Source organism: Dermacentor variabilis, unplaced genomic scaffold (genome assembly GCF_050947875.1).
Source record: "Dermacentor variabilis isolate Ectoservices unplaced genomic scaffold, ASM5094787v1 scaffold_13, whole genome shotgun sequence".
NCBI lineage: Eukaryota > Metazoa > Arthropoda > Arachnida > Ixodida > Ixodidae > Dermacentor > Dermacentor variabilis.
The window spans coordinates 41,419,803-41,708,160 of NW_027460291.1; the positions used below are offsets into that span (position 1 = coordinate 41,419,803).

Below are 288,358 nucleotides of genomic sequence, written 5' to 3' on the forward strand. Positions count from 1 at the left end.
ACAGCAGAGCGGTCGCTGGCTGCGACCCGCTGGATGAACTCCGGCGTATACCTACAAAAAATAAAATTTTTTATTGTCTTCTTTGACCAAGCAGATGCCAAGTCTAGTCTATGAGGAACAGGCACAAAAAATATTTAACATCCTAGGGTGTTTTCTTTTTCTTTTTTTTTTGAAGGCACTAACAGGCTCAAACGCTTTCGAGCTCTTCATCAAATGTAATGCCACCGGTGCCTTTCCTTTGTCATCCCATTTGTTATTACGAAATAGATATGAAAGCAATAAAATAAGACCCCCGTGCCATCACATCTCATTTCATTTTTGATCACAAATTACAATATGGCGCTCGACTACTGATCCGAAGCTTGCGGGATCGAATCATTGCCGTGGCGGTCGCGTTAAAATAGAGATGAAATGTAAAGACGCCCTTCATCTGCACGATGTCAGAACACGTTAAAGACGCGGAGATGGTCTATGCTTTTCCAGAGGCCTGTACTGCGGCGTCCCTCATGGCCTATGTCGCATCAAGACGTCAACTCCAAAATACCAGCACCAACACAGATCACGATGTATGCCTATGCAGCTCGAGGCAAGAAATACGTTCGTTCTTGTACCCGGCATAACGCCAATACATAGCAAACCGTGTTTGGTTTAAAAAATTTATAAAATTATTTGAAATGAACTAAATACGGGTTAAAAGAACGTATCTGATACGGGACGAAACGCAAAATTTGTTTTGCTGACAGCATGTGTCACCAGATCCCATTTATCCGCCCAATACGTCCTTTAAAACACGGCCACAAAAGCGCAACATCAATTATGATTAAAATCCTCACTATTACCCAAATTTTACGAATATTGTAAGAAGATATCGATATATTTCTTTCCATATCTCTACCGAATCAAAGTTCATGCGTACTTTAGAGTTCATGCTAAATATGCTTACCGAAAGTTGCCAGGGCGCAAAACTCGCTCCCTCTGGTCCCATCTCGTTGTAAATGTAGACTCGTCTGTAAAGACGACTTTTCTTCATTCGTCCTCAGACCACTGTTGATGCTGCAGGGCGAACTGTATGCGCTTTTCTTTGTTTGCCGCACTCACAATTGGCTTTTGCGCCGCCGTTCTACTCTTGAGACCAGCCGCGTAGAGGCGACGCTTAATGGTCGTGTCGGAGACGCCCCCCAGCCTGAGGTTGTTCTTAATTTCTCGAACAGTTGAGGTGGGGTCGTCAGCCGCCGCCGCTACAATGGCCATGTCTTCGTCTTCCGTGGTCATTTTGGGTCGGGCTTTACGGGGTGCGTCCGCAATTCTTCCTTCCTATTTGTACGCTTGTACAATGCGGTTCACAGTTTTAAGTGGTCGATTGGTCATCTCCGATATAACTCTTTGTGAACAGTTCTTCAGGCATAGACCTACAATGCGCCGTCTTTCATTTTCCGGCACCCGCGACATTGCTAGTTTTCCGAAAGTGCATCGGGAAATGAAATGGTCCTGCACTGGTAAAGCGTCTTTGTCGCCGAGGGGGCGCGGGAATCAGCAAGGGAATAAAAAGCAAGCTGTTTTCTTGAGCTGATAGCGCGATGGTCATGCAAGCCGACAGAAATTCGCTCAGTGGAAACACGTCATCTGTTTGGCGCTTTGACGAACCATCCGAGAATCTTTCACTTGTAAGGGACTAGGCACCTATTTGACCAGTCATTGGCAGCAGCGAACTGGCATCGTAAGCTGATAAGAGAGGGTAGCAAAACTCTGCGATCACGGACCGCCAGCAGATTACAGCAGCGGAGACAGTTTTTTGGTAGAGCCAATATTCAATAAAACCTGTTGCTGGGCTACTTGATTCATTGTTAAAGGTAAAGGGTTACAGCGCAAAATAAGCACGAACAAACACATAGACAATAAGCAGGAAGGGCGCTGTACTGACATGCGCTCCTAACATGGCGCTGACATTCTCCTGACAGGCGCTGACGGGCCACATGACAGTGGTCGTCCTGTCCATTGTCTATCTGTGAGTTCGTGCTTATTTTGTACTCTAACATTTTACTATTATTGATAAAATGCAATAGCGCATGTGTGCTCTGCGATAGAAGTGCACGTTAAGAAGCCCCCGGAAGGTTTAAATTAACCCGGGAATTCAGCGGTAGCCAAGTATGACCATTCTCCGTCTATGCCGAAGGTGCGGGACTCTATCCGGCACCGACCGAGCTCCAATAGGTACAGGCGCTCCGCTCACCTGCTGTTTGGCTTCCCTGGGGTGGAATGCTTGGACAATGAGTCTTCGACTGCACATTGTGCAAAATAAAACCATCATGTGCTATGGCGCGCCTTGGCTGCGCAGCCTTGCCTCGCCCCCCTCCCGCCGCGCGCCTCCAAACAAAAAATTCCTCGTAATACCAAATTAAACCGCAGTTGTCCATTACGGCGTAACGCAGAGCCCATGTGTCGATTCGGCGCTTAATCCCTAACATTTACAAACTATTCTATTTTACAAGAATAATTATATGACGTTTTCCGACGGTGATGCCAAATGAACTGCAACCGAATAACAATTGTATTATCCTGCCAAACTCCAACCACCTATTCAAAACGGACAGAAACCGCATTTTCATGCTGCGTGGAATGACCCAAGTAGTGTAAAACAAATGGCAGCGCCACCTATTTTACACCCGCTTTTTACTCCATCTTATATATCTTCGCGCACTGAGAAAAGCTTCAAAGCAGCGATTCCGCACTGTCAAACCAGCCTTTGTTTTAATTCATGTATTCCTCTTACTACAAACGACTGGAACAACCTCCCTGCCTCCATCTCTACTATCACCGACGTCGGCAAGTTGAAGAAAGTTATCGCTGATTTTGTATGCGCCTCCTTTCTGTAATGCCTGGGTGCCTTGAGAATATTGAAAATAAATAAATAAATATTCAAATAATTGATTGGCGATTCCGCTAACTGAGAATGCGACTTTCCGCATCAGCCGTGCGACAACAGACCTGCACTGTTCGGCGAGAGACTGACATCGAGTGATGATAACGAAAATGAGATGTGCTGCTCTTGCCGCATCCAGAAAGATGAATATGGGGAGTAATATTAGTGCCCTCTAATCGCAGAAATCAGTTCCTATGCCGGACAGAGCAGTGTCCTACATCGCGTAAAGTGATCCACGAAAATTTGCGAGCGACTATAACATGGCATTAACAGAGCGCCGCGGAGATGCTGAGATCACTTCTGGCGAAGTATTGTCTTTATTTTGCCTTGCTTAATGGGGAAATCAATTACAAACAAATTAAGAAAATATATGCGCCATTGAACCATCGCTCCCTAATTTCCTGTGAAATGTATGAGGGGTACTGGTCATTTTCTGAAGTCCTTTAATAAAATTTGATACGGCATCAAGCGATTCACGAAACTGAGCTCTACGCTCATCACGTTATCACCTCAATCAAGAAAAGCGCGCCTGATGGGATCTCCCGATACGGCACCAACAGCTGCGGCAGGAAAAAAGAAAATTGTACCAGCCTAATACATACAGCGCAAAAAATAACGTTTTATTCTTTAACCCTCATGTTTTCCCGAGTAAAGGCTAACTCGTTTATATGCTGAGAACCTTGTTTCAGATTATGAGTTTAATTCAGGTAGTGACGGTGAATAAACACGCTGTTCGCTCGGCTGCAGGCAATGGCAACCGCAATAGGCTACAGTGAGTGAAATTCGCTCTCCCGCGGTGCATCTCGGGCCGTCGGTCGCTGGCGCGCCGCTCTTGCTTCCCTGCAAAGCAAGAGGGGCGTGCTCCAGCGCTGTAGCAGACGACGCGAAGCACCTCCCCCAGGTCCGTGTGCGCCTGCGCCGCTTCGCTTCGATGCGCCGCCGCACCGGACGCACTGGCGCCCCGCGGAGCGCGGCCATGGTCAGCCGTGTTCAGAGTGGACGAGCCTGTACAATGAAAGCCATGGCTGTAATATGAAAATTGTACTGCTGTGTGAGAACTAAAAATTAAAGGTGGCATGCGAGAGGGAACAATACACGTTTGATGCACGGTAACCAATCAGGTTACCTGCCCCTTTTTCGCTGCAGTTACAAGAAGCTTGTCCTTAGAGCGCTCAGAAGAACGCTTTTCCTTTTGCATCAATGACGCCGGGATTTTGGTATCAAGCTCCATCGCCTTCTCTGAGGTGCTGGATGATCGACAGCCAGGTACCGAGACACGCGTTCCGGGCTTTGGCGTTCGGTTTAGTCTTGCAACCAGCGGAACAGCTGTCTGTTCCGCTGGTTGGATCCATCACCACCACTAGTTCTGCTCCAACACCATCTTGGATGATGTTGGAGCAGAACTAGCCGCTGCCTCCAAGGGGCCGGATGGAGTTGCTACGGGACCACTGACTGTGACCCCTGTAGACACCTGAGATCAATGTGGTGCTGACCCCTGCCACACCACAATGGCGTAGCTTATTTGAGGTAAGAGTGAAAGCCCCTTCCTCGCATGGATAAATGAAATCTTCTCTTTTACTGTGAGAGCAATCACCTCCTTCTCCTTCCAACAGGGACATGATCGCGAAAATGCTGGATGATCCCATTTGCAGTTCACACAGCATGGGGTGATCCCCTTTGCAGTTTACGCAGCATGGGGAAGCGTTACAGATTTCAGATGAATGGTCATTGGCACTGCATTTCGCGCATGTTTCTTTGCCTCTACATGATTGTGATGCATGGCTGAAACTCTGGTATTGAAACACTGCCTTGGGTTCGATATGTATGGTCTGACATTGATCTTCAGATATCCTGCATTGAGATAAGTGGGGAGAATGCTATTACGAAATGTAAGAATCAAATGTTTGGTGGCGAGTTCTTCATTGTTTATTCGGATTGTAATTCTTCGAACTTTGATGAGATCTTGTTCTTGGAACCCCTAGAGAAGTTCGTCGTCACTCAAGCTGAGAAAACGTTCCTCTGAGATAACGCCCCTACAAGTCTTTAATGAGCGATAGGCAAAAATCGTGACTGGTTTTACCAATACTGGCAAGTTCGGATAGTTTCGCACTTGTCTTTTTGTTCCTCAATTCTATTAACGCGTCTCCGCTGGTCATTTTGGAGGCATTGTATTCTTTCTCAATTTTTTCTAGGATTCATTTCGCCCCCAAGAAAGGGGATAGCTTACGCATACTTGTTGTTCCAGAATTATGCAAGACGTGGTAACGTGGACAGTTGTCTAGGTCGGTTCGGAGGGTAAATTGAAAAGGTGCATCGGTGCGACCTCTTTTCAGACGCCGATCTGAAAGTAGAGGGAAGCTTCTGCCATAACATGGTTTCAAATTTTGGTGGCGGTGGTAGCCACCCACCACGGAGCGCAACAAGGGGACGCTGCAGGTTCCCAGAAACCTGCAGACGGCAGTCATGTAATGCCACTATAACCTAATGCACATACCCAAGACTGGATAAATTACACACGGTTAACCCTTGCCGCCAGGCAATTCGGAAGTAAGAAGTAAAAAGAAGAGAGGAAGGGGGATGAAAAGGCTAGTGAGAAAGACGGAGATTGAAGAAGAGGACAGGAACAGTCGACTGCCGGTTTACTCCTGGTGGGTCAGTCTGCTGGTGCGGTCTATGTGAAGCAGAGGGCGAAGAAGTGTTTTGCCTCTGACGGGGAACATTAAATAAACACCCAGCATTGGCTTAACCGCCAGGATCGCCTTTTCCCCAGATACGGCTAAGCCGCGCACGGCTACACGCGGGAGGGTCCAACCCTCACGTTCTCGAGTACGTGGCGTCGCAACACACCAAATGCCGGCTGACGCTTAAGCCACTACGGAAGGTTACGGCTGTGTACCTGTAATGATTCTTGCGTTGCTCTGCCTAGGTGGCGAATCTAATCTGGACGGTCCACAGGGCAGCAATGTTCGGCTGCTGAGGTATCCACGGCACGTGCACATCTTCCAACTACGTAACTGAACTTCAGCTACAGCGTTCCCAATCTACCGACAAGAAACTCTACAAAAAGGCCATCGCTTCCCTTTGCTCATCATTTGTGTAGCAGTGGTAACGGCTGTGTGCAAGTACTGATCCTTGTGTTGCTTCGTCTAGGTGGCGAATCTAATCTGCACGGTCCACTGGGCCGCACTGTTAGCCTGCTGCCGTATGCACGGCGCATGCACATATTACAACTACGCCATTGAACTTCAGCTGCTGTGCCCGCAATCTACCGGACACCCGCCGTGGTTGCTTAGTGGCTATGGTCTTGGGCTGCTAAGCACGAGGTCGCGGGATCAAATCCCGGCCACGGCGGCCGCATTTCGATGGGGGCGAAATGCGAAAACACCCGTGTACTTAAATTTAGGTGCACGTTGAAGAACCCCGGGTGGTCGAAATTTCCGGAGTCCCCCCCCCCCTACGGCATGCCTCATAATCAGAAAGTGGTTTTGGCACGTAAAACCCCATAATTTCAATCTACCGGACAAGAAACTCTACAAAAAGGCCATCGCTTCCCTTTGCTCATCATTTGGGTAGCAGTGACTGTGGCTGTGTGCAAGTACTTATCCTTGTGTTGCTTCGTCTAGGTGGTGATCGAATCTAATCTGCACGGTCCACTGGGCTGCACTGTTAGACTGCTACCGTATCCGCGGCACATATTACAACTACCCCATTGAACTTCAGCTACTGCGTTCGCCATATACCGTACAAGAAACTATAAAAAACGCCATCTTTTCCCGTTGCTCGTTATTGAGGTAGTAGTGGTTGCGACTGTGTGCAGGTATTGATCCTTGTGATGCTTCGTCTAGGTGGAGAATCTTATCTGTACGGTCTACTGGGCAGCACTCTAAGGCTGCTGCCGTATCCACGGCACGTGCACACCTTGTAATTGCATCACTGAACTTCAGCTTGTGCGTTCGCCATCTACCCGACAAGAAGCTCTACAAAAAGGTCATCGCTTCCCGTTGCTTGTGATTTCGGCAGCAGTGGTTGCGGCTGTGTACAAGTACTGATCCTTGTGTTGCTGCGTCTAGGTGGCGAATTGAACCTGCACGGCCTTCTGGGCAGCACTCTTAGGCTGCCGCCGTATCCACTTCACGAGCACATCTCCACCTACGTCAATAAATTTCCGCTACTGCGACCACAAATACTGTGACCAAAAAGGAATGCCTCACCTTCAATTGGCTGCAGCTAAACTGAACCCTTACCTATGCTACTTAACCTACACTAGCCGGTTGCTGTCAAGAGCAGAAGGCAATTATTCTGCGACCGAAAAGGAATGCCTCGCCATCATTTGGGCTACAGCTAAATTCCACCCTTACCTATGCTACTTAACCTACACTAGCCGGTTGCTGTCAAGAGCAGAAGGCAATTATTCTGCGATCGAAAAGGGTTGCCTCGCCATCATTTGGGCTACAGCAAAATTCCGCCCTTACGTATGCTACTTAACCTACACAAGCTGTTGCTGTCAAAAGCGGAAGGCAATTATTCTGCGACCGAAAAGGAATGCCTCGCCACCATTTGGGCTACAGCAAAATTCCGCCATTTCCTACGCTACTTACCCTACGCTAGCCGGTTGCTGTAAAAAGCGGAAAAGCAATTATTCTGCGTCCTAAAAGGCATGCCTCGCCGTCATTTAGGGTGCAGCGAAATCCCGCCCTTACCCATGCTATCCTATTGGAAAATCCTATTTAAATTCAAACTGGGTTATGCAAGTTTAAACTGGATTTGACAAGGACCAGTTTATCAACAAACATGTATAAACAGGACCAGTTTACACACGAACGGATCTGAACGGGGTCCCGTTTGGCATGCGAACAGGCTTAGGCATGTCCCGTTTACGCAGAAATAGGTCTTAACAGGGGCCCTGTTTGCAACTAAACTGGCTTATACTGGACGCACTAGCACCATTGAGGGGCGCCTGTTTGACACAAAAGATGGTTTAATCTGGAGTTTGTTGCTACCATACCAGATGTTATCATGCATACCAGTTTAATGCTTGAACAGAACTGGGGAGGAACTTTTTTTTCGCTATCGAGACAATTTAGCCCCTAGTGCTAAATTGGGGCCATTCTCAAGCTCTACCCGCCGTGGTTGCTCAGTGGCTATGGTGTTAGGCTGCTGAGCACAAGGTCGCGGGATCCAACCCCGGCCATGGCCGCCGCATTTCGATGGGGGCGAAATGCGAAAACACCTGTGTACTTAGATTTAGGTGCACGTTATAGAACCCCATGTGGTCGAAATTTCCGGAGCCCTGCACTACGGCGTGCCTCATAATCAGAAAGTGGTTTTGGCATGTAAAACCCCATAATTAAATTTAATTCTTTTCTCAAGCTCTACAGAACTTACGTGACCAATGGCTGGTATTGTAGCTTTTATTAAAGCTACATGCACGCACACATACGCACAAACAAAACGATTTCGCAAGCCGTGTCCTTTATTAACACGTAGGCTTTTGAAAAGCGCTGACCTACTAACGACGCATACAGCATGCGGTCGCGCATGCACGCACGCACACACGTGCAAACAACGCAAGCCGTGTACGAAAGCGCCGGCGACAGACAGTATGGACGTTCATACCGGTGTCACACGAACATTTTTGATCGTGGTCAAGCCCGATCCGGATCGTGATTCTCGACCTCAATTGGCTCCCGCGCGCAGCTTGCGCAAAGGAGCCAATCACAAACGAGAAATTCGATCCGGATCGGGCCTGATCGCGATCAAAAGTGCGTCGTGTGACACCAGTAGAGTACCAACTCGTTCTCAATAAAGTAAGAAATCAAGCCACCGTGGCAGCAACGTCCGATTCATGGCGGGCACTACTCATGAATAGTACACACCCGAAGAACGACACACAAAAACAAGGCGAAACAATGGGTCGATGACACTGCTCTAGTCCAAATGTGTCGTTAATTACGCCGCAGAAAAACAGGAACACCTCGGAACATTCACAAACCAAACTGCCATATTCTGTGAATTTCAAACTGATTCCCGGTCCTGAGATATCTATACAGCCGCTACGCAGATTGTTGTCCTCTCTCTCTTTAAAGCAACGTTGCTAAAACATGCCGTACACGACGCTGTACAACTCGCATAACATCGTTATACTACGCCGTCACCATCCATGAGATCAACTAAAGCATGGTCGCTTTCGGTGGCGGCCGACAGGAGGCGGACCCGGTAGCGCCTGTAAAGTTACAGATGATATTATTTTCCCGTCTTCAGCTGTCGCTACATGTGAGTGCGTGCTGCATTGAAGCCAGTCGATGTGATTGTTTAATCGTGTGTACGCTGTGCCGAGAGAAATTGTGCTGTATTTTGCATGCATTAAGAGTCACAAAACCCCTGGGACCGCGTAATGTAGCTCGCAGCATCTTTCGTGTGGTGCGCCGATGACGAATGTTGTAGTTATGGCCCTTCGCGCTTTTTTTGTTGCCGGCTCATGAAAAGCCCTCTGTCTTAAGAATCTCCTCCTCGGGCACTCTCGCATCCTATCACAGTGTACGGAAGAATTTCGTGAAAGTTGTGCTATTACGTGCTGCAGTTGATCCGCAATTCAACAGTGTTTACGCCGGAAGGACCGTCGGTGCAGCCGATGCCGCAGCGCCTGTGACACTAAGGATAGTTTCCGGAGTACGCCTAGAAAGGTAAATCCGGCGCTAGTGCGCATTCTCGTAGTCTATGGTTCGTGAATTGTGCGTTCTTGTACGGATCCCAAGATAATTCGTAAAGCAACAAAAATGATTATTGTGCTTTTCAAATGTTCGTTCTTCATGTCGCAGTGCAGATGTAGCAAAAATTTGCATGGAAATTGCCCTAAAACATATTGATGTTGCCAACAGCTTCATCTATGGTTTATTCGCTTTCTCCTATAAAGCACGCTAGCGCGGTTGATTCTTTGATCTAAATGGGCGCAAGAATTCAAGCAAGAAGAGTTACTGTTTGTGTACATAATTTTTCATTGAGAAATTATATAGGCATTTTTAGAAGTAGTACGTCGATTTGTCGTCTTCACAGCTAACAGCTGCGCAAGATAGCACCTGATTGCTGTGTCGACGCATGGCTAGTATTTTAGCCTGTATGCAAATTATTCTGTTTATAGAGTGTCGTCAGACAGCGTGTATTAGTGCTCTGCGTGTTTCAGTGTATGTGTAAAAGGTTCTGATCTTGCAGAGGAGCCGAAATTACAATAGCAATGTTTCTTTTTAATCGAAAAATTTTTCTCTTTTCTGTATTGTCTCTCCTGAAAAAAAAACTTCTGTTGTAATTTTGAGCACATCGTCCTTTGGGACAGTGCGTTGTTCCGCCGCATCAACAAATTACGTTTTGGAAAGCTTTTCATGTGCTAAGGAATTTTCTTGATAGTACAATTCACATTTCACTTTATACTGACGTACGTTTGTGTGAAGCATTTCATACTAAATTCATGTTTGCTGCAGTTCGATTTGCGCGATGTAACAATCGCATATTTGCACAACCGAATGCAGCTTCATGTAACTGGTTCTACGACACTTTTGAAAATGTAACGTGATCTTGTTATATCACAAGTTTGCAGTTTCAGCAGGGATTGCAATAAATTAAACATTTCTTATTTTTTAGGGATGTCAAAATTTTGGGAACCAGAGGCACCTGTACATACACACCTGTGGCACTTCTGCAGCCTCAACAGCACGGCAAAGTATCTGATTGGCATGCTGCGACAACGTGCGTACAAAGCAGTCGCTGCCACTTGCACGAGCTGTAGGTTTTGTTGGTATCATTCATACTTGGCAACTCTCCTGAAAGTTTCATGGGTTTACAAATGTGGGCTCATTTTACAATTTTATGAATGCCACTTTAAAAATAGAATGAAGTTCTGTTGGTTAAGATGTTTTAAAGCTGTTGAGAGATGGGTGGCATGACATTGTTAAAATGCATGTCAAAAATTAATTGTAATGATACTTGTACTGCTTTATTATTATTAACACAAGAGGGGCATTTGCTTTAGGGAAGTTTGGTCAGATAAATTTCTGAAGCAGCTTAAAGCAGCAACAGCAAAAACACAGAAAAAGCTCTGTAATCGAAAAAAACAATGTTGTCAGTTTCCGGTCTCAAGTTCGCTGCTGCTTTTTGTGCTGCACGTCAAGTTAAATAATGGTTAATAATGTGTGTGTGTATGCAACAATATGCTTTAAAAATGTGTGCTATCTGCCCAACAAAGAATTTAGTGTCTGCAGGCAGCATTTTTACAAATTATAATGTTCACAGGTTGGCAGGTATGACATAATATGCAACACTTTTGCTGTAGATGCCATATTCATAACTTCCATTTTCCGGCTACTTGAATCGTATATAGAATTCGGCCCACCTTCAATTTGATCAAGTTACATAGGTACCCCCTCCGAGTTAACTATATTTAGGGGCTATTGTAGATATGCATGATATATGTACTCACTTTATTGTGGCAGATATTTTAGGGACTGTTCTGTGAGGCATGCGTATCCTTTTACCTTTGTGCCTTGCTACAGGTTGCCCGACAAAAGCAGAAAGGCTTTGCCCACCTTTATTACAATGATTTCATGTAGACTTCAAAGATCTGTGCCCACACAGACTCTGTGTTCCTAATTACATTTTCCTAAGTATTCGCTATTGTGTATTAGATGTTTTGCTCTGTTTTTTTTTTGGAGGGGGTATTCATTCCTATGATACTACAGAGAAAGGGTCCTCATAACAAAAAGCCACGAAAGGTGGCTTAAAACTGTACGAAGCCTGGAATTAAACATTCCATCTCCAAAAGCACTACCAGTGATAAAACATTTCTAATTGCTTTTTTATAAGCTAGCTGCCAGATACATAGTCCCATTATGAGAGAATGTTTTTTTTTTCTTTTGTCTGACTTGTTTTGTTGAATGTTGTCCTTGTTCTGAATTGGCTTTCTTGCAACCTCACGCAGTACTCTAGCTGCAGCCTATGAGCTATGTGTATAATGAATAAGTAAATTCCTGAAGCATGCAACAAACCACGCAGCATAACATTTAAATGTTGCCAGCTTATAATGGAGCTTGAGGCTGATCTCTTCAGATGTCAAAAAAAAATTCCAGGTTATGAAAATGTGGTCCCACAAATTTCTGGTTACGCATGTCAGTCGGCCTGTTGCAGTGGTCACAAGTGAGAACGTAACCGAAAGCTGGGCATGCTCGGCCCTTTTGCATGTGACACAGGATAAAGCTTCAACTCTGCTATTGCTTCTCTTATAACAGGAGCATCCTTATCACCTTCCCTCTTACTATTCTGTCAAATTGTCAATATGCATGACTAATACAGACTTGGTTATGAGGTTGACTGCTGAACTTGCCTTACCTGTGCCTGAATAGATAGTGGTACCCTTGAAGCAATGCTGTACATTGCGCGCATGTTAATATAGTCAACTTAACATGTGCACTTGTCTGTGACATTCTTAAGGAAACAACGTTTTCTGCTGCGAATAATGTGTAACCAGTTCCCCCTAAAAAGGACCAGAAATATTTTTTCTCGTAACAAAAGTGGTTAGGCACGCCATGCTCAAGACATGATTTCTTATAAAATAGTACGATAGCGTGTTGTGCCAACCATGGTATTAAAAGTGGCCAACAAAGGTCATAACACGCTTTAATTTGACGAATAAAATGTGTGTGACAACCTAACTTCTAGGATTAGCCCCTTCTGGCGTAGAAACACCATTGTGGTACAAAGCCGGTTGCTGTCAAAAGCGGAAGGCACTTATTCTGCGACCGAAATGGACTGCCTCGCCTTCAATTGGGCTGCAGCGAAATTCAGTACTTACCTAAGCTACTTACCCTAAACTAGCCGGTTGTTGACAAAAGCGGAAGGCAATTATTCTGCGACCGAAAAGGAATGCCTTGCCATCATTTGGGCTACATCAAAATTCCGCCTTTACTTAAGCTACTTACCCTACGCTGTTCGGTCGCTGTCAAAAGCAAAAGCCAACCATTCTGCGACCGAAAAGGTATGCCCCACCATTATTCGGGCTACAGCGAAATTCCGCCCTTACCTATACTACTTACCCTACGCTATCCGGTTGCTGAAGGTAATTAAAGCGGAAGGTAATTATTCTGTTATCGAAAAGGAATGCCTCGCCATCATTTGGGCGGCAGCAAAATTCCGCTCTTTTCTTTGCTACTTACCCTACACTAGGCGGTTGCGGTCATAAGCGAGAGGCACTTATTCTGCGACCGAAACGGACTGCCTTGCCTTGAATTTGGCTGCAGCTAAATTCAGCCCTTAGCTATGCTACTTACCTTACACTAGCCAGTTGTTCACAAAAGCGGAATGCAATTATTATGCAACCTAAAAGGAATGCCTCGCCACCATTCGGGCCACAGTGAAATAATCCCTACCTACACTACTTACCCTACGCTAGCCGGTTGCTGTCGAAAGCGGAAAGCAATTCTTCTGCGACCTTAAAGGAATGCCTGGCCATCATTTGGGCTATAGCAAAATTCCGCCTTTACCTACGTGAATTACACTACGCTAGCCCATTGTTGTCAAAACTGGAATGCAATTATTCTGTGACCGAAAAAGGGTGCCTCCCCATAATTACGGTACAGCAAAATTCTGCCTTTACTTGCGCTACTTACGCTAGGTTTGCCGGTCGCTTTCAACAGCAATAGGCAAATATTCTGCGACGGAAAAGGAATGCCTCACCATCACTTGGGCTAGAGCGAAATTCCGGCCTTACCTACACTATATACCCTACGCTAGCCGGTTTCTGTCAAAAGTGGAAGGCAATTATTTCGCAACCGAAAAGGAATGCCTCGCCATCATTTGGGCTACATCAAAATTCCGCACTTACCTACGCTAGTTACCCTACGCTAGCCCGTTGCTGTCAAAAGCGGAAGGCAATTATTCTGCGAGCAAAACGGAATGCCTCGCCCTCGTTTAGGCTACAGGAAAATTCGCCTTTACCTATGCTACTTACCCTACGCCAGCCCGTTGCTGTCAAAACCTGAAGGCAATTATTCTGCGACCGAAAAGGAATGCCTCGCCATCATTTGGGCTAGAGTAAAATTCTGCCCTTACTCACCATACTTACCCTAGGCTAGCCGGTTACTGTCAAAAGCAATAGGGAAATATTCTGTGACCGGAAAGGAATGCCTCGCCATCATTTGGGCAACAGCGAAATTCCGCCCTTCCCTATGCTACTTACCCTACATAGCCGGTTGCGGTCAAAAGCGGAAGGCACTTATTCTGCGACCGAAACGGACTGCCTCGCCTCCAATTGTGCTGCAGCTAAATTCAGCCCTTACCGATGCTACTTACCCTACACTAGCCTGTTGTTGACAAAAGCGGAAGGCAATATTCTGCGACCTAAAAGGAATGGCTCGCCACCATTTGGGCCACAGCGAAATAATCCCTTACGTACACTACTTAGCCTACGCTATCCAGTCGCTATCAAAAGCGGAACGCAGTTATTCTGCGACCGAAAAGGAATGCCTCGCTGTCATTTGGGCTACAGCAGAATTCCGCCATTTACTATGCTACTCTCACTACGCTATCCCGTTGCTGTCAAAACCGGAAGGCAATTATTCTGCGACCGAGAAGGAATGCCTGGCCATTATTTGGGCTACAGTAAAATTCTGCCATTACTTACGCTACTTACCCTAGGCTAGTCGGTTGCTGTCAAAAGCAATAGGCAAATATTCTGCGACCGAAAAGGAATGCCTCGCCGTCATTTGGGCTTCAGCAAAATTCCGCCCTTACCTTCGCTACCTAGCTTACGCTATCCGGTTGCTGTCGAAAGCGGAAAGCAATTATTCTGCGACCGAAAAGCAATGTCTCGCCATAATTTGGGCTGCAGCAAACTTCCGCCCTTACCTACGCTACTTACACTACAGTAGCCCGTTGATGTCAAAAAGGGAAGGCAGTTATACTGCGACTGAAAAGGGATGCCACCCCATCATTTGGGTACAGCAAAATTCTGCCCTTACTTACGTTACTTGCGCTAGGCTTGCCGGTCGCTGTCAACAGCAATAGGCAAATATTCTGCGACCGAAAAGGAATGCCTCATTATCACTTTTGCTACAGCAAAATTCCGGCCTTTCCTACACTATATACTCCAGGCTAGCCGGTCGCTGTCAAAAGCGGAAGGCAATTATTCTATGATCGAAAAGGAATGCCTCGCCGCCATTTTGGCTTGAGCAATTCCCCCCTTAGCTACACGGCAGGCCGTTCAAAGTCGTCAGCTACCATCACGCGTTGTGGTAGCTGGCGAATTTAAAGGACCTTTCAAGAACAAAAATAACGTACAGCGCGAAGGACAAGGACTGCGATAGACGACATACACAGCGCTGAGTTCCAACAATATTTTACTGCGTTGCCACATCGTGCGTATATATACAAGAAAGGGCATGCCCAGAAAATGAAAGGCACTGACATGGGGTGTTCTAACGGCAAGTCACTGAATTAAGAGCATGGTCGCCTAAAAAAATTTAAGAAAACATTACGATTTCTATCTGTTTAGATACGTGACTTCACCAGGGGTCAGCGCGATAGAGGGGGCACTAACGCAAATACTACCAAGTTTTCTGATGAAATCAGCTTCCACAATTTCCCGGGTGAGCTGTGAGCTGTGTCTCGCTAAAACTTCAGTATCTTCAAAGAGGGGCACGCAGCCGCAGTCCCGGCAATGGATGCCCAAGTCGTCTATCGCAGTCCTTGTCCTTCGCGCTGTACGTTATTTTTGATCATGAATTACCAGCTAGCTCAAGCAACCACCGTAGTTCACCTTTCAAGAAGCCTGGCGCGGCGGAGCCTCACACTGCAAGAATATACCATCACTGTAATCTGCAAGTCCGGACGAAAACACTGTGATGCAGACTGCCCACCACGCACCCCGACTGTGCCGCCGCGGCAAGACCACGATGATAAGGACGCCTTGCATTGAATAATAAACGGGGAAGACTTCGATGAACAGCAAGGAGCAGACCCAGAGCTTAAAAGCATCGTCGAGTAAGGGAAGACCGACATTGTCCCTATGGCATATAGGCGACAATCGTCTTCGTTTTCGTTTCAAAACTAGCTATTCGCAAGGAACTTCTCACCAATGCACGCCATCTACCGCTTTGTTGCTCACTTAGCACTACGTCCAGAAGTGCTGCACGCCCTAAATGACGATCGGACCTGTCCACACTGTCGTGGATACAGGACAGGAACTACTGGCCACTCATGAACGCCGACGTCGACCATTACGTCAAGACATGCTGGGACCGTCAGCGACGGAAGACACCACCGACATGGCGAGCGGGATTACTACGGCCTATCGAGCCTCCTTGCCGACCATTTCAGCAGATCGGGAGCACTTGTTGGAGCCCTTTCGACGTCAACAACCGGAAAGAAGTGGATCATTGTGGCAACGAACTCACTCACCTACTTCGCTTAAACGAAAGCTCTGCCGAAAGGTAGCGCAGCCGAAGTGGCGAAATTCCTCGTCGAGAAAATCCTGATGCGACACGGCGCCCCAGAAGTCCCCATCACCGACAGAGGAACGGCCTTTATAGCAGAGCTTATCCAATCTATCCTGCAATACAGACAGTTAAGCCAAACGAAGACAACTGTCTACCACCCGCGGAAGAATGATCTTACGAAGCGCCTGAACAAAACCTCGCCGACATGCAGCAATGTACTTCGACCTCGAGCATAAGACGTTGGATGCCGTCCTGCCGTACGTAACCTTCGCTTACACACAGCAGTGCAAGAAACCACACAGATCACAGCGTTCAACCTTGATTACGGAAGGAACCCCACTACGAGTTGTGACGCCATGCTGCAACACGTCACCGAAGAAGAGAACGTCGACGTCGCCGCCTATCTCCAGCACTCTGAAGAAATCCGACAGCTCGCCCGCCTGCGCATCAAGCACCAGCAGAGGACCGGCACCTGGCACTACACTCTCCGACAACGTTACGAGCAATACCAGCCCGGCGATCGTGTTTGGGTTGGGACCCCGATACGCCGACTAGGACTCAGTGAGAAGCGTTTACACAGCTTTTTCGGACCCTACAAAATTATCCGACGCATTGGCCTATGAGGTCGTACCAGACGGCATTTCGCTATCACAGCGGCGCCGCTCAAGACTTAAAATAGTGCATGTTTCGCGCCTTAAGCCGTTCTGCGAGCGCTAACGAACTTTGGGACGTTGCATAGCGGAACTTTGGAGTTCCTTTGTTTGGACTGTGTTACGCTGTTTCTTTTTTGCTTTTGTTTTTCGCTCTCCTGGTATGTTAGTAACCTGGGGACGATGGTTTTTGAGAGATGGGAATTGACAAGTGCGCTGGTTTACCTTTTTCGGCTGACCGATTTTCACCGTCAAATGCTATCGCTCAGCGCGGGGCGCGACCGCATGAGTCGGAAGTTCCTCGAAAGTCGTCGGTTGTTCCATCTGCTGTCTGTTGTGAGCAAAGCTTGTGTAATCTAATTGCATGTGCGACGCGAATTGTGCAAGACTTTCTGGAAGACGCGCCGGCACAAGTGACTACACTGGAACCTTCGATGATCATGTATGAAAGCAGACGCGCTTGACCGGTAGATCAGTTTTTCGACGATCGCCGACTGTATTGGACGCTATCGTTGTGTTTTAAAAAATTAAATTAAAAAATGGGGTTTTACGTGCCAAAACCACTTTCTGATTATGAGGCACGCCGTAGTGGAGGATTCCGGAAATTTCAACCACCTGGGGATCTTTAACGTGCACCTAAATCTAAGTACACGGGTGGGCGAAATGCGGCCGCTATGGCCGGGATTCGATCCCGCGACCTCGTGCTCAGAAGCCCGACACCATAGCCACTGAGCAACCACGGCGGGTCATCGTTGTGTTTTAGTATTACTTGTTTTTGTGGGCACAGGTTCGCCCAATTAAACTTAGTTTCCGTATTTACATTTTGATACTGTGTTCTTTATCATAACTACATGACAAATGGACACTTCAGGCGAATATTTGCCGTCGGCGCCGCCTTCGCGGCGATGTTCCTTATAATAGTCCTACGGCGGTAACGCCATCGCCGCAGGACATTTGCTGTATATGCGAGGGAAAGCGCGAGAGGGAGCCGATGATTGCTGCTCAATCTGGGGATGGGAGGGAGAGAGGGAGGGGGCGGCGTTGTTGTCGTCCTGTAACAACTGGTTATTTAGCGACCCCGCGCAAGGGAACCCACAATCATGGCTGAATCTCGCGCGCGCAGGCAGAAAAGCAGGGAGGCAGCGCGGGAGGTAGGGTGGCGGCGTTCTACTCCGGAAGCAAGTGCCTACCTTGCGCGGCCGCGCGCGCCCAAGCGATGTGCAGACGGCTCATGGCTTTGCGCGTGCTCTGTTCTCGCCGCTCAGTTTGCGTTGAAGCGATACACAGCACGAAGGTCACTTCACTCGCTGCTGCTGCCGCGCTTCCTCACGTCAGCGTTTTGACAGCGAGTGTCCGTGGACATCGAGTGTGCGGTGTACATGTTTGTCTGTGTGGCCTGACACTGTTTGTGAATTTTGTTAGTAAGCGAATGTTTCCATGGTTATACAGCCGATAAAACTACCATCCTTACTTAGTATAGTCGCCTACGAATTCGCTGTCGCAATCGATGCTTAGCCTCTCGCGCGAAACAGCGACTTAAACAGACTTTTTAAAATATCACCTACTGCAGATATCATTAATCTAAATTTTTGACTGGGCTACGTTACCAGGCAGGTATTGCTTGGATTACGTAATGAAGCAAAATTAGACAGTATAATCAAAATAGATACAAATACGAGAAACATACTCCAGGCTTTAGAGTACAGCTATCAAGCGCCCTTTCCTCCATTGAGCGTTGGCTACCTCTCGCGTTGGCGTTACCTCTCGGCGTTCGCGTAACCTAGCGAACGAGCAGTGCGAAGGATGAAAGAGCTGACGCGCAGCGCAGCTGTGTGGGAGTAAAAAAGTAACCGCGAGAGCTCTGTTCGCTCTTGCGGGCGTCAGATCGAGGACAGCGGGAAGAGTTAAGCGGAGGAAGAGGTTACAGGGAAGGCATGAGGCGGAAATTGGAGTGGAGACTGCTGCCTTTGCGCTGCGTTGCCGGCGGCCAATGCATCCGCAGCCGCTTGCGCTATCTGATCTGCGCTGCCGATAGGAGGGGGGGGGGTGAACGGTGGCGTGAAATGGGAGGGCTACGCTCGTCCGCGATGTCAGCAGCTGAGGTCAGTCCTCGGTACCAGCGTGGGTGACATGGATCACTGCTCCTGCAAGGGGCGATGACGAGTGTTTACGAGTAAGGCTCGATGTGGATGCTCTCTTGGGTGTTGCTGCTGAAACCAGTGGCACAACTTCCCCGCGACGAGGGACCACTCTCATCGTTGTTGGAACGAAAGCAAGAGAAGAAACCATAGTAGCACGCAAGACGGGTTGTGTGGTGACCATGGCTACGATATGGCGCCAGAGTAGCGCGGGCCGTCTGTATGGAAACAAAGCGCTGTATGAGTGGTGGTATGTCTGCCGCTGCTGCTGTGAATCACGTCCACGCGCCATGCACGCGCTGCCTCTAGCGATCTCCCGATTAGTGAGGCCGTCGCGCCAGACTTCGCTCCGTTTGCAATGTGCAGCACGAGACTGATTGTCCGCGCCAGCTAAGCTACTCACTGCGCTCTCTCCCTTATATAAACCATGTACCTATACAATATTGTTATAAAATATAAGATATTGACACACGAAATGAAAACACGTATAGAGCTGCACTCAAGTTTCGCACTAGGATGTATCGTAATCGGTGAATTTTTTAGATATACAGAAAAAAAGGCAGTTAAGAATTATTTAAGACATGACAATGGCCAAAATCGCCACCGTGAGCTGTTCACAAAGGAGAATCATTTTGCAAATTTTCACAGCACTCAGCAAGCTACACAATAGGCTGCACCCTACCGGCATGTTGCACTGAGCATGTTGCACACAATTCGCATGATGCAATTATAAGGTGATAGGTGATGAAGTTGCACTTTTGCTGCTTGCAATGGTGCATCAAGTGGAGCAAGCATGCACAGAAACAATATGCTTGTAGCAAAGCTAAATGCTGAGTATAAAACTCAAATTTGTGCCTAATCAATGAAACAAAAAAGAAACGAAAGAGGTAACAATGAAAATATCGAATTGTGGTCATCGGCAACTCTGTACAGGAGTTATCTTGACGTTTTCGTTTTCAGAGATGGTGCCTCTTCTTGCTCAGAACAAAATTAAGCTTCTAGGATGAACACGAACACTCGACATTGACAAATGTTTGTTGATCACAGTTGCACTTACACATGTTCAATGTCTTCATGCTCTATGAAATCCTCTAATTATTCGTACTGAGAAAAACATTCGGTAAGCGGTTCTTTCCAGTCGTACCACGGCAGCTGCGAATCAAATGAGCGGAAGTGCCAAAGAAAGTTGCTGCTTGAGTAGGTAGTGCTCTTCGTGAACAGTGCCCCCTTCTCGTCACAGACGCGCAGCCCGCTTTTTGCGCACAAGCAACCTACACTTCGCATTGCACCTTTCTCAATATGGTGCGCATAGTCACACGCTAAGAGAGGCATGCGGAGCCACCTAAAGAAGAGCTTTATGATACCATAGGCTGACCTCTGGCCGATCTATTGGCTTATCCTCCGCATTGAGCTTTAAGAAAGGCAGCACAGTTCCCATCCGAGGGTTAGAAAGCGTATTTTTTTTTTCAGAAACACTCCGCCGGAACGTTATTAATCCCACTTGAAAGCTAGAATAGACTGTTCTATTGATATAGTCCTCTGATGAACAATTCCAAGCTGTAATACGTGAGAAGACTTTGTGTTGTACGGTGTGGCTGTTGTAACAAGCTTCTCAGACTAAAGAGCGAGCTGCGTGCTGCAGTGAAGATAAGTGTATTAATGAGATGCTTATCATTTTTTAAGCAGTGCTAACGTGCATCACGCAAATTGTGGGCTAGTTTTAAAGGCTCGGTTAAAGTTCAGTGTGTAAAAAATCATTAATGCCAAGTCATACTGCCATGTGTGATGCTTGGGCGAAGCAAAAAAAAAACTTGTGAATACACAGGATGCATTTGCAGAATTAAGTCTTCCGTCCGAGGCGAACCTCGAAATAATTGACAGCAGGCTCCTACACATGTGGGAAGCAAAGCGAGCCCTCCTTAAGAGATGGAAATGCCAAAGACACAATAAGGCGTTGCGCAAACGCATAGCACAGTTAGACAGAGGCATTGAAGAACACGCGCTTCAGGTATGCAGGGCACAATGGGAAGACACGTGCAACGGCCTCGAGAGGCAGATGACCGGAGCGAGCGCTTGGCGCCTTTTTAGACACCTATTAGATCCGGAGGAGACTCGGGCCGCTCAAGGCCACAAGACTCGTAGACTCGTAAGAGATTATAAAGGCGATAACTTCCTCGACGCAATACGTGACCGTTACTTTAAGAAGGCCGAAAGCATCCAGCACGCCGAGTACGACGGCGTCACAAACGAGAAACTGGACGCGGAATTTAGCGATTCGGAAATTCGGTTAGCCTTGTTCGAACTCAACACTCGATCGGCGCCCGGCCCAGACCGCGTTACCAACAAGACTCTCCGAAACCTAGACGACGAGTCAATCTCCCGACTCGCGGCCTACGTCAATGAGTGCTGGCGAGAGGGTTCCCTTCCCGAAGCGTGGAAACGGGCCCGCGTTATCATGATTCCTAAACCTGGCAAGCAAGTTACGCTCGATAATCTAAGACCGATTTCGCTTACGTCTTGCGTCGGCAAAGTCATGGAACACGCAGTTCTCACCCGCGTGACCGACTTTCTCGAAGATCATGACGCGTTCCCGCACACCATGCTAGGATTCCGCCGCAACCTCTCAGCACAGGACGTATTGCTTCAGCTTAAACACCAGATCGTTGACGACACTACCAGCTCCACTAAGGCAATTCTAGGCCTAGATATTAAAAAGGCGTTTGACAATGTTAAGCACGAAGCGATCTTAAAAACAATTAGAACATTAGGACTAGGCCAAAGAATGTATAATTACGTTAGAGATTTCCTCACAGGTAGGCGCGCATGCGTCGTCGTCGGCGACGAGGAATCACCGGAATTTGAGACGGGTCCGTGCGGCACGCCGCAAGGGTCCGTCATATCACCATTACTATTTAATTTAGTTCTACTCGGTCTACCCGAGAAATTAACAGAAGTAGAAGGATTACATCACAGTCTCTACGCGGATGACATCACTATCTGGGTTCCCGGAGGAGGATGTGACGGTCACGTCGAGCAAACGCTGCAGGCAGGAGTAGATGCGGTTTAGAATTACTTGCGTGGAACGGGCCTCGAGTGCTCGGCAACCAAGTCCGAGCTCTTACTCTACAAACCCACAAGGAGAGGTCGTAAAACCCTGCGCGAAGAGGAACGGGAATATTCTAAAATACGCATTACATTGGCAGATGGTACTCCCGTACCGCACGTAGAGAAAATTAGAATCCTAGGGTTACACCTGCAGGCAAATGGCCATAACGGAGAGACGGTGCGAATACTTCGTCGTTCGGTAGATGACACGATCCGACTCTTGCGTCGCATCACGAATAGACGCAATGGTATGCGTGAAGAGTGCGCGATCCGTCTCGTGCAGGCGTACGCGATAAGCCGCATAACGTATGTTGCCCCCTACCTGAGGTGGATCGGGTCCGAAAAAAACAAAGTCGAATGCATGATCCGAAAGGCTTTCAAGAGGGCGGTCGGCGTTCCACTCAACGCGAGCACCGACAAGTTTCTAGAGCTCGGAGTTCACAACTCCCTCAACGAGTTAATCGAGGCGCACGACATTGCGCAATACGAACGATTATCAAGGACAAAGGCAGGTCGATGCATCCTCGAGTCGCTCAGCATCGCGTACCACACTCAGCATGGAGAAAAGACGGCGGTTCCCGCCTCTGTTCGCGACCGCCTGATCATCCCGCCGCTTCCCAAAAACATGCACCCGACGCACCACGCCGGGAGGCGCAACAAACGAGCAAGCGACCTTCAGAAGAAGTTTGGTAACAGCAACGAGGCGGTGTACGTAGACGCGGCGCGATATGGAGGAGGGAGAAGCGCACACGCGATAGCGGTTGTAGACCGCTCGGGTAGGTGCCTCGCGAGCGCCACGGTGACCACGGGACACACGGAGGCGGCCGAAGAAGCCGCGATAGCCCTAGCACTCGTCGCGGTGCCGAACGCTGCGATCGTGATCAGCGACTCGCAGGCGGCAATCCGCGGCTTCGCGCGTGGTCGTGTCTCGCGGGAAGCGGCCCGCATACTCCAAATTTCTGACGACGGCGACTCGCCCTCGCAACCCCAAAATTCTACGGTCTTCCTCCTCTGGACCCCGGCACACACCGATGTTCCGCTCGCGGGAAACGAGGCGGCCCACGCCACGGCTCGAGGTCTCACACGCCGAGCCGCCGCTGATTATGAGGCCGCCTCCGGCCCCGAGAGCGGGGCATCGGATCTGCCGGATCGGGACACTACAACAGAAACACAGCAACAAGAAACACACTGGGCGTGGGGCGATCGCCTAACCACGTTCAGAGACCTCACCCAACACCACAGACTCGAAAGACGCGCATTCCCGCCACCGCACGATAAATTGAACAGGAACGAGGCCGTAACATTACGCTTGCTCCAGACACACACCTACCCTAGCCCCGCTATCTTACACCACTGCTATCCGAGTTTGTATCCAACAGACGCGTGTAAAACATGCGGAGACAGAGCAACGCTGCGACACATGCTCTGGGAGTGTGCCGGCAACAGCGGTAATCAAAGCAGCTCCGTTGGCGACGCGTCCAGAATCGCGGCTGTTGCCAGAGTAGGAGAAGGCTCGAGCTCCGTTCTTCCCGACGCCGCCCCGGATGCGGGAGCCGCCGGGGACCTTCTCCGTAGGCGTCGCCGCCGCTGGGAGGCGGCTATCAGAAGTTCAGAGCTGGCAGACCAGCTCTGGGCCGTCCGGCAAGCCAAAGATGCCGCTCGAGTCCAAGAACTTCGAGCCGTCACCTGAGGCCACCACATCAAGAACTGCCGGACTATTCTTTACTAAAGTTTCTTCTTCTTCTTCTTCCCATCAATATCCAAGCTATCTACAGTTGCAGCCAGCTCAAGAAATCCATATCACCACTCCATTTTTGTTCCTCATGCAAATGCGCACATTTAAAAATATGAAGACTGACTAAAAATTTACATCCATGACACCATGTGCCATTTGTCTTCACATATATAACTTTAGAGTCGTTGTTTGGATTGCCATCACCGATAGAAATATCCACAAAAAGTCAAGAACACTTTGGTATTCTACGTGGATGAATGCCAAAGCATTGCGACGTATTCCCGATGGCGACTCATTTTACGAAACGTAATGGTACTCTCTTCACGTTGCCTTGCACCATTTATCGCATCGTTCGTACTTACGTACTTACGTACTCAGCTCGTTCTCGAATGTACTTGAGTACTCAGCCTCGTTCGAGTACTTACGTGACGCCCAAAGGAGGCGGGCGCAGCTACTGACTAAGAAGGCAAAGTCGGAGGATCGTTCATGGGAGCGCACGACAGAACTCACCGAAATCACCGCAGCGACTGGGAGCGCTGCGATGCGTGGTGCTATACATAGAGCAGCCACCAGTGCGGTCTGTATCTGTCACCACGTGACTTTTTGTACCATCTCCGTCGCAGGTTCGTCCATCGGAGCGCAGGACAGAGCTTACCGACATCAACGCACCGACTGGCACTGGGCCAGTGCCGTCAGCACCTTCGCAGAGGGAGGGGCTGTATGGGAACGCAGGCATGGTGAGCGGCATCGGAGCACGCAGTGGAAGAAGACGACGACAAGCGCGCCAAGGTACAAGTACACGTGGTAGCGAAGTTGCCATAGAAGCCCCTACATCCTGCAATGGGGGCTTGTGGAGGCAGGGCAGCGCCATCTACATTTCGCGGGGCCAACTTCTCGATGAAAAAAAAAACTACCTTTGTCGTTTGAGACTTGTGCCAAGTCGTCTACTGCTCTACTGCCACCAGCTCACATCATATCGCATATACATAGCACATAAGGGTACAAAAGGAAGCATAAGTAAGTCACAATATTCGCCACAGCATCGCGTCACAGTGTAACCTGAATACACCCATATCTATGATAGGCCTCATAACGGCACGCTGTACACTGATGAGCCTAGTGTTTTGCATGGGTTCATAGCAATAGGTTCACCCAGATTTTGAACTAAATATCATATGCATCTATCGTTAGTACCAACACACATTTGTTAATTCGGTGTTAAGATATAAGCAAGATTACATTGAAATACTTCACAATAACCACACTTTCATCTTCAATAACGTAGCCCCCACGCGTGCCACCTGTAGTTTCTCTAGTACTGGATACATAGCTAAACATAATGGTTAGTGAAAAGGCGCTTAAAAATTCAGTTACAGATCGAATCTTGTAAGGTTATCACCTTATATATTGCCATTACTTTCTATAGCTACGCTAATCTATAATCTACACTAATCTGGTCGCTATAGCTACGCTAATCTAGGATGGGCTCTTGTAAACGAACTCCTCAAAAACTTCGTCGGAGCCTTTTTAGCCAAATATACAGTATATACAATAATCAATCTAGAATCAACGCCTCGTCATATATGCGTACCCCGCATTACTTATCTACCCGAAGAGATCATGTATTTAAAGTTCGTGAGTATGACCCCACGACTGACCTTTATAGCTTTTTTTTCTTTCCGCAGACCATGCAAAAGTGGAGTTCGTCACTGGCTGAGGTTGTGAGCCAAAACTGTTGATTTGTTTTAATATGTATTATGCCCTACATAATAATGTCAATGGCGCTGCCAGTTTTGCTTGATTAAAGAATAAAGAATGTATAGGCCGAGGTATTTATATTGCTTAACTAGCTTGGTGTTGAATTGACACCAGGTAATTACTTGTCTATTCAATAAAGATAATAAATCCCGATTTCTCTGTGCTAAGCTTAAGGCCTCTATTTGCTGCTGCCTCGCCACTGGTATTCGCAAGTGTCTGTAAATCTCTTGCATTGTCCGCGTCCGCTTAATCAATCTGGGGACCTTCTGTTGCACCATTTGTATATTACGCAAGTAGAATAAATCGAACCATAATTCACTGTTTTCAAGTCGTCTTTCTACGCCCTTAAGATAAAGCGTGACCAACAATGTATATAGAGGACCAATTCATTACATTTTGGTCCTTCCCAGACAAATTCTACTCGGCTGTCCCGATATATATTCCTCAGCAGCTCCATGAAATCCTCATCTAGGCCTTCGCGCTTGAGAATATCCAATAAGAATTCCCTCTCTACATTGTTGTAGGCTCTTTCAATATACAGAAATGCTATCCATAAAAGGTCTGTTCTGAACTACTGAAATCTTTGTGCACTGAGTTCGTGCAAACCTATTATCCTCTAAGCGCCTGCCTGGTCGGAACCCATTGTGCAATTCCCCAGTACATGATTTTTTTTTTCAACAACGTCGACAGTTCTAATTTTATGGCTTGCGCTGCCCTTCCATCTATAGCCGACGTTACCCTAACTGGCCTGTACAAGCTAGTCTTATCCTTATCATTTTGCCTGTGTAGATGAGGCTCATCTTGCTTTCTAGTCATCCAACCGGAATTTTCTTCGTTCTAATTATGTACATTAGTCGGAACTGCCTTGCTCTTTGGGCTGAGGTTTTTGATTAAGTGAGTTGGTCCTGCGGCCGTGTTATTAGGGCCAATTTCATCTGTTTTATTTTCAGCAAAACAGTTCCATGCTAAATTTTGTTCAACTCAGGCTTCTCTGTTGCCGATGCATCTAAATGAGTCTGAACTACGTTTTCTTTCATGCCAAAGTTATCCCTAATAACGTCTCTGAAAAGCCGCAGTGCATCGTCTCCTTCGAAAATATTACCGTCTTCATCCCTTATAGTTGTTTGGGAAATTTTAGATCAAGCTCCGAAAGTTCTTACAGGGTTCCGAAATCTTGTTGGTGCATTTTTGTCTCTTTTGCGAATGTTATACACTTAATTTTCTCTTGCACGAGCTCACTCGTCACACTTTTGTTTCCTCGGTACGTGTTCAATTCAAGGAGCACCTCTTCGTGTAATCCAACTTTTTTGGCTTCTCGATGTTCATTTGACGCCTGTTAACGCTCTTGTATAGCTTGCTTTATTCCTTGTTCCCCACTTACGTGGTTTCCAATTTCCAATCCAAGAATTTCTTTCGCTTCTGTTTATCTCCTTCTTTACAACTTGAACTAGTTCCATATATTTGGAAACTGTTGTAGGAAACGCCCCCAGTTTCTGCTGTGTGTTCAGTGCCATCTCTGTTATTTCCTTTTCATTCATTTTTAGAAATTCTGATCCTATCGGTTCATGTGTGGTGTTAGTTTCTTTCCCAAATTTTAAGGTTTTGTATCTACGCCTTTTGAATTACCGCGACTCAGTCGTACGTCCATGTGCAACCACACCCACGGACACAATAGTATCTTATGATATGCATGCAGGAACATGTCGCGAGATGCATGACATGCATATTGTTACATCAAGGTCATGAGTGATGTAACATTCACGACATGACATCCTGTCACTGCGTTGCTGCTCTTATCACATGGAGGCTCGGGTAACACAAACATTTAATTATTTTATAAGAACACGTTTACCCATCGGGTAACTCTTTGAAGCGCCCTGAAAACATGCGGTGTAGCGAGCATGGGAAATTCTTCGCCAAACATCGATTACCACAGTACGTGCAATCTGCATAATTAGTTAGTGTTAACTTTACTAATTGCATAAATCTAATGAACACTGAAACAGTGTGCAGGCTTATTCAATCAGTGCTATATTATCTACGAGAGGGGAGCGGAGAAAAATAAAGCTTGGACGCTGTATATGCAGCATGAGGGCGGCCAAAATTAATTTCAAATAAGGAGCCAAAAACGTTCAAGTTCGAAACACAATAACGAGAAAAAGCTTATAAATCTGAACCATTCATACTGAGTGCAAGATGAAACATTTTTCTTAAAGATTGCCCAATGAGAGTTAGCGTGGCATGCACTTATTAGACCCAGGAGAATTCACTTTACACATATGCATTGCAAAGCCATAAATATATCGGTGAAAATTGTATTACGTAGAGAACTCGTTGTACCAGCAATTGTATATAATGACCGATAACACAGCACGAAGGAAGTCTAGAAAGGCTACTGCTAATATGAGACGACATTAATGCGAGATTTCGATAATATGGTTGCAAGTCAACCCGCAGACCTACCTAACAGAAATATCGTAAAGCGCTAGCCTTCCTTCTTTCAAAGTGCCTCGTATGCAGCCTCTAGAAGCATTCTCTGCTTTGCAGACATCCTCCTCTGTGTCATAAGAAAACCCGTTCGAGAGTGGTTTCCCGCTCGGCTTCTATCGAGCGCCAATCCGTGCGAGCAGCGGCGCCAGATGTGCGCCGGAAGGATCAGCTGGCGGCGGCGCAATTGAGAGCCGCCCGAAGTGCTTCCGGCGCCGCTCGTCTCCCCGTGCCGGAAACGAAGCAGCGGTGTGGGCCGAGAGGAACAGAAAACGGTCCTCGTTAGTCGAGCGCTTCACGAGCCACCTTTCATGGCCTTTTTTCAGGCAAAACTGAATCAGTCAGCCTAAAAGAGGCGCTTAGAACTACTTTGCGCTGACGTAGGTTGTTATCAGGTGCCGTCCACACACACACGCACACGCACGCACGCACACACACACACACACACACACACACACACACACACACACACACACACACACACACACACACACACACACACACACACACACACACACACACACACACACACACACACACACACACACACACACACACACACACACACACGCGCGCGCGCGCGCGCGCGCACGCACGCACGCATAAAGAGAGAACAGGTCGTTTTGTTGCTTCGCTAGAGGACATCGGGGAGCGAACGCCGACTGCAAGGGAAGCACTTACATGCGTATTGGACTACCCTAACACGCCCGAATTGTGAAGATGCCTTAACTACAAGGATGCAGCTATATCATGACCTCCAGCACTTGAAGTGTTGCATCTCCATTTGTACCAAGACAGCATGCTACCCTGGTGCAGCAATCACATTGGGCACATTAAAAAAGAAACAAAGCAGTAGTCCAAGACATACTTATTTATTTACTTTACAACCTTAAAGGCACTCCTCGGACCATGCTGGTCTAGCGAAGTGACGCAGCCGTTAAATATCAGACGCATCAGCTCACCAGGGAGCCGGAAGATGAACGGGGATGAGCTCTGGCAGGGGCGAGTCCAAATCCGCAGGTACGACGACGAGAGGTAGCATTCCAATAACTAAATTTATTCGCTTGGTATTTTACCGTAAGTTTACACTGTACAAAAATATCTACAAACAGAACGATGTCATACCCGTCGTCGTCGGCCTGCCTGACCGGCCTGGTCTCCCCTGGTGAAGTTGCGCCGTCTGCTGCTATCTACTTGCTCACACCTCAAAAACTACTCGAACTACTCCTTAAATAAGTTTCCGCAGCATCCAAGGGACAGGCTTCTCCACCAATAAATTATTTCGTTAATCCGACTAGTCAGGCAGTTCGACATCATCCAATAAGCGTCAGAGTTTAAGGGGCCAAGAAATTATTGCGTCAACCCTCCGCATCCAAAGCACTTTGACCATAAGTAATCAGCTTTTGACCGCCGAGCGTGGGAAGAGGACGCGTCATGTGCACGTAGTGACGTCTCAGGTGTGGCGGCGGCGGCCGGGCGGGAGCACATGCCCGCGGCGCCGTCGCTATTATTTCGGTACAAAGGCTTCCCCCGCGTCGAGGAGCCCACAAAATTCCCGAAAGAAAGCAAAGGGGCCCGCGGTATACTCTTCTCGCGACACTGGAGTGGATTCACGATCAAAATGTACGACATGAAATGATGTACATTGGGTGCAGACATTACTATGGTGTTTCAAATGAGCCCAATAAATCTAAATAAAGAGGAACGCATGCATCAGAGAATGCATAGGAAAGGAAACTACTTTATCGTACAAAAGGCACATAGAGGTTTGGGCTAAAGAACGGTCCATACACTTTATTCAGATTTATCATATACGATTTATGAGTTTTCCGCTCTCCTCCATGAGCCGCACCAGGAGGAACACATTTCTCCGCGGGCGCCTCAAGGGGGCGAGCGAAAAACTAATAAAATCCGTTGCCTCCGCCCTGCCACTCAAGTAGTCTTCTGAGTGACTTACTGCCCCTTCTGGGAATCCGCACGAGCTGACGCAGTGTTAGTTTTCCGGTAAACATTCGAATACTGCACCACACGGAACCTCCTTAACTCGGCTCATTAAAACCAAGCCCAGGGACGTACTCGCTTTGCGAACCCCACGTATATATTCTTTTTATATTTTTTCCCGCACCTCAGCTACGCCTGAGGGTCGCCGGAATGGGCCGTGCTTTGTATATGTGTATTGTGACACTGTGTTACATTCCACAAGTTGCCGCTTTTCAGTCTTCCTACCGGGCCCCTTTTCAATTGTGCCCCCATCACTGTCGTGGTCACGGCAAGGCAACCACGCTTACAGAATGTAATAATTTATTCCAGGATTGTGCGAAGAGAAGTGAACGCGGTAGATCACGCGAAGCGCTTTATTTGAGCCGCTTTATCTGAAAGGTTGACAGGGGCGGGTGTGAGAGAAAGATCGTGGCTATCGCCACACAAGTGCGTGCTTCGCAACATCCCTCCGGACTTTTGTTTGCCACACTAAGGAACAACGTAGTAATCAGGGGCTCTCCTGTTGGGAACTGGGTAGCGGCGCTTAGGCAGTGCAGACTCCTCGCTATCCCGTAGTGCTGGAACTCTGACCTGACGAACCAGGGCTGGTAGACTGGAGGCTGTGGCTTAGACTACAGGAATGGTGCTTGTGATACAGGCACGATGCGGTTCTTGCGACGAACCCACTGCAACACACCCCGAGGAGTAACGACACTTAGTTTGTACGAAACGGACCCGTCCGTGCGAGCACAGTAACCGTGAGCCATTTCTCACCCGACCTAAAGTTCCAGACCTTAACACAGTCACCACCACAAAAGTGCTTCTGAATTTGGCCTATCGGGCACCGTCTTAGAGCTTGCGTGAACTGCCTCAGGCAGACCTTTTTCTTGAAGTAAGGGCAGTCTCAGATAGAGCCGTGTGCGCAAACGTCTTCGGAGGAACAGGACCGCTGGAACTTCGCATGTAGTGGTGTGAGGAGTGTTACGATAAGGTAACCCATGGAAGCAGGGCCGGATTAAGAAAAATTGGGGCCCTGGGCTAATGCGCATGCAGGCCCCCTTTCCCTATACTGCCCCCCCCCCTGTCGTCTGTTACTGGAAATATGCCATGTTTCATTTTAATTCCACCAAATTATAAAAAACATAGTGCGATGAACGGGATTAATATTATTGTTATTATTATAAGGAAAACAACAAAACTTGCTTGAAAAGCGTGCTGTTGTAAACACAACACATATTTTCACTTTGTGATTAATCTGCATTCTGTTTTCAGCAAAAGCTAGGCTTTAGGGAAAAGTTTAGTGCTCTCAAGGCGAACAAGAACGTAGAACAGACAACACAGCTCAGATGTCGATCCTTCTGTAGCTAGGCTTTGTTTGCATCACTAAGTTTAATGCCGTGATGAGATGCATTGTTGTATCCAAAACATTCTTTATTAAAATTCAAGCATCAGACTGCATTATTCGTTATAGACGTTACTGTATAAATATGTAATAGATATATACAATACTTAAGGCAATACAAGCACCATAAAAATGCACGAGAACACAGAAGAAAATTGCCAACTGTAATTACAAAACGTTGTTTGAAAATATTTTTGTTCAAGGTAAGACACGCAAGGACGACACCAAATAAACGTGGCACTATCAAAAACAACAAATATACAGTTCTTTATGAGCACGCTAAATTTCACCAGAAGAACAAACAAAAGACAAACAACGAAGATTTGCATATCTTGGATTACACTGCTCAGCGTTTCATTGGCAACGTGGAGGCTGGGAGGCGACACAACGAGCTTATTGGAACTATTCATGTATAGCTCAAACAGTCCTCTGTTAAAATGGCATCTTTCGTGCCTTCGCTTTGGCGAAATCAGGTATAGTCTATTCGAAGGATAGATCGCGGAGGAGGTCACTTTCAATGGACATGATAGCAAGCGAGTTAACCTTGTCGTCAAGGAGGCTCGAACGAAGGCGATTTTTTATCAGCGACAACTTGGAAAACGATCGCTCGGTCTCACAGTTTGCCACGGGTATGCTTAAGTACATTCGCAAAGCAATAGAAAAGTTCGGAAACACATCAATAAGCTTTCTTTCGTACAGAAACTTCATTATTCCCAGGGAACTCGTATCCTGGTACACAGAGTTGTGCAGAAAGTTAGCAAACTGAACAACTTCAGCGGAAAATGCTGGCTCCGAATCATTTTTGTAGGTTTTCACCAACTTCTCAGCCTGCTGTGCCAGAGAGGCCTCGCTCCCAACTTCCGTCGGCAATTTTAAGAAGCCGAACCTTTCGCAGAGTTCTGTGCAGGCAGCCTTTCGCACGCGCAAAGCAGGGCCTAGACTGTCAAGTACAACATTGCAGGTCTCTATATACTGTAAACTTTTTTTCTACCTTATAGCGCGCTATCGCTTTTCTGTCCGGGTGCTTACTCAAAACGATGCGTTTGCTCTCATCGTGATAACATTGATTGGTACTTAGCATGCGTGCTCTCTCTTCGAAGGTATCAAAGAGAGGTAGCAAAGAATTAACAAAGCCTTCTAGAGAGCTCAGCAGGTCTACAGCAGTTGAAATGTCTAGACCTCATTTCAGAAGTGCTATGCTCGTTTTGTCAAAGCGCTCCAAGATTTCACTCCAGAAAATCGCCATGAACACAGTCTCTAGTTTTATAATTTTCTTAAAGAGAGAGTGCGCTTCGTTCCTAGTGTCACCGTTTTCTTCCTCGTTCTTTGATATAGCTTCAAGGCAGCACAAGACTGCATTGAGATTTTTCAGAATGGCCTTACATGATTCAGCGTGTCTTGACCGCCTGGTCTCAGAGAGACTTTTCAAAACAAGCTGCTGGCTAGTTCCGCCCACGCTGTCCAAAAGATACCTCCATCGCTTAGGTGAGGCAGCAAAGAACACATACAGTCTCTAAATTACAGTGAAAAATTTGACTGCCTCAAGGCAACTGTCAACGCTTCACGCGCCAGCTAAGTTCAGTGAATGATTAGCACACAGGACGTAGACTGCCAATTCGTTCAGGTGTTTGATTTGAGCTTGCAATCCTTTGTATTTTCCTGACATATTACTCGCAGTATCATAAGCTTGGACCCTACAATCATCAATTGAGATGCCATTGGTCGTCAAGAGGGACATCACGGTATCGAAAATATACAAGCCCGTATGCGATTCAATTGGAACAAATCCAAGAAAGCGTTCATACACTTTCCCATTTAAATAGTATCCATAAACAACTGACAGCTGATCAACGTGAGTAAGGTCTGTAGTCGAATGAACAATTAAAGAGAAGTATTCTGTGCGTTTCACTTCGTCAAGGAGACGTACCTTCACAGCCTTTGCCATATGCTCGTTAAGTTCATCACAAATTGTTTTTGACAGATACGATGGTTGACCTTTTCTTTTGTTCCCGTAGCGTTTGATGTGCTCCTCTAGAAAGGGATCAAACTTGGCAATGGCCTCAAGCACTCCCATATACTTGCCATTTCTCGGTGAACCAAAAATCTCCTCACTGCCCCTAAACGCTAGGCTGCGCTCAGCTAGAAGCTTAACTACAACGACTACGCGCTTCAGCACCTCTGTCCAGTAAGCGGTCTCAGTGACAAGATGCTTAACCAGCTCCTTGTCAATTGTGCTGCTAGAGTTGGAGCGGGCGAGCCATGCTGCCATGTAGCTCCGGTGCTCGACGCTATTTCCCTGCGCGCAAACCTTTTCTTGTGCTCTTTTCCAATCAGAAAAGCCGTGCGTGGTGAAAGCACTGGGGTTGCTTGAAATCGAAAATAGTTTGCACATGAAACAGTAACGGAACCTTTGGACTCCGAGTACAACCAGTGTCGCTCGTACGCCTCCCCATTTACAGCCTTTCGCACGAAAAGATGAGGTGACATATAGCGTTTCTGAGTTTTGTATTGCTTTTCAGAAGACGGAAAATTTTCTGCCCGATTTTGAAAATACAATGGCCTTTTCTCAAGGCATACACTCCGAAAGCTGTCAGTAATAACGTCCGGCCAGTTAGCAGGGTCACTTCGTTGAATCTCGCAACGTACCTTTTGCTGAAGGGGTGTCTGTACTTCTGTACACTTTGTACTTCTGTACTGTCTGTACAGGACTGGGCTCGGTTAGCGTCTGTTGCTCAGAAATATGGACGACCGAGGTTGGCACCGTTTTCACAGGATCCAGACAACCAAGATGAGTCAAACCCTGCTTCTTGCCAGGAAACCGTGGTGATGGAGTGGCAAGTCCTCCACAGAAGCACAGTCGGCACTATTGAGAATGTGACATGGACTCTCGGTACAGCGATCATACTACTCCGCGGAAGCTGCATTCAGTAGGTACTTTGTCTTCTTTGGTAGCTTCTTTTCACGCTCTTCTCTTTCTAACTTCGCCTTTCGTTTAGACGCACCACTTTGATGCTTCCGACCGAACATTTTCGCATGAATGGATGCTAATTGTTGACCGGGCACTTCGCCAGTCCGACGCGACCGCAGGCGTCCAACGGTGGCCGTCCCGATGACTGGCGCAAGCTACCTGGATGGTCCGTGGCTGGCCGAGAGTGGTGCATCCCCCGGGACTTCCTCAGCGGGCGGGTTTATGCAAGCTCAACCGGCGGCTCGGGGCTGAATCGCAGCCCACGATCAACTTCCTTTTATAGAGGCGCGCCGCGTCTGTCTGTTACTAGCACCAAATAAGGCGTTCACATATGCATAGAGTTCCTTGTACAAATTCCCTCCTTCTCCGTACAAACTCACCCCTTCTCCGTTCCGGTCTCGTCTTCCTATTGGCTAAGAGCAATCGTCTGTTCTGGAAGGTTCTCGATTTTTCTTTCGCCCCGTCGACGCCGAGCGCGAGAAAGAAGGGGAGAGGGCGACTCCTATCGCGGGCGAAGTTCCGCGCCCTCCGTCGCCTTTGAGTCCTCTTTTTCTACTTTCTGGAAAGTTCGGCGGCCAGTCTGACCTACTTTTTCCGTCGAGCGCGCGCGAGGGTGCGCAGCCACTAGGCAGGAATGGGCCCTGGAGACAGGCCTTTGTGTCCAGCTCTCCAACTTCCCCCTTCACTCTTCCACAACCCTAGCCCGAACAGTGAACATTCCATGCCCCACGGCACGCGGAAAAAAGCACGTGTGACGTCTTCTTTCCTTTCCTGCCTAGACTCTGCCATCAGACTCATCATCAGCTGTTACCGGACTCATCCTCCCCCACCCAAGTTACCATCACGGTAAAGAAAAGTCGAGTGGGAGGCACGCTTGGGTACTGCAGCACATTCTTTCTATGAGAAGGACAGCGGCGGAACTATTTGAGAGGTGGAGGGTGGCATGGTGGTGACGAGGGGCAAGGTAGATTTAGGTCCTCATCCATCATTACACGTTTTAGGTGTTTCCCCCTTGCCCCTCCTCTCCAGACAGCAGTGGACAGACGGTCTGACAGGAAAGCACGAAAACTCTTCCAAGTAAACGCACCATGCTTCGTAAGAAAGAGGGCCCCGCCGGGGTGGCGGGGGATTCCTGTTTTTGCAGCTCGACAAGCTCTCCCCAAATGATCATGCTAAACGCATTCTGTTACATAAGTGGGGGGCCCCGTCTGCTCGTTCTCGTCTGCTCGCTTCATACATGTCGCTCGAAGTTCCGTTGCCCATGATTCCATATACTAAACAGGTTAGAATAAATGAGCCCCCTTCTCCTATCTGTCCGAGGTGAGGCTCTGGGTTGCAGCCCCCTTAGCCCCACCCCCCTTAATCCAGCGCTGAGTGGAAGTCTCCGAGTCAATCTTCAACGCCAACTTCACCGACTGCACGAAGCGTTCTGCTTGACGGTTACTGCTAGGATGATACGGCGCGGTCCGCACATGATGTGTATCACTGCTCGGCATGTAGCTAGAAAAAATATTTGACGTAAACTAATGGGCATTATCATACACGAGGGTTGCTGGAAAACCAAAACGGCCAAGGAAACAGGTGCAAGCAGTCGACTATTTTCTCAGCTGCACTCTCTTTCATCACGAACACCTCCGGCCGCTTGTGTGCGTCGATAACGACAAGTAGCATTATACTCTTTAATGTAGCCGCGAAGTCCACGTGAACGCGTTCCCAAGGACCGGTCAGCCAAGCCTAAGGGTGCAGGGGAGCGGGGCAAGACAAGTTACGTTATGACTGACAGGACTCGCAGGTGCTTACTTGATGCTCGATGTCGCGGTTTATCGTTGGCCACCACATGTAATTTCTCGCCAACTCCTTGGTCCGCACAATTCCAGAGTGCGCCGATACAGCTCCTCTCACATGAACGACCGGGAGCATTCTAGAATGACGACGCGGGTACCAAGTACCACGCATCCTTGCTTCAAAGAAAGTTCACAGTGTACGCAGAAAAACGGCTTTAGGTGATTACTTGGCGCATGATTAGGCCATCCCCTCAGCACGTACTGTGAGACAGCTTTCAACAAGCGGTCACGTATTTTCTATTTCTATATTTCTATATTTTCTATATTTCTCGTCAATTCACAGGCAGCGTACTGAAGTGTAGAACATAAAAATTGTCTTCCTGTGTTTCACCGAAGGCCTGAAGTTCAAGACGGGAAAGGTAGTCGGAGTCTGCATTTTGGAACGATGACCTGAACTTCAGAGTAAAGTTCTACACAGCCAACAGAACTGCCCAACGCTGCACTCTTGCGACGGCTATTGTAGGAATTCCTTTCTTGGGTACCATAATTCTGTGCAGGGGTTTGTGGTCACTTACTAGCAGAAAGATACACTCATAAAGGCGATATTTAAATTTCTTCACTGCAAAAATTTACCCCAGTGCTTCACGAGCAGAAAACAGCGCTAAACCACAGGACGGAGAGGGACACAGACCACAGCGCTGACTAACAGTCAACTGGCACTCATGACAGAGATATGCGCCTCAGTATCAGCCAGAGCTCTGACAGGGACGCCGTCGACGTGGACTTCAAGAATGTTCCGGTGATAACGTAAGGGCAGCTGAGGATTTTGGGTCAACGTCGACAGTGCAGTTTCACCCCCACAAGCTGCGAAGTCTACTTTTCCGGTGAAAAGTGACGGCTAAAGGACGGCGAAGGAGAGCGACGGCGAGTCGGGGAGCGAGATGGACGGCGATGCGGCGGAGGCGATTGGGAGTAGCAGGTACCTTGTTCAGGGACACTGAGTGCAGAAGATTCGGTGCGGGGCGGATAGCCGGTTGCAGAACGAAAGGGACCTGAGTAAGCGGGAAATGGGCTATGGGACTGCGAGAGCCACTGACTGCGGCAATAGCGAGCAATGCGTCCAGCCCGGCTGCAGCGGAAACAGATAGGCTTATCATCGACGGTTCTCCATTCTGACGGGTTTCTGGATCGATGAAGGGCTCACGGTCCACGACGAGGCCTGTCCGCAGAGACTAGGGCGGCTACAGGAGTGCTCATGGCGCAGACAGTCAGGCCAAAGTTCGCAAATTCGTGGCCAGCAACTCACTGGATCAATGAAACAACCTGCGTTGAGGTGTCGGATACCGTGGGTTTATAAGAAGCAGAATATGGCGGGCTCGAACTCTCGGTGGACGATGCGCGTCACCTCATCTGATGTGTGAATGGTTGACAAGGAGTTGCCTCGTAGGTCGACGTTGCAGCGGTATTCGCCAGACGCTCGAATTGAGGCGAAATTCACCGGCATTTTGCTTGTTCTAGACGATGGCACATTTAAATTTGATCAGACCGTCAACGGTGGTCATGTTGGTTAAAACGAGCAGATTCAACACGTCGTCAGCGATATCCTTCAAAATGTGGCCGATCTGCTCAGCCTCGGATATCTGGTAAGCTCGTAGACATAAGGCCAGCACGTCCTGTATGTACGACAAGTATGGCTCAGCTGACGTCTGGATACACACGGACAGTTGTTTCTTCGCTCCAAGCTGTCAACGAAACAAGCTGCCGAAAGGGTCGCGCAGCTGCTGATTGAACGTGTCCCAACTGGTGAGATCTTCGTGGTTCCGTAACCAAACGCGAGGGGTTCCGCCGAGGAAAAATATGACGTTGGCCAGCATTATGGTGGGATCCCAGTCATACTGTGCATGCTGAGCCACTCATCCACGTCGACGCTGTTTGCCTCGGAAAAGGTTCCGGGATCGCGGAACTGTGAGAGGTCGACAAACTGGGTAGTTGTCGTAGGGGTAGCAGGTGGCGACGTGTCATCACCTGGCGGCATGACGGTAGATTCGTGGTGGCATCCGCTGCGAAGCTCGCGTGTTTAGAAAAAGTACCCAGCACCTCCACCAAATAAATGTTACGTGGAAGCACAGTAGGGAATCTATTTACAAGGTGTAGTTACAAGGGGTACCAAGCACTGACGAAAATGGAAACCAGCAAACATCAAGCAAAGCACGTCGTCGTCCTCAGGTAAGCCAGAGACCGCCTATGGTCACATTCTTGTTCTTGTTCCCTAGTGAAATAGCCCAACCCACTCTCGGGGATCGGCCATGTTACGTCCCACTATATGCAAAGGTCAACATCATCGTCTTCGAGTAGCCCGTAGAAATATTACCAGTGCAGCACAGTGTCCGATTTTTTTTATCGTGATACGTTATTAGAAAAATAGGTTTGCACAAAAGTGTCGTCTCGTAAAATAAACTTCCACTGCCATCATTTCCTAGCCTCAGTGACTCTGGGTGCCATATTCAATTTTGCCATAGGTGTATCTTGTTTCTTAAGATACAAGAAAGGCTCTCTGTTTCACTAATAAATTATCTATCTTCTCTCTTTTAAAGTAGAGGATGCTTCGTAAGATGTATAGAAAATAGATACTGATCACTGCTTTCAAATGTATCATAATTAAGATACAAGATAAAGATGCAAAGGTCGACATCATCGTCTTCGAGTAGCCCGTAGCAATATTACCAGTGCCGCACAGCGTCCGATGTTTTTTTAATCGTGATGCGTTATTAGAACAATAGGTTTGCACAAAAGTGTCGTCTCGTAAAATAAACTTTCACTGCCATCATTTCCATTCACTCCCTTCATTGCCGATGACCTTACGTCCGAACAACGCTCATAGTTTCTGACCTGCTTGCCCAGTTTCGTTCTTTTTTTTTAACGTCGCTCAGCCGACTCTGGACCGCACATCGACCGTCAACTACCACATCGACACTGGCTGCAACGCGCCATTGGGGCATCGCCCGAACCATGTCTCAACCAAAGAGCGTCAGGTCATCAATGCGCACGTCGACGACGTGCTTCAGCGCGTGCTCATTCGACCTTCCTTCATTCGACCTTCGTGGGCATGGGCGCTCGTTCTCGTCGCACAAAAAAGTTTGTTCCATTCGATTCTGCTTTCATTATCGCCGACCTAGTAAGATAACGCAAAAAGAAGCGTAAAACCTATCGCGAATTTTCGCTCCTGCTACTGGCAGGTCCTGATGTCAGCAGCCGACCGCCCTGAAAGAGCATTGATTACTCGAGACGGTTTATACAAATTTAACGAGATGCCCTTTTGACTATGCAATGCGCCGGCAACGTTTGAACGAATGATGGAAAATATCGTGCGCGGCCTCAAATGGAGTACGTGTTTTTTTTCTGCCACGACATCGTTGTGTTCGTCCCCAATTTCAACCCACATCTTCTCTGCCTTAGGCAGGTGTTGACGTGTTTGATCAACGCAAGCCTGCAACTGAACATGGAAAAGTGCCAGTTCGTCGTGCGAAAGCTCATGATAATGGGTCACGTCGTACCCCAAGGCGGAATCCTTCCTGACCTCTCAAAACTTTTGGTTGTTGCAGAGCTTCCAAAACCTAAGAGACTCAAAGAACTCCGTGCCGTCATCGGTCTCTGTTCTTACTTCAGATGATTTGTTCGCAGTTTCTCTTCGCTAGTACCACCTGTGACACAACTCCTAAAGTGCGCCAATGATCTATCCTCCTGGTGTCCAGCCTGCGACGCAGCGTTCGTGACCGAACGCCGTCTCCTCGCGTCTCCGTCTTTACTGCGACACTAAGACCCCACCGCTCCAATTGAAGTGCATACCGATGTCAGCAGTGTTGGCCTTGGTGCTGTCCTTGCTCAGTGCAAACCTGGCTACTCAGAGTACGACGTTGCTTACGCCAGTCGTGCACTGATCAAAGCGGTAAGAAACTATAGCTTCAAAGAAAAAGAATGCTTGGCCATCGTTTGAGCACTCGTAAAGTTTTGTCCTTACTTGTATGGCCGCTTTATACAGTTACCATTTTTAAAAGACCCGTCTAGGCGCCTTGCCCGCTGCGCGCTTTGCATTCAAAACGGTACACGTAGTCTACCGCTCAGACCACAAGCACACTGACGCAGACGCTCTGTGACGCTTGCGACGCTCTCCGCTGCCAGCCGACACTGCCTCGCTCTCCAGCACTGAGGCGGCCTCGTTGGTCGACATCGACACCTTCGCATCAAGGCAGCACAATGCACCCTGGATGGCCCCTCTTTTGGATCTCTTTCCCGGCTCACCTGCGTTTCCCATCTCCCGTTCCCTGCGTCGCCAAGCTGCCCATTTCGCCGTTCGGGATGATCGTTCCTGCTCAACTGTTGAATAAACCGCTTTACAGCGGCATAATTTACACAACAGGTCAGAGGAAGAACTGATAGTTAGACGCACGGATACACTTGCATGAATTAACCTGCCTTGACCATATGTTACACCAGTTAGAGATAGCATTAATAACGTCTTGCAGCATGTTTGTATCAGCATTGTCAGAACTTTCCCGAAAGATAACGCTGTCATTTGCAATAAGGTAAATGTTCGAATTGATTCCGCTAGGTAAATCACTAGCATAAATATAAATAAGAAAAGGGCCTGAAACGAATCCTTGGGGAACACCAGATTCAACAGAGCTAAATGGTGAAAAGTGGTTATTTGACGCAATGAACTGTGACTGATTAAGAAGAAAGCGTTCAAGCCATGCAAACAGGCTAGGTTTAAGATTCAAATTACCGAGCTTAAACAGAAGCATTTGATGACAGATCTCACAGAATGGTTTTGAAAAGTCGAACAGTCAGCGCAAAGTTTTTGTCAAGAATATAATGAGGGCTGTTGGTGAAAGAAATAATTTGGGTTTCGTAGGAGAAACTTTTTCAGGTGCTTGCTCTGCTCGTTCGAAGAATAACTTATCGTCTAAATTCTTCACTAATTGTGCTAACAAAATATGCTCAGGTACCTTACAAGTGGGGCGGCGGTCGAGAAGCAAACTTTTGCTGCCGGACTTGTGAAGTGGAATCACCTTCCCGATTTTTCAGTCTAAAGAAACTGATGGGCGTCCAAAGATTGCTGGAATATTTTGAAAGTATTAAAGAAAGATAAACAACAGTGCTTTTCAAAAACTTTTACGTTAACTAAGTCAGCTTCATGGCAGGGCTCGATGACATGCTTAGACATTTATTCACATTTTCTATCCCAAGTGGGGCAATTGTTATCACGTGGTAGTGACGGTGAAGAACGCAGTAGCAAAACTGTGAATGGCGAAACTAAATCTTTATTGGGCGAACCTGTGCCCAGAAAATCAGGCTACTCTCAAAACATAACGATAGCGGTGAACACAGTCGGCAATCGTGGAAAATATGATCCGCTGGTCAAGCGCGTCTGCTTTTATACATGAGTCATCGAAGATTCGAGATTAATCGCTTGTGTCCGCGTGTCATCCAGAAAATTCTACACAATTCGCGTCACATATTTAATCAGATTACACAAGCTTCGGTGCCAACGGAGAGCAGACAGAACCATCGATAACATTCGAGAAACTTCCGATACATGCGGGCGCGCCCCGTGATTTGCGATAACATAAGTTAGGTAGTGAAAAGTGGTCACCCGAACAGGATAAACATGTACACGTGTCATTATAATAAAATCCACAGCTGCTTCATTGACACACTAAAAAATTGAAAGCAGAGGGTCAGGGCCTACAACAAAGTTATTGCAAACTACAGAGTTCAGGACGCGGGGACACACACAGTCGGGTATCGCTGATCTAAGTAAATCAGTTAACGCGACTGAACGACCTTTGCATAGATTAATAAGGTGCCAAAGCATTTTTCAATCATTTATCAGCATTGCGGGTAATGTGCGCTCTTCAAATGCATTTTTGACAAACTTTTTAGCTTCTATATATGTGTTGTTTCCGTAATTATAAACATCCCACTTGGAAACAGAAGCACTAACCCGCCGTGGTTGCTTAGTGACTATGGTGTTTAGCAGCTGAGCACGAGGTCGCGGGATCGAATCCCGGCCGCGGCGGCCGCATTTCGATGGTGGTGAAACGCGAAAGAACACGTGTACCTAGATTTAGGTGCACGTTAAAGAACCCCAGGTGGTCGAAATTTCTGGAGCCCTCCACTACGGCATGCCTCATGAAGTGGTTTTGGCATGTAAAACCCCATAATCTAATTTTTTTTTGAAACCGAAGCACTGTTCTTCGCATGTGGGTACAGGCACTTGCTTCGGGTGGAAATCATTTTTAGGTAGGAATTGAACCAGGCGCCTTAATGCGCGATAATACGGGCGACGGAATAAACTCATCTGGAGCTTATGTATTTCATTTTGAAACATGATCCAGTTGTTGTTGTCAACCGTGCGATCGTCAAATGGTTTGTTAACGCTTATACAGGAATGGATGAAAGGAAATTGCAACGAAGATTACTAGCTTTTCTCTTCAAACCGAGCTAGCGATCGGATAGTAGAAATTAGGATGTCTATTCATAGTAATCGCTATTCTAGTCACTTGCGTGATGCAGGCTTTCGCGCGGAGGTTCTTCGAATGTTTCAAATAGGCAGTTTTTTGCCACGTGGCGGGGTCGTGAAAGCATTGAAAGTGTTCTGCACCAGCAGGGGCATGAAACGAGGGATACGATTCGTCTAGAGGCGTTTGCAGGCAAGTGTTTGCACGTTTGAAAGCTACACAGCAGTATACGTTTCATGAGACAGCCTGGACACAAAAATGCCTTTCGGTCATCAACTGATACGCCTTCGTTCTCTTCAGTGTGAGAGCAGCCATCCTTTCTGTGTTTTTTTAAGCTTTCCGAAGAGAACGGTGCATCCACAGCGCACTCGTTTCTAGCTCGGCATGGAGCAAGTGAAGCAGACAGAATATGGCTTATAGCTAACGCGTGCCAGGTCTGGCGACGCGTGCCCACGCTGGTGCTCCCGGCGAAGCGAGTTCTTGAGCCTGTGTTCTCCAGACACTCGTATTTCTCCAATAGACGTGCCCCTTGGTTAACGCTCCAAGGCGTCAAGAAACAGCAGGGAAGCGAGGGATGCTCAACCACTGCATGCTGCGGTCAATTCTCCGAAAATGGAAAGCTGCGAGGTGGTCGGCACTGCCCCGTCGCTACGCGATCGTTGTTAGGCCTATATAAAAGGTCAGCACACTCGCTTGTTGCACATGAATCGGACGGCAGCAAAAAGCAGCAGCGTCACCACTTAGTGGCCCCAGGCGACACACTTTGTGTGCACATGTTTGCTCTGCCGCATCGAAGGAAACGCTGTTCTCCTTCAATTGAAACAACTAGAGCAGAGACTGATGCGTCGTCACTCAGTGACATTGACAATAATAACTAAAACAACAAGAATAATAATCGTAATAAGAACAATAATCAGACGTTTATTATAGCACAGGAAACAGCCATGAAAAGTTTGTGCTGTTGAACGTAGAAACTAATATCCAAAAGACAACGTCTAGGAAGGGCAAATTTTGTGGACAAACCAGCTTGAGGCACAGAAAAAAAAAACGGGATAAAAAATAATTGAGGAGGCAGGCGTGGAAGCAAGTTAATCATACAGCGTAATTTCGTACAGTTGTACAGAACAAACAAAAGCAACTCTGAAGTATGTCAAATATTTGGAGGACGCTTAAACTTCGCCTTTAAAGAGCCCCTCACCAGGTCCGGCCATTTCTAGCTGAGAAGCGCAGAGCTTGCAATGCGCGCTAACGATAGTCTTGCTAAATATTCGCTACGCTCCCCGGAAAGATCTGAAATTTCAAACGGAATGCCGTTTGCGCGTCCCCTCGTGGCCGCCGTGCTCCAAGCCGGAGGGTGACGTACACGTGCTAGTGCGCTTAGGTACACATGCGCGGGCTGTGACGTCGCTCGTAGTGACACGTGACCTCAAGAATTATTCATTGCAACATCTGTTATTTCTGTAATCTGTTGCTTGAATAGAATTAAAGTTTAGAGAAATAATAAAACACACAAACCAAATGTCTGTGTGTTTTTGTTTTATTTCGCACCGCGGTGAAAGAGATGTACTTCCGTTTCATCTGCTTGTTCCCACGTCGTGAGGTCGTGGGCACAGACACCGAAAGTATGTCATTTTCTAGCTTGGTTCTATCGCGCGATCATGCTCTGTGATCCGCTTGTGTCTGCCTCAGTGTTTATGTAGCACTTATATATACCACTAGTCAGCGGTCCTCGTCCCCAGCGCCCAGAATCGTGCGCTGCGCAAAACGAGACAACCGCAAGAGCTCGCACGCAACGCCGCCAGCGGAAGTGCGCCGCGCCGCAAGAAAAGCGAAGAGAAAGAAAGTGAAGGCGGGGCCCGTGACGTATGCGGCACGCGTTTCTCGAACTCCGGTGTGGGAGAATGCAGGGAGGGAATTTCTCTTCCGGAGGCTAGACGGGGCAAGTAGAGAGAGTCTCGCTTCGTGTTGGTGCTCGCCTCCTGAAATCATGGGTTCTCCGCTATTTAAAAAAAACCGATTTGAATAATGCTTGCTTCAGAACGCTCCCTAGAGGACACGCAACAACTTCCAGTGGATAACCGAAGTTTGCTATGTGGCCTGGTGAGGGGCCCTTTAAGAGGAATCTAGCTCGGGTGCTCCTATCGAAATACATGTAAAAGGAGAATTCGTTTTTCTCCGCAACCACTGCACCAAATCTGACGAGGTTTCTTGCATGTAAAAAAAAAAGCTAAGATGTAGTGACCGCTGGTTTCGAATTTTTTATTTGGGTCGTCAATTTTTGTGAAGAAATGGCAAAAATTGAAAATTTTCAGTAAACAAAACAATCAAGTTTACAACTCTGCAACTCAGCAATGAAAAACTATATCAGAACTATGTGAATTGCAACAAATAGTACATCTAATATGCAAAAAATTGATCTATTACACATAAATCTGAAAAATTTAGCAATATGGAAATACAGCTTTTTCAGAACTCTTGCACAGAACGTAACAATTTTTAAGGAATAACACAAATAACGTAACACAAATAACGAATTTGTCCGCTTTGAATGATCTAATGGTTTCCGTTTAGAGAACCGTGATATCTATGCTTGATGCAGAGCTATTAATTTGTAAACTACGTGCTTCTAGTTTTTCGAACTTTTGAATTTTTGAAAATTCTTTTCACAAAATACAGGTCGTAAATGAAATTCCGCTTCCAACAGTCACTATAATTTAGCTTTCTCTCGCAAATCCAAGAAATTTCATTACAGTCGGTCCAGGGTTTATCTCAGAAAAGCGCTTTCGCGTTTTACGTGTATTTGAATAGGCCTCGTCGGAGTTGCGCCCGAGCGAAAGTTCCCTCTTAAGATTGGAACGCGATAGCAAAGATCCCTGACTGCTTCTCACGCTTCCCGGCAGCTGCATGTTATGAAACCGTGATGTTTTCCTGGAAACGCTAACGGCGAACGCTATGCAAGACAGACTTGAAACGGCAGCTCGAAAAGGTGCTTGTGTTTGAGTTTCCGCGTAATTATGTTTAAGTTACAAACCGACGCTATCATGTCTGTAGCTTCTGTGGAAGTCGTACTTTACGAATTTTCCGACGAATTTTACTTTGAGAAATTCAATTATCGCAGTAACGCCGGTGCGCCATGCTGAGTGCCTGCGCGCATTATTTTTCTCAAACGGACATCGCCGCCGACCCCAGCACCAGATTTTTTGGGACACGGGGCCCTTAACGCTATCGCATAAATATTAGCCAGAATACGTATTCCATGTTTTACAACTCAAGCCATAGGACCATTAGTGCCATACACTCGTACACTTGCACGGAACAAAAGAAGCGAGCTCTGAAATATATATAATATGAGGCGAAATACGTATTCCGTATTTCTAAAAGTGAAGCCGCAGCACAATGATTATTGGTGCGCAAAATTATACATCACCAACAAGTTTTGGGGAGTCTGAGCCAACAATGAGCCTCCTTTAAGAGGACCAAAACATCTGGCTTTACAAGTACAAGTTGGAATAAATTTTAAATGTTTAAACTATAGTCGCCACGGTGTCACAGATGCTGCTTTGAAAATCGATATAAAATTTACACGCACTCAGTCAGGTCACAATTATATTTACACATTCTGTCTCAAACTATCCAGTCATATTCTAGTAGCGGAAGGCAAACAATATTATGCAACTATTCAGTATTAGCTGGTTTGTTACACTACACGGGAAGATGGAAGAAAGAGAGCTCTGTCTCCATGGACAGGAGAGTGCGTATCACTGGACAGGTCATTTCTCGCACCTTATACTGGAATTCATGCATCTGCGGCAAATACAACGTCCTCTTCAGGATGCTTTTGTTCAAAGCAGAAATTCTCCGCGTTCGATGATTGCGCACATATATTTGGCAATAAAGCTCCAAGAAACATGAAGGTAGTTTCACAAAGTTATACTTCTCTAACCTCTGCGACTTAAACTGTGCCCTGTAAAATGTTATTAGTGATTTGCCGTTTTCGAGAAAATATGACCTACGTTACGTTGCATATTCTACCGTGTAACGAGCCTTATGTAATGCTAAACAAGTAACTGCTGATGGCTGAAACGTTGAGAAGCGACAAAAATCAAGTGAGTTACATGACACAAAGACCACAGAAAGCGCTGACTAATTATGGAAATCCAACAAGTAAGCAAAACAACATTGACTAAGGCCCGTATTCAGAAACAGAACTTAAGCAGGGCGTCAATAAGTGCGGTAAAGTACAAGTGTTAGGAAAGTTTTAGGCGAGTACTTCAAAAACGACACTTAAGTATCACTTTCGAAAGTAACACTTTTCGAGTCAAGTATGTCGTCTGGTGTCGAGGATACGTAAGTATTTTACGTGTGCGTGAGGTTCAATCACAAAAAAAATAATTTTTGCAGCAGAGTAATGTGGATATAACTGTTGCAGAGCTTGGTCGCGCATCCGTCTGAGTAAAATACAAAGAACGGTTTTGTTTTAGCGCTTTACTCAAACTCGTCTGGCCACAAGTTCACGTTGGCTCTCGCAGCCACAGTGGTTCTGTGTGTCGCCGTCCCGACTTTTTTTGGTTTTGTTGTTGAAACTTGCGGTGTTCTTGCGCAGAGTGTGTGTGTGTTGCGTGTTTTAAACCCGCGCGGACGATGGAAAAAAGTAAAACAAACTTTTCCGAAGAAACAAACTTTTCCGCCGTGCTCCTTGAGTTCGTTTCGCGCCATCGCAGCCTTTCGACAGTGAAAAACCTCCGCGTCATCTCCTCCGGGACTTCTGATGGGTACATGAGTGCAGTCAATGCGTCCGCTCACACAAGGAAACCGTGCGATGGTGTAGAACTCCGCCATTGCGGATGTCAAATCATTAGCATTTGGCAACTTCACGAGCTGCGGGAACAAAGTCTCGGCAATCATTCTTGACATTCGTGCAATGATTCGAGACACAGTTTCTTGCGAAACATTAACGAGGTTCCCGGTGACAACTTGAAATGTTCCAGCGCCGTAGAATCGCAGCGCGATTAGAAGCTGGAGCAGCGGCGGCACGGGGTGACCGCGTTCGTTGTCTTTGGGGACCAGTGGCAGCATTTCCAACAGCCGTAGCACCGCTTGCTTGGAAAAGTGGTACCGCCACGAGAATTCCGCGTCGTTGTATACTTCCATGGGATTCTGTCGATCCTTAAGCCGTGGCCGTAATGGCGACACGTATCAGTGTGCCTCATCCTCCGTAATATTGCGCACACGTCCGGCGAAATCGGCAAAGTCGTCGAGGCTGCCGTAGCAGGCGGCCACCTTGCTTGCTAGGCCACAGTAGCGAAAGTCGCACTTAAGGTTGCCACTGACCGCACTTTACTTTCCGGCACTCAAGTGTCTATTAAAGTTTACTTTAAGTACAAGATTTGTCTATGAAAGGCGTTAAGCATCGACCGGCTACTTAAGTCATAAGTTAAGAGTAAGTTCTGTTTGTGAATACGGGCCTAAGTCCACTGGATTCTAGTGGGAAGAGAATTCGAATAGCTGGTGTGGTTTACACATGATTTTGTCGTGGCGTAAAAACGATCCTCAACCCATTCTCAGGTCGCAGTACCAGTTCGCATTTCATTATCAGTTGGTCGCGATGATCCACCGCTTTCAAATAGAAGCGTCGAAGAACTGTGGCGACGATTATCTTCAGTTCCATGGATGCGTATCTTTGTCCTGTAATAGAGATGCAGCAATTAATTAAAAATTAGCTGTAAAAAAGCAGTTGACACAAGAGCGCAATAATATTTTCATGGCGTTGTAGCAGCAGAAACCAGATATATTTCATGCGGCATTTATGTTTGTGCCGTAGCTACCGTAAGTGTGTTGTCAGATGTTCATATCTACGAAGTAAAAGAAGCAAGGATAATAACTTCTGGTTACATTTGCGTAATTTGAATGGGTTTTGTAATGTCATAAGCCAAACCACCGATTGTTTGTGCGCGAAATAAGCATTCTGCGTTTTATTGCGATAGCAATTATGTGGACTCTCCAAGCGCATTTTCGACGTCGCCATCTACGTGAGGTTCCATACGGAGTCCAAGGGTGGCAACACTGTCGCCGCGCGCCCTACGCTGTATGTGCGAGTGAAGGCGTGCAAGGGGAGCCGACGACTGCGGGTCAATCTCGCCCGCGCGGCAGAGACGAAAACAGGCAGCAAGCGCGCTGTCTCCAGGGTTGCCAGATGGTCCCAACAAAATATAGCCAAATGGCCTAAAAATGTAGCCCAAAAATAGCAAGACCCACATTTCTTTAGAGCCGAAAGTAGCCAAAAACATAGCCAAAACGTTTGATGATATTCTGCAGGTGTCTTATAGATGGTGCAGATGGTGTCGAAATCTCACCTAGTATTTTTCCGGCTCTAGAATTACTGCCGCCGCATGCAACCAGCACAAAACCGGCCCCAAGATCAGCGTAAGGAATTCTATAGTGGAGACCTGCCACTCAGACGTGGATTTAGACACCACTTATTGCTACAGTGAACCAAAGAATTTCTTTTCCGATTCACTCACGACGTTATTGTTATTTACTGAGCCACGTTCTGAGTTAAGTTTAGTTCACGCCTTACCTTAACCGAGGCAATTTTCTATCAGAGTCGGGAAAAATATTTCCAAATCTAACCTCGAAGATAAGGCTCGGCTGGTCACGATCTAGTGCCCGAGAGGCGACCACCGCTCGAGGTATTAAAATAGGCTTGATTTATAAGCTTGATTTATAAAATAAAAATGTTATTTCTCTCTCGCTCTCTCTCTTTCTCTCTCAATTTACTCGAAAGCAGATAGACGCTTAGTTAGCAAATGCTGCCGCTTGGAGGCACACTGGACTATGGAGAAAACTTGAAACCTTCTCGCACTTTCCTCTTGCGAAGAAGCGGCAGCTGTGACTTCAGTTCGCCTTTAAGTGGGAACAAACAGAACGACCGTCTGGCCCATAACAAAAGAGGTGAATTAAAGTTGATAGCTTTAACTAGCTAGATAGCTGCATTACGGCGTTGGTAATAATCCAGGTGGCATTAGTGTCGAAAATAGTTGAAGTGCGCAATATTTAGAGAGGGATTCGCTGGCAAGATTAGTGCAATATGAAAACGTGTACTTAAGTTTCTTTGAACGAAGGAACGAATGCGTGTGTTGTCTAATATTCTAGGCGGGGCTGTGTACCTTACTTTAAGTGCGATTTTTAAAAAAATAGGGAAATGCACTTCCACTAGGGGACCCAAAATCTATTTTATAGGTCGTGTACGGCTGTCATGAAGCTGAGCACAGCGTAAACCCATTTGTCTAACAAATTCAAGCACTGTAGATCAGAATGGAAAGTTAGTAGAGCACTATATATACCTTTGCGAACTGGCAAGGATGCTTTGCCCAACCACCAGTGCGATGTGGGGCAAAAATAATAAACTATGGACGTAACAGTACCACAAACACTTATTATGCATATCGAACGTAGCTTTGTTTTGTTTTTTTTGCAGCACAGCTGGAAAATACGCGAGAGCAAAGTAGAATGTAAGAAATTGTAAGACAAACAGAGAACTATCCCAAAGGCTATAAAGAACGTGCATATATAAATTTAGCCATAATAGTAATTACTCATACGCACATATTGTAAAGGGGAAAATTGTCGCAGGAGTACGGTGTGAAAATCGACAAGCTATCTTTCTGACCTTGACAAGGCAATCTCTCACCGACCTTTGGTGAGCAATTTTCTTGCCGTCTTCACTGTGGACAAACATCCTTTTCATATATTTACAGAGCTTATTACTGTAATAATGTGCAACGTTCAGAAAGTACCATTCACCTAAGCTGCTTTCACGTAATACAAAGCTGCTTCACTAAATAAAGAACTAAAAAAATATTGCATATGGTCTCAGTTGGTACTTGTCACACAGGGGGCTTTACGCAAATGGATTAATTATACGATCTAGCCCCATTTTTATTAACTCCCACTGCCACTTGGACCATATAGAACTGCAGAGGTGAAACGCGACAGAAAATGTTCATCTGGATAAAAATCTTTGCAGCAGTTCCCACTCTTTTTAGGTCCAGACTTAACGCAGTGTCTCATTCGACATGTGGTTTACCAGATCATTCTTTGTCAGTGAAACCTGGCTAAACAACACGCTTTCGACGGCTGCGTTCAAAAGAGGCAGTGCTGGTAGGGCAAGTTTGGCAAGCTCAGACAGCAGGGGGAACTTTCTATTTCCGGTACTGCTTTTTGCATTCCTGATCCTAGCCCACAACTTGGTGATGCTTGGTGATACTAGAGCAGAATATTTTGTTTTGATCGACAGTCAAGACTACTGCGCTTCGCTGAGCATGTACAGTGCCCGTCACGCTTCTGTAGAGCGCGCGAACGGCGGCCGCCAGGGCGCTCCGCAGCCAGCCAGCGAGAACTCCTTGAAAGAAAAAAAAAACTAAGGTAGCGCCAACTGCACCCCTTCGCCTCTGCCTCCCAGGAGCCACAGCAGCGCCAGAAGGAAACTGCGGACGCCAGGGCCACGAGTACGCGAGTACGGCCGGGCTCGACTGGCGCGCGCTCGCTAGCGCGGGAGCTGCGTCTTCGGCGTTCTTTTTTAGGGGCTTTATGTCGTGTATCTAAACACAGTGCGAGCACTTCTCTAAAGTGACTAGGGTCTTTTAGCGGTGCTACGGAAAGTACGGTATACGGTACGGTAAGTGCGTAATACCGTGTCGGTTGAGGACTGCGCATGCGCGAGCTTTACCGTACGGAATGACTTTCCGTACGGCATACTAGACGGTAAGGAGTCGGCAAGGCTCGGCTGGCACCGTGTGGCACCGCGCAGCACCAAGAGAAAACAATGAGAAGCTGATGTCGGCCACAGAGTCCATGCCGTGCATGGCCACGTCACGCGTGCTTTTTTTACCATGATAATACCAAGGCAAGAAGTTACCTTAAATTACCTTCTGCGGAGCGACGAAGTGGCAACAAGTAAACAGTGACATAAAAAAAACCAGGTAGGTGGCACCATCTAGTGATGAAGAGTTTACTTAGAGGGGACGTAGAGTTTTTATTGCACTAACTAACTATATTCTACTTATCTGCTGATGTGAAGTGTCAGCAGTGGTGCAGTTTACAAGAAACAAACCTTTTTTTATGTATTGATCAGATAAGAACACCTATGTAACAAAAAGTTTCACGTGTTGCAGGACGAAGTGTCACAAGATGTAGCTACCGGTCTTGTGACTGGTGTCTACGTTTGCCGTAGCCGGGAACTTCTGTATAATGCGTCTATGGACAAGCTAAAGCTTTCTAGTATTCGTCAAAATGAATATTTCGCGCTCAGCGCATAGTTATTGTATTCTGCAAAGCCCCAATGTTAGCCGCTATCATCATTATCACATTACCGTACGCCTCGAGCGGCACAAGCAGCTAAAACGTCTTCGGTCATCGCGGTAAGTTAGTACGGAACGGTAATACCGTACCGTATACCGCACTTACCGTACCGTAATACGGCACTGCTAAAAGTCTCTACTGTCTGAATACCGCATATTCTTACACTTTCCGACACGCCAGACAGACACGACAGAGCTAACTTTTAGCATCTGCTTTTTTTCCGCGATTGAAGACAATTCTTAAATGGGGAGTCCCGAACCTAATTACATAATTTTCCCACTTGTGCCCTAAAAAAAGGAGCAACGCTCACAGCACAAACATAGCGGCGCGCGCTGTCGTCCGTTGTCGCCATCTGGAGGGAAATTCTGCAAATGTGCACCCAGTGGACATGTCCACTTCGTCTGCTGCTAAAGTGCTGATTGGCTGGGGGCGCCTGTCTCCTTCTGACGTATACTGTAGCCCTGCCAAGCAGAACTTCAGCGGCAGACGAAATGAACATGTCCACTAGAAGAACAGTTGCCGAATACCCCCGCCCGCCCCCCTCCCCTGATCTGCAGGTTAAGGCGTGGGTTAACCAGCATTCGCTTCATGCGCGCATTCTGACTCGATCACACTCTCTTCCTGTAAAATATGCGACAGTATTCTGGAAATTTCGTAGACGTGCAGGCGCGTCTTGTGCCAAACAATAACATTGTAACAGTGGTTAGCCGCTGAAGAAAGGTCACTGAAAAAAGTAAAAAGAATTCCAGTAAAGGAACCTTAAATATTACCTCAAATGAGGTTGAAGGGGCCCCCACGCCTGCTCTGGGGAATCGACATACCAAAAATTGGAGAGCTGAACACTGTTCCGATTACTGGTATGCAATAAAACGATATTTCGCGTGCCAATGTAGCCGTGCTGCTTTTTGAGTGCTTCAACTATAGGCGCCATGTCAGAGCCCATATTTATCGTCACTGTACGTATGTCAGTATTGTCCCAATATCTATGTATTTTCTTCTTTAGGTCTTAATATTAGACATTCAAATATTCCGCAAAGCACTCGTCACAATACTTCAGTACTTTTCCTTCTAACGCGCTGCTCCATCAGACACAAAAGTACTGAAAAAAATATTCAATGCCTTCCCTAAGGCAGCTATTTTTATTCATGACAACGCCAGGAAACCAAGCCTAATGCCGCCAACGCTCACAAATCTAATGGCGAGCACGTACACGGTTCTCGCTCACGTTGTCTCATGTACCGTAGCGCTCAGGTGCTTCTTCAAAAAATTTGATTGTGGGGTTTTACGTCCCAAACCACGATCTGATTATCAGGCACGCCATAGTGGGCGACTCCTGATTAGTTTTTGCCACTTCGGTAGTCCTTCAACGTTTACCTAGATCTAAGTACTCGGGCGTTTTGGCATTTCGCCTCCATCTAAACGAGGCCGCCGCGGTCGGGATTTGATCCCACGACCTCGTACTCAGCAGCGCAATACCAAAACCACTAAGCAACCACGGTGGGTAGGAGGTACTGCTTGTATAATGCAGGAAGATCGGTTGTAAAGGCAGAAGTGCATGGTTGCATGGTCACCTGCGTGTAAGCTCACGAGCTCAACTTCCGCCAAGTTAACCTGTCCAAGCTATCACACTTGCTCTATAAGGAGCGTACAGCACTATCAAGATGCCGCCTTTTTGTAACTGCACCAAATAAATATATTAAGCCCATATAAATCTTGGTAACATCACTCGAGTGTTCAATTGGTAACCTCCATATACGGAGAAAGTTGAGTTGTTTGCGTAATAAACGAAGCTACGGTAATTAACTTTTCAATAATTGATTGAGTTTGGTGCCAGTCCTCGAGATTATCTAGCTGAGCGAAGGAATTTTTATTAAACATGCGTCTGTAAGAGCCACGCGAACAAACACTTTGCAAATAAATCCTTTGAAAGCACAACTGATGCAAAAAAAAGAGAACATCTGCAACGTCGACCTGACCACGCCAAGCCTTTTTTTGATATCGTCATCAAAGACTCCGTGAGCATGTACCTTGCATTCAGTCCACTTTCGATTTTTATTCACGTTGTTGTTTTGAATGCAAGCACTTTTAAGCTTTAATGTCGATATAGCATCGGATGCGTGTACGGCCAAAAGCTTGCTTGGTCGCAGAACCAATACACGACGCAATGATGGTGCAGATTTAGCCCATCGCTGGCATCAAGGCAATGCGCTGCCACCGAGGGAAGGAAGATAACTAAGGTTAACAGCTACGCAGTGTCAATGGTCACTGTGCCATTGTGAAGAAATCTAAGGCCGCGATCTGGACGCTTCAGGTGTTCTTTTTAAAGCGAAACTGTCTAAGGCTAGGATACGGGATTTTCTGGCGTCCGTTTGGAAAAACTCACCTTAAAAAATTGGGAATGAAAGTGCCAACAACAAAAGCAAACGCATATCGCCGCTAGCGTCGGATCTCGGTTTAACGGCCGCCTGAGTCTAAAACGGCGCTCCGTCGCAGCTCTCTCTCCGTGAATGTATGACTTCGTGCGCGACGTAGTGTGTGCCTTATAAGGCGACCAAGGTCAATTTTTGTACCATTTCGCTCCACCGTTGCTATGGGAAGCCCACGCGCGATCTGTACGCCTGAACAACAGCGTATCTACGAGGGGCGATAGGAAGAGCAGCGGCGGGAGAGCGATCATCGACGCCGCGTCAACCTAAGAAGGGCGTGCCCGCGATGTGGTGGTACGTCACCGACGAGCAAGAGCCGACGACGCACATCACGACGTCGAGAATGCCGCAAAGAGACACCGACGACGCCGACGCCACGAGGGCACGGTGCCGGGATTCGACGGCGCCTGCGCGTGGTTGCAAAGAGACTTTCTCGATGGGAACTTCGTATAAACTGCCGAGTATGTGATTGCGCATGGTTCGATAACGAGCTATCGGAAATCAACGCCATACGGTCGAAACAGCGGCGGCAGTAGGCGGTGGATGTGCTCACGCGGTGCGTTACGTTGAGAACGTTACGTGTACAACGCCGATCGGATCAGCTTCGCTCATCATCCACCTTCACAGAGTGGAATGGCTCATTCTTTTTTTAGAGCGCAGCTCTTTGGCGTCCGTTCCTGGGTTTCGCGTCGTCGTCGGCGTTGTCGTCGGCCTCGTAACCAGCTCCGCCCCCCTTTCATCCCCCCAGCGCTAGCAGCGACCGACTGATACCGCTGGATGCCGCTGACGCCGCTAGAGAGTCAAGATAACGTGACTGCATAGAACACCGTCGCCGCCATGCAGAAAGAGGAGGAAAGGGTCCCCCCCCTGTTCTTGTGTGGCGGATAGGGTGCTCTTCAGTTGCCGACGCGCCGGTTATTTCACGTAGGCCCCGGCACGTCGACGAATACGTGACCACCTTCCCACGGCTAGACCTGGTTCTTAGCGCTGCGGAAGCGAGGGTATCATATTGTTTGTGTCGGCATCGGCGGCGTTGTCCCTGAAACCAACTCCGCAGCTGGGGTTGACTCACTATCGGCGTCAGCGGCATCAGTCAGTCGCTGCTATCTCTTCCCTCCTCCCTTTATCGTGTTGTCCGCTTGCTGCGCGCGCTTCTGCCCCCATCGTTTGCCGCTGGGTGTACACGCCGCCCCCCTCCCCCCTCTTCCTGCGAGTCTCCGGTTGTCAAAGCGCCGGCTCGAACTTAATTCCTTTCTTCGCTCCTCCTCCAATGCAACCCCTGTGCGGTGGCAATCAGAGAGCCAGATCGGTGGCGGCGGATCTGTATATGTGCACCGCCCGAGCCGAAATTGCCGCTGCCGTTCGCCCTGTGCGGTGGCAATCAGAGAGCCAGATCGGTGGCGGCGGATCTGTATATGTGCACCGCCCGAGCCGAAATTGCCGCTGCCGTTCGCCACTGCGAAATTATCTGCCAGTTCTTTCTGAGCCATGAGCGAGACGACCGATGGAAGTCCTCCGTCTGCTGCTGCTGCTGCTGCTAAACGAGCTGCCGGAGCAGAGGCCCAGCGCCGTCGCCGTCAGAATCCAGAGGTGCGTGCCGCCGAAGCAGAAGCTTACCGTCGCCGCCGTCGAGATGATCCAGGAGTACGGGAAATATAAAAAAAAATTCTGTGATAGCGCATACATGTGTTGCTCGATTTCTTTGCCTCAATCTATCGAAAAGGTGAAACAGCTTATTTGCTGCGCTCAAATTTCGCATTAGGAAGTAACGTAATCGTCGGTAATTTTTTTTCTTGCGGGGGTTTCGCTTTCAGAAAAAGATAATACTTTAACTACAGCTGCATTTGTTGTTGTCTCGTGGGTTTGAATATGGTTTGAAAAACTCTGCATACTATTTGTCTCCGAGAGTAGGTGTGAGGAAGGAAATGCACACAAACACACCCTCACACGCACAGATACCCATGCATGTACGCACATGCTCTCTCTCGCTCCCTCGCATGTATGCGCGCACTCTCTCCAACGCACACGCACCCTCTCGCTCCCTCGCACGCACGCACGCACACGCACACACACACACACAATACGCACGCACATATATCCATGCGTACAAAGCCACACAAACGTTTGTTCGCAGACTGAAACACGAACACACACGTTCGCATACGTACACATTCACACGCACCCACGTATGCATCGCAAGCACGCACGCATGCACTAACACGCGCGTACATGCACATGCACGCACAAATGCACGCATGCACAAGAGCCACAAATGCTTGCATACACATAGAGTCACTCGCGCGGATGCAAATGCGGAGGAGCACGCACACATACAAGCGCGTACACGTGCGTACAAGCATGCACACACACGCTCAAGACTTGCACACGCGTAATCACTCTCCCATCCCGTCCCGGCTGCCTCTCAAAAACCTGCGCGTGCAAACATACTGAATAACACACCCTCTAGCGTTCCAACGACCGCTGTAATAAAGCGCTTTACGGTTTGAATTTGGCACCTCTTCAAGCCAATGTCGCCTCTGCCAGGAGGGTGCAAAACAATTTCCTCCTGTCGTATGATTTCACCGCACATCTCTGACCTGCTTAACTGCTTTAACTGCTTCGACGCACCACCAATGTTCTGACTGAAGTAGTGAAATCTCTCCTTCGTCAGTGCAACGTTATACAACGCCGCACCACCGCCTATCACCCACAGACGAATGGCCTGACAGAACTGTGAAACCATACTCTCGGTGACATGCTGTCCATGTATGTCGTCTCGGATGATTGCAACTGGGAACTTGTTCTACCGTTCGTAACACCCGCCGTGGTTGCTCAGTGGCTATTGTGTTGGGCTGCTGAGCACGAGGTTCCGGGATCGAATCCCGGCCACGCCGGCCGCATTTCGATAGGGGCGAAATGCGAAAATACCCGTGTACTTAAATTTAGGTGCACGTTAAAGATCCCCAGGTGGTCTAAATTTCCGGAGTCCTGCACTACAGCGTGCCTCATAAAGTTGTTTGGGCACGTTAAACCCCATAATTTTTTTTTATCGTTCGTAACATACGCATGCGACACCGCCAAACAAGCCACAACCGGGTTCTCTCCGTTTATCCCTCTCTGCGGCCGTGAACCTTCCTGTACTATCGACGCAATTTTTCGATATCATCCAGATGCTTCGGATTACACTCCGGTTTCCAGCACCGCTAGGCGTGCCGAGGAATGTGAGCTGCTCGCCCGCTCGCTCTCTACCGCAAATCAATCTCCCGAGAAGCTTCAACGGGACGACGGCCGACCTGCTCCTACTTTCCCGGCTGAATCCCTCGTATGGCTCTGGATCCCACCTACGAGTCTTGGCCTCTCTTCCAAACAACTTCCAAAATATTATGGTCTTTATCGCGCCATTGCCCAAACCTCGCCCTTCCACTACATCATCGAGCCACTGACGCACCCAAGTGACCACCGACGCCGGGGACGTGAAATTGTTCGTGTAGACAGGCTCAAGCCTTATTGTGAGCCCATCGTTTCGTCATTTCCGTAGGTCGCCAGAACGCCTCCTTTTTCAGCACGGGGAGATTCTAAGGAAGAACAACGGCAGTAGAAAGTTCTCATGTCTCGCAGACAGAGAAAGATCAGCACACTAGAAAGCGCCGTCAACCTCCTGAGCCACGCGGCCAGCTCGCCCGTGTAGCTGAGCTATCGTTGCTGCCGCTGTGTTTCTGGCTATGGATCGACGATTCCAATAAACCTCGTCACGTACTTTAGTTATGAAATGATCTAGTTCATGAGTGGTTTCAATAGCATTGATCATCTCGGCGGCGTGATTTCGTTCGTCTCGCGGTTTCCCTAGGCGCGGTGGGCGACTGGCGAGATGGAGCATTGTTGAGGCCTTGAAACATTTTCAGCACTTTAGCAAAATGGTACAATTGAAGCCGAACCCGTTGCAAGCACGACGAAGCTGAGACAATCTTGGCCATTCTTATAGTAGTGTACAAACATCACAGTTCATCACAATGGCTGTGACGTGAGGAAGCTGAAATTTAGGCAGGAGGACGAAAACACAGAAACACCGATAAATCGAAGACATTGTGCTATCGCACCACCCCGAGCCCGAAAATCCGACACTTACCTATGCAGTTCCTAGGACCAGCTGAAAATGGTATATAGGCATATGGATGCCTATTAGCCGCGTTTTCTCGTAAAAATCTTTCCGGCTTGAAAGCTTCCGGATCGGGAAACACAATCGGATCTCTGTGCAGGGCGTATATTACGATGTCGATGTCACTGTTTTCGGGGACGGTATACTCGCCTGAAAAATACGCCAAAGAGTCAATGTTAAGTACTCTCTTACGTGGAAATACGGTTTGATATTGCAAATTTTTTTCATTTCAATTTCCTCAAAGAACATTGTTCTACTTCAAAATGAAGAAAATGAATAGCGCTGATGCCACTCGCACCAGCCTGAAAACGTTCCATTGGTGTACTAAAGTTTATATGAAAATTTGTAAGAAACCCAAAAACCGAGCGCAATGTCGAAATCAACATGACGCGAGACTCGTTTGGGTTTGCGAGGTAGCCTAAGTAGCGGATCACAAGAGCACAGCCTTGTCGACTGTCACAGTTAGCTGCTGGTGTCCGGAGACGACGGCAATGTGTGATGATTGTTCAATAAAGTTTGGACTAGGGCTAGTTGCTATATGACATCGTTTTGTTTAATGCGCTATACTCTTACACAAACGACAAGTGCCAGCGAATAATAAACAGTTGAAAGTTCCCGCACGTGTCAGTCTCTTTTATTTTGTCCTTTGTATAACAGTATATCCCCGTACAAGAAAGAATGTTGACGAGCGCTGTATGCGCACACAAACACACAGAAGGCCTCACAACATGTGTGTCACATCCATCCTGGGGGGATTGCACAGCAATGAGGACACACATAGTAGCGCTAACCCCGCAATACCCAAGTTTTCTCTTGGAGCACCCAGTGACACGTGTGCCTATTTATATTTTCTCGAGACGTTTTTCCACCATCTGTGGTACAATGGCTCAGCACAAGCGCGCCTTTTTATCTCTGAAGCTTTTTGAGTTTTATCACTGTTCGTTGTGTATGTTGTCGGTTTACCTAACGTGATCAGATAACATGCGCGACGCGAATAGTGTATTATATTCTAGAATGCACGCAAGAACCAGCAATTACGCTGGAATGTGCTCCGAGTCATGCTTACATACCTGACACGTTTGACCCGTGGACCGGATATTGACGATCAACGACAGTGCTCACCGCTTTCATTGTGCTTGGGTGTTGCTTGCTTTTTGAGCATAACTTCACCAAATAAGAAAATTAGTTTATTAACTAGCAATTGTGCCACTGCCTTGTTTCTAGGCGGAATTGAATGTGTCATAACTTAAGCTACATAAAGTGTTACAATAGAAAAAAGTGTGCCTCGCTCCCATCTGCTCTACGTCAAAATACCGGTCCCACCTATACTGTAGGCCTTTCAACATCGTAGGTGACCACCATGCCTTGTGCTGGCTGAGAAATGCGAAGCACCCTTCTGGCTGTTTCGCGCGGTGGAGCCTGAGACTCCAAGAATTCGAAATCTGCAGGCTTGGAGTGGCGCCTGACACTGACAGAAACGGCGGAAGCAAGTGGGTCTATACTAATCCAGGTACAACTAAATTAGGAAGACCCACTAAGCTTCAACAAGACACTCCCTCACCAGAACAGGAATTGGCCTCCCTGGTGCAGTATTCGGCCACTCCCTCCCAAATTACTCATTTAATCAACCAATGGCCCTCAGTCCCCAGCAGCTGAGGAGCACCTGACCATGGCGGCAGTCAGACCTGTAACGCAGCAGAGGGTGCTAAGAATCTCTGGACCCGGACAGGCCGCCAGTGGAAACTGACGCTGGAAACGTTTAACACTCGAACCCTCTCGAGTAAAGCTAGCCTAGCAGGACTGTTTGAGGAACTATCAGGCATTCTTTGGGATATCATTGGCCTTATTAAGGTTAGAAGAACTGGTGAGGCTTATAGAGTGTTGGCAAATGGACACATCCTCTGCTATAGAGGACAACCAGATCAAATGCAGTTAGGAGTGGGCATAGCGGGCAACAATGACGAATTAAGCAGCATTAATGAGATCGAGCGTAGCAGCAGTCGTAATCAAGCTGAATACGAGGTATAGGTTAAAGGTAGTACAAGCCTACGCTCCAACCTCCAGTCACGATGATGAAGAAATAGAACAGTTTTATGAAGATGTTGAATTAGCAATGCGAAAAATGCAAACTCACTATACTGTAGTCATGGGCGACTGCAATCCGAAAGTGGGGGGGGGGGAAGCAGGCTGGTTAACAAGTAATTGGCAACTACGGCATGGATTCTAGGAACACTGGAGCAGAGATGTTGGTAGAATCTGCGGAAAGGAATAAACTGCGAATAATAAACACCTTCCTCAGGAAGCATTGGAACAAAAAGTGGACCTGGAAAATCCCTAATGGTGAAGCAAGAATTGAAATCGATTTCATACTGTGCAGGATGTAGAAGCGATAGGTAGGGTAAAGTGCAGTGATTATAGGTTAGTGAGGGCTAGGATTCACCTAAATTTGATGAAAGAAAGAGTAAAATTGGTCAAGAAGAAACAGCCCAACCTAGACGCAATTAGGGCAAAAGCAGACAAATTCAGGTTGGCACTTGTAAACAAATATGCAGCCTTAGAAAAGAGAGATTAAGATGACATAAAGGCAATGAATGAAATCGTAACTAAGCTGGCTTCAGAAGTAGGGATTGAAGTGGGAGGTAAGGCACCAAGGCAAACGGTAGGTAAGCTCGAGAAGTAACAAATGACCTAATAAAGAAACGACAAAGAATGAAAGTGTCCAACTCAAGCAATCATATAGAATTCGAGGAACTATCAAAACTAATCAACCAGGAACAATAAGGGATATCCGAAATTATAACGTGAGAAAGACTGAGGACGCAGTAAAAAGTGGATGCAGCCTGAGATCAGTGAGGGGGAAACTTGGCATCGTACAAACCAAGATGCACGCACTGAAAGATAAACATCATAATATGACCAGCAATCTCGAAGATATATTAAAGGCGGCGGAAGAATTCTATTCTAACCTGTACAGTACCCAAAGCAGCCACGACACCTCCATTCGATGTAATAATGAACAGTTTACAGAGGATCCTCCTGTAACTAGCGATGAAGTTAGAAGGGCCTTGCAAGACATAAAACGGGGAAAAGCAGCAAGATGGACTACCCGTCAATTTATTCAAAGATGGAGGAGACATAATGCTTGAAAAACTAGCGGCCCTTTATACGAACTGTCAATCGAATTCAAGGGTCCCAGAGAACTGGAAGAATGCCCACATTATGCTATTCCACAAAAAGGGAGACGTTAAAGAATTGAAAAATTATAGGCCCATTAGCTTACTTCCAGTATTATATAAAATATTCACCAAGATAATCTGTACTAGAATAAGGACAACACTGGACTTTAGTCAACGAAGGCAACAGGCAGGTTTCAGGATGGAATACTCTACAATAGATCACATCCATGTCATCAATCAGGTAATCGAGAAATCCAGAGTACAATCAGCCTCTCTATATAGCTTTTATAGATTACGAAAAGGCATTTGATTCAGTAGAGATGCCAGCGGTCATAGAGGCATTACGTAATCAAGGAGTACAGGACGCTTATGTAAATACATTGGAAAATATCTACAGAGGTTCCACAGCTACCTTAATTCTACAGAAGAAAAGCAGGAAGATACCTACAGAGAAAGGGGTCAGGCAGGGAGACACAATCTCTCCAACGCTGTTCACTGCGTCCTTGGAAAAAGTATTCAAGCTATTAAACTGGGAAGGCTTAGGAGTAAGGGTCAACGACGAATACCTTAGCAACCTTCGATTTCCAGATGACATTGTCCTGTTCAGCAATACTGGGGACGAGTTACAACAAATGATTGAGGACTTTAACGGAGAGTGTATAAGAGTGGGGTTGAATATGCAGGAGACAAAGATAATGCCGGGCTAGGGATCCAGAGTTCAGGATCGCTAGTCAGCCTCTAGAGTTTGTGAATCCAAGTCAATTACTCACAGGGGACCCTGATCATGAGAAGGAAATTTCCAGAAGAAAAATGGGTTGGAGCGAATTCGGCAGACATTTTCAGATCCTGAGTGGAAGATTACCATTATCATTAAAAAGAAAGGCATAAAATCAGGGCATTATACTGGTGCTGACATATGGGGCAGAATCTTGGAGACTGACAAAGAAGCTGGAAAACAAGTTAAGGATCGCGGAAACAGCGATGGAACGAAAAATGTTAGGCATAACGTTAAGAGAAAGGAAGAGAGCGGTGTGGATCAGAGAGCAATAAGGGATAGCCGTTATTCTAACTGTCATAAAGAGAAAGAAATGGAGCTGGGCTGGTCATGTATTGTGTAGGTTAGGTAACTGGTGCACCATTAGGGTTACAGAATGGGTGCTAAGAGAAGGGAAGCGCAATCGAAGACGGCAGAAGACTAGGTGGGTTGATGAAATTAAGAAATTTTCAAGCGCTATGTGGAATCCGTTGGCGCAGGACAAGGATATTGGAGATCGCAAGGAAAGGCCTACGTGCTGCAGTGGACATAAAATAGTGTGATGATGATGATGACGACGACGACAAATCCGGACGGAAGCACTCTGATGTTGACTGTCTGTATCGCACTCTCACCGACCCGCCGATGCAAGACGAAGAAGAGGAGAGCACATTCCGACAACCATAAGCGCAGACGACTTGACCGAACGGCATCGAGCACACCGGGAACTAAAAACCTTGTAACTTGGAAGGCAACTATGTCCCTAGGGTATGTATGCATGGACTGCCTTTGTTTTCGTTACAATACGGCGTCCTCCTAAAGAACTCTGGCCAGTGCATGCCAGCTACCTTCTCGTGGTGCCTTCAGAACTGCGACCGCACCCTCTTCACGATGATGCAACGGCTGGGCACCTGGGGGTCTCCCGTTGGCGTATAAGGTTTTATGAGAAGTACTTGCCGCGCCGCAACGCCGATGACGGCCAGTACAGTAACAAGCCTCATGACATGGAGGCACGCGCGTCACGGTACACGCAAAGCACTCTGGCGAGCGGCTAGCACACTAAGCTTGTAGGTTTAGCATTGTCACTGCGCCATCGCGCTCGCAAGTCGTCTGTTAAGCACAAGGGTTGAAATCTGGGCCAGTTGGTACATACTTGAACGAAAAAACCAGTCAAAAACACAATGGACAAGAGGAGAGATTCACACCACATCGACGGGACTATCAACTGAGGTTTATTAGAATCGGTGTAGTCCCAGCAAGGCCAGCAGAGCATGCGCAACTGCATCATCGCTAATCACATAGCATGAAAAGACAAGAAACGCTTCTATCGTGACCGACTTAGAAATTCAAATTCTTTTTCAAGTAAGCGCACCGAGGTTGTACTAACGCAGTCATCACCTAATAAACTGATGTAGTACGCTTCCAAGATTTCTCGCTCTTCTTTGCCCTTGCCCCTACCAAGAACCGTCACATTGCTAAACAACGGATAACAACCACACTCATTGCAATGGCGAGGCAAGCTTGCACCGTTATCTGACGCCAGGGAGGAGTGGTGCTCACACAGGCGGTCATTAATACATCGACCGGTTTGGCCTATGTAAAATCTTTCGCACGTGAGAGGGAACTTATAGACAACCCCTGCAGCACTGCACTTGAAAGAAGCTGTCACCACGCTATTAAAAGTAGCTTTGACGCACAATCCCAACGTTTAGAGGCCGCAGGGTTCCCTCCGCCTCTTTTGAAAGCGGTGGCTGAATCGCTGCTTCAGAGGCTAAAGAAGGAACGTACGACGCTGGTAGATGGTGGGGAAACTGAACGTAGGAAACTTGAAGTTATGCCGTATGTGCATAAAGTGAGCCACAATATCAAGAAGGTTGCCGCCAAGCAGGGAGTAAGTGTTGTGTTTTCTGCCCCTTGTAAGCTTTCGGGTCTGTGCTCACGCATTTCTCGAGGCAGGGCAAGGAATCACGCTTGCACAACGCAGCATGAAAACCGTTTTGCGGCATGTGCTGCAGGGGTTGTCTATAAGTTCCCTCTCACGTGCGAAAGATTTTACATAGGCCAAACCGGTCGATGTATTAATGACCGCCTGCGTGAGCACCACTCCTCCCTGGCGTCAGATAACGGTGCAAACTTGCCTCGCCATTGCAATGAGTGTGGTTGTTATCCTTTGTTTAGCAATGTGACGATCCTTGGTAGGGGCAAGGGCAAAGAAGAGCGAGAAATCTTGGAAGCGTACTAGATCAGTTTATTAGGTGATGACTGCGTTAGTACAACCTCGGTGCGCTTACTTGAAAAAGAATTTGAATTTCTAAGTCGGTCACGATAGAAGCGTTTCTTGTCTTTTCATGCTGTGTGATTAGCGATGATGCAGTTGCGCATGCTCTGCTGGCCTTGCTGGGACTACACCGATTCTAATAAACCTCAGTTAATAGTCCAGTCGTTGTAGTGTGAATCTCTCCTCTTGTCCTTTGTGTGTTTTTTGACTGGTTTTTTCGTTCAAGTATCGTCTGTTAAAGCAGGCTGCCGCCCCGTAATAAATGAGCATGTGAATGGGACCACGCGCTGCGTCATTGACAGAATCCATGCGGTGGCGGCGGCAGCAAACTATGCGCAAGCGCTGGTACGGAGTGCGTCCGATAATTAAACTATACAAAGTGTGCTAGCTGCTCGTCAGAGAACACGGCAGCACGAGGTTTTATGTTCGCTGTCATAAGACTTATGACTGTACGTCAAGACAAGCCTAGGCTGTCAGTGACGCAAGACACCATCGGCCATGTCAGAGGGATTGCTAAGCCAATCAAGGCTCCTCGTAGACAAATCGCGATGGACCGATTGGGCTTTTTTTGCGGATGTCTACCTCGAGTCATAAGTGGATCGTCGGGGCTATCGACTACCTTACCAGCTACACCAATGCGGAAACAAAAGCCCTCGCCTAAGTAGTGCAGCCTAAGTTGCGAAATTCTGCGTCGAGAACATCCTGCTAAGATATGGTTCTGCAGGAGTCTTCAGTTCCCACAAAGGAACAGCTTTTACAGCGGAGCTTAGCCAAGCGATTCTACTATAGAGCCGTAATGCAAGTCATCGGAAGCCGATCGCCTACCGACTGAAGACGACTGATCGTACGCAATGCCTAAAAAACACTGGCTGATATGTTGGCAATGTACGTTGACGTTGGGCACAAGACGTGGGATGCAGTTCTTTCGTACATAATCTTTCCCTACAACGCGGCAGTGCAGGAAACAACGCAGATAACGCCACTCAAGCTTGCTAAGGGAGGAAATCCGGCTACAACGCTTAAAATCATGCTGCTGAACGTCAGCGACGAACACAATAGAGAGTTCATTATATCTATTTTTAAGCCGCGCAAAAAAAAAAACACGCAGACAGCAGACAAGAGAAGACAACGGGACAGCGCGTCTCTCTTGTGCTGTCCTCTCTTGTGTGCTGTGTGTTGCTTTTTGGCGCCTTAAAAGTAAGTATAAGGAATCAGTACCAACTTGCCCAGCAAGAAGTACTCTTAAAATAATAGAGAGTTATAGCTCAGCTGGTTTACGGGACAGCGGGCCTCGCGGACCAGCGGTGACGCCACTGCGCATGCGCGGTACGCTTGGCTGGCCATCGTGTCTACAGAGCGGGCCGCTCACTCGCTGGTCTCGTCTTCCCACACTCTAAGAAAAGTTTACACCCTTTGGAGTGCCCCTTCTGCCACACAACAATAATCGTCTTCTGCCTTGATGCGTTTCCTTTCTTGAAAACGGGTGCTGGCTCGTCTGCAGGCGAAAAAGCCTCGGAAATGTTTCATCACCGAAGGGGACCTCTGTGTGCGGCGAGAAGTTTCAGTAACGAGTGCCCTTGGCGACGATTTGAAGTGGATGACCGCGATCATCGACAACCTGAAGCCAGCGTACTGTTCTTTTCACAGTAAGTCCAACCTTGTTCGAGAGGTGGGGCAGCTAAGCGCTCCGCTCGACCGAGCGAGGGATCGCCGAGCTCCCACATTTGTACGGCATTCCTCTGCCGTCTCCACTGAGCGCCTAAACCCGCTGAGCTATAACTATCTAATCTCAACGTTGCTGCCTAACTCCAGCGTGCGGAAGAAGCACTGCTCGCCCATCTTCGCATGAAGAACTAGCACATGATCGACAGTCGACACTACAGCCTTGGGCAACGTTACATGGAACACAAGCCAGCGACCGTCTTTGTGCAGGTACCCCAATATGCTGACGTGGACTCATTGAAAAGCTGCTACGACGTTATTTCGGACCCGCCGTGGTTGCTCAGTGGCTATGGTGTTAGGCTGCTGAGCACAAGGTCGCGGGATCGAATCCCGGCCACGGCGGCCGCATTTGGATGGGGGCGAAAACACCCGTGTACTTAGATTTAGGTGCACGTTAATGAACCCCAGGTGTTCATTAACGTGGTCAATTAAATGGTGTTAAGTAACTGCGATATATACAATTTGTCTTATTTTCAACAATCCAAAATGTCATCTTTTGCAAGGTTTGCTTATGCACCGCATAGGTCGCAACCTTAATGTCATGTAATCTTTATGCACTACACTGTTCACAAACTATACCGAAATGCAAACGGCAGTTAATGTAGATGCACACTGCGAGACATCAACACAGTAACATTTGTTGAGCAAGGAATGGTGCGAGATGTATGCAGATGAATGAATGACATGTGCTTATGTACTTATTTATGTATACACCTTGCAGGCTGCAAGGTTGGAGTATTATGCGAGGGGGAATAAGAAAAGTAGTTACAAAAGGAAGAAGGGCACAACAATAAGAAAAAAACCAGGAAAAAACGCAGTAACAATAAATGCACCACCTAGTCCAGCGTGCTTTACTCACAAAACATTATAGAATACTTAACAAACAATACCAGAAAAAATTACTTCCCATGCACCCTGTACAGATCGTGAACCAGCGAAGCTGAAATGTGCGGCCCTGGTGTTTATCACTGGGTTAATTCCGTTGGTTTATTCAAGTCTTTCTATATTATTGGTTATGTCTGTGTTTCTTAATGAGGCTAGGTTAGGTTTTTCCTGCACTTGGAATTTTTCTGTATTTTTTTTCTGTAGCATGTTTATTTATGTGTGGCTGCATCAAGGACCAATGTTTATCTGGCCTTCAAATATGTCTTTCTTTTTCTGGAGAAAACACGGGGAAGGCGGGAGATAGAAATTCAAGACGATGAGCAAAGCGAGAACAAGGTAAAAGCAGGAGCCAACGTTTCGACAAGTGGACCTTCAAGAAAAGCCCACTTGTCGAAACGTAGGCTCCTGCTTTCACCTTGTTCTCGTTTTGCTCCTCGTCTTTTTCTTCTGGTAATTTGTATAACTCGCCACCTTTTTACTATGAACTTCAGTTGAAAGTTAGTCCTCATCCATCTCTAGTGTCATCCTGTTGATACTGCTTCATGCTATGCACCCTTGCAACATGTGTGTGTGTGTGTGTGTGTGTGTGTGTGTGTGTGTGTGTGTGTGTGTGTGTGTGTGTGTGTGTGTGTGTGTGTGTGTGTGTGTGTGTGTGTGTGTGTGTGTGTGTGTGCGTGCGTGCGTGCGTGCGTGCGTGTGTGCGTGTGTGTGTGTGTGCGTGCGTGCGTGCGTGCGTGTGTGTGTGTGTGTGTGTGTGTGTGTGTGTGCGTGTGTGTGTGTGTGTGTGTGTGTGTGTGTGTGTGTGTGTGTGTGTGTGTGTGTGTGTGTGTGTGTGTGTGTGTGTGTGTGTGTGTGTGTGTGTGTGTGTGTGTGTGTGTGTGTGTGTGTGTGTGTGTGTGTGTGTGTGTGTGTGTGTGTGTGTGTGTGTGTGTGTGTGTGTGTGTGTGTGTGTGTGTGTGTGTGTGTGTGTGTGTGTGTGTGTGTGGATTTAGATGTGAAATCGGGCCCTTGGGCGGAGGTATCATTCTTCTCCTGTGCAGCCTTGTGAATTCATTAACTTTAGTGCAACAGAAATACGATGGGACAAGAGCGGAGTGAACACACAGAGCGCTTCGTTCTTGTCCGTTGTCTATCTGTTGCGCTTTAGTTAATAATGAATACACACTAACTCGTCCAGTTTTCAGTTATTATGTCGGGCTTATAAGCGCGCTCGTGTCCTGGAATATCTGCATGGCTATGTATTCTGTAATTTAATTTCTGGCCATGTGCTTGCAAGTCGCGTGTCAATATCCTGATTTTCATGACGATATCGTGTGATGCGCAGGGTGCAATCTGCACTACAAGTGCCGCTTTGATTGCTTTCAGTTCAGCTTTTCTAGGAGTAGAATGACCTGGAATGGTACTCAGTTATATGGGGTTTAGTTTTATGTAGTGTCATACTACTGTTACACTGCTATTTCCACATCAGTGTACTATGTGTGCCTGATTTTCGCTTGCATATTCATGATTAGCAACCTGAGCAAACTCCTCTGTGTGTTTGGCAGTAGCATTTAGACTCCAGGCCCAATTGTTTGCCCCCATATTGCACGGTATGGGCCTGTTGTGTTTCAAGTTCAGGTGCTCCTGAGGTTGTTTCTGAAGGGAGGGGTAGTCGTCTTTGCATCTCATATGCTAGCTGGCATAGTACCTTGGGACCACGTTCTGAGCTCTTGAGGCAGAGAATTTGGGCTGCAGGCTGCAACTCTGCTCTGTCTAGGTGCTTATCCGTTTGCTCTTTCTCATAGAGGTCTTCAAGCATGGTAAAGTCGGTAATACCTGTTATTACCCGATGCCTGTATTCGATGAGTTGTCTTTTTTGTGTGCTGTTGGTAATTCATACAGTACCATACCGTACCATACCATACAAGCACAGCGTCTTGCATTTTCCATAGTATCCACTCGTCCACCCCCCATGATATTAAGATTATTCTTTTCACCAGGTGTAGAATTTGCGTCCAGGCATGGCATAATTGTTTCACCCACGTGCTGGCTCTGCCATCATGGTCTTACACTAGCTGAGGATTTGTGGATGTTGACTTGCAGGTATGTTTCTCAAGATATTGGGAGCACAATATGCAATCTGGACTAGTTCTTGATTCTAGTCTTTTTTCCGGCGTCGATATAAGCTGACTTATCAGAAAGCGAGAGGCCAGACTGGCCAAGAAAGTCTGCAGTGTTGTCAAGGGCTTGTTGCATCTAAAGCCCCTCCATCCACACGACACCGTCGCTTTCTTAAGTTGCGACAACCTTTGCTGTGCGCCGACTTTTCCCCTCACACCAAATGCGGTTCCGGTATTTCCGGTTCCAGCATTCCCGGTTTCAAAATTTCCGGTTCCGGCGTTTCCGCTTCCTCGAGTTGCGCTGCGGGAATTTCCGCTTTGACTACTGTTAGACGATGGTGAGACGCCCGCGCGTGCTTAGCAGAGCTGTGGCAGTCACCATGAGAAGAATGCAAAGGAGAGAAGCTGTTGTATTCCGCTGAAGTAGTAGTTCACGGTCGCTGTTTTCCAAATGCCCGAAAAACGGCAGTGGTCTCCAAGCGCCCAGACACTACATTCCACTGTACGTTGTCTCTCATGGCACAACCCGTCGCAGGTTGACGCGAAGCAGCGAACACGATCAGATCGCTGATTACAATAGGCGGTGGTTTTTGGATGGAATAGCATTCACAGTTTAAACCGCAGCTAGTGCAATTAAAGCCTCTCCATCGACGTGAAAGTAAACAACGCTAAAAAACAAAGCGTCACTTCCAGTCGGAACAGGAAGCTGCAGCTACGTAAGTTCCGCTTGAGGTGGGAAGCTAAGGGGGCGAGTGGGAGAGGAGCATGGAGAAGGAGGGTAGGTTAGCGGTACTTAACCTGGTCGGCGGAAACGTGTATGGAGGGGTTTTAGTTGCATCATTCTTCAATTCTGTATAAGATGGCTTTCCCATAGGCTGTTGTAAGGTCGCTCTGATTGTTCGTGTTCTTAAGTGTCGCGAATCGCTCACGTGCTTTGTGTATAGAGAGGGGGTTCACTCGCCCCCCCCCCATGTCAGCGGGGCAACCGTTTCTGTGCTATGAGGGGTCACAGGGACCGCGCGGTGTTGGGTGACGCGTCGCGGCAGGCGCCAGGTGGGCGAGTGCCGATTCCGGGAAGTCGGTATTGTGCGCACGGTGTTGGCAGTCCGCCGATGGTCACGCGAGTCCACACAGACCAGCCTTGAAGGGGACTGCTGTACGCGGTATTGTGGTTCTGGTTCCAGAGTAGCTGACTAATTGGAGGCGCCGCCGTGGTTAAGAAGGGCTTAGCAACCTTGACCACGTGCCGCATATACGGAGCAGGGATCTATTCTTCTACGCGTCCGGAAGGCAATCGGCAGCCTTGGGTGTTGGGTGCGATTGCTTGTGTGGTGTCGAAGGCCAGCTTACAGTGTACGCTGTAGAGATGCGGTGCGCACGCGAGGAGTGCATTCGGACGGCGGCGTCTTGTAAACACGCATTTGGAGAACTTTGTCGTGTAGACAATAAGTTTGAAGGGCAAGGACGGTGATCAGTCGCCCACGCGGACAAACCTTGAGTGCAGCTGCACTACGTGGTGTCAATGCCCCTGCTTCGGAGACATTTGCGGCCTAGAGACGCCCTTGGCGTTTGAGGCGGCCTAGCGATAACTTGTTCGGGCCGGGCGTGTTTTGCTGAGCCCGTCACTAACTACGTAGAAATGAGAGGGCAACGGTGTTTTAGGGAAGAAGGAAAAGATCTTTGTTTTCCAATATGTTTATATTTAAGAGTAAGCCCATCCCCTTGGGTTGTGCCTTAACAAACGGTTGACTCTGATTGGCAACTGAACTTGTGGGACGGGCCAACGGCCCTACCGCCTTGTTTTCTTTGTATATTTGGGTTATAAAAATCGGGACGACATACTGTCCCTCAGACTTGGCTGAAATCAGTATTGCTGATAGATCAGTGAGGCTCCGTACCATGTACGTTAGAACGAGTCTGGGCTCTAACAGTCATTGAGACAGTCGAAGAGTGAGACTTTGTTTCTCAATTGTTCAAGTTTTTAATGTATTTGTTTTACCTGCCATGTATATAGAAAAGTTTACCTATAAATATTTCTTGTACATCTGATCTCATCGCTTCCTGCCTGCGTTTGATCAACAACTGCCGATCATCGTCTGAGAAGCTTCAAGTTCCAACGAAGAAGCGAGGACAAGAAACCGAACGAAACTTTACTGCTGTAATACACCATAGGCTGTAGTATTTCTTGTAGTATTCCTGTGTTGTTGGTGTGAGTGGGCCAAATATACATCCAACTCTCACCTGGAATTTCCTGTCTTTTAGAAAATTACTGTTTAACATAAGTGCTCTACTAGAAATATTTCTGCTCATCGTTCCTCTTATTAGAGGAGCATGAGGTACTGCTGTTAAAAGCCTCTTCACTCTCTTCATTCTTTCATAAGCGGTATTACACAATGCCCTGCAATAAAGTTTCTGCTGCTTATGGCCCACTCATATCTGCCAGAAGGGACCACTCTTGAAAAAGGTTTTCTTTGTGCTATGTGTGCGACGCAGTATGAGCATTCATGTCTTGACATTTATACATCTGTAGAACCAGCTTCCTGACAGAGTACTTGCTATACCTGATTATGCTTATTCGTCCAGTGGTGTTGAAGAATACATATTGATGCAATGAATATTTACACACTCGAATAATCACGAAAGATGGTTGTTTTACAATTGTGCCCTTTGCTTGGTGTTAGATTTTGCATAAGCATGCCACCCTATGTAATAGCATTTTCAAGTTTAAGGGTTCAATAAAAGGTGATGAACTAAATCTAAGTGCAAGAGCTTTTTTTTACCTATGACTCCCATTGAAATGCGACTTCCATGGCTGGGAAATCAACCCCTCGCTTTGTGTAAGCAGCAGAATGCTATAGCCACAGTGGCAGGTGAAAAAAGTGATGAACAATATTTTTGTATATAGATTTTTTTTCTTGCCTGTATGCAAGTAAAATTTGGAATAAGTTTGTCATTGCAAAAAAGCCCAGTGTGTGGTCTTTATTGAATAAACCACATATTGTGTATACCGTAGTTGAAATGCAGACATTTGTTCTAAAATCCTCGGGTGATATGTTCTTGCAAGTAGCATGGTAATTCATTACTTATATAGAGTAATCATAGCACATATCGCTATATGGTTTACACACTAATATGTGTGATCACTAACTTATTAGAAGCTTATTAGAAACATGTAAGGCATCAATGTTCTGCACACTTGGTCAGCTGTGAACGTGCAAGAACAGCTTGTATGGCTGAACTGGCTGACTTCACTGCACAGTTTTGATTTACTTTTCTTTAACTTGTCGTTTTCTACTGTTTTATCCCCACAATAACTGGCTGTTCGCCTGCTTTTCGCATTGTTGCACGAGTTTTAAACGACGCTGCAGGAGCGTACGTTGTCACTGTGCCACTATAGCAAGCGAATTTACCTTTTACTAGCTGTAGAATTATTTACCTTTCAAAGCAAATGCTGATACAGGCGCAGTAGGGATACAAAGTCCGCACCGTAGTCAATGTTTATCGGTTCCTGTGCAAGAAAAAAAATTCTCCAGAGAAGAGGTGCAACTTAACGTGCATGTAATATTCAAAAAGAAATTAACGACGCTGTTTATTCAAGCCACGCATTTGATGCTATTGTAGAAAATTCATTACGATAGCGTATACTTTGCTCTGTCAAATTTAATGAGTGAGGTAATATAACCTGATGCATCGGGAAATTCTCGCTTGAAAACTGACAAGAAAATGCAACTGAACGGTACCGCGTTCATCACAACGTTGAAACTTCGGGTACTTTGCCGTCTTGTCATTTGCCCTTGCCGAGGTTGAAGTAATTCAAGCTGCTCCGTAAGCGCGATTTTTGCATGCTACTCAACAAAAGAAAATTGTGATGACCTCGTCGTCTGGTGGGGATCTAACACCTAGTACAGAAAACTCGCAAATGCGTGCGAAGCAAACGTGAAAATGCACTTCTTTTGCTACGTAGCGTGTCAACAAACGCATAGAAATGGGAGAACGGAATCTACGGTACAAGTATTTTATTCTCCCTTCGCGTACGTACCGAATTCGGTAATCCACGTCTCTGCGCATTGCACTTGTCGTGCGAGACGCCATATTCCAAAACAAACCGGCGAAATAGCTCCATGATAGCTCTCCGCGCGATCTCGACGGAAAATCGCAGTGATCGCAGCGATCGCTGCGACGGTGCGACCAACCGGTTCGTCGGAGCTGAAAATCGTGGGATCGGCACTTCGACTGCGATTTTCATCGCAGACGGAAATCGCACTTCCGGTGCGACGAAAATCGTATCATGTGAAACAGGCTTTAGCCGTGCACCGCTGTGAGAAGTTGTGACATCATTTATCGCGAAAGGAAGCAAGCAAAGATTCATAATGTATGTCCTAAGGGATCTGATACCGCTTATATTCTCAGAGGCCATGTCCAGCTTAAATGGCCGCCTTTATTATGCCTAATAGGCTAAGAAACCGTGACTGGATCTGCCAAACAGCCTCCTGGTGTCGCTAATAGTTTGTTGTCCGAGAATCGTTACTCAAATCGAAACAAAATATAAATACCTGTTGGGAGCGATAGTACGAAGCAGTGCGTGTTTCGGAACTATGAACAACTTGATAGTTGGATGTAGTCGTTGCATAGCGTACATACCACGGCCGCTGCGACGAGTGTGCGACTAGCTAAGCAGCTCGCTGAGTACCACCGCGTTTGGCTTGGAGCGTCGTATGCGCCAAAATCGAAGTAGTGGCTTCTACGTTAACATCCAAAATCAAATTAGAACTGTGGCCACGGTGACTTTTAGTAAGCCGAGCGTTGTGGAAACGCCCCGCTCCGCCGTAGCCTTCGCCGTGCAAGGCATTCAAGAAGGAGCGGAAGCACCGCGAAGGGCCTGTTTGATTGCCAATAACAGCGCTTCTGCGGAACGCACTCAAGTACTTTTTGCGGCAAGGTATTACGTGAAGAGTATATTTTAACATGAAATGCATTTCTCCACTTGGGTAAAAAGTAGAGCACATAATGTTCAACGTCCCGCGTACCATGACGAGAAACATTCGAGCGCCAAATGGGCATGGTTTGTAATAAGTCGCTAACGTTACGTAACATCCTAGGACCGATATACCCACCCTCAAAATTGCAGCGGGTCTTTGATTTGTTCCAATACCCATCAGAACCTTTTCAAACAGTCTTAAAAATTCACTTTGATATAGAAAAGCCTGAATTCACTGATCACCTGACCTGTATATATCATTAGGTTCACTCACGCTTTTCATATTGTTACGCTAAAGAGACAGCAAGGGCGGCAGAAGAAGAGGACCAAGAGCGCTTGTCTTTGGAGCGGCTCGGTGTCGGCGCGACAACCCTTCTCCCTTTTCATCTATAAATAAACGCACGTCATCGTAACAGTCTTGGTGAAACGTGTGGACTAAAACAACGGGGCACTCGAGTAACGACGATGAACCAAACGCAGGGGCGCCATCCGTGGAGCTTCGCCGTAGTCGCCGAATTACCGGTCTGCCACCAGAAATGGCTTCGGACGACGACAACCCGCCACTGTCTCCTAGCGCCCCATGGCAGCCCTGCATCAAGCCAGGAACCTTCGCCGGAAAAGCCGTGGAAGACGTGGACGGATGGATCAGCTTTTACCAACGAGCAAGTTGGTTCAATGGCCGGAATGCCACCGCCCAGCTTTACAACATTGCCTTCTTCCTCAAGTGAACTTCGTCTGTATGGCTTGAAAACCACGAAGAAAGCATGACAACGCGGGAGATATTTGCAGACAAAGTCTTTCTTAGCATGCACATGGTAGATAGTAATTTTGGCACATATTTCTAACAGGTTTTTAGTACACTTTGCAGCCATTCCGTGTTCCTGCCATCAGCCTGGTGTCACTTTGGGTCGACATCATTCTTCGTTGATAATCAGCACAGAAACAAGCCCCACCAAAATCTGCTAACTTTCTTAGTACCTCTGATCTTAACAGTGTACTTTCGTGTCTACGACTACTGGAACCGATCCTGCAGGATGACTAGTAAATTGTGTAGCGTACTAGTGATCTCTTCTGTTCTGTATCTGTAACCATGAAAGCCTGCACCTAGCTCGTGGTAACTTCCTTATGGGCCGATGTACCAGTGAACTCTGCGTTAATTTTTGTCTCTGTGATTCAAGCAAGTCCAAAGAAATGCCCCATTATATTTCTTAGTACATGTGAACTGCAATGTAGTTCTCTGCGACCTCTGCGTCAGCCTGCAGCAAGCCTTAGTAAAATGTTTAGCCGCCAAGATACCTGTAATCTTCTCAGCATATTTGTATCTGCTGCCATGGAAAAACAAACACACTATGCCCCAAGTAACTTTCATCGAGGCTTTGTAATACCCGTGAATTTTTAGGATGAGCTTGTGTTTGTGTGTGGCCGCTGAAGCAAGCCCACACAAATCCCCTGTTATCTTCTGGTACGGGTGAACTCATATAATGCATTTTTTTGTCTAAGACTGCTGAAGCGAGCCTGATGCAGGTTAATTGTGTATTCGCCAAAGTACCCGTGACGCCTTCAGCAATATTTTGCTGTGACCACTGAAAAGTTGTATTCAGCTTCTGTTTACTTGCTTAGAGGCCTTCGAGGCTGTGAACACTTACGGTGAATTTGTCTTTGTGACCACTCAAGTACAGCAGGTGTCTTGTACCTTCTTGTACCTGTGAAATCAGTTTGGTTTTGTGCTGAAAAAAGTATCTTGTAACTGTTTTTGTACCTGTCAACTCTCCATTAATGTTCGTATCTGGAACTGCTTAAGTTCCAGACACGAACAGCACCTTTCATTTCTTCTCGCCGTGATTATAATCAGAAAGTTAGCATATCGCATTTTAATACTATCATGGGCGCAAATTCATCCTTACCAATGACTAGCAAAGACTGAAACAGCTTATCCCCTTCATTAACAGGTATAATTAATACAGTTATGTTTAGAAACGCACTTGAAAACGAAATTTTGTAATATACTTACCATTTGTCTTGCCTAAGTGTATGCATCTTTCTGTATTGCAGCGCTTTCATCAGCATCATGATCAAAAAAGTTAACAATGCATTTTGTAAATCTACCGTACACAATATGTTTTTCGAACCTTTTTACCATCGTGTACATCACTTTTGTATTTGTATCTTTTGTACCTCTGTCTGTTATCATCGGATGTAAACTCAAAATTTGGAATCATTACTGTTGTTATTAATTTTGTTTGAGTTACTTTTACCGATGTTTACTTTGTATTATCTTAGCCCCTCCCCTCTATAATGTACTCTGTACCTTGAGGGTAAAATAAATGAAAAGTTATCCTTTAGTAATTTTATTAATCAAATCAAATCAAACATGTTTATTTTGCAGGAAGAATACAAAATTTCCCTGCGGGAGGCAAAGACTAAAGGCGAGAAAGCCTGACGGGGTCTTGGCCTCCTGATCAACAAGACAGTCTGCAGCAGTTGACACAACTCAATATACACTTCATCAAATACAATGCGTCTGCTTGTCTACATCTGATTACATACGTATTTGTTTATTCATGTGTATTCAACACGCTCTACAGTACATTATACATTTAAAAAGATACATTGAAATGGGAAAAAATCATCTCAAAATATACAAATATAATTTGACAACATTTGTGGATCGACTATGAGGTTAGTAGTGAGAAGGAATGATTGATAATTGCGTTTGAGTTTCTTGGTTTGTAATGTAAGGTCAATATTCGATGCATCAAGGTTTAATAATTGCACTACTTTATATTCAATGGCCTGTTTGCCATAGTTCGTGCGTATATTTTTAGTTTTTCGGCTAGAGCTTTTGAACCCATATTTCGTGGATAGAGTGCTTGGGAAGACATCCTGTAATTTATGTTTGTGTGTGTGTTGCATCAACTTTAGATTATATACTTTTTTGCGGATAGGATTTCATGTTTAAGAAAAAGTGGTTCAGTGGCTAGCTCCTTGGCATGACTTTTATATTTTTCTAGGATACGAAGCACGCGCTTTTGCAGGATTATTAACCCATCATAATTGGTTTTAGTTGTTGTTCCCCACACCAGCATTCCGTATAGTAGTTTCAAGTAAAATAATGTGTAGTAGAATGATTTAGTTAACCACGAAGGGCGAAGGGAAGCGATTCTACTGAGACATCTTGCAGAGCGAGCTAGATCAGTTAAGATATGTTTCAAGTGTGGTGTCCATGACAGGTGTTCATGGAACCAGACTCGTGGGAATTTCTGTGTGTTTACTTGTTCGATGCGTTCGTCATTATAATAAATTCTTATATTATCGCGGATGTGCTTGTTAATAGTCCTGAACATAACAAATTTAGTTTTTTGTGTGTTTAGTTTTAGTTCGTTTTTTGTTAGCCAACCTGAAAGTTTAGAGGGATATAGATTTGCTGAAGCTTCTACTTCATGAATGGCAGATCCTGTGAAGAACAGGCTAGTGTCGTCAGCAAACATTGTAATTTCAGGTGTATATTGAACATTCGTAATATCATTTATATATAGAAGGAAAAGCACGGGACCTAATATGGATCACTGTGGAACTTGATTATAAGTAGCTTTTAAGTAAGTCCAGGACAGCACCACGAATTCCATAGCGGCCTAGTTCCAGCAATAGGATATGATGGTCAACTGAATCGAAAGCTTTATGCAAATCCAGGAAGACACCTAAAGTGAACATTTTATTTTCAATATTTTCTCTTATGCTGTTTGTAACACTTTTTAGAGCCTCTTCCTTAGATATATTTTTTTTTCGAAAACCATATTGATATGGCGATAACAGACTGTGTTTGTCGAGATATTCGTGAGACGCTTATTTATGCATTTTTCTTGTATCATCGAGAAGACAGGTAGCACGGATATCGGTCGATAATTTGTTAATTCAGAAGTATTGCCGCCTTTATGGATAGGAGTAACTTTTGCCACTTTATGTTTCATCGGGAAAGTTCCCACTAGAAACGAAAAATGTATAAGATATGCTAATACAGGGCTAAGTATAGATGCAACAGCCTTAACTGGAGCCACTCTTACGTCATCGCAACCACTTGAAATGTTGTTCCTTACTTCTGCTATGTATCTGCGGACTTCTTCTGGTGATACCTCGTTCAACACGAGATAATTCACCTGGCTACCTAGTTCAATTTCATATTGCATTGTACATTCACGAAGTAATGATTAATTACATTCGCAAGCTCCCTGCCTTCTAAAATAATATCATTAACTTTTACTTCTTTAGATGTATTGCATGACACTGTTCTTCCAGTTAAATAATTAACTTGCGTCCATATTTTTGCAGGGTCTGACTTTATGCGCCAGAACATTACTTCATAATGTTATGACCCTCTATGAGGGTTGACAGTATTAAGAAATAAAAAAATAAAAATAAGAAAATAATAGGCTATCCTTGCTTTTCTAGTGTCGCTATTTAACCTGTTGCGAAACTGTTTGAACTCTCGCAATATTGTAATATCTCTGGTAGCTAGAAATCTGTGAAAAAGTGCGTTTCTTTACTTGATTCTTTTCAAAAGGTGGCTATTTATCTATGGCTTTCTATTTTTACCCTTTCTCATTTTTAACTGATGTAGCGGAAAAGAAGTGTTGTAGCACTCAAAGAAGTTCTCTAAAAAAGTGTCATATGCTTCATCTGGATTTTTTTTTTTGCACATACACACGGGACCAGTCAGCTCGTTTAATTAATTCGCTAAACTCAAGCAGAGTTTTGTCAATAATAATTCTACATCGCGGAGGATTTGGACGTTTTTCTTTAATGAATGAATTTTGTGTAGAAATATAAATAGGTAGGTGATCACTAAGTCCAGAGCACAATATGCCTGCGTTGTAATCGTATTTGTTTAGGCTTGTTATACAGACGTCAATAGATGTGGAGTTGTGAGTAATACGGGTAGGCTCTACAATAGCACTATCACATACATAGGATACTATAAGGTTTATCAGATCAAGCGCATACCAATCTTCACTCATCATATTAATGTTCACATCACCCATGATGAAATATGGTTTTTTATGTCATTAAAACAATCCATAAGTTGTTCTAAATGGCTTAGAAAACGGCGCTTGTATCCAGTCGGGGGTCTGTATACTTCACTAAGCACAAACAAGTTCATTTCTATCGCTAGGCATTCTATGTCACCATTATTCATAGAAAGACCATCAAGTACTTGAAAGGAATATTGCTGCTTCAAGGAAGAGGCGCGATCCAATCGCACTGCAGAATAATTGGTGAATTCAGGAGACATATCAATATTACACAGCCATATATCTGTGAACAGTATTGAATCAGAGTCAGCATGAAGAGAACTCAAAAATATATAAAATTCTTCCTTGTTGCTCTTAAGACTCCTTATATTTTGATGCAGTAAGGTAAAACCAGATCTAGAACAAGGATCACTACTCTTGGGTGCTGTTTTTTTTTCATTGACAAGGAAAACATTTTTTCGTCTATTTTGTCCTCCCTTTTTCACTTGATGAGATCTAAGTCAGCAGTGCTTGTTATGCGGATTACATCTGCAGTTTCATCTTTGCGAGAAATAATTTTTCCTCCACTCGTCCATACATATTTCCATGTTGCGGATTTCTTTTTTTTTATGGCTGCACCAAGGAGCGGCTTGTTCTGTCGTGTCAGGGCCTCATTAACATAGATGGCACTCTCTGTACCCTTGTGACCTAGGTCAGTCGAATGTCCTGTGTATCCATCAAACCTTTAGTACTTTTACTGTGTGCGACTGCTGAAGCAGGCCCGCAGAAAGTCTGGAGTAGCTTTATTCACGGCCAAGACACCTGAACTTTCCAGCAAATATTGCATTTATGTATCTGCGATCATTGAAGTGAGCCAACCCGCAGTAGGCCTCCTAATAACTTCCTTTGTACCTCCCACCCTTGCAGAAAGCTTTTAAAGTTCTTTATATGACCGAGGTGCATCTGCAAAATATTAGCTCAACTGAAATTGTCTCGTCACCACACGAAAGTATCAACGGTTTCCCTAGTGATTTTTACTAGAACTTCTCATGGATGCATAGCGCATTTTCCCTATAAATGGATGATCATACAACGGCTGTTTGTGTCTTATATTACCCCTGAACGAGCACTGGTTTCGGCCGCTCCTTCTATTATCTCTTTCAGAGACACGATAGCCCAGGACCACCAGCGAAACAGGTGATAGAGGGGTGCAGTGTACGCCGCTCACACACCGGCTGACACACGGCCGTTGACACGTGATTGACAGACAGCCGTGTCACTGGCCTTGTGCAGAGCACACCTTTATTCTCAATTCTACACCCTCGCCGCTAACACACCTTCGCTCGTTGCCGCACCCACGCGCCTTACGCCCTCTCCCCTTTAGAAGAACCCCACCTATATATACTGTAGCGAGGAGAGCATATGGTCGCCTTGAAGAAAATTCCACTCGTAGAAACGTTGGCTCCTGCTTTCACCTTGTTCTCGTTTTGCTCAATGTCAACTGAGGGTTTGTGAAACACGGCATTGCAACTCAGCGAAAGTAGCATAAAAAGAGAACAATTATTCCACGTGTTTACAATCCTACATTATTAGCTAAGGCTCTTTCGGAAAAAAATTTTTTAATAATGCCCACGATTTCAGGGGTAAGTTTGTTCTGTTTCTTTAATGTTCGTGGCATGAAAAGATGCAGAGATGCGTATTAATATGCGCAAATTTGAACTTTCTGCTGTTGATCAACCCGTGATGTAAGTAATGTCTTGGTGACGTGAACTTGTGAAGTGGAAAGCGTGGTAAAACAATTTATTAAAATATTTTTTTCAGACTATCATAACGAAGGCCTTGGGTGTTCATGCGCACTTTCAGAAATAATTTTTGAATGGCGTGTGAAAGCGGCATTGCGATGGCCTGAAAAATGAGTTACTAAAGAAAGTTTGCAAGGCTTGCGAAAACTGATTATTCCAAGTAATTTTCAGCGGGTACGGGCTGATGGTATGCGACGGTAAGAAGCGCAGATGCCATTTCACATGACGTTCATCTTTAGTGTTTCTTTTTACTGTCATGAAAACTGCATCCTTATCATGTCAAACTCGCGGTAGCTTTTACGAAGTGCGCTTACCGATTTTCATTTTTTCATTGACTGATCTTCCAACAACAGGCACGGACGGGTAAAGGCGCTGGCACTCCTGAAAAATTAAACTCGTTATTCATCCACACCTTTATCTCGAAAATATTCTAAATTATGGGATTGCCCACACCATTCCCTATAGGAGACTGCGGCGCCGCCGTTCATGCACGTTTTCCTAACGGGCACTGCATGGCAATGCCCGTATATGGGTTTAGAACCATAGTAGTTCCTGCATAAATAAAGCTGTCCCACAACTAAAGCTTCGCAAAAAGGTTGGTTTCGCAAAAACCAACTAGCCCGCCAACGCGTTTTAACTTCGCAAAAAGGGTTGGTTTGCCCTTAAACCAGCTTACGTTATTCACCCTTATTACAATAACTATGTGAAGGCAACGGAAAAAAGATGATTTCAGGTCAGACACAGTGACCATAATATCTTAAATCCGTCTACTAACTTTAGCCGCACGTTGGTACTGTCCCTCATTAATATAATGGTACAATCCAGCCGCACACACTGCATATATATATATATATATATATATATATATATATATATATATATATATATATTAAGAAAGAACCGTTTTAGTAAGACATGAACTATTGCGAGAGATGGAACAGTGCTAGTCAGATGCGTCTTCACGACTCTGATAAGATGCAAGCGTAAGCCTTCCCCGGATTCCTATGCATACAAGAAATGCAGCGACAGTTTTCCCTCTTGGTGATTTTCGGAAACTCTATCATCTAAGTATTTTAAAACGAAAGTCTTTTATGTCCGGCCCCTTTGAAAATTTGTCCGGTGTACGTGCGTCACGCAATCATGACACAAATCCAGGAGATGGCAACACTTTGACAGCCTAATAGTTAGGATAGTCCGCTAGAAAAGTAAGAAAGGTTTGGTTTATTAAATGAATTGTTCTATTCATGACGTTTATTTGTTGAGTGAGGATATTCATGTATCATTCATTTTATCACTAAGAAATATCGTGGACAATATGCGAAGCGCCATGGACACCTAGCAGGGTAGTAAAGATGGCAGTGCCTGGAAGTGCCAAACTCAATCGGCGTTCGCGGTAGGTGACAACCATCAGCGCGGCGGCTCAACCTTGAACACGCGCATGCGCGAGAGCGCGGTAACGCTGGAGCTCTAGCGACGCATACATGCGGACTAACCTATGGCGCCTGGTGGTTTCTAGAATGGCGCGGACTTGGCGTACTAGCTATCGCTGACACTGCTTCGCCCTTCGAGCGAAAGTGAACTTAACAAAAAACAGTGCACATATATGCAGTTACCTCTGCGAATGTGCAACGAAGCCGGCACTGGTTCTCAGAACACTTGTTCCACTTTTGTGCTACAACGAATGCCTATGAAAGAAGGACGAAGCGATATTTTTTTTTCCTTACCTTGAGGACGCAGTCTAGGAACTTCAACTCCTTTATTGCTTCCAGTGTTATGTCACTGTCAAAGCATTCCTTCACGACACTGTCCAATTCCTTCTGGATTTTCACTTGAACGTCCGGATAAAGTGCAATCAGGTATAGAGACCATGCGATTCCCATTGCTGTGGTGTCGTGCCCCTGAAAGGCAAAATAAGCATCGTATTGTTCGTCCACTAAATTATTACGTAAAAGACTGTCCTCGCGCATTGTTTTTGGTGAAGACAAAAGTAGCAATGCTGCCCTACCCCACCCCCCCCCCCGCTTCCCCCCCAACTGATACATTACTATTTGGATCATCTCTGTGGAAGTGCATGAAGCATGTTTCCGCGTGAGGCGCACATGGCACAAGCGCTGATGCTGATGCATCATGAAAGTATGCTGATTAACATCACAATTGAAGCTGCTTAGTGGCGATATGCAAGAAACAAAACTAAGCACTTACTCCCACACAAGTTCGTCCGGAGAAAATACTCCCCATGGGGCTTAATCAATAAACCACTATGAGCGAGAGAAAGGTTGCATTTTCTGTCGCTAAAGTATTACGACCCCGCATGCCACACAAAGGTACGGCTGATCTTGCTAAAATAGTCCGAGATAATGTTGATCTGCATAGCGCATAAGAACAACACGGTGTACTTGTTGCACGTTAATGTCAGGTTTCTAGAACTAAATGTTGGATACTCGTATCTCTTCCTACCTCCGCCTTCCCAAAGCATTTTATTAATTTTATTTTTTCATTACCGGTATTTAATAAGTGTTGTCATTTAACGATTTTTCCGCTAGATTTATTGGCTTTTTGGTATGTTTACGGCAACGTTTACTATTTAGCAATCAGCGACCTTTTTAGTGAATTGAATGAACAGTTCACGATATTTTAACGAGGAATAAGTTAGAAAGGTTGCCTGAAAAATGGCGTTCTAGACCACAGCTTAATATTCAAACGCTAATGGAAGGGCCGCAACTCGAAATGTGAAGGCAACCAAACGTTTCCTTCACATTGGTAGCCTTCACATTGTGATTGCGCTTCACAGCACAGTGGTCCTCATTGCCTTCACATTTTGCTCACAAAATTAAGTTTCGTTATTACATGCAAAACCTATTCGAATGCGTTTAAACGCTGCGGGTTCAGCGGTGTCCCTAATCCATTCGTCTGGTAGGCGCTTGGAAAGCGTGTCAGAGAACTAATTTACGAAAACCAAGTGAAATAAATTTTGTGTTCAGATTTAGAACATAGCAGACAAATACGACCTATCGACTGCGTAAAAGCGTAAATATCGGAACGGCTCAGCTCGTTCACGCGCGATTGAGCAATTCGTTTCCGTTTCTCATGGCTTTCGCACCAATCAGTATTTCACGACGGCTTTCAGGTAGATAAAGGGCGAAAATGTGGTATTCAACCTGTGCAAAGTTCGGGTAATTGTCATTGTCATGTTAACAACATGCGGTCAAGCGCATTCCCCAGAATCTAGTTCTGCTACCACGAGCGTCGAGGAGCACAAAAAATTTAAGGATAATATGCAGACTAAATGCATTTTTATGCTAGAAAAACATACGTTGCTTGTGTTGTGAAAAATATAAGCTGTCATAATCCATTTAGAAATATGCTTGTTTGGGCTAGTTGATTAGATACAGAAAGGGAGGTCATAGCGCTTGAAGACACGGACAAGAGCGAGACATGAGCGTTCGTCCTCGCTGACTAGCTCTTGTCCGTGTTAGCGCTCGTCCTTGTTGTCTGGCTCTTGTCCGTGTTTTACAGCGCTATGGCCCCCATTGCTGTCATAATCCAGTATGTAAATATTAGAGGTAGGCGACTGAGCACCAACTTTTTCGAATTCGAATTGAAACATTGTCCGATCCTGACTGGAAGCCTACCATTCCTTTAAAAAAAAGGTGCACAATCAATGCTTTCTACCGGTGCTGACATATGGGGCAGAAACTCCAAGACTGACAAAGGAGCTCGAAAACAAGTAAATGACCGCGCAAAAAGCGATGGAATGAAGAATGTTAGGCATAACGTTAAGAGACAGGAAGAGAGTGGTGTGGGATCAGAGAGCAAACGGCGATTGCCGATATTCTAATTCTGATGATGATGATTACGGATCCTCTTCATCATCAGCCTATTTTATGTCCACTGCAGGACGAAGGCCTGTCCGCGCGATCTCCAATTACCCCTGTCCTGCGCAAACCGATTCCAACTAGCACCCGCGAATTTCCTAATTTTGTCGCACCGCCTAGTCTTTGCCCTCCTATACTGCGCTTCCCTTCTCTTGGTACCCATTCTGTTACCCTAATGGTCCAACGGTTATCTAACCTGCGCATTAAATGACCTGCCCAGCGCCATTTTTTTCTCTTAATGTCAATTAGAATATCGGCTATACCCGTTTGCTCTATGATCCAAACCGCTCTCTTTCTGTCTCTTAACGTTATGCCTAGCATTCTTCGTTCTATACCTCTTTGCGCGGCCCTTAACTTGTTCTCAAGCTTCTTTGTCAGTCTCCAAGTCTCTGCCCCATATGCCAGCACTGGTAAAATGCACTGGTGGTACACCTTCCTTTTTTAATGATAATGGTAAGCTTCCAGTCAGGAGCTGGCAATGTCTGCCGTATGCAATTTAACCCATTCTTATTCTTCAGTGAATTCCCTTCTCGTGATCAGGGTTCCCTGTGATTAATTGACCAAGGCAAACATAATCCCTTACAGATTCTAGAGTCTGACTGGCGATCCTGAACTCTCGGCTATTGATAATTATCTTTGTCTTCTGCATATTGTTCAACCCCACTCTTACACTCTCTGTCTTAAGGTTCTCAGTTATTTGGTGTAACTCGTCTGCAGTGTTGCTGAACAGAACAATGTCATCGGCAAACCTAAGGCTGCCGAGGTATTCGCCGTCGATCCTCACTGCTAAGCTCTCCCAGTTTAATAGCTTGAATATTTCTTCCAAGCACGCAGTGTATAGATTTGGAGAGTTTGTGTCTCCTTGTCAGACCCCTTTCTTTATAGGTACGTTCCTACTTGTGGATATTTAAGGTAGCTGTGGAATCTCTGTAGATATTTTCCAAGAACGTAAGCGGTCTGTACTCCTTGATTACGTAATGCCTCTATGACTGCTCGTATCTCTACTGAATCAAATGCCTTTTCGTAATCTATGAAAGCCATATAGAGAGGCCGATTGTTCAAGTTTATTTGCATCTATACATGTACAGATGACAGGAGTACAGACAAAAAGCCAAATGAATTCGGCTTGACGGGGTCTGTACCCCCCACAAAAATGGCACTGTGCACAATAGAGAGAACACAAACATACAATAATGGATAAATGAGAAAAAAAAAGCGAACATTAGTGAACATTGTATAACAGAAATGCATGCGGGTAAAAAAATCAACGATAAAATGCTGCAAGAAATTGTATTACAGGAAGCGAATAGTATGAAATGACACAAATAATGACACAATAATAAGTACTCTGCGAATTTCTCGATTACCTGATTGTTGGCATGGATGTAATCCATTGTGAGTGTCCCTTCCTGAAACCTGCCTGTTGCCTTGTTTGACTAAAGTCCAGTGTTGCCTTTATTCTATCGGAGATTATCTTGATGAATATTTTATATAATACTAGGAGTAAGCTAATGGGCTTGTAATTTTTCAATTCTTTAACGTCTCCCTTTTTGTGGATTAGTATACTGTTTGCATTCTTCAAGTTTTCTGGGACCTGTGCAGTTGATAGACACCTTGTATAGAAAGCCGCCAGTTTTCCAAGCATTATGTCTCCTCCATCTTTGATTGAATCGGCTGTTAGTCCGTCTGCGCCTGCCACTCTTCCCTGTTTCTTGTCTTGCAAGGCCCTTCTGACCTCTTCGCTAGTTATAGAAGGAGTTTCTGTATCCTGTTCATTACTGTTTCGAATGGAAGTCCAAAATCAAGAAAGGGGCTGACAGATGGAATAGCACACTGCGGTATAAAGTTTGTAAATAGGGATAAGGTGCCTCAGAAAGGCTGGCCAACGTTTCGATAGGAGGACCTATCTTCGTCAAAGGCGGCCTCGTCATCCTCGGCATGTCAGTTTTAAAGTGCAGTGGCGTCACGTGCAGTTGTTGTCGGTGGCGGTTGTTTATAACGGGAGAGACTTCAGAGATAATGAGCGCTGTCGCCTGACGTCTGTGAGCGTGGTTCCCAAGACGAGGGACCAGAGCGGGAGAGTGGGAAGGCGGGGAGAAAAGAAAAGGAAGATTCTCTCCTTTCTTCTCGTTTATTACATATCGAGGGTCTCGAATCCGGCAACATTGATGCCTTCAGGTAGCATGTGTGGGTTTATCGACCAGTTGCCTTCGCCCAAAAAGATCATGTTCTCGGGACGCCTGCGGCAAAAACGACGTTCCAGGTTCGCCGTCAAGGTATGCGAGTGGTGGCGCTGGCTAACACTCCAAGGGTTCCACTAGGACACATAGATACCCAAGAAAGTGGATGGGGAGACGGCGCCGCGGTAGGTCAATTGGCAGAGCATCGCAAGCAAAATGCGAAGGTGGTGGGTTCGGTTCCCACCTGCGGCAAGATGTTCTTTCATCTATTTTAATTTCCATTAAATTACGTTTTTTATTTCATTTATGAAGCACAAGTAATTTCCCCTATGTTGTCCTTGGTGTCAGTGTGTGTTGGCTTCTTATGATATGATTAATGTGAGACGTGTCACACAAATTGTGGTGCGAATGATTAACTTTAGCTGTACCCTACGCGTCTACAAAATTTGACCGAACCATTTCAGGGGCCCTTTAAACTTCGTAAAGTAGCGACAATCTCCTCCTCCGCATTCACCCTTCCTAGTTTCTCCTCTCTTTTACGCTCCCTCGTCGACCGTGGCGCCGCCTACACCGCTCGAGCGTAGCAGACGACCTCTCGCAGAGTGAATGCACGCATAGCGAGGCGGTGCGCTTTAAACGTTCGCATTAGCTTTCTAGCTTCGAGTTACTTCACGCACAGCATAGAAATTTTATACGGACGGTTATACAAATTCAGTGACGGCAGCTTTATTTTCCTGTTTTGATAAATATTTTTGAAGAAGTGCCTGAACGAGCGCGAACGCTGTGCCATGACGCCTGCGAATGTATCGCGTGTGCTACAGTTAGGTACGCAACATTTGTCAAGTGAGTGTCGCAAGATGCTGTTGCGAATGGTTGTAAATAACACATTTACGATCGAATGCCAACATCCTGACCTCCAGCAAACCCTCAGTAGCCTAAATAATTCGCGCCGTCCTTACCAAGTGAACTCGCGGTGCATATTTATTCATTTATTTATTTAGTAGATACTGCAGACCACATTGTGGTCCTCGCAGGACGTGCAGACATTGAGTACAAGACATATGCAAGATACGTTCGTATACATTCATAAAATAAATACATTTTACAGTGATATATTGCTCACAGAAACACTTAGTGAAAAGATCAAAACACAATACCTAAATCAATCCATGGTGCAAACAGAACGATGTTAAAAAAGGCAAGGGAATTGCACATCAATGGCAAGGGAGTTTGAGAGTCGAGGACTTGCCTTTCTCATTCAACAGCAAGGAGAACACATTCTATGCAAATACAAAAAAGGCAATAAAAGCTTACATAAAGCACAGTCACATGTTGTTAGGGGCGGGCAGCAAATTCCATTCAGAAATAGTCCGGGGAAAGAAGGAGCACTTATAGCTGGCTGTCCTAGCATAGATAGGTGTCAGTGTATCCGGACGATGGTGTCGTGTATACCTTGTGGGGAGATGAGTTACATATAGTGAAGGGTCCAGAGCCAATTTGTGATTAATTAGATTATGTAAAAAATCTAGCCTGTGTTTCTGTCTTCTTTGTTCAAGCGAAGGAATGTAGTTAGCCAACATCAACTCTGACGGCGAATCCGAACTTTTGAACTAGGAATAAATAAAACGAAGATTTTGTCTGTATTCTCTCAAGTTTGTTAACACTGACTTTAGTATAGGGATCCCATGCAACGCAAGCATATTCAAGTTTTGGCTGGATATAGGTTAGGTAAGTGAGTAGCTTAACGTTTGAGAGACATTTCTTAGTTTGTGTCGCAGATAGATTAGTTTCCGAAAGGCAGAAGAACATGTGTTGTCAATGTGAAGGTTCCAAGAAAATTTATTAGTGAACGTTACGCCAAGATACTTGTAACTCTAAACTTGTTTAATCGAACAGATCCCATTTGATACACGTACTCCAGGGGATTCTTTTTATACGTTACGCGAAGAGAGACAGTTTTATCTATGTTTGCAGCCATGCGCCATTCTTCGCACCACGAAAATATATTATTCAAGCTAGAGTTAAGTTCCTTCTGATCATCCACGGACTTAATAGTACCAAATACAACGCAGTCATCTGCAAACAGCCCTATTTGCGTTTTTGGTTTGATGACGGTAACAATTCCATTAATATATAAAAGAAAGTGCAATGGGCCCAGGACACTGCCCTGGGGGCAACGCAGCGCAGCGGCAGTGCTGTTTACCACGGTCGCTCCACTGAGGCTATTAAGGCTGCCGCTTTACGACTAAAAACGACGTCCCAGCCATAGAGACGGGAGCAACGGCTGTGGCTGCAAAATGGCGGTACGGTATTCTAAGGTTCGTAGTGACGCAGCGTGCGCAAAGTCTTCGCGATGCATTGCGAAGAAAAGCGTGCTGTTCAACGACACAATTCACCACTTGTCATCGTTTGCCCGGTGAAAGTGCCTCTGTGCGCATGTACGCAGTATTTGAGCGTATTGTGCATTCCAAGGTGTTTGTGGATTGCCTCTGCTGGAGCTAACAGCAATCGCAGATGGATATCGTAACGACACCGCAGAAATCGCATTTTGGCAGGTGAGGGCTCTTGTGTGCACTTATAGAATGAGATTTCGAACAGAGGAAGGTGTTCTAACTTTTTAGTGCGCAGGGCTTGCGATTGAGAAATGTCATCGCACTGGGTAGGGAAAAGCGAGCGATTCTCGACGCTGACCCTGTTTGCGACACTGCTGCTACGATACATCACCGATGACAAAGCAGCCATCTCAAACGAAAGCTGTGATACGTTGTCGTTTGAGAACACTACGCCCTCCTCAGCATCGTCGTCCACCACGACTCATCGGCGCCTTGCAAGCAGCTACAGTGACGTGCCGATAATTATTTTCAGTGCGCTACGTAGCCACAATGCAAGCAATGAAACCGTGTTGTGGGGGCATCACCCCCCCCCCAGCCCGAGAAGATATATGCATAAACCAGTGACAGTACACGCTTCTTTTTGTTAGTGGTGCTCAGTATATTACCGATGGCAGTTCCTTGTGCCTGTTTTATTTCGGCGGGCAAGACACACCTCTCAGCTCAGCACCGCGTCGCTGTTGCCGAAAAATAAGTTGGGCGTGGCCGAACCCCGGTGGGCGCGCGCACAAGAGTTACATGCCACGTGCGGGGCGTGACCTATGAGTTTAATTGACAGGCGCACTCGTGCAAAACTCGTGCATCACGAACGCCCCGAGTTGAACTAGGGAACATGGCGGCGGCAGCGGCAGCCTGTGTCATCGCATCCAGCGGCAGGCAGCAAGCATCAATGTGACTGTCTGGGACCATTCACCTACATTACCGACATAAAGCTTCAGCGTCATTTTCGCTTTTCTGTCAGAGCGCTGCCTGTGTGACGAGTTAGGCGAAGACTCTCGTCTGAGGAGACAGAGCGGCGGGACAATTACGCTTTCCGAGCACATATTGGTGTGACTGGGCTGCGGAGGAAGATTTCGTGCGATCGCTTCGGCTCGCTCTAGCTTCAAGCGCTGTGCGTCTACGCGTCCCCGCGCCAGGCCACGTCCGGCGGCGTCATTGGAGTTCTGGGGCACCAGCAAGGACCTGGGTTTCAACTCGGACCAACCAACCTGCGAAGGTGAAGTGATCACATTATATGCGAGGACTCAGAATGGGCGTCGGGCTGCTGTCCGGTGCTTCAGGTGCCGAAAGCAGCTGTCGCAGTTACATGGCACCGCTTCACTACACGGGCAGAGAGGCGAAAGAAGTTACTTCGCGAACAAGCACCGCCTCGACCTTCCGAACGTCCACCTCTAAAGGCGGCAAGTGATTTGGTTCACGTACTTCATGAGTAAAAGCGTAGACGTGTGGCTGTTGAAGGTGATGACCGGCGACTTGTTTCCTCTGTCGGAGCACGCCATCGCCGACTGGAGGAACCACGCCCTGAGGTCGTGCGGGACCAGCTGCTGGCGCGAACTCTACTGGGTGGCCCCGGAAGAATGCGCAAATTGACGAGCGCCTTCTTCGCGGCAAGCGAAAGTACAGTCGAGGCCGCCTGATGACGGGCGACGATGTTCTGCCGAGCCGCTAAAATTACGGCGGTGTTGCAGATCGTGGACCATGGGTCTTCGGCATGGTCTGCGCGACCACAGGGCAGCTGCGACTTTTCAAGGTCGACCGACGAGACGCGGCGACGCTGGGCTCCATGATTTCAGTCAATGTTCAATCGGGGACCATTATTCACAGTGGCGAATGGGCCACATACAACTGTATCCCAGATTTAGTGGATGCTAACGGGGCGAGCCTTAACCTGCATTGAGACATTGGGAGTCAACCACAGCGTGAACTTTGTGGACCCCATGATGGGAGCTCACACGCATAAAAATAATAGAAAGGTATTGTCAAAAAGTGAAGCGCCACCTCGTCAGCGGCGGGTACAGGGTAACTACACCGCTGCAGGAGTCCTCCCTGGCATGAATGTGGTGACAGACTATTAACGGCCACATGCGCTACAAATACCTATTCTTGCGTTTGTTAGAAGGCATGGATTGCTTGGGGCTATAGCCAGTATGAAGACTTTTTCCTGCGATCGCTAGAAGCCATCGCTCGGCGCGACGCAGTGTTACGGTGCATGGCAAAGTAAAATAAAATAAAGCGTAGGTTTCTGACCCTTTGCTTGTACAAGTGTTTTCCGGCATTCCTGCGTGCTTACACGGTAAGCGCGCGGCAGACCATATGTGCGATAGCCGACGCTCACTTCGTCTCGCAGCCTTACTTTGGCGCGAGCAATGAGTGAACTGTGGAAAGCCCAGTGCGAAAACTAGGCGCACACCATTCTGTGCTCACAAATGCGAGCGCAAGCACGTAGCGAGCCGCGCCAATGCAATCCAGAGGCGTTCTGTGGTAGTATAACGCGAAACGTAAGAAATTACTAATTAGTGTAATAGACCCCCCTTCATTCAGCGTACATCTTCTAAAATCTAAAATGCTTATTGTAATATATTGTACTACATAAATTTATTTTGTAACTTGCTTTTGCTTGTAATGCACTCGGTAGAACCCCAAACAAGTGAAAGAAGGCACCAATCATGTACCGACAGTGTGATCACTTAAGCCCCAGTTTGTCGGCCACCTATAACGTAGCGCCCAAGCAATCATAGCCACCTAGATTCAACCTAGATAAACCAATGAAACTGGAGGCGGAGCGACGGACAAACTTTTGTCTTGCTACCATTAGTACTTTCGTCTTGGGGTGTCGCCAGAGCTCGTGAAGGTCCAGAGTTTCGCCAAACAAGGCGGGTCCTGCATACCACTCCTGTTGACGAATTACTCAACCCATCTGTCCCTAATGCGACACCATGGCTGCAACGCAGTGAATGCTTCCGCCAACGCGAGAAAACCCGTCATCGGAAACTTCATAGCGGCTGAAGGATCCTCCTAAGAACGTACTGAAAGCGCCGTACTATTTCCCCAAAAAGCATATTTAAAGCTTTGTGGAAACGAGGCAAAGCTATAGTGAATTAACAATGGCGAATGAATGTCTATAAATTCCTAAACGTGTGTGAAGCTTGCTAGTTGGCTCGGACACTAGATAAATTACATTTTTGGTATGTTGTATAACAGTGGAATGAACACGGTCGTTAGGATCATGTCTCCATCCACCGGCTACGACCGCTTCTAAAGTTTGATTGCCTTGCGCCAAATCCGAAGGTCATACGCGTCACTGTGATGAAAGATTACAACGTGTATTGGCGCGTGACGTTTGGGTTACCTCGAACATGAAAGTGTCCACTTCCTCTCGAATGTCTTCGTCTGTCAAGGACGAGTCTACCTGTATGCTGTAACGAAGTAGAATGTCGATGAAGTTCAGCCGCGTCGAGTGGCCAAAGAGGCGGTCGCCTTCTGCTGTCGGCAGGGAACGTTGCGGCGCCGTCGCTTCATTGGTGAGCTCTCTCAATAATTCTTCTCTTCTTCTGGAGATGACCTGGAAAGAAATCGTATGTGCTTTTGTCAGAAGCAGTGCTTACAAAATGCGCTTGTATAGCATGTATACTTGTACCTGCTATTCTTTGCGCTGTTTTAACGTTAACAGAATCTTCAAAAATCGCCAGTGGCATATATCACCAATCTACTAATTCAGCTGGATTACTTGAAGAGACGCACATTACTTCCGAGGAAATAAAAATGCATAATCGAATAATTTGAAAAATGTCACTAACTTTATAATTACTTTAGCACCTATACGATAATTTATAATGCAAGCATCTGATTTCGCAAGGCAAGCGCCCGCCTCAATGAATTCTGAAACTAGGACCAGTTTCCATGGATTGCGATTATTGCGATGTATTACGATTGCGATAAAAGTGCACTGATTCAGTTTTTTATCAAAACGCCTCTTTATGCATTGAACCTCCACAACTAGAGCATCCAATACTATATCATGAACAAATATTGTCGCCAAATTTGAGAACCCATTTGTTGAAAATGGTGTCATCCTTAGAATTCGTTCCACGCAGGTGAACATAACTTGCGAACTCATTGGCTAAAAGTGTAAGTAAAAGCCCTAAAGTGAACTATTCATTTCAATTTCTCGTTAACATATCGTCGGCATTCTAGAGTAATCAAGCTCAAGAAATGGAATTGTGCTACATGCCACGGGTGATTTTCCAATTTCATTTATGGATATAAAAAATACCTTATAGAGAACCCAACGGTTTCAAAAGGAACTCAAAAGCCCGCATTCGATAGTGCCGCCGTTTGCCCATGCATAACAACAGGTGCCACCTCAAGGCTACCAGCTTGAAGAAATGGGTCGCTAATTTCGTGTGGCATCAGCTAATCGATATCACATAGCTTGCCTCGTTCGCGTTGTTCGCGTTCCCTATTGACGCGAAAATGTTTTTTCCTCCCTCTCCAGGCTGAGCTTTTAATTTCCAACAGGGAGCATATCGAAGGGTCTGGTCCCGTTGAATGTCAAAATGCCACTGGCCTTTTTGTTGAAAATTTTGCTGAGATGCTAAGGTTTTGTGTCTCTCATACCCTTGTTTTTTTGACCAGGACACTTTTGTCCAAAAAGATGGTGTTTGCATCGAATCGCGCGCAGCGCGTTTTTTATGTTACTTCTGTTTATCTGTTGTTGACAATCGTATCTTATCATTACTTCACAATACTTTTGCGGTTAAGATTTTTAAGTATGTCGATGACTTTATTGTTGTGCTTAAAGGGGTGAGCCTGAGGGTAGTGGCTAACGTTCTGGATGTCTTTGAAAAGTATGGAGGGGGTTTTACGTTCACACATGAGTTGCTAGTAGATGGTCGTCTACAATTCCCGGATATCTGTATCACTATAAATGATTGTTCCATTTGTTGTATCTACTTTCCTAGGAGAAAGAAACCCTTGCTTCACTACCGTTTGGCCCACTGCAAGTTAGTAAAAAGAGGTATAGCTACGAACTGCCTGAAAGCCGCTCTGGTTAAATCTTGTGTGCACCAGGTTTCCTGCGACATTCGCGAACAAGCGAGCCGTTTAAAAAGCATAAAAAATGTGGCGAACAAGTGAGGCGTGGTTGTCGTTTTTTCAGCGCCACTCAAGCTCGCAAAAATGTACAGGCTGGTAAACAGCGCCAGGTGTCTAGCTACATGCACTAAAGACCATGTCACCCGCTTTGTTAACTGCAATGTGGGGGTAGTGTACAAAATTCCCCTCGCCTGGGGAAAGTGCTATATTGGACAAACAGGCCGGTGCCTAAATGACCGGCTCAGGGCGCACTGGAATGTTGTAAACGTTCTGGCAGGCGCTGGCCACTTGGCTGACCACTGCCGTAGATGTACACGTGAGTGCTCCCCGTGTTTTCACAGCATGCAAGTGCTCAGACGGTTCGCGAGGCAGTTAGATAGGGAAATATTTGAGGCATATTGCATTTCAAAAGCCGCTGATGCATGTGTAAGCTGTCCATCCCTGGCACTCATTGATAAAGAGACGGTTTACTTTGAGAAGAGCACGATCAATGTTTTGTAATGGCTTGCTGTGGGCGCCTAACGGCTTCGTTGCGCATGTGGTTTTCTCCTACGTGGCACATCCGTTTATGCGTCCGTCTGCGAATTTATTTGACCACACGGTGATTTCTTGCATGTTTTCTGTGAACAAAGCTTGTCAGTTGAAGTCTAGCGCTCTGTTCTGTCCCAAGTTTTTTTTTTTCGTTAGTCCTGTTAGCGCTAGTAACTATGTCACAACAAATGCATCGACACCAAGTAGCCGAACTTTCTGCGTTAATTACTATGTTATTGGCAATTCATTGTCGTGACATGGCCCAGAGCACCTTTGGTTGTCAAATAATGCGGAAGTGGTATTACCGACTATGTATTGCCCTTTAAGCACGTGCTGTTATTCAATGAACCATAATTCACTTTAAATTATTTTAGTTCTTTCTTTACATGCCACTCAGCAGCTGTTATTCTGGGATAGTCATTGCAATCAATAATAAGACGAATTCAAAATGACGCGAATCGATACAAAACACGACCGCAGGATTTTAGTAGTTGTGAAAACTGCTGAGCATACAATTTCTCGAAAAACTCCAGCACCAACGGCAGCAATTACACGGCCGGCGTGAATATGAAGCTTCCATGCAAGCGTAAATTGCCATTCTGGGCGCTGTCCATCTTGGGCAGTTTCTTGCTTACCTTTTTCGTGAAATCGTGAATTTCTGATATGTGCTTGCGATATTCTCTTCCTTCTTCCGTTTTATAATACAAGTAATCAAAGAAAAGCCAGGGAGCCTGTGAACGCCTCACAACTTTTTCTGCTACCCTGAAACACAGAAAAGGCTGTATGTGATTATGTGACAGGCTTTAGAACAACAGCACTTAAATCACGGTATTCCATTAAGAGAAACTGCGTGAGCGACGGAATGGGCTCATATTCCTAGAGCTCTATGCGTGTTGCAAAAGATTCTCGCTTGTAAGCGGTGGCCTATTTTGTTTCCACTGCAGGACGAAGGCGACTCCTAGCGATCTCCAAAAGCTTTGTCTTGCACCATCTAACCTTATCTTATTTCTGCGTGTCTGCTAATTTCAACAGAGCACCTAATTTTTTGCCATCCCCGACTGCGCTTCTCTTCCCTTGGCACCCATTCCGAAGCTCCTTAGGACCATCTAACCGACATACTCGCCCCAACTACATTTTTTTCTTTTAATTTTATTTACAATAATGGTCATGCCCGTTTGCTCTCCAATCCACACCGCTGGCTTCCTGTCTCTTAACGTTGTGCCTAAAGTTCTTCGTCCCACCACTCAAACCATCGTCCTTACGTTCTTCTCAAGCATATTTAATAATCTCCATGTTCGAATTTAATATTTAAGCACCTTTACAGTGTATAATGACTGTACAGTTTTCTATTCATGGATAACGGTAAGCTGCCTGTAGTGATTCGGTTATGCGCTCACCCTACTTTTATTCTTCTGGAAATTCTCACTTTCAGGGTTACGTTTCCCAAAGATACACGTACTCTTACAAATTCTAGAGGCTGACCATCAATCATGAATTCTCGTTATCTTTCCAGTCTATTAGCCATTACCTATTTATTGTGCATATCAACCATCAAAACTACTCTTACACTTTCTCATCTAGGGTCATCAATCATTTGTAGCAAGTCATCTTCTGGACAATGCCATATGCAAAACACAAGTTGCTGAGCCATTGCCTGTTGATTCAAATAACTAGTCCTAATTTCCAGTTTAACAGTTTAAATGCTTTAGGTGTGCAGTGAATGGAATGTGAGAGATTGTCTCTCCTTGTACGATACCTTGCTTGATCGGGATTTTTTCGCTTTTCTTGGGAAGACATACCGTACCTGTGAAATGTTTGTACACATTTGCTAAACTATCCACGGGGGTTCTCTGTACTACTCGACTAGGCAATGCCTCTATGACTCATGGTAACTCTACTGAATCAAGCACCTCTACGTAATATATGAAGGGCATATAGAGAGTTTGGTTATACTCGAGAGGTTTTTGAATTACCTGATTAAAAATGCGGATGTTATTTATTGTTTAAGATCTTTTTCTAAAGCCATTCTCTGCAGTGAGTTGTTTGCAGTCAAGTGTTACCCTGATTGTATTGAAAATTAACACGGTGAATATGTCGTACCATAATGAAAACAAGGTAGTGTGCCTATATTTCATTTTTTTTTTTACTTTCTGCAATTCAAATGACGTCATTCATCCAGGTTTCTTGTACACTTGAAAACAGGTATGGCGAATAAAATGCCGCCAACTTTTTTATTAGAATATCCCCCTCCCGCTTTCATGTACTCTACTATTATTAAATTCTCTTCTGCCACTTTTCCTCGGGACATGTCTCACAAAGACCTTGTAACCTTATCTCTCGATACATATGGGACATACCGGCTGTTTCACGTAACTTGTGCCATGGATTTGAAGAAAGATGGTTAGCCGCAGCTGAATGAAACCAACGGCGTATGGTATGCCGTCATGTGGCACTCTTTAGAGTATTTTTTATGTTCCGCTTAATAAGTTATTTACTAAGGTTATTCATCCAAAATTTGCATTATTTACTTTAGGACCAAGTACGTTTCTTTGAGTTGTAGATGGCGTTCAGGAACGACCGATCCTATTTTTTTTGGCATCGTACATGCTGCGTGGTGATTTCTTTCGGCGCTTAAAGAAATCCCGCGAAATAAAAAATTACGCAGATCCCACGCACTGTGGGGATCGATGTAAGCGAAGCTTTCCGTGCTGGATGCTTTGATTGACGATTATTAGCGGTTATGTTGACGGCTAAAGCTTAATTTCTTCAACGTTTAGGCTAACACGAGAGTGGTGAGTTAACGTTAAACGTTACCTTGCGTGCACCACTGCTGTTGGTCTGCGCAGTACACCGAACACATGGGAGAGGTGCTTGCTTGAGGCGTTGTTGTGCGCCATATTTTATAACCTCTGATATGGTTGAGCGTTGTCATTTCCTCACATGGCACATCGCATTGTGGCAGAAGTAATAAACTGGAATTGGATTATGGGGCTGTACATGCCAAAACCACACTCTGATTATGAGGCAAACCGTAGTGGTGGACTCCGGATTTATTTTGACACCGTGATGTTCTTTAACGTGTCCCAAAATATAAACACACATGCGTTTTCTATTTCGCCCCCGTCGAAATGCGGCTGCCGCGACTGGTATTATATACATGACCTCTAGCAATACCATAGCCGCAAAGCTAACGCGGCGGGCGTAGAAGTGTTGATTTGACGGTCGGCCGCTTCCGTAGTGTCTCTTGGACCCTGCAGAGCACTTTAATTAATGCGGCTCTGCTTCTTCACGCCTTGCGTAAGTTGCCCGCTTGACATATTTGCACGGCGTTTATTTTTCAGAAATAGCAGCACCGTACTGTACCGTACCTTGAACTTAAGCTTATCCAGTTTCTTCGCAACCGCTGTCGTATAGCAGTGAGGTTTCCTTGCCCCCTCACGTCACCTCCCCCTCTCTTATATGGGAGCTGCCTCTTCTCCTCCCTCTCCTTCTTCTCCTGGTCTACTCTTTAGAGTTCTATCTGCGTCCCTTCTGGCCTCGTACTTAGTAGAAAGGGAAGCGCTGCAGTTTTTGCAATGCTTCTGAGGGGAGTCACGGATAATTACAGCTGTCAAGCGGCTAAAGTGGCGACAGCCAGGGAGCTCCAGAGGGAATTGTGCACATTCGACACGGTGGGGTGAAAACGAGTTTCTCCCGTCGCCTTGCCTCTCTTACTCGCGCTTGTCATCTATATAAACGCTCTGAACTACCCCCCTAGGCGGTGTGCGGGACAGCAGCAGCCCACAGCAGCAGCAGTGGGAAAGTGGAAGGAAGAGGTAAAGAAAGCTTCGCTTTAATAAATAAACCACGTGACTGCGCTCATGCGCTGTCGTATTGCAGCGCTGTCAATCGCGGTTCGTGTGAAAAAACCGTGCGCGCGGACCGTAGCGAAGTGAGCGGCCGCGGCTCTAGGCATTGGCTTCCCAGTGCGTCAGCATCTTTGGAAGTGGCACACGGAATGGAAGCGCCGTCGTGCCTGATAAGCGATAGGCTCGACGCACGGTTGAGGGTGCTGCAATACGACAGCGCACGAGCGCAGTCATGGGGTTTTATTTCCTATTTCGTGGGTTTTCTTTAGACGCCGAAAATGATCGCCACACAGCATGTACGTTGCCACAAAAATTGGATCGGTCGTTTCTGAACCTCCTCTACAACACAACAAAACGCACTTGGCCGTAAATTGATAATTTTTTGCATAATTGGTCTTAGTTAAATAACTAATAAGTGGAATATAAAAAAAATACTCTGAGGAGTGCCACATGACGGCTGACCATACGACGTTGGTTTTATTCAGGTGCGGCTAAACACCTCTTTTTTTAAATCCTTGGCACAACTTACGTAAAACGCCATGTATGTTTTCTGTTCATGAATGCCTCCAATCGTATTTACGCGGGTGCTCTCGGTAGTGTATTGTTTAGCATAGAATTTCAATGGTGACGTTATATGTCTTCAAAATGGCTGAGAATGTTGTCCTGCTTATCTTTCAATTTTAAAAATATGGTATGTCGAATGCCACGTTTCTTCTTACGGATTTCCCCAAGAAAGCTAATGTGTGCCGCAGACACATTTCGCCTTCTTGTCTATGCGATGATCCGGTGGACCATAACATGGCATGCAAAGTGAGCGAAAATTGTCTAACAGTGTGCCAAGTTATGTAAAACAAAGCGAAGAATAATACATACGATGTCACATTCTGGACATAGTTCCGGCATCCCGAGTCTTGCATCGGGTTCGAGAAGCCCATAATAGTTTCTGAAAGAGTTTTTAAGATTACGATTACACCATTGAAAAAAGGTGCACTTCAATGTGGTGATTTGCATCGACCGACAGAGAGCGAAGTAGGGAAGCATCAGCCCGGCGTTTCAACAAGTGGCCAGTGCAAGAACAATTTCTATTTAGTCGCTGCGAACCACGGCAGATATGCAGACAAAATATTTCATTTCCACCCATTAAAAAAAAGTGAATTCGTCCAAGTAGCCATACAAGTTGATAGCAATTTGGCCCAACTGGAATGAATTGGAAACTAACTAAAATGCTCCACTTGAATTGGAAAAACCAATTTGACTTCGCAGTTCAAGTTGGTCATTCCAACTGGTCAATCATTTTCTATTTGGTCTCCTAGTTGGAATGTTTGTTAGTCCAACTGGTTGCACATATTCTAATCTGGGACCCATTCGAACAGTGCATTTCCCATTGGTCTCCCAACTGGGATGCTTGTATGTCCAATTAGTTGTACATGGAGTAGACCTATTGGAGTAGACCTATTGGAACATTGCTCTTCCAATTAAAATTCTGGTTGTAATGTTTCTTGCTAACATTGCAGCCTAATTAAAAGTTCCTTTAGCCCAGGTTATAATTGTCATGAAAGTGTCTGGTGTACCGTTAACGTGTGCGGTATGCTGGTTCTGGTAGGTGGTGTGTACAGGCGTCCCAACGCTCCTGTCGAATGCATGATGCAATTGCACGACTTCCTTCAAACCAAGGTAAATGCCAGAACTAAGCTGATATTAACCGGCGATATCAATCTTGCAGGAATAGACTGTTATAACCTAAGGTTTTGGACTAGGGATAAGGAAAGCTGTGACCCACTGGTCAAAATAATGTTTTGCTTTTCATTATCGCAGCTAGTTAACAACCCAACAAGACAGCAGGGAGACGCCGCGTCAGTGCTGGGCCTGGCATTTGTCTCCAACACTCTCAAACCAGAAATTAGCATAGAAGATGGCATTTCTGATCATAAAATGATCTGACTGACCTTTCTTGAGCTAGCATCACAGGCGGGTCATAAAAACTATCCTTACATTGATTTTAAAGATTATAGAAGAGCAGATGATGACAGCATCATAGACTATTTCGAAACTGTGTTTGAGGATTTCACATTGCCGCCTTCATATGTTGTCTGTGCGCAAAATTTAAAGGTGCCGTAAAACATTGTATAGAATATTTTATTCCGACAATACGTAAACGAACACACAGAAAAACACCCTGGGTCACCCCGCAGTATCATCCACTCGAAAAGAAAATTGCAAAGGATGCGCAGCATCCTTTGCAATTTCTCGGCAATCGCGCATCTATCAGGTGCGTTAAAGTTATAATTAAAAAAAGACGAGAGATAACTTTTTCTCCAATACTCTGACGAACTTTTTGCACAATCAGCGGCAAAAATTCTGGCGCTATCTATCAAAACCTCAAAACCAACTACGGCAAATTGAAATCGCGGGATCTCTCACACATGATGCACACGCTATTGCTAACGCTTTCAATGCCCATTTCCAATCTGTGTTCACACACCCTTCCCGTTCAAGTGACTTAGAAGGGTGATGGTTTGGGCTAGTTGGTTTTCCATTTTAGATAGTGTGTTACAGTGCGAAGCATGGACAAGGGACGCAAGAAAAGCGCCTGTCCTCGTTTTTCTTCCGTCCCTTCTCCGTGCTTCGCACTATACCACACTATGTAAAAAAAATGCAAGCGACGTTTCGTTTGCACCTAATTCAGTGGTGCCCGCTGTCGTTATAACTGAGCAGGTATACTGAACCTGCTCTTGAACATAGGTGAAAAAAAAACGCCCTGTCCCGATAACATTTCCAATGCGTTTCTAGAACGATATGCTGGCCAACTAGCTCTGCTCTTACACAAGATTTTTACGGTGTCGCTTCAAGCAGCTGCATTACCCTCAGACAGGCTCGTTGAAAAATTAATCCCTATTCACAAAGATGGCAATAGGTTGCACATAGAGACATACCGACCGATTTCTCTAGCAAGGTGCTCCTGCAAACTAACAGAGCACATTATTAACAAATCAATTATTAGGTACTTAGAAAGCAATAACCTGATACACCCTAAACACATGGTTTCAGGAAGGGCCTTTCCAGGATAACACAGCTATTGGAAATTTCTCATGACTTCGCAGAGATAATCAATTCCTGACTTCAAGGATCATGTTATATTCGTAGATTTCTCCAAAACCTTCCATCACGTACCTCCCAGTGTGAACTGAGTAAAAACTTAAACTAATTTGGCATTGAATCTAACACTGTTGCATGGATAGCGTCTTATCTCCCAGTCAGATCGCAATATGTATTGGTAAATGTATTGGTAAACAATGCTGAGTCTTGAGGGTTTTTTCTGGTGTACCACAGGGGTCCGTGCTGGGGCCATTGCTCTTTCTTGTGTACATCAACGACATCCCATCATGTGTTGAACATAACGTAACAATGTCTCTTTTCGCAGATGATTGTGTTCTCTACGCAACTGTTTGGTTCCTGAATGATCAAATTGAACTAATCAACTCACTAAACAGCATTGCAAATTGGTCTGAAAGGTGGGGAATGAAATTCAACATCAGTTAAACAGCATGCATCACTTTTACACATAAAAAGGTACTTGACATATTCACTTACAATATAAGGGGCATATGAATAATAAGGTCAGGTATTGTAAAATATTCTGGTGTGACATTCTCGAGCTCGCTCAAATGGGACATTCACATTGATAACACATGTGAAAAGGCATTCAGGCAACTCAATTTCTTGCATCGGAAATTGGCTACAGCACCATCCCATGTCAATTTAACTCGGGCGCAATTCGGGCGCCGTCAGATTGCAGTGTTGGGACACCTCGTTGACGCATCCGGTGTCCAACCAGATCCGGAAAAAGTTCGCGCCGTACGCAGTTTCCCTGTGCCACGTTCTGCTTCGGACGTGCACTGCTCCTTCGGTCTGTGTTCTTGCTTTCGCCGTTTCGTCAAAAACTTCGCCGACGTTGCTCGGCCTTTGACAGATCTTCTAAAGAACACACCATTCTCATGGGGCCCGGAGTAGGCTCCCGCGTTCGCCGCTCTCATCGGGTTTCTGACCACCCCTCCCATACTTTCCCACTTTGATCCATCTGCACCGACCGAAGTCCACACTGACGCAAGCGGCCACGGCATCGACGCCGTTCTCGCCCAACAGCAGAATGGTACCGAGTGCGTAATAGCTTACGCCAGCCGCCTGCTGTCCCCTGCCGAGAGAAATTACTCCATCACCGAGCGGGAGTGCTTGGCTTTAGTTTGGGATATCGCCAAGTTCCGGCCATATTTGTACGGCCGCACGTTTTCGGTCGTTACAGACCACCACGCCCTCTGCTGGCTGTCTTCCCTCCGGGACCCCACAGGACGGCTTGGTCAATGGGCTTTGCGGCTCCAGCAATTTTCATTTGTTTTCAACTATAAGCCTGGACGTCTGCACAAGGACGCTGACTGTCTCTCGCGTCACCCCGTGGATACCCCTGATCAGGCCTGTTGCCCATGATCCGGTGACCTGCGTGATGGCTTTCACTGACATGACCGAGACGCGCGCTGAACAACAACGCGACGCATGCTTACAGTCCATCATCGCCGGAGTGGAATCTGGCAGCGCCGACGGCACGTGCCGCATGTTCGTGCTGCATGAGGGCATCCTTTACCGCCGCAATATCAACCCTGACGGCCCTGAGTTGCTCCTTGTCCTTCCTCGTCATCTGCGATCTGTCGTTCTCGAACAACTTCACGATGCACTGACGGCGGGACACCCTGGAGTTTTGCGTACATACGACCGCGTACGACGCCGGCTCTTCTGGCCGGGTCTCTACCGCCCTCTGCGTCGTCATGTCGCAACTTTCGAATTGTGTCAGCGCCGGAAGAAACCTCCCCTGCCACCTGTCGGACGACTTCATCCAATTGAAGTTCCCTCTGAACTGTTCTTTCGTGTAGGCCTTGACTTGCTTGGCCCTTTTCCGACGACGATTAGGGGGAATAAGTGGATTGCCGTCGCTGCTGATTACGCGACACGCTACGCGATAACATCGGCTTTGCCGACTAGTTGCGCAACAGATGTCGCCGATTTTCTCCTTCACGACGTCATTCTCCAGCACGGTGCACCTCGAGAGTTACATACAGGCCGCGGCCGCTTGTTCTTGTCTAGAGCTGTGGACGACCTCCTCCGCTCTCGTGCCACTAAGCACAAGCTGTCCACCGCCTACCACCCACAAACGAACGCTCTTACGGAACGCCTCAACCGAACACTCACACAGATGCTGTCAATGTACGTTTCGAACGATCACCGCGACTGGGACGCCACGCTGGCCTACGTGACATTCGCGTGTAACTCGTGTAGACATGACACCGCACCCTTTTATCTTTTGTATGATCGCGATCCCACATCGCCTTTTGACGCCATCCTACCTTCTGTGCCCCGCGTTGCCATTGAGTACGCTCGCGAAGTCATCGATCCCACTCACATGGCGCGTCAAATCACCCGATCTCGCTTATGAGCCTCGCAGCATCTGCAGAAAAAGCGTTACGACCGGTGCCATCGCGATGTTCAGTTCGCCGCAGGTGCTTGGGTGCTGCTTTGGTCACCATGTCGTCGGGTCGGCCTCTCCCAGAAGCTTCTCTCTCGCTACACAGGGCCTCATCAATTCCTACGTCAAGTTAACGACGTCAATTACGAGGTCGCGCCATTACAGTTTAATCCATCCTCAAGTCCACCGCCTGTTGACGTCGTGCACGTTTCACAGCTGAAGCCATACTTCACTCGCAGTTCTTCGCCTACCATGCGCCGAGACGGCGCTTCACCACCCGGGGGTCCTGTTACGGAAGGACGAACGAAGAGAGGAAGAAGATCGCGAGACGCTGGCTTCTGCAGGTTGTTGGCGGTCAGCCATCTTGTCTACGCTGACTCATCCTGCATATCTATTGTAAATATAGTCTCTATATACTCCTAACATCCCCGTAACAATATGTTAAGGTCGTTCGTGGTCCTTTTAACTTTGGAATGATGCCTTGAAAGATAGGGCACAAATACAATATACATGAGAATGCTGATGTAAATTTGCTACAGTGGCCTCAATAAGCTTGACGCAGATTGAAGGAACACAACATTACAAACTACAAATCATAGAGCAGAACATGCAGACCAAACTTCAGTGTGCACATCAACACGAGCATGTAAATACTGCTGCTGAGCATATGGTCACAAGTTTCATTCGAGATTACCTTTTACAAATATACCCAATGAATCTGACCTTAAACTGGATGCTCAAAAACATGATGTCAAGAAGGAAATAAACCGCATGAGCACTGATTTCAAAATTTAAATAAAATCCAAAGGAAATTAAATTGGGAACCCTACTAAAGTGTTTCTCACAGCTCCGGGAGTTTTCGCGCGAGATACGCTCCGAAGAAGAGGCGGATCGTTGGGAGCGTAGGATAGCACAAGAGCTGCGACAGCGCGAAAAGGACGAGCGCATCAAACAGGAGAAAGAGCGGAAGCGCGGGGAAGCTCCACAACGCAAGACTGACGGGGCCGATTGGGCACGGGCTTCCCGGAGCGTCCTCGATGTGGAGAGGGAGATTGCGCTGTTGCGCGCGAAGGAAGAACGTGTCGAGAACGACTCAGAGGGCCTGTAGGGCTCCGACCACCGACGCTGTGGAACCTCATCTCTCTAAAGTGAGCCTTGCGCAGACGGCAATGGTCATCCCAGTGACTTCGTCGCGCGCCCGTGTTGGTTTTCGCTGTGGATAAATTGAACCCAAATACGTCAACACTCTAAAAAAGAATGTACTTGTCTCTCGCTCACTTATCGAAGTTGTAGAAGGTAGTGCTCACGTGTGGACGGTGAATGTGTCCTCCGAGTCAATTATTTTGCCTGCAGGACTGAAAGTAGCACGCTTTGAGAAGATGGTCTTGTGAGCATTCGTGAAGTTGCTACTTCCACAAGCGCAAGCTCGTCGCTCAGCGACCACTCTTGAAAAGTTAAGAGCACGATTAATAAATCGCTTCCATCTTCCCACCGACTAGCGCTCCAAGAGTTCCTTGCCCGCTACGCTTCAGTGTTTGATTTTGCACAAGAGCGTCTACATTCACCACCACACTCACGCGCACACCACCGAATCAATACTAGAACAGCGTCGCCAATACGACAGAAGCCGTACCGCGTTTCGTCAGCCGAGCGCAAAGTGATCGTCGAACAAGTTACAGACATGCTACAGAAAAGCGTCATCCAGCAGTCCAGTAGTCTGTAGGCGGCTCCAGTTATATTGGTCAAAAACAAAGAAGACTCATGGCGATTCTGCGTCGACTACAGGTGCCTAAACGCAGTGACAAAGAAGGATGTGTATCCTCTCCCACGTGTAGATGACGCCATTGACTGTTTACATTCTGCCTCGTACTTCTCCTCTGTCGATTTGCGCTCAGGGTACTGGCAGATACCTATGCACCCCTCAGACAAGGAGAAGACTGCCTCCATAACGCCGGATGGACTCTTCGAGTTTAATGTAATGTCTTGTGGTTTGTGTAATGCTGCGGCAACATTCGAACGATTTATGGACACGATTCTGCGCGGATTTCGAAGGGAAATATGCATGTGTTACCTGGACGACGTTGTCATTTACGGCAAGACATTTCACGAGCACGACCAACGACTGGAAGTTGTCCTTGACTGCATAGGGCAAGCTGCACTGCTATTAAGCTCCAAAAAGTGCCATTTTGGTTTGCGTCAAACACTTGTTTTGGGTTTCCTCGTCGACAAAGAAGGCATCCGCCCAGACCCGCAGAAGCTTGCAGCCGTTTAAATGTGAGTATGCATTCCGTCAACTAAAATTTCCGCTCACCTCAGCTCCAATTTTTCACCACTTTGATCCTGAGGCCCCAATTGAGCTTCAACCGATGCTAGTGGTCTGGGCGGCGGAGCAGTACCCGTACATATATATAGCGGACGCCAATAATTCATCGCCTACGCAAACCGTACCCTTACCTTCGCTGAGCGGAATTATACCTTGACCGAATTGGAATGGCTCGCGCTAGTCTTCGCTGTCCACAAGTTTCGACCATACTTGTACGGCCGCCACTTCACGATAGTGACAGACCACCATTCTCTTTGTTGGTAGGTTGAACTACGCGATCCATCTAGCTGATTAGCTCGGTGAACATTACGGCTTCTAGAATACGACTTTTCCATTACATACAAGAGTAGTCACTGTCACACCGATGCTGACTGTTTATCTCGCCTTCCGTCAGCAAGCATGCGAGATACAGACGATGACTTAGATGAATATCTCCTTACCATCTCTGAACAGTTCCCTGATGCGACCATCTTCAAGCGTGAGCAAAAGCATGACCCTTCCATTAGACCTATTCTTGACGCCACTCGATCACCAGCACGGGGCTCACCTTTCATTAGTGTGGACGGTTTATTGTATAGGACGAATTATTCTGCTGACGACGCTCCACTTCTCCTCGTGGTTCCCCCAAACACTGAGACCTATGATCCTTCAGGTCGTGCACGATGACATCACGTGAGGCCACTTTGGCTTTGCTTGGCTGCTCCACCGGCTGCGCCAACATTTCTATTGGCTCAAGCTCTGGAAGACGGCGAAGCAGTACTTTTCCAGCTACGTAATTTGCCAACGACATAAGCAGTTAACGACGCCTTCTGCAGGTGCTCTGCAGCCAGTTAAGCCGCGACCTTACCATTTAAAAAGTTGGTGTTGACTTGCTGGGTCTCTTCCCCAAGTCTACTAACGTCGCTAGATTATTGTGTGTATGGACCATTTGACCCGGTATACTGAGACGGCGGCACTTGCTTCGGCTACACCAGCTGACGTTTCGTCTTTCCTGCTCTACTCCGTGATTCCCCGTCACGGTGCTCCACGCGTTGTGATTAGTGATCGTGGACGGCACTTTACTGCGGACGTTGGTGAAAAACTACTACGTCTTTGTAGATGCGATTACCGGCACTCGACCCCTTACCACCGCAAACAAACGGCCTGACTAAGTGCACGAATCGTACCCTGACCAACATGCCTGCCATGTATGTCTCCACAAATAACAAAAATTGGGATTCTGTTTTAGCATTGGTTACGTACGCTTACAATACTGCAAAGCATGAAGTCACAGGTTATGCGCATTTCTTTCTTCTGTATGCGCGCAACCCCAAAAGCTTTATCGACACCATCCTTCCCTGGTCTCCACATGATGTCTCTTCCATAGGCCAGACTTTGTCTTGCGGAAGAAGCCCGTCGACTGGCCCGCCTTCGGACTCTCTCCTCTCAAGATCATGACAAGGCTCGTTATGACGCTCGACATATGCTCGTCACATTTGCTCCTGGGGACTTTGTTTGGCTTTGGACATCGGTACGGAAAAAGGGAATGTACACAAAATTTCTGTCACGATACACCGGCCCTAACGCCATACTGAAACGCTTGAGTGACGTGACATACTTCATCGCAAGAGTGACTTCGCACAACCGGAGGTCACGTAAAAGCAAGTCGTGCACATTGCCCAACTCAAGCTGTACCACCATCGGGCTACATACAACTCGCTCGGAGAGCTTCTTCTGCCCCTGGAGAAGCTGTCACGCTGCACGACACAGCCGAAGGAAGAGAAAGTAGAGGCGTGCGCGAGGAGCTGGCCGCTGCCTGTTGGCCTTGCATGACCATCCCCCTTGCTCTACGCTAACCATCTATCATCTTGTAAATAAACCCATACCACCCGTAACAATATATTTCTCTATCTCACAACGAACTATCTTAGTTCCGTGATGAATTAAAACTGCATGCGGCGCATGTGTGACGTGAAACAGGGTGTTGCTGCGTGTATATATATATATATATATATATATATATATATATATATATATATATATATATATATATATATATATATGTGTGTGTGTGTGTGTGTGTGTGTGTGTGTGATCCAGTACATTAAAATAAACTGTTGTAAGTGCGCGCTCGTGTGTATCATGTCTACTTCTCGTCCTCGTATTTTGCGCACTAAAACCTTCAATCGTGCAGCGTGTGACAGTAGTAAAAACGAAGGGAGTTGTGTTGCGCATCTTCTAATGCCGCTCACAAGAAATCTGAGCGAATTACATGCATTACAGACTATCTCAGATTGTTAAACGTGGACGGCCATCATTGGATGAAGCACGCATTTCAACAGCTGACCGGCGGTACGATAGGCCGCATATCACTTCCAATACGCCCTACGTATGCCTTATAGTGATGCTGAACGAAGCAGGTGTGCCTTCTCAGGAGACAAACTTCTCATCGCAGCAGTGGCAGCGCGCCAAAGCGATAAGATTTTGATTTGCTTTTTCGTACATTTTGTTGCTAAGGTTGTACCGGCGTGACTATCGCCTCCAAAGCAGCGATAGGCGAGCCTTCCAATGTTCTGTGCTCACACCTTTCGCAGATGCATAGCCTACCAAAGTTTTACTTCCACGTCTACATCGTGAGTGACCAACACTTGCGCTACCTCCACTCAAGTCCGGAGCTGCCGGACGGTTTTCTTTTGGAGTTCCGACTTCTAGAGGCCCCGACATCTACTAGAAGCCGCGGCAGGTCGCGATTTCGCACTATGGCATTACTGTCAAGGTGCCTCGTCAACAACCTACGCTGCCGGTGCTGCCTGTACATCTCTCCCAGATTGCGTGAACTCGGCACTACCAATGACGACACCATCTACACACTTTAGCTGGACTCCTTTACCGCGACTTGAGAATTTGACTATATTTCAATCGCGCTTCGCACTGGGAGGGGGGCCCTGTAGCAGCGCGACTATCGCCTCCAAATCAGGCGGTAGTTGTGCCGTTGTGCTGACCATAGCCGCGCGTGTTGACGACGGTGGGCGCAGACGATGAGGAGCAATAAGACGCCAAATGACGCAACGGTTCAAACTGCGAGACCTGTTGCGTGTGCGCGCTCCAGGTGACGTAGTGAGCAAGGAGGGCTGCTTGCAAGTCCGCATAGACGTCGGGGCCTGGAGATGACAACCGGAGCCTGGAATCCAGTTGGAGCCTGGAACTTTGTTGAGAAAGAAGTGGCTCTCCACCTGGATGAACCAAATGCCGGCATGTCGATATAGAATTCCCGGACACCCTACAACCGCGGGACGTCTGCCGGACTGCGTGAGACCACGTCACTCGCCTTGGTAGAGTCGGTGCGCTGACGTTGGCATAGCTGGGCTCGGTCGTTCGGTGTCACTAATTTGTGGGAAGGCTGCGCGAAGAGCCACTATAGCCATGGCTTATGTAGGCCGGCTAGCCATGGTGCAGCAGAAGCACGGGAGCGCCCGACACCGCGGCCGCATAAGTCGAGCGCACAAGCGTGTTCTATTCGCGTGCTACCTGCACGTGAGCCTTCTTCGCCTGCCTTGGAGGCGATAGTCGCGCCGCTACAAGGTGTTGGGTAGTAGTGTAGCGTTCTTTCGTTTTCATGCTTTTAAGCCTTTTTGAATGCGAAGCATTTCTTTGCATAATCACCCGCCGTGGTTGCTTAGTCACTCTGGTGTGGCGCTACTAAGCACGAGGTCGCGGTATCAAATCGCGGCCGTGGCGACCACATTTCCATCGATGTGAAGCACAAAAACGCCGGTCAAGTAATGCTACCTGCTTACACATTGCGACTACGGCCGCACTCCAATGGATGCGCGACGCAAACAAGACTCGTGTATTGTGTTATGGGTTAAATAATTCCAGCCTGTCAAAGTTAAACCACAGCCCTCCACTAAGACATTTCTCGTTACTCAGTGTGCAGTTTCGGGACGTTATACCCCTCAGCTTAATTATCTTGTATTGCGTGTTCGCAAGAGGGAGTGGCATCAACTTTTACTGCTGAATCTGAGAAAGGGTTCTTACTGCTGTGTAAAAAAGCCGCAGTTTCGCCCGAAAGGCGAAGCAATGATTTCGACAGCAACTTAGTAGACAGCCATACGAAGTAAGGAGAGTAGTTTTATGGCCGTATACGCTTGTAAACATTCGCTTACGAACTAAATTAACAAGCATGGTGTCAGTGCGCAAAGGAATAACATTAACACTTCATACTCAATGACCGCGGAAACTCGCTGTGATTCCTCGCTGGCGTGAGGAAGGGTGGCCGCAGCAGCGAGCGAAGTGACCTTCGTGCTGTCTCCAGCCTCAACGTAAACTGAGCGGCGAGAACACAGCACACGCAAAGCCGCAAGCCATCGGGCCACCTCGACACCGACGGCGGCGACGATGGCAGAAATGCGCCTGGATTATCCATATAATTGATATCGCAATGAAATTTAAAATGATGCTACCAAAATAGCGACCGCAGCCTTACAGGAAGATTGATTCAAAAACTGAAAGAGATATTTACAGAAGTGTCGAGTTCATACCAAGCAAGACGTTCAAGGTGCACGAAGCTGCCAAGGGCACCACGTCTATCCAAGGCTTGCTGAGCTCTTTTTCAATCTTAGCAGCTGTCAGCCTCGCCATGGCGTTCATGGGCCCCACAAAATCCTCGAGAATCTTGAAGTGGAAAGCTGGCGTCAGCATGCGCCTCCGGCTCTTCCACTTGGCTCCAGAACTGCAGAGAGAGATGTAATTTTTTTTTTAATTTTCGCTGCATAGTTTTTACAGTACAATGCTGTAGCACACAGTGAGAAATCCCCACCGCATCAGAAATAACTATTACCGTTTCTGGCGCAATGCAAGAATACATCATCGGTAAAAGAGTAGAAAGGTTTTTCAGTGGCTACTTGGTATAATAAAATCGCGATACTCGATGAAAATACGTATAAACTATGAATGGTGCGACGTTTTCGCAATTGACAGAACTTGAGCAACGATAACTGAAGAATGAAAGTTTTGCGCCCTACACAGAGAGCCCTGCGTGAATTGCTCTGTGAATTACAGTGATTAAAAGCTTCAATGTTAGTGCGGTCTACTTGTTAATGCAAAATTCGCGGCAGTTGCGCAAAACGCTACGTCGAGAGCCAGCACGTTAAGTTGAGGTGAGGATGCTCACAGCAGGCACGTTTTTATGGTATCATGGTAGCAAGGGTGAGAATATTCTATAGAAGTTACGGACACCCAGAGAGAGAGAGAGAGAGAGAGAGAGAGAGAAAGCTTTTATTGTCGAGGTTGAGTGGAGTTTTCTTTCCCAGCGGTGTGGTCTAGCGTGGCGTCTGCTTCGCCGCGACCCTATCAGCCCATTCCGCGAACCGTATCTGGTCTTCCGGGTTGTAAGTTTTCGTTTTCATCTCCCACTCTTCGTGTGAAAGAGCTCGCCTAAAGAGTTCTCTCGGGGAAGGGTTCTTTTGGCCTCCCCACAAGATGTGATCTTAGTCCGCCAGGGGGCAGTTACAATGTTTGCAGTTTGGTGGATATTCACCACCCGTCACTGCAGCTAGTCTTTTTGGACTAAGTACAGACCTAGTCTGTACTCTCCTGAGGTTAGTGGCCTGTATTCTTGCCAGTGTCTCGTGCGGGGATGGATATATTCGCCTCGATTCGCGGTAATAAACTGCCATATCGTTAAAGGTGTGGATACCTTCATGTCGGTCAACCCCTTCGGGCAAGCCCACCTCCCGGTTAATTGCTGCTCGGGTGGCTAGGTGGGCGGCCTCATTACCAGGGTTCTCCGCATGCGCTGGTACCAACACCAAGTTCAATTGATTGAGTTCTTTGTTGATGATTCTGAATGCTCGAGGGGAAATGAAACCCGAGGTGTAGTTACGAATAGCTGTTTTCGAGTCGGATATAATAATCTTGGTGCCCGGGATGGAGGTGCCCATGGCGATGGCGGCCTCTTCCGCCTCCACAATGGAAGATGTGTTTACCGTCGCACAGCTGATGGTGTATCCGTCGCCAGTAGTGAGGCCTATTGTGTGTCGACCATCACTGGTGCGAGCAGTATCCACGTAAATGGCGGGTTGGTTTTTGTAGCATTGCCAGAGTGCCGCCGCCCTAGCTGTGCGTCTACCTCTGTTTTCAATTCTCATGTTTTTCGGAAACGGGGGGATAATGATCTTGGTCCGGATAGTGTTAGGTATCCGGTGTTGTTGCGGGATGTCTAACGCTGGGCGATACCCAAGGTGTCCAGGATCCGCTGTCCCGCGTGTGTGCCGGATAATCAAACTGTTTAAGCCCATTTGTGGGCCTCTATGATTTCCTCTACGCTGTTAAGCAACCGTAGACTCAAGAGTGCGTTCGTATTAGTCCATTTTGGTAGCCCAAGGGACTGTTTGAATAACGTTTGGATTACACCTGTTAATTTGTTTCGAGTCTCTCTTCCTGAGATGCAATTAAGGGCAGACATACGCCACTGGGTCAGAAAAAAGGCCTGAATTAGTCTCCAGGCATCTTTCTCCTTAACTCCATGCCGTCGTTTGGAGGCCCTCCTGAGAAGGTTCTGTAATTGCCCAGCCGTAGTTTGGAGTCATGCTACAGCTACTTGGTTGTGCGTGTTTTGCTGGTTCCACAATCCTAACACTCTTACTTTAGGAACGGGTGGGACCGGTTGACCAGCTTCCTGCACCTGAATGTGTGCGGGCATATTGGCAGCCGGATTCGCGGCATTTTTGGTCCGGACTATAAGCAGTTCTGATTTTTTCGGCGAACAGCTGAGGCCATTGTTGCGAGCGTGTTTCAGCACTGCGTCAGTGGCTGCCTGCAGTGATTCTGAAATTTCTCCATCTGACCCTGTGCCCGTTCAGATCGTTGCGTCATCGGCGTATATGGCGTGCGTAATATGAGGAACCTCTTTGAGCTGTCGGGATAAGCCGCTCATGATGGTATTAAAGAGGAAAGGAGAAAGTACTGCTCCCTGTGGTGTACTTCTACCGCCGAGCTCTATGGTTTTGCTTTCAATACCTCTATGTTTACGGTGGCAGTACGCCCCTTGAGGACTGTGGTATTATAGGTATATGTTCTCTTACCTACGCTCATTTTGGATACGTTTTCTAGAATGGCTCGATGTGAGACATTGTCAAACGCTTTGTGTATGTCTAATGCTAACACTGTTCGAGTTGCGCGTATAGGCACTGGGTTAATGATATCATTTTGTACCTGCCACAGTATGTCTTGGGTGCACAGTTTGGATCGAAAGCCGATCATTGTCTCTGGGAAGAGGTGGTTGGTTTCGGCATAGTCAACCAGCGTTTCTGTTCTTAGGTGTTTTAAATTTTCTAGCTGGGCACGTTGCTCCGCGTTTAACACTATATGAACTGCGCTAACGGAAAAGGACAGTGAAAGATGACAAATGGGAAGCGCTGTCTCGCAATCTTTCAAGGCACAGAGTTTCAAAGAAGCGTTCATTTCAAAACACAGTGCCTTTATAACAACCGAAATTACGCATGCATGATGTGAGCTTGACAAAAAGCAGGAAAGGTAAAATAGTTGCGAGTTAGCGCTTGTTTGTCATCTTGCACTGCCCTGTGTCGTTTGAGTTCTACAGTGGTAATTTGTGTGTTTGGTCAATTTATGTCTCTCTTCGTGTGCATCTGTGTCTGCAACGCGTGTGTTTCTCTGCCGCTGTCATTCTCCGTCTCTGTCAATAGTCATTTACGTTCTACATGGCGTGAAAGCCCCAACTTCCCGACAACAAATATTGCTAGACACATAATGTAGTACTGCGAAGATCCTATATAGCTCTCAAGATGTGCTCAAAGCTTCCTCCTGATTGTCGCAATGGTGTACGCCTCAGTGAGACAATAGGAATTCATGACTGCCAATCGCGACTACAAGATAAACACGGCAGAAGCGCTGGTTCACCATACAGGAAGGCGCAGAAAGTAAAATCAGTGAGCATGACCATGATGATGTATGGGGTGTTGTGGTACAAGGTCTAATGTTGGCCAATGCCATCTCTGGAGCTACTGACTTGCGATGTGCTAACTTCACTAAAAAGTTTAAACTGATTTTATGTTGTCCCATCATCAGCGGCGGCCGGTCGGAGCAGATTGCGATAAGGGATTATTTTCGCTCAATCGCACTTCCTAGCAGCTAGCCTATCTCGCTGAGCCAACAGGATCGCCACCCGCTGGACAGTTAGACGGTCGCTGCGTGCGGTGACCCATGTATGGGACATTCCTTTGCTGCCTGGCGCTCCATATTTCCTAAGCCACTGCATCAAACGCAACAGGCAGCCTCTCGGCGCAACACATATAATCTTGCAAGAAACGCCCCTGTGCCCATGTTTTAAGATCAACAGGGGTGACCGCTGGGAGCAGATCGGTCTAAAGGCTTCGTTTTACTCACTCGCACTTCCTAGCAGCCGATTTAACCAGCTGAGTAAACAGGATCGCCACCCGCTGTACTTTTAGACGGTCGCTGCGTGCTGTGACCCATCTACCGGACACTCCTGTGCTGCCTGGCTGTCCATATTTATCAAGCCACTGCCGCAAACGTCACCACGCAGCCTTTCGGCGCAACACATATAATCTTGCAAAAAGCGCCCCGTGCCCATCTTTTAAGACCGGCACGGGCGACATCTCCGAGCACATCGGGCTAAGGGCTTCATTTTACTCATTCGCACTTCCTAGCAGCTGATCTATCCAGCTGAGCCAACAGGATCGCCACCCTCGGTGTTTTTGGATGGTCGCTGCGTAGTAGAGCGCAGCGGACGGCCACAGCTCCTGGGCCCCTGGACTAGCACTCCAACAGCGCACTCCGGGGGGCGCAGCTACATTTTTACAGCTCAGTAAAGTTTTTCGGTCAATCTGGTAAAGGCAAGGCTATACAAACAATGAAAAAGCACCGACGAAAACACATGTTACATACTTAAGTTGCGAAGTCGGAGGGCTCGAACGCCTCTGTTCACGCAGAGCGTCACCCGCGTACACCCGCGTAGGCGCTGCCGCCATCTGGCGGCAAGCCAAGGCACGGAGGCGTCCGCGATATACGCCGCCTGCGGAGAGTTCAACTTAACCTAGTCTAGTAACGTTGTGCATGCCGAGCTGCATAGAGTTTCTCACTATATTATCTAGATTGAAATCTGGCGCTACTGCGCTGTGGTGTGCATGGGAATGCCGCTATATTGTGACTTCGGATTGGCATCGTTCTCGGAACGCCAGGCAAGCACCGTTCCGTCTGTCACAATGATTAATTTTCTACTAAGATAGCACGTAAAAAGCTGTTCTAGCTTCATTATTACACAAAAACGTGTTTTGTTTAACTATGAGAACTTGTTATTGCATGTACAATTATATGAAACGTAAAAAGTATCAGCGGGCAGCTAAAGTTGGAGGACCGACGACAAGATTCGTGCTCGCTTTGGAACAGTTTGTCTGTTCTTGCTTTTCTTTGTTCCGTTATGCATTGTAGGTAAGTAAACTTCACTGAAAGATGTAATATGCGTGAATGGCAACATTTCATGAAGATTTTACTCTAAGAACGCGTTCTTTACGTAGCCATATCCATATTTTAGACAAAGCCTCTTACAACATCAGCCAACACAAGCCTCGCAGACACATATACCGTCATTCCCATGACGGCCTTAGGACTCCCATAGACGGTGGCGCCAGATTTCCTTCTAGGTGTTATAGTGAGAAACTCTATGCCGAGCTGCTGTTGCCGCCTGCCATCCCGCATCGACGATTCCACACTCCAGGCCATAACGCCCCCCCCCCCCCCCCTGCCAGTTCCAGATGGACCGAACGGGTCGACTTGGCAACCTGGGATTACATCAAGTTCGTTCATGGCGCTATAGTTTACTAGAGTATGGGTAATGGGCCGAGGGGGAGGCGCGGGCAATGCGCGCGTGTGAAGCAGAAAACCCGGAAAATCTTTGCAGCCGCGACGGCGCTTTGGGACATTTCACCTGGGACCCACCGTGCCACTTGTGCTGTTCTGTGTTTTGTGCGCGCATTTGTTATTTCGTGTGCAGTTTTTTCTCCGACCATTGAGGTGACATGACGAAGCCTCGTCGGAAGAACTACTGTTTCGCTCCCGGTTGCAGATGTGGGTACTGCGGCGTGAAGAACGCGCCGAAGTTGTTTGGTACCCCGAGGACGACGAAAGGCGCTGTGTTTGCAACCGGAACATTCACCGTGCTGATAAGCCCCTGGAGCTGTGTGTGAGCTACAGTTCGCATAAAAGTACGTATTTCGAGGCTATGTTCACGTAATTATAGGAAAGGCAGTGCGCATACCACGTGGACTGCCCTCGCTTTCATCGGACGCAGTACCGACCATTCTGCCGAATATTGCCAAGTACCTGCCGAAGGTGCCAGTACGCGAAAGACCTCCAGGTAAGAAGGTGTGCGCAGAACCTACAGTGTGTGGCTCGTCTAAGAAACCTTGCTTGCAAGTTGATGAGCTTGAAACGGATGAGCTGCCAATGTACGTGCAGTAAATGCCGTTTGACTTATGGAATGTGTATCAATCGACAGAGCAGTGGGCTGATCACAAATTTCATCAACTATGATGGTGCTGCTTATGTTCACGCCTCTTATAACAGCCCGTCTCACGCTGTCATGATCGAAAAGACTGTCTTCATGGATTCCGGAAGTACACAAGGCGACGTTGTCTGCCGGACGTGTGTTTGCCGTACGTTAATGTAGGAACCACTCTCGCACATCATGGAAGAAGCGCAACAGGTTCTGCATGACTCTTTTTGTCCTGTTTTTCAGCGAAGCTGTCTATGGCTAACATCTCGGGATTTCTTTGTGGCTTAAAGTCGACAGAAAACTATCATCAACTATGGCTCATACCTCCAGGCAGAGGCTACAAGCACTCAACAAAGTGAACCGGACCGTGCATACATTCTCTAAAATCACGCATACAACCTAGGGACCAGCGTACGTTTTAATGAACAAGCTTAAGACAAGCATCCGAACCACGTGCATAATTGGTGATAAAACACTACTACGCCTACATGCAATGCGAAGCACGTAGCGCTCCCCGCATACGTTTCCCGGTAAAGATTACCGTCGGGCTAGCTGCCGCGGCGACGACAGCTTGTCTGTTGCAAACGAAGCAGGGAGTGACGTAACTACACTTTCGTACGTGCAAGGGGAATCCGCCTAGTAAATGATTTGTGTTGCGACACGCACGTATGATGAGGACTCCTGAAGAGCAGCATGCGTACGAGGCGCGGCGAATTTCTCTTAGCTCTGGCTCACTCTATGCAGGTGCAGGAAGTAGCGACGCAAGCAAAGTCGCAGGCCGTCGAAACGTAATAATTAAGTGTGTGTGAATGTCGCCACGTGAATAATTTCAAACTACGTAGCAAAGGGTAATCGTTATAGTTGTCGTTTACAGCTTCGCTATCCAACCACTTTTACAGCATGGATTGGACCCCATTTTTTTATGTGTAAATAAAGTGCTCTCTGTGGAACTAGGCCTGTGTGTACGCTCAATGTTTTCTTTTCAGTTCAGGTTCCGATAAGCCAGTCGCGCCACCGGCGCGTGCTTGGACTCGCAACTACCAAAGTTTTTAAGCTTTTGTCCTGGCAAGAAAAAAAAACGAGAAAGGAAAACGAAGCAACTCGGTTTCTTACACCTCTTTATCTCTCTTCTGTATATTAAAGAACGCGGTGGAGCGAATTGAAACGCGTTTTTCCAGCCGGGCGAGGAGACATCCGACGCGTATGCGTGCATGAAGGGCCCAGGTGAAAGGTGCAGCAGCGCCACCTGTACGTTTCTGGGAAAACTGCTTCACCGCGGAGCCTTCCCACGGCCCACTACCCCTAATCTAGTACACTATAATGTCGGCCGACGCAGGATATAAAGAACAGCTGGCTAGCTCCCACTTCGGGCACGACAACGCAACTAAGATAGCGAACTCACGCTGGCTGTTGTTACAACTACGTTAACGCTGATGCTATCGTCCGTGCGTATTCACCCGGATCGACAACCGCCTGCGGACCTGCTGCTGTTGCCTGCCGAACCACATCGACGATTGCGCACTCCAGCTCATCACCCGCCAGTTGCAATTTAACCCAACTAGTCCACCTAGCAACCTGGGATAACATCAAGTCCGTTCATGTCGGCCGACGCAGGATATTAAGGACAGCTGGCTGGCTCCCACTTTGGGCACGACATCGCACCTAAGATGCCAAACTCAAGCTGGCTGTTAATACAGGTTAGTTACCTCAAAGGTGTTCATTGCTTTAGACGTAGTAATTACTGTTTGGCGGTGTGGTGCCCACCACAGTATAGTGAGAATTTGGAACTTTTGATGGCTGTGCTTGCTTGCAGATTTTATTACCCTTGAACTTATACGGAACCTCACGGCGTCGCTCGCGACGACAGCGACGCCGACGGCAGATATGCGCCTGGAGTGTCTATATGATTGCTATCGCAATAAAACCCACCGTCTGGCTGCCCCTTGACCTTAACCTCCGCATAATTTTGTGGTGGTGGCGCAGGATACATGATAACTTTCTCGAACCACAGCTAAGCGAGTACTCCGGTTTAGAAGGATGTTGGGTATATGGCAAATCAGTTCTGCGGACGCCCGCAAGGTGGAGGAAAGTACCTGAAAGGGAAAACTAGCGTCCACCGGAATTGTAGCACGAAGCTACAAAGGAAATCCATACGGGTTTCTCAGAAAGAAATCCTCGCAGTTGAAGAAAAGTTTGTCCTGGACCAGGACGAATTTTTCAACTGCAAGGCTTTCTTTCTGAGAAACCCATATGGGTTTCCTTTGTAGCTTCGTGCTACACTTTGGGTGGATGCTAATTTTTTTCCTTTCTTGTCGGGTTTATGTTGAGCATGGTTGCTTATCCGAGTGTATCCGGAAGATGGGAAATCTAGGCTCTTTCACCACATCGCTCCCTTCTGAGCTACCAGCCTGCTTCTGTTTTCAATGTACCAATAACTTGGCGACTTGGTATCCACGCCGAAGTAAGCGTTTCTTGCAATAGTAATTAGGTTGAATTGCTATAATGCATTGAAGGCAATTTGCAAGTGTTGGGGAATGTGTGCTATTTGAGATGTATGCAGTGAGAAGATAGCGATATGAATGTGTTACGTCCGCAAAAGATCGACTTCATGTTACGAATCGGTCGCATCAACGTTTATTCGACGTTGGTGTGACCAAAACGTAAATACGCGTCATTGGTTGGTATACAGGATGCTTCAAAAATTCATTTGAAATTTATTAAGATAGCGATGAAGTGACGAATAAAGAATTTTATCGCACTTGCTTTTATCACAAATACGTACATTCCAAAACAATCCGACATAGTATTTAAACAAGTAAATACGCAACTTCGAGTACTTACGTTTTTAACCAAAACAGCCACACGATTGATACAAATGCAAAACTTCGCAACAGTCTTTCAAGTAGGTCATAGCCGTTTTCAAACACAAAAAACTTGGTGGTTCTAACGGATAACTAACTACAGTGAATTTCACCAAGAAAACATAAACTGAACTGTTTGAGAGTGTATCAACGCTCTTCACATGAGGGAGCCGTTATGACATCATGGGCCATCACGCTGCTTTGCGCTACCTCCCCGCTCACGCGGACTGTGCGGGATCTCAATGTTGGCAGACAGTTTTAACGACTTACGCTCCCCAGAACGAGCACAAGCGGGAGCATGGGCGTGCTTTTCCAGTGTCGTGGGTGATATGAAAAGCAGTTGCTTCATCGCTGAGCTTGACATTTTCGTGCACTAAATATCATGGATGCGAAGTGAACAAGACCGCAAAGGCAGTGGCGATGTCGATGCCACCTTTATACTACCTCTGAGGCTGGTGTCATGGTAGACCAGTCGGCAAGATACCCCCCCGGTGATCCCCGCTGTCTCCTTCACCTAGAGCCTAGGGATGTTTCGTACCGGTGTAGCAAAACGTCTCCCATCCCCAGAATATTTCGACATCAGCACCTTCGCACCGAAAGTGCGTGATATTGTGGTCATGTTAGGTGCAGTTCCCGTTGCGAAGTGAGGCATTTTTCCTTCGTGTGAATAGAGTGCTTTAGCTTGTCCGCCATTCCGGCATACGCAGAAGTCTGGACGTCTTAGCGGATGGGCAGGAGGCGTAAGCTTGAGCCGCTTAACAGGTGCTGGCACCTGGTGGGGCATAGCTGAACGACACACGCACAGAGCTAACATTGCATCAACCAAGTATATTCTACTTGACTGCTGATGTAAATTTTCGGCAGAGGCGAATCATGACACAATTACGCCTCTGCAAAAAATTTAGACCAGTAACGAGAAAAAAAATACGCTTGGTTACTGCAATATTAGCTCTGTGTTTGTCTGGTTCTGCTCTGCGCTATCAAGTGGGCTGAGCGCCGATCCGGCGGCTCGCGTTCACGCCTACGCCCCTCCGGTAAAAGGACCCGTCCACCTGCGTCAGTCGGAGCACCGGACAAGCCAAAACTCCCTATTGTCTCTGACACGACCTTAGCATAGGCCCATGACTGACGTAGGCTTGCTGGTATAACTTCCTTACAGGAAAACAGTGGAGAAATACCAGACAGCACTTGCCCTGTCATTCTTTCTTGTCTCGCTTTTTTCGCGCTATTTTCCCCTAATAATTACTACCTCGAGATGTATTGCAATATGTACCTGTGTCATAAATGCAATCCTGATGAAATCTTTTATTATGATGTCTTATATATTTTCGAGGTATTTAGAGTGCATGTTCTGAAATACCCTGCATGTGGGGAACCACACATTAGGTTTTGAGACACTTCACCATCGTCATATTAGCCACTTGCGAATGGAGAGTACGAATACCTTGTTAGGAGTCCGGTTCCCAGCCACGAGTGAAGTAGCCAATAGGTAGAGGCTTTGGACTGCGTGGCGGGATTGTTCAGAACCGCCTGTAAGGTGAAACGGCAGAAATGATTACAACTTATTTATTTAACACGCCCTAAGTAAACGCGTGGTCTTCCCAAGTGCGCTTCAGCTTGTCTACAACACCAGATTTAATTGTAGCACTGTGGATGTTACGAGGAAAATGTTTTTTGGTGTGCCTGCGAATATTCTTGTGGCTCTATAGGCATCGTGAACGGCAGTTTCAAACATGACGTTCAAACATCAGACTTACATTTATTGCACATATTAGGAATAGTACATAGTTGCGCCTATACAGACTTAAGGTTTAATTACCTTTGGCGGGACCTCCTGTCAAGAAAAATGAGCACAACTACAAAAAAAGAAAATCAAAGCAAACGAAGGAGAGCATATATACACCACAAAAATAAATATATAATTTCGTCAGAACGCAACCATACCAAGGAATTAAGGAAACTACGTTCAATTTTGTTTTTCCGCCATAACGTGGCGTATCAAACTCAAAAATTCAAAATTCTCGCAGTGGCGTATGCAATGATGACAGCTAAAGAAAACAGAATCGAACAAAACACACCTTGATACTGTCGCGTCACCTCGGTACTTGAAATCGAGAGCGCTTATGCATCAGTGTTATCTCGATGAGTTAATTGTTCGATTGTCAATGCTTTTGACTAGACATCTGGCCGGAGAGCTCGTCGGCATTCGGGGTGAAATATCTGACCGCGGCAGCTGCTTCGGCGTAGTTTCTTTTGAACATTTTCAAAGCGAATCTTTCTTTGCCAACCATGGAGGAAGGAAAACTGAAAAGATGTGAAAGAAGCGGCCGCAGGTGCATCTCATCTGTGCACCCGAGAAACGCAGGGAAGGGAACGTTAGCGGATGCGCTGCAAGAGTGAGCAAGGCTCCACAGAACGTACGCCTGCGAACACATCGAACGGCTGTTTCATGGTCGCACGTAGAACGGGTCTACGCGCGTACTGTTCGGCACCATGCCATCACAAACTTTGGTTCCGCCAAGCTTCACCTACCACTTTTCTGGAGACGAGAGTTTAGTTCGCGTGAGTGCCACCACGTGGCGTACTGACCTTAAACTTTTCATCCGATTTCATCGGAGGATTTCGCAGAGCAGTTGTGGCGAATGGACGTGGATTTCGTGGCGAATGGACCTGCTTTCCGGGGCTCCGTGGCGGCGACGAAATCATAAGTTTTTGTGCATGCTTCGAGCTTGCTTCTGTTTATCTTTTGCCTTTAAATAGTAATGAGCGGTTTTCCTTTTCCTTTCTTTTTTTTTGTCTCTCGTATTTGGGGCGCGCGGGTGTGTTTCGTGCACATTTGGTTTTGCAGGATTGTTAGAGCGTCCTGTCGCGCCACGTGCTTCAACACGTGCAGCCAGTTGGGAGGTTGAGTGTTTGTAGTCTTTAAATCGTAGCTTGGAGGCGGAAAGATTAATAGTTATTAGGTGGTTTTACTGTGCTTCTTTTTGGTAGGAAAGTGAGAGCGTGGCCGCGTGGTTGAGTGCATGCGAGAGCGTGTCATACCTTCGGTCTCCGCGGCACTGATTGCTTTTGAAACGGTGCTGAGAGTTCCTTTGCGACATTTTGAGGATTTGGATCCTGTGCGTATCGGTTCTTGCTAAGGCACAAGATTCAAAGGCACAAGATTCAGTTTTACAAACACCGCTCCAACTCTCGGAGCACACTTTGCATCTCCGAGCCTCTCCTCACAGCCGTCCGGATATGCTTTTCATGCTTCTCTTTCATTTCCCTCTTTTCCTCGTCGAGGGAACTCACTATCCAATCGCAAACGCCGAATCGTTCACCACCTCCTGTTCCGCAATGTCCCATGTTTCTCCAACGTTGCACAATACGAGGCAACCACGTGGCTAACATTCACTGGCCAATCACAAACGCCGAATCGTTCACCACCTCCCGTTGCTCAACGTCCCATGTGTCTCCAACGTTGCACAATACGAGGCGACCACGTGGCAAACTGTGAGCCTGCCGTCGATGCTTTCCCCGGCAGTTCTCGACAATTACCCTGTCATCAATCAGCGGCCTCTTCGTGATAGTCTGGAGGCGGCGACGTTGTTGTCTTGAAGTTAGCGATAAAGCGTGAAGCCGAAGATCTGCAACCTGACTGCCTGTCCGTAAGACTCAGTTGACGTTGGGGGAGTTCTCTTGAGTGAACGATGAGGCGTGATAAGCACCCGTGACAGCTGCATGTCTGCCGTTGAAGCATCCTTTGTTCCGAGGAATTGTCAGGCACAACACCGGCCGTGACAACGGTCATCATCGCTCGCTTAATAAGAGAGCAAGCAGAAGATTATGATAAGGTAAAGTCCAGTTTGCTGAGGAAGTACAGGCTGTCAGCAGAAGTGTTCCAAAGGAAGTTCCGCCAAATGGAAAAGGCTAGGAATGAGTCCTATACAAGATTTGCGTATAAGCCTATGTCAAACATGGAGGAATGGCTCAAGGAACTATGGAGATCATGCGAAGGTCGTTAAGTGCTTTGCGCTTGAACAATCTTATAACGGGTTACCTGATAACGTGAGGTACTCGGTTCTATATAGGCCATAAGTTGGCACTGTAGCCAGAGCCGTTTAACTAGCCGAAAAATTTGTGACGGTGTCGGGCTCAGGAAGTCAGCGATGGTCGAAAAGGCTATCCCAGTTTCAGGCTCGGCAGGCCGAAGCCCAGGCTGAAAAATAGAAATCACAAGACTAGGATTGGGGGGTACCTCAAAATGTAATACTTCAAGGTGGAAAGGGACCCCTGAAGTTAAGATATTACCTTTGCCTTCTTACATTGCTGCGCAATGTAACAAGGCAAAGGTAGTGTTTTTATCGACCGGTTGCCATGACGAAAACACGAAGCTGCTCGGAACGTTCATGGGCGACGTTGAGTAAACGGGAAACCATGTCGCGTACTCCACGACTGCGCGGCTGCTATGAACGCGGTTCACAGCTCTTATATGGAACCTGAGATGTTCACACGTGAGTGCTCTTGGATTAGGCACGCTGTAGAAGCTCACAGTCCATGTCTTCCAGTCGCAAAGTTATCTATTAAAGGTCCTTTCGGCACACTTGCAGAGGAAACTTTCGTATCGCCTACGCTTCTCCCACAGTACCCTCACCTGTTCTCAAATAGGTCGTATCAGACTCTGCGCGCAAAAGGGCCACTGTTCGGGTAGACTAGCGTGATGGCACCAGCGAGATGGAAAGCTCGTGAGTTATCTGCAAAGTAGTCGCGGAAACTGCACTGAGCTAGATGGCTGTTTGGAAACTCAGACAGTGGAGATCGAGAATGCTGCCGCGTTTGAACCACAGGTGTTTGGATCCGCCCAGGCAGAGGTCCCTGTAGTGGCAACAGCCGAGTTTTTGGAAGAGTAGTCGTCATATTTGTTTGTAGTGCCGACGACGAAAGGCCTACAGCGGCTCTTAGAGATAGACAGTTCAGCCTTGAAGTCCTAGCAAAACAAGGACCCCAGCCTGCGGAACATCTGAAGCAACATAGAGAAAGGTGTCGCGCGGGTAAATATTCCCCATGAGATTCCGGTAGAGCTTCCGGGGCTCGTGTCACTCACTAATGGAGAGGCTGTAGGGAAGAACTAATAAGGGAACTAGTCTCTAAAGCACAGCTGGAGCCTGAACCAATGACGCAGTCGGAGGAAATCCTGCAGGAGTTTCAGGACTTACTTGTAGATATCAGGAAGGACATCGGTTCTACACATCGAGCTGACTTCGGAACCGGTACGCTCAAAGGCTTATCGAATGTCCCTGCGCCAACGTTAGATTATGAATAAGGAGGTGGAAAAAATGTTGACTCTGTAGTGTGATCGTGCATTGCGATAGCGATTACACCTCGCCTTTAATCTTTGTTGAGGTGCTAGGCAAGGATGCGCGTCCTTGCGTACATTACCGCAGGCTAAGGATGATCACTTAAGATCAGATTTATAAAAATATGTTCATTTCTTTATTTCTTCATTTATTTATTTATAAATACACCACAGGTTCCAATGGGAACGTTGAGTGACGGGGGAGGAAATACAACATATACCGAACATCGAAGAGCGCATCGAGAAAGTTAGTAGCGCCCGCTTCATTTCCCCCCTGGATCTAGTTAGAGGCTACTGGCAGGCTCCGCTCAAAGAGCGGGTTAGCAGATATTCCGCCTTCATATCTCCGTTGAGGACGTTCCGCCCGAAGGTCCTAAGCTTCGGTTTGAAAAATGCAGCGCACTGTTTTTCAAGCCTTATGGACAAACTATTGCGAGGACAGGAAGAGTTCGCCTTGCCTTAGATGTTGTCGCGATATATTCTGCATCCTGGTCGGAGCATATGCAACGTCTGATGGCAGTGTTGGCCCGCTTGCACAAAGCAGGCTTAACCGTCGAGGCACCAAAATGCCAAATGGCGCAAGCGGAAGTGATTTACCTCGGTCACGTAATTGGACAGGCCCGTCACCGTCCCTTTGAGCTAAATGTGGCTGTGATACGAGATTTTCCGCAGCTTCGCACAAAGACTGATCTCCGATCTTTCTTCGAAGACTATGGGTCAGTGGTACATCCCTAGGTAGTCTGAACTAGCTAGCGCTCTAACTCATGCTCTTCGAAAAACGGAGTCACAGACTGTCCTCTGGGACTAAAAAAAAGGAATCCTCTTTCAATGCCCTGAAGAGCACGCTGACGAGTCTGCCCATGATAAGATCGCCGGACTACAAGAGGAAATTTGTGGTTCAATGCTATGCGAGCGAGCAAGGCATGGGCGTCGTACTATGCCAAAAAGGAGAGAGTGAGGAGGAACACCCCGTCCGAGACTCGCTAGTCGACAACAGGCGTGCAGCGCCACTGAGAAAGAGTGCGCATGTCTCGTGCGGGCTGTTCAAAAATTGTCTTACTATCTTGTGGGCTCAAGGTTCGTCATCGAAACGGATCATTGTCCTCTCAAATGATTGCAGATCGTTTCTTACAATGAATGAATGAATGAATGAATGAATGAATGAATGAATGTGTATTGTTTAGTGGCGCAAGGGCCAGGTATGGCCAAAGAGAGCCAAGACAGTGTTATTGGTTTCGCAGTGGAATGATGAGTTCTGTGAAGTTGATGTGACGGGGCTGTAAAGGGGCCTAAAAATAGTCGCTGTAAAGTGCGTAAAATCTACGTGCAATAAGATTATGGCGATGACTAATGATGAGTACTATGAGCCTTACAATGCATTGCGGAAGAATGATATGATGTACAGAACATGTAAGATGCAAAAGTTATCTACAGCACAACTGCCTCACCAGAGCCTAGTAACACAAGGGCCTGGAGGCATGTGCTCTAAGGTACGACTATCCCAGCGGCATCCTCTAAAGAGAGGAAGCGCTACAAATGTATGGGACTAATAACTTGTAAGACCACATCTCTGAGGAAACCTAGGACTGTGTCTGTATTAAAAAGCGGTTCTGGACCGAGAAACATTGCAGTATGAAGAGGAATGTGCTGCCGGTATGCTAAGGGAAAATGTTTCTTTCTCTCAGATTCGGCTTCCCGACACTCCAGGAGGACGTGGAGTACGGTCAGCCTCTCCCCGCATCTACCACAGGTTGGAGGCTCACTTCCGGTGAGTAGAAAATTATGGGTGCCAAATGTGTGTCCTATTCTGAGACGACAGAATAGGACATCTGTTCGTCGCGATTTTGCAGTAGAGGGCCAAAATCCTAACTGTGGCTTTATCAGGTGGACCTTATTATCTGTTTCCGCGTCCCACATGTGTTGCCAGTGGTCTCGCAGCCTCCTTTGAAAGAAAGGCCTCAGATTTGTGACAGGCACCTCAGCGGTAGTGTTAACAGCTTGCGATGCGATTGACGTGGCCATCTCGTCCACCAGAACGTTACCTTCGATGCTCCTATGGCCAGGCACCCAGCCAGGCCCCCTCCTCTTTTTAATCTACATTAATGACCTCCCTAATGACATATCTTCTAACATACGCCTATTTGCGGACGACTGTGTTATTTACCGACCCATTAACAATAGCTCAGATATCCCTGCCCTGCAGCGTGACTTACAAACGGTTGAAAAAGGGTGTAAGACATGGTTAATGTCATTAAATGTAAATAAAACCTCATTAATCTCTTTCAATCGTCAGCACTCTTATGTAGCACCCTCATATCTCTTAGGTAATTCAATAATATCATCTGTGACCTGTTATAAATACTTGGGGCTTATCTTAACTCAAGATCTTTCATGGTCCTCTCACATCGCTAAAATAACTAACGAGGCTAACCGCACCGTAGGCTTCCTCCGGCGACATCTGAAATTTGCCCCTCCTCCAGTAAAAACTCTTGCCTACAAATCTGTGGTAAGGCCCAAACTTGAATACGCTTGCTCAATTTGGGACCCTCATCATACTAATCTTTCTAACATGCTTGAATCTGTCCAAAACCGCGCAGCCCGATTTATCTTCCATGACTATTCTTCATATACAAGTGTCACAGCACTAAAATCTAATGCGAATCTTCCTAGACTACAAGCGAGACGTCAAGTGTCCAGGCTCATTCTATATCACAAGTTTTATCATGCCCCGATTGGTAACAGCGTCATATCGCCAGCTCACCGCAATTCATCCCGGACTAATCATTCAGTCAGCGTACCCCCCGCATGCGCGCACATCATGCCATCTTCATTCGTTTTTTCCACGTACACGTACTGGAATGATCTGCCTGAAGAAGCAGCGGACCACTCCAGTGTGACTGCATTCAGGACTGCCATCGAACGCATATTCCTTTGAAGCAGCCCACCCCCCCTCTAAAACCCCTCTCCAGGGGCATTTGAGGAATAAATAAATAAATAAAATAAATAAATATACAGTCGCCGACTGATTTCTTGGACTTCAGAAATTCGGACATGCTCGATTATTAGGTCTGCTCGCTGCACTGCAATTCTCCCCATAGACCATAATGTATAACAACTGCAGAAAATTCCGACACCTTGCAACCTCTCGTCTGATTTTTCGGACACTCCTTGAGCCAACTCGATCGAAAGCACCATGCACCGACTCAGACCGGCGCATGGTACGACTTGCTGAACGCCATTTTTGTTTTGAACGTAGCCTCCTTGTTGCCCCACGAAGCAGCGCTACTGCAAATCCCCGCTCATCATCATCGTTTCTGCCTGGTTCGTGGCTACAGCAGTTCCGGTCTCAGCTTAGTAAGCCATGTCAAGACAATCCAGCAGCTGATTTGTTTGTTTCTTCATGCACGACGCTGCGAGTAGGCCACGTTTTTTGTTTGTGCGACTGGTATCTGCGTGACGGAGCGCATGGTGATGTTTGCTTTGTGTGCTGTGTCGGGGTTGCGGTGATGCAACGTGGCATACGGAAACATCGCGTCAAGTGTCTAATGGCACGGACAGTGCCCGCGCAGACTGCGCTGGGGAATGCCAGCAAGCGGGTGCCGGGAGGCCTGGGATTTGTCGCCTTCCGATGTGCACCCTACTGACGCCGAAAGTGTTCTGCCGAGACCTGCGCAGTGGTTCCGGACACAGTCTCATTTGACAGTTTCACAGGTGCTCACACTGCTGTACTGACATGCGCAGAACTCGATGATAGCGAGATCATTCGTCAGGTTTCTGCTGCACCGCCAAACGATGACTCCGAGTTGGAAGATGACGCACCATGTGCTATGCTGCCGTCGCATGCGGAGCGTGTACAAGCGGTGACTGTGCTTTCAGCCACCTATGGTGACCGTACGACCCTTTCCGGGATTTAGGCTTATCTGATTGCGCGTAAACGGAACAGCGTGCAACGGCGTATTCACGATTTATTCGAGCCTACTGCCGAGCCCAAATAAGTGCATGGAAATAAAGCATTTTTTTTTCTGAATCTGCTTTTTCGGACACCTGTTTATTCGGACATTTCCGCAGTCCCCGTGAGGTCCGAATAAACGGTTGGCGACTGTAACGATATGCTGGCTAGGTACGTACGCTTTACACAAGGCGGAATATAGTTGATTAAGTAGTGGATTTTTGTGTGTATAGAGTGACATCAAGGCCTTCGCGACGCTTAGGGAGTTTTGCTTTTCTTATATGATTCACAGCAGACAGTAATGCATAGGCCTCAGCCGTAAAGATACTTGTTTCCGGGTGCAGTACATCGGATTCTGATAAGGATGCGCCGACGGCAGCATAGGACGCCGCGGCATTTGACTTCGAAGCATCTGTGTAGAACTCTGTGCAGGAGTGCTTGTGCTGGAGTTCTAGGAAATGAATTCAGATTTCGATCTCTGGTGCATGTTTGGTTACTTCTAAAAAGGATATGTCACATTATATCACCTGCCCCTCCCAAGGTGGTAACAGCTTGGTTGGATGCATTAGGCAAAGCTCGAGGAGTGGGACATGCATTTCATCACTAAGCTCCCTTACACGAAGCGAGAAAGGCTGTCTTACAGAGGGACGATTATGGAAAAGTGTAATATACGTCGTATCGTTAACAGTGTTAAAACATGAATGTTGATGATTGGAGTGTATTTTGAGGAAATATGTAAGGCTGATGTAAGTTCTCTGTAGATGGAGTGACCATTCATTTGATTCCACGCATAAGCTTTCAATAGGGCTTGTCCTGAAAGCACCAGTGGCTACGCGGATGCCAAGGTCTGGGCAGGATCTAGAATCTTTAGTGCGCTCGCAGCGGCAGGGTTATATACGACGGCACCATAGTCCAATCGTGATCGAATTAGGCTCTTATAAACATTGATCAGACACTTCCTGTCGCTACCCCTTGTGGTGTGGAATAGAATTTTAAGTAAGTTCATTGTCCTTAGACATCTTTTATTAAGATATTTAATGTGCTGAATAAAAGTAAGCTTGGAGTCAAGTATAATACCTAGAAATTTGTGTTCTTTGTTGATAGGTATTTGATGTCCACACAGTCGTACACAAGGATCTAAAACCAGGCCTCTCTTTCTAGTACAAAGAACACAAGAACTTTTGTGGGGGTTGATTTTAAGTGCGTTTGTGTCTGCCCACTTGGAAACCTTGTTCAAGCCCTGCTGCACCTGTCTCTCACATACTGCGAGGTTACAGGATTTGAAGCCGATTTGAATGTTGTCCACGTAGATAGAATAAAGAATGGCAGGTGGTAATCAAGCATGAAGCGTGTTCATCTTCACGATAAAGAGTGTACAACTGAGCACGCCTCCCTGGGGTACACCTGTTTCTTGTGTGAAAGGTCGCGACAATACGTTGCCGATTTTCACGCGGAAGATACGATTCAACAAATAGATTTCCACTATTTTCGGCATACTTCCACAGATGCCGATTCCCGACAAGTCTCGCATGATCCCGTAACGCCATGTTGTGTCATACGCCTTCTCCATATCAAGAAATATTGATAAGAAAAATTGTTTATGTACAAATGCATCACGAATATATCCTTCAATGCGTACAAGATGATCTGTTGTCGAACGGCCTTCTCTGAAGTCACACGGATAGGGATCAAGTATATTGTTAAGTTCAAGGAAATGTATGAGTCTGCGATTAATCATATTTTTTTTAAAAAGCTTACACAGGCAGCTTGTAAGAGCTATCGGGCGACAGCTTGCCGCCAGGGATGAGTCTTTCCGCTGCTTCAAAACAGGGACCACAATTGCTTCTTTCCATGTGGGTGGTAGGTATCCGGCAGCCCAAATAGTGTTAACGAGTGCGAGTAGTGTAACTTGTGTGTCAGTGAGCAAGTTTTTGATCATGTCAGACATGACTCGGTCAGGTCCCGGTGCAGTGCTCTTGCATGAGATCAAAGCAGCTCTCAACTCGGCAATACTGAATGGCCGGTGTTGTATATCCTCCATTCTGGAGCCAGGGTCCCCCTTCCCAACGGCGCCAGACAGTTGATAAACCCCCGCGCTGCGGGCCACCGACGAAGTGGCAAGGAGAACTTCTTCTCAAAGGCGCCGGACACTTGATACCCCTCAAACTACGTGCCTTACTGGCGGGGGCGATGTATACAAACGAACCGGCGGTGCGGTGGTGCGTTCCAAGTGTGGAGGTGGTGATGATAACTTTATTGCACACAGGGGAGTTGCGGACACGCAGGTCCTTGGGCCCCCGCACGGCCCCACTGCACTCAAGCGTTCATGTCCCGGAGGCTCATGACCCTGGCAGCCCGGCCTGTGGCGATGGTTTTGGTGCGTGCGTGGTGCAAGAATGCTTGTGTGGCATGGTGTATTATGTCTTTCTCCTTCTCACTACTCTCTCCCATTTCCCATACCTTCTAGTGAAAAATAAAGCAGTCTTCTTGATGCGCTCGAAGCGAAAGGACGTCTGTCGTTTTTCCATAAGCTCAAAGTTCTCCGTCTCTTATTTCACAACATTTTTTGGTGCCGAAACCCGGGAATAGGAACGTCAAAAGATGGACATCGACAGAATCAAGCGAAAAAGGGCCGTGGCGCGATCATCTACAACCAAGCTGATCAATGAAGTATCCACCATGGACGACAGCGCATCAATCGGTGAGCTGGAAGAAAAGCTAAATCTTCTTTCTCTTAAAGAAGACTCACTGAAAGAGCTAGATCGGGAGATAGAAAAAGGCGTTGAAGATGAAGCTTTCGAAGAGGAAATTGCATGCTCCGAAATGTACAGAGAAAAGATCAGCGTGGCGAAAACAAAGGTACAACGCATGCTACGCGACTTTAGCTGCACAAATGTTTCATCAGATCGCACACTAAACTCCTCAGGTCAAAGAGAATCTAGCGCAAACGATTCGCAGATACGCCCCACCGTAAAGCTGCCAAAGCTCGAAATCAACAAATTCAACGGAGAGCTTCGAGAGTGGCAAGGGTTCTGGAGTCAGTTTGAGTCGACTATCAACGCTAACCAGAATCTCTCAAACGTAGACAAATTCAAGCACCTCAACAGCTACTTGACAGGAAAGGCGGCGGCTGCGGTAGCAGGACTTGACTTGTCGGAAGGCAACTACGATGTCGCTCTCTCGCTATTGAAGGAGAGGTTCGGCAGAAAGGAAGTTATTATAGAAGACCACATGTCACGGCTGCTTAACATCAAGCCAGTGCGTGACTCACGGAATCTCGGTCAACTGCGCAGCCTCGTCGACGAAGTAGAGGCAGGTGTACGCAGCCTCACTTCTTTAGGCGTGAGTGTTGGCACTTATGGAACTTTGTTACTGACCGTAATAAAGAAAGCGGTGCCTGCCGACCTTCGTCTGGAATGCCCACGAAAAAACGAGGCTACGAACGAGGGAAGTGAGCTGGAGGAGTTCCTGCGTTTTTTGAGAAAAGAGGTTGCGACGCGGGAGATCATACAGCGGGCCGAAGCTCCGAGAGACAACAGTGCCGAATTGGTAAAGGAAAGGCGCAACAGCAACACTAAAGCGGCGAACATGCCTACTGCAGCGGCACTGCACACCACGATCAAGGACAGCACAGCATGTCTATTTTGTAATTCGAACGGCCATGAGACCGGCAACTGCAACGCAAAGATGTCTGTGGCGGATAAGAGAGAGGTGCTGAAGCGTGACAATCGATGTTTCCGGTGTACAACAAAAGGGCACGAGGCAAGAGAATGCCGTAAAGCTAAGTGGCTCAGGTGTGCGCATTGCAAGGGCAAACATTTAACGACAATGTGCGACCCTCACTTTAGGAGACACCGCAACACTGATGAAAGGGATGCATCTTCGTCACCGGTGATTGAGCAAGCCACGGTGTTGAAGTCCTCATTAGGCACGGGAGATGACTTGATGTGCACTGGAGAGCAGCAGTTTCTCCTACAGACAGCGCGAGCTTGGACAGAGGGTCCACATGAACGTACGCTTGTCCGGCTTCTCCTGGACGGTGGCAGTCAGCGAACCTTCATTAATCGCAACCTATCCGAAAAGCTTCAGTTAAAAGTGCTGGGAGAAGAGGAACTTAAAATATTTGCCTTTGGTGAGACATCAGCCACCACACGTACAAAAACGCGTCGAGTGGAGCTGTGGCTCGGAAGCCAGTACGACGGAAAAGGGGTGCACGAGTGGAAGCGCTGGAGGTTCCTTGCATCTGTGCAGATATCATGGCTGCTCCATCAAATTCTTTTCTACTTCAACTTTCAAAATTTCACTTCCAAGTCGCAGACGCCTCGCGGGGCGACGAAAGCGAAAATATTGACCTTTTGATTGGCGCTGATCATTACTGGGAAATTGTCACGGGATCCACTAAGCGTCTCAGCTCCAAATTGATGGCGGTGGAGACTGTATTCGGATGGACAGTCCAGGGCCAGGTCGGCACAAGGAAGTCAACAGGAGTCTGCTCCTCGGCTGCTGGCGTGATGCGGATAGGAGTGAGTGAACAAATTTACAAGGAAATATCAGCACAGCTAAAGTCTTTCTGGGAGCTCGAGCACATCGGTATCAAGGAACATGAGCCAGTTCGTCACGAGGACGCAGTCCTTCAGCACTATAAAGAAACCGTCAACGTTGAGAATGGCCGCTATAAGGTGTCATTCCCTTGGAATTCGATGGTTTACGAGCTTGGCGACAATTACGAGTGCGCAGCAAGGCGTCTTAAAGCACAGACAAAGCGCCTCTTGGAAGAAGGTTCGTTGATTAGGGAATACGACGCCTGCATAAGAGACTACATAGAAAAGGGCTATGCAGAGCCAGCCAGCAAGGACTGCGGCACGTCGGAAGGTCCGGTGTACTATATGCCACATCAAGCAGTTGTTCGTCGCGAAAGCCAGACGACAAAACTGAGGGTAGTATTTGATGCATCATCAAGTGCCAAAAATCGCCTCTCACTGAACAATGTTTTGGAAAGTGGCCCAAACCTAAACCCAGAGCTCATTGATCTGCTGATCAATTTCCGCACTTACAACATTGCCATCGTTGCGGATATTGAAAAGGCCTTTCTCCAAATATCACTATCAGAGGGCGATCGGAACGCTGTGCAGTTTCTCTGGTACGCTATGACGCCAAAGAAAGGGGAAGAGCTTCCAGCTGTGGTGACCTATCGCATGACTCGCGTGCCGTTCGGGGTCACGTCGAGCCCATTTCTCTTGGCTGCAACGTTGCAACATCATCTTGAAGGCCTGCCGGAACGGTATGCTGAAACTGCAGGTATTCTGCGCAAGCATCTTTATGTGGACGACCTTGTAACTGGGGTTGACAGCCTTGACAAGGGTAAAGTCTTGTGCCAGGAATCCAAAGATATATTGTCTCAAGCAGGGATGCGGCTACACAAGTGGATGTCGAACGACCGCGATCTCGTCAACTTCTTAGAGAATGGCAATGTGGAGAGAACGAACGCTGATGCTGGATATGCTGCAGCTACAAAGGTATTGGGAGTGGGTTGGAATGCTCAGACTGACCACTTTGAATACAACCTAACTTCACTCATCGACTTCCTCTCCGCAAGAGCCGACAACAAGAGATTTGTGCTGCAGGTCTCGGCAAGAATCTTCGACCCTTTTGGATTTATTGCTCCCACCACATTGTGCGTAAAGGTAATGTTCCAGAAGTTATGGGAGTTGGGAATTGGTTGGGACGATCCCTTGCCTGAAACCTTGCAGCCTGAGTGGGACTGCTGGTATAGGGAGCTTCCACGCATCGAAGGAGTGTCTATTCCAAGACTGATAGCGGCAGACTTTAGAAACGATGATACGGAGAAAGTGGTGCATGTTTTCTGTGACGCAAGCCCGAAGGCCTATGGTGCTGTCGCATATATTGTGACCAAGTCTCCGTTCGGACTAACAAATGTCAGCTTGGTCATGGCTAAATCAAGAGTGGCCCCTTTGAAACGCCTCTCGCTACCCCGATTGGAGCTGATGGGAGCCCTTATTGGCGCGCGACTATGCCACTACGTTACCAAGGCCTTGGATCTGAAGAACGTTGCTACCATCCTCTGGACTGACTCTACAGTAGCTATGTACTGGATCAAGGGAAACGCTGCCAGATGGAAGCCCTTCGTGGCAAATCGAGTCTCAGAGTTGCAGGCGCTGACAGATCCCAGGGATTGGAGACACTGCCCAGGCTCAGACAACCCCGCTGACCTAATCACCCGCGGCATTCTCCCATCGGCCCTGCGGGAAAGCGAACTGTGGTGGAAAGGACCCCGTTGGCTTCAGGAGGATGACACGTGTTGGCCAACGATAAGTGAGCCGAGCTCGAAGGTTGGGGAGTGCCAAATGGAAGAGCGAAAGGTGACGGTGATGCCCATAGTATAATCGTCATCCATGGCAATTTTCAATGTTGAGAATTATAGTTCATTCAGCAGAGTCGTGCGAGTAACCGCGTGGGTCCGCCGCTTTGTCGACAACTGCCACAACAAAGAAGGAAGGACGATCGGCCCATTACGAGCTGAAGAAGTAATCAGCGCCGAAAGATACTGGTTGGCTAAAGCTCAACAAGATGCGTTCAGCGACGACATTTCAAACATGAAGAATCAAAGACCGCTGCACAAGAGCTCCCCTGTTTTGCCTTTCAACCCGTACTTCGACAAAGAGGGCCTCATGCGAGTTGGTGGACGCTTACAATTCAGTGATAACAACGAAGAGACTAAGCATCCCATCGTTCTCCCTGGCAATCACCCCCTCACGTCACTGCTCATACGGAAGGAACATTTGAGAATGCTGCACGCGGGCGTACGCGATACTCTAGCACAGCTGCGAGAATCGTATTGGATTATCCGAGGACGTCAGGCCGTAAAGAAAATTATCAAGCAGTGCCTCGTCTGTCACAGGCAAAGTTGCCCTCCCGCTACGGAACCAGTAGCACCACTTCCAGCTGACAGAGTGACAAGGGGAAACCCGTTCGACATCGTTGGCATCGATTTTGCAGGGCCCTTGATTTGTCAACAGTCACGCGACAGCAAAAAATGCTACATCGCTATTTTCACCTGTGCTGTGACACGTGCCGTCCACCTTGAGCTTGTCAGCGACCTGTCGGCTACAGCCTTCCTGTTGGCCTTTAAACGCTTTGTAGCACGCCGTGGAATTTGCTCGACGGTGTATTCGGACAACGCGCTCACATTCAAGCGTGCAGCCAGGGATCTAAAGGCAATGTTCATGCTGTTGCAGGTCGAGGAATTGCAGTCATACTTCGCCGGAAACCAGATCAGATGGAAGTTTATTGTTGAACGGGCAGCTTGGTGGGGTGGATTCTGGGAGCGGATGGTGCGATCTGTGAAAGTAGCATTGCGAAAGGTGTTAGGTCGGAGCAGCTTGAGTTTCGAAGAACTGACCACCGTTCATATGAGGTGGAGGCCGTGATCAACTCACGCCCTTTGACTTTCATATATGATGATGCTCAAGAGCCAGAACCACTGTCACCGGCTCATTTCCTTGTCGGAAGAAAGTTGACGACCCTTCCTCCACACCTGCTGCCGGACGAAATTCCTGGCGGTGGCATGCATCTCTCACGACGCTGGAAGTACCGGACTGCCATGGCCGACAGTTTCTGGAGACGGTGGCGGAAAGAGTACTTATTGGAGCTCAGATCGGCACATATGTGCCGACCAACGACATCGAGTGATCTGAAGAAAGGCGCATTGGTGCTCCTGAGGGAAGACCGCTTGAAACGCCACATGTGGAAGACCGCCAGAATTAAGGAAACATTTAAGGGTAGAGACGGCAGGGTGCGGTCCTGCAAACTGGTATTAAGTGGGGGAACTGAGGTGAAGCGACCGATACAGCTGCTGTATCCCTTGAAGATTGTAGAGCAATGAGCTCAATAATAGTTCGCTCATCCGGGGGAGGTTGTATATCCTCCATTCTGGAGCCAGGGTCCCCCTCCCCAGCGGCGCCAGACAGTTGATAAACCCCCGCGCTGCGGGCCACCGACGAAGTGGCAAAGAGAACTTCTTCTCAGAGGCGCCGGACACTTGATACCCCTCAAACTACGTGCCTTACTGGCGGGGGCGATGTATACAAACGAACCGGCGGTGCGGTGGTGCGTTCCAAGAGTGGAGGTGGTGGTGATAACTTTATTGCACACAGGGGAGTTGCGGACACGCAGGTCCTTGGGCCCCCGCACGGCCCCACTGCACTCAAGCGTTCATGTCCCGGAGGCTCATGACCCTGGCAGCCCGGCCTGTGGCGATGGCTTTGGTGCGTGCGTGGTGCAAGAATGCTTGTGTGGCATGGTGTATTATGTCTTTCTCCTTCTCACTACTCTCTCCCATTTCCCATACCTTCTAGTGAAAAATAAAGCAGTCTTCTTGATGCGCTCGAAGCGAAAGGACGTCTGTCGTTTTTCCATAAGCTCAAAGTTCTCCGTCTCTTATTCCACAACAGCCGGTTATACGCTTCGTCGTGTCTGCATTTACGTACGAATGGCTTAAGTTCGTCTATTTCTTTGTATTTAAGGAAATATTCAGAATAGTGTATTGAGCTCTACACACGCTCAAAGTGTTCCGCAAGAGTCTGCCTGGTCTTGCAAGGTATCCCCTTGGTCGTTCACCAGAGGCAATGGATGGATTTGTTGCCCTCGTAGCTTTCTCAAGCCATTCCACACTTTTGCTTCCTGCGTGTATGAATAAATGCCGGAGAGGAACCTCACCCAGCTTTCTCTCTTTGCCTGACGAAGTGTCCGCCTTCCCTGTGATTTATATTTCTTTAAAGTGAATTAGATTTTTGGCATTAGACGATCTGCGCAATACGCCCCACGCCTTGTTCTGTCTCTTTCGCCCCTCTCTACAGTCTTCGTTCCACCAGGGAACGCATACCTTTTGCTTGTCCAGAAAGGTTGGCGAAAAAAAAGACTTTTGTTTCGCAAGGCAATAAAAATGTGACATTTGGTATAGGCGGTGCCACAATTCGTTGACTTTCACTAGGATTTTTTATGTGTGACAGATGTCACGTTGTACTTTCATGGTTAATTGCCACTAATTACATGTGGCGTGCAATCGACCTAAGTATCTTCCATGTGACTTTGCGTGTGTTATTCTCTAAAGCAATCAAAAGTGCCAGTGCATGGGGCATACACTCTGAAGAGGAAATCTTTTTTTTTAATACTACAGCCTGACATGGGGGGGGGGTCAAATGCGAGCAAGACAAAGCGGTCGCAGGAACACATGAAAGTGGGCGAGTAACTGAAGCCTGGGGCAAGAGTTTTGACAAGGGCCTTCGTCAAGGCGCTGGCGAAGACTCATGGAATACAGGCAGTCTTCGCTTGTTCGCCTTATGTTCATTCTGCCATACGCCTGTTATTTCGGGAGCCGAACGTGTAGTACTTGTAAATGCGAAAGACAAAGGCGCAGCAAACGTTCGAAATTCGGTCGACTCACCTCAATGTGCTCTGCCTTGAAAACTGTGACGCATGGTCTTGAACCAATGTAGAAGCAGAACATGCCTTTTTCTTCAAACTGCTTGCAGAAGCCAAGACGTGTCTGCATGATTACTGTAATGAAAAGAGCATACAATATAGAGGAGCCCTTTCAACTCTATGGTTAAAAAACCCGCAGCATATCGAGAATTGCACTAATAGGAAAGGCAGTGGAAACGTTTACGGTACATCGGACAACAAGCAAAGCATACCAGCAGGACATATTAGGTGTTTCTTTTCTTAGGCTATACGGACTAATAAAATAGTCTATGGCAGGTAGAACAACCCGAGTATTTCAGCTGGATTACGTGAAGAGGCTTGCACAACATATAGTTATGCGTCATCGACTAATTAAATCAAATTTGACAAATCAGATTTTAAAAAATGCCTTTACGGCCTTCATAAGAGTTAAAGAATTGCAGCGGAGGCGTTCGCAACCTGTATCCACTTGGGTCGGATTATGTGGATGGCACTAGGTTCGAGATATGCTCCATTAAACTTATAAAAGAACACTGTTGTTCCACGTACATTTTTAATAAAACGCCTCTCATGCATTGAACCTTTTGCCTTTTGTTGTGCGTGTTATGAATAATTCACGGTAAATTGCCTGCTGTTCTGGCAGAATAAAAGAAGCTTCATGAGGTCTAGATTTTTTCCCGAATGAGTTCAACTAGGCTAAAATTTTTCCAAGTCCTACGAGCCATCTCGTAAAAAGAACAGTAACCTAATGACGTGCGTATGCGTTAACAGTGTCATAACAGTTATATTGACGACCTTATGTGCTAGAGTGTAGCTCTAACTAAATACGTTTGTGCTTTTCTATAAATGACCAGTCGGGAAAAAGCCGTTACGACTATTTCATTTGCAGCTGTTGGACCAAAGGAGGATGTCCGGTTCATCACTTTGCATTCAGTTTCGTCATTTTCGTTCACATCATAGCAGTCATACTCAGTGACAAATAGTTAAAATCAACGCTATTTACCCACGAGCTGCCGCGAAGTATTCTGAAAGCCGTAGCTGCAACATTTTTTATGGGAGCTAACAAAAGTTGGTATTCTGTAAAATTCATGAAAAATGCTTCGGGTTGATTACGTGCTTCTATAATTATGTTTAAAAACTGTTTCTTGCAAAGGCAGGACTGATTTCATTCTCCTGGGCCCTCAAATAGCAAAATAGTTGTTTTCATCAATGTTAAAAATGGTTAGTGAACATGCCCTTATTTTGACACACCTGTGGCTGTATTTGAAAACACGCCCACACAGATGACATTCAGGAGCAAAGTTGCGATTTGCACAGTTCGCAGCGTTCAACATTTATTGCTTCGCTAAAAGGAACGTCGCAGACTGATGCTTGTTTCATGACATCACAACTTATATCCGAAAGGGGCTGAAAACCACATGCGTTGTGATGTAAGGCTTGCTTTGTCTGTAATTTTGTCTGAGCCTGCTGAGCATGTTATCAGAACTTATGCTCTGGACATTGCCCCATATGCTGTGCATAATACTTGCCACAGAAAGAAAAATTTGTCAGAAATTCTTACGCACAGCACAACGCGTTTCCTTAAATTTCTCACAACCTTGCTCTTAATCAGTTACTAGACAGCTATATGCAAAATGCATTGGTTGCGAATTGTTTGGCTTACATTAGCAAGTCCAGTCAAGATGTTTTGGGAGCTTGAAACTTTCTGTCCATAAAACAGTTATCTAACGTTAAACATTCATCTAAAGTTGCTAGCCCAAAATGTGCTTGCATTGGGAAGAGTCATAAAGCACATTTATTTCGCCTTCTTTTACTATCTTTATTTACAATCAACTTCGCTTGGTGTATCACCTTAAACAGGTGGCAGGTTGTATTCTTCAAGTGCCCTCAGGGAACCATGTTTTGTTGATTGAAAAATTCATCAATCACTGAAAATGACTCTCTCCATTCTATTTCTCTCAAATCGTTGCACCCTCCGTACGCTTAAGTATCAGTCATTGAATTGCTGAATTTTCTTGTATATAAGCATATAAATGTTTCGAGCCCTGTTGGCGTACGGGAAATTATAGTTGCACTGGTATACTAGCATTTTACAGAAAGTAACATGTGGCACAACATGCTAATGTTAAAGCATTGTAGTATGCAACATCTAATTCCTAACGTCGTGCACTCGAGCAATCGAGGGGAGCCATCACGTGCACTCGGGCCATCGAGGGGCGCCACATCAGACGACCACGAACATCCAACCCTAACTGCGTGCACTCTGGCCATCGAGGGGAACCATCTCGGACCCCCACAAACCACGAACATCCATCCCTAACTGCGTGCACTTCGGCCATCGAGGGGAGCGATCTCCGACCACCACGAACACCCATCCCTAACACCATGCACTCGGGCCATCGAGGGCCGGCCATCACGCACCACCACAAACCACGAACATCCATCTATAACTGCGTACACTTGGGCCATCGAGGGGCGCCATATCGGACCAGCATAAACCACGAACGTCAATCCCTAACGTCGTCCACTGGCGTCATCGAAGGGTGCCATCTCGAACCACATCAAACATCAATCCCTAACGTTGGGCACTGGGGCCATCGAGGGGCGCCATCTCGAACCTCAACAAACATCAATCCCTAACGTCGTGCAGTGGGCCCTTCGAGGGGCGCCATCGCGGACCACCACAAAACACGAACATCTATCTTTAACACTATGCACTCACGCCATCGAGGGCCACCAAAACCCGCGAATGTGTATTCCTGGCGTCATGCACTTGGGCCATCGAAGGCCGAGATTTGAGACAACCACAAACCACGAACTGACATCCCTAATGTCGTAGGCACTCGCGACATCCAGAGGAGACATCTCGGATTAACACAAACCACGAACATCCATCTCTAATGTCGTACACTCGTGCCATAGAGGGGCAACATCTCGGACCACCACAAACCACGAACACCCAAACCTCACATTTGTACACCAGGGCCATCGTGAGGCGTCATCTCGAACCACCACAAACCATGAAGATCCACCCCTAACGTCGTCGTGCACTTGGGCCATGGAGGGGAGGTCATCTCGGACAGCCACAAGCCACGAAAATCGATTCCTAACTGCGTGCACTCGGGCCATTGAGGCAAGCCATCTCGAACCACTACTAACCACGAACATCAATCGCTAACGTCGGGCACTCGGGCCATCGAGGGGCGCCATCTCGGACCAACGCAAACCACGAAAATCCATCCCTTACTACGTGTGCTCGGGCCATCGAGGTGAGCCATCGCGGACGACCACAAACCACGAAAATCGATTCCTAACTGCGTGCACTCGGGCCATCGAGGCAAGCGGTCTTAAACCACAACTAACCACGAACATCAATCCCTAACGTCGGGCACTCGGGCCATCGAGGGGCGCCATCTCGGACCAACGCAAACCACGAAAATCCATCCCTTATTACGTGTACTCGGGCCATCGAGGTGAGCCATCGCGGACGACCACAAACCACGAAAATCAATTCCTAACTGCGTGCACTCGGGCCATCGCGGCGAGCCGCCTCGAACCACTATACAAACCACGAACATCAATCCCTAACGTCGGGCACTCGGGCCATCGAGGGGCGCCATCTCGGACCAACCCAAAGCACGAAAATCCATCCCTTACTACGCGCACTCGGGCCATCGAGGTGAGCCATCGCGGACGACCACAAACCACGAAAATCGATTCCTAACAGCGTGCACTCGGGCCATCGAGGCAAGCGGTCTCGAACCACAACTAACCACGAACATCAATCCCTAACGTCGGGCACTCGGGACACCGAGGGGCGCCATCTCGGACCAACGCAAACCACGAAAATCCATCCCTTACTACGTGTACTCGGGCCATCGAGGTGAGCCATCGCGGACGACCACAAACCACGAAAATCGATTCCTAGCTGCGTGCACTCGGGCCATCGAGGCGAGCCGCCTCGAACCACTATGCAAACCACGAACATCAATCCCTAACGTCGGGCACTCGGGCCATCGAGGGGCGCCATCTCGGACCAACCCAAAGCACGAAAATCCATCCCTTACTACGCGCACTCGGGCCATCGAGGTGAGCCATCGCGGACGACCACAAACCACGAAAATCGATTCCTAACTGCGTGCACTCGGGCCATCGAGGCAAGCGGTCTCGAACCGCTACTAACCACGAACATCAATCCCTAACGTCGGGCACTCGGGCCATCGAGGGGCGCCATCTCGGACCAACGCAAACAACGAAAATCCATCCCTTACTACGCGCACTCGGGCCATCGAGGTGAGCCATCGCGGACGACCACAAACCACGAAAATCGATTCCTAACTTCGTGCACTCGGGCCATCGAGGCGAGCCGCCTCGAACCACTACAAACCACGAACATCAATCCCTAACGTCGGGCACTCGGGCCATCGAGGGGCGCCATCTCGGACCGACGCAAACCACGAAAATCCATCCCTTACTACGCGCACTCGGCCCATCGAGGTGAGCCATCGCGGACGACCACAAATCACGAGCATCCCTTCCTAACTGTACTTATTGTAGGAAATTGTACGCAGTGCCGCCTGGCGCCCCTCCTCCCACCTTCTAGCGTACGCGGATCTTCTCGCTCTCCTTCTTGTGCGCCGAAAAGACAATGCCGCACTAAGCGTAATACTACGCGGAACACCACACCACCTTAATGTCGGCTCACCTTCGCATGCTTTCTCCAGCACCTACAGTATACGGCATGTGGCGGCGATCTTATCGGACTTAACTTTATATGGAACATCGCAGCGACGCCGACCGCGGAAGTTCACCAGGAGTATCCTGTAATAGATATCGCAATACAATGTCGAAAATTGAAGATAGTTTCAAAATAAGGGAATTTTTTTATTTCTTGCAAGTCAACTTATGTAAAGGCAAGTACGGAGTCTACTATTCTGTCTAAAGAACATAGCATCATTTGAGTGTCTAACAAATTAACATATCATGAGAAGCCAACAAACACTGACACCAAGGACAACATAGGGGAAATTACTTGTGCTTAATAAATGAAATAAAGAAACGATAAGTTGATGGAAATTAAAGTGGATGAAAAAACTTGCCGCAGGTGGAAACCGAACCCACAACCTTCGCATGCGAAGGTTGTGGGTTCGGGAATCTTTTTGGGTTAAGGCAACTGATCAATAAACCCACAAGTGCTACCTGAAAGCATCAATGTTGCCAGATTCGGAGGCATTCACAGCCGAAGGACCTGTAACTCATCAGCGTGCACCCTTGCGCCAGGCGGTACATGAACGTAGCTCACCTGGCGTCGAGGAAAGTGGCCGTAATGAGCTTCCACCTTGACCTGTGGATCGACAGATCGTACCTTTGGCAATGCGAGGGGAGTCCTGGAGTGAGGATATAGACTAGTTCTTGGATTGGAGTTGGAACTACATCGATGCTGGGGTGAACCTTGTGGAGGCATACCAGAGAGTTGGCAGCCGTCGCATAAATGGTGAACGGGGAACCTGAGCGAGGCACGCTGCGGGAAAATTTGCTTTGCGGAAATATACGGAGTCGGGTACTAAGAAAAAAGGAAATAAAGCTTCGATTCAGGAGCATAAAGGGCAGAGAGATTTCACACGCGGCTGTATCGGCCAATTGTCTCAAACGAAGGACGCGGGCGGCTCCGCGAAGAGGGGACGGGGGAGACACGCACGCGCATGGAAATAAAGGCGGCTTAATGGTTGCGCCGCAGAAGAGCCGCCAAGTGTGCACCCTCGCTCTGAACAAAAGGGAAGACGGTTCGAGCTGAATGGGAAGCGCACGGGGAGACGGGCGTGAACAGGAAGGGGTGTGCTTGAATTCACCACCACGGTTAACGCCCACGCGCTTCCCAGATATCCCGTTGGCCTTCTCGGTCGCGACTGCGCTTTGTTTGTGGCCCTCGCCGCCAGACGGGGAAGCGTAGTCACGGAAATTGGGCGATGCGACACATGGCCATCCGGTTTCAGTGTCATTGTTGGCATCCGCGCGCGGCCCTTGAGAATGCCTTGAGAAAACAGCGATATTTTGACGACCACTTAGCCGGCTGCAACTGAGGGATGCTTATGTGTGCGACTGCCATCGGGTCCCTATTACGGTGTTCGGAGCGTGCACGGGAACCGGCCCACAGCTGCACGGGGGACCAAGTTTTCTTAGTGCTGCCCGTGGAGCCCACTGTCAAGCACACATGTCAATAAGACGTGACTTCGTGGGAGCATTCTCCGGGGAAGGGGGGGGGGGTGGCAGCATGCGTGGCGGCTTTTTGCGGGAGATGTTTAGTCCGCGGGCTGGTGCGTAGACAAAGAGAAACGACACGGGCAATTTATGATTACAACTGCCGCTTGAACCTGGCTTCCAGTAACGGAGGACATCAAGGCCAATACTCGGAGCCTACTCAAGAAAGAGGGAGATGACACGTGTTTTTCAGCAAACCTAGCCACTTGCGTGTTGTAGATTGAGTGACTATTTTGACCAATGCCGTGTCCGTCACGAACGTTTTTGTGCTATTTGTTGCAATGGTGTTAATTCGCATGTGTAGTTGGCTGGTTTGTGACTCTTTTGTGCAACTGTAGGTTTAAAGAGTCATGTTTTTGTTGAGTGCGAGAGAGCGGAGGTTCGGGCTTGGACCGGTATTGACGCCTTGGTGTCTAACAAAAGCGTCTCTTTCCCAAACTTCAGCTCTTCCTTAGCGCTGCCACCATGCACTCAAATCATCGAGAGGCGCCGGCTTCGGAAGTTAAACACCTTCCCTCTTTTACTAATGTTGAAGCTAGCAGAGGATACAGGGAAAGGAAACTAATGGTTGGTGTATTAGGTGGCGGGGGGGTGGAATAAAAAGTAGTTACAAAAAGAGGAAGGGCACAACCTTATACAATACTTACCAAACAATAACAGAAAAAAGAACACCTTCTAGATGCCAAGACGATGCTAAAGAGCACTAACAAATGAACCTTTATTGAACATGCCCAGTAATGCTAGCTGCCAAGCGATAAATCGAAGTTACACAAAAAGGAGAAGCAAAGACTGATCTGCGTCCATACTGATACCAACAGGATACACATCCATCTCTAGAAGCATAACAGAGGCCATGCTGACGCAAGATTCTCCGAGCGTTTTTAGATCGACAGCTTTCATAATTTGGGCAGCCGATCTGCAAAGAATGCTAGCTTCTTCCTCTACAATGCATGTTAAGATGTCTCGACATGCGAGCATGCATTGTAGAGGACTAGCTACACGAGCGTAGCTAGCGTAACCAGGGGCGGCAGCGGCATGCAATTCTCTTGTGCTACGTCCTACTTCAAGAAACCTTCTTGCTTTTCGAAGATTCAACTGCCGGGCCTGTATAGTTCGTGAACGGCGGATCTTACAAGATGCAAGTTATTTTGCATCGGCCGCCAGCAACGTGGTTTGTGCGCATGCAAGCTCTACCTTCGGATGAATTTGAGCACCGCACGAAGCGGTGGACTGGTCTGGAACACATGATTTCCGAGGCGGCCTTTCTGTGTGGAATTCGCCCAACGCGAACTTCATTCTGCACCCGAGGGCGGCAGCGGCAGTCAACTCTGTTGTAGTGCGTCCTGCTTCTAGAAATCTGCTTCCTTTTCGCAGGTTGGTTTACTCTCATTCTTTGTTAACACATATGGGGCTTTCTGCGCTCCCGCTGTCACCTCCGTCGCAGTGTTACGACGTTGTAGTAACTAGGTCTGGGACTAGCACGTGCACTGAAATAAAAGGTGTTTGTCAGTCACCTACTAAGTCGTTCAATTAGAATTCCAACTTTAATCACTGCTGTGAATGTGACCTATCTTACCATGTAGGAAAGTGTGCGGGTGTTCAAGCTAAGACCTGCAAATCGATGAGTAATTTGTCCAAAGGCGAGTGGAAGTGCACCACATGTGCGTCGCTTGAACGCGAGGTTGCTGTGAGGCACGAAAATGATGCAGAAAAAGTGTCAGGTAACGTGGAAGAGCAGCTTGTTGCTACCAACAGCAAACTCGCTCTATTGATTTCCCTTGCTGCAAAAGTTGACGCCATATTGGGCATGAAACAGACAGTTGACGACATTGAAGCATCTGTCCAGGTATTGTCAGCCAAATATGATGAATTCATAACCTCACTGGACAAACAGGACAAAGTAATAGCGAACCTTCAGGGTAGGATTCAGAATATAGAGCAAGTAAACCCCGTGAAAGAGAGCAAACGATTGAGACAGGATTTGAACCATATGGAAAGGGGATGCCAAAGACTTGAAAAATTATAGACCGATCAGCTTACTGTCCATTGCCTACAAAGTATTTACTAAGGTAATCGCAAATAGAATCAGGAACACCTTAGACTTCGGTCAACCAAAGGCCCAGGTAGGATTACGTAAAGACTACTCAACAATAGACCATATTCACACTATCAACCAGGTGATAGAGAAATGTGCGGAATATAACCAACCCTTATATATAGCTTTCATTGATTGCGAGAAAGCGTTTAATTCAGTCGAAACCTCAGCAGCCATGGAGGCATTATGGAATCAGGGTGTAGACGAGCTGTATGTAAACATACTGAAAGATATCTATAGTGGCTCCACAGCCACCGTAGTCCTCCATGAAGAAAGCAACAAAATCCCAATAAAGAAAGGCGTCAGGCAGGGAGATACGATCTCTCCAATGCTATTCACAGCGTGTGTACAGGAAGTATTCAGAGACCTGGATTGGGAAGAATTGTGGATAAGAGTTAATGGTGAATACCTTAGTAACTTGCAATTCGCCGATGATATAGCCTTGCTTAGTAACTCAGGGCACCAATTGCAATGCATGCTCACGGACCTGGACACGCAAAGCAGAAGGGTTGGTCTAAAAATTATTCTGCACAAAACTAAAGTCATTTTTAACAGTCTCGGAAGAGAACAGCAGTTCACGATAGGTAGCGAGGCACTGGAAGTGGTAAAGGAATACATCTACTTCGGGCAGGTAGTGACCGCGGATCCGGATCATGAGATTGAAATAATCAGAAGAATTAGAATGGGCTGGGGTGCATTTGGCAGGCATTCTCAGATCATCAACAGCAGGTTGCCATTATCCCTCAAGAGAAAAGTGTACAACAGGTGTGTCTCACCAGTACTTATCTAAGGGGCAGAAACCTGGAGGCTTACGAAAAGGGTTCTACTTGAATTGAGGACGACGCAACGAGCTATGGAAAGAAGAATGATGGGTGTAACGTTAAGGGATAAGAAAAGGGCAGATTGGGTGAGGGAACAAACGCGAGTTAATGACATCGTAGTTGAAACCAAGAAAAAGAAATGGGCATGGGCAGGACATGTAATGAGGAGGGAAGATGACCAATGGTCATTAAGGGTTACGGACTGAATTTCAAGGGAAGGGAAACGTAGCAGGGGGCGGCAGAAAGTTAGGTGGGCGGATGAGATTAAGAAGTTTGCACGAACAACATGGCCACAGTTAGTTGGAGAAGTATGGGAGAGGCCTAGGCCCTGCAGTGGGCGTAACCAGGATGATGATGCTGATGATGATCAGTATGAAAGGAGGCTGAATCTAGAGTTGCATGGTATATTGGTAAAGGATAATGAAGACTTACTTGCCGTAATGAATGAGGTTGGTCTTTTATTGGGACTGCATCAGCTAAGTAAGATTACTGTTAAAGCCATTCACAGGTTGCCTGCACGTAATTACCAGGCTTCTCTCATCCTCATTCGCTTCAAATCCAAACAAACGAAGGATGAATGGAAACGCAAGGCAAAATTAACTTAAAGACGACACAGAGCACAGTAAGCTTCTGTTCTTTGAGAATCTGACGGCTTACAACAAAAGACATTTCTGGCTCACACACTCTAGGGCACTGGAAAAGAACTACCGGTTTGCTTGGCATACTAATGGTAAAATTCTTCTTAAGAAAGAATCGGGTGAAAGTGCCATCAAAATTCTTTAAGAGGATGACCTCAACAAATGAACATGAACGCAATGTTAAGAGAACAGACCTTCGATGAGTATTTATTTTATTATTTATTTATTTATTATTTATTTATTTTACCCTCAGGATTTGCACATTACAGAGGGGAGGGGCGTATTACAGACCGAAATTGGAAAAAATCAGTTGATACAATAGCAATAAGGAGCAGGAACAATCGACAAATCAATACAAAATATGTATAGTTGCAATTAAGAAAAGGCAGAGCATTTTCAAGATCTAAAAATAGAAAAAACAGGCTAAACGGAAGAATAAATTGAGTACAAATAATTCGGCAGTGTTAAGCATATTGTTCAAAAAAACTGTTAAAGCGTAATGTATCCGTAATAGCAGTAGCTGCTTCCGGCTGCCGCTGATTCCATGCGGAGGTGGTCCGAGGTAAAAATGCATTTGAATAGGTCACAGTTCTGCAACGAGGAACATCAACTTTTTGGAGGTGATCAATTCTAGCTGATATGAAAGGAGGTGTTCTAATGAACTGTTCAGGAAGATGATTGTTCTGATAGTAAATTTTATGAAAAAAATTGAGGTATGCTGAACATCATGACGCGAAAACAACTTACGCATGTTTGTATTGCCCCCCCCCCCTTGTGTAATGGCTTCGGGCCTTCAAGGTATGTGGAAAAAAATGTACCAAAATGGTATAACCAAAAATTTTGGTATTATAAAAAATACCAAAGCATGTGGAAAATGTCCTTATCTTTGTATGTACCTCCGAGTTCAAAGCAGTGATTATTGGAGACATAAACATTCATTTACTGTCTGTTGGTCATGCTCAGTCCGAATACCTTAGCACATTGTTGCCATGTGGATTTGAAAGCCTTAATAACTCTACCACAAGGATTATAACATCGACTGAAACACAAATTCAGGCTTGCTTTTCTAATACAAGTGAAAAAGTTGATTCCGGTGTTTTATTGATTGATGTAAGCGACCATTCTCCTATACTTTGCATATTTTGCCGCTGCGCGCCTCGTTGGAAAACTTAACGAAACAACAACAAAACGTTTAAATATCTGATGATGCACACCGACTTGCCTGAGGTGATCAGTGACAGTAATGTAGCATCTTCCTGTCGCATTGACAGAATAATGGTCGATTCCTATGATCACGCTTTTCCGCCCCGAATTTGCAAAGAAAGCATAGAAATGCAAGAACACCTTGGATATCATTGGCACTTTATAAAAGCATATATAAAGAAATAAGTTATACGAGGGGTTCTTCAAAACAAAGAATGCTGAAAATTTTAAAGAATACAAGAAATTTTGAAATAAAATGAACTCCAAAATCAAAAAGGCTAAAGATTCCTATAACTTGCACAAGCTTGACAATATTACTGATCAACATAGATTCTGGAAAGCTTACAAAGAGGTATGCGGTACATGCAGCATTGAAATGTTACCGGAAGAATTGACTATTGATGGAGTAACCCTTTCTACAACTGAGCTGCCAGGTAGGTGTAATGATCACTCCTTATCTTCTTGTAAATTGAGGAACCTCACGACACGAGCAACTGATCCCATGGATTACGTTCATATACAAGTAAGAGCGTTTTCTTAGAGCCTACGAATGAGGCGGAAATTATGCACAATATTAACTCCTTGAACAACAGTAGTACAGAAGGTCTTGATGAGATTAAGGCTGAACCAATTAAAGCGGTTGCTTCCCTGATTGCTATCCCGCTCCCTCATGTGTGCAATTGCGTGCTTCAAGATGGGCGGCTTCCTGATGAGCTCAAAATAGCCCGGGTAAGTGTTGTTCTCAAAGGAAGCGCCAAGAATGACTTCATCAATTACCGCTCGATATCAGTGCTAGGTATTTTTTCGATAGCTATCGAACGTGTCATATATTGTTGGCTGCACGTCTGAGTAGTGAAATTCAAGTTAATATCATTATACCAGTTTCGATTCCAAACGAACAAGTAAACGGAATTAACACTTTTGTGTGTTAAAGAAACACTTATAGAAAATATTGAACAAAAATTGCTAACAATTGGAATATTCCTCGGTATAAGGAAAGCCTTTGATTCCGTGAAACATCATACCTTACTAAATAAGCTTCCCAGATACGGCATACGAGGATGTGCCCTTGAACTTATGGAAAGCTACTTAAAAGATTAGAAACAGTGTGTGATATATGATTCAGCCTCCTAAAACATATAGCCTTTATTAATGGGTACGTACCAGGGTTCGATATTGGGACCACTGCTTTTCCTTCTGTACATAAATAAATATAGCATCTATCCCGCACACACAAGAAACACTCCTGTACGCCGGCGACACCAATGTTTTTTTTTTTCTGGCACTAATCTATCAATACCAGAAACAGATGCGAATAATTGGCTGCGCGACCTCTCTCAATGGCTAGTTGCAAATGAATTAGAGTTGAATACAAATAGAACAAAGTGCATCCTTTTTAGAACTCGGAATACTATCGCTAACAATATTTCCGTATATTTTCGTAATGATATGATAGAGTATGTGGATTCTATGCAATTACTAGATTTTTTATCCTGAGAACCTGTCATGGAATCCACATATTAACTACCTCGAAAGAAAACTATCTGAGAAATAGGAGTAATATGGAAAATAAAAACTTTAATTCCCAGGAAACTCAGAGCGCTCTCTTTACTTTTCAATGTTTCATTCACATATTTATTATTGTCTCCTGATATGATGTACCACTACTGCTTCCAATGTAGAAAACAGTTTTATCGCAAAAATAAATGTCAATTAGAGCTCTAGAAGGCTTAAAACATAGCGAAAGCACGCAGTCTTTCCGAGACTGCCACGGATACTGGGAGTAGACAAGCTTTACAAGGGCAAGCTTGCGACCTACATGTATACAGAAATAAAAATGGTAGATAGGTAGATAGAACAACTTTATTGAAGAATAAAAGGCTCAATGGTTGGAGCCCTTAGACAAGGGCCCCACTGGCTTCCGCACGCCGTCTTGCTTGTCGGATGATGGCCCTTTGGACCTCTTCCTGTGAGCTGGACAGCGCCGCCTCCCATTGTGTATGATCCGTAATTTCTGTGTTTGTCTTTTGTGTATATGCCGTGCATGCCCATGAGATGTGGTCTAAGGTTGGCGTGGCTCCGCACCATGGGTACGTGTCCGCATATCTTTCAGGGTGAATTTTATGGAGAATGTGCAGGTTGTTATATGTATACGTTTGCAGCTTTCCCTATATAACCTGTTCTTCCTTACTGAGGTTCTTATCTGGGGGTGGAAGTTTCATTCTATTTCCTCTGTGGTAGTTTAAAATTGCAGAGTAGTTCTGGTCAATCGGGATCAGGTCTTCAGAGGCGTCCTGTGAGCAACCGTGGTGTGTAGCATGCGCACGAGCTACTCTGTCAGCCTCTTCGTTTCCCTTGATTCCCTTATGACTGGGTACCCATATAAGGTGAAATCTGGCTCGGGGTTTTATATCTCGTATAATCCTATAGGCTGCGGTGCATACTCGTCCCCTAAGGTAGCTTCTGCATGCCGCTTGAGAGTCTGATAGGATGGTTATTTGTTGTTGGTTTGGTTCCGTCGCTTTGATAGCAAGGGCTATTGCGATTTCTTCTGCTTCCACGATAGTGGTGTTGTTCTTTAGGTTAAGCAAGCAAACATCTTTTGCCCTGGCACGATATGCGAGTGAGGAGCAAAGGAGGGCGAGCAAGAAGCACCGTGCGCGCCACCTGGAGGGGCGTAGCCCCCTAGCGAGCGGCGCACGAAGCCAGCCTTACGCGCTCTCTCCGGTACTGACCTCAGAGCATGTAACAAGCGCACGCACGTAGTTTTTGCCACCAAGCGAGCCAGCGAGCGAGCAGTGCGCGCCGGAAGAGGAAAAGCGAGACAGGGGGAATGACGTCACATCCGCTCTGCTAGTCTGCGCCAGGCATGGAGGAAGGAAACTACAGTGAACTAGAAGTATAGGGTAAAGGAAACTGAGGAGAGGCCCTACCCCACGGAGGAAGGAAACTAAGGAGAGGCCCTGACGTCACTCTTTGTGAAGCAAAAGTGAAGCCGGAAGTTGGCGTTGCTCATGGCGGTGCTCCGCCTTTTGGGCCACCCTCCTCTCTGGTTTACATCTTTCGCGAAACCACACCGCGCTGCGCGTGGTTTCGCGCGCGCTCACTCCGCAGCAATACTAAACAATCGCGATGTCTCATTGCGTTGCCGTTGCCGAATCCACGTTAAAAGAAGTTCATAATGAACTTCGCAAATTGGGCCGTGAGGTCGAATCGGCTGCTTTTACCGGCTTTTATCAAAATAAACATGCCTTAAATATAAGGCCAACCAACTGAACTGTTCTCATCAACCGCAGGTACCGGCCGCCACCCAGCTCTTGCGTGTTTTTTTTAAAAAAGGTCCCCTTTATCGCTGCCTTCTACTTGCTTTTCTCTGCTTGGGCTTCCTGGGGCTCTCATACGGTCTTGCGAGCTAGACGTCTGGCGACGCGAAAAAAGATGTACGCATTCTTACTGCACTGCAAGAACGCACTGGAGACACGTACGACACACCAACCCATTTGCGATCCATTTGGAGTTTATGAGCACAAACACATTCTCGCTTGAGGAATCGTCGTGCTTTATTGAACAAACTTCGGGTGGCCGCGCATCACTTCGACAGCACGCCGGCGAGGAGGCAGAATGTCATTTCTGACTCCGCGTTTACGTTCATTGACTGCGGCTTGAGGTGCCTTCTTCGCACAGTAAGTGAAGCGTCACGGAACCGAAGTGTTGCGATAGCCGGCGCACGGTGCAGAACAGTACGCGCGTGGAACCGGCCTACCTGCGACCATGGAACAGCAGTTTGCTGTGTTCGCAGGTACGCTCTGTGGAGCCTTCCGCACTCTTGCGGCGCATCCGCTGCCTTCCCTGCGCTTCGCGCGCGCACAGATAAGGTACGCCTGCGGTAGGGAGGATTATTTCCTTAAGAAGTCAAAGCAGCCGCTTCTTTCCTATCTTCCCGGATGAAGAGTCGACTGGCCGGCACACGGTGCCGAACAATACGCGCGTGGACCCGGCCTACGTGGGAGCATGGAATAGCTAGCCGTTCGACGTGTTCGCAGGTGTACGTTCTGTGGAGCCTTGCATATTCTTGCAGCGCATCCGCTAACCTTCACTTCCCTGCACTTCTCGCACGCACAGATGAGATAAGCTTGTGGTAGGGAGGATTCGTTCCTTAATAAGTCAAAGCAGCCGTCCCGGATGAAGAGTCGACTGGCCATGACTGCTTTTTCTGCGTTTCTTTCCCAGCGAACGATGTGCGAAAGGCACCGTTCTTTCAGTTTTCGTTCCGCGCACAAGTTGTGCGGACGCTTGCCTAGGTATCCGCTCATCCAATGCCTAGTTGTGTGCCAGGATGCAAGTCGCGCACGCCGAAAAGTGGACCGCCCATATCTTTTCACGTGTAAGTAAATTTCCTTATGTGGTTGGTGTTTTATCGGAGGAAAAACTAGAATTTATGATACACGCATTCACATAGCGATAATAATTCTATACTTATAGTATAACAGTAAAATATTTATTCGCACAGTATAAGTTATCATCTAATACATATGCGCGTGATTCTTCATTATCAGGTTTCCCGGTGACACCGTTCGTCGGAAAAAGTGGATAGAGGCAATTTGGCCATCCTCCAGAGTTGATCGAGAGCCTAAGAAGCAAGCCCGTATTTGTTCAACTCACTTTCGGGATGAACATATAGATCGCACGTCGCTAAGTAGAGTCCGTCTGCGGGAACATGCAGTGCCGACGCTCTTGGTGAGAACTGATGCTTCTTATGTGGCATGGCTCTTGCAATACATACACACATGCATATAAGGGGGTAAGGGGGGGGGGGGCTTTCTTTAAACTGGTAAACAATGCTGATACCTGTATGCGACCAGAATTTTAGTAGAGGATGAAATTTTAGAAAGCAAATTTACACACGATCAACCGACTTACCGAAACAAATAAATAAATTTTCAGCAGTATACAGTACTCACTATACAAGTTTTCCAACTTTAACACGAGTTAAGAAACTATATGTTTCTCATAAATTTTAATTATGCACATCGTACCTGCTTCTCTGGTTAATTGCGGCACCCAGTACATGAGTTGGAGTGATGGAAAAATTAACTGCATGCATTTTAAACTTTCTACTGCAAGCACAATTTCAGAAGTAATTTTGGCAAACCATGCCAAATAATTTTGTGAGAGCAAACAAAGGATATGTTGTTAGCAGTCCCAAAGTGGCCAAGCACATATTTAGTTACTGCTATTTGACATCCTTTCCTTATCATGTGTAATAATAATAATATGAAGTTTACAACCTCCCAGCTGCCTCATCCAGTTTACCAAGGTGACAGTGCATCTGATGCAACAAGCCATGTTGTACACTCGCACTCTGCATCCTCTCAACTCACGCAAGGATGTGATGAAGGCTTGATGGTGCTTGCACAGGTGAACATTTCAATTCACTAATAATAGTCAGCAGTTGCTGTTGAACACAATATTGTATCAGGCCATTTGGTGCATATCAGTTTCAAGTAAGACTGCACAACGCATAATAGGGATGAATGCGGCTATCGCACGCTCATACCTGTAAATTCCACGTCTCGCTTAGTCCACTCATGCTGCACAGTTTTACTTGAAGCGGTTATTTACTCATTGATGTCTTGCCCTCAGGTTGCCACAAGTTTTGATGAACGCACAGCTCAGGCCAGCCTACCTACCCCTGGTTTGTCTGGCTTAGGTGCTGGTCTCTACAGTCAGACTACAGTTGAACAGGTGCACATTATTTCCTTCTGTGTTGCACTTTTCCTACACCTTTGTAGTACTTCAAGTAGGCAGTTTACGACATACAGCTGATTACAATAAGCACTCTTGTTTTCATGCTGCCATGAATTTGGAGTATGAAAGTGCAGTCCAGACCAGCCTGTCTGAGCCCGGTCCATCCGGCCTAAGTACCAGTTTTCCTATTGAGCCACAACTTGCGCAGGTGAGCATCTATTCTATGTGCAATTCACCCAACACTTTTATTGTGTTATAAGCATACAGTGGTTGCAATTGAAGTTTAAACGGACATGGCTGACATGTGCTCTTGCTACCAGGCTGCAATGGATACTGGAGACAACAGTCAAGTACAGGAGAGCCTCTATGTCACCGACCCATCCAGCCTAGCTGCTGTTCTTCAATTGGAGGTGACGCCAGCACAGGTAAACACGTCTTTTCTGTAAAAAAAGGCTATGCTAACATAGTTAGCACTTTCCATTTAGTTCTGTGCTTGCATTATTCTGATGTTAAGGGATGCACGAACTAGCCTAGCTTAATGTATTCTAGTCACAAGACACTGGTTTAGTGACTGTGAAGTTCTGTCCTCCTCCCGTTTGATCACAATGAATACAGAAATGAAAGTAGCAGAAATATGTAACAGGTTTGTGGCCCCAACTAATTTTTGATAACGCTAATACCTAATAAAATCTATATGACTGCTGAAGAAACTGATTCAAGCTAGCATTCTTGCATGAGTTCAACAATGAGTGAGTGTGGTCACTGTTCTGTCCATACACACAAACCTATACATGAACTATTTTAAATACATAGCTGCTTTCTTTCCTACATGTTCGCTGAGTACTTCAGGAAGGCAGTAGACACTGTGTTGTAGGGCAACCAGCTGATATACATAAGCACTCTTGTTTTCAGGCTGCCATGGATTTGGAATATGAAACTGCAGTCCAGACCAGCCTGTCTGAGCCCAGTCCATCTGGCCTAAGTACCAATCTTCCTATTGAGCCACAACTTGCGCAGGTGAGCATCTATTCTATATGTAATTCACCCAACACTTTTATTGTGTTATAAGCATACAGTGGTTGCAATCGAAGTTTAAACGGAAAAGGCTGACATGTGCTCTTGCTACCAGGCTGCAATTGATACTGGAGACAACAGTCAAGTACAGGAGAGCCTCTATGTCACCGGCCCATCCAGCCTAGCTGCTGTTCTTCAATTGGAGGTGACACCAGCGCAGGTAAACACGTCTTTTCTGTAAAAAAAAAGAAGTCTATGCTAACATAGTTAGCACTTTCCATTTAGTTCTGTGCTTGCATTATTCTGATGTTAAGGGGTGCATGAAGTAGCCTAGCTTAAAGTATTCTAGTCACAAGACACTGGTTTAGTGACTGTGAAGTTCTGTCCTCCTCCCGTTTGATCACAATGAATACAAAAATGAAAGTAGCAGAAATATGTAACAGGTTTGTGGGCCCAACTAATTTTTGTTAAAGCTATTACCTAATAAAACCTATATGATTGCTATTACTCTCGAGAAACTGATTCAAGCTAGCAAGGGCATACATGCAAGCTTACAGATCTGCTTTGAAAACATGGCTGATTAGTGCTGACTGTTTGGTACTAATGTTTGGAGGGCGTTAGCCTGTTACATGCAGTCACGCACTCGTGATAGTGTGGTATGGGCTAATATGGAGCACCTACAATATACACCTCATGATTTGCTGCTTCACCCGCCGTGGTTGCTCAGTGGCTATGGTGTTGGGCTGCTGAGCACGAGGTCGCGGGATCGAATCCCGGCCACGGCGGCCGCATTTCGATGGGGGCGAAATGCGAAAACACCCGTGTGCTTAGATTTAGGTGCACGTTAAAGAACCCCAGGTGGTCAAAATTTCCGGAGTCCTCCACTACGGCGTGCCTCATAATCAGAAAGTGGTTTTGGCACGTAAAACCCCAAATATTATTATTTGCTGACACTTCCTTTTCTTCCATAGCATAAACTTAGCATGCAGTTTTCATATTGGTTGCAGTGTGCTTCTACACGTCAACAACAGTAAAAAATTCTGTAGTGTAATGTTGTTTTTAAGAAACTTCAGTCCACCATCTCATCATCAATCACGTTGCTACCTTGAGGTGCATTGCTCATGTAACAACTAGTGCTGTGCATTCATTGTAGCAGGGTCAGTAGTGTTATCAGTCATCATCTCACGTGTTAATCAAATCGCATTAAGGATACAGTAGTGTCTGCCATAACTGGCTGTGCAAGTCCCAGTAAATATAAATACTTGTGCTCATTGCAAATCATTTAAGCATTAATTAATGAGGTGCTATCAACTGCTTCTGCAGAAATTGCAAAGGTCATCGAATGTGGAAGCTGCTCTAACAACGCCAAAAAAAGGAAGCTGGCAAAGGTAAGGGAGATCTACGGATGGAAACTATCTTACCAAAGCAATGTATGTGCATCGAAGTAAATGAATGTGAGCAGTTCTAGTAATCAGGCGTCCTTATTTTGATATTATCATTTTTTTAAGTCACCTGTGGCGAAACAGCACAATTATACTCATCGATCTGGATGGCTTGGAAGAGGTGACAATTAATTACATAAGACATTAAAAACCATAATTGAATAATTAAAAAATTCCACTAATGACCTTTCGAGCTAATAAGTTTAGCCTACATATTGCAATATACAAACTGAAGCCGGTGATTTCACAAGGCACATCCACTTGGAATGAATTTTTAAACTTGCACACCTTTTGAAATAAGCACCGTCAAACTTGCGATGAAAATGCACTGTTCGTCTGCTTACTTTTCTTAACAATGTCTCTTTACACACTGAGGCACAAAAAACTGCTGGAACACCAAAGCAGTTCGTCATGAAACTTGAGAATGCATATTCCAAAACTGGCGTCCTCATAATACACTTGGAACAGATGACTTCCGAAGGGTTCGGCTACAAGTGATAAATTGCAACGTGTGCTGCAGAGTAATTAGATAAAAAGTTAATTAGTTAAATATTATTTTAATTTCTTGTACAATTATAGTCTGTCTGTGAGTAATCTAGCCCAAGATGAAAAACTGTGCTCCGTGTCATGGGTGATATAAAAAATTATGTTCATAAAAAATAAGCATTTATTGAGTTCAGTGTAATGCAACAACAGCAGACAGGGATATGTATGTACCGGCATAATTTGATTCCAGACAATGCATACTAACTGCACATGCTGTATTTATCTGCATGATGTATAAATCAATAAATGCATGTAATAATAAGTGTTTTAATATCTGTGCTTTGAGCTCACGAAACTGGTTGGCTAGCCATGGTAAGATGTTCTTTGAGGAGACCATGATATGATGGCAGAAGGTTGTCATGCATGTGTAAGTTTGACGTATTTTCTAGCATGAATGTGGATAGAAAGAACAGGAGGGTTTCAATGTGGGCTTGTTGGTAATGCATATTCAAGGGGTGTACGGTAGCGCGATTAAAAGACGGGACAAAAGAAGACACACAGGGACACACACAGCGCTGTGTGTCCCTGTGTGTCTTCGTTTGTCCAGTCTTTTAATCGCGCTACAGTACACCACTTGAATAAAGAACAGGAATGCAGGAAAAATATAGCCTGAAATCTGTCCTTGGGCTTAGTTATATCAGTGTTAACAGCACTTTAAGTTTGCACAGGTGTTACAGCTTACTAGTTGATAAACTGGTTATAATATAATAAATTAGGATTTCCTTGTGACACTTAGTTTTTCATTGTAGGTCGACACCCCTGAGAAAGCTTTCTTGCGAGCTCGTGCAGCAAGACTTGCTTCACAGCAGCAACAGTCAAGAAAAGCGATCAAAAGACTGCAGCAATCAAGGCGGCGTCTTCAAAAACGGAATGCCGAACTAAAATCAGTTCTGAAGACACTAACCACACAGAACATTTTGCTCAGAGAACAGGTTTCTGTGCTCGACAGTCTTGGTGCTGCAAATCAACAGCTTTTGCAACGACAGGTAGCAAAGCAGACAGGACAACAGAAACCAAAGGAGTACTCGCCTGAGTTGAGAACATTTGCTCTCACTCTCAACTTTTATTCACCACAGGCATACAGTTATGTGAGGAAGGCATTCAACACATGCTTACCACATCCTCGTACTTTAAGGAAATGGTACGAAAGCATTGATGGGAAGGCAGGGTTTTCTAAAGAGTCTGCGACTGCTTTAAAGCTGAAGTGTTCAGAGAACAGCACCCGAGGCCATCAAACGGTGTGCAGCCTCATAGTTGATGATATGTCAATCAGACAGCAAGTCCAATGGCAAGGGGGCCACATTGAAGGCTACGTGAACATGGGCACAGGAGCCGAAGGTGACTGCTTGCCACTGGCAAAAGCTGCCTTTGTTATAATGGTTGTCTGTATTAAAGGGCACTGGAAGGTTTATCTGGGTTACTTCCTTGTAGATGGACTTGTGGTGAACAGCGAGCAAACCTAGTTAAGCAAAGCTTGCTGTCTGCACATGAGGCAGGGGCCATGGTTGCCTCAGTAACTTGTGATGGTGCACCAGCAAACATAGCAATGCTTCAAGAGCTTGGCTGCAATTTTACAGATATTGACAATCTGCAAACAACCTTCCAGCACCCAGCAACCAAAGAACCAGTTGCAGCCTTTTTAGACCCCTGCCATATGCTGAAGTTGGTGAGGAATGCTCTTGCTCATCAGAAATACTTTATCAACCAAGATGGAAGGGTCATATCCTGGGCATATGTGGAGAAGCTGCACAATTTGCAAGAAAAAGAGGGTGTCCATTTGGCAAACAAGTTGCGAAAGGCTCATATTGAGTGGCAAAAGCAACCGATGAAGGTTCGCCTGGCAGCCCAAGTGATGAGCCTGTCCGTGGCGACGGCACTTGCTGAATGCAGGATCATGCACGTGGAAGGGTTTGCCAATACAGAACCAACCGAGGAATTTTTAGTCATTGTCAACAACCTCTTTGATGTGTTGAATTCCCGCAGTATGAATCAAAGAGAGTGGAAGAAGCCACTATGCAAAGAAAATATAAATACTGTAAAATATATGTTTAATACTGCAGTACAGTACCTTTCCGTTTTGAAAGAGCCTGTAAATAGAAGAAACTTGATAGAAACAGCGCGGAAGACTGGGTTCTTGGGATTTATTATATGTATGAAGAGTGTAATACCATGTATAATTTCCTTGTTGAAAAGAAAGTACTACAGTACATTCCAGTGCACAAGATTTGCCAGGACCATTTGGAATTACTTTTTGGTTTAATTAGAGCACATGGCGGTCACAACGACAACCCCACATCACAGCAGTTTCAGGCAGCATTCAAGAAAGTGATAGTCCAAAATGAACTTTCTGATGTCTCGGGAAATTGTCAAGTCCTGGACAGTATTAGAATATTGTCATGCAGTACAGCCATAAGACGTTCACCAACTGATGTGCTGAATGCAAGCACACAGAGGAAGCAGCTTTTGACCAAGGAGTCGGTGGTTGAGCAGAGACAAATAGCCAGTGAACATGATCACTCTGCATCACTAGAAAAAATCAGTGATTTTGGGAGTCGTGTTGTGGCCTACGTCGCTGGCTACGTGGCATACAAGCTGGGCCAAAAGCTGATGTGTGAGCAGTGCACAGCGGCATTGTTTAGTACACCTGGAACAGCAGACACTGCATTTATACAAAGAAAGAGCAGAGGAAGGCTTCAATACCCATCAAAGAGTGTCATTTCAATTTGCCAAAAATCAGAATCTCTTCTTCGATGGGCTGTGCATATGAAAAAATTGTCATCATAAACACTATTGCAGGACTTAGTACACCAAGTGCTTGAATCACTGCAGCAAAGAGAGCTGTTTGCAGAGCTACACTCGCACATGTATGTTTGATAATTCTCCACCGGAGAATCATTATGTCCATCTTTTAAGAAGTGTAGCAGAATGTTACATGAACGTACGCCTCTATCGTGTCGGAAAAGAGACAACTCAGAGTTTGCACAGCAGTCAAGTGCGCCAAATGTTCACAAAACTGACTCAGTTTAAAGGGCAATAAAATTTTGTAGCAACGTTTCATTTACTAAGGAAAGTAATGACGTCATTTCAATTTTTCCAGTCAAGGTAATGCCAAATATGTGTTTGTATTGAATGTGTACTGAAACCTTCAATGTGTTTTTTTTTCTCATTTTCTTGCTTATCTTTTCACCAAGTTTTGACTTTGCTGATGTTCCAATGCGTATGCACCGGTGGCGTTATTTAGTGCTTCATTAGCCCTGCATTCACTGTTCTTCATACATGCATGTTGAAATGTTCTTGTTGATTGCAAGATTGTTCCTATATCGCACTTCCGTCTATTATTTTTGTTCACAAGTGTCTAAAAACATTCCCCTATGCAACGTGAAAGCACTGAGGGTATAAAAAATGAAATAATCGATTAGCTACTGAAGTTGAAACTAATACTGAGAAATGGGACTTCAGCGTTTTGATGAAGCATACTGTTTTTGTAAATAACAGTGTGTTTTAATTTGTGTTGCCACAGATTCATGCGCTACTATACAATTGAGTATTCTGACATGTTCGGTGCATGCCTCTCTTTTCGATCTGCTATTTGTTAATAACACTGTCCATAACATGGCCATGGATATATGGCAGTTTGCTGATGTTTCAATCTTGTACCAGGAAATCATTCTGCCTTAAAATGGGCTCCATTAAACACATTTTTATCCCATGCTAAAAATAAAGAACTCTGACTGACCAATACCTAGAAGAACCTTTTACTCATTGCATCAGTCATCATCTACTATCCGTGGTATCTAGTTATAAGTGCCTGTGAGATATTTCTGATAGCCTTGGGAAGCATAATTCACGCTTGAAAAACCATAGTGGAAAAAAGCAAGGAAAAAACTGGCGCACTTAAGAAGAGCTTCCGCAAGTCTGCAAAAAATAATATATCGGGCTATTGTTAGAATATGCTGCTGTTGTATGGGACGTATACAATTTCATACGCATTTATCTTATGGTGCGAGTTGCTTCTTTGAACGTTTACTTTCTCCACCATAATATAAGAAATAAACAAAACACACATTAGTTCCATTAGGCATTGTCCAACACGGTCACATAATTTTAGGTGATTTTGTCACGTGACAGCAACATAGTAAAGCATTTTTATCCAGGGGCTCAATGTCTGCTAGTTAAAACGGTAGGAAACCAAAAGAAATTGAAGCATAGGAGAAATCAACACTTCTTAATTGATGTACATGAATAAGAAAGGAAAATAAAAATGGATGAAAAGAACGGATTGTGTTGCCAATCTAAGTTGTTTTAATGCACATTTTTACTGCATGGTTTAAATGTTCTATTGAACTGATTATATGAATACAATTGCCACGCCTTTCTCTTTGATTCATACCAATACGCAGCAGTATCTTATGCGTATATTCCTTATTAGATTAGTCCCATTTATGTGGCGCAGAACTCCTTACATTCAATTTGTTGATTCAGTGGTTTGCATTTGCTATGTTGTATTTAAATGATAATCTTTAACCCATCCCATGAAAGGCTTGAAGATGAACAAACCTTTCCTTGGCTTAAGACACAGGGTGTGCAAACTTTTACAGTTGCCAGTCGCAAGTGCCTATACAAAAGGTGACCGAATTAAACTAATGTTTTTTCTCTACGCTCAAATCGTATTAAGCAAAGACGCATTATGCAAACTGGCTCGCGAGGATTGTACATTTCTTGCTCTTTGTGCACTTTGAAATTTCACTTGCACTTGTACATGTCATGAATGCCTTCCAAATAGTTTTGTACAGTACTGGTTTTATTTAGTTTTTTTTTTAATTAGTACACCCGTGTGCTTCTCTGTATGGTGCGCCGTTACATGAATGCAGCGCTTTAACGGCTACTGTACACATCGACGTGCCAATCTAGGTCATGAAACACTACATGTTGGTGTAAAGCAGGCGTGAAGCTTGTGAAAATGTCGATGTCGAGGGCAGCAAAATGCACATATTCTGGGTAAATCTCCATCAGCACGTGTGTATTAATTGTGGTACACCTGTGCAGGTGTGCATGACTCTTGAACGTGCTCTGCCTAAAAGAGTCAGCGCTGTCGCGAGTAATGCGAGAAACAAGCAACAGTTGAGCAACACGTGTTTTAATATGCACAAGAGCAAGTTGTTACTGAACACGAAGATCTGAAACTAGGATTATGCATTCTTGAATAACGCACGTTCTACGTCCCGCAAATGCAACATGCGCTGTCAAAAGTAGGAATCACTGACCGGCAAGGCGTTCACTGTACAGATTCTGAAACGCATCGGTTTCGGTCTGCGATGGCACGTTAGCATGATTCCGCTGAAGTGGAGGCAAAATTTCCCGCGGATATTCCTTAGTCCGTTGTCAATGCCGTGGCGCGGTACATTGCGTACAGCGTTATATATGCGCGTTCATTTCACGAGCTTTAGTTCCTCCTGTCCCACATGGCCACAGCAACATCCGGCAGAGCACAGTGCAGATAACACAGCGCAACAAGACACGGTGACTAACGCAAACCCGCCCACACAGCACCTTTGCCATGGCACGAAACCTACCAGAGCAACACGTGTGAGCGCTCAAAACCATAACAACGCCGCCATTGTGGCCCAAAAGGCGTGGCCATACAGCAAAAAAAATAAAAAAGCAGCAAAAAAATGAGAACCTACTACGTCATTTCCGCCACACTTTTCTCCTAGCGCGCGGAGGGGGTAGGGCCTCTCCTTAGTTTCCTTCCTCCGTGCCCTACCCCCTCTCCGCGCTAGTAGAAAAGTGTGGAGGAAATGACGTAGTAGGTTCTCGTCTTTTTCGCTCATTTTGTTTTATTTCTTTGCCGTAGCGGCCACGCCTTTCGGGCCACAATGGCGGCTTTGTTTTTGTTCTGTGCGCTCACACGTGTTGCCCCGTAGGTGTCGTACCGTGTGGCAAAGGCGCCGTGTGGACAGGTTTGCGTTGGTCTCCGTGTTTTGCTGCGCTGCGTTATCTGGACCGTGCTCTCCCGGATGTTGCTGTGGCCACGTCGGACAGGAGGAACTGAAGTTCGTCAAATGAACGCGCATGCAACGCTGTACGCAATGTACCGCGCCACGGCAATGGCAATCGACGAAGGAATATCCGCGGGAAATATTGCTCTCTTTGGCGGAATCATGCTAACGTGCCATCGCAGGCCGAAACCGATGCGTTTCAGAATCTGTACAATGAACGCCTTGCAGGTCAGTGATTCCTGCTTTCGACAGCGCATATGGTGCATTTGCGGCACGTAGACGTGCGTTATCAATACATAGTTTGTGTTCAGTAGCAACTTGCTGTTGTGCATATTAAAACACATGTGGCTTAACTGTTGCTTGTTCCTCGCACTACTCGCGGCAGCACGAAGTCTTAAGCAGAGCGCGTTCGAGGTTCATGCACACCTGCACAGGTGTACCTCAATACACGTGCTGATACAGCGTTACGCCGAATATTTGAATTTTGCTGCCCTCGGCACCGTGCGCCTGCCAGCCGACGCTTCATCCTGGAAGATGGGAAAGAAGCGGCTGCTTTGACTTAAGGAACGAATCCTCCCTACGGCAGGCGTATCTTATCTGTGCGCGCGAGAAGCGCAGGGAAGTGAAGGTTAGCGGATGCGCGAATTCCAGTTTAGTACGGATAAATGTTTCATATGCTAGTTGATAGATCACAGGGGGTGATGATGATAGGGACCGTCTTATGAACCCCATGGATTGATTAGTGGCAGTAACCAGATTTTGGATATGTTCTGACTATGTAAGCTTGCTAGTGAAGGTGATACCAAGGTACCTGTATGATTGAACCAGCTCAATAGGAAGGGAATGCAAAGAGTAAGGTATGACATGAGAGAGTGTTTCCGCGATACGTGCATGAACTTATATTTTTTTTACGTTTAGCTGCATGAGCCACGCTGTGCACCATTCTTCAATTGTAGTGAAGTCACACTGTAAAAGCAACTAATCATTGTATGAGTTTATACCGTGGTACAGCACGCAGTCATCGGCAAAGAGCCGGATGGATGACGAAATACCAGAGGGGAGGTCATTAATGAAATTAAAAACAAAAGGGGTCCAAGGACTGAACCTTGCGGTATTCCAGATAATACTTCGGTGACTGTAGAGTGACGGTATCCAATCACTCTAAACTGTGATCGGCCAATTAGGAAGCACCTGATCCAAGATGTCATTAGAGGATAGAGACACAAGCTGTTGACTTTGATCATTAGTCGTTCGTGAGGTACACGGTCAAAGTATTTCGAAAAGTCTAGATAAATTATGTTTCTTTGGAAGAGAGAATCAAGGTTTAAATGGAGGTCAGTAGTGAATTCAAAGAGTTGAGTTTCACATGAGTGACCTGGTCGGAAGCCATGCTGCTTACATAACAGGAAAGAGTTAGCTTCAAGATGAGAGGCAACATGAGAATAGATTATGTGTTCAAGAAGTTTGCAGGCAATACAGGTGAGTGATATCGGACGATAATTCGATGGATCAGTTCTGTCGCCACTTTTGAAAACCGGGACAACCTTGCTTAACTTCCAGTCGTTAGGAATGGTACTGGTAGTTATGGACCGCGTAAAGATGATTTGTAGAATTTTACTAGTAAGCACGTTAGTGCTTTTGACGACTTTAGCGGGAATGTTATCCGGGCCAGGAGCAGTGGAGACCTTGATGTTATCGATCAGGGCCAAAATGCCCTCAGATGTGACGTCAATTGAACGCATGCTGGAAAAGTTGCAGTCAGGAAGGGTACTGTCTGTTACCTAAGGCGGGTTCTTGAGTGAAAACGGAAGAGAAATAAGAATTCATGACATCGCATCGATGATCAGTAGAGACAGGTGATCCATCAGGATATGACAAAGTTATATTGTGAGGAGCACTGCGGTTTGTAGGTTGAAGTTTCCGAAATTTCTCTTGAGTTTTCACGAAGGATACGAAGAAGGTCGATATGAAAAAAATTCTCTTTTGATTGCCTTAACAAATTATTGTATTGGCGGAGGCATGCGAAATACTTTTCCCATTTGGAATCGCAGTCCGAGAGTTTAGCTGCTCGAAAAAGACGCTTCTTTTTGTTTACGAGCTTCCTCAGGGAGTTGGTGAACCATGGTTTATCGACATCGCCACGAATGCGGACAAGTGGCACATATTTCTCGACAAGAGACAATATCTTCTGTTTATAAAGAAGCCAACTGCTCTCTACACTTCGCGAGGAGGTGGACTGCTCAAAAGACACAAAAAAAAAGCATCTAATTCCCGATTTATTTTTGAGAAGTCTGCTTTGTTGTAATCGCGGATATATTTTGTTGAAGGCTGACTGGTTGGTACCAGAAAGGTCAGGTCAAATAACACCATCTTGTGATCACTTAGGCCATCAATACACAGTAACGATTGAACAGCAGCGGGGTTGGAAACCAAAACTAAATCAAGAATATTGGCTCCGCGAGTCGGCGTAGACACCATTTGTGTGAAGTTAAATGTTAGAACAATATCAAGAAATTCTTTAGATAGCTGAGAAGATACTGTAATTTTATCCCAGTTAATGTCAGGAAGGTTAAAATCACCGCAGAGTATGAACTTACTTTTGAGAAATGTAGCAAATAAATGAAAAAGCAAGTTGTGTAAGTCTTTCGTAAAAGATTTATCGCAGTCGGGCGCACGGTAGCACGCGATAATAATATTTGTGCAAAAACGAAAATACACTTTAACGCAAAGGATTTCTTGTTCGTTGTTGATTGGTATTGCGGAAAAAGACTGATCAGATTTAATCAGTAAGAGAACACCAACCCCCTGCGACCAACCCTGTCAATTCTGAAGGCGTTGAACACGTCACTGGACAAAAGTTCTTGCGTGTCTATATCAGTAGTAAGCCATGACTCTGTAAATATTGCAATGTTTGCAGAACTGCCATGAATAACGGCTTCTATTAAGTCTTTTTTTAGGAAGATAGCTTCGTACGGTTTCCCAGAAGGAATGAAATACTGTCGTATACTGGGACTTTAGGCTGGTGTGAATGTGGCCATGTAGTGTGGCAGGATAACAGCGAGCGAGTTTGCGGTGAACGCTACGACTTTACTTCTCCAACGGTATCAGTCAGGGAGTCGTAAATGAATAATTTGCTGTTCATTGCTAGCTTAAAGGAAGTGGACTGAGCCTCTTGCGCATGTGCAAAATGTTTTTGGCGGGCTATTCTGACACGTGCCGAGTACTCTTCGCGAACTGCAAAGGAATTGAACTTTTATCCTTAAATCTTGCAAACTTTGCAATTATCGGACGGTTCTTTCCAACCTGGTAACGTCCTAGTCTATGCTCCCTTTCAATATCACTGCTGCTAATTGTAATGGCTAGCTTATCAGCACAAAATGAGACAACATGCTACTCTGATCGCGTCCAGCTCTCCCCATTCTCATCCGGAATCCCAAAAAAAAGCAGATTTGACCGGCGCTGACGGTTTTCTGAGTCGTCGCACTTTCCGGCTAAGGCATATACTTCAGCAGTAAGTTTGGGAATTTCAGCATTTGGGGAGGAGACTGATCTGAAGCGGCGTAACTGTTATTTTCAGCAAGTTTTTCTAAGGCATCAACACGACTTCAAAAGACTGTTGACCAGGTACTCAATATTGCTTTGGACAACCCGGATCATTGTTACCTCAGATAACAAGGTAGTTTGCGATGCTTCAAGTCGCGACAAGGTATTAGAAATGGATTCAAGTGATGGTGCGGTGTTATGATCAGGACCGGGATTAAGTTCCACGTCCCCAGACAAAATGAGCGTAAAAGCCACAACAGCAGCACTTGCATACAAATAAACCAGTTTCAGCAAACGTCGACAAAAGTCGCGCATTCCAGGGGGCACGATACCGCAAGCAAGAATAGGTTACTGCTGCGAAATGAAGCAGCATAAGGCAAGTAACCAACCTGCGTCAATAAAGGGACAGTCATGACAGGTGCCTGCGCGGTTGCGTGCCCCGACTGGCAGCGTAACGGATGCGGGTTTAATAGACCAGCGGCGTTGACTGCGCACAAGGTGGCTCCAGGTTGCAAGAGGAGAGCATGAGTAATGGCAGGAATCAGCGGCAACGTAGTAGCTCCTGTCCTTGTTCCGTTGAAAAGTTGGCCAAAAACTGTGAAGCGGCGATATGCTGTGCCCTCGATGCTTGCAAGGTAGGCGGGAAGGCTTCGAAAGACCAACACAAGGTAGGCCTGCGTTAAGAAAGGGACAGTCATGACAGGTGCCTGCGCGGTTGCGTGCCCCGACTGGCAGCGTAACGGATGCGGGTTTAATAGACCAGCGGCGTTGACTGCGCACAAGGTGGCTCCAGGTTGCAAGAGGAGAGCATGAGTAATGGCAGGAATCAGCGGCAACGTAGTAGCTCCTGTCCTTGTTCCGTTGAAAAGTTGGCCAGAAACTGTGAAGCGGCGATATGATGTGCCCTCGATGATTGCAAGGTAGGCGGGAAGGCTTCGAAAGACCAACACAAGGTAGGCCTGCGTCAAGAAAGGGACAGTCATGACAGGTGCCTGTGCGGTAGCGTGCCCCCAGTTGTACTGGGATCAACTGGTTCCAGTTGCATTCCAACTGGAACCATCACCAGTTGTACTGGGATCAACTGATTCCAGTTGCGTTCCAAATGGAACTTTGACCAGTATCAGTAGCAACTGGTTCCAGTTAACATCGAACTGAAACATTGGCCAATTGTACCGGTAGGAGCTGCTTCCAGTTAGGATCCAAATGGAATGGTGATCAGTAGTTTAACTGAAAGCAAGTAACATGCAGTGCTTGCAAAGACAGGAGCAGCTAGTCTTACTTATACTGAGTAATTCAGTTTGGAAAGTGAACTTACACCTATTTGGAAGAAACCGTGTGTGTAACTGATCGTTATAGACACAGGTGGACTTATTAAAGCATGGCATGCCATCTGAGCTTTCAAATGGAAATCAATATTCATTCTAATAGGAGACACCAAAACTGGATGCAACTGCTTTATTTGTACGCCATGAAAAGACCACATATAAATCCAAGTGAGATACATGCACTAGTTGTACAGGCACACAAAATGCACTTGTTTACAAATAGTATGAGGCAAAATAAGTCGGGACAGGAAAACAACAGTGGAAAATTCTAAGAAACGTTCTTTGTCCGATGCAACATTTTTTGCATGATGCAAGCGTTGTGCCTGCACCCACAACTTCAGCAAATGCAGTGTTTATAACAGTTACGATCCGCTTACACGCGAGATTACAAAAGCAGAAGCCATAGCATGATTTAGAATGACGTGCGAGCTTGCCGGCTGCGCCTTTATTATGCAAGGAGTTGGTATTTCTTGGTCTGTCAGAAAGTGTTGTATGAGTAGTTCTCGTTTTGCACACTTTTTATAAAAGCAATTCACGGGTATCATGTAATAAACTATTCTCCAGTTTTTTTCCCTATTTTTCCTTCACTTAGAGCTGCAATAATGTCAAAAGAACATCATGGAACATTGCCTTGCCTAAACCACCATTCTTGAGATTGAACACTTGATAACTGAGGGAGCATTTGTATTTTTATGCAGTTTTGTGTTTGTACCATCAAGTCCACATGACGTCAAAAAAGCCATCAAAATAAATCTTGCAACACTGCCAAACTTCTTAGGATTTCTCTTTATCATAGACAGCAAAGATTCATTAGCCTCATAATGTCCAAACAAAGCGAGAACAACTTGGGCAGCTTTGTTTCTGGCCATAGAGAGTACATATGAGCAAAATAGAATGTTATTTGAGCGACACCTGAGTTGTTATAGTAATTAATTAATAACTGAAGTATCTACAAGTGAAAACTCACTCCAGCACATCAATAATGCTAGGATAGGCTATTCATTAAGTTTGTAATGCTTAAATTTGAATATTGAAGTATCAAGTTAAGCATAGCAAACGTGATATGCTGGGCATTGCAAGGTTAAACTACTGATAATTAGCATCCCATAAATATTTCTTGAATGTGTCAGAAGCAATTTCATAGCTGACCAAGTCTTTGGTGCTCTTACGAATTTTGCATGATTAAAAAATTTTCTTTGACACATATGTTACACACTATATATATATATATATATTTTGTTCAAGGCATCATGAAGATTATAGCAAAAAGTGGTAGACGGAGGTGTGTAGCATGTAGAAAAAAACAAGTGATCAATGACTTATATGCAAAGCCTTTCACACTACTTTTACAAAATAGGTTTTGTCCCTAAGGTCTGTATATATACATCGCAATGCCCCTGGGAGTATTTCTACAAGGCTCTTCTGGGGCAGATGATGTGCTTTTAAGATATGTGCAGTCATGAGTGCTGGTGTTGCTACAATTTTTTTTCAGACTGCAAAATACCTTAAGTTAACTGATGTACCCTTAAAGGACACTATGTGCTCAATCTTTACAAACAAACCCGAAGAGGTCATGAGAGCCGTGGAATCTGTCTTGTGTGGCCTGCTGTACTGTTCACTGTGGAACACATACCCACAAACTTCAACTCTGTCATGTTCAACAATAGGATCACTTGCAATGTCACGAAGCTTAGATTGAACAAAGCCAAGGAGTGGTTCATGCAGTTCTCGTGGTTTGCTTAACTGCAGCACTGCGTTCTTGCACGCGGCTTTCTTAGCTTTTGACATGAATTTTTGTGTTTGCATGGTGGCCAATGTTTTCAGTTTTTTGCTGCTGTTGCTCATCAGCAAACGTTCAACAATATGCAATGGTGCAATGGTGTGATGTGTGGTGCGCGACACGGTGCGGTGTTCGGGACGGTCAGGAGCAGACGACACTGGGTGCTCGCGCGCCGAGGTGGAAGAAGGAAAACAACGACGCCGAAGAGTATCCGGCACGAGAACGCGCGGCGCATGACAGCCAACAAAAAGAAGAAAAGCCTCACCAATCAAGAAAGACCACGGAGCGTCGGGCAACCAATCCGAAAATGCCAAATCGGCCAGACCAAAAGAAAAAGCGTGGTGCGCTGGCAGAACGGGGGCGACACGCAAGAGGACACGCAGGGAGACGCCGGGGAGACGCCAGGAAAGTCCCAGGAAACGACGGCAGGAGGAGGTCAACCACCGGAGCGGGCGTTGAAGACGGGCCGTCGGGTTCCAGACCCGAGCCCACCAGGACTTCACCCGACCGGGGCCTCCTGCCAACCTGTTCCTGTGCGTCGCCCGTCTACCTGAGCGTGCCGTCGGCTCCTCAAGGGCGGTGAGCTTTTGCGCCAGTGGGCAGGACGGGAACAGTCGGGCTTCGGGCCCGAGTTCTACGCCAGCTGCCCGGCCAGAACGCTACCCCCGTCTGCCGTGCCGCCTGCTGCCCGAGGCCGGCGTTCGAGCTTCCGCGCCGTGGGCGAGAGGGGAGCAGTCGGGCTACGGGCCCGAGCTCTCTGCCCGGCCAGAACGCCGCCGCCGTCCACTCCTGCCACAAAGCCGCCAGCGTTACCTCGCCTCGCCAGAGCTGGCGCGCTCCCGGCGCCCGGTCAGTCAGCCTACGCCGCAACCTTTGGTGAGACCGGCGCCACCCCTTCTGCCAGCTTGTCGCCGCGTTGCCGTGTCGAGACTGCGACGCGTCCCCGCCCTCGTGGCAAGCCCAGACTCGCGCCCTCGCTACCCACACGCAAGCCCTATGTGTGTTCCTTACCGCAATGTCCGCTTGAGTGTTTATCTTATGCATGCTTTTTGTTTCTTTTTATTTGCTTTATGCCTTTTTTTAGTTTGATTAAAAGTCTTTGTGTGTGTGCTTCAAACCAACGGCTTTGTCCTCAATTGGGTTCTCGGAGGCTCCGCCTAAGAGAACCGTTAAAACATTGAGTACCCGAACCTTTGCCCCCATAAGTGGGTCATCACAAATGGTCACTAGCTCTTTCAGCTTACCAAGGTTTGTTTCAAATGCAAAGCACGAACGTGCCCAAAGTGGTCCCTGAAGTACTACACTCTTCGGCAAGTGCATGATTTGATGCATATTAAAAGTCATCTGCTTCTTGCTGCACAAAAACTGTGTGTCTACAACAAATCTCGCAAGGCAATGTGTGCTTTCCGTGACATTTCTTGAAGACACACAGTCCTTCAGCAAGAGGAAAATGCCTTTTACAAGAAGTGAGAAATGTTTCGTTTATTCTGATGGCAAAATTCCTTGAAGGCATGGAAGTGCAAAATACAAAAGCCACTGTTGCCATTCTGTAGCGTTCCAATACTTTCTCAAAGCCAAAGATCGCTGAAGGCGAACAAAGCAGAGTGGCGGCTTTAGACTTTGGAGGCGGTTGTCCAGCAGTTCAAAAACCTGTGGTGCCCAATAAAATATGGCTCATTGACATCTGTTAGCCACAGATCAGTGAGCTGCCGAGTCACTCTAAGCAACACACAGTGCATATAATCAGGAGTAAATCCCCAAATTATATCGAAGTGTCTCAGTTTGATGAGAGGAGGCGGCCCTTTGATACCACTGATTGATGTCCCATGTGATGCAGCTTCAGCCATTTGTTGAAGTGTTAGGTCATGCGTTCGTTCTTTGGGAATGTTGTCTGCTGGGTACTTGATGGTTCCTACATGCATGTACATAAAAGTATAAATTAACCATACCACACAACAGACTGCAGTACTTTTGACGCAATCAATCTTTTTGTTTTGGCTGTTTCCTGTTCTCGCCATCATTCTTCCCGACGAGACGATATTTCGTCAGATCCTCGACTTAACCTTTCACTGAAACTGAAAAGATTGCAAGATTTTAGTAAAAATATAGGTACTTCTAGGATTAAGCTAAAACAAATGGATGCTGAATACAATATGCTCTAGGTTTAGAGGAATGCAAAATTAAAACATTACAAAATTAAATCAGCATGGTATATTACACATCAAAGTACAATGCATCACTATATGAGGTCTGTTTGATTTTCCTGCACCACCTGAACCAGCCACGAGGTGCTGCACCCTGCCATTTGTTTCAGCGGGGTAGCAACGGCAGCCTCTGAACAATGCCAGAAAAAGGTGCTGGGCTGGTTCCCGATTTTTCTGCAACTTTCCTACTGACAGTACCACATTAGCACATACATGCAGATACAAAGCAGACAATGCAGCACATGGGCACAAGCCCCATTGAAACCCTGCTCGTATGCATCTGCTGTGTATATGCAATGTGGCGTGTGCTGTTTATGTCAGACATGTATACTAGGATGTTGTGTATGTGTATTTGCATAGCCCACAATTCCACCGTTTGTGCCTAAAGATTAGCAATACTATTTCGGATTAAACAACATAATGTCTGTAAATTGTCAGCGCAGGTAGTTTTCTTGTGTACTTATTACCCTCTAAAGCCAAGCAATAAAATTACAGGGAAAAAGGATCATCCACGTTTGCCAGTGGAGGCATCACATGTTTATGTTCAACATTGTTTGTTCTTTTGTGGCGTAAAAATGCTTATTCGTTAAGCATTACCATTACATTACCATTACATGTATACTCCTTCCTGTTGTATTTAAGACCAAAAATCTCAGAAGTTGCCATGTGCCTGTGGTTTAAGGCCTACCAAACTTGCACGGACACCCCACATTATGTAGACATACATAAGGCCCGCACTACATCTGCACCTCAGCATTCTGTTTTCAAGTGTAGCGTTTTGCTTGCATTGCTGCAATCCAGCCGCACCATTTACGACGTGCTCAAGCCTTGCTGTGAACTGGTTCACATTGGTGCCGGTGAATCAAATGAACCTATGAAATCACACCCAAGTTCCTTCAAAATGAATTTTGTTAAATTGAAGGTCGGGCTGATGGCAGTGCATTAAATTGTACGTTTGATAAAAGGTACTAATTTGAACAGTGTCTTAAATGAAGTCTATACATATGCCACAGAGATAAGCATGTAAATTGAACAGATGCAAGTTTGCCGCAATGCAAGAGCAGGATTAAAAAGCTGGATGAAGAGAGTGAAAAAAAAACAAAAAAAGGATAGTCACAAAGATGGTCGCACCATCTACACTCTCCCCTGGGTGAAGACAGCAGCTACAGCCATGGTAGCCATTAAACTGGACGCTGTTCTGGAGGAGCACTCATGCCGGTGCATCAGCAGTACAACTTACACAGTATACCTGAAATGACAAAGTAAGAGGTGGGATTAAAATACTGTTAAGTAGTTATCACAGACATCTGCCTGAGCTCAATTACCTTGGAGTGAATGCTTTGCGACCCAGCCTTCCATGTGACTCCGGCCGTATCAAGCTGATTCATCTGCTCCACGAATGACTTTACGGACAGAGTCATGTCAGCATGGGACTGTCCATACCATAAAGCTGGTATCAGAACATTCTTGCTACGCAGATGTGGTGGCAACTCCTTTACGATAACTTGAATAGGCCGAATTGAATACTTGGATGATTTGAAAATTGGTGCCCCATCTACATTGAGCAGTAGTGTTAAGTCGTGACGTGAAATCTTCGCCTTAATGTCTTTATACAACTGACCGTCAGTGAAATCAGTCATTTGGCTGTTATTTCTGTTGTAAGCAATGTCTTCAAGTTGGCTGGAAAGGGCAGCTGTCACAGATGTATCAGCAAGGAGAGAGGCGATTTGCTGTTGGAGTGGCAACTTCAAGAAAAAGTGGCCATCGAGGAGCATTTTGCGGCCACTTTACTTTTTATGACAGATTGAACAGCAGCCCTCAACGCTGTTTCTTTCTTGAAGTTTTCCTGAAGTTTCAGCTAGCCTCGTCAAGCATTCTGCGCAGTAAAAGTGAAACCTCGCGGCTTCGACAGCTGCACCAACATACTTCTTGAAAAGGTATTTGGTTGCAGGAACGTCGTTCCTGTCCAGAACGTACGCGATCAGCTTCTGGAGAGCTTCGACGCCATTCCAGGGAAGCCCAAACTCTATAGCAAAATTCACTGTTAAAGCAAGCCAGTCTTGCGGCGGGAGACTTTTGTGTGCGTCTTCATGGTCACCATCATCTTCTTCAGAAGCTGTTCCGGTAACGCTCGGGTCACCAGATCGGAAAAAGTGATCTGTTCTATTGGCAGTGTCACCAGACACTGCTGAACGTTCACTAATATCAGAAAACTGGGAAAACAGTTCAGCTTCATTCTGGCCCTCATCGCCTAATTCTTCTGCATCGCTGTTTGTATGAAGGGGCGTTGCGTCAGAGTCAGGCTGCTGTAGTGGCGTAGCAGTGGACAGCGATACAGCAGAGGCACTTTGTGCGCCTGCCACGGGCGGGTCACATGAAAGAGTTCCCATCAAACGAAATCTGGTTGTCTTCGGGAGATCCGCGACACTACTACTATCACCACAATCAAAATAGCGTTTTCTCCGCTTCATCTTCGACACGTAATGCTTTATACAGTGCAACAAAACGTAACGAGTTTACAAACTGATTTACACAGGGAAATACGGCGCAGAATGACTGCAGTCGCTCAATTTAACACACTTATGGCACATGCCATCAAGCCTCAATGTTCTTCAGAGCGAACCACGATCGGATACACACCACAACAATCACCACGACCACGGGGCTACAGTGTATTACAATACTTCTAGTTCACTGTAACAGGGCTCCACACGACAACCGACCACGACAGTCAACCCACACAGCATAACGCCGATGACGATGGCGGCAATCTGTACAGTCAGCGGTCAACATCTAGAATAAAACTCTAGCCAGACAAGAAAAAAGAATAATAAACCAGACCACAAATATATATCTATAATACATATTCAATATGAATATATACTATTACCCAGCCGTACTTATTCATTTATTTATTTCAGTATATCCTAAAGACCTTCCGTTGAAGGGTATTACATACCCATTTGCTGAGCAAAGAATGTTTGCCCGCAGTTTTGTTTAGTGCCATTATATAAAATTAGCTTGTGTCAAACGTTGTGCGCGAATGTGTAAAATAGCGTGAAATTAAAGAAATAATAAAAAGTCACTGAACCGAATATGGCCTTGAAGTAATTTGGCCGGCGGATGTGATATGGACATCATCAGCATCATGGAAGCCGCTGTGTCGCTTATTGCATACTATTGCCATCTGCCTTTCCAAATTTTCTTTTGCCTGTCGTCGTCAGTGGTTAGTTGTGTGCTCTCGATCGTTTGTCTTTTGTTCGCTCGTCGTTTAGTTCATATGTATCGCTCAGCTTTTGTCCCTCTTAATAGTCTCTTGCCTTCCGAATTTGTCTAGTATCTGCTGCCCTTTCTCTATGGCTCATTTGTTGTTTTATTTATTTTAATTATTATTAGTGTTAAGTCGATAATGTTCGCACTCGTACGCTTTGTTCACGAAGAGGACTACCGTCTACATATCGTGCACATCAACATCGAGGAATGCGACCCAAATGACGAAACAGATTTTGACAATAGACTGCTATATCAGCTATATTCTGTCATGTGGCGGATCGACGTCAACGAAAACACAGGAACCTACAGTGTACAGATCTTGATGTTGGACCGTAAGTGGCTAGCATTCTCGTTTATAAAGTTGTTACTATTTCTCTACCACTTGTGAAGTCGCTCGCATCATTCGCATATCTGGAGACCGTGCTTTGCGAACAGAACCATTCCGGGACGCAAACAATTACTTACAAAATGTGAAACGCATGTAGACAGCATGCAAGTTATTGTAGATCATTGTTTAATTAGCGCTGATTCATTTAACTGTGACGATCACTCTTGAAGCTGGAATGCAGGACCGGTAATAAACTAACAAAAACTACGCTATATCTCGAAAATACATATCTAAATGAAGATATGCGAAAATATATGGCAGTAAAGCAGATATGCGCATGTGTGCAAATAAAAATAGAACAGTAACATTAAAACTGTGATAGATAGGAAGTTGATCGATGGAGTTATGGTAATATTATGCGGGAGTAATGCATTCACTCAGCTTCTTGGTTAAATAAATATTACTCCACGGGACTTCGGCTGCTTTCACAAACTTCTTCAAAACATCCTCTTGGCTGCTAGGAGGTTAGGTGAAACTTTTTAGAAAACCAAGAAACATAATGCCCTATTTTTTTGTTAAAGGCGCACGAGAAGGCTTGGAAAAACGGCAAACGTCAAAGAGGGTGCACATTCCAAAGCTCTTGTGGACGATGACTGAAGATGAAGAAGACAAAAAGAAAGAAAGAAAGGTAATGATATTTGACCAACTGTCACAGGAGTATAAGCCAAGTACATCAACAAAATACAACATGCATTGTTTGCACATTTCGTTTAGCCTAAATTAAAATTATACTCCTGCATACACATGTATGAGCCGTTGCATGTAGTGGTGCTCCACCAATAGTTTTTCGAGGGAAGTGTGCATGCCTTCTTTTTTTCTGTCTGTAGAGGCGAAAGCATCATCGTGCCGCTGCAAAAACAATGGCATATGAACAAATTTTGCAATCAAATGTGAAGGCTGCATTAATTAGGAACGATTGTGTTCCAACCAGCCAAGCTGGACAAACAAAGGTAAGTGCAACTTGAATTTAGTATCTAGCTGATATGTCTTGTAAGGCCGACATTTATCTTGCCTGCAGGGCACGAAACGGACACGAACTCCGTCGAGTTCGTCATGCGAAAGCGACTCGCTTTGCTCTAGGAGCGAGTTGCTTCAACCAATAAAAGAACAAAAATTTGGAAGCAAAGAGCCCTCGATCTCCAGAACCAACATCGAAAACTACTTGAGCAAACATTCTCATTGCAACGCTGCCTCGAGTCCCAGATATTTAACTGTAAGTGTCTCTAACTATGGTTTCATGCTGATGTTCAACTTTTCATTGCAAGGAATGCACACTTGACAATTACAAGTTTATAAGACATAAATCATGTGTTCTAATTATTGTTCTAGTGGAAACGAGGTTTAAATTCCTCCCATTTGGCGTGCCTGCAAGCCCTGCAGGCTCTGAAAGGGCCCAGATGCCACTTGAAGGGGATGACGAAAGACATGGTAAGCTGTGCGGGGCCCAAGCAATGTAGCCATTCAAAGGGACGTTTTTAGCTTTACATTGCTGCTGTTGGCTTATGTGCTTTTGAAGAAGCATGTTCATCTTTGATGAAAGCCGTGGCAGCAACATATATATATCCTTTTGTATATTCTCCGCGCAGATCTGCCAGAAAATTCACCAGCGCCGTGGTTTATTCCGCATGCTGAACCCACTGCATCACACAGCCTTCCCAGACTGAAGGTAATTTTATACAGCATAAATTTGTACTACAAATGCTATTCATATGTCATAACCGTTCACATCATTCAAATGTGCATTCAGTGAAATGTTCATTGCATTTCTTCCTGTCAATTCCAGAGCTGTTATCGGAACACATTCCAGTACGATTGAGTGCTCCTTGTGGTTTAAGCCAGGGGTCAATTTTTTTTTTTTTGCAAAGGTTTAGATTGCATGACCTCCTTACAGCATATATATTGCCATAAAAGCATTGCGAGTTTCATAAAAAGGTAATGCTTTGAATAGCCGCAATCAGATCCCTGTCGATGCCACGGGGCTTGTGTCATTGTCACAGTAAATGATATTGCTCTACATGTGGCTACATATGCTTATTCAGACTATGCTTCCATGACTGGTAGTGTGAACGAGCACTAAATTTCTGGTAAATGGTTTACTTGAGACCGAGGCACACATATACACTGAGGATGCACATGTGCCTTCACAAATGTCATGGATATTGGAAAGACTTGCTTTGATACATGAGAAAACGGGCGCAATATCGTAATGCACACCAGAACCAATGATATAACCTTTTTTTCTGGCAGAGGTAGCCACAAAGAGCGCCTAAAAGTTGCAGTCATTGCTTGTACAGCTATTATTCTTGTTACTTTGACTTTGTCTCAGTGAAACTGAGGTTTGTAAAAAAAATAGTCTGCATCCACCCGTGCTAAATGCAACACTAGCCACTTATTACGTCCTTGTTGACATGATAACACTCGCTTAATACAACATTCAGGCAATGGCCCATCTGGCTCATTTGCTAAACAACTGCTTTCTTGCGATTCACATAAGGCATTAAATAGCATTTCTTGCAAGCATACATATGTTCTATTTGGTTGTGGACTACTCTTGTGAATTGTTTCTTACTTGCAAGGAGCCAAAAAGCTACCTTAACGGCGCAGTCTTCCAGCCTCTTCAAGTCAACATTATGGGCAGCACTGTTGCTGTTGTGCTGTCTTTACTTGCGTAAAATCTTGCACAGTTTGAGAGGTCTGACAGAATGTGTTGTTAAAGTAGTTTTTTTTTCAGTTTCAAGATGGTCAAGAACAATATGTAAGAAGAGTAGTAGTCCACTACCAGATAGGACATACGTATTCTTGCAAAAAAATAAATGGCTTTTAGTACTTTTTGTGGATTGCAAAGAAGCAGTTGTTTAGCGGATAGCACATTTCTTTGGCAAGCTCTGTGCCAGCTAGTTGGGACATTGCCTGAATGTTAAATTAAGAGAGCATTATAATGTCAGGACAGAATGCAGTGAGCAGCTATGTTTCGTTGTAGCACATTTGGGTGCGAACCATGCGTTCAAGGGATCTTAGCTTTGCAAAAACACAGAGTAATAGTAAGATTAGTAATTAGAAGCAGCGAAAATTGCAAAGTTAGCTTCACTCTGCCGCTTCTTCTGTTAGAAAAAGAATTGTCATTTTTAATGGGCCATAGTCTGTGCTCTGACACTCACAGTTTTCTGGCACAAAAAGTCTTATCACTACCTGCGGCATTTAAAGGCATATGTGTTGTAAGTAGATATATATGTGCCTCAATGCTACTCACTGAATGGAAGCTTCTGTCTCACTCCTCTTGCTTCTAGCATTTAAAACCTGTTAGAATGCCATACCAGCAAGGCCAGATATCAACCGTTGTCTGCTAAAAACATTTCTTTTTCTGCTTACAGCACAGAAGCCAAACTTTTCATATACGGAAGACGGCTTTGTAAGTGATATTTTGTTGCTTAACCACTGCTTAGCAATTTGTCATAGAATAATAACAGAAGTCTTTTGCTCATGTATAGCACAAACACTGCATTAGTTTTGTGCAACATAGTTCCATTGAAGCGTTTTACAAACGAGTCAACTAATTACAGCTCGCCCACTCCTTTCATGTTTTTCTGTGCTCGTTGTTAGTGTGATGATTTCCTTATGGTGTTATGTAAGCAAACAAGCGAAATTGTCACAGTCAGCTTGGTTGTGCCATAATATGTGTTAGTGGCAGAAAAAAGCTGTGACGTACTTGTGTAAGTACTGTAAGCCAACTTCAACAAGGTCAAGCAACATGTGAAAACTAAATTGGAATGTTTGGGAGGTAGCACTGTTTGGAGGTAGTAATGGCAGGAATTGTTTTTGTCTTTAATAAACATGGTAAAAGAAAAAAATGCACTAGCCTGCTCGTAGCAGCAGAACCTGTAGTCTCTTTGTGACACTCTGTTAAGGTAATTTGGAGACTGCCCCTTTTCTATTTTCATGGGTTGTGTGTGTACATGTTACGTAAACTAGTCTGAAGATCATTGATCATTGCAGTTTTGTTTTTGCAGTTTCACTTGAAGGATGGCTTCTGTATTTCTCTTGCACACGCGGCTAAAATCTTTGCCATTAAGAAAGGGATGCTTGTGTGCAAGGACACAGTACAGGCGCTGTGGAGCAACACGGTCCTTGCCACAAGGAGCGTCAGGGGGAATGTAGCCTCCAGGAAGAGGGCATTGGGCGAGCTGCCGAAACAGCACTTAACCCCGAAAGAAGGTGGATGTCGTAGTGGGTAAGCTGTCACAGAATGTTAATGCCACCACTAAATATGCAGCTTTGGGTTTGAATGCTGCAGCTCACTCAACAGTAAACATTTGGGTAGGTTGCGGTTATACTGAAATGATGGAAGACAGTACAGTATCTCTTTCTATTGCTTTGAATTTCTTGTACTGCTTCTTCTTTACGTTGCTTGGTGACAGCCTAAGAACTTTGTGCAAGGCCCTGAATGAGAATGAGACAGCATTTTTTCTCTGTGCTTCCGTGCTTGAAAATGTAGTTCTCAAGATGTGCTGATATTTTTCATCTATGGGAGTGTGTTGTGTTGTTATATTACTATAATTTGCAAACCAAGAAGTCACAGCAAATGATTTCAGAAAGCATAGGTTTACACTGTCGCAGACAAATGAACACTGGAAGACTTGGCAACAGTCATAATTTTCAGACGAACATCTATGAAGTAATGATCATAAAATTTTAATTACATTGAAGTGCACAACTTCTGGAAATGCATAACCCAAGTGACCTTAAGTGGACTGAAGTGAGTTTAAACTGAACCATTCATGAAAGGACACCAGGGTCGTGTTTAGTCCTAGCTTTTGGCACATTAGAAAGTTTGTTTACAAGGCCAAGATGCTTTGTATTAAAAGAGCAGGCCTTTATTATAGTGTCATGGGAATGAGCAAGTGTAATTAACTGAAGCACCTATACAAATTCTCCCTAAATTAAACAGTCGTACATTTGCCACTTCATTCTTAGGTTATTGCTAGTGCAGATAATGTAATTTACACATACACAGATACATACACAATTTACACTGATAAGAACATTTGTCATAATGAAAATATTTTCTATATTGCACTTGCATCACTTTATCATTGTATGATTTTTCAAGCTCTTTTTTTGCTCATACAAGAAACATTCTAATTGTTTTCAGCTAAAATCCAGCACTGGGGCCAGCAGAAGAACGTGGATGTGTCCGACACATTGAAGAATTTGTCACGGTTCCTCACCGAAAAAATACAGGACGTTTCGAAGGCACTTCGAAAGGTGGAATCCAAATAAATAAAAAAGCTGAACTGCCTTTGTTGCGTGAAATCCATCAGCAGAAGACACCTTTGGTAGGCTTCTGCTGTGACCTGTTGCAATGGGGACCAACTGGGACCAACTGGGACCAGTTGCAATGGGAACTGGAACCAGTCGCAACTGGTACTAACTGGGAATTGTTCCATAAACCAGTTGAACTGGGACCAGTTGCATCCCAGTTGCAAATTTTCACCTGGGCGAGAAATCATAAATGACCTTTTGCCTCCTCGCCGGCGCGCTGTCGTAGTGATGCGCGGCCACCCGAACTTTGTTCAATAAAGCACGACGATTCCTCAAGCGAGAATGTGTTTGTGCTCATAAATTCCAGATGGATCGCAAGTGGGTCGTTGTGCAGTGGTTCGTTGTTCTTGCAGTGCAGTGAGAATGCGTACATTTTTTTCGTATCGCCATACGTCTAGCTCGCAAGACCGTCTGAGCGCCCCAGGAAGTACAAGCAGAGAAAAGCAAGTAGAAGTCAGCGATAAAGGTGACCTTTTTTAATATCGCGCAAGAACTGGGCAGCGGCCGGCACCCGCGGTTGATGAGAATAGCTCATTTGGCTGGCCTGATAAAGCATGTTTATTTTCATAAAAGCCGGTAAAAGCAGCTGATTCGACCTCACTGCCCAATTTGCGAAGTTCATTATAAACTTCTTTCAACATGACTTCGGCAACGGTAATGCACTGAGACATCGCGATTACGTGATTTTGTTTAGTATTGCTGCGGAGCGCGCGCGTCCGAGTAGCCCGGTCGCGCGCAGCGCGGCGTGGTTTCGCGGGAAACTTAAACAAGAGAGGCGCCAACTCCGGCCCGAGAGGCGCCAACTTCCGGCTTCACTTTAGCTTCACAAAGAGGGACGTCAGGCCCTCTCCTGAGTTTCCTTCCTCCATGGCGCCAGGCAACTGTTTTTATCATGCCGGTTAAATCCGGTTAAATATCATGCCACCTTCTTGTGTGTGGCGTCACTGGTAACGTCATTACACTCGCTTTCTACTTGCGGGTTTCGACAAAGTTGTGCTCATGTGGCGGGTCTCTAAAGTCTAAGATTTTGTGCTTTGTTGCGCGGTAATCAGTAATTTCTAATTGTAATTTTTCCAGTTACTTCCGTAACTCAACTTGAACCTAAACTTATGTTCTGATATTATGTCTATAATGAAATGCATGAGTTATGTACTGTACTATTTTTGTTTAGTTTTTATTTATTTTGAATTTCGCCCCGGTCGTCTCAGAGGGTGAACCGAAAGTGCTGCGCAAAAAACAAGAATGTCACTCGATGCTCGTCCCACTAAAAAAGACCGTAAAGGCACGTCCACGCTAGCGGCAAACAGGCCGTAACGGCCAACCGGTCTCCGGCGCCGTAAGACGTCTGCCGCGCGAGAGGCGTTCAAAGTATACGGCAGTTCGGCCGGAGCACCGCCCGCCGCACGAACGACCGGCCAATCGACGACCGCGAAGATGCGCACCTCCGCCATCGGCATCGCAAACATATTTACTTCTACCCCAAGCAAAATAATTTCCGCCAGGTAAAGTGATGCGCAAATTGTCAATTTTATGGAACACGATATCCACTATTAAACGTTAAACACAAACGAGAGCTCAGGTACTTGTCGAGCTCGGCTGCAGTGCGCGGTTACCGACGGCAGACGACCGGATCAGCTGTGCTCGCAGCGCAGCCGTCGGCGGCGCCGCTAATATTAGCGCATTTTCTTCTTTATGTGTTATTATTCCGGAGAGCGACAGCATAAGTAAGAAAATATTGCGGCTTGTAAGCGGTGATACATTCTGAAGCGCCGTCAGCTTTAGCTTTGAAGTGAAGAGGAGAAGGCCTAGCGACGATATCGGCGCCGCCGAGCGATCGGCCGCGGTGAGAGGCTGCCGGTGGTGCCAGAGTCGGTCGCTGATTGGCCACTTCGCTGTACGGCTGCCGCACAAATGGGTCCCGGTTCCATCTTCTCCACGGCGAAGAAATATTGCCGTTCGCTTGCAAAACCGCCGTCGAACGGCGGTCCCTGAACGGCAAATGGCGTGCGGCGAGTTGCCGTGCCGGTAATGTGGAAGGGCCTGTTTTGAACTATCTTTCATGGTAATTACTCGAAGTTTTGATCTTAGACAAGAAAATACCGAGTACCAAAACTGCGAACAAATTATGATGAACAAATTCTAAAATATAACATATCTAAAGTTTTTAACGAGAATGAAGATCTTATTACAATAATTGAACGGCGCTCGTCACCAGCTGCTCTTAAGGGTGCTTTGACCGAAGCAATGCTTCTGTGAGCTTATTGAGTGTTGTGTTTTAAACGTATTTCGTTTTCCTTTTATTGCGACAGATCTATGTTTTGGCTTCATTTTTCTTTGTTCCTCATGTGCCGTTGTGCCTGTGTGTAGCCAGATAACACGACGATAACGTCAGTGTTATCAATTCTGTGTACTGTTTGCTTGCTGCTTTACATCTACACTTTGTTTTTATTGATTTATTTTCTCTCCATGTGAGTATAAACTGAAATATGTACCTAATTTGTATCGCGCTGTTTGCTCCGTGCACAGTTTGTGCGGGCCTCCAACCCAGTCAGGTGCAAGGAAGCGCCCTTTGTCCTGGATCCTTTGATTTATTGTGTAAGGAAGCCAAAAAAAAGAGAGAAAAAGCTACCATTCTGTGCAGATCTGCTGGTCAGCTGCCTAGAGATATAATGGAAGCTGTAGATCTTAAAACGATGGGAGAATCTTTCGGCAGCATGGCCTACGTTACAGATTGATGTGTTTCCTGTCAGGAAGCAAACATTAGTTTTCGCTTTCCCTTTTTGTTGAACATCTTAAAGGGGCAGCGCAATATGACGAAGACAGAAGGCAGGAACACACAGGACAGCGCTGATCTCACAACCTGTATCCTGTGTGTTCCTGCCTTTTGTCTTCGTCATATTGCGCTGCCCCTTCAAGATGTTAAACCAGTGCCAACTCGCCCAAATATCGATCCTTCTACAGGATTCTCCTTTTTGTGTATGTTCGGTTTACTGCTTGTCAGCGAGCATTTACTTGGTATGTTCATTAAACTTTCGGTTGTTAGGTCATCTCGGTTTTCTTCTTCGTCCTATGCGCTCTCTGGTGTCGTTTGCAGCCAGGCTATTCTTTATTTTTCTAGACTGCAACAAGTCACTTTAATGGCCCTCATGATGCTTCTGTGTACCTTGTAAATGTTTTCATTTCGGCTATGTTGCAAGAGCGTATAGTGTAAAGCAGTAAGAAAAGGGTGCGCTAGTTTCTAATTAAAAGCTTTATTGTGAAAATGCAATGATTTATAAAGATTGCCAGAAAGTAGTACAGCAAAAACGCCCAATAAAAACCAATGCTTGATGAACCAAGCATAATAAAAAACAGGAAAGCGAGAAAATACAAATAAATACATAGTCCAGAGAAAAAAATTGTAATCACCAACAGCACAAGCGACTACCTTCCAAGAAACTCAGTTTCTTTTTTCAATGGCATGGGACTAGAAGAGTATGGTTGCATAAGCAAGTTGTCAGACTTTATGTTTAAAAAAAACGTGTTTCTTGAAAGGTGCTGACATGCACGATTGGCAATTGTAATGACTATTTTTTTTCCTGCACTCGATTTTTATCCATATTTTCTTTCTGTGACGTTCTTATTTCTGTTTGGCTGCATCAAACACCAATTTTTACCTGTCTTTCTTGCTGAATTCTTTATGGTAAACTGTATAAATCGCCTCGTTTTCACAATAAACCTTAGTTGGAAGTTAGCCCTCTTTCCTGTCTGGTGGCATCCTGTTGATAGTGCTTCATGCTATGCGCCCTTGCATCATTTATGTGTGTATGCATAGATTTGGATGTGAAATCTGGGCCTTGTGCGGGGGTATCGTTCTTCACCTGTGCAGCGTCACGAATTCATTAACTAGTGCACAACATAATGGCAATGCACCAGAACGAAGTTAACACACAAGGCGCTTTGTTCTTGGCCGTTGCCGAACAGGTGGCTATTGCTCTAGCACTAATTGATTCAAGAAGAGTTTTGGTGTTTAGTGACTTGCGATCTGCGATTAAAGCCTTCTCGAGAGGACTTGTTGCGGAACCGGCTAACAGACTGCTGCAGGGTGGGGATATCACTTCGCATACAGTTACTTGGTTCCCGGCGCACATGGAGACAGTGGAGGGAGCCCCGCGTAACCTCAACGAGGTGGCGCACAGGGAGGCACGAGGATTAGTGTGCCGTGTACTCCCTGAAGGGGCTGGATCTCCCGCTCCTGAGTGCAGGTACCAGCTGTTAACCTACAACGAAATCACCAAGCACTATTACCTAGGGCGCAGGGCATTCCCCCTGCCACATTCTAAATTAAATAGGCCACAGGCAGTTACATTAAGGCTTCTGCAGACACGTACGTACCCTAACCTGGTCATCATGAATAAAATTAATCCGGACTGCGGGGTTTCACTCTATTGTAGTAAGTGTGGGGGTTTGCTCGATTTAGAACACATGCTTTGGCGCTGCTTGGCGTTGGCCGGTGATGGTTCTCGAGGTGAACAGTGGTGGCAGCGGATGCTGCCCAGTGAAGTGCTGGCGGACCAACTCAGGGCTGTCCAGAGGGCCCGTGTGACGGCAGAGGGGCTCGGCCTCTCTGTACCGACGTGGGAGCGGCCCGCATCAGTCCCAGACTGATCCCTCAGGACCTAAATAAAGTTATTCATACCATACCAACTCGCCCAGTTTTCAGTTCTTATGTCGGGCTCATGAGCCTGCTCGTGTACTGGAACATCTGCATGGACTATGTGCCCTGTAATTCAATTTCTTGGCCATGTGCTTGCACGTGGCGTGTCAGTCTCCCGATTTTTCTGAAAATCATGTGTTATGTGCAGGCCGTGACAGTTTCTGGTGAATCCATGCAGGCATGCAGGATGTAGTCTGCAAGTTTGCATTGCAAGTGCTCCTTTGATTGCTTTTAGTTCAGCTTCTCTGGGTGTACGATGTCCTGAAATTGTCCCCACGTGTATGGTATTTAATTTTATGTGCTTCCATACTACTGTTACACTGTTATTGCCACATCAGTATACTACATGTGCCTGATGTTTGTGTTTTCATGATTAGAAAACTCCTCTGTGTGCGTGGTAGTTGCAATAGTCTCCTAGCCTAAGTGTTCACCCCCCTATTGCACAGTATGGGCCTGTTGTGTTTCTGAAGGGAGTTGTCTATGCAGCGCATATGTTAGCTGGCATAGTGTCTTGAAACCAGGTTCCGACCTCTTGAGGTAAAGAATTTGTGCCGGAGGGTGCACCTCTGCTCTGTCTAGGGGCGTGTTTGTTTGATCTATCTCGTAATGTCTTCAAGCTCGGTAAAGTTGAAAAGACCTGTCAGTACCCGACACCTGTGTTCGATAAGTCGCATTTTCGGCCGCTGCTGGTAATTCATACCGTAAAATACCTTGGGCACAAGTACAGCATCTGCGATTTTCCTTTGTATCCGCTCGTCCACCCCATATGATTTCGAGGTTCTTTTCACCAGGGGCGCTATAACGTAAACCTATTCCAAACTTTTCTATTCAAATTCTGCAATCAACCCACCGCGATTGGTCAAAACCTTTTTTGGACCACCCCCACTTCACCGGTCTGTCACGCGACGTCATGAAAACCGCGATAGCTCCCCATCTGACATGACGTGTACACACTGATTATGCATAATTTGACCGAACAAAACAAAGATAGTTATTTCTGATTCGACGGTTTTTGTCTTTAGCCCACGGCTATTGGTCAAAAGTTTTCAGGCTGCACCCACTTCACCTGCCTCTCACGGATGCCGTCTTCCGTCGCGCGCATTGCGCCGGGGGAAGGGGAGGAAAGGGGGCGATGCTGTACTACGGCAGCAGATGCGCACTGCATGGCCGCGCGCACCCTATTTTGAAAGCAATCTACGTCGGCGGCTGAGTCTCGGAGGTATGGCGGCTATAGGGGCGAGCTCCACCACTGGAAAAGCTGTCGCCACCGTCGGCGTGACCTGCCATGAAGGATCACGTGGACACAGCGGCCGCGTCGGCTGCTTGGGAAGCGCCGAAGCGAGTTCAAAACGAAATAAAGTCCCACCTGCGCTGCGGTTTCTATTAAGTGGTTAGGTTTTACCGCCTTGGGTGTCTCCTTGACAACATTTGAAAGTACTATAATAGGTAGTGCAGCCTTTGGAGGCGTGCAGCATGGTAGGCTACTGCTCGGTGCCGCAGTGCCGGACGTACGCAACGGAGCCTGATGTCAGCCTTATTTACACGTAGCCGTAGGGCAAGGAGCTGTGTGAAGATTGGCTGGCGAAACGTAGAACCGGCAGACAGCCATCGGCTACAACTCGTGTATGCAGCAAGCATAGACGCGAGGAATATTTCCGCTACGGCGCCGGGACTGCATGATGTTCGGTGAGTAGCAGAAAACGCGCAAACGAGACAATCGCCCACGCCCGCTGCCCGGCTAATGTCATGACGGTTTGGCCTATGAACTTGTTGATGCTAGATACTGGCAAGTTCACTGGAACGGAAAGGCATGGCATGTGATCATGTTTGTGTTATGAATGAATGCACTGGATTAAGAAAAAGAAGCAGAGGGAAATCGCACGCTGAGAAGACCGATAAGCATACAGTGCGACGCAACTTGACAAGTAATACTGAAACGTCCAAGAATTTAGAAGAGAAAAAAAAAAGATTGAGTCGTTGCGATGGCACATCACAGTCGCCGTAGTCGTCGAAGACTCTATACCGAAATTATTTTTGAACAGTTCTGATAGCGTCCATGCAACAATGGTTGCTACTGTACTGTCAAATGTTCATATGATGCGGCCTAAACTTCACGGCACGGTGCGAAAACGCGCTCACAACGAAAGCAAAACGTTGTGCGCGGACATGCATGCAGACGCGCATTCGATCGCTGCACTGAGGCTTCATTCTGTTATGCTTCATTTGGTTATACAGACAGCCCGCTATAAGAACATATTTCACATAGTTTACTCTCAGCGTTTGCCTACCTTTCGCGCAAGGAGCCGGTTCGGGAGATTCCATCGCGGCGACCGCGCGCAGTGGCGTTCACTGTACGTATTCGGTAAAGACATAGCGTCTGTAGACGATTCTGTGCCTTCAGTTTGCCCAAAAATATTATATCGACACTCAAAAACTTCCCTTGATTTGAGAGTACTTGCATAAATGTGAAGGTGGGCTGCCGCGTGGTGTTTTTATTGAGCGCCGTAAGCGAAACCTACGAGGAGCGCGCCGCGTGATCCCGCATACTACGCAAGGGAGGCGCTTCCGACAGATGGCGACTCCGTAAGCCCTCGCCGTCAATACACAACGATAAACACTTAGCAGCACATACAGTCACACACACACACACACACACACACACACACACACACACACACACACACACACACACACACATATATATATATATATATATATAAACACTACAGCGATTTTTACAAAGTTTCGTTAAGGCTCGTGGCCCGCAAGAACGTCAGCAGCGCTTTCGTAGAGCGTAACGCACAGTAGGTGCTTTGCCATGCGCCGAGAATGCGCTGTAGTGCCAAGCTCGAGTCCCGTTGAAGGTACAGTGCCGTCTTTAGTGCCGCCTTCAGTCTGACGAGTAGCGACAGCAGTCACACACAACATGTTGCAGCTCTTCAGGGACGTTACATTCAGAGCACATTGGCGAGTCTGTGAGCTTAATCTTACACGTGAAGTAGTTTGTGTAGACCACGTTGAATATAATGCGGCGAAGGCATGCTTGCTCTTGTCTATTGAGGACTCACGGCATGTAAAAGTCACACTATGTATCTATTTTGTATAGGGGTCCGTACTGATAGCTGGCATCTTTCCAGAGGGATGTCTATTGAGGCCTCACGGCATGTAAAAGTCACACTATGTATCTATTTTGTATAGGGGTCCGTACTGATAGCTGGCATCTTTCCAGAGGGATCTCTGGAGACGCCAAGCGTGTGCAGATACCAGTGTCGCCGCATCTTTTCGCGAGAAAGGTATCTGAACCATTTCTCTCGAAGTATGGTGTCCAGCTTTGGCAGCACGGTCAGCCTGGACGTTGCCTTGCATTCTGCAGTGGGCTGGTAACCACTGCACGAGGGAAGGGTCGTTTGTCACTCGAGGCCGCCCGTTTAACTAATTGGTGCAACCTCAAGTTGTGAATCTGTTCACACCCATCCGCCTGGCGCGCGCGGGGAAAATGCCTGCGGTGGTTCAAAAAAATGCGCACCGCAGAAGGGGGTTTGAGGCCTCTCGTAACTGTCAAGCCTGATTGATAACGAGGCGGCGGTGGTTTTCTCCGCTATGCAGCAGTCAGTAGTGCCAGCTGCGTGCTTATTCTACTTGCGTGGACGATCTGTGTGACCCATCGACGCCCATTACTCAGTTGGCACAGTGGGCGATGAGCTCGTCGAGACCAAAGCCCAGATGGTCCGCGCCGCGCTTTTCGGTTTGTTTTACTGCGGTTTGTGGCGGTGGGCTTACGGGGATCATCTACCGCAAACGCCAGTGGTGAACCCACATACAAGGTGCCCTTTATGGCGTGGTATCATAGCTTGATTATATATTGCACGCACCTGGGCCCGGCACGGCGCACAAACGTTTTTCGGCAGGCCTGGGTCGGACTCGGGCTTGAAGTCACGGGCCCGGGCAGGACTAGGGCCCACTCATGAAGGGCCTAAGTCCGCCCTTAGAGCACACCCGAACGTTATGCATTGCATGGTAAGGCATTCCGTGCATAACTCAAGTGACACGTGCAAAGAGCCGAAAACAGATGAACTTCTCAATTTTCCCCACAAAAACAAACATTATTTCCGCCTAAGGAAAAATAAGTTATACAAAAAACGCTCTTCAAACCATTTTCCTGTTACCGCTTTAGTGATTGCACTATTACCAATCTCGATACTACTATATTATTTTAGTGCCAACGCAAGGTTGTCTCTTTCTACTTGTGCGTTTATTTTATGCTGTACGCTTGTGCATTCAACTATATATATATATATATATATGCATACAAGACGAAGGATTTCGCGCCAGACCCGAAGGTATAACATTCTAAACAGAAAAAAGACAAACGTTATGGCATGTGTTTTTACTGACGTTTCTGCCGGAGGACCGGCCTTCGTCGTAGGGAATTGTAGCTCCGACGAAGGCCAGTCGCCCGACCGAAACGTCAGTGTCTTTCTTTTTCTTTTTGAATGTTGTATATATATATATATATATATATATATATATATATATATATATATATATATATATATATATATATATATATTTACACGTGTACTTTATCGGGCAACCACGTTTCGCCGCCTAACAGATGTAATCGCACAGTGCGGGACGTGCCTGCACGTATCCGAAGTTTCTGGAAAGTTATCGATGCTTCTATCCGCTGTCTGTTGTCGCCGAACCTTATGTTATTTGATTTCATCACCTGACGCGAATGGTGTAGAACTTTGTGGAAGGCACGCGGGTCCGAACGATTAGTCTGGAACATTCGACGACTGCTCTATAAAAGCCGACGCGCTTGACCCGCTGATCAGATTTCCGACGATCGCCGACCGTGTTCGCCGCTATCGTTGTACTATAAGTGTAGCCTGTTTTTGTGGGCACAGGTTCGCCCAATAAAAGCTGGTTTTGTATTCCACCGTATTGCTGTTTTCTTCACCGTCACTAACATGTGACAATATATATATATATATATCACATGACAAATGACAAAGGACCTCATACTGCCAAATTGCACGATCAAGGTAAATGCGTGATGAGCCAGATCACTAATGTTCCCATGAGAGAAACAAAAATTTCGGCCCTATTATTGGTTACACACTGTGACTGATCAAACACCGAGCTGAGGCTGACGCATACGGCACAATCTGTAAGTAGCGGACGCAGTTTTAGTCCAGCTGGGTACGTACTTCAAGAGAGGAGGACCTGCTTTGGTGGGAGTCGAACCCACGGCATTTGGTGTTAAGGCCAAGTTAATTAAGGCACCGTTAATCAAGATAGCGTTAATTAAGGCACTCTAACCCCCAACCTTTGTGGGAGTCTGACCCTGGACCTTCGTTGTTAATTAAGGCCAAGTTTATTAGGGCACAGTTAATTACGAGAGCAAATAAGGCACTCTTACCCACGACCTTTGTTGGGAGTCCTATGGTGTTAATTAAGGCGGGGTTAATTGGAGCCAGTTAATTAAGATGAAGTTAATGATGACATTCCAACCCTCTACCATTGTTGGGAGTCGAATCCATGGCATTCCGCGTTAATTAAGGTAATGTTAAAGCAGTTGATTAATATACAGTTAATTAGGGCACTCGAACCCACGGCCTTTAGTCGGAGTTGAACCAACGACCACTGTTGGGAGCCGAACCTCCTACCTTTGGTGGGAATCGAACCCTCGACCTTTGGTGGGAGCAAAATTCAATGGCATCATACTGAATGGTGCCACCATTGATAATGCAAAGCACAACCATTTGTGGGAGTCGAACCCAAGACATTTGGTCTTAAGGAAAAGTTAAGCGAAATTCAATGGCACCACAATTGATGGTGCCTCCATTCATGGGCGAACTCACGACCTTTGGTGTTAAGGCGAAGTTAATTAAGACACAGTTAATTAAGATAGATTTACTTACGGCACTTGAGCCCACGATGTTCGGTGGGAGAAAGGTACTAGGAAGTAACAACACATTCCGCAACCGAACTGCTTGTTGGTATAGTTGGTACTTGCTAAAAGACATGTTTTTTTGCCGCAAGTTAAAACATTGCCCGTGTTGTCTTCTATGTGGCTTCCTGTTGTGTGTGTTTTAACTTGTGGCGAAAAGCATGTCTTCTAACAACCACATTCCAATGAGAATTCCAAGTAATTTAATTAATGCCTCCAGAGCGTGCAGGCTTTCGCCTTCATCCTCGTTAGCGTACGCTGATGTGACGGTCGACTTTTTGCCTAATGCACTGCCTACCTTTAAACAAAAACTCAGTGCCCTTCCACTCTCTAAAGAAGGATGACCAGCGAAGCTGTGCATGTGGGCCCCTTAAGAGGAAGCTTTAGCTGGGCACTAACTCCGACGCGGCCTATTCAAATACATGTAAAACGCAACAACGTTTCTTTGAGATAACCCCTGGACCGATCTTATTGAAACTTAATCCATTTCAAAGATAAAGTTAAATCCTAGCGACCTTTCAAACCAGAATTTCGATTTAGGGCCTGAATTTTGTTAAAAAGGTTTTCACAAATTCGAAAGTTTGAAAGAAATAGAAGCACGAAGTTTATGAATTAAGAGCTCTGCATCAAAAACAGATATCGCGGTTCTGTAAACGGCATCCATTAGATCATTGAAAGTGGACAATTCGACGTGTCATTTTACATCTTAGGTGAATTTTTTACGTTGTGTACAGGGGTTCTGCAAGAGCTGTATTTCCATAATACTACATTTTTCGAGATTCATGTGTAACATATCAATTTTGTCCACTTTAGTTGTACTATTGATGCAATTCACGAACTGTGACATTGCTTTTCATTGCTGAATTGCCAGAGTTGTAAACTTGATAGTTTCGTTTTTTGAAAGTTTTCGATACTTGCCAATTTTTAATAAAAAATGGACGATCTAAATCAAAAATTCGAAACCAATAGCCTCTGAATCTTATGTTTTTTTTTTTTTTACATGAAACAAACCTCCCCTAACTTGGTGCAGCGGTTGCCGAGAAAAACGCATTCTCCTTTTACATGTATTTACACAGGAGCATGCGAGCCAAAGCTTCCTCGGCGAACTGCACCGAACTGCACCGCAATGCACTATCTTCGGGATCGCCGCACGTACTGATAGCGAGTGTCCGCGCTCATCCAGTGTGATGCGTTCATGTCTGCTTGTGCGCGCTGACACCATGCGCTTGTTAATTCAGTTAGTAAACGAATGTCTCCAAGTTCATAGGGCCGATGAAATTACTATATCCTTACTTCGCATAGCTGTGTACTAATTTGCTATCGCAATCGATGCTTAGCCTTTCGGGCGAAACTGCGACTTTTTTTAATCGCGTTGCTGATAGCAGGGGACAGCAGGAAGATAGCAGGATGACAGCGTTGGTGTAGTAAGTCGTCACGAAGATGTTCACGCTTCCATGCAAAATCCTCTTTCTTTTTGTGCCTATCCGCTTGAAACAAAGTGCTTGGCTGTACAGGATTGCCACTTTACAATGTTTAACGTGGCTACAAAGAAAATGTTGGTTAGGTGATTATCGGTTCATTTTCTGTAAACTGATGTGACAAGCCTGTTGCGCATACTTATACTAATATCCAGAAAAGTGATTGTGGAAGCCGAATGTGCATGGGAGAATGAGATACTTGCTGGACTGCATTGAACTGCGAAATGAAGTTCAGTAATTCTTCGCCGTGGGACTAGATTAGAAATACATCATCGATGATTATATTGCACTACATTGGTGTAAGCTCGCAGCTCTCAAGAAACTCTGGTTCCAGTATGTCCATGAATATTTTCAAGTAATTAGCGCCTATCTTAATTCCCATTGATGAGCCGTTTACATGCGCAAAGTACTTCTCATTATATTTCAGAATATTTCAGTTTCAGTTTATTATTCCTTAAATACAATGAATTGGTAAGAGACAATATACAGACGAGGGTGCCAAAGTCAAAGACTGCAACGGTACCCTCGGTTATTAATAACAATGTAGAGATGTATTAAAGATGTATGTAGAGATGTACCTCTAATACCAATTTTAACCAGTTGCCTTCTGCCAAAAAACTCACGCACTACGTGACGCCTGTGGTAGATAGGATGTTCTACATCCCTGCCGTGGCCGTGAGTGGTGGTTCTAGTAGACAGACATAAATATCCCAAAAAGAGGATGGGGAAACAGCGCCACGGTACCTGAATTTCGAAGACGGCCACTTGTTTTTTCATCCACTTTTATTTCCATTCATTTACCATGTATTTATGTCAGTCAAGAGCTACAGTTTAACGACTAACTGAAAGCAGTTAGTCTTGGCGCAAAATTCGCCAAGACTAACTGAAAGCAGTTAGTCTTGGCGAATTTAGCGTCTGCTTATGACGTCAATCAGGCGTAATAATTTAACGTAATTTTATTTACTAACTGAATTAACTGTGCCTAAGCAGTGTTCCACTTTCTTGCGTCGCATTCGAGTTTCACTAATTACGCAATAGTACATGTTGTTCATTGACAGTCCTTGCATCCAACGTGGGCGAACGACGAATTATCGTCCGTGGCCCATGAAATGTCGTACAGAACTGATCAAGTGCATTGCTCACCGGCGTTCGGAGGCACCGCGTGGCGCTTGAGCGCTGCCATGGTGCGCTGCACTTGGAGCACCGTGCGCATGGGGATCACTTCGCTGGGGCCCGGCAAGCACTTCACGTACTTCCACGTACGGCGTCGGCTCGCATGCGCTGCCAGCAGCAGCACGGCCGACGCGGTGGCGACAGCTACGAGCAGCAGCAGCAGCATCGCCGGTGAAGACCGCAAGGCCGAGTGTCGCCGCAACCTTCGACTCTCGCCGTCCTTGCGACTTTCTCCCCAGGGCCCGAGGAGGAAAAGCACGCAGCTAGCTTGGGGGCGCAGTGGCTCTCCGCGGATGTGTGTGCAACCGCTCATGCGTCGCGGCCGATACAAGGTGCCACGTGTGGGCTCTTGTTTTCCTCGATTGCTGAATGTTTTTGCACGCACAGCGTCTGCGCCAAATGAAGAAAACTGCACATTTGTGCCCAACGTTCGCCTCCGTGTCTCCGATAATTCGTCAGGGCCAAGGGAGGAAGCTGCGCTTTCTCCTGTAAGAAATTTAAATGCTCCTGGGGTGCTTAGTTAGGGCATATAATCGGCGTGGTTGCGACTCCGTATTGGCTTGTTCGGCCTCCTCTGTATCGCCGTCCATTAACCACTTAGTTAATCGCGGGCTTTTCTTTGAAAGCACCGTGAAAAGGCGATTGGTACTCGTTGCCTGCAAGACGTGTCCTGCGTGTACGTCCTTGAGCGCCTGTAGCAGCTGCCCGTCTGTGTCCTGTGAATACAAACAAATCTTATACTGTATTCAAGCCTAAACCAAACTGAAAGCATTACAGACTTCTTGCTCGAAGCACACGCATTCTTGAAGCAACCAAGCCCCCTGATTTTATACATATATGACAATTATTTTCTGCGTTGAGAAAGCTTTACGACATGTCAGTCTGCAAAAGCTATCAACGGGTGAAGCATCAGGAGGCATGCTGTATCCCGAATAAGTATCAACCTAGGATTGGTGTAGTGTTTTCTCTAACAACACTCTGCAAGAAAACGGAGTACCTGAGGGAGCAATACTGCGGGAGTAGGTAACGTCAATTCCCTCCGCATCATACTTCATGAAAATATTTCCCATTATGCCTCTATCAGTAATGCTCCTTAGTTTCGCGTCCTCTAAATGCATGTAAGTGAGCACTGAATTCCTCGGTAGTGAGTGAATTGTATATGCTTGCCCGATCAAACTGTTTTCGGTTTCATTAGCAAGAAAAAACGCGTTTAACTTCTGAAAAGGATGAGATGTGCATACTTATTCTCTCACTGAGATGAACACGAAAAGGTGTGGCATAGAACGTAGAACAAAGAACGATTTTTGGACGTCATCTTTGACAGTTAACTCGCAATGGTCCGGCATGTCAAAGAAATACAGATGAAATGTTAAAAGAAAGAATAGATTGATTTGTTCACATAAATATTCAGGTACGCAGAGGTGGCTGGTGTATCTAAACACTGCTTGTCCCATTTCACACGGCTTAGAAAAGTACTGTTTAATCGTTAAAATTAACTAAATACAGCATTTCAACTACTCAAGCCAGTGAGTAACTTATTCGTTCAATCAGGAAGTTATCTCTAGCCGACAAACCCTGTCCGGAACAAGCCCGGACAATCAGTTGCCCCTTCAAATGCAGCAATCGTGTGCGATAATATATGCCGATGGCGGCTACTTCCAACAAGGAAAACACCGAGAAATATTTCCGCAATGAGGCACAGAGCCTACAGTTATGCGTAAACCGCACCTAAGTGACACCCTGCTTCTGTGTCAGCGAGTACTGGTTGAAGATGCTGCGAGATAAGCGAAGATCACCGAGATAATCGAAGTGTAAAAACGTTCAAAATATGCTTGCCTCAGTGCCCCCTCTATCGCTCTCACAAACACGGTGCGTGCAGCTACCTCCACGTTAACAAAATAATGCTGTGTGATGTCACTTGATTATCTTCAGCGCATGATTGCCGTGCTTCGGTGTGAAATGTATGTATAGTAGTGCTTTCTGAAAAGAAAATAAATTGTTGGAAATTCACCGCGTTGTTCACGCCTCAGTCACCTATGGTGTTTGTTCCGCTGCCTAAACTATGGCGATGTTCTATCAACAAGGTAATCATATAAGCTTATGTAAATGCACTTTTCTTGCTAAAACAATTCGAAAACGAAGTAAACTTCCCAGGATTTGTAAGTGCTTTCCATGAACAGTTTCTTCCTGGCATCAGTATTTTTTTTTCAGCCAACCTGGTTTGCGTTGACCAGGGGCGCTTGTGTCTTTCTGTCTGTCATTTTCAATGAGTTCTCCCCGAAATTGTGTTGCCTATTATTATTGCTAGTAGAATTGCTTGAAAGAACTGCTGTCAATCTGCTTTTTGTTATGTATATGTATTGCTGTACTTCGACGCCCTTGTTCGTCTAATACCCCTACAAGCGCTATAGGTACTCTAAATAAATGCATTAAATGCCAAAATTCGGTCGCAGTTCACAGAACAGCGGAATGAGACAGTCCTGTGCTAAATGTACTGACCATGAACATCGACCTGAAACATTCCAGAACACTGCACTCTGTCAAATGTGATAGGGAGCACACCGAAAACTCGTCGTGCTGCACATTATGAAAGAAATTAAAATAATTCTAACAGTCAAAGACAAGTAAAACATATGTCGACCGTGACTACAAGAACTGGGACTGGAAGGGCAAGAACACCACTGAGTCTATGGCCTTCAGGGCTCCTCTTCGTTCATTGCGGCCTGAGAACGTGAAAGTGTGCCTATAGGAGAGAGCATCCAGAGCCTCTCAGGGGGCAGCGTACACAACACCGGCGCCTTTGGGCACCAAAGGCTCTCGCACCAAAAAGAAATAAAAACAAAAGATATTGAGTCCAGGCAAGCATCCCCGAATGTGATTTGAATTTCTTGCGGACACCAGAACACATTATTATAAGTATTGTCATTCATATTATATTATTATTTCATTTATCATCCACATCATCATTATAACTATAGCTATAGAGATAACGTATTGCCTTATCAAGCGAGTTATTTGTATTCTTGACGACTTAACAGAACTACTATCTGAATACAAGCCCAAGTTGTTCTGTGGCCAGGAGACGCACCTAAATTCTAAATTTTCTAATTTCCTCAAGAGGTATGCCATCTCTTGAAAAGACCACGACGATGCTACGGTCTCATCCGGGTGGGTAGAAATTGCTGTGGGCGAGTCTGTTGCCTGGCAGTATTGACCACTTCAGACGCCGCTCAGGGCAGTATATACACTAGCAATCCAGTTGAACAAGTTACCAATTGCGCCGTATACGTTCCACCTACATATCTACCAACGAAAACATAATTTTATAGCCCGATTTATCACCGTCTAGGACCTTACACTACATATTTGACAAGTAGCAGAGCTATAAAGGTGAGTACGGAGAACAGCTGGAGACTTCTATGCTCACAACACTCTCTGAAGAGTATCCCGCGACTGCACGAGAAGCCGACTCAAGAAAATCTTTCTGGCAACATCAGGTGCATGCGTATTTATTAAGAAGGAGCCCATTGATTACAGTATGCCACATAGTTTACATTCTTCTGTCTACTTATCGCTTGGCTCTGCCACGCTTCTTCTCCATTTACAATGCAGTATCATAAGAAAATCCTTTGTAAGTGATCATTTCCCAGTAATGTTAAACTAAATAAAGGAGCATGACTGCTCTCCGCATCTCCTTCGACGGAAATTTGTGTCGGAGTTACCAAGAGGTTTAAACAAGTTATCTGCTTAGCTCGATATTTTATTAGCCAATTTAGCAAAGATGATGAAGCAGCGTAGTATTTCTTACAACGTTTATTACTGACGCAGACTAGAAGTTCATTCTACAAAGAAACGACAGTTCATGCACAAGACTACTCTCCTGATGGAATGACTGTTGCAATCAGGGGCGAACAAAGCAAGATAAAACATGTTGATTATTGCTTCGATTATCAAAGGCCGGAAGTCTTATTTAAACGCATTCTATCAAAGGAAGGGTCGACGCGACGACAGGCTGGGAAAGCAAGCTCAAAGTGCTTTCTCTAGTGAATCAATTCGTAGACGCATAAAACAGAAGTATATGGACTGAGAAAGTTAAAACTGCCATAAATGCATCCGTCTGAGTGTTGTATTCATATAGGAGGTTGTGGCCAAGTACTACGCCATGGTGGCCAACCCTGCTCTGGTGAGGGAGTGCGTTACCAGGATCAGGCCACACTCCACGCCTGTTTATGCAATTTTATCAACACGCGGATTTTTTTTATCCGGTGGAAAATTGCGCGGCACTGGGATTCGAACCACGGACCTCTTGCACGCGAGGCGAGTGTTCTACCTCTACGCCATCGCTTTGATTCAATAACAAAGAAAGTACCTTAGAACGTCCTGCTGACGCTCTTGGGAAACACTTTGAGCGCGTGTCTACGTCTACGCATGCTTTATATACATAAAGGGGGAGGGGATAGCAGAATTTAGAAATAGCAGAATGTAGAAATAGTAGAATGTGAGTCACTCGACAGTAAATTCAGACAAAATGAGCCGCGCAATGCTGTTTTTCAATTGCCGAGCCAAGAGCTGCCTTGAACAAATAGTGCAATAGTACAAATAATACTTTAATAAAATAACTAAGTATACCCAGAAAGTTAAACAGAATGCATCTGGATCCACAATTCAAGGTTAGTTTGGATCGCTACTTGTTAAAACATTCAGAACAAAAATAAAGGTAATAAATTACGTATACAAAAATAATTATAATACAAACTTAGAGCGCTAAAAACACAAAGGACGTAGAAAAAGAAACGCATACCACACGTGCTCACTCACAACTGATGTTTAATCCACGTATAGAAAAATACATATATAGAAAATGGACGCATCGCGCATGTCAAGATGAGGTACAAAAACAGCACGCGTCTAAGGCAAGTGTGAATATCGATTAATAAAATTGAATTCTTTGTCATGTAGTAATAAGGATGGTTGGTTTACACACAGCGCGGTGTTTTTGACGATACGATAGGCTTCCGAGATTTCTCGTGTAGTTTGGTTAGGGTGACGGAACAAAATGACTGTATTTTCGAAGATAGGTTTACAAGGACATGATTTACAATCTAAGGCGAGATAAGGGGATGGCGCGCCGTTTAATGAATTTCTGTGCTCTCTGAGGCGTATGTTGACACATCTGCCTGTTTGGCCAATGTACATATGACCACAGCTTAGGGGAATTCTGTATACTATGCCTGAGACACAATCGACAAAACGATTAACTTGTTTCTGGCTGATTGATTGATTGATTGATTGATTGATTGATTGATTGATTGATTGATTGATTGAAAACTTTCTTATTCCGCCGAGCTGGGGTGCCCGCCTCCTGGGCTTGTAACATTTAGCATAACATCTTTCAAGAAAGCGAGGACTGCTTTGGCCTTAAAAAGCGGTTCTTCACCAACAAACATAGCCGGATGCAGAGGGACGCAATGGCGGTATGCAAAAGGGAAATGTTTTCTCCTGTCTCTTTCGGCTTCCCGGCACTCCAGGAAGACGTGGAGGATGGTCAGCCTGTCACCACATCTACGACAGGTTGGAAGCTCGTTACCGGTCAAGAGAAAGTTATGAGTGCCAAATGTGTGCCAAAGATGCCCTATTCAATGCCAAAGATGCCCTATTGACTAGTCTAGTGAATAGGGCATCTGTTCTTCGTGTTTTCGTAGTTGAGTGCCAGAAACCTAACTTCGGCTTAATTAGGTGAAGCTTATTACTCATTTCAGCGTCCCACAAGCGTTGCCAGTGGCTTCGCAGTTTGTTTCTTAGGAAAGGCTTCATGGCTGTGGCAGGGACAGCGGCAGAACGAATACCCTGCGATGCCATTGATTTGGCGATCTCGTCGGCAAGCACATTACCCTCGATTCCTTTATGGCCAGGAACCTAGCATATTACTATATGTCTATGCGATAAATAGATGTTGCATAAGAGTGAGTAGAGTTCATTGAAGACAGGATTTCTGTACTTTTGTAGAGAAATGAGTGCTTTTACAAGGCTTAACGAGTCTGTGAATATGATTGCTCTGTCAAGTTTTAGTTTATATGTTTTACCGAAGACAGTACTGCATGGGCTTCTGCAGTGAAGATACTTGTTAGGGGGTTTAACACGTCAGATTCAGAAAGAGAGGTACCAACAGCAGCGTAGGATACGCCAGCATGGGATTTGGACGCGTCTATGTAAAACTCGTAGCAGTAGTACTTCGATTGAAGCTCACGGAAATGCATAGCGATTTCGAGGTCAGGAGCGTGCTTTGTGACCTCTACAAAGGATACGTCACAGTCTATCACCTGCCACTCCCAGGGCGGTAATATATTAGCTGGAGCCATTAGGCGATGTTCGAGAAATGGGACGTCCATTTCTTTGCTAAGTTCTCTGACACGCAGTGAGAAAGGCAATCTCGTAGAGGGTCTATTACGAAAAAGTGTTTCACAGGTCAAGTCGTTAACGGTTGTGAAACACGGATGCTCCTTATTAGAGCACACTTTGAAAAAATAGGTGAAGCTGGTGTATGTTCTCTGAAAGTGGAGTGACCACTCATCTTACTCTACGTATAGACTTTAGACAGGGCTTGTTCTGAATGGCGCTAGTGGCCAGGCGGATACCCAGATGGTGGATGGGGTCTAACATCTTTAGCGCACTCGGGGCGGCAAAGTGATAAACGACGGCACCATAGTCCAGTCGTGATCGAACTAGGCTCCTGTAAAGACTCAATAAACACTTCCTGTCGCTACCCCATGTTGTGTGGGATAGGATTTTAAGTAAGTTTATTGTTTTTAGACATTTTGCTTTAAGACATTTTATGTGTGAATGAAAGTAAGCCTGGAGTCAAGTATAACACCTAGAAATTTGTGCTCTTTGTTGACAGGAATTTGTTGTCCGCCCAGTTCTACAAAATGGTCTGGAACCAGGCCTTTCTTTCTTCTAAAGAGAACACAGGCGCTTTTGTGGGGTTTGATTCTAATCCATTTTGGTCTGCCCATTTGAACACCTTGTTTAAGCCCTGCTGTACCTGTCTCTCACACACTGTGAGGTTGCAGAATTTTAAACCTATTTGTACATCGTCTACGTAGACGGAATAAAAAATAGCTGGTTGTAATGATGCACGAAGCGTGTTCATCTTAACGAAAAAGAGCGTGCAGCTGAGTACGCCACCCTGGGGTACCCCAGTTTCCTGTATGAATGTACGCGACAGTGCATTACCTATTTTCACCCGAAATGTACGGTTGTGCAGGCAGCTTTCGATAATGTTTAACATATTGCCGCGCATGCTCAGCGCCGACAGGTAGCGCAGGATTCCGTAGTGCCAAGTTGTATCGTACGCCTTTTCCATGTCGAGAAACAAAGATAAGGACTGTTTATGCACGAAGGCGTCGCGAATGTTTGCTTCGATGCGCACGATATGGTCGGTTGTAGATCGCCCTTTCCTAAAGCCACATTAAAGTGGGTCAAGCATTTTGCTAGACTCTAGGAAATGTACAAGACGGCGATTGATCATTTTTTCAAAAAGCTTACAAAGGCAACTCGTAAGCGCTATAGGACGGTAGCTGGTCAGCAATGATATATCTTTACCGTGCTTAAAAACAGGTATCACAATAACTTCTTTCCATTTAGATGGGAGGTACCCGGTAGCCCATATAGCATTGCAAAATGCGAGTAGCGGTATTTGAGTATCGCTGTGGAGATAATAATAATAAATTTTATTTCTGCCTCAAAGATACATGGACAGAGGAGCTGCAGAAAAAGCTGTAAAAATACAGCCTGACAAAGCCGCAGCCCCCATTTTACAGGCAACAGCAGAAGACAAACAACGACTCAACTTCAGGTGTCGTATAAACGAAAGAAAAGAAAAAAAATGTAATGCTATACATCGCAAGAGCACTTCAAGCGTACTGAGTAAACACAGGGATAAAAAGATTGTTATTACATATCACACTCTCATACATGAAATATGAGATACAGAAGCAAAGACTTATTTTGGCACAACTGAGGATGAAAATTGTTCGGAGCTACCTTCTATATACATCCTACGCAATACCTTATGAGTACAGGTGAATAAGTCAAAATGTGCAGATGTATAAGCGTTCAGAAGGGAAGGGAGTGTGAATTGCAAACGTTCTTGCCCGGGGTTTAGGCGTGCTGTTGGCACCATCCATTGTTCGGGTTGTCTGAAAGGGTAATTTGTGGTTTTCGCTTGCAAGTTTGCCAATCGTCGAATATGGTTTGTACCATTTTTTATTTCTGTTTTGTAGAAATTCTCAACCGGTATCGATATAATTCATAGATTTGGACCACACCGGCTGCAAGAAAGAGACCTTTGCTGGGTGACCCATAGCTAACATTGAAGGCGTAGCGAAGGACCCTTTTCTGCAGCATGTGTATTTTGCGAAGACAAGAATGTGTTGCAGTTCCCCATACAAGATGACAACAATTTACGTGAGAATAAAAAAGTGCGTTATAAAGAGTTAGTTTGAGTGACGTCGGAAGAATGTGCCGTGTGCAACCAATCATGCCGACTACTCTAGCCAGTTGTTTGACAACGTGAGTTACATGGTGTTCCCATGACATGGTTGAAGAAAATATAACTCCAAGGCATTTAAAATGATTAACTATTTCTATAGGTCGAGAATTATATAGAATATAACTGTGAATAGAAACCGGCCTATTTTTCGGGCGAAATATTACGGCTTTTGTCTTCTTTTCATTCACGCGCATATCATTAGATTTCGACCATTTTTCCAGCGTGACCATTGTTGTATTGCAAGACACTATTAGATCCTGAATGTTTTTCCCAGCAAAAAAAATACTCGTGTCGTCAGCGTATATGATGAATTTGGCATTTTTGTTAATGTTAACAATGTCATTAAGGAATATATTGAAAAGAAGTGGGCCTAACACGCTGCCTTGAGGGACGCGAGAAAATATAGGTTTTACCTCTGATAGTACATTATGTAAGCTAACTGCTTGTTTTCTTTGCGAAAGATATGATTTTATTAACATTGCAGCCTGGCCTCGGATACCATAGTACAATAACTTCTTTAGGAGTAATTCATGATTCACCAAGTCAAATGCCTTTGAAAAATCTACAAATATACCTATTACGAAAGCTCTCTTATCAAACTGGGACAGAATATATTCTTTTTGATGTAGAAGTGCTAGCTCAGTTGATTTATTTTTGCGAAAACCGAACTGACACGGAGTGAGCAAATTACATTGGTCAATAAATTTAGTGAACCTGGAGTGCATAACTTTTTCTAATGCTTTTAGAAAAAACAGGAAGTATGGATACAGGTCTATAATTACCGAAGTCATTTTGGTCGCCCTTTTTAAATAAAACGGTTACTTTGGCGGTCTGCATTTTTTCTGGAAAGGAAGATGTAGTTAAGCAGAGGTTGAATATGTGTGTAACTGCGGGGGCTACAATATCAGCAACATATTTTACTGGTCCTATCTGAAGGTCATCAATGTCTCGACATCTGCTATTCTTTTGGCTTAATAATACTGACACAACTTCCTCTCTTGTAACAGGTTCTAGAAACATTGTTTTATCGTTACGACAGTTTATGTACTCACATGCATCTGGAAGCGATCCATAGGTTGGCATTTGCGTAAAAAAATCATTAAAAGCATTAGTCAACTCAATTCCAGTTAAATCATTGTCATTAATCTTCAACCTTTGTACGCTGGCATGGGATTGGTTGCGTTGCAACAAAGAGTTTAGACGGGACCAAAGTAAGTCATGACGACCCCTTTTAATGTCCAAAAATGCAGAGCAATAGTCCTTTCGAGCGGATCGTAATTTCTTTGTTAATTTATTTCGGAACTGCTTGAACGCCTTCAGATTATCAGCCGTGCGTGTCGCCAGAAACGTTCTATATAACTTATCTTTCATTTTTATTTCTTGGCGCAAGGCAGGAGTGATCCAAGGTTTACGACTCTTACGGGACCGCTGATATGTCTTATTGGGAAAGTGAAACTGGTAGATTTGTTTGAATATATCAAGGAATTGGTTATAAGCATCATTTGCATTATCCAGCTCAGCAATCCGCGTCCAGTCAACTTTGTTAAGGGCATTTCTGAAATCCTCCAGTGCAACTTCTGTTATACACTGGTAAGTGAAAGCTTCCGGTTGCTTTGAAGTTCGCGCTGGCACCTCCATACAGAAATACACAGGCAGATGGTCGCTGACGGGGCACGATAATACACCTGCCTTAAGTTTCGGGTGGCATAAATTGGTGATGAACAAGTCTAAGGTGGATTGACTTTCAATAGTTATTCTCGTTGGGATTTCAATTACATTGGTGAAACCGTTTGAAGCCAACATAGTGCTAAATTCTCTAGTATGATAATTATCACTGCACATGTCAATGTTAAAGTCCCCTCCAGCAATAAGCAGGTATCCTCCGTCTGCTACAAATGATAAAAAGTGATCATAAAACTTCAAGAAAACGGCTATATCCCCATTGGGTGGGCGATAACAAACGGAATAGATAACTTTCCCCACAGACAGTGATATGACCTCGTAGTGTGGTGTGATCATACTGTATGAGTCAAGCATTTCACCATTTTCGTTCATATCCAGTAGAACTGCCACTCCCCCACCACGGCCAACAGATCTATTCAGGTAATACGTTTTATAGTTAGTCATTCTGAAAACATTATCTTCACTGGTACTCCACGTTTCACTTAACATTATCGCAGTGAACTTGAATTCACTGAAAAATTCTTCTAGTGATTGTGTTTTATTCTTCACTGATCGTGCGTTGATGTGTACAGCTTTTAGCGATGCGGGCGAAAAACAGGAAATAATACGGTTTAAGTCAGCAGGAAGATGATATTGGTTTTGCATCTTTATTTCTCTTCACTTTATTTTCTTTTATCGATTCGGCAAGCTCAGTACTCATTTCAACTGTTCTAGGTCGTCTTCTCCTTTGATATGGATGGCATCCATCCCTGCACTTTTGCGGACAAGAACTTTTCCATTTACATGCCATACATAAAGATAACCATTGCCTTTTGCCCAGTCCTTCACCCGACGAAGCAGTTCTTTGTTGTACCGAGTAAGGTTTTCCTGGATGACGATAGGCGGATCGTTCTCTTTTACTTTGTTCTTGGCTGAAAGCCAAGTGTCTCTTGTCGCTTGTCGGGTAAAACGAGCGATTATACCTGGCTTCTTATCTTTCCGGGCAGGCAATCTGTGTATCGTCTGAATATCTGTTGCTGTTAGAAGCGGTAATGTTTAAGCATGTCGTACATGATCCTGTCACGTCCAGGTGCAGAGCTCTGAAATGCCGCCAATGCAGCTGTCAACTCGGCAATGTTAAAAGGCAGGTTATAGGATTCGTTCTGTCTGCATTTGCGGTTGATGGCCTCGCGTTCTGCTATTTGTTTGTGCTTTAGGAATGCCTTGGAATAAAAATTTGAGCAGGAAATACCCTCAAAATGATCCCCAAGGGCGTCAGCTTGATCTTCCAAGCTATTGCCTTCATCGTTTACTAGGGGTAACGGATGAATTTAGCCTTCCCATACTTTAGCCTCACGAGTATATGAATTTATAGCTAAAAGGAACCTCTGCCAGCTTGCCCTCTTTGCCTATCGTCGCGTTCTTCTTCCCTGAGATTTAACCTGTTTAAGTTCTACTAAATGTTCGGCCCTAGGGCATTTACGTAGTTTACCCCAAGCTTTATTTTGCCTCCTCCGTGCCTTTCTACAATCGTCATTCCACCAGGGGACCCGTCTTTTCAATGAAGCGCCACTTGTTTGAAGGATGAACTTTTCTGCTGCGTCAGTGATAAGAACGATAAAATATGATACGGCATGATCTATACTAGAATACCTTATAAAATCTGGTGATATGTAGGAGGATTCTTTAAAGCATTTACAATTAGCCTCGGCTCGTTTCCAGTGAGGAACAGGTGGAGGGGAGTCATGTTGTGTTGCTAGGTTTAGAGTTAATGGGAAGTGATCACTTCCAAATGGATTTTTAATTACAGCCCACTCTAAATCAGGGAAGATAGAACCAGAACCCATAGACAGGTCTACTGAGGAGTATGAACTATGATGTGGATTATAGTACGTCGGTTCTTCCTTATTAAAGAGGCACGCACTGGAATCAAAAGGAAATTTTCAATGAGTCGACCTCTCGCGTCGCATCGTGAGTCTCCCCAGATCGCGTTATGAGCGTTAGAATCTCCCACGAGTATGTAAGACTCGGGAAGCTGATCAGTGAGGTTATAATTCTGTTTTTTCGAGACGTGGGTTCGGCGGGTAAATAAATGGAACACACAGTTACTAATTTATTAAAAAGAATGGCCCGAACTGACACTGCCTCAAGGGGCGTGTTAAGGGCGACGGGTCGGCAAGCGACAGTTTGAGGGCTACTATTGCTAAACCGCCAGAGGCGGTATCCTCGTCGCGGTCATTCCGAAAGATAGAGTAATTACGAAGCAAATTAGTGTTTGTAGGCTTTAGATTTGTCTCTTGAACACAGCAACTTTGGATTATGTTTGTGTAGGAGTTCTCTAATATTGTCAAGGTTATGAAGAAGTCCTCTAACATTCCGTTGTAGTATTGTGTATCCATTATGCTAAATGTGTTTAGTGATGTTTGTTTAAGAGACGCAGATTAGCTCACGGGCCCTTTGGAGGCTCCATGACACGAGTTTTGTCTTTTTTTTTTTTGAGTCATCGAAACAGGCTTGCCGCTCCTTAGGCGCTGGTGGCAGGGGGGGGGGACACTCCCCGGTTTCGGTGGCACAGGAAATTGGCGCCATCTCTGAAATGGGCGAACGCAAAAATCCGTTTCCCTTGCATGGCCTCGCAGATCGTCGCGCGCACCCGCGCCGATCCAGGTGGCCAACTCCTTCCCCCCGCTCAACTCCTTTCATCACGCCCTCTCTCGTAACACCCTCGCAACTCCCTCACCTTCGACTGTCTACGTGCCCGCGCCGCCGTACCGTCCCCGCCGGCCCGGCGGCTGCTTAGTCCGCTACGTAACGCTTTATTTTTGTTATCTATACTGTCATCGAGATGCGTGCGCTGCTGTGCGTTGACCGACGTGGCTAGTTTCGTCAGTTCCGTGGTCCTCGGTAGCTGTGTGCTTGTGCTCCGCGATGTTTCACCCGTTTCACGACTCGTACCGCTCGTGCATCGTGCAGTGGTGCACAAATACCTCAAAAACAAGTCCTGCAAGGTTGTTCCGGGTGCCTAAAGACAACAGGTGAGCGCTCAGACCCAAGGACATCAGGAAGGCGCATGCACACGAACACAGCCCTGTCCATTTGTGTGCTCCATGAGGCTCCGGACGTCGTTGCGCCTTGATTGTGCTACACTTGCCTCTTCCCGGTAGAGAAAGCTGACAAATAGATGTTTCTCCTCATTGTCACCTGGTCTGTGACTTGTGTTTTTCTGTGCCAAGTCTCATTCTGCAACTTCAGTAACTTGCCCAGCTTTCCATACCGCCATCAGTGCTTTTTTTGTGTATCACGTTCTACAAACCTACTAACAGATGAAAAATTACTGTTAGTGTTTGTGTACTATCTCAGTAACCCCCGATGGGAAAACCGCGCGAACAACCTTCATGTGTAGGCATGATACGCTTTTTTTTTCTTCTGGAAAGCATGAGCATTGCAAGTGTCCTACATGCAGATTTTTGCAGTTCGTGCTTATTATACAAAGGAGAGCCCAGTAGGTACGACTTAGTGCCTTAAGTGACGTAATTTTATTGCTAAGCATTGCATTCGGGTAGAAAGAAAAGTCGTGTTGGCTTGTTTTACCTGGTCTTTGATTGAGGAATAAGCCTTTCTGCGAATGTTTTCTATGTGCTGCTGCAAAAGCTGACTACCTTCTGTTCCCCTTGCCACCATTACTCAAGTTGTGGTCAAGTGCAAAATAATGTGATAATGTGTGTTTCAGTTTTTAGTACGTTATATTTTTCTGCCATGTTTTTTTTTTCAATTTATTCAGCAGTAATGAACATGTCACGCATTTCATATACTTTCGTGCAGATTTATAAGTAAGCTTTCTTTTGGTATGGCTCTCAATCAAACAATGTTAGCATTTTATTCTATCTTTCAGGTATTTTGCGTGTCATTGTTTTTGCCATTACCAGTGAGTTTTCCCTTCTTATAGTTGTCATGACTATGTCATACACGTCGTCCAATTTTGTGCAATATCTTAGTGCACATATCAGGAGCTTGTCTACATTTAGGTCTTGAGGACGTTATATAAAAATCTTGTTTTTTATGTGTGTACATGAAACGGCCTTCGCGTTTTCTAGCGCTTTCTTTTGTTATTTAACCATCTGTGAACTTTTGTCTTTAGTACTCTTGTATATGTCAGGCACCTTTCACTTTTGCTCAATTTTTGAGCGTGTATCACACCACGTTGTAAGAAAAATCTGTTTTCGGAAACGAAGTCAATAAAGCGAAACTGAACATCTGTTGTGTTGGAAGTGGAATTTTTTTTATGTCCCGGCACATGCTGGTATAATATAAGTATGGGCAAGACTGCGTGCGTGCCAAAGCATAGCCCACGGCGCACCACGCTCCAGCTCGCAAGCAATGCCAATGCGCGGTGTAGCGCGCGCATTGCTTGCGAGCTGGCGCGTGGCGCGCCGTAACAAGTGCGCTATAAAAAAAAAAAAAAAGAATGCGCCGCTTACGCGTAAAAACACAAAAAAAGTGAGCGGCGCGCGCGGCATGGGGGAAAGGGAGTGGAGCGTGTCGGCATAATAAAAACAAAAAGGAAAGAAAAACGTTTGGAAGAGGAGGTGCCGCCGGCTGCTGTTGCTGTTGCCATGACAATGTAAACACTCATGTGCGCCGCCATTTTGCTTCTGCGTCGCCTATTGGTTAGGATCGTAACTGAAGGGGACCTTGGCGCTAGCGTCGAAAGAGCGTCTGCTCGAAAACGGCCAATGGGAGCCATACGGAGTGTCTCCCCCCCCCCCCTGCTGGTGGCGCCATCTGGCTGGTGGTTGCGTCCATCGCTTCTTGCGAGGCGTTGTACACGCGCTCTTCCGAGCGCTGTGTTTGACGTGAAGGCCTCGGCACGTTCGACGAGACCTTTGAGGCCACCGGCCCGGAGGTCGATGGTCCCTTCTTCTGGGGTGGCGGAACAGTACAAACTGTAGCCGCCGGGGGGCCGGATGGCGTCACCGCCGGCTCACTGTGTGTGAACCGGACGCGTATTTAGAATTGCTCGTAGATACACCGGGGCGTGCCACTTTTCACGGAGCTCGACGTTTCTGCGCAGGCGCGAGTAGGAGCGGGCACGAGAGAGGAAATCTGGGGGCTTTTGCTCCTTGAATATATGACTCAGCCTAGGCACTACGGAGGGGGTTTCTTAGAGCGCGTTGTATTCGTTTGTCGCCTAGACATGCCGGCATTGCGGACTTCGGTCGAGTTGGTTTATACGCTCCGCCGCTGGCTGCCCGCGTGGTGAGGCAGTGGGCGCGGACGCCGCTTGGTGATCGCTGTGTCTGAAGGGACAATGTTCTGACTGGTGTTTTGTAAGTCGCGGGTCGCTTTTTTCGTCGCGACGATAGATCGGATTTTTTACGAGCACTGCTCCAGGAGGCCACATGTAACCGACAAACGGAGGCCTCAGGAGAGCACCTGAGGTTATATTAAAGCAGGCGGCGCAGAATCTCCGGGGCACCCAAGCGGTAGCGGGGGGATCAAAGCTGGAAGCCGGGCGGCGCGTGGCTTGGGGCCGCAGAGGCCGAAGCGTGCCTGGGGGTGTTCGCATAAAACATTGGCTGTCCGCGATCTTATACTCCTCTGGCACGCGCAGGCCTCTGCGAGCCCCAACCCACGGACAAGTCCGGCTTCTAGCTTTGATATCCCCGTTGCCGCTTTGGTGTCCTGGAGGCGCCGCCAATAATGCGAAATAATGACACGTTGTTTTCATTAGTAAAAACATGATTGATTAAATATGATTGCGTCGAGCCGCCAACTTGCGATGCTAAGTTCAGCACAACCGCGCCCCGCGACTTCTGCCGGGCACGCCTAGGGACAAGCGCATACACCGCGCGCCAAGAAACTCCTCCGTAGTACCTAGGCAGAATCGTATGTTCAAGGAGCAAAAGTCCCCATATTTCCTCTCTCGCACCCGCTCTCACTCGCGCATGCGCGCAAACGTCCGTCGTCTCCGCAAGCTCCACGCCCCGCTGTTCCTGTACCACTGTAGTACCGCTACAGCTGTCATCATCATCATCAGCCTGGTTACGCCCACTGCAGGGCAAAGGCCTCTCCCATACTTCTCCAACAACCCCGGTCATGTACTAATTGTGGCCATGCCATGCCTGCAAACTTCTTAATCTCATCCGCCCACCTAACTTTCTGCCGCCCCCTGCTACGCTTCCCTTCCCTTGGGATCCAGTCCGTAACCCTTAATGACCATCGGTTATCTTCCCTCCTCATTACATGTCCTGCCCATGCCCATTTCTTTTTCTTGATTTCAACTAATATGTCATTAACTCGCGTTTGTTCCCTCACCCAATCTGCTCTTTTCTTATCCCTTAACGTTACACCTATCATTCTTCTTTCCATAGCTCATTGCGTCGTCCTCAATTTGAGTAGAACCCTTTTCGTAAGCCTCCAGGTTCCTGCCCCGTAGGTGAGTACTGGTAAGACACAGCTATTATATACTTTTCTCTTGAGGGATAATGGCAACCTGCTGTTCATGATCTGAGAATGCCTGCCAAACGCACCCCAGCCCATTCTTATTCTTCTGATTATTTCCGTCTCATGATCCGGATCCGCCGTCACTACCTGCCCTAAGTAGATGTATTCCCTTACCACTTCCAGTGCTTCGCTACCTATCGTAAACTGCTGTTCTCTTCCGAGACTGTTAAACAATACTTCAGTTTTCTGCAGATTAATTTTCAGGCCCACCCTTCTGCTTTGCCTCTCCAGGTCAGTGAGCATGCATTGCAATTCGTCCCCTGAGTTACTAAGCAAGGCAATATCATCAGCGAATCGCAAGTTACTAAGGTATTCTCCATTAACTTTTATCCCCAATTCTTCCCAATCCAGGTCTCTGAATACCTCCTGTAAACACGCTGTGAATAGCATTGGAGATATCGTATCTCCCTGCCTGACGGCTTTCTTTATTGGGATTTTGTTGCTTGCTTTATGGAGGACTACGGTGGCTGTAGAGCCGCTATAGATATCTTTCAGTATTTTTACATACGGCTCGTCTACACCCTGATTCCGTAATACCTCTATGACTGCTGAGGTTTCGACAGAGTCAAACGCTTTCTCGTAATCAATGAAAGCTATATATAGGTTATATTCCGCACATTTCTCTATCACCTGATTGATAGTGTGAATATGATCTATTGTTGAGTAGCCTTTACGGAATCCTGCCTGGTCCTTTGCTTGACAGAAGTCTAAGGTGTTCCTGATTTTATTTGCGATTACCTTAGTAAATAGTTTGTAGGCAGCGGACAGTAAGCTGATCGGTCTATAATTTTTCAAGTCTTTGGCGTCCCCTTTCTTATGGATTAGGATTATGTTAGCGTTCTTCCAAGATTCCGGTACGCTCGAGGTCATGAGGCATTGCGTATACAGGGTGGCCAGTACAGCTGTACCGCTGTAGAAAGACGAAGGTTGGAGAGAGAGAGAGACAGGAAAAGGCAACTACCGATTTCCCCCGAGTGGCGTGTTTCTATTTACGCCCAAGCCCAGCGCTCGACCGCTGCGCCACCATGCGCCGCTCGCGTGTACCACGTTTCTAGGTACTTTTTCCCCGAAACGTCACGACGAGCGCTCCCTAGATCCCTGTAGGTACTTGACGCGGGACAGGGGAGATGTTTTGCCTGGGCGCACAATCTGCTCACCCAGCTGTCGCTAAGAGAAAATAGGTTTTTCAAAACAAGCCGCCTAGGCTGTTTCGAAGTAAGAGTTGCGTGCGGAATCTGACGCAACACTGGACGAAATTTTTCAGCTTGGATAAGGGGATAAAGGGATGTGATAAGAAGTTGGTCGTGGTGTGCGATGCGGTTCGATCTACAAAAGCTGGGATAATCGTGGGGCATGGAGGGTTTCTCGCACCACTAGCCACATCATCGCTGCGCTCAAGCATCCTTTCCTTCTTGACATAACTATCTCTCTTCCAGTAGAAACAATAGCAAGGCGCTGGCGCCATACAGTATGCATATTAAACGTCCAGGAACAAGAAGAGACTCCTCTCGGAGTTAGACTATGCATAAGCATTGTGCCACTAGCTAATCTCCGCGTAGCCCGGTGTCATTACCAATGTTATTTAACTTGATTAGGCAATTACTAACGACAGCTCAGTGGCGACACGAACTGGTGCCGACGGTGGCGCTAGGAGCATTGACGACGCAAGCAAAGTGCTGCAGGTGGAGGCCCGAGGTGCGCTGATGACGGTTCCGATCATTATATAAGCCGTTATCGCTCTTCAGCGCCTTATTCATCCGCGTGAAACCATTGGAGACATTTAGCGTGTCCGCTATTCCGGCAAACGAGGGTGGTTTGGGCGGATTGCCGGATGAGCGGGGGCAACGTGAGCGGCCGGAGCGGTGCAGCCGCCGTGGGGGCGTAGAGCTCAACCAGACAAACACAGAGTTAAAATTACATTAAGGGACTATCTTCTGCTTCACTGCTGGTGCAAATTTTCGGCAGTGGCGTAATTGTCCGCACGATTGCGCCGCTGTCCAAAAGTTACACCAGCAGCTACGCAGAATATAACAATTGGCTCCGTGTTTGTGTGGTTGAGGTTTGCGCCAACAGCTGGCGCCACCAATCTGGCCGCTCTAAGGCCGCTCACGTTTACGCCCCCCGTTCACTTGGCAAACCGCCCGCGCTTGCCCGAATACTGGACGCACTAAAATTCTCCGTTACTCAGTCGGCGACTCCTTATGGCAATGCCACGTGGGCCGCAGCTTGAAAGCGATCTGCGATGCCCACAAAACAGTGCCAACAGCTCATAGCTTCGCGCGCTGCGTTTTTGCCGCTTACATAGTCTTAAAGAGACGCGCGACCGCTTGACGTCAAAGCGATTTGCGAAAGTTGCAGAATGAGGCGTTAACTGAGAGCACCGCCAGCTAGCACTGTGTTTTCACCGCTTCGTTGCTGTTGAAGCTGAAGGCAGCGCAATGACAAATTCGTTCGCTACTGCGGGCGCTATCTAGAAAGCGGTCGTCTTATTAAGGGACGGACGAAGGGACGCTTTTCTCTTTGGGTAAGCATACAAATTAAGATTAAGGTAAGCTTAGGGTAAGCTTAAGCATTCAGAATTAAAATTTGCCTACACCGCGTAAACTCAGCGAATGCAGGCTGGCCCGAACACACCGCGCGCCCTGGCACAGCCAGGGGAGCAATACCAAATACATAGAAGGATCTAGGGCGCGTGTCATGGCGCTTCGGCGAAAAAGTACCTAGAAATGTGGTACGGGCTGGCGGCGCATGGCGGCGTAGCGATCGAGCGCTGGGCTTGGGAGCAAATAGAAACACGCCCCCGGGTGGGTAAGTCCGGGGGTGCCGTCTATGTGAAGCAGAGGCCAAAGAGGTGTAGTGCCTCCACCGGGGGTCTAAAAGGTCCGAACACCCGGCATCGCTTCAACCCGCAGGATCCCCTTTTCCCCAGACACGGCTAAGCCGCGCAGCTACACGCGGGAGGGTCCAACCCTCGTGTGCTCGGGTACGTGGTGTCGCAATGCACCAAACGCCTGCTGACGCACACGCCCCTGCGGGGGCCGACCATTTTACCCGCTCCGCAGAAACGAAAGCCCTGCCCAAAGATAGTGCGGCAGAAGTAGCGAAATTTGTCGAGAACATCCTGTTTCGACACGGTGCGCCAGAAGTCCTCATTACCGACAGAGCAACGGCTTTTACAGTGGAGCTTGCTCACGCCATCCAGCAGTATAGCCAGACAAGTCATCAAAGGACAACCGCCTACCACCCGCAGATGAATGGTCTAACGGACAGCCTGAAGAAGACGCTCGCCTACATGTTAGAGATGTACATACGTCGATGGCGAACACAAGACGTGGGGTGCTGTTCTTCTGTACGTAACCTTCGCTTACAACATGGCTATGCAATAAACAATAAACAAAGCAGATCATGCCGTTCGAGGTTGTTTACGGAAAGATCCCGATGACTCGACTCTCGACGCCATGATGCCGCACGTCTCCGACGAAGAGAATCTCGACGTCGCTGCCTATCTGCAGCGCGCCGAAGCGCAACTCGCCCGCTTGCGCATCAACAACCAGGAAAGGACGGAGAGCCGACACTGCAATCTTCGACCACGCTATATGGAATACCAGCCCGGCGACCGTTTGGGTTTGAACCATGATATGCCAACGATGACTTAGTAAGAAACTTTTGCGCCGCTATTTAAGACCCCACAAGTTCGTCCGATGTATTGGCGCATTGGACTACGAGGTCGTGCGGAACCGCATTACGCAATCAAGGCGACGCCGCGCACGGTCTGAAATCTTCTATGGCCGCTGACGGACTTTCGAACTTTGCCTCTTTGTTGCTTTTATTCGTTAATATAGGCGCTTATGTTTTAAAGCGAAGCTTTCTTTGCCTATTCCTTCGACTTTCCCAATGCTGCCGCCGCTGTGGGCTGCTGCGGCTGCTGCTGTCCGGCACGACGCTAACGTCGGCCACGTCAGTACGTAGTTGAGACTCACGCTACTAACGCCGGCCGCGTCGGGACGTGGTCGAAACGTGGCCAAGTCACAAAAACAAAAAAGGCATGCGCTCACGGTGCTTTGTTTTATGACATTTGTTTATGATCTGTCATACTCAAAATTCCGAAGAATAACTTTGTAAAGAATGTAGGACAAGGTATGCGCCACGTGGAGGGCCTGCGTGGTTGTGATTCAGAATGATTATTCATCAAGCGACGCCCGCGACGTTCACACCGAATTTTCTGCGACATGGGGGGCCTTAACGCTATCGCGTTAGTACATGAGAGGAGTGTGGCACGAAGGAAAGACGGCCAGAGAAGCTCGTGTCAAGGTTTACGCCGCGTCGCATCTGCACAATGCCCTATGGACGCCTAACTAGGCGTGACCACTCACAAATGCTGTGCAGGAGCTGCCGCGCTTGTCTCCGTGCTCACCCGCAAAAGCAATGACAGTAGAGGGAGGAGGTGGGGAGAATGTTAGCGAGATAAAAGAAAGAGAGGAGGAGGAGGTAGTTTTGTGAGCTACAAGGCTCGAACCCAGAATGCCGCCGAAGCGTGCACTGAGCGCCGACAAGACGAAGGCTCGCATAAAGCGTCGAGCGGAGAAAGAACAACAAACACAAGCGGAGCAGACAAGGTAACAATTCACATCCCGTCACGACTGTCTTATGCCGTCAATATATCACCGCCAAATAACGTCAATGAACGCAAACAGTACTCTCTCCGGTGACTGCTTTTCATCGGCTACCAAATATTAAACGCTTTCGCTCAGCGAGGACGCGCCAGCATGTATCGCAATTTCTCTGTTATCGATGGTTCTCTCCGTTGTCGCCGAAACTTATGTCATCTGATTGTATGCGCGACACGAACTGTGTAGCATTTTCTGGAAAGCACGCAGGCACTAGCGATTACGCTGGAACCTTCTACGAGTCATGTATGAATGTCGACGCGCTTGACACGCAGATCAAATTTTTGACGGCCGCCGACTGTGCTGAGCCGCTATCGTGTTGCATTGCGTTTCACTTACTTTTGTGGCCAAATCTTCCCCTATACAGAGTTAGTTTCGGGATTCACAGTTGTCGCTGTGTTCTAGCTTCACTGTCACTACAACGCGACAGTATGCTATCCCTAACACTAGCATTGTCGCACGCTGCTACATTTCGGCCTAATCGAGCGAAATGAGTAGATGTGCATTATGAACTCTAGAAAAAAAGTTTTGTTCGGCCATTTTAAAAAACGGTCATATCCAGCTTTTCTGTATGGATGGATGGATGGATGGACGTTATGAGCGTCCCCTTTGGAACGGGGCGGTAGGTTGCACCACCAAGCTCTTGCTATTATACTGCCTAATGTCCTACACTCTAACACTCTAAGAACAGTTTACACCCTTTGGCTTGCCCCTTCTGCCACACAAAAATAATCATCTGCCTTGATGCGTTCCCTTTCTTTATCGCTGCGAGCTCAGAACTTTCCAGTAACGAATGGCACGCGCGTTATCAGCATAGAACAGTTTACACCCTTTGGAGTGCCCCTTCTGATAACGCGCGTGCCGTTCGTCACTGGAAAGTTCCGGGCTTGCAGCGATAAAGACAGGAAACGCATCAAGGCAGATGACGATTATTTTTGTGCGGCAGAAGGGGCAAGCCAAAGGATGTAAACTGTTCTTAGAGTGTACCTAGGCTAAACAATAAAAAAAAGAAAAGAAGAACACGATGAACTCCCACAATTAAATTTTCTGATCCTTTATTGCAAACTGTGCTTTTGTACGTCTCCGTTTTTTTGTCGTTTCCCTACTTTTCTTCCACCAATCCTCCATCCTCCTGGATGGATGGATGGATTATAGGTTGGATGGATGGATGGATGGATGGATGGATGGATGGATGGATGGATGGATGGATGGATGGATGGATGGATGGATGGATGTTATGAGTGTCCCCTTTGGAACGGCGCGGTGGGTTGCGCCACCACGCTCTTGCTATTATACTGCCTAATGCCCTATCTAGGTTAAACAATAAAAAACGAAAAAAGAGAACTATGAACTACCACACCCAAATTTTCTGATCCCCTATTGCGAACTGTGCTTTTGTACGTCTCCGTCTTTTGTCGTTTCTCTACTTTTCTTCCACCAATCCTCCAATCGCCTCTTACTAATGCCTATTGCGGAAATGTTTGCTTTACCACTGCTCCCGCTGAACCCAAGGGGTTCAAGGAGGCCAGTGGTACCTAAATCGACCGCTGGGTAGACGTCTTTACATTCTAATAAAACATGCTCCGTCGTTTCCCTAGCTTTACCGCAGCAAGCACATGCTTCTTCTTCCTTCTTATATCTCGCTTTATAGGTGCGTGTTCTAAGGCATCCCGATCTCGCTTCGAAAAGTAATGAGTTTCCCTTTGAGTTATCATAAATGGTTTCTTTCCTGATTTCGCTTTTTCCTCTTAAGTAGCTACTAATGGCAGGTTTCTTTTCCATTGCCGCCACCCATGAGATCATTTCAGCCTCTCTGACTTCCCGCTTGACCTTCTTTGTTGTTGTGTTGCCCACTCTGCATGCCGCATACTTGCATGGTAAGCTTCCTAGTTATTTTCCTTCACTGTGATTCAGTGTTTTTCCTGTACAGATACCTGAACACTCTCCCAGCCCATTTACTTTCTTCCATATTCATCAGTCGTCCTTCATACTCAATTTTACTGCGAGCTTCCCTCACTTCAAAACTAGTCCAGCCCATATCACCCTGCACAGCTTCATTTGTAGTCTTCCGGTGAGCGCCCAATGCGAGGCGACCCACTGACTTTTGGTTCACGTCGAGTCCTGATTGTACCCCTGATTTAAAGCAAACAACCGCATTTCCAAAAGTAAGTCCTGGAACCATTACACCTTTCCACATACCTCGGAGCACCTCGTACCTATTGTATCCCCATAGCGCTCTGTGCTTCATTATGGCTGCCACTTCTCTTCCCCTTCACTGTTACTGTTTTTTCCTATGTTCCCGATATATATATTGCTTTCGTTTATTCATATGCCAAGGTATTTATATTCTGTTACCCGAGATATTTCCTGGCCCTGTATCGCCACTGACAAGACAGCGCCGCTCGGCGGTGCCGTTCTTGTCTATGCGGGCGAAGCTGTGTCGTCTCTCTCTCTCTTTCTCTGTATGTGTGTGTGTGTGTGTGCGTGTGAGTGTGTGCGTGTGTGTGTGTGTGTGTGTGTGTAGTGAGTGAGTGAGTGAGTGAGTGAGTGAGTGAGTGAGTGAGTGAGTGAGTGAGTGAGTGAGTGAGTGAGTGAGTGAGTGAGTGAGTGAGTGAGTGAGTGAGTGATAGATAGATAGATAGATAGAGAGCATTTCCCCGCTTACGTCCTCTCGGCGATGAATTGGACATAGAGGTTATTTAAACCCATATTTAGTGAAATCAACGAAAAAATAAACTCGCCTGAGCCGTTAACATCGCCACCCCAGATTTCGCTACGATGACACTGTCACCATCGGCTCCGTTTCGTGAGCCAGCTAGCGAACTGTTCACTTTCGTTATCTTCCTTCCCTCGGTGGCAGCGCATAGTCTTGATGCCAGCGACGCACTAAATCTGCACCATTCTTGCGTCATGCGTCGCTTCTGCGTTCAAGCAAGCTTTCGGCTGTGCAAGTTCGCTGCTCTATTAACATTAAAGCTTTAAACTGTTTGCCTTTGAAAAAACAGCGTGAATAAAATGGAAAGTGGACTGTCCACAAGGAACATGCTCACGGAGCCATACACTCCAAAAAAAGGTTACACCCTTTGGGGCTTATTTTGTCCCCAAACAATAATCATGTGCCTTGCTTGCGTTTCCTCTCTTGAAAACTCGGCGCTCGCTACTTTCCTGTCGAGAATGTTGTGTCAAGCTCATAAGGCGCAAGCCGTTCGTGACTAGGAAGTACCGGGCTCGCAGCGTTAAAGGAAGGAAATACGGCCAAGACAGATGACGATTATTGTTTGGGGACAAAATACAGCCCAAAGGGTGTAAACTTTTCTTTAGGGTGTACTATATGTGACATCACAATAGGCTAGGTGCGGTCAAGTTGACTTTACAAGTTCCCAGGGGTTGACTGACGGGCTAGTTAGTTCATTATCACAGAAAGAACAGCACTTCAAGTTGTTAGAGCAGTGTGTGTGTGGTTCCTCCTTGATACCAAGTCCAGTCTTGAAGCGCTGTTCTTTCTGTGACTTTCCAGACGTTCTTTTCCTGCGTCAGTTACGCTTTCCAAGAGCGTTTAATGGGAAAACTTTTGTTCGCATGGCTCTCGCAGAAGCTTGTTTAATCAAAGTTTTTTCGCTCAGCTAGATAATCTCGAGGACGGGCTCCAAACTACTCATTTTCTTTAGCCACCTTAGATCAATTATTGAAAATTTAATTAACGTAGCTTAGTTATTGACGCACACAATTTCCCAACTCACTCCGTACTTAGAGGTTACCAATCTGAACACTCAAATGATAAAATGATGTCACCAATATTTCTATTGGTTTAATAGTTTTGTTTGGTGCAGTTACAAGCAGCCGGAATATTGATGGTCCATAGGCTTCTTATAAAGCAAGTATGAAAGCCTGGACAGGTTATCTTGGCGCAAATCAACTTCATGAGCTTAAGCACATATGCCCAACCGTTCACTTCTGCCTTTACAACCGATTCTCCTACATTATACAAGAAGCACCTCATCGCTACGGTACATCACACAAGGTGTGCGAGAACATTGTGCGCGCTCCCAATTAAATTTTTGAGCGTTGGTGGTATCAGGCTCGGTTTCCTGGCATCATCAGGAATAAAAACAGCTGCCTGGGGGAAAGCATTGGATACATTTTCAGTAATTCTTAACATATGAAGCAGTCCGGACACGTACGTTTGAACGAAAAGTGCTGAGGTATTAGGATGAAGGTTTTGCTGCGTATATTTTGGCTGCCTAATGTTAAGACGTAAAGAAGAATATACTGTGAATTTGTGGCGACTAATGCTGGCATATGTACAGTCACGTGAAATATGAACTCTGACACAGTGCACGTGGTGGAACTGGCCCCTGGTGTACACGGCTACATTGAACCACGAAATGCTGGTTTGATGAATACCAGTAATCGGACAGTGTTTAGCTCTTGAATTTTTGGCATGTCGGCGCCGCTGGGCAGTCTTTGGGGCCCTTTCTACCACGAGTACTATGCTTCAGCTAATATTTAAAGCAACTGTTCATTATTAATTCTTATTTTTGGGTGAGATTCTTTTAAAGTCTAACCACTGTTCCAATGATATCGGTTAGCTCAAGACGCGCCTGTATGTAATTCTAATACCCAGAATGTTGTCAGGAATTCAATAGCTAGCGTTATCTAATCAGATTGCGCGCGTGAAGCGAATACTGGCGTAAGTACATTCTCGGTCACATATGAGCGCCCGAGTTTGGCTGCAATGTATGAGCATTCCAATCTGATGAACCGATGCCTTGATCCGTAGATCAGATTCAGAGGAAGCACTACTTCGCGCGCAGTCATCATTGTGCTTTGAGTGTTATTTTTTTTTTCAGTGCAAGCTCGCCCTATAATGAGTTTCGCGACTCCCTCATTTGGAACTGCCTTGTTCTTGGCATCACTGCAACGTGACAGTATAGGCGGGCTATATTTTCGTTGAGTCAATACAGGGAAATTAATTAGGGCATTTTTTGCGTGTGCGTTTACACATTTAACACAGTAAGTTATTATTCACAACTTACTTATTAGTTTAGGAGATTGTAAAAGAAAGCAACCTTGTATTAACAAGAGGTCTTAAGAATAAAGAAAATTTAGGGTAGCCAACCGGGCTCAGTCCTGGTTAACCTCCCTATCTTTCATTTATCATTTTTTTATATGCTTATTGGTCGGCTTTCACCTCATCGCAGGGAAGTAAATTTAAAAAATCATCCTTATGATAATTAAAAGCCTATCCGATTGAAAACGTCTCATGTGAGTTGCCACTTTGCAAGCTGCATATACCGACTTGAAGGTGGTTCGCATCGTGGTCCCTTGACATTTGTCCAACCGTTCAACAAAGGTTTATTCCGAATGTTTCATTTAGGGAAGGCGTGTTACTCTCCTGCCCTTCACTCCAGTTCACAACCACGCATAAGATGAAAGTACTGCGTAAAGAGCGTCGTTAGCACGAGGTCGCAGGATTTAATGCCGGCCACGGCATCCGCGATTCGATGGGGGCAAAATGGGAAAACACCCGAGTACTTAGATTTAGACTTAAGTACTCGGGCGCCCCATAATTCTGCCAACACTTCTGCCGCGATGCAATGCACCATGTGAGGCAATGACAAGGCTTAACCTCCTCACAGGTTATAACCAATGGCGCACAACAACGCCTCAAGCAAACACGTCTCCCTGTATGCTCTGTGTACTACGCAGGCAAACGGCAGTGGTACACGCAAGGTAACATTTACCATCAACTCACCCTATACTCTCGTATTGCACCAAACGCTGAAGAAATGAAATATTCGGTCACCACCACCGCTAAATATCACCAATCAAAGCAAACAGCACAGAGACCTTCGCTTACATCGATTCCCACATGCGTGGTATCCGCATAATTTTCTAGACTGTGAAGTTATACGCTTAACGATCGCGTTCATTAATGGAATAGTTATATTCCAAGTGGGCAAAAGCAGCTGTCGGGTCCACGGTACATTTGATTTAAACGGCTTCAATCCAATGGTCTTTGCGTGATTGCCGACTTCCGTGGGAATATAGTCGTCAAAATGGGCTACAATTGGTAGCGAATTCAGGACGTTGGGGAACGGCAAGACAGTAGCATGCAGACGACCTCAAGAAAATAAAATGACTTTTCGAGCTGCATGGTCAGCGGGTAGTGCTATGGTTTCAACGTCCATCAAAAATTGCCCAAAATATGAACAGAGGTCGACTAAAATGCGGGCATCTTGGGAAAGGTGAAACCAATGGAAATCTCAGGACAGCACTAACTTAAGCATAAAAATAACTGAAGGATAAAAAATAATAACGTACGTTGCCAGGGAGGCCCAATTTCGGGACAAATAAATTGGATGTTGAAAGAGTTCTGCTGAAGCCCGATGGTACGAAATAAGGCGAGAATGTCGGTAAGTGTTGAAGAGAGGTCCAGTACATGGAGGAAGGAAACTGAGGAGAGGCCCTATACCCCCTCCGCGCGCTAGAAGAAAAGTGTGGAGGAAATGACGTAGTAGGTTTTCTTTTTTGGTGATTTTTTATTTCTTTGCCGTAGCGGCCATGCCTTTCGGGCCACAATGGCGGCTTTGTTTTGGTTCTGTGCGCTCACACGTGTTGCTCCGTAGGTTTCGTACCGCGCGGCAAAGGCGCCGCGCGGGCAGGTTTGCGTTAATCTCCGTGTTTTGTTGCTCTGCGTTATCTGGACCGTGCTCTCCCGGATGTTGCTGTGGCCAGGTGGGACAGGAGGAAGTAAAGTTCGTCAAATGAACGCGCATGCAACGCTGTACGCAATGTACCGCGCCACGGCAATGGCAACCGACGAAGGGATATCCGCGGGAAATTTTGCCCACTTTGGCGGAATCGTGCTAACGTGCCATCGCAGGCCGAAACCGATGCGTTTCAGAATCTGTACAATGAACGCCTTGCAGGTCAGTGATTCCTGCTTTTGACAGCGCATATGGTGCATTTGCGGCACATAGATGTACGTTATGAATGCATAGTTCGTGTTCAGTAGCAACTTGCATTTGTGCATATTAAAACACATGTTGCTTAACTGTTGCTTGTTCCTCGCAGTACTCGCGACAGCACGAAGTCTTTTAAGCAGAGCGCGTTCGAGGCTCATGCACACCTGCACAGGTGTACCTCAATACACGTGCTGATAGAGCGCTACGCCGAATATTTGCATTTTGCTGCCCTCGGCACCGTGCGCCTGCCAGCCGACGCTTCATCCTGGAAGATGGGAAAGAAGCGGCTGCTTTGACATAAGGAACGAATCCTCCCTACAGCAGGCGTATCTTATCTGTGCGCGCGAGAAGTGCAGGGAAGTGAAGGTTAGTGGATGCGCTGCAAGAGTCGGCAGGGCTCCGCAGAACGTGCGCCTGCGAACACATCAAGCGGCTGTTCCATGGTCGCACGTATGCCGGTTCTACGCACGTACTGTTCTGCACCGTGCGCCGGCTATCGCAAAACTTTGGTTACGTGATGCTTCACTTACCGTGGTAAGAACACCTCAGGCCGCAGTCAATGAATCTAAACGCGGAGTCAGAAATGACATTTTGCGTCCTAGCCGGCGCGCTGTAGTAGTTATGCGCGGCCACCCGAACCTTGTTCAATAAAGCACGACGATTCCTCAAACGAGAATGTGTTTGTGCTCATAAACTCCAAATGGATCGCAAATGGGTCAGTGTGTCGTACGCGTCTCCAGTGCGTTCTTGCAGTGCAGTGAGAATGCATACATTTTTTTCGTATCGCCATACCTCTAGCTCGCAAGACCGTCTGAGAGCCCCAGGAAGTCCAAGCAGAGAAAAGCAAGTAGAAGACAGCGATAAAGGTGACCTTTTTTAAAATCGCGCAAGAACTGGGCAGCGGCTGGTACCCGCGGTTGATGAGAATAGCTCATTTGGCTGGCCCGATAAAGCTTGTTTATTTTCAAAAAAGCCGGTAAAAGCAGCCGATTGGACCCACGGCCCGATTTGCGAAGTTCATTATGAACTTCTTTCAACATGATTTCGGCAACGGGAATGCATTGAGACATCACGATTACATGATTTTGTTTAGTATTGCTGCGGAGCGCGCGCGTCCGAGCAGCCCGATTGCGCGCAGCGCGGCGTGGTTTCGCGAGAAAGGTACACAAGAGAGGAGAGCTGGCCCGAGAGGCGGAGCAACGCCATGAGCAATGCCAACCTCCGGCTTCACTTTAGCTTCGCAAAGAGTGACGTCAGGGCCTCTCCTGAGTTTACTTCCTCCATGGGTCCAGTAGGTCCTATGGCCGACGCCAGCGCCTGGCAACTATGGGGTGACTACACATATAAGCGAGATGCTGTGTCCTCAGTCTTACAGGGTGAGTCCCTACAGGGTGAGACACGGGCCTGAAATTTGGGACGCGGACTCCATCACATTAATTACAGTGCACTCTACTGTGTCATTCTTGGAAGGCTCATACCGATTTTCACGCAATGACGATGCGAACAAATTGTCCCATGCGCTGACTGTCGGTTTCCTGAAACTGCCAACATTCCTTAATGATGTCCTCGACAGTCGCACAACTCTTGAATGGCAGTAAGTGTGAGGAGTTGTGCGCGAGGCCTTTGAGTGCGTCGGCAGCCTTTTTGGCGTTCGATACCTGCTAGTCTGCATTACGGCTATATTATAAAGGCAGAACGGAAACATGGTAGACAATATGAAGAATAGACAAATCTTCTATGTATTACTGCACAATAATCTTAAATAGTGGTCATCTTTCACGCGCGTGAATGTGACAGGACAGTCTTTTCACAACTAAATGCAAGCACTGTACATGTCATGCCCAAAGGTGTACCTGGTCCGGCTACCAGTAAATGTAACGTGACATTGTGAGCAGCTTTAGCCATATCATGCTAATGGACGACGACAAAGAAACAGTTCGCACAATTATTGTCATACATTTTGCCCCAAGGTGCAAAACCAACTTGTTCATGCGTCCATCTTAATACCTAAAAACATCTTTTCTCTATTTGCAGCTGCTGCGGTAGGCCATCAGTACGGTAAGCAAATTTGCTAGGAAAATAATATTGGATACCTTAACGAAACAGTTAGGTGAAAATCAAAAGCCGTCCACGACGGCGCCTCTCGTACATGCTGCGCGACGCTGCGAAAGCTTTAGCTCGGACCTCGTATCTAAATGCATGAAAATTGAGAAATCGTTTCTTTTTTCGGCAACCACAGCAGCAAATTTGATGAAGTTTGTTGCATTTAAAGTAAAAATTTAGAATATAGTTGCTGTTCGTTGCGAATTTTTTATTTATGTCGCCAATTTCTTAATAAAGATTAGTACAAATCGCATATTTTCAGAAAACGAAAGTATCCGTAACTGTTCAATCAAAAAGGATGTCACAATTTTGTCAATTGCACCTTAAAGTATTAAAGGGACACTAAAGGTTAATATTAAGTCAACGTGGACTTTTAAATACCATCCCAGAAACCTCGAAACGCTTGTTTCATGCGAAGAAGAGACTTATTTTAAGAGAAAATGCGTTCTGAAGCGTCCGCGTACCTCTAGCGCAATTCAAATCGCCCGCCCTCCGATGGAGGAGTGGTGACGTCATGGTCTCATAGTGACGTTGTGCCGTCGGTGAGTAAAACGGCGCCCGCAGACGGCGCTACGACCTTTCTGCGCAAAACGCAAACGCGCGGCCAGAAACAGAGCCAGAAACATAGTAACCCTTAGTGTCCCTTTAAAGTACATCTAAAGCCGACAAAACCGATATATTATACATGACTCTCAAAAATACCACTAATCTGTCAGTAGAGCTTTTGCGAAACCCTTGTAAACAATGTAACGAATTCACATAAGATATAAATCGACATAACAAATTTGTCCACTTTGGATGCTCTCATGGATATGGTTTACAGAACTGTGATATCTATTCTAGGTGCAGAGCTGCGAATTTGTAAGCTCCGTGGTTCTATCTTTTTCAAGCTTAACAATTTTTGAAAATCCCTCTTACGACATCCAGAACTAATTCGAAATTCTGTGCCCCACTTTCACTATAAACTAACATCCTGTTTCAAATGCAACAAATTTCATTAAAATCGACCCAGTGGTTATCTCAGAAAAGTGTTTCTGCGTTTTACATGTATTTGAATAGGCGACATTAGAGTTAGACCCGAGCTAAAGCTGCCGAGAAGTACTTCCGACGATTATCCTAGCCCCTTGACTTCGCAGCATTCAAAAAGAAGAAACAGAAAAAAATACCGTGGCTACTTTTTGTGAAGCCTCTGAAAAGCCCGGAATCAATCACCGCTGCGTTTGTCTCATCGCGGCTAACCTTTCTAAGGATGACAAGTAATTTCCAGCCGACGGGCGGCAACTCTTTATCAAGAACACTGATAACGCCGGCGGGACAAGCTTTGTGGTGAAGTTGAATGTGCAAGGATAGTCTTTCTTTTATTTTTTCGTTGATGTCATCACACGTCACCGCTGGGAGCTTTAGCTCGGGTGCTCCTATCTCAACCTATGGAGGTTCCTATAGCGGAGGGCGAACAAGATGAGGCGAGACCCTCTAAAAAGCGAGCAGTGGCTTGTGAGCAGGATAGTATTCCGGGACGCGCAAGGTCAGAAATTCGCGAAATGTTTTCAGCGCTAAGCGACAGCGTAAGGCAACTGGCGGAGAAGGTCTCCCAGATACAAAGCGAGATGGCCTTTCAAACTGAAAGTATGAACAAACGTGTGTCCAAAATAGAATCGTTCCTAGAGAACGTAATGTTGCCAATCCCAGGTCCTAGCGTCAATGTCGTACCACATACTAACATTGGGTCCCCTATAACTGGGGACAATTCATCCGCAGAATATGGGGACAAAAGTAGACAGCAACAAGATGGCGGGCTCAAATGAATCTTTTCGCATTTGGCAATGGAACTGCAGGGGCTTTCTTAAGAAGAAAGCGCCTCTGCAGCAGTACATTCGCAGCAATTCCAAAAAACCACATGTAATCCTTATTCAAGAAACCCTATCTGCTGAAGTCAATTTGTCGGGATATCAATCGATTCTTGGTCAAACTGGGAGGAGAGGTGTATGCACCCTTGTAAGTCGTAAGCTCACATATATCACTCACGACCTGGGGATGGCCACTTGTAAGGCAGAGCATGTGATGATAGAAATCATACCAGGCCGATTGAGACGCCAGAGCGTTTTCATTCTTAACGTGTATAGTAGCCCCAATGACCTTCGCCAGCGTTTCAAAGCGCTTCTAAGGAAGGCAATCAATCTCGCCGGGACTAATCCTTTGGTGATAGCCAGGGACTTCAATACCCCGCACTACGCGTGGGGCTACATGTACAACACGGTCAAGGGACAGGAGTTATGGCAGAATGCTACAGACTTGGACCTTACGCTCGTCACTGATAAGTCTTTTCCGACCAGAATGGGAACATCTTCGTGCAGGGACTCGACTCCGGATTTAACGTTCATCAAGAATTTGTCAAAGGCGCAATGGACTAACACTGCTGTTGATCTTGGCAGCGATCATTATATCCTCGCTACACACTTTCCAACAACACCTAAGAGGCCGAAGGAGTGCTTCACGGATTGGGACAAGTTCCGCAAGATAAGGAATGAGCGCCAACCTCCAACCACCAGACTGAGCCTTGAAACGTGGATGGACCAGATCAGGGAAGATATCAAGAGTAACACTCACAAAATATGCACGGACCTTCCCGTGGAAAAGATGGATAGTCGCCTAGCCCATCTACTAGAGGCTAAGCAGTCCCTCCTCAATCGATGGAAGGGCCAACGGCTAAATCGCAGACTACGCAAAAAGATTGCTGAACTCAATAGAACCACAGAGGAGTACTGCCACATCCTCTAAAAGCAACAATGGGCCGAGGTGTGCAACTCAGTTGATGGTCAAATGCGGAATGGTCGAAACTGGAATCTTTTGAAGCATCTTCTGGACGACACCAACACAAGGTCCAACCAGCAGCATGTGATGGCAAAGCTTCTGCATACAGCCACACGAACCAAGTCCACGGAGGAAGTCCTGCAGAGCCTGGTGGAGAAGTACCTCCCTGTTGGTCCCCGGCAAGGGACATCGGTCGCCTACGCAGACTACCTTGGGCCACCCAACTCCGAGCTGGATGCAGACATCAGCACGGAAGAGGTTAGGAGGGCGCTGCATGAGCTTAATAGCAAGTCTGCTCCTGGTCCCGACGGCATCACAAATAGGACCCTCCGTAACCTGGACGATCACTCGATAGAATACCTGACAGAAGTCATCAACGAGACATGGAAGGAAGGCAAGGTCCCGGAAGCATGGAAGCGGGCACTTACAGTACTGATCCCCAAACCTGGCAAATCATCAAGCCTGGACAACTTACGACCAATATCGCTCACGTCCTGCGTTGGCAAGGTCGCGGAACATGTCATACTCAACAGGCTCACGAGGTTCATCGAACACAAGGAACTCTACCCCCACACGATGATTGGCTTCAGGGCAGGTCTGTCCACACAGGACGCCATGAAGCTCATCAAGAGTCAGATAATCGACAATGACACGCGGGACACTCGGGCCATCCTTGGATTAGATTTGGAGAAGGCTTTCGATAAATAGCCCATCAATTTATACTGCAATCGATATCCGAGCTTGGTCTGGGCGTAAGATTCCATGATTACGTTAGGTCATTTTTGCACCGAAGAAGAGCGACTCTCCGCGCAGGAGACAAGATCGCGGAAGAGGTGGAGCTTGGAACAAGGGGCACTCCACAGGGCTCGGTGATCTCGCCCACTTTGTTTAACCTGACCATGATCGGCCTTTCCAGAACACTCTCACGAGTCGAGGGCATCAGGCATACCATCTATGCGGATGACATTACCATTTGGTGTGTTGGAGGAAGTGATGGACAGGTTGAGAGTGCGTTACAGGAGGCCATCGAGGTCACGGAGGGCTATCTTCGACCCACGGGATTAAACTGTTCGGCTAAGAAGTCAGAGCTTTTACTATACCGCCCCTTAAGAAGAGGTCGTAAGCCCATGGGCTGGAGACCACTGTCTGACAGCACCATTTGTCTTCGCACGGGCAAGGGAGACACGATTCCTAGGGTCGACGCAATAAGAATACTCGGCATGGTAGTCGAATCTACTGGCTCTAACGCGCAAACGATAATCAAGCTCACGACCAAGACGGACAACGCAGTACGTCTCATCCGAAGGGTGGCTAACCGTCATCATGGCCTTAAAGAAGATAATCTGTTACGGTTGATTAACGCCTTTGTGCTTTGCCACTTTGCCTACGTGGCGGCTATGCACAGATGGCAAAGAGCAGAGAGGAACAAACTCAACACGTTGCTCAGGAAAATAACTAAGCGAGCCCTGGGTATACCGATCTCCACCAACACCAATCGCCTCCTCCAGCTAGGTGTGCATAACACTCTGGAGGAGATTGCAGAGGCTCAGGAAAGAGCGCAACTTGCCAGACTCTCCACGACCGCCGCCGGTAGGAGGATATTACAAGAGCTCGGCTACCCACCATCTGCAGAAGCATCAAGAAAATGCCAGTTACCACGGGACATACGAGATTTGATCTCCGTATCGCCGATACCAAGAAATGTACACCCTGAATATAACAAGGGTAGAAGGAAAGCAAGAGATTCAGCCATACTCAAACAGATCCAGACAGAGGGGCGTAGAGCCTGCTTTGTTGACGCGCGGCCGCATATCGGAAGGGGTGCTCCTTTTCTGTAGTAGTGGTGGATTCCAAACAGCGACTCACGAACTGTGCATCTGTACGAACCGGAGATCCGGCGATAGCCGAGCAGGTGGCCATTGCCTTGGCGATGCTTGATGACAGCAGCGACGTCATCTACAGTGACTCACGGTCGGCCACTAGGGCATTTCAGTGTGGAGTGATCTCACAACAGGCTTTTGGGCTGCTTCGTAAGGCAGGTCCGGATAGAATCAAGTATCACTTGCTTACTTGGTTCCCAGCCCACGTTGGGCACATGGCGGGTGTCCCCACGAACCTCAATGAGACGGCCCACGCTGCCGCGCGCGCACTGACTGACCGCGCTGGCGCTGTAACGGCCGAAGAGAGAGTTACGCATGGTAGGGACGCGCCTGCCACTTATAATGAACTTCTTAAACACTTCTATCTCTCGTGGCGACAATACCCTCCTCCTCACCCCAAGCTCACTAGGCCTCAGGCACTGGCGTTCAGACTGTTGAAGACAGAAACCTATCCCAACCTGTTCACGTTACATGCGACATATCCGGAGATTTACACTGATGACGCGTGCCCTGCTTGCGGGGATAGATCAACACTTTCGCACATGCTCTGGGGATGTATCTCTATAGCAAGCCCTGACCTCAGCTCAGCTAGGTGGGAGGCGGCCCTCCGCAACCCACTCCTGGCTGAGCAACGTTGGGCTGTCCAGCAGGCCCACGATGCGGCTGGCAGGCTAGGCCTGTCGGTCCCGACGTGGGAGCGGCCCGCGACGTGCTAATACGCGTTCTGCAGGACTGTAAAATAAAAGTTACTCAATCAATCAATCAATCCTATCTCAATACATGTAAAAAGAGAATTCGTTTTTCTCGGCAACCACTGCACCAATTTTGACGAGGTTTGTTGCATTTAAAAGAAAAAACTTAAAGTGACTGTTGGTTTCGGATTTTTGAGTTAGGGCGTCAATCTTTTATTAAAAACTGGCGAAAATCCTAAATTTCCAAAAAACAAAGCTGCCAAGTTTACAACTTTGTAACTCCTAAAGGAAAAACGATAATACAATTCTGTGAAATGCATCTAATAGTACATCCAAAGCGGACAAAATTGATATGTTACACATGAATCTCAAAAAATTTAGTAACATGGAAATACAGCTTTTGCAGAACCCTTGTAAACAACGTAACAAATTCACGTAAGATGTAAAATGACATATCGAATTTGTCCGCTTTCAATGATCTAATGGATGCCGTTCACAGAACCGCGATATCTGTTTTTGATACAGAGCTATCAATTTTTAAAAATTGTGCTTCTATTTTTTTCAAACGGTAAAATATTTGAAAATCGTTTTAAGAAAATTCAAGCCCTAAATAGAAATTCCGCTTCCAACAGTCACTAGAATTCAACTTTCTCTTTCATATGCAATAAACTTCATTAAAATCTGTCCAGGGGTTATCTCATAAAAACGTTTTTGCGTTTCGAATGTATTTGAATAGGCCGCGTCGGAGTTGGGTTCGAGCTAAAGCTTCCTCTTAAGGTCACTACGCGACGTTGTGGCACTCCCGCGAACTAAACCCTAATGTCCAGAAAAGCTGCATACGTACTGCGTTTGATTCTGATGCACGTTTACATGGCAATCTTAAAGGTAATTACAATTACCTCGTTAGAACCATTAGTTCGTTACTTATTTATTTTATTTCATTATCCTCAGGGCCCGAGGGCACTACAGAGGGGAGTGGGTACATTCGATAAAGTGGAAAACAAAAAATAACAGCAGTAAATTTACATAAAACTAAAAAGAAAAAAGGTTACATAAATGCAATAAAGAAGATTAATAAATAGACCACAGTACATGGAGAAAAAAAGGAAAGAAAGAACCACTGAGCATACAAAGCATAAAGACACCTTATCAACAAAGAAAGAAACAATAGAAATGGCACTCCAAACAGTAATATATGCCTAAAGAACAAGCCTTGGTGGGATAAAAAAGGCTAAGCAAAAAGTAAAAACGATGACAATGCTACAATCTCTTGTGTTTATGACAACAGCAGGTTAGTTAAAGCAGCTTTGCACTTAGGATTATTAGATATATCGACGACAGATCGAGGAAGGCGATTACAACTTGCTGACGTACTGGGGATGAATGAATGAAAAAATGATAGGTCTGGCATGAAGGAATACCAGTCTTAGACGATGGTCGATGCGAGCTGAAACGTAACAAGGGAGGGTTACCAATTTATTCTCAAGAATGGGGTTGTCATAATATATCTTATGGAACAGGGAAAGGCGGAATATTTTTTTACGTTGTGATAGTAATGGTAATGGATGTCACGATCCGCCCGGATTCGTGAACAAGGGAGGGCTCGAGGCACCCGCCGTTAGACGCTCCGCAGAGTGCGGTGATGAACGATGATTGACCGCCGAGCAGCTGTGCTCGTCGGTGTTTATTTGGTGCGGTGACCAATGTTGGCCACCGAGCCTGGCAGGCCAACCAGGATTATGTCCGATGAGGTGTCACATGCTTGTTACACCCCTTACCCACAGTTTGTTTGTTAACTACAAAAAACAAAAAAAAACCGTCTACGCCCAAAGTACAAGGCTCTGCCGCCGTCCCAGGTGGGTCGACTGTGCCTGTTCTCCAGGAAAGTAACGGTCCGGCGGCCTCCGCGGTCGAGTATTCCACCTGGGCACCGGTGTTGACGGGCCGGGTGTGGCAACGCACGGTGCTGCCTGAGCCAGCCTCGCTCCGTCCGGAAGGTCCGCAGTGGCCAGCCTTGCAAGTGGTGCCGGACTTGACACCGGCCCAACGGATGCCGCAGCCCTGGCAACGCTTGCCGCCTCCGAGGTGGGTGGTGCTTCGCTGGAAGCGACTGGTGTTGCCGCTGGTCCTCCTGTGGGCTGAACTTCTGAAGCGGTAGCTGAGGGTGCTAGCCAGGTCCCGAGGCGAGGCTTAACATGGTCGGCGTGTCGGTGCCACGTGGCCCCGTCCGGCATGCGGACGAGCAACGATGAAGCGCTGGCAGGAGATATAACCTGTCCTGCGGACCAGGGTGGGCCAGGACGGAAGTTCTTGGCGAAGACTGGAGCTCCCGACTCCGGCAAAGGCCCGGGAAGGCACCCTCAGTACGCAGCCAGCTTCTGCTTCAGCTGCTTCAGGAGCGCTGTGGATATCGGAGGTCCGGATAAAAGACGTCCAAGGGTGTCTTGACCATTCGTCCCAGCAGGAGCTCACAGCGGGCACGGCCAGTGACATTGTGGGGCGTGGTCAGGTACTGAAAGAGTACTCGGGCAACCTGCATCCGGAAATCCTCCGACTGGCTCCTCTTTTGCTTGTCCTTGATGGTCTGCACCACCCGCTCGGCTGCACCATTTGAAGCAGGGTGGTACGGCGGATTCTGTTCTTCGTCAGCCAGGTCAGGTACTCTGTCCTGGCGAAAGCAGGGCCATTGTTGGACATGATGACGTCCGGCAACCCCTGGGCGGCGAATACCTGTGGCAGCGCCGCAATGGTCGCGCCTGCTGATGGAACCTCCACCCACTTCGAAAAGGCGTGCACCACAACCAGGAAGTCATGGCCCTTGAAGGGGCCCCAAAATCCACATGCAGATGGGACCAGGGTCTCTGTGGGAACGGCGAGGGGGTGATTTCCACATGACGTGAGGCCCGCTGAGGCTCCTGGCAGACTTCGCAGCTCTGCACCATGTGAGCGATGTCCTGGTCCAGGCCAGGCTACCAAACGTGGGACCGGGCCACCATCTTGGTATTTTCCACGTCAGGGTGATCCGCGTGCAGCAACTGCACGACCCTGGACCGGAGATATTGTGGGATCACCACCCTGGAACTCCACAGTAGGCAGCCCTGCTGCAGGCTCACCTCGGCGGCTTTGTGGCTATAGGCCCGATGAACCAATTCCTCCCAACGAGACACCGCCTTAACTACCCGAGACAGGAATGGGCCCCGGCTGGTCGCCTGCAATACCGCAGACCTGGAAAGTACCTCCGGGTATGCGTGCTCCAGCATGGACACTTCAGAAGGTTCTGGAACAGCAGCAGGCACCTCCGGCAAAGCAAGGCAGCTCAAGGCTTCAGCAGATCCCAGGTCCTTTCCCGGACGGTAAACCAGCTGGTAACTGTAGGCTGCCAGCCTCAAGGCTCAGCGAGATGATGCCTGCACGGGAACCGCCTTGTCAGGCCCCAGCAGCCCCAACAGCGGCTTGTGGTCCTTGTCCGCCTCGAACTTCCGGCCCCGCAGGTACAGGTGAAAGCACTCGACCCCGAACATGAGGACCAGGCCTTCCTTGTCCAGTTGCCTGTAGCGTTGCTCTGTAGCATGAAGCCGACGAGAAGCAAACGACACAGGGCATTCCTGGCCATCCTTGTCCCGGTGCGCCAGGACGGCCCCCCCCGCCGTACGGCGACACATCTACGGTCAGGACGACAGGCTTGGCCAGATCGAAGCGTACCAGCACTGGAGCCTTGATGATTAGCTCCTTGCTGCGCTGGAAGAACCGGTCCTGCTCCTTCTTCCAGACCCACCGCTGACCATCTCGAAGCAGATGCAGCGGCTGTAGATGCTCCTACAGGTTTGGCAGGAAACTCCTGTAGAAGTTAATGAGGCCGAGGTAGCTGTGAAGCTCCTTCTTGTTCTGGGGCTTAGACGCCTTGAGCACAGCATCAACATTGCGGGGGGCCCGGGGCTAGGCCGGCCTGGGAAATGACATGTCCCAGGTACTCAACACTGGGGGCCAGGAAAATGCACTTTTCCAGCTTGAGCTTGAGACCGGCGTCCTGCAGTCGTGCCAGGACGCTGCGCAGGTTCTGCAGGTGGTCCCCGTCGTCGTTGCCAGTAACCAGGATGTCGTCCAAGTACACCGCCACGTGCGTCATGCCCCTGAAGAGGTTGTCCACCTCCGTCTGAAAAATGGCTGGGGCTGAAGCCACGCCAAACGGTAAACGCGTGCAGTGGTAGAGCCCCAAAATTGTCGATACTGTGACATACTTCCAAGAGACATCCTGGAGCACCAGCTGCTGGTACGCATCTCTGAGATGGAGCTCGATGAACTTCTGTCCCCGGACAACGTTGACCAGAGATCTTCAATCCGGAGCAGCGGGTACTTCTCGACGGTAACGACGGGTTTGATGGTAACCTTGAAATCCCCGCAGATCCTGACACTGCCGTCTCGCTAGAGGGCTGGTACAATGGGAGCGGCCCCATTCAGACGTCTTGACGGTAACCAGGATGCCCTCTCGCTGTAATCGTTGCAGCTCTTGGGTGACCCCGTCCTTCAGGGCGAACAGCAGTGGGCGAGGCTTGAAAAAACGAGGCCGGTCTTCCTTAGGTACATAGATGCCAGCCGTCGTGCCGGCGAATATGCTCACCCCTGACTGGAACAGGGACTTGAACTCGGTCAGGAGGCTGGGGACGTTTTGGGGTCAGGAGGCTGGCTTCCTGGTACTTCGGCAGATGAACGCCCAGTGCATGAATCCAGTTTCGACCCAGCAGCGTCGGCGATGACCCCTTGGTTATGTAAAGGGGAAGGATTGCCTCCCTGTTGCCAAATCGAACGCTAACCTGGATCCAACCCTGGACCTGAGAGAGCTGCCCGAAGTAGCTGCGCAACATCACGCCCGAAGCCTCAACTGACACGCCGGGGAAGGTACGATTGAACAGTTTCCCGGCCATGACCGACACGCTGGCCCGTGTCCAGCTCCATGTAAATGAGGTGCCCGCAGACTTCGACGGCCAGCGTGTACGGCGGCACAGACGACGGAACAAGGCCTGTGTGCCACACGTCGAAAATCGGCGGGTCCTCGGCCACGATGTGGAGCCTGGGCGCGGAAGAACTCGAGCCTACTGCCTCACGTCTCCGCCGCGTACTCTTGCGACGGATACTCTAGCCGCGGGCTTGTGTGGCACCTGGGCTTGAACCAGGCTGCTGCTGCTGTCCGCTCTTCGTCCTCCTCCCTTGGCGTACCCGTGCCAGGTACCCAGTTTTCCCGCACGTTAAGCATTATGCTTGAGAGAACTGGCACTGTGAGGGGGAGTTGGCACCACCACAGCGACTGTAGGTACTGCCTTTTGTCGCCGACTTGTTGGCCGCCGCTTCCGCAGACGGTGAGCCAGTCGCACGTGCGATCTCGCCGGCATCCCTGGCAGCTGCTTCCATCGCCAGCGCTGCCTTCGCGGCGTCGTCCAGTGAGGGGTCGGGAAGCTCCAGGAGTCGCGTCTGCATGGCAGGGTTGTTGATGCCGCAGACGAAACAGGTCCCAGAGCAGCGAGTCCAGTTGGTCCCTGAAGGCACAGGCGCTCGCTAACCCTCTTAGGGCAGCGACGAACTGCCAAAGAGTCTCTCCTTCCCGGCGGCTCCGGTTGTTGAAGTGGAAACGCTCCATTAGTGTGGACGGTGCCGGGCTGAAATGCAAGCGCAGTATGGGGAGCAGCTCACTCAGCGTTTGAACATGCGGTGTGGCTGGCTTGAGAGGGTCGAGCAGGAGACTGAAGACGCAGGTCCCGCTGTTGGCCACAAAAATGTCCCGCTGTTTGGCCTCGGGTGTGTCGTTTGCCCGGAAGGACACGTGGACTTCCTCCTCGTAGACTGGCCAGGCGGACCCATCTCCCTCGAACGGCTCGAGGCTTCCGTACAGAGGCATGGCGGCAGCAACGGGGGCGGTGTTTCGCCCTTCGCAGTGGTGTGCGTCCATACGTGGGGATTCTTCACCAGTGTCACGATCCGCCCGGGTTCGTGAACGAGGGAGGGCTCGAGGCACCCTCTGGTAGACTGTGTAAAAGCAGGGTGCAAAGATCCGGACAGAAGAACACAAACGACAGGACCTCTTCTGTAATTCTTCTGTCCTAATCTTTGCGCCCTGCTATTTACACATTCATGCACGAACCAACTAGCCCAAGCAAGAGTTTCACTCCGTTAGACAGACACCGCCACTGGTGGTGGTGCATGATGAACGATGACTGACCGCCGATCAGCTGTGTTCGTCAGTGTTTATTTTAGAGTGTTTTGCCTGTGAGTGTACACTCTTTGGCAAAGTTAAAAAGGGCGTATCTCTGCCACACAACGATAATCGTCATCTGTCTTGCGTTTCCTTTCTTGAAAACGCCGCACCCGCTACTTTCCTGTCGGCAATGCTATGTCATGCTGACCTACACTTCAGTGGACACGGGAACAGCACTTGTAGCACCACGCCTAATCGTCTTGTTTTCACTATGCAGGTGCGTATAATTGCCGCTCTTCATGCTAAAAAATCTGATAACCGCTACCTGGTACTGTTCCCATGTCCACAGGTGTTATTTCACACAGTGTATGACTGTTTTTCTGTTATCCTACTGTTATTACGTTCGGGGGATGTCGAGACTAACCCTGGACCTAGCACACGTTCCGAATCTCTGCTTGATATTGAATCGCTTCCTTGTGATCCTTCAGAACAAATGAACGTTTCATTCAAACTGCTTAAGGATCTTCACACTCGATCGCTTCAAAATTCCAAAACACAATCCGAACTAGCTGCTGACGTCAAGTCAATCGAAAATGGCCAGAAAAACATTGAAACAAAAATTACTGGTCTCCAAAATCGCTTAGATTTACTTGAATAATAATTTAAAGACGTCGACCACGTAACCAAAGAAATCTCAGAAGTAAATGACAACGTTAACAGTACGACCTAATAATAATAATAATATTTGGGGTTTTCCGTGCCAAAACCACTTTCTGATTATGAGACACGCCGTAGTGGAGGACTCCGGAAATTTTGACCACCTGGGGTTCTTTAACGTGCACCTAAATCTAAGCACACGGGTGTTTTCGCCCCCATCGAAATGCGGCCGCCGTGGCCGGGATTCGATCCCGCGACCTTGTGCTCAGCAGCCCAACACCATAGCCACTGAGCAACCACGGCGGGTAACAGTACGACCTGTCGCTTGGAAGCGCTTGACTTACGCCTCGTTGACTTTGAAGACAGATCGCGCCGTGATAACCTAATATTTCGCGGTATCCCTGAGACAAAAGAATCATGGCAAGAAACCGAGACCAAGTTAATATCAACGATTAAATAATTCTGCGATACATTTCGAGATGACAACCTCCATCGCGCACATCGCCTCGCCCCTTTCGATCCTAACCAGTGTCGCCTCATAGTTGCAAAGTTTTCACATTCGAAAACCCGGGAGAAAGTGTTCGCGCTGCGCGATCAATTCAAACAAAATAACCTTACAATTAGCGAAGACTTCTCGGTTCCCACCCGCGTTGCTCGCAAAAAGTTGATCGAGTTCGGTACCAGTCACCCCGATTCCCCCAACTTTAAACTTCGCTACAATAAATTGTCTCTGAACAATAAATGTTATATTTACGACGCGTCTACCGATAGCGTCCGTGAAAGAGCGCAGAGGGCATCTGGCACATTACAGAATCATTCGGTTCCACTACGTGCGCTACAATAGGGAAGCGTAAGGGGTTGTGGCCTAACATCACAAAAAGCTTTACCTTACTTGCCTATTCTTTTTACAAATATAAGAAGTCTTGTGAATAAATTTCATTCTTTATCTTCGGCAATTGACACGTGCGATGCAAAAAATTATTGCCTTGACAGAAACTTGGCTTCCTGCACATGTACGCGATTATGATACTTTCTGTGGCGCCGGCAATTTCGCTGTCTACCGCTGTGACCGATCTGCACCTCGAGGAGGAGGCGTCCTTCTCGCAATTTCTAAAGATATCCCATCATTTCATATAGCTATTAACACTGAACTTGAAACCACGTGGGCTTGCCTAACTCTCGGTCACACAAAGATAATCCTCGGCGTGTGCTACCGCTCACCCTCGTCATCTGCCACTATCACTGAACAGCTACACGATGCTAGTAATCTGATTTTTCCCATTTTCCCACAACACCATTATTCTAACTTGGAGATTTTAATTTTCCCAATTTTATATGGAATAGGCATCCACCCACCATAAAGCCTTCTTCCGTTCAGGCTAAAGATTTCTGTGAACTGTGTTCCCTGTTTTCATTTTCCCAACTTGTGACTCAGCCTACCAGATCATCAATCAGAACCGCTAACACGCTTGATTTAATCCTAACTAATCGACCAGAACTTGCTTCCTCTATAACATACCTACCTGGTATTAGCGACCATACCTTACTGACATTCGGTTTAAAAGTCTGCTATCCCAAAAGGACAAAAGTTAAGAAAGTAATATGTGATTACAAGAAAGCCAACTTTGAAGCCATTAACAATGAACTATCGTCACTTATTGAAAATTTTTTGTTGATTTTGAGAACCGTACGGTCCGGTCAAATTGGGATATGTTTGTGGACCAAGTACGCCTATTAACTGAAAAGTTCATTCCTAATCGCATCATCACTTCTAATCCTCAATCTCCTTGGTACAACTCTTATATAAAGCGCCTATCTAACAGAAAAAAACGTCTCTATCGCTTAGCGAAATCATCTGCAAGTAAAACAACTTGAAAAACCTATAACGTTGCCAATCATCTGTAATTAACTGCACTAAAAAATGCTAAAGACAATTACTTATCCCCTACATTACCTGACATGCTTACGACAGATATCCGAAAGTTTTGGCGCATCATTAACCCGTCTTCTGATAGCTCGATCACCTTGAAAGATGAGTCAGGTGAAGTTATTCCAAGTGAGGCTTGCGCAAACATTCTCAGTGAATCATTTGCAAATAATTTTTCCACTTCATCGAACATTGATCTACCACACACAGAACACTACAACTATCTCATTATGCAACCCATAGCTCTTGACTTTGCAGGTATTGCTAGGCTGATTGATGATTTGCCTTTAAACTCAGCTCCCGGTTATGATATCATTAATAGTAAATTTTTGAAAAACACTAACACATACAGTTGTGTAATATTTGCTAATATTTTCCAGCAATCAATAAACACTTGTACTCTGCCTGCTCAATGGAAAATAGGGAAGGTGGTTCCGTTGCATAAGTCTGGTAACAAAAGCTCACCCCTGAATTACCGCCCGATTTCGCTTACCAGCACCTGTTGCAAACTCCTTGAACATGTTATATTTACTAATCTCGTTAACTTTCTTGATTCGAACTCATTTTTCACCTCTGCTCAACACGGTTTTCGCAAAACATTCTCATGCGAAACCCAACTCTTTCACTAATAGATTACACTGTATTTCAGATCGCGCCTCCTGTGCCGACTGTGTATTTTTAGACTTTAGCAAAGCATTCGTCAAGGTTTGCCACAAACTGCTGCTATTCAAGCTGAGTCTTTTAAACCTTGACAGTAACCTGCTGAAATGGATTGAATGTTTTCTTACTAACCGTCATTAATTTGTCAATTTGTTACTGCGAATAATTATGATTCATCATTCACTGAGGTTCGTTCTGGTGTGCCTCATGGATCAGTACTAGGGCCCCTACTTTTCCCGATTCATATTGTTACGTGTGGAAAAACACAGATGAAAGAGGCTATATACAGGCTATTTACACTGGAGCCAGACCACCAGGCCGACCCTCGCTCGCGCCAAGGGCACAGACCCATTTCGTCGTCGTTCTCGCGGCGACTCGTCCCTTGAGCATCGCTCGATGATATCGTAATACTACCCCCCCCCCCCCCCACCTCCGGCGGCAAAAGCGCCGTCACGGTGCTGTTAAATATCCAAGGCGCGTGGAGAGTTGTAGGGTTTGAGTCGGGCGACGTGGAAAATGTCACTGGTTGTCACAGCGGAGGACGTAGTGGGCGTGGCTAGAGCGATTTCGTAGGTGACATCGGTTACTTGGCGAAGCACGCGATATGGGCCTGTGTAGCAGGAAAGCAGTTTTTCACAAAGGCCAACTTTACGCGATGGTGACCAAGGCAACACGAGGGTGCCGGGCACAAAATGGACATCACGGTGACGGAGGTCGTAGCGTTGCTTTTGTTTGCCTTGAGAGACTTGTAGACGAGTGCGCGCAAGTTGGCGAGCATGGTCAGCATGGGCGATAGCATCACGGGCATAAGCGCTCATTTAAGCTGTGAAGCTGTGGTGGACGGAAGCACTGTGTCCAGTGGTAGCGTCGGTTCACGGCCATACAAGAGGTAAGAAATGGCCAGGCTTAGCTTGGTTAAGCCAAGAATGCGTTGCATATTGCGCGGTCAGGTGGTGGCCGCGGCCGCGCGCGACCGCGCGAGTTGGGGCCCAGCTTTTCCTCCGTGACGTCACGCGCCGGCGCAGCGCCCCTAGCGGGAGGAGCGGGAGTCAGGTGGTGGCTGCGGCCGCGCGAGTTGGGGCCCAGCTTTTCCTCCGGCTGTCGTGACGTCACGTCACGTGGTTGCGCTAAAGGTCAATGGTGGCTGCCCAGCCGCGCCCAAGGGCTGAACTGAGTGATTGCAATATGCAACGCATAAAAGCCAAAAATGCGTTGCATATTGCGCGGTCAGGTGGTGGCTGCGGCCGCGCGCGACCGCGCCAGTTGGGGCCCAGCTTTTCCTCCGTGACGTCACGCGCCGGCGCAGCGCCCCTAGCGGGAGGAGCAGGAGTCAGGTGGTGGCTGCGGCCGCGCGAGTTGGGGCGCAGCTTTTCCTCCGTGACGTCACGCGCCGGCGCAGCACCCCTAGCGGGAGGAGCGGGAGTCAGGTGGTGGCTGCGGCCGCGCGAGTTGGGGCCCAGCTTTTCCTCCGGCTGTCGTGACATCACGTCACGTGGTTGCGCTAAAGGTCAATGGTGGCTGCCCGGCCGCGCCCAAGGACTGAACTGAGTGATTGCAATATGCAACGCATAAAAGGCGAAAAGCCAGCAGTTTCGAGACGGGAAGAGTTATACGTAAATGTAATGTAAGGTAGAGCCTGGTCCCAGTCACGGTGGTCGTCTGAAACGTGTTTGGATAGCATGTCTGTGAGGGTGCGGTTCAAACGCTCAGTGAGGCTGTTCGTTTGAGGGTGGTAGGAGGTGGTAAATTTATGCTGTATTGAGCAGGCACGCATGATGTCGTCAATGACTTTGGCTAAGAACGTACGGCCACGGTCTGTTAGCAGTTGACGCGGAGCACCATGAATCAAAATGATATCATGCAGGAGGAAGTCCGCAACATCAGTTGCGCAACTGGTCGGAAGAGCGCGGGTTACGACGTAGAGGGTCGCGTAGTCCGCCGCGACTACAACCCACTTGTTTCCTGATGTAGATTCCGGAAATGGGCCGAGAAGGTTTAAGCCGACACGACAGAAGGGCTCGGCAGGGATGTCGAGCGGCTGCATGCAGGTAACCAGCAGGGTGCTGGGAAGGCTTCTTGCGTCGTTGGCAAAGTTCACAAGCGGCGACGTAACGTCGTACGGAACGGGCAAGGCCCGGCCAGAAAGAACGGCGACGTACACGGTCATAGGTTCGAGATACGCCGAGGTGTCCTGCCGTTGGTGCGTCATGAAGCTCTTCTAGAACGGTTGAGCGGAGGTTTTTAAACTGGCGGCTCGTCCCTTGAACATCGCTCGATGATATCGTAATAATATTAATGACCTACCTTCTTCATTGACATCTCACATTCACTTGTTTGCTGTCTATTGCGTGATATATCGTGAAATAATTACTGACGACGACACTAATGCTCTTCAGTCTGACTTGGACTATGCGATTTATTGGCGTAACGCTTGGCTTATGGAACTTAATATTAATAAATGTAAAGTTATGCGCGTGCAGAGGAACACCAGTACCCTTCCTACTATCTAAATAAAATTCCTCTAGAACCCGTTAACTCATACAAATGCTTAGGAGTTCATATAACAGCAAAACTAACCTGGAACATTCACACTGAGTACATAATAAGTAAAGCTAATAGCATGCTCGGTTACTTACGCCACAAGTTTTCCAAAGCACCACCATCCTTAAAATTACTACTTTACCAGTCATTAGTGCGTCCTAAATTAGAATACGCTGCAGCTGTGTGGGACCCCATACCATGAAAACCTTATTTCTTCACTCGAGCTTGTCCAAAATAACTCAGTCCGATTCATATTTTCAAATTATAACCGTAAGGCTAGCGTAACATCAATTAAGGACAATCTATCTCTTCCATCACTTGCATCTCGTAGAACAATAGCACGTTTGACACAGTTTCACAAATTTTAACGCGATAGCGTTAAGGAGCTCGTGTCGCAGAAAAGCCGGTGTCGTCGGCGTCCGCGGCGTTGGCCGTGAGCGATAAATCACGGCAGGCACTTCATAAATAAAAAGCAACTTCCAAGATGGGCTGGGTGGGAATCGAACCAGGGTCTCCGGAGTGTGAGACGGAGACGTTACCACTGAGCCACGAGTTCGATGCTTCAAAGCGGTACAAAAGCGCCTCTAGTGAACGCGGTGTTACCTTAGAAGGCTCAGGCGTGCGTCGCTTGCTGAGGCGCGCATTTCGTTGTCGCGCCGAACGCTGCGTTGCTTGACGCTCACCGCGTCCGATGCGGGGCGCGTTGTCGCTGCGCCGTAGCCCAATACCCCTTGGCGGGTCGACGGGAACGCTGTCGCGTTCCACTCTTGAAGGCGAAGCTTAAGCGTCCTCCAATTTTTTATTACCCTTCCTCCCTTCACAGTAACTTCATTACTCAGCCTCATTACCTATCGAGCCACATCGATCATCGCCATAAGGTCGGACTTCAAGCAGGCAACACTTAAAACACTTTCAGTCAATCTTTTTTTCCCAGACCATCACGGCAGTGGAACCACCTTCCCTGTGAAATTGTATCTATTGTCGACAACAAACTGTTTCCCAAGGCATTAGCTAACATTGTATAATGCTACTTTGTTTTACATTGTCTGTCGTACTTACAAATATTGGGCAAGATATTACATAGTATTGTATAATTAGGAATGACTAACACGCTGCATTATTTTCTGTACTTTATTGTTATACTTCCCGTTTTCCCACTCCCCTCTGTAATGCCTTCGGGCCTTGAGGGTACCATAAATGAATAAATAAATAAATAAATAACGCGCATGCCGTTTGTTACTGGGAAGTCCTCGGCTCGCCGCGTTAAAAAAAGGAAACGTGCACAAGACAGATGACGATTATCGTTGTGTGGCAAAAGGGTGTAATTTTGCTTAAGAGTGTATGGTACACTCTAAGAACAGTTTACACCCTTTGGAGTGCCCCTTCTGCCACACAACGGTAATCGTCATCTGCCTTGATGCGTTTCCTTTATTTAACGCTGCAAGCCCAGCACTTTCCAGTAACGAATGGCACGCACGTTATCAGCATGATAGCATTGCCGACAGGAAATGCTATCATGCTGATAACGTGCATGCCGTTCGTTACTGGAAAGTACCGGGCTCGCAGCGTTAAAGAAAGGAAACGCATCAAGGCAGATGACGATTATCGTTGTATGGCAGAAGGGGCACTTCAAAGGGTGTAAACTGTTCTTAGAGTGTAGTGTACGGTTCCCTTTGCAGAACAAATATTTTTTCTTGTTCTTCAAGCAGCATCTATCTCTCGCGTGTATTTCTGCGCGTATAGTTTTCCATCAGTAGGTCTTGCGAAACGGAGACGGAAAAACATGAAAACTTCCTGCTTGCCGCTTCAAACAAATAAGACATATATTGTACCCCATCCGGCACCCTGTACTCAGACTTATGGTAAGGATTCTTATAGAAAAAAAAAAAAGCTGCACTGCAACATACCATTCATGTTTCTGTCTTCCTCGCGTAACAGAATGCGGAGTAATTGGTACGGGTTCTTTCATTGCGGTCGGACCTCGGGCGCCGAAAAGTTTTAGGAAGCCATTATACAGGGTGTCCCACATAACTTGAGCCAAAAATTTAAAAATAAAAGGCGCATCGGAAGCGAATTGAACCGAACGCATGCTATTTGCAATAGCCTATATTAACTCAGAATTTTTTTGTTTTCCCCATAACTCACTAATTATGTTTAATTACCTAAATTCTTAATTATTGGCTGAGCACCCCAAGTATGATACGCAGATTTGTAGAGCACCTTCAGTAACCATCGATCGAGTTGTATCCTTAACGATACGTCTCACGTAGTCCCTTTTTCCCAGTTGCAAAGAAAGCTCGCGATATATGAAAAAAGCCACGTGACAGCTAGGGCGCTTGCGCAGTGGTATCGTGCTACTCTCAAGCGTGCGTTTCGTGAACAAGGTCGGCCCACGTCGGATGACAGCGAAAATACATGCTGCTGGCCGAGCGCTGCCGATATCTCATCGGCAGAACGCCCTGCCGCTTCCTCGTCGCCAGTCACAATGCAGCCGACCTTGCCGCGTGAGACGATCTGCCTCATGCGGCATGTTACAAACGAGCGAGGTGCGGCTTGACTGCCTCGCTCATCAGGACATCGCGAGAACCAGCGCATGGTTGGATCCACAGCAGCCGCCGACGACAGGCCTCCCACGCCCTACTCTGGCCATCGTCGCCGCACTACGCTTATCACGTTGTCGCCATACACTTCTCCGCTTTCTGCCTCATGGTTCTGCTACACCCTCCTCTCCGCTTTTCCTCCTCGCGTCTTTCATCTCCTGCGTTCGCTTTTATCCTTCGCTCAGTTACGCCGCGAGTCAACGCCGACGCACGAACGGCCGCCTAAGAGCTGCGCTCTAAAAACTCCTAGCTCTCATTTTGCATTATAGGCTGACGATGATTTCGCTGTTTTTAATTCTATTAGGTGCTTGTTTTTGTACAATGTATGCTCATTGTAAACTGACATCTGCCAGGATATGCTGTACTTTCCAACATTCACATTGTGCGAAATGATTCCCCTAACATTTGTGAACATTCCACTGCTTTCGAAGACAAGGACACAGTAATGCACACAGATAAACAAATGGGAGCGCTCTAGCAACTGATATGTATTGAAAATTTTGTTCTTCACATATATATACATCATCAAACAGCCACGTGTCCCTTCTTGTAGCAATAATTCAATAAGAAAACTTCCTTATCTGACATCACAATCCACGATTTACTGACACATTTCGCTGATTATGGCTTTCACTTCTATAACTTCCTGCATACATTTACCTTGTGGTTTGAAAGTAGAGGTGAGCAACCACATTTAGGTGTAGTCAGGTGCGCCTCTCTGTACCATGAAATATTTCGTTTGTGCTCTCTGAGGCGATCATTTCACACTGGCCCATCTGGTCAATGTATTTTCCACATGTCAGTGGTACACACTGTAGACCCCTCTTTCTGCGCAGGCACAAAAGGCTTTTGGTGTTTTTTCTGGCACCCTCTCAGCTTTTTACTGAAAGGCTCAGTGAGCTTACACGTGTAGCTTAGCTATTCAGGTAATGAAAATGCGACCGTCAGGCCAACCTGACTCGCTACTTTCTTCAGCTATGCAAGACCTTATTATGTGTATATGGAATGACTGTCAGCTTCTACTTTTTCCTGGATGTGTATCGTAGGGACGCCATCGGAGTTTTGCTCTTTCTCAAGCATGCTGCTTGCAAGTTGCAAGCACTCCCGTTTGTTCATCTGTGTGCCTTGTCTTTGAAAGCACAACTCATGCCAGTTTTCAATTCCAACTCGCCCAGGAAACAGCACTCCTGAACTTTCTCGAACTACTGTACCATTAATACTGTTGTACTCTATGCTATGCAATCAACAAATGAATAAACTTGAACTTGTTATAGGTGGGTCAGACTTACATTGTACAATAACCGTACCTTTGAACGAAAAAGTCTGAGAAAAATGTGTTACGTTTCAGCCACGCATCAACTAAAGAATTACCAGACTGTGAATGCTCATTCCCAGTGGATCACCTTTGCAGCCTGCGTAAGTATATGAAGCAAGTTTAGTTTCTGAAAGCATGCATTTTAACTTCCAGGAAGAAACATGTTGCAAAATAAACCTTTGTGCTTGAATCCCCGACTTACTGACTGCAATTACGTGAAAACACCAAGGTGACCTGGTGTAAGAAACAGTGGAGAGAGCACATTTCCAAGTTGTTGGAAAGGAAACAAAGCATTGTGGCTTATGCAGGAATGACACCGCAGTTTATTATGTCCTGGCATTGCTCAAGAGTTGCGCAGCTTTGCCTGGCCAAAAATAAAAAGACAGGTGCGATCGACAACAAATGCGCAGACAAGGTCGAAGGCCAGCACTTGCAGAATGATCCGCTGCATCTGGAAAAGAGCAACAAAAGAGTGGGCAGCCATTCAATAAAAAGACACTTGGCGCTTGGCCGAGTTTATTGCCACAGCAGATTGCATGCAAGCCATGGAAGAGTCATTCCCGCATTCTTCTTTACAGTACTAACAGAGAACTGCCTATGTTAAGGAATAACACCCACACAGAGTAAGTTGTGCAATTTAACATTGCAAATAAACACTTAGGTTATGACAGATGCTGTCACCCAAGGCTCTTTAATGTGCATGAAATGCTCAGCACACATAGTGAACATTGCAAAATGACAAAACGACGACACACATCCGTGCACTGCAGGTCGAGGACTTCCTTTCGCACTGATTTTCATTCGCTATGAATTCGAATCAACAAGCCTTAACTCAGTACACAACTTTTTCAGCATTCTGCCTCAATTGGCCACTGCGGCTGAAAATCAAACCAGTGACCTGAGCCTTGTTACATTCTTGTTACATTAGTATTAAATATAAGCAAACAAAACTTCTCCATGACTGCAATCATACGGCATAGCCAATGCAACCGTATTAGAAGGCCACTGTGAACATCAACCATTCATAATGACCTGGCACTCTGAGTCCCGTGTTGATCAAATTACACCAAATTACTGTGTGCTTGCTATCATGCATTGCATTATCCTCCTGGGCATGATGACATAAGCACAGTAACTACTTTTCATTTTCAAAATTTTTGAATGGAGAACAAAACCCCACATTATGCCTTACCCAAGCTTGTTTTATGACAAAGCACACACCTTTCTCTGCATAAAAAGTCTTCACTCATAGATGTTAAAAGATGGCTAATAAAAGTAATTGTTTCACATTCCAAATTTGAGCATGAACAAAGAAAAAAGCATTTTTCTACACCAAAGCTTGTATTATTCTACAGTGACAACATTGTGGCTGCAAGTTCATCAAGTTCGTTTCACAGGTATACGAACGAAAAATGATATATTTGGCATTGTTAAAAAAAATTGACACTTTCAACAACTTCTTTTTGTGTATTACAACAATTTTATTTTGCGATTTTATGTATGCTTTCCTGGCATCTGCCTTATTTTGGCTATCCAGATTCAGAACATTACTACTCGCAGCCAGCAGGTAAAGTAGAATAACAAAACAGCATTATTTAAAAATGAAGTCGTATACTATAAAGAAAATTATTAAATATGCATCTGGCTCCCTAGCTGAAGGCTAGTTGCGATCTAAACCAGTTAGTATAAAACATACATTATAAGCTTGCGAGGATTAACTGACGGGTTATTTGGTTCAGTATCACAGAAAGAACAGCACTTCAAAACTGGACACAGACAGTGTGTGGTTCCTCCTTTGTCCCGTCTTGAAGCGCTGTTCTTTCTGTGGTACATTAGAAGTTCTACTGTCCACATACAGTAAATGTAATCCACATACAGTAGAACTTTGTTGATATCTTCTCGTTTAGTATGATTTCTAAGCATCAATGTTTACAATTGAGAACAATAAATACTGTGACACAATATATGGACACTCCAGGCACATTTCCGCTGTCGGCATTGGCATCATGTTCCATATAACGTCCAAGAGCAATAACATGGCAGCCGTGCACTGTATGCTATAGGTGCGAGTGAAAACATGCAAGGGTGCGCAAGATCGAGCCACCACATACCTAATCCCTATGGTGGCCCCAATAGAGCAACCCCTTTAGTCGCAGCGTCTGTCTCGGCACAGCTTAGGAGAAGTGAATGTGTTGAACACGCATCATCACCCGTCGAAAACACCAATTTTCAGCCAGCCCAGCCTAGGAAGCTTTTCAAGCAATAACACTAGCTCACGATGTCTGATTATGGCATTTACCCGATTCTAATGTGCACTTTTTTTTTCTTCAGGGAAATTGGACCGTAAATTGCCTGCACGGTGCAATCGGACACGAAACAAAAAACTACTTTTGCGACGTTTGTGTGCTTTATCGCATACCATGCATGCATTGCGGCAAAGATGACTTTAAAACTATCGTGCGGCGAAGCTGACCTTAGGAAACCGGCCGCCATTGTGCAACACATATTAGACCCTTGCCTATTTTTCTTGCTAAAAAAATCGGATGTGCATTAGATTTCTACTTTGTTTAGGAGCTTTAATGGCATTTCTACATCAGTTTTATACTTTGGACACACAAAAAGTGGGCGCGCAGTTAATTTGGGGGTGTGTTGGAGTAAGCTGAATACTGTGAAATGATTCAGTGGTATGTACAGACGTTTTTTTTTTTCTTTCTGGATTCTGTATCACTAAACCCGCCGGGTAAATTGATCATTTCTGTTGGTCACGTCTGGGTAGAATTAACGGAAGTTAACTGTGGAAGGTTTATGCCCAACCTTTCCACAGTTCTACATTCTTTAACAGGCTGGTGATAACTGACTCCCCTTGATGCTGGACACATGAAGAACAGTTGGCATTTGAAAGATGCAAGAACTGCTAGCTTTTGACACTGTCTTGGCACATTTTGGTTCATCAAACCCATTGGTCCTAATTTGTGATGCATAGCCATGGTTCACTCCTGGTGCAGGCTCCCTGTGGAGAAAAATGTCCTGTTGCCTTTAGCTGCTGCTGAAAGAAATTGCAGCCAGCTGGACAAGAAGGTCCTAGGTGATATCACCAGGCCTCGGCCGTATTTGCAGGGGCGACATTTTGAAGCCGTCACAGACCACAAACTGTTGGCGGGCTTACTGGGAGCAAATGCACCCATTCCTGAATGTTGCTCTCCAAGAGCGCTACGGTAGGCTCTGAACCTCTCAGGGCATCGTTACACTCTCATAGGCCGGGGCCTAGCACTGCACGTGCTGATGGATTGAGCCCTCTGCAACTGCAGAATGAAGAATTCGCTGTCCAGCTGATAGGTTCATGCCTGAAGGGGTTTGCCCCCATGTTCTGTTGTGTCCAATGCTGCTGTAGAGGCAAGAAATCCAGCACTGTCAAGAGTCAGAGAAGTGTTGTGGAGTGGTCACAGGCTAGACTTGGGTGAGAAAGGAAAGTGCATACCATGGGGTGATTGTCCCCGCACAATTTCAAAGTGAAAGCTGCTTCATCCAGGAGTGTCAAAGATGACAGCAGTGGCAAGAAGTGTGGTGGCCTTCACTTGGTAGTGACATTGCATGCCACATCTGCCAGGTGCAGCAGCGTGCAGCACAACCAGTGCCTGTCACGCCATGGTCAAGACTCCATGTAGACTACACCGGACCTTACCTGAATGTACATCTTATCATTGCAATAGATACTTTCTCAAAGTGGATTCGAGTTTCGACACCTTTCACAAAAGGTACTATAGCTTGACTGAGAAGCTATGTTTGCTAGCAAGGAGCTTCCACACATTGTGGTGTAAAATAATGGAGCCTCATTCATAGGTGAGCAGGATGAAGCATTCACGAAGAGGAATAAATGGTGTATTGGTGCCACCTTATCACCTGGCATCCAATGGAGCTGCAGAATGGGTGAGCCAGACCACGAAAAGAAAAAAAAAAGCAGACTGGCTGTGGGGATTTGCAAATGCAAATTGCTCGCACACTACTGCTATGACACAAGTCACAGGATGCTGCCCATCTGAGCTGGAGACCTTCTGCAACATGGTCAAAAGTTCTACAAAAGCTTGTATTTGGATTCAATCCAATCTACCAGACCTGCCGTGTGAAGCTGGTCTCGTAATGGGCGCATGACCGCTCGAACTGCACATCTTTCATTGCGTTCTGTTCTCCTAGCAGACAATGTGCTCGGCTTCAAAATAACTGACAGGAGCGTGTGGTCCTTTTGACGTAACCAAAAATGTGGCCGCGCCCCGGGACTGGCAACATTGCCGTAGCCTAGGCCAATCGTGCACGGTGAAACTGAATGCGTGCTCCGAACAACGATCTCCCATTGCGCCCCAGAAGGCACAATTTTGATCCTTAATCCGATATGCGGAGAATAAAATATTTTTATACGTATATGTTTTTTCATGGCCCTAATGCACAAGTTGATACTCATCTCTACTCATCGTTACAACTGTTATATCATTCAATGTCGTTTCATTATGAGTGGACTGCACTACCACTACAGTTGCATGTAGCTGCATCTGCAGCATAGCATAGATACAGCGGCCACCGTGGGCTGCCACGACGAGTGCGCTCGCTGAACTCTTGCGGCTCACTGAACAGCATGCTCTGATTGATATCTATGGGTGATGTGATCCAAGGCCCGAGCGTCAGCATCTGACAAACAGGTTGTTTGCTTCCTGAGTTGCACACCCTCGAGGTGTGGCGCTATCATGGTCGAAGCGCATTATGTTAGGAATTCTTTCAATGCAAGTCTGGAGTACGGCATCCATCGCTTAGCTGACGTGCATGCTGCCGACGTACTCATATGAACAAACATGAAGATGCATTGCACAACACGACGTTGAGCGGCCAGGAAGGGTGGCGGCTATGGGACCGGTTGTGAATTTTTTTTGCTTCATTGTTCAGATTTCGCCTCTCTTCTGTGACTGCTTAATTCCATGCGCTGCTTCTACGGTGCCAACGAATGGCACTACATCAATGATCCACTTTATCACCGTTCCCACTGTTGAGCCCTCTGCTCCAGCTGCAACTGTTTGGAAGCTGCTGTTTCACCTCTTGGACCAGCCAGTACCAACGTCGACGTCAGCACTTGCTGCTGGTTTAAACACCTGGCCGTCGTCTGTCCCCTTCAGTGGCCAAGAAGGAGCAGCAGCTATGAGAACGGTTGTGAATTTTTTCTCCTTAATTGTGCAGGTTGGTAACCGCCCATCTTTGTACTCACAGTGTTCCAGTAATATACGCCTGCTGCTCTTCCCTGGCCCAAGTGTTATCCATGAAAATGCTTCTGAGTGTATTCATGTCCTTAGCTTGTTGTTGTCCAGGGACGTCGAACTAAACCCAGGTCTGGACAAGAAGGTGCTAGCAGCTATCTCCAGCCTTTCTGCTAAAGTTGACTCTCGTCACGCGGAGCTTCTTGCAATACTGAACAAAGTTCAAACCAATCACACTTTATTAGAACAGAAAGTAATCAATCTTTCTACTAGGCTAGCCACAGTTGAGTTGACAGTAGAGTCATTGAATTCAGGCCGGCATGTCCCTGACCTTCCGCAAATAGTTAATACGGCTGTAAGAAGTGACATGGCTGCACTTAATTCCCGACTTGAGTTGGACTACAGATCTCGTCGAGATAATTTGATCTTCTACGGGATTGCCGACAGTGCTTCTGAAAAATGGGCACAGAGTGAAAAATAATAAGAGACTTTATATCTCATAAGCTTGACGCTAACCTATCAGATGAAGCAATAAAACGTGCCCACAGGCTCGGCTCCTATGTTTCAAATAAGTGCCAACCTATTATTGTTAAGTTTTTACATCGTCGAAGCTAAAAGATAACATTTTCAGTCTTCAAAGGTTTCTGCTAGCGAAGACTTTTCGAGGGCAACTCAAAACTCCTGGAGAAGGCTGCTTGAATCTGGTAAAAACTTTGGACAGCCATTCTCGCTACACGGGAAGAAATTATATATTAACAAAATTGCATATGTGTATTGCCATGTCACTGACCATGTGTGCGAACTTGACACTCGCGAGCTGCGCAACACCGCTAACATTGATAATGCTTCCTGCGTGCCTGCCTCAAATGCCGGCAGCTCGTGCGCACTATCGATGTAGCTAGCACGAACGCACCCATCCAGTCAGCTGTCCCTTTTATATTCCAATGTACGTAGTCTATGTAACAAATGCGATGGCTTATCATCGATAATCGACACATGTTTCACGGATGTTGTACTACTGAGTGAAACGTGGCTTTCCTCGGCAATCACCGACCACGAAATACTGCATTGCGAATCGGAGTACACATTTTATCGTTCTGACCGTACTCGTCATCAAGGCGACGGTGTATAATAGCTGTCCTGGATACCATTGTTTCTAATGTTATTATGGTTGACAGTAATTTAGAATTTATTAGCACACTGATATCTATAGGGCATGAACGGTTTATCATAAGCGTATGTTACAGACCACCAATGTCTTCTAACACGTTTTGTCACAAACTACATGATGTCCTAAATAAGTTACCTATGCAATTTCCCAACTGCCGTTTATTTTTTTTCGGGCACTTTAATTTACATGCTAATAATGGAACTACTGACCTGCCAAGACTCACGGCAAACTCAATAGAATGATTGTTGTTTTTGAATACTTGCCTGGAGTTCAACTTTAGGCAACTGGTCCTTCAGCCTACCCGTTGCTCATCTCATTCTGCTAATGTACTAGATTTGCTGCTTACGACAACTCCAGAACTCGCTTCAACCCTAGTTTGTTTGCCTGGCCTAAGCGATCATTGCTTCATTAACTGCAGTATTCAGGCCTGTATGCCTCACAAGAAGCAAGCCAAATTTATTAAAGGTTATAAAAATGCGAATTTCTCTGCCATAAATAACAAACTTGCAGAATTCATCACTGACTTTATGCCGAGCTTTTACAGTCGCACGGTTCAAGAAAATTGGCCTCTCTTAAAAGAAAAAGTTGCCTACTTGATCAATCGCTACATTCCTAAAAAATGCATTGTTTCTTTTTCCAAAGCTCTTTGGTTTAACGCCTATCTGAAGCGCTTGTTAAACAAAAAGAAAAGGTTATTCCGCCAAGCGAAAGTGGCGATGACGCCTGAACGATGGCACGCGTACAACTGCGCTGATCACGAGTACAAAAATGCCGCTGCGCAGGCAAAAGACCTGTTCCACAATTGTACCTTGCCCTCTCTTATTAAAGATAACCCTCGGCAATTTTGGAATGTAGTTCATGGCAGCAAATCTAACACGATTCACTTGCTCGGCAGCAATGGTGATGCTGTTCCTAATGGTGACTGCTGCAATGTGCTAAAGGATATTTTTGTTTCTCGCTTTTCTAGTTTAACAGCCTTCTCTATGCCAACAATTGCCAACTCTGCTTTTGTCGCTATGGTTTTCATTTCTGTAAATTCAGCTGGGGTGTGCCGTCTGATAGAAAATTTAAAGTTGTCTAGCCCTGCAGGTATTGACAACATAAATTCAAAGTTCTTAAAAACAGAAAAGTTTACTTTTCCATCATACTTGCTGAATTCTATTCGCAGTCTTTACAGATTTCTATTTTCCCAGATGATTGGAAGGTGGGCAAAGAGGTTCCACTTCACAAATCAGGTAACATCCATTCTCCCCTAAACTACAGGCCAATATCGTTAACCAGTATACCCTGTAAACTTCTCGAACACATAATTTATTCAAACTTGGTATGTTTCGTTAAATCAAATATGTTTTTTTCTCCTTGTCAACATGGTTTAAGGAAGCACTTCTCTTGTGAAACGCAGTTACTCTCTTTTTACTAACGAACTTTATGGAGCTTTTAACAAAAATTTGATAACTGATGCATCTTTTTAGATTACGCTAAAGCCTTCGACACTGTATCACAAACTCCTCCTCCTAAAAATGAGCAAGCGCTTAATATAGACCCTAATATCCTAGACTGAATTCAATGCTTTCTGACTAACCGCTCACAGTACGTTCAGGCTAATGATTATGACTCTCCTATTGTTCTTGTTACTTCAGGCATAGCACAGAGATTGGTTTTAGGCCCATTACTATTTCTTATTTATATTAATGACCTACCTGTCGGTATTAACTCTAGCACTAAACTCTTTGCTGATGATTGCGTGCTTTATCGTGTAATTAATAACCAACAGAACGTTCCTATTTTGCAATCTGACATGACGCTATCTCTAACTGGTGCGACAAGTGGCTTATGAAGCTAAATACTTCAAAATGTAAGGCCATGAAAGTAATTCATCACAATAAAGTTAATTACAACACTGCTTATACCTTTAATAACTCTGCTTTAACCCCCATTACTAGTTACCGCTATCTTGGCGTGCATATAACTCACAACCTCTCTTGGAACATACACGTTGAACATGTGATTAACAACGCTAATCCCATGCTTGGATTTCTAAGGCATAAATTTTTCTCTGTTCCCTCCAATTTAAAGATTAAATTGTACACAACTATGGTTAAATCAAAATTATAATATGCTTGCTCTATTTGGCACCCATCTAGCTCCGCATTAACCACCGCCCTATTGCAAAAACCAGCGTCTTCCAGTGCCTTTCAGTGTAAAACCAGCACATTTTTTTTTTTTTTTTTACACTGAATCGCACCGGGGACGCTGGCACTCGCTGGGAACCATTGGGACACCAGTGAGAATGCTGCATAAGAGCTGGATCACACTGGACGAGACGCTGGTTCCACGGCCATGATGCTGGGGTGCACGAGTTTGTGCTGTACTGGTGCTGGTCCTTGCTGCAGTTCACTGGTTCGCACTGGAAACTGCACTGGTTGTGTTTGTGCCATGCTGGCTCCAGTACACAAGGACGAGCGCTGCTGAATAATAAATGCTTTATACAATTTCATCACTTGATACTAGTCTACTGCCCTAAATAATGCTAAATAATGCATAGATAGTCTCACTGCAAATAGCTAGCGCAAGCGGCGCTGCCTCAAGTCTCGTAGTGAGGTTTAAATTTGCGAGTTCGCGGGTTTCTTAGGCTTGCACGGTGTCACAAGCCCAAGGAAACGACCAATTCATAAATAAATAATCTCATGCTCTCCTGCCTGAGATAAGGAAATGAGCTGTAACGACACGTACGTTCAATATCGCTGTGTCAGCACGACTGCCTCCATCGTAGCCTTGCTACCTTGCAAAGATAAGCGAAAGGAACTTCTTCGCACGCAGATGCAATAACCACATTGTATGTAAGGCGAAATATGAGTGATAGTTAAATATTAGCTGTTTGATGAAAGATAAACAATTGCCTCGAACCAGTACAGCAGTCTCAGTTGAGTGTGGCGCGCATGAAGACGGAATGCCCCCACACTAACAGCAGCGACCCTAGTGGCAGCTTCTGTCCCTGTATAGAACTGCGGGTGGAGTTTCATGACCACAAAAGCACTGAAGGACTCTGATATTGCACATGTCTTGCGCATTTATTTACATGGAATCTGGCGCCCGGAAAACTTATCATACAAGTGCAGCTCAGTGATGTATTGAACGTTGGTGTCAAAAGATCTTGTCTTCCGGAAAATATTAACCGGTAAAAAATAAGTGTAGCTTAATTGTGTCAGTTTTTTGTGTTCTCAATTGCAAATGTTGGTGCTGGGAAAGCATACATAATGCGATCGCATGAACAAGATTCTACTGCAAATGTTCCTCACCCAATAAATTATGAGTTAATCTACAGAAATGGTGCACGCACGTAGCAATGGTGCTGACATTTTGTGATGCATTGTAACTGGTCACACGATACTGATCACATGAAACTATTTCGCTAGCTTTGGGAACCGCGAAAGAAAACAACTGTGCAAGAAAAACTCATAGGATGTTTATTTTTGCAGTTGCTTTTTGTTCCCAAGTCTTCCACTGACACTTGAGCAGCATATGGAAATGCTCAAAGCATTCTCCTGTGTGCAGTTCTCCATTATTGTTGCCAATTTTGTAGAGGAACACCAGAGCCACCAACTCCAACATCGACGCCTTCTTTGTCGCTGGCTTCTGTAGAATCCCTATCTTCATCATCTGATGGAAGCACAAAGTTCTGTTCCTCACTAAAATCCTTTTTGCTTTTGCAAAAAGCTTCGGAATTATCGCCATAGAAGGCACTCGACGAGAAGGCGGTCATATTTCGCTGCAAGCGGCACAGAAACAGAGCTACTCTACGTAGCACTCGAATAATTAATTGCATAAGCACCTCCATCTTTACTTACTTCTTATAAAATGGCGTATCATGCATAATGAGAAAACACGTGCGCAATTCAACCACGAAAAAGCTCATTCGGCAGTGGCTGACAGTAGAGCACTACGGCCGTGTTGCGTTGTCCGGAGGGGCCCGACAACTGACCACAACGGGTTAATGGCTCTTAGCACAAGGACTCATTATTAAGGAAATGTTTAGTGGCTTTAGAGAAAAAAAATTACTGCCTTCTGGTCACCAGAAAATGACACTCACATCTCCAGGAAACTGGACAATTTCAAACTGCTTGGCCACGTCCGGTGCCAGGCCAGCCACGAGCGCAACGACTGAAACACCCGATATGAGCAGGCTGTACAGAAGTGGCTTGTTCTCGCTCAGCCTCTCCATGAATGGGTAGCCCTGCAAGACGAACAGAACCAAAGTCAAAGTTTCAAAGTCAAAGTTTATTGGACAACAGTGTAAAAAATAGTTTGCGAGACTGTGAACAAAGAACCGATAAAGGTTCCGAAGCTTCATGTTCAGTATTGTGATTTGCGCCTTTCACCCTTGAGACAAGCTTTGTTCAAACTATGAAACCATGCCACCTTGAGCACTGCGCCAGCTCATTCAATTTCACATTTGGGAAATCCAACTCAAATTGTCAGCTGCTCGGACACAGGGCTTGTGAAAAGCTATCTGCAGATGATGCAGGATAGAAGAAACATCTGTTCAACACCAACAGAAGAGGTAAAAGAAATTTGGCTCCAGGTGAAAACAAGGAAAACGAAGTCTATGGCTGCCAAACCTGCTACTAGTAAGCAAGCAGGCACAAGTCTGAAAATGGTGCTGTGAAAATTGCTCTTGCGATGGTCCCAATGCAATTTCTTAATCCACTACTGGAGGCAAAAATGCTGCCCTATGGTGTTCTGCTGTCATGCCAAGGTGCATAAAACAGTCTACATTTGAGGGTGACTAAATCCAGTACTTTCATTTAATTTGATTCACTGCAAAAAATAAAGGCCAAACTTTTCTTCCTTGATACTAGAACCTCAGTGCTGGTGCACCAGCATACTGTCCCAGACTGTAATACATATTTTCCTATGCCTAGCTACTTTAGCACAACACAGGTTTTCAAAACTCATTAGGTCTTTAGTGGATAAATGAACTTGGTACCGCTCTTTCATTCTCATGCCTTTACTAAGATAGCTTAGCTTTAGCGTTCCTTTAAGAGCTTGCTTAGAGTCCACCAAGTTCACTCGGCCATTATGTCACTTTCAAGCAAATGGTACAGGAACACATATGGAGAAGAAACTGTGGGCAGATATGGGTGAGGGCCAGATGTAGTTAAGCCACAGTAAATGCATCACACATAATTGAATTGAACTCTGCAATAACTAAATCAGTAGCCACTTTCACGAGACTTTTGTCATTGCACGTAGACAGGGAATATGCTGAAAACCAAAGTTTGCTGTCCAAATTTTGTCAGCCTTTTTTGGTGAGCCTTGCTCGAGGCTATCCAATACTGCCTTACTGACAGCACAAATGCGACCCATGTGTTGGTTGTTGAGTTTCCTCCTTCCTTGTCTGCCCTCTCATCACTGGTTTCCCCTCCTCACACTATTCAATCACTGCCTGCCTTCATTACGGTCTCATGTGTTTTCTCTCTGCAATGCCTGCTCCTGTTCGTGCATACGGCCGACGGCGCTTTTGGCTCTGTACCATGTTCACTATTTTCGTACAGGGTCAAGAGTGCTGTCGACCGTATGCTTCGATGCGTTCATTGCCAAGCCTTGCGAAAGTGATCACCCGAGGATACTGCCCTAGCGCATATGGAGAGCGCAAAAGCATGTGCAAAGATTGCATTGATTAGCAACTGGAAGGTATGCTAATCGAATCAGATACACATGTCCATGCATGCAGTTCAGAGCTTTGTTTATGCACGAGCACACAAGACTCAAAACGCGCCTGTTGTTGGGTTTCCAGTAGGGGTGTGCGAATAATCGAATATTCGATTTCGAATCAAATAGAGAATGTTCAAATAATTCAATTCACGAATTGAATATCTAATATATGATTTCTCAAATAAGCGATTTTTTGAATATCGGTACCTTTGGTAAATGACCTAGCCATGTTGGATACCTTGACATCCGTAGCGTTACCATGGTGCACAATCTCTCTCAGTACAAGGCTCATCCAGGTCGACGATATTCATCAACATGATTACGCGATGCGCACAAATCGGTCTGATAAGCCACTGAAAGGTATGCTGATAGCATCAATTACTCGAGTTCAGTGTTCCCGCACGCAGATTCGCGCAGTTTGGTGCTCTCTACCCACACGCTAGCACACAGACGAACTTGGCACGGCTGCTCACGGTAGTTGCCGGCTGGTCGACCGCAGACCCAAACGCTACTTCAACAGCCATCAATCTAACCCATATGCATGGATTTCGCGACCAATCACTGATGAGCCACCCGTTGGAACATATTATCGACAACCTTTATGCTGCAGTTATCACATCATTATCACATCGGCTGGAAGCAAATTTTCATTATGGCTGCGCCATTGGCCACACTGTCTGGCCCATTAGGCCTAATCGGAGATTTGTCATTACATGTTGGTGGCTTAAGTTATGGTTACTGAATCAACGCAGATTTATTCACAGCGGTCGCACGACCCTCAGAAAGCCAACAAACTGCCTTGCCAATGAAAGCAAGTGCACGGGATGACCGCTGCACGTTCGCGGCCGCCATCTTTGCGAAATACCGTATGGTGGGCTCTCGTTCCAAACACCATTTGTAGGCGCAGCACAACGGTCTTTTTTCATAGTTTCGATTGATCCGTCACAAGACTAGCTTTGGATTTACATGGTAGGCTCGAAAATATCATATGACAGTACGCTGACCCCTGGCCGCAGGCACATTTATACAGATGGCAGATGGATGCAGACGAAAAAAGCGGGGGAAGGGAGTAGTGAGAATTTGTTGTGGGCCTCCCCATCTGAGAACTCTTTATTGTTGGCGCTGACTGCGGTCGATGCATGCAGCGCAGATGACAATGCAGAGTGGTGCTGAGTCACGTGATGTGCATTCCCCACTTTTGTCTGTCGTGCAGATTGGCCTTATAACAAGCTGACGATAACCAACAGAAACCACCTGCCATAAAGATGGAAAAAGCCTGTGTTTTCTGGAATACAATTGGAAAGGAATGCTTTCTAAGCAATAGAAGATTGCTATTAAGCATAGTATGGCCAACTATTAAACTGAAAACCCCATTGTTATTTAGGACTTCACTGTTTCTTCAGCTTCAGAAGGAAAAAAGCACTTCATTCTATTTGACAGGCATTCAACTGACAAAAAATATTTTCCAGACCTTCGTTTACAAACTGAGTTATCAGTGCGGGCATACTAATTTGGCCTTCCCTTTAATAAAAAGCAGACCATACTATGCATCTCGATTCATAGGTACCTAAATTGCTGAAAGCTAGCAAGATTCTTGCTAAGTAATGTGATTAGCCTCCTGAGCATGTGCAGCACTGTGTTTCTTGCACAAAATTTGGAAGCATAAGAGCTTGTGTTAAATTTCCTGTATTCGATACTGAATATTCGGCTTTCTTTTTTTTTTTTATTAGATTCAATATTTGATTCGACGTCTACTATTCGGTATTTGCACACCCCTAGCTTCTGGTTTCGTGCAAGTGGCCATATCATGCTGAGATTACTGGCTGCCAACTCGGACGATGCCACAGATGCTGCCATGCTTGTGCCTACGTTTGTGGATGTGCTGCATAGCAGCGACAACATTCAGAGATTCATCTGTATAGACGACAATGGTGGATTGTTCGAGGCTATCCAATACTGCCTTACTGACAGCACAAATGCGACCCATGTGTTGGTTGTTGAGTTTCCTCCTTCCTTGTCTGCCCTCTCATCATTGGTTTCCCCTCCTCACACTATTCACTCACTGCTGATGACAGTCGCTGAAAGCACAGCTTCATCATGCGCTGCCATCGTACACAGAAGCATTGGAGGCAAGCAATGGGCATGTGTGATCAAATATGGCTGCACCCACGTGAGTGCAGTGGAACAAGTCACATATACAGAGGCCATAGCAGAGCGATGCAAACTCAAATGGCCCTCACACCACTACTCTATACTGAGGTGGCACACCAGGTGCACACCAGTACATGAGGCAAAATTAAAACATTAACTGTAGAAATCAAAACTTATGTGAGATGTAAAAAATAAAATGCTCTAGCATACTACAGTCGAACCCGGCTACTATTTCACACTCGCAAAAAAATGCCTATCAGTTCGATATAGAGCATAATTCTATATAAGCCTGCTAAATAATTGGATGTGATAAAAGCACATACCATTTAAAAAATCACTTTATTGATGAAACTAGCGTAGTTTAGCATGAAATAGTCCTGCATTTTCTTCTGCTTGAGCAATTTTACTGTCTGCGACACACACACTTTTCCACATTGTCTAAGGAGTCAGAGCAGCTGAGGCCACAACCTTACGCATTCCCGCAGAAGCACCGGACTAGTGCGAGCGCACCAATCACTTCGGAGGATGTGGGCAAAGGACCGTCCTTGCTTTCCTCATCGTGCCAACTTTCACTTGCGCTCGGTATGATGTCGACAATGTAGTCTTCGTTTTCGGGCTCTCCTATGGTCGTGACACCATCATTTGCGCTCACAAACTCGTCCACTGTTGATTTGTCAACAGTTTCCGGAAATTCTGACAGCTTGCTTCAAACTTCGGCAACACCTGCAATGGCTTTGTCACATTCATTAGAATTTACAGTCATCACCGAGTACGCGGAAAAGTCGGCAAGGATGAAGCAATTTTGGATGAACCACTTGTACACGGCCGTCTGTACGCATCAGGAGCCATGGGCACAGTGTCGCAAATTTGGCCGCTTTAGCTCTTATCTCCCCCTTATTCTTCAAGATCGTGCTGAGAGTGCTCCTCGAAATCTTGTACGCTGCGGGGACATCCGACTTCTCACCGCATTCGACCCAATTTATGATTTCGAGCTTCACGACGAAAGGCGAATTCTGCTGCTTCAGCACGGCAACACTGCGGGAGAAGGTCCACAATGCGCTGACACAATGCGAGACACAATGAACCAGAAAGGCAGCGATACCACTTGCACTTTCGCCATCTTGCACGACTAGGGCACAAGAGCCTCTGACTGGCTGTCTGAGCAAGCGCTGTGGGCGGGCCAGGATCATTTTTTGCAGGGGAGTGTCGACGGCTCAGGCAGCATGGTCACTGTAGGGAGAGCGGTTGGATGGAGCCGCGCCGCCGGGTTTTCCTGCCACCGTGAGGGAAAGCCAACTTCCAGGGGCACTTTCCGCCGCTTATCGTTCAATGTATCGGGAGTCGCTGCTGTTTTTGTTTGATGTAAGCGTAACTTTTGCTATATATACTCATTGTAACTATACCATGTCCAGAAATTGTTCGATATATAGAATAATTCTATGTAAACTGGTTCGATATAGTCGGGTTCGACTGTTGTCAAAGTGAGCATGCTGAAAATGCACTGAAATGTACTGCATTATTTGCGCAATGTGTTTATCAGTCAGGTCTGTTGAATCGGCAACAACCTTCACAACAATCGTGTCTTAAGCAACTGCTAAGACATGGCAATGCTCACCCTATAGTTGATGGCAAATGTGGACACCTGTAGAGCCATGGATATGATGTACACAGTGCTGTTGAGGAGGGATGGCTTGAACTCGTCGTCCCTATCAGAAAACTTCTCAGGCCTGTATGAGGGGAGAGAGGACACAGATTCTGCCATGTTCCCACCCAGATCATTTCCAATGACGACACTGCAGAGGCTAAGTTGTGCAGACACTCTCACACAGCTATTTTCTTTCTTAATTACAGTTGAACCTCATAATAATGAAATTGCATCGGCCCTGAAAATACCTTTTTATCAACATAGACACACATATCAGCAAAATCAGTCGAAATCAAGTCTATGCGACAGAAACATAACTGGGTGCCTCTGACAGGCCAGCATAAGGTCTGCAGTGGATTTTGATGGCCCATTGGCATCTTACTGTGAAGATATGATGCACGCGAGTAACAATAAATGTACTACATACGTGCACTCCGTATCGCCGCGAATGCACAACCATGAGATTGGTGTTATCACGCGAGATCGGCATATTGGCTTGCCGACTGCGGTCGAACTAGCCAAGCCGCTAGCCATACCACACATGGGCGGCCAGCATGTCATTTCTAGTTAATATTTTTGTTTAGCAGTTGGAACACTTTTCGGACACAGAGCGGACCGCACGTGATTCCGCATTCCACCACTGAGGCCATCAGTCTAGCCTGTGCATTTGATCTTACACTCCATCACAGATAAGGTCTACGAGTACGAACATATTGATGGCGAGCTTCCCGCAATTGCATGTCACCAGCCACTCTAGGATGCTATAGGCAGTAGCAGTGCTGCTTAGTAGGGAGTAAGCAACCAAAGTTGCAGTTTTGTGCTAGTCAATAGGAAGGCAACTTTTTTGATGGCCGTCATGCTTACAGCATCGCACACGCAATTCTTGCCCGAAATGTCATGCAGCGTCCGAAATTTCGGTTATCATTATTTTAGTGCTACAAGTAGGTGGTGACACTGCAGGAAAGCCCAAATAATCAAGCATCTGAATTCCTTGTTCTTTAATTAAGGTGTGCCAATAGTGGGTGCACAAATTTGTCAGCTATGCTAGCCCTAAATTCTGCTGAATGAATTCAACGGCTAAAACTCAATGTGGACGGCTGGAAAGAGCCGACAATCGTGCTTTTCAACTTGGAAAGCTTTCTCCGACTTGCTTTGAACATGAAGAAATGCATATGAAAGTGCAGTTGCTCCGGCAATCACATTGTCGGTTTGACATTTTTTCTAAATGACCGATCGTATGAAGACAGGCTGAACAACAGTCGACAGACTAGATTTATTGGTGTTGTTGGCACGAAAGCCGGTCACACTGTGTCAACTCAATGTTGTCAACCATATCATTGTTGTCCTAGTATGACAAAATATCTCTCAGTGACACTTTCTGCCGACTAGTCGACTGATCGTTGCTGTCATGTTGGCATCGGTGTCATGGCTGTCTACAGTGTGACTTGGCCTTTACTGAATGAAATAAGCTGTGTCAGCTTACAGCGCAAAATTCAGAAAAAGATGTGCTATAACAAGGCCTGCACGATGGAATTATCACAGTAAAGCATGGCCAAACCGCACGACACGTGATGACATGCTCGGCTGGCCAGCGAATTCTGTCATCAGCGCAGGATTTTCAAAAAGTGCAGTTTGATAATTATTTCAGCGTAGACGTCGCCACTGTTTAGTTAGCATGCGGCCAGTCCGTGGCTCCCCCTGGGTTCTGGATTCCCTGTATGGTAAAACGTTGTTAATTCACTGTATGGTAAAACCTCGTCAATTCAAAGTCATCGGGACCGAAAAAAAATCTTCGAATTAAGTGGGTTTTTGAATTAACCGAACACACAAAAAAATGCAACCCAGGCAAAAAATTTCGCTGCAGGAATGCTCTACCTTTATTCATCAATCTTTGGATTACTTAAAGTAATCAGAGATGCTGGTTTGCCGCGTCCTGTAGTTTGAGGCTCCAAGGGTCATGTTTCTAGCTGGCCAACTACGTGCAGCATTTGAGAATTTCCACCGGGGCACTCAACAAAACTGCGGATAACGTTCAGCGATCCGATAACTTCCCCGAGAGCAGGTGCTCAGGAGGGTTCGTTAGCGTCGTCGTCGCTAATGAAGAGTACATTCCTGCCTGTGGCCGCGAACTTGCGGTCAAGCTGCCGAATGTAGTCTTCAAATATTGCGCCTGTGACCCAGGCTTTCTTGTGCCGGTAGATAAGCTCATCTCTTGGTGGCAGCCGTGCATTTTTAAAGCAGTGAGGCTTCCCACTCTTTCCAACTACGAGTAGCGGCAGCTTGTGTTTACCACACATGTTCGCACCGAACAGAACGGTAATTCTTTCCTTGCCCTGCTTTCGACCCTTGACCATGGCATCCTTCGCTGTGAACATTTTTGTGGGCAGCATCTTGTAAAAAAGGCCTGCCTCTTCAAGGTTGTGCACACCGTCTGCACCGTACTTGCTAAGCAACGGAGCCAAGGTGTGTTTCTTCCAGTCGTCGACGACGCTCTCGTTTGCGCTGCCGCTCTAGCCACAGACGGCTACGAAGGTCAAATTATTGCGCTCTTTAAAACAGCTGAACCAACCATTGCTACACTTGAACTTTCTTTGCCCAAGTTGTAGAGCCAAGTCGTTGGCCTTCTCCTGCAGTATCGTTCCGTTGACAGAAAGATGGGCTGCGTTTGCTTTCTGCAGCCAGCGAAGTAAGGCTGATTCCACATCTTGGTACATGGGAGCCCGTATTCGCGACCGCTTCAAAGAATATGTCTTGCTGTAGGCCTCCAGTACCTTCGACTTGTTCTTCAATAATGTGGACAATGTTGAGTGGGGCACGCTGTGCCTTTCAGCCAACTCGGTCTTGGAACATGTGTTTTTACCTGTTTCTTGGATCAAGCAGAAGTTCTGCTGCAGCGTTAAAGTCTTATACTTTGGCATCTTTGCTCACTGGCACTTCTGCACAGTTCAGAAAAAAAAAATAGAACACCACACTAGTTGCAACACCCCTAACACTGGAGACGTTCCCGGACACTCGAAGCGAGCGGTCGCATCGCCCCTCGCTCCGACGACTACGGCTCGCCCGCCACTACTCGCGCGCGCACGTCTCAGCCTTCGACCGCGCTAATGAGCGCAGCCCTTTTCAGGGCTCGAACGGCAGCTGGCGCGACCTACTGAGCCACGCTTTCGCACGGAGGCCCCATCTCTTATGGGTGACCCTCCGAAGAAGTAGCAGAGGAAGAGGCCGAAGAAGCCATCTCCTGGCTTCGACGATTCGGAGTCCCGACGAGCCCTGCAGCACCACCCGCGTGGACGGCAGCCGCGCACCAGCAGATCGCCTTCTGCCTTGCGCTGGAAGCGCGGGCTGAAGGCACGTACGCTGCGTGCACTGTCGGCCGACTCGGCGAGCTCCGCGCCGTCATGCCCACCTTCGCAGGGGAGTGCAACGCCATCCGCGCGCGATCCAATACCCCTGGATACTTCCTTCCGCGCGTTTTCTTTTGATGCGCCGGAGACTGCTCCCAGCGGCCACCACGACGCACAGTCCGCCTCAACGGACACCACCTCAGAGGCCCCCACTACGGCTACCTCCACCGACGACGATGCCAGCTGCCCGTCGACCGGCGACACTGACGAGAGTGCCGGCACCTTCTTCTTGCCAACCGCAAGCATGATTGGTGCCGACACTACGTCCTCCCGCACGGATGCGACCACCTCGCCCGAGGCAAGTCCTGTCCGGCCGGATTTTCCATCATTGTCGTCGCCCCCGCTCACCAACACCAAGCCCACCGCACCTGCGGCGGACGAGGGATCGCTCCCGGTGGCGGTGGCTGCTCGCGTCGATGACGACCCAGCTGACGGCCCCTCGTCCAACAAGAGCCGGCCGAGAGCGCCTACCCCTGCCCCAGTACCTGAGGGAACAGGGGAGCTCAACCCGCGGAACTCCCCGCAGCTGCTCGAGGCAGCCAAAAACCCTGCCAGCCCGCAGCGTTACAGCCGGAGAAGCCCGCAAGAAGGAGACGCCGTTTTCGACGGTTCGTTGACTTCGAGCCGCATTCCCCACCCGCTGACGGCGGTGTCGCACACGATACATCAGTCACGGTTCTATACCGTCCCACCGGGAGCAAAGCAACCTTCCTGGCACTCTCGCGGGATACTATCGCGGCCCAACTCTCCTGTGTTCCAGGTGTGAGATGCGTTCGCGTGAACTTTCGTCGCAATGTGGTGGCTGCGGATGTGACGCGCGGCGCCGACTTGGCGCCCCTCCTCACAGTGTGCGACATCAGTGACGTGGCGGTGCGCTAGAAGGCACTGCACAGCAACTCCTGTGTGGGTGTCATTTATGGGGTTGACCCATCCTTCGACGCCAGTACTGTGAAAGAAAACATCGAAGCCCTAGTCGCGGTGCTGTCATGTTCACGGAGTGGCGCTAGCGTCACTGTTACCTTCGCCGGGAGCATCGTACCCACAAACGTGCGACTCTTCAAGCAGCTCCGCGCGGTTCGTGCCCGTCTGCCTCGACCACTACAATGTGACCGCTGTGGCGTTTTCGGCCACGCCGGCGCCACCTGCTTCCGCGACGCCCGCTGCCTTCGCTGCGGTGAGTCGCACGCCAAAGGAGGCTGCCCCGCCAAAAAGCCACGCTGCGTAAATTGCGGTGGCCGTCACCCCTCAACCGAACCGAGCTGTCCTGAGTGGCAGCGCAAGAGAAGGGCGGCCGTGTTGCTGTCTTCGTCTCAGCGGCCCCTATCGCGCAAAAAAGCGCTTGAACTAGCCGGCGCCGCACCGACCGAGCCGCGTATGGCCGCTCCGTCTACGTCTGCTAGCTCCCCGCAGGGCCGATCGTACAGTGACGCCCTGCGCGGCCGCAACAGCCAGACAGCCGCAGCTAAGCCGTCATGCAGCCCTCCAACCGCTGCGAACAGCGACCCCAGAGACGCGCTAATAGCCGCTCTCGCTGCTGCACTCCGGGCCCTGCTCGTCCAGTGCCCAGCCATCGACGGTAACGTTCGTCAAATGTGTGACACGGCTCTCGCCGCGCAGGAAGCGCTGCTCCGTCACGACTAGGCGCGTCACCGCGCCTCACAGGCCAAGGCCACCGACTTGCCCGCGCACGGCGTTCTATCCGCCGCCGCCGCCCCTCTTTCACCCCTCTATCTATTCCCCTTCCCTCTGTGCAGCGCGGTTGAGGTGCCCTCAACTGAGAGGCAGTTACTGCGCTGCACTTTACCCCAATTTTATCCTTCCATAAACAAGAATCTCTCTCTCTCCTAACACCGCACACAAAGAAACGGCGCAGACTGGTGTTGCGCGCACACACGTCAACGCAGGTACAGAGAGAGAATGGGTGAACAGCAGCCAGTGGCAGCGGCATGGAACACGCACTGATGCTGTGACTGCGAGGAGTGTGCGAAGTGGGGAACGAGAGCACATGACAAAAACCGGTACGCCCGCTGCATTGCAGTGAAGCACATCTCTGCAGGCGCGTGTTTCGGCAGTGCGCGGGGCATACCGTGGACTGATTTTTGTGCTAGCAGTGCTACGGGTCGGGGGCTTCATCTATAAATAATCGTGATTGCTATGTGGCATTGCCTCGCGGCTCCGAACGCCTGTTGTTTCAGCAGGAACACTTGAGACTTGCGAAACATTCTCATGTGCGCATTTTCTAAGCCTTGAACTATGTGTATAACAATGCATCAAATTTGTAATTCTTATAAGTGTATTTCCTTTTTTTATTGTTGTTATTTATGAATGAACAGTACATATATACCAATGCAAGATATTTTTTTCTCACTGTACGGTCACCCTAGAAAAATTAAGGTAAATCTTTTTCGAACTAGATCCCTCAGAAAAATTGGAATCTGCAATAAAAAAATCTACCCTGAAAGGGTTAAGGGAAATGCGCCTTATAAATAGTGCCCACGCCATCTTATTCTTGCTGTAGTATATTTGGATAGTACCATCTGTGGATGCTGTGGCAACTGCAAAACAATGCAAGGCAGCTGTTTTTAGCCCTGTGCTTCCCAACTATGTGGATCTATCAGCATGCATCAATGTGCAGTTATTTCAGGGGCGCCGATTCTACCACTTGGAGGTAATTATTCTACTTATTTAGGCATCTATAGATATATGGTACAATATAAAGTTGTGTTCTTTCTTTTTTTATCCCAACGGTTGACATAATTCGATACACTCTCATCAGGCCAATTATTGCACGTGTTGCAGCAGTGACATGCCCGTTTCCGACAATGCTGTGCAAGATTTCTGCCTAGAGTTGCTCCTTATCTGCCTTCAGTTTCGATTTAACACACAAAACATTGTATGTTGATTTTGTGTGCTAATTGTTCTATCATGTCAGGTGGCATCCTTTTTCGTTATGATGAACATTTCGAGCTAGCATATTGCACTTTCTCCTAACATTATTTAGGTAGTAAGTGCGGAGCCACATTATTCCAATTTAGAAGCAAGTATTGCTAGCTTAAACTTTTAGTGATAGACCTAGCACCTTTGCTTTTGAATGTTTCTATGTGTGTATATTTCTGCTCAGGTTTTTTTAACCACTTCCTCAAAAGGACGTCCTATGGTCGAAGTGGACTAAAAGCTCTGGCAATCAAGATTGTTGACGTGACGAAGATCTGGAAAGAAGAATCTGTAAAAATACATGCTGTGCTAATAAATACTTCTAGCAATTTTAGCAATTACACCTGTTTTTCGTTCTGCATCTGGTGCACTGCAACATTTTCTTTCACATCAATATACCTATTAGACTAACGCACAAATAGACCTATTAGACTAATGCACTACATGCAACTTAACCTAGATAAAGCTGTCATCTTGTGAACTTCGCATAAAAAACAGGTTTCTTGTTTCTCTTACAGCCTACTACATCATTCTATTATGAAGGTCACACATCATAAATACTTAGGGATTACATTAACAAACGCTTTAACATGGACAGCCCATATTTCAGAAATTCGTTCTTCATAATTTTCCAAGCTGTGCTTTCTGAGACTGAAGATTAGGGGTGCTCCAAGTAATCTTAAACTTCTTGTATACATCACATTTATTAGATGAAAATTAGGGTATGCGTCGGGCATATGGGACCTGTTCATAAAGAAGGACATTTACCCACTCGAGATGGTGCAAAGGCAAGTGATTAGGTTCATTTATAACAAATAGAAGAGGTTAGATTCACCTACAACACTAATGGAAACCAATCACAACCCATTACTTCAAGCATACAGGAAAATGTTCTGTTTGTTGTTCACTCATAACCTTTTGACACATAAACTAAAGATACTGCATCGCACAATACTTAAGCAGCTATCGTATACAAGAATACACCACACAGGAAGTAATTTGCTCAAACCAATTTTTTCAAGAACTGTAACATTCAAGCATAGTTTTTTCCCACAGACCTTTTACGACTGGAACTGTCTTCTGGGAGTCATTTGAAAGTCCTCTGGTTTTGTTAAAGCTCTAGAACAGTATTTGTTTGAGTGAAAGAGTGTTGTGTACACACACACACACACGCACGCACACACACACATCTTGTGTTGTCCATTGCAATCTCTTGAAAGCCATTTCTTGTGCCACACTGTATTTTTCCTGCTTTGTATAGCCTCTCCTGCATGGGCAAAAATTGTTGGCCTGTAGTACTATTATGAAATAAATAAATGAAATAAATAATAGGCCTATTAGAGTAACACACTAATGGACCTATTAGACTAATACACTAATAGACTGTATTAGTGTCTATAACCTCATAAGCCATTACTTTTTTGTATTAGAATTTTTGCTAGGGTACTTAGGCGTCCACCTCTTACCCAACCTTTCTTTATCCGCTTACTATACTGACAACAGCCTCGTATGCTAAATGAGCTAAAGTGAAATCGTTATAGCTTACTTCCACCAAACATGTCTAAAACTTGTGTATACACTGTACCATGCTAAACCAACTCACCTAAACCACACTTGGTGTTACCCATCTGATCACTTGAAGAAGCAATTTCTGTGCAATTAATTGGGAGACGACTACTAGAGGGTGCCAAGTGTAGTAACTAAATGTATAACCGATGGGTCAGAAGTTCCCACAGTTCTAGTATCAGCAAAATAAATTGTATGCACAAAGCAAATGTGATTCAACTTATGCCCCTCACCGAGGTGGTGACCGTGCAGTAGCCTCCTGGACGAGGTAGACAAGGCTGGCAAAGTGCACTGCAAACTGGAGCAGCACCGTCAGCAGGGTGTACGCGTTGAAGATGTTGGGCAACGGACGCTCGTGGGAAAGGACCTTCAGAGGCTGCACACACACAAGATAATGCCTGCTCTAGAGATGTTTACAAGCAACCTAAAAGGGCACTGCGAATGCTAGGATATGGTGTGGCTTGTGTTCAACGTGACTAAGCATATAACATGCAGTCTCTTTGATCTGGCTGCACCTGCTGAACTGGTTTTGTTGCGGTGCTGTGAGAGTGCAGCGACTGTTCAGAAAGTCCGAGTGCAGTACCAACACCAGTGCTGTCCAAAATGATTAGAAAAGTGCAAGCAATGTCATCTACCGTATTTACACGATTGTAAGTCGACCCCTTTTTTAAAATTTGAAAGTCTGAAGTTGGGGGGGTCGACTTACAATCGAAACCAAAACATGGCCCGCCAAAAAAAAGCGATACCAATGAAAGCTACAACGTAGTTACAATTTTATGTTTGCTCTATGGCCCTACCCGCATCTTTTCGCTATCCCGCGTGTTTGTTCGCTTTTCGAAAGGGTTTTTCAACATTTTTGAAAGTCTTACAGTGCATGCAACACTCATGGGGGGGTGTCGATAGTTGATGAAGCGCCGCTGTTCCCATTTGCGGCGGCACCCTCAGAACGGTGGCGCTTGCGGGGAGTATCGGTAGTTCATGAAATAGCAGACACCGCTCGCGGGTTTCTCTTTCTCTGTTTAAAGGCATTGGTATTGGTTTGACCAACTTCTTGACGCGCTCCACTTGACTGCCGGCTACGTGCTACTTCTATGCTTCCCCAGTCGTCATGAGTGCTGCAGGCCCACTAATCTTTTGGCACTCGTTCACAGCAGCGTTCAAGAGAGCTGCCATCCTTTACGCCGAAGAAACAAATCACTGCGCAGCGGGGCCGCAATTTCGATGTTTCTAAACGGGTGGTGCGAGAGTGGCGACTGCAGAGAAGCGAAATTTTCACCCTGTGGCGGCAAGTGAGAAATTTCCCACGTGCCGAAGTCTGGACGCTTTCCGGAGCTGTAGGCTAAGCTTGCGGCGTACGTTGCTGAAATGCGTGATCGGTCCCTGCCATTGAAGTGCGACGTGGTCATGAAACAAGCCCGGACCTTCGCCTTAATTTTAAGGTTCTGCTCCGCCGTGAGTACAAAGAGTGGCTGGCGGCAGAAGACTGCGAAATTACGCCAACCGGACCTGTCAAAAGAGCCTCCCTGACGGCTGCGTGTGGTTGCGTGCATTTGGCGTGGGCTGCTGTTCTGCAAGATGTCCTGGTGCGGTCGTTTGCCAAATTTGAAATTTCGCTGGACCACGACGCGCTGTGGGACCGCAGCAACGATGACGATGGCAGCACTAGTGAAGACGAGTAGTCCAGTGACCATGTCGGCTACTAATAAATTTTCGTTATTGAATGCGCCCTCGGGTTTTTTTTTTTTTTTTTCCCGGTCAAGCGATATGGGGGGGTCGACTTACATTCGAGTCGACTTACAATCGTGTAAATACAGTACTTGGCACATCGTTATGGTTGCAGTGTCTTTTCTCGTCGGCACAGTGTTTCTTGGGCTGCTTTGAAAACTGCTCCATGTGGTCAAGCATTGTTTTGCTTTTAACTGTAGTGCACACATACACACAAGGTCGGGCTCTGCGGCAGCCAGTATTTGCTGGGACATGGCCATGCCTGCTCACTGGTCTGAAGCTACTGGAACAGAAGCGTGACCAACTACAGTGGTGTAAAAAACAGAAAAACACCCTTTGACACAAGCCCTGACATATGGACAGCAGCGAGAGGCAGGAAGAAAGGTCTAACAGAAGCCCGTTATAACCATATTGTGACACCTAAAAAATTTTACTTGCATGCTACTTTATAAATGCAGGTGTTTCCTTGTCTTAAAAATGAGCCACTGGCATTGTGGACAGCAAAAGCATTTTGCTGAATATTGTTGGCACAAGGCCACAAGCTGGCTGCAGTCGTCTGCTTGGCTGCAGCACTTTGGCTGCACCTCCTGTCCAGTGAGTGTGTGTGCAACAAACAGTGAGAGTGCAAAGGTTATGTCATACACATCACAACAGTGCTGCACTCCATGAACTAACAGTCCACAAAGGGTATCCAAATCGAAGAAGTGATGGCCACACAAAGAAAACTATCTTGCAATTCATAACAAGTCTTACATTTGTAACATTTGTGCTCGTTCAATTATAACAAAGAAAACGGAAATGCACGCCTGAAACTGCCATAATGGAACTGCATAGACAAACCACCTTCTGCATTATGCATATCTAGAAGTAGATACAATCAGAGGCATACATATAAGAAGGAGAAACAGTCAAACTAACCATTATTTTTTACAGAACATTAACACTGCAGCTACAATATGCCATTTCATTATTCAGAGCATGTAAACATTTTCTGCTAAATGTCAAGTCCATAGTAAAAGAAAATCATCCCATCGATTGGCTGACAGAAAAGCTGACTAGGCAGCAACCTCCATACTATGGCATGTGGTGGCCTTAATTTGAAATTAGAAAAACCAGATAAGGACAGTAGCCATGCTTGCCAGTGTGACCTATTAAAGGTACAGGCAGAGACTAAATGTGTACATTATTTTGCAATGCATGCGATGCCAAAAAAGACAGCCAAGTTCTTTACATGGTATGCAACAAAGGTGCACTGCTCATAACTATCAGATGCTTTGGCATGATTAGCTTTTCCACAGTAGAGTCAAGAATTCTATAATTCAACTCAAGAATTCGATCCTGACCAAAGGTCCCGGCCAGTGCTCATGCATTTCTATGGGCCCAAACATTCCTTATATCGATCCTAAAATTGGTCTTTGCCAGATAATTCCAACTTTACCAGACAGCTTAAAAGTGCCTGACCCCTATGACGACCCCCCAATAATCACCCTTTTAGCGGTAGCATCTGCCTCGATGGAGCTTAGGGGAGAGTGGATGTGCTGAGCACATGTAAAAATCTCCCGTCGGAAACTCCTATTTCCGGCCTACCCTAGGAAACTTTTCAAGCAACAATAACCATAGCTCACAATGTCTGATTACGGTATCTGCTCGATTCTAATGAGCGCCTGTTTCTTTTAGAAAACTGAGCCAACAATTCTCTGCAAGGTGCAATTGGACACTACACCAAAACTGCCTTCTCGACATTTACGTGCTTTATTGTGCAACACAAATGTATCGTGGCGAAGCTGACTTTTGAAAACCATGCAGCAAAGCTGATTTTAGGAAACTGGCCACCATGGTGAAATACTTAAACTCTTCCACATTTTTCTTGCTAAGAAATCGGGTGCCCATTATATGTCTACTTTGTTTAGGAGCTTTTGTGTCATTTCAACGTTAATTTTTTACTTTGGACACATAAAACGTGGGCATCCATTTGATTCAGGGGAGTGTTAGAATCTGGAAAATGCTGCCATAATAATCAGTGGTGTGTTCCGACGTTTTTTCCGCATCTTTCTCAGTTCAACCTGCCAGATAATTCGATAAATTTTGTCAGTCCCGCCAGGATCGAAACAATGTAAGTCAATTCGATTGGATTTATGCAAAGATGCATGCATAATGCAACCAATTTACAATAAAATTCCTTAAACTCCAGGAATACACCTTAACATTGTTTTGGGGTGCTAGATGGGACGTAGGAAAGGAAGGATATACACAAAGTGCCAACTACCAACTGATTTAATGCAGCAAGAAACAGAGCATAGTACAATTTTTGTGCACGTACAACACAGACATATGATGTGACAGTGATGACTATATACATTGCTACATCTTTGCCTCAAACAGGTGCACCTATGATGAATACAGTCGACGCTTTATATTACAAAGTTGTACTTCAGTGAAAATTTTTTTTTTAATTTGAGGTTTTAAAGTTTTAGCAGAAAAAATGAATTCACATATTCGCAGAACATTCCTGGTGAACAGTATCTTGTTAATAAGCACTTGTAAACAAGTCGTAAGAAGGTCGGGCCATAATAGCATAGTTATGAGTGGCAGCGCATGCGGTGCAGGTCGCACTGAGACAATGGATCATCATTTGCAATGTTGTGTTGCACGGCACCATACATTTTGGATGTCATGGCTGACTGCGCTTAGTGCCCATAGCCATCATCAGATGGCATCCGCAAATTCAAAAGTGTAAAAAGATACAGGTGTTCAGCCTGAGAAGAAAAAAAGAAATATGCCACAGCTTCGTCAGAAAGGTGGAGCGTTGATCATGAAAGCCAAGAGACAACTACACTAAGTAAGGTTTCATCGGTGTCACATGTGCTCAGGCAAACTTGAACAGGTCTCACTTGACGACCATGAACACTCAGTGTCACAACACAAGTAAAAGCTTTGCACTGTGTCTTGGAAACATGACATTTCGTGACTGCTAATACTATACTCGCAGGAACCCCATGAACATCAAAGTGCCAACCGTCTCGCCCTTCGCCCTTGCCGCAAATTACCTCCAAGATACAGCCTAAGTATGGATAGCAAGAGCAGAGGAGGAGACGTACATGCTAGGGCGAGAGGGCAGACGAGAGGGCATGTCTCCGCTCCTAGCACTGTGCTTGATCACATTCTCACGCATTAACCCATGCACTGAAGGAATCGTCAGCGCTCGTGTTTCTCCGAGCACTGACATGGACCCTGTGGCTTCCACAAGTTGTTTACTAATGTGACAAATGCCGCAGAAGTGTTTCCTGTATACAGGGTGTCTACCAAGTTATCTTCAAATTCACTGAGTTTTCCAGGTTTTCCCTGAATGTCTTTGCAAAATTCCCAAAGTGATACAGAACTTTGTTTAATGTCAAAACGGGCTGACATCATGTTGCCCGATGCTGTGACTCTCTAGTAAGCATGTAAAAGATAAAAAAATGACTTAATCTAGTTTCAATAGCGAGGAGTAATGTTTATTTTATCCAAACAGAAAACAAAAGGGAGGGGGTTAGTAAAATGCACAGTGAATAAAATATATTAGAAAAAAAAATATGGTAAATCCCATGGCAAACTGAGTCGTACATTTTCAAATACGACTAAAAAGAGATGCATACAGAAGCAAATATTTTCAAAAATGAGCTATTTCCATCAACTGATAGCAAGCTCATTGGTATTAGGCCCGAACTTTGTCACAAGTGAGATTTTCTCTCAGCAGCTGGTAAGTCAATCTCAACTGTGCCGACATACTCTCAGCCCACGCACAATGCCTCAGTGTTGCGTTTCACTGCTTTACAGAGTTTATTTTGGTTTGGATGAGGGTCACCTGCATCTCGGTGTCAGCCAACACTTCACTTTTTGAGCCCAAGCTCCTTCGAAGAAGAGGCAGCACAGTTAATTTCCCGATCATTCTTCAATGCAATGGTCCTTTCTGTTCTCGTCCTCGTTCTGCCATGTGTTCACCCCATGGACCATTTGTAGCATGTTCTAGGTAAGTTGTACAGTCAACGTTCAATTTTTCCGACTTCCTAGGGGCCACCAGAAGTTCCGAAAAAATCGGGCAGTCCTTAAGGGCTCAAATCGCCACAGGCATGTCAGAAAAAGCTCTGAAGGCCTGCCAGTACACTTATTAGGCATATCCGTGCTCGTACTGTGACAGGAGAAGGTGGGTGCACGCGTGTATAATTAGAGAATACGTACTGTGCCCCGTGCCAATTTCTCCTTCCCCCGCTTGTCAAGCTTCACCGCAATACTTAACGTATGCTTCGCTGCGTAACATTGCTATGCTTAGGCGAAGCTGCCTTTCGAAAACCGGCATTATGTAACACGCCGTACTTTCTTAAGCTTCAAAGCCGATCGCGAGGATTACAGAGGCGGAGTCAGTGCCATTGCTGACAGCAGTGAATTCTTTCAATGAAAAACACGGCACCTAATGGCAAGAGCCTTAATAGGGAACGTCGAAGCAGCTAGGCCTCGCATTGCTGCGATGGTGGCTATGGCTGCCAGCAGATCTGCGTGCGAGAGCACCGGTTCGAGGTGGCAAGATAATCAAAACGGTGGTGGTGGCTTTGATTATTGCCGTTTCGGACCTGCAATCACGGCAAAAAGTCCGGAAAATCAGACGACGAAGGGTTCTTGTGTCTGAAATTTCAGATGTTCTTATACATTGACTCTATGGGGTACGTGGTGGTGCCGCGAAGCCATCCGCATTATCGGGCATGTCCCAAAATTCGGGCGTCCGGAAAATCAGTCATTGATTGTACGCTGGCAACTTCTCCAACCGACGACACGGCGTTAAAGACAATTCGTTATGACTCCTCTCTCTTACTCGAGCCAGCATTAGGGCGACTTTCATTCCCTATCAACAAAATGAGAGCTAATTTTCCCTGATAGAAGCACAAATTTGCTGAGTTTTCCCTGAGTTTTTTCAGACTATTCAAAATCCCTGAGAATTCCCGGTTTTCCAGATGTATACTGCGTCCCGGCACGTCTGCTTCGACAGCATTTTTGCCACTCAAGCTTGTCATGTGGAAGGGAGCTCGCAAATAACATCTGCCTTGGTCAACATTTTTATAGTACTTGGCTAGATTTACCAGCCAGCCATACAGGCCCCAAGTACATGCTTGAACTTGCCAAAAACTTTGTTAAATCGAAACTGTATCATAAAGTTACTTGTTTAAATCAGGAAAAAAAAAAGTACCTGGTTTTCAGTGGAACTAAGATTGGGAAATGAAAATAGTCACATCGAGGGGGGAATATTGCTAAATCGAGGTTCGTTATATCAACGTTTAACAGTATAACATGATCATGGACACACGAGGGACCTTTCGTTCTGATAAAGTATGTCTCTGAGTTCACATGTTGTTTTATTTCCACTCCTGTCCTGAATATTGCAGTGCGAAAAGTACGGCTCAGAGGACGACATGCCATAGCCAATAGGAATAAAAAGCTGTTGGAGCTGCACAAATTACCATTCTGTATGGTACAACTTGGGGTACAACTCGGCAAGTTTCAGCTTTTTTTGATTGTTGAAATTAGAGACATGCTGCATTTTTCATTTCATAAAATTGAATGCCTGCCAGAGTCATGGCATATAGAAGACATGGCGTAGCCCTACCTTTGATCGTGAGATGAAGAAGAAGCATCCAGCCAGGAGGAGGCCCTGCAGGGTGGCTTGCGTGTCACTGAACTTGATGCCATCCAGGTAGAGCACACTCTGGCTGTATGCCAGCACTAGGGCGTTCAGTGCTAGGATCTTGAACATCTGCAGGGTCGTCACTAGTGTGCACCGGCCCTGCTTGATCACGTGGCAGACTGCATCATTTATTGCAGCACAATAGATTACACATTTTTTCAGGGGCTCTTGTCCACAGATATGTACTCCATGCCTTAGCCCTCAGAAATGAATTGGGCAAAGAAATGCAACAGACTATTTTACATGCAGCATACTCAGAATACAGCGAGCCATTCGAGTCCTGATGTACATAACCATAATGCAAAATCACGAATGTAGAAAACCCATTGCATGACCACATACTGCAAAAAAACACTCAGATCTATATGTTGCAACACACACAGTGCCTATTTATCAATTTTCCAGCAATGCTCCAGTCATAGTGTCTCAAGATGTATGTAATGCAACACATTTTAAACATCATAATTTTTTAATGATTCTGATTTCTAGGGGGTTCTTGTGGCATGTACAGTGCTCAAGGAATGAAACGCATCAATTTAGGGCTAACTAATGCGCATACTTTCGTTTCCACCAGCTGCAGTTCGTGTCACATCTAACTAATTTTGGCTTAGATCGGAGTCCACGTCACCTTTGGTGACCAGATTCCTAGCGACATGACATGGTACTCCCAAGTACTTCGCACATTCGCAGGGTTCTACTAAATGCTCCCTGTCGCGTTTCATTCCACGAGTGATGTACACACAGTGCTCTGAAGGCGATATACAAAACAAATAGTAACATTTGAACTGTTTGATTTATGAGCACTAAAGAAACTAGGCTGTCTCAGAGTTACCTTGGAAAACGACACTGAAATGTGTTCACAAGCATCCCCAGCTGGGCTGTCCTTACACAAGAGCCCGTTTGTAGACAGGCATTGCTCACAGCTGCACCATGACGAGCACTCTTTGGCCCGCATTTTTAGTCATTACTTTCTTTTTGCATTTGACATGACACTAGCTTCCCTCTGTGTTTTCTTTTTTCATGCCATACACCCAGTTACACACAAGAGCCCTGCCATAATTCATCCTCATCATTTATTTTTCCTTACGTACCCCTGTCAGGTTATTACATATGAGGGGAGGTGACAGTACGCACTGAAGAGGACAGACACATGGTTACTAGTTTCATACAAATCTATTACTCAGTTGAACCATTTTCAGCCAGTTACTTCACAGCATTACCATGATGAATAAATAACATGACTGCATGGACTGGCAAGAGTTAACAAAAACAAAGAATAATAACAACACAATGTGGATTATCTGGAATGGACAAAGGCAATGGCGGTGCATACAGACTTGTCATAAGTTTCACACACTTTAGTGCCACCACGCAGTTTATTCCATGCCACGATCAGCCTCTGTGGTACAGTCAAATGCTATGTTTTCTGACGGGAAAGAAGTGGCAGGATGTCATAGTTCATTGCCATTCCAAGGTACAGCAAATTTATTTATTTATACAGTTTCCTATAGAACCTTTCTGGGCATTAGTGTAGGGAGACCGCATGAAACATGGGCTGTAGACATGCAGTGCAATATACAAAATACATCCAGAGTGCAAATGAAAAACAATGCAACAGTTCAACGATAATACAATGATGAACAGAATACAATACACAAATACAGCATCCACAATAAAACGGGTAAGTGACACACAACTCAGTTATGTCAAAATATAAAAAAGTTGTCATCTAACAATGTGAAAAAGGCCCACGGTAAGTTCACGTGCCTGCCTCACCTCCCCTTCTTTTCATCCACGTCCGTCTGCCACCTGTTAATTGGGTTTGCAGCCGGGGGTTAGAGCGCTGTCACACTATATTTTTTAGCCCAATACGGATTGCTTGAAACTATGAAAACAGACCGTTGTGCGCCTACACATGGCGTTCGGAACGAGGAGCCACTGTAAAATATTTTACAAAGATTGCGGCCGTGAACATGCAACGATTGGTCATCCCGTGCACTCACTTTCGTTGGCAAGGCGGTTTATGGTCTTCCTGAGGGTCATGCGACCACTGTGAATAGATCTGCATTAATTCAGTAACCGTACCTTTAGTCACTGAAATCCGACTACGCAACTTCAGTTAGGCCTAATGGGCTAGGCAATGGCCAATGGTCTGGCCATGACAAAAGTTCGCTGCCAGCTGATGTGATAACAGGCCGCAGACTGTTACGGAAAGCAAGCTTGTCACAAATATGCTCCAACGGGTGGCTCATGAGTGATTGGCTGTGGGATCGCTTGTAGGGGTAAATAACTTCTGCAAAGGGCTGCTTTGGAGTACCATGTGTGCGATTCCTACATCTGGCCAACATCAGGGGGTGCTAGCAGTGAGTGAGCTAGCTACTGTGCCAGTGGAGGCGGACTATCTCTAGTGTGCTATGCACTCCTTTTGCACCAAAAACAAAGTGAAACACTCTCTTAGGTAACATTAAGCACGAGGGGCTCCGTGATGCAGGCAAGATGTGGCACTGCACTGGTGTATATCTCAGATATATTGAATATTCGAAAAACCAAAAACAATCAAACCTCAATATCGGAGTTGTACTTGCAGCGAAAAACATTGTAAAATACCAAATTTGGTTAATTCAAGGTTTTCAAAGTTTCAGCAGTAAAAACAACTTCAGGAATAATCGTGAAATCTACGTTGCTAAATTCCCCTTAAATGAATGATGGCGAGATGGGGGAAAAGTTTTATTGCGCGAATTTGTATCTGCTGCCATTACCACACAGCACGTCCCGCCCGCGTGCTGACTGCGAAAGCCATGGAGAGCATTGCGGGTTGACGCCACGCGCCACAAGATAGCACTAGCTGCTTCGCATCCCCATGGCCCACGTTCGTGCTCGGTATGTGTCCAGAGAGGAGGGGCAAAAAAAGTGAAAGGAGAAGCAGCTCCCAACCTTTGGTCTTTTCTACAATCTCTCACTCTCAATACAATGCAGGGCGTCAGGTAGCCCGGGCTCGTTCCCTGTTAGAAGTGGCTGCGGCCACTCTGAATCTGGCATGTTTCGTTGACGCCGCCCGGTACGAGCGCTCTTATCACTATGCCGTAGTTTCGATTGACTCCAATGGCACTCTCATTAACTCAGCATTCGTGCGGAAGGTTTCTGCAACAGTAGCCGAGCAGCTTGCTATAGCTACAGCACTGAAGGACCCTCTATGTCCCAATATCTTTACAGACTCCAGGTCTGCAGCCTGAGCGTTCGCCTCTGGCTCGATCTAAAAGGAGGCGGCGACCATCCTCGGCAGCGAAGGGGCTGCTGGTTTTCATATCATCAAATGGTTCCCGGCCCATATGGGAATCAATGTGCACTCCGAGGTTGTTAATGCCAATGAGTTGGCCCATGACTGTGCACGAGGTCCTACACACCGCAGCGGTTCAGGTGGACTCACGGATGGCGACTTAGGACTGTACAGGGATTCACTTCTCACCTTCCATGATATCTTGGCACATTATCAACTTGCTCGGCAGGCCTTTCCGCTACCACATCATAAACTTACTAGACCGCAATCCTCGGCCTTTCGCATGCTCCAAACGGGGTGATTCCCCTCCAGGGGCTGATTCAGTCACTTGGCGCCTAATGTCCACTGTCCAGATTGTGGGGAGGCGTACTGCTCTTTATCTCATATGCTCTGGCAATGCCCTGCATTACGCGGCTCATCACTAACCACTCTAACTGACTGGGAGGCAGCCCTGAAGAGCGGCGACCTCTCAGAGCAACTACGGGCTGTCCAGAGGGCCTGCAACAGGGCGGAGGACCACAATCTTCCGACCCCGACGTGGGTGCAGCCCGCGACGGCTACGGGGACTCCCTGAAAAGGGAGGTACCCTAACGCGGTTCCTCAGGATCATTCGTAAAGTTCTTTGTCTGTCTGTCTGTCTGTCTCTCTCCCTCAGCAAGCGTGCCAATGCGCTATGGAAGCAACCCCGAAGCCAGTGAAGCAGGGGATAGAAGATGGCGCCAACAAAGCACAATATTTCATCGCTTGAGACAAAGCTGGAAATTTTGCAAGACTCATAGTATGAGCACGCACAGGAGTGCTGTGATCAAGACGGCTGCAACCAAGGGCCATGCCGATCAATGGAAAAGGTGGGCTCTGTGTGCCAGGGCAAAACCCTCCCATGACAGTGAAACCAACACAGTGGAAGTCGGTAATGACACTAAAACAGGTGGTGTTTCGATTGAGGCGTTTCTGGGTGCAGATAGCGCTGCCTTGTTCTGTGAAGAGACGTCTGACAACGCGATTGCTGTTGTGACAGATGCTAGCGTTGTGCAACGGAGGCGACGAGAGCAGCGACAGCGACAACGAGACTGACAAATGGCAGGTTTTGGCACTGACCCCAATGTTTACGCAAAGTGCACTGTCATCGACTGAGTCGCTCATTGATTTCATGCACGTTAAATTATTTCCACCAGTGTTCGTGCAGCAGCTGGATGTGATGCACACTGCCAGATGTGAGCCTGAAACTTCCGCAATACTCTTGCAAGTGAAGATTTCTGACTACCGCATTTACTCGATTCTAACGCGCCCTCGATTGCAACATGCACCCGTTTTCTGTGACCCAAAATTGGGAAAAAAAAGCCCTCAATTGCAATGCGCACTCATATGCCGTGATCTAAAAGAAAGAAAAGTCCTTTACAGTGCCGCGCACCTCATTATTTCATACAGTAATATAACATTTTCTCGTTTGGAAAAACAGATTTACTGCCAATGTACTAAAGTTGCAATAAATAAAAAAAGTTGCAGTTTTGCCCGAAAGGCGAGGCAATGATTACGATAGAAAATTAGTAGACAGCTATACGAAAAGTAAGGATAGCAGTTTTATTGGCCGTATATAAACTTTTAAACATTCGCTTACTAACTAAATTAACAAGCATGGTGTTACGCGCGCACAAGCAAACATGAACACGTTTCACTCAATGACTGCGGAAACGTTTTATCAGAATGCTGGAGTGAAAAAGTGCGGTAACAGGAGCAAGCGAATTTACCTTTGTGTGGCCTCTCGCTTCAATGGGAACTAAGCGACGAGAACACAGCGTGGTGCGCCTAGATGTGTATACTGTATCTAACGCAGATCACTTTCAAGATAGGGGCCTCGCAGTCATGCCTACACGGGAGCCACCGGAGTAGAACACCTCTCCTCTTTGAGCCAGACCCACATGCAAGTTTGGGGAACTGCGAACGCCAGTGATGTGGCCCGATTTCCGCCTCTCTCTGCACATGTGATCACTCTACTTTTAATTGCTGCATCGTGATCAACACTCGGCGTGTCTTTGGAGTCGGCACTTCCATGCTGATAGAGCAAACGCACAAAACGGAATGACAGACAGTGGACTAACCAAAGCACACATACTACACCACATGGAGGAAGCTAAGCTCGAAGCACGTACGAAGTGGCCATATTGAAATGCCGATGGCGATATGGTAACACAGATTTAGGATCGTACTCGATTTTAACGAGCACGCAATTTCTGGAACTGTATTCTCGAGAGAAAAGCGCGTGTTAGATTCGCGTAAATACGGTATTTCAGCATACCTAAAACTTGCCGTGCTGTTTAAATGTATAAATAAACTTTTTATTTTTCACAGCATACTTTCTCCAATGTTTATTTTTAGTGCAAATGGCAAATTTGGTTTCGGAGCTACAAAGGTATGTTCGGTAAATTTTTCTTACAGCAGTCCAGACATAGTGATGATCGGTTATAACGAATGGATATTTGTTTTTGTTGATGTCATTAAAACTGGACTGCACTGCACAATCAATCCTCGTTGATAAGTTTTGGAAAAGAATGCGAGATAGAATGTGTACTAACCGGGAAAACATACGGTACAGCCGCTAACAAATTTTACAGGCTCCAACTGTAGTTGACATCTACATAATACAAAGTATGGTGCTAATTGTTGCGGCACGAGATGCCCACGCGAGCCGAGTTGATGGGACACATGTGGCCTGAGACGTACATTGTCGTTTCGGCAGTTTAGGAAAGTTTACGGTTGAGCTCCTCGAATTTGGGTCTGTGTAAGCAGCTTCGAGCGGGCCATTATGGCAGGAAGTCCTGACATGTCCACCAAGAGAGAGTCGTTGCGGAATGAGATGCCGATGCATGTCGCACTGGCGCAGCACGAGCTAGCCCAAAACACGTGCTGTCATTTATAGAGTGTTTTCAAGCTTATGTTTTTGCAACTAGAATTCGGCCTGTGTCAGCAGCTTCTTCAAACGTGGCATTTTGTCGTGGGGTTCTGACATGCCCACCTGGCTTGAATCATTGTGGCATGAGATGCCAACACGCGTCCAGTTGGTGGAGCATAGGAGGCCCAAGACATGTGTTGTTATTTGGCGGCTTCGGCAAGCTTACAGTAGCCACTCCTCAAATTCAGCCTGCATCAGCAGCTTCTTCGAGCGAGGCATTTTGGTGTGAAGTTCTGACATGCCCAACTGGCTTGAATCGTTGTGGCATGAGGCACCAACACGCATCAACTTGGTAAAGGCATGACATGCTCAGCGGCATCTGATAGATTAAAAAAAACTTGCATAGGGCAAACGGGACAGTGTTTCAATGACAGAGCTCGTCAGCACAGCAGTAACCTAAAGAATGGCTATGGGAGTCATCTTGCAGGACATTGTAACAAGTGTTCCTGCACTCCCACATTTAAAAAAAAAGAAGATTTATTGGGAAAGGAAAAGGTGAGGGGGAAAGGGAAATAATAGAGGCTTATTAAATTAGCAAGGAAGGAGGTAAATGTGTAAGCGCTCCCTCTCTTGCCTTGTCGGTAAAATAAATACCGTATTTACTTGCATAATGATCGCCCTCGAGCAATGATTGCACCCCTAAATATTGTCGGCAAAATTCGTTTTTTTTTCTTTCCCGTGTAATGATCGCACCCCGAACTTGCCGCAGTGATATGTTGTGTGCCAAGTCTAGCTAATGATGATCGCACTTGACATCTGTCAAATGCTACGCGAACGACTTTTCACAAGACATACGAGGCGGTCTACACGCACCAAACATTCTTAAGCAGATGCCCCATTTCATTCCTGTCATCACTTTCCGCATTTCCATGAAAAAAAAAAAAAGCTACAACCAAACTTGCCTTGCCTTTATTATTTGTAGGCTTCATAATGGTTGTGGTCAATAACAACAACAAAAAGGCGCCTTTCGATTCTTCTCTTCTGCACTCGTGGGCACGCAGCAAATTACGAGTGGCAACAATAGTAGCCACGTTTACACTCATACGTCAGAAGTGTACCTTATTCATATGTCGACACTTGTAACACAGCTAAGATATTAGCCCACCCTTAGCGGAAACGTACTTCATTAGGATAGTAGTGAAGACAAATGCCAGTTTCCACAGCATACCCGCCATGTGTTTCTATATCACTGGCAGCTAAGTGCGCCCATCTCTGCTTCTGCCCCCTCAAAGTGGACGTGGCTATGTTATTGCCGCAAACTTGCCAATATTAATATTATTCATTACTGATATGGAAGAAACTGTTTCAATGCATGTAATGTACTCGCGAGAAGAAAAAAAAATCGTGTTCGGCTTACTCCGCCGGCCGGCATTTTTGTTTTGGTGTTCCGCACTGTTACAGCGAAAGCCGCCTGTTTGTTGACCTGTTGTCATCCCGCAGCAAATGCAGGAAGAAAAAAAAATTCTTTTTGCGGGAAATCTAACCCACGTAATGACGCACCCCTGAATTTGCGTAAATTTTTTGACAAAGAAGTGTGATCATTATGCGAATAAATACGGTAGCTTTTTTGAATGAAAGATTGTAATCTATCTGATTTTTCAGATGTATTTGCGACTGCTGTATGCATGCTTATGCTGGAAAAGGTATAAAATGGCTGGATAATTTCAAATAAATTTCCAGTTGGCAGTCAGCCCTTGTTGGTGATATTTGTTTCCTCATGTCCTTGACTTATTCGCACTGTTCAACCTCAGCTATAAATATGACCCACCTAGCCCTCATCAAGATCTTAATAACAAAGCAATTTCAGCTCCCCCTTCAACTTCGTTTTGATACTTCTCAATGTGAAGCTATGTGAAATCCCTTTCAGGATCCGTTAGGCAAGTTAGCACTTAATCCTCCACAATGCAATGAATGTGTGACAACTCTTCTGGCCAACAAGCTCGGTGACTCACTGCACTGGATGGAGGACAGCTTGGAGGTGAAAGGTGCTGCAATACTAGCATCACCGAGCTTGACCACCTGTGCCTGGTCCTGTTCCTCCAGGTCCTTGAGCAGCTTCTGTAGCTGCCTCTGCAATGGGAGATGTGTGTGTTGCTATTGTCAAGTAGAGCACAAGCTAAAGTGGCACAGCCCTAAATACACAATGATGTCTCTCACAAGCAGCATAGTTTCAAAAAGCATAAAAAAAGAAATCTGGAGCATCAAGTAACCCAAGCTTTTTTACTTCAAATGTGTGACTCCCAAATGATGCACCTTCCTGAAAACAAATTAAGGTTTTAGGGAGAAACGAAGCGAGCAAAAAACTTTTTCACAGCCAAAAATTAGAACTGTAATGAGAGTTGACAGTGTACCACATTTAATTACGATAGCAAGACATTCAAATTTAAATTACTATCACGACAAGAATGTGTTGCAGCCTTACAACCGAAATGCTCCGTTCTCCCTATGCAAGACTAGCTCTGATCATTGCAACAACATATACTATAAAGTACTCAAACTCATACACAAGCCATACAGCACACACATATACAGGGTGTCCCAGCTAAATTTAGCCAGAGTTTAAAAATATGCTGATGCACTCTAAGGTGACGCAACCAAATGCATGTTGCTGACTATTGCATGGAGTAAGTCACACTATATTTCTTATTCTGCTCAATACAATAATCAGTCAAGATTAACTAACCAACCCACTGCATCAGCTTCCTTGCAATACTTGCCAACCTGTACCAAGTGAAAACGCCAGTGCACACTCAGTTTCTTATTTCGGTACTAGCAAATCTCCTC

At 46.4% G+C, this 288,358-nt stretch overlaps 2 protein-coding genes and 1 pseudogene across 3 annotated transcripts in view; all 3 read right to left on the reverse strand.

Moving 5' to 3' along the window:
* Positions 1-43,827: 43,827 nt before the first annotated feature.
* Positions 43,828-196,689, reverse strand: LOC142566749 (cytochrome P450 4V2-like). 2 transcript variants are annotated; one of them, XM_075677629.1, is made up of 11 exons: positions 196,332-196,689; positions 139,446-139,558; positions 122,140-122,225; positions 111,842-112,032; positions 100,360-100,429; positions 96,274-96,400; positions 93,363-93,575; positions 83,293-83,466; positions 81,883-81,949; positions 58,839-59,018; positions 43,828-48,611 (listed from the first exon to the last, which is right to left on the reverse strand). In XM_075677629.1, exons 1-11 carry the CDS (start codon positions 196,672-196,674, stop codon positions 48,442-48,444), a joined length of 1,734 nt encoding a protein of 577 aa, XP_075533744.1. In that variant the 5' UTR covers positions 196,675-196,689; the 3' UTR covers positions 43,828-48,441. The 2 variants fall into 2 exon arrangements, with proteins under 2 accessions (XP_075533744.1, XP_075533745.1); XM_075677630.1 differs by lacking the exons at positions 43,828-48,611; positions 81,883-81,949 and having other exon boundaries at positions 58,854-59,018.
* Positions 172,898-173,999, reverse strand: LOC142566678 (uncharacterized; annotated as a pseudogene).
* Positions 196,690-248,379: 51,690 nt separating the features above from the next.
* The window catches only part of LOC142566708 (endoplasmic reticulum transmembrane helix translocase), a 311,329-nt gene continuing 271,350 nt past the window's right edge, over positions 248,380-288,358 (reverse strand). The window contains exons 20-25 of the mRNA XM_075677546.1: positions 287,527-287,644; positions 279,270-279,466; positions 272,143-272,285; positions 263,976-264,087; positions 258,585-258,728; positions 248,380-248,537 (exon numbers count right to left, since the gene is read on the reverse strand). Coding sequence (XP_075533661.1) covers positions 248,430-248,537; positions 258,585-258,728; positions 263,976-264,087; positions 272,143-272,285; positions 279,270-279,466; positions 287,527-287,644 — 822 coding nt within the window. The 3' untranslated portion in view covers positions 248,380-248,429. The remainder of the gene's footprint in view (positions 248,538-258,584; positions 258,729-263,975; positions 264,088-272,142; positions 272,286-279,269; positions 279,467-287,526; positions 287,645-288,358) is intronic.

Coding starts and splice junctions, on each gene's coding strand:
- LOC142566749 (XM_075677629.1), bottom strand. CDS start 196,674: ATGAGCGGTTGCACACACATCCGCGGAGAGCCACTGCGCCCCCAAGCT. Junction 122,226..139,445: donor TCAAGGCAGAGCACATTGAG/GTGAGTCGACCG, acceptor TTCACCTTACAG/GCGGTTCTGAACAATCCCGC. Junction 93,576..96,273: donor TTCACGATTTCACGAAAAAG/GTAAGCAAGAAA, acceptor ATTTCTTTCCAG/GTCATCTCCAGAAGAAGAGA.